Below are 258,492 nucleotides of genomic sequence, written 5' to 3'. Positions count from 1 at the left end.
ACCAGTTGCCAGTAAAGTTCCTGTAATCTGTACACAGGAATGTACAGATCCCAGTGTTGGTAGTGAAACATTTGTACACCATGTGCAAGGAGGGAAGTGAGAATGAAAATGGGCAAGATCGCTAACACCATCTCTCCTCTTTCAATCAATAACCCTGTGATTCTAATAGACATTGATTGTATCTGAATCCCAGATCCCAAGTCACAAATGTGATTATAAAATGGCCAGTCTTGACACTTTATTGAAAACAATGAGGCTGGAAAGAGAATCGGGAGGAGGGAGGGAGTGGGAGTGAGTGGCTGGGAAAGATGGATTAATCTTCTGCTTGTCAGTTTGCCGAAGTCTTCTCCTTCATCCACTTCTTCTTTTGTGTGTTTGTGTACATACGTGTGTTTACGTGCAAGCAAATGTGCACAGTCCTTGCAAGGTGTCAGGACTAGTGTGTGTGTATTGTGAAGTGTTGACCAATTGCAAGAGCAACAATATTGAAGAGTTACGAATACAGTATTCCAACTGCAGCAGTACCTACCTTATCTCAGCTGTGAGGGCTGTGATGGATGGTTAGATGGACCCATCAGTCTCTATGTATCCATCCTAAAGAAACAAACTCAAATCAACCATGATTTATATGGTGCTTGTTAAAGATCAATGTTATTGCTTTTGTTGCCCTATAACATAAAAGAACAACAAAACTGACTGATTTGGATTTGTGTTGTTTAGATTTATGAAAGGTTTATATATAAGATGAAAAATCAGCATTTTGTATGTTTTCTTAACTGATGACAGACTGAAACTGATTTTACAGCTGTGTTTATAATCCTTACTAATCAACCATCAGCATCAACTGTCAGAAAACATTAATAATTCACATAAAGCTTCCTCGAATTAAAAGATCTGTCAGTCATTTTGGGAGTTATACTGTAGGAACTTCGAATCTTGTAGACAAGGCTTCCTTTTTGTTTGCATGTGGTTGTCCGTTTATGTAGGTTAAGGCTGGTAATATTTTTTATTGTCTTCAAACACTGGACAATCATGAAAATTCCAAAATCTTTAATCTGTCTCTCAGTACTTTACTGTACCACCTCTGTCTGTGGCTCTCTTCTTCAAACACATTTATTCCCACTGAAAATCTAAAAATTAATCACATATAGACTTTCTTCTGTTCATAAAGGCTCAACAGGCTCAGACTCAAACAGGAGTAAGAAATAATTGTTGTGGACAGCAACAGATTTGGTGCTCGAGTATTTACGGCAGCAGGACAATGATGGACTTAATCAATCTATATTCATCATAAGGAAGGAATATGTCACCCAGTGCAAAAGTGTTACGAAGCTACATTTGCTACACATTCAGCTATCTGTCCGATGAAAAAGTTGAACCTCGATCATCCAATAAGGAGCTGCATTGACCAATCACACACATACTCGCCATATCATCTCTCCACTATAAATGTATCTATAACTAAAGACCCTGTGTCCTAGTCTTTTACTTTCCTTTAAAAAACTCATCTATTGCACCATCTTGACTGGCTTGTATTTCATCACCTTAACGCCTCCATCAATGTAGCCCCTTCCATTGTTTTAACACAGAGCTGTTCTGAATGCAGCCTTATTGGGATCAATCTAGTATTGGTTTTGTCTTTTCACTGAATTTGTTGATGATAAGAAAATATAAAATAACACCAGATAGTGGAATGTGGCCATATGCGGCCCAGATCACCTCTAAATGTGGTGATAAAGCTATCAGATCACAATGCATCCTCAATGCGTCTTAGGTACGTTCACACCTGTACTTAGAGCTTTCCACTTGTGATCAGATCACTGATGATGCATCTTAATGCCAGGTGTGAACAGGGTCTCAGGGCACATGGAGATACAATGAGCCAGAATAGAACAATATGAGCAATCCTAGAATTTGTGAAAGAAGCTGTGGGCAGGAACCCAGTCTGAGTGCACTAACAGGTGTAAAGTATATTTAAACGCTCAGGATGTGTTCTGTAAACACTATTTCAAAATGTGAGAGTCAGTTAAACAGTCCTTAAATGCATTTTCCCTCTACCGCAGCTCTGCATTGCAGTGGATATCATTTATGTGTGACTGATCACCATTTGTGCATTGATGACATTTCCATCGGGCATTCGTGTGCATGTGGATGTGTTTGTATGCATGCCTGTTGTCGGTGTAGGTGTATCAAATATGTTTCTGTGTTTTTGTTGAATGCAGTGCCAGTATCAACGACACTGCTGTGTGGTTTGGAAGGCTCTGGCAGGTATTTCATACTAGTTTACATAATTCCTACTGCAATGAAAGCTGCGATAAAGCTATTTTCTAAACCTTCACTTGTGACACAAGTGTACACTAAAACATCAGTTTCACCTTTTACTGCTGCACCTCTTCTCTACCTGCCAGTAGAATTGTTTAAAAAATCTAGCCATGTTTTCTTTTTGGTTTTTGAGCTATTGGTATTTTAAAGGAATGGACTAGTAATGCTGGAGAGACTTACCTTTTATGTTACAATATATTCATTAGCTTTTGCTCAATTCACTAAAGGCTTATGCTGCTGTTTGAGCAATTTGTTCTCATTGCAATGTCATTGTGGAATGATCATAATTTTCCCCTGGCCTACAGTAGACATGAAAGTGTGTACTTATGCTGTTTTAGTTTGTTTGCTTGGTGCTTTTTCTTGCATTCACATTGCTTTTTTTTATCATAGAAACATCACAAGCAATGCAGAGTGGGATTATAAAGTATTACTACAACTACAGTACAAAAGATTCAATGAAGGATTATCAAAAGCAGGCTCGATCCAGGACAACGCATTAAAAAGGATTTCTACAGCGAATGTGACTGCACATGCAAACAACAAATGCTGCATCTTGGGTATCCATTGAAATGTTTTAATAAAGATGCCCGACTGTGTATTGTTTGACTAGCAGGCCTGGAATTGTCGCTTTTACAGTGTTTTCTCACTCAGCTTTTTAAATCAAAGCACTATGATGTGTTTTGTCTGCATAGCATGTGTGTGTTCTTGCAATTTCATACTGACAGATGATAGTAATAGGATGTTTTGTTTTATCTTCATTCATACATTTGTAGCTTTGGTGCAAAATATAGTAACACTGAAGTATTTGTCTACATGCCAGAACATTCATTCTTGTTATTGTTTGTTCACGAAGTGCAGTGGCCCCTCTGTCATAACCCCCATGCTAAATGAAAATGATGTAGTCTGTCACTCATTGCTTATGTTAACACATAGAGCACTTTCTGGCAGAGTGCAATGACACTGCGTGTTTATGACATGTTTTCAACCATGCATAATTACACCATTTACAGCTCTTCTGTCAGACTTGGAAGACAATGTTCAATTTAAAATGTAAATGTGCTCCCTCTATGTTCGATCAATTAGCAGCCAAAATAGCGTTATGGTTGATTTAATGTTTTCCCTTCCTATTTCTCCCTCCTCATCATATTACTGTTGCTCATCATGTATCATCATGCACAAGCTGAATCAAGATTAAATGCCAAGGACATAGTAAAATGAATGTATTCTTAACTATATCCAGTGAAGGTTTACTTGACATGCATGTCATTTTTCACTATGATCAGTGGAGAAGGTGAGATGAAGGCCCAGAGATGGATGAATTGTGGGAAACTCATTTAATTTCACCACCCAAGTGTTTAAAGCAGGAAACTTGCATGCATCTAGGTCTGTGATTTGTTTATGTTGTCATATCCCTTGAAACTCTCCCTTCAGTTTTTAAAGTCTAAGTATCTGCTTTATAAAGATAGTTTAACTGCAGGTCAGTGGATCCAAAATAAATTCATTACATGCACAAAAACATCCTTAGACATACATATTCAGTTAAGCCATCAGGACAGATAAACATCACTAGACAAGAGCATCTGGAGACATAGACCTTGAAAACAAAGCTATTACAGAGAGAGGATATGAATACGCACATAGATTTGGCCAATGGAAGCATTCCAAAGGGGAAGTGGAAGGAGGCATAAAGATAGTGTGTAATGTGGAACGGTGCCAGTCGATATTGTGCTGAAAGCTGCTGGTCAAGTTGGTGAAAGATACTGTCAATAGATTACATATCCAGAGACCACAGAAATGGTTTCCCAGAACCGTGTGTGTGTGTGTGTGTCTGCTTGTGTGTGAGAAAGAGGAAGGCCATATGAGTGAAATACACTTGTTCACTCACACTGGACAGTCTGGCTTATTCCTTATCAGTCTACCTTGCCTTGTGAAAGAGATGAATACACTGTTATCATTTTGTTGGCTGCAAAGAAGACTTGGGGCCATGACACACCAAGCCAACAGTAGGCTGTTTGGAGCTGATCAGCTGTCGTAGCTCATCTGTGACCATTGCCTGTAGCTTTTGTCGTTTGACCACCACTGTTGGCTCTACTTGGGTCTTATCTGCTGCTGTTTGGCCATTTGAGCATGTTGCAGTGGAGGCAATTGCTGAGAGGGAGTTCTTTGACTGGCTGTTCAGCCTATTAAATTAATAATTTCTCCCATTTATCACTGTCATTTTTCCTTATCTTCTGCCTCTTAACTTTCTTTTTTTAACATGCAAAAGGCCGCCAGTTAACAATGCCAGTACAAAGTAAAATGTTAAAGGGCTAGTTCAAACATTTTCCTTGACATGTTCTAAATGAGTATATCAAGCAACTGAAAATACTGTTTATTCAATTTATTACAGACGACCAACTTGTTGTTTTATTAGTATGTCACAGCAACATGTAGAACATACCTGAAAATTTGTGATCTGCTGACCATTATTTGTAGTCTTTTGAGTGAGAGGGGAAAGTTGTGCAAATATTTTGAAATGTTGCATTCTGTAGTACTTGTTGGTTATGGTTATGGAACATTACCATATCATAACCATAAGTTATGGAAAAATAGCAGTGATGTCAAATAGACTATGGTCAAGATATAGTTATGGTTAGATAGATAAAACACTTGAAGTAAAGATGGTTAACAAAAGGCTGTACATTAATTGGATTTCTGTGACAACAAACTTAAAACTCCTGCATGAAAGTCAGGCTTGCTACACACCCATCCACCAACCCCAACCTCAAAATCCTTACTTTCCGCTTCACTACATAAATGACACACTACTGCCTGTATTGGCGGTTAGCATACAGGGATATTAGGCTGCTAGTGGAGAGGAATGTTTACTGTGTGGTCCCTGTGAGCCTGACTCTATTTCATCAATTTATTTTAGCTTGCCTTGGCTCTTTGCATTCATTATACGTGGCCCCAGTCGGTCTCCCACCCCCTGACCATCTGCAGTGCCCATCCCAAAGGAAGAGTTCAATTCTGGGGGGACAGAGAGCAGCACAGTGGGGGTCGCTTGGCTTGGATCTCCATGGACATGAGCTTGGATCTCATGAGAAATGGCTGGCAAAGTATTAACTCACCTGGCCCTAGAGTGCATGGACACACACACGCATGTGCACAACTACATGGACAGACAAACAGGCAGCTGCAAGCCTGATAGGGAGGCTGATGGAGATGATACATGGATGAATAAGCGCACACACACAACATGATAGAATAAAAACTGAAAGACACAAGCACACAAAAAGCAGTAAGTCATCAATATGCAAACTAACTAATTATATGACTGAATGACATAATCAACATACGTGTCCATCCTCCCCCATACATACACACACACACATGCACACACAAGATATACAGAAATGTCAGCTTCAATATAATTTACTATCCAGTAGCTCCGGTACAGACAGAAAATTGAAAACCTATTTACAATCCAAATCAATGGGATATCAGAGTGTCATTCATTGCGTCCATACAGCACATAAAACTTCATTAGCTCAGCGACACGCTAATAGATTTTCTACAAAAATGAGATATCATGGATGAGGCTGACATATCCAGTGTTTCAATGTGATTTAAACCTGGAAGAAATAAGCCTTTGGGCAGACACTTTTATTAAGATGGACACACTAAATCCAGCATCACCATTGGCAGGTCATAAATATTATCATCCTAGGGATAGAAATGACTTGTAAATTGACCATCAAGCAGATGTATACATACTTATGAGTGATTTAGCAAGCTGCTGCATTGAGGGATATACTGTAACAGATGTGTGATGAATGTCTATTATGTGGGTGATACAGTGTGTGTGCAGGGTGCAGGGTATGTGTGTATTTGGACTTGCAAAGGGGAAAGGGGAAGACCCCAGGGAACAGTGTACCACTGTGGGGTGATCTCTGTATCCCCACAGGCTTAAGATAAACCACGTACAGCTGTGTTTAAGGGGGTTCACTGAGTTAATTCAAAAGGACACAGGGATGCATTGCAGGCTTATGTGTAGACACACATATGAACACACACACACACACACACACACACACACACACACACACACAGTTTTCGGCAAGATGAGGAGCTGCTGAAATAGCGCCGTGCCAGCTGGCAACAGGATCCACACAGACTCACAGATACACACGCACACCTCCCTCCAACCCACTTGACTGCATTAAAAAGGAGGCTTCATCAAAGCTATTCATGTTGCCTCCATAAGTCATCATCTCATTTGCAAGACAAATGGGGAAGTCAGATTGGTCAGTGCATTTTAATAAAGAGCCAAGCACCAAGCTAGCATCCTTCTCTCTTCCTCTGCCCTCTCACATGCAGACATTTGCACAGCAGGACCAGATTTTCTGAACTCTTGATAAACCAACATTCAAATGTATACTTGTAAAACAATAACCTGGCAAGTTCTCCTGCCATATGTCACACTGTACTTCAAAATCAGTAAATTGAACATATATTTTTTGAACCAATGTCATATATTGAAAATGTTGTTTAGTGGTGATGTAGAAGATTGTGATCCTGGCAAAATCCTTGGCATTTGATGTTTGTTTGAGCAGATCAAAACATGATCTCATGTACATGGTAAGTCAAAAACTAGGCTATCATTTTTATGGAAAAAACATGCTCTAAATATCAGAAATAACTAAAAATGAACTTTGAATCTCAACTTTTAAGCCAACATGGGCAAGAAGCTATTAAAATGCTAAAAAAATGGAAATGTGAAGTTCCAGAATCAATGACAACTTAATAAGAAATCTTAATATGTCAGCTTACATTTCTTTGACTGTTATTAGATTATATAAATAATGTAAGAAAATATTCTTTAAAACGTTTATTTAGAGATGTATCTCCAAGTAACAAATAAATATGAATCTTGATATTTCTTTTTGCTTCTAAGCTGGAGACAGTTACATGAAAATATCATCAAGGTCAACTGGCACCATTTTTATTGTAAATTATTTTTTTACTATCAGGGAGAGAACAATGGACATTAAAACATTTATTTTTAATGAAATTCCTGCCATGCATGTAAATGTTCTACTTATCTGGTCTATGTTTTTCACCAAGTGTACCGTAAAGGAGACATTTAAAAAATCCTAGTGTGTTTAAGCTTTCAAGACAAACCTGTGTGTCCTTGGATTAAATTAATATATGCTCATGCATCATACAGATAGGATGCAACTCCTATGATAAAACATAATTATACAGACCCATTATCATTTGGTACAAGCAAGTTTGATCAACACATGGACCAGTGACCTTAACAGTCATTTCATAAGGTCATGTGATCCTGACCCTTCATGGAATGACTATTGTCACTGTAGATTGCAGCACTATTGATTTGCTGTGCTTTAAAGCTATCTGATATTGAGATCCACAGACTGTTGATTTAGCGCTGTGTTTGTATTGAATAATTAAACTAAGCCAATAGGTTTGTTGATATCTATGCATTTTCATCCCACAAATGACTCCAGGAGATACCTTCAGAATCTGTCACAGTGACCAAAGCATAATAAATGAACACAGATCTGACACATACAAAAATCAATGGCCTGTCAAAGAGATTTGGGCAAATGGTGACTACCCCCAAGCAGACACCTATTTTTGATTTATTGTCTAAATTGATTTACAAAGGGGTCAGCCTTTCTCAGAGGTGACATTGGACTCTTCAACCTCTTTGTTTGTTTGGACTCAAAATCCTTTTTGTTTATTTTCATGGGTTTATTTATTTACAAATAGACACTGTTGTTCATTCTTTGTATTGATTTTAGGATTTCTACAAAGTTGTACCCTCTCAAGAGTGCCTTTACCTCTTAAATTGTGCAGGACTAACCCACCACTAACCCAAACATTGTTTAAACTTGCAGACCTTGAATTTTAGTAGTGGTCCAAAACTTTCCAAAGGTGTTTAATATGTGAGGCCAACATTTAGGTAATTGTGTGTAAAAAGATTTTAAAAAACGCAAACAGTCAACAGTTATATTCATGCAAGAATGCATTTAAAAGTGTTTCTGAAGCATATATGAGGCTTCAGCAGTCTGAGTTAGTCATATCAAGTGGATATCTGCCACAATTACAGCCTTTTTTAGCATCAAATTCACTCTCTGTGTTTCCCTATTGAGCTGTGGTGGAAGTATAGTAACAAAAAGAGGGATCCTAGCACTAAAAAGTCTATAACGATGAAAAATATCTACTTGATTTGACTCATTTGGGAAGCTGAAGCTTCATATTAGCTTCAGATTAACTTTTAACTACATTTTTGCACAGAAGGAGGGCTGTGGAATTTGGCCCCAATCACTTATGTTTAAGTGCCTTAAGATCTTCCAATGGCCAGTATGAACAGGAGAAATTATTATTTTTCTTTGTTCATTTGGGCACCAGACTACTGTTTTAAGAAACAAATGTGAAGTTTATGTAACACTGAAGCCATGAATAGCCATCACAGTTTCAATAACACTTTGGAACAAGAAACAGAATAAATGACAGGCTGATAAATACAGTGTGAAAGGCAAAGAAAAATTACAAAAATGATGATAGCAGGCTAATTTATACATTTTTTTTAGGCTTATATCAAATATTCTTCCACAGAGCCATCTGTAGCTAAATATACATAGTTTAAAAAATGTATGTGGTCAAATGGACTGTTGTGATATGCTAATACACTGAATTTATTTTGCAGTAGTTTATACAGGTGGGCGAGATTACAGTCATGTGACTCCAAGATGGCTTTAATTGATGCTGTCTGCGACACTGCCTCTGTTTACAATCATTATGTTGCTTAAACCATCATTCAACTCACTGAGTTTAAAATAGTGCCAACAATGCATTTAAAGGGTGGAGTTCTCTTCTTTTACACACAACTGTGGACACAATTTGAGGTAAGTTTATGTAACTCCTACTTCAGACTCCTTCTCCACCCAACAGACCAAGTAGGCTAGACTATGCCCATGAATAATGCTCCAATTGATGGCCTATTCTGGTTAACACCGACTTTCTATCATCCTCTACACCTTAAGAGGCCTAATACTGCTGCTTGAATGAGGCAGCATATCACTTGAATATAGCTGACTTTTCTAAGATATTTATATCCTGTAGTACTTGTAAAGAGCTATAAAAAGGTATGATATAGGCTGCTGTAGGTACAGTGTGTGCAGTGCTTAGGTTATCTTTGAAACCTTATTACCACTCCAGTGGGCACAGAGCACTGCTGGGCAGGTGAGGCGCGTGTCTCGGTTTGTATTTGTCAGTGTGTGGTTGTGAAGTTTCTTTGGCCTGTAGGTGGGGCTCTGATGCAGTGTTTCAAAGCGAGATGGATCCCTCTGGAAGTGAGAGCAGGGAGGCAGAGAGATAGAGAGAGAAGGAGGGGAAAGGGGGAGAAAGGGAGGGAGAGGAGGCTGCAGCAGATGCCTCCCAAAAAGACCCCACAAGCGCATACTACCTCCGAGTTTCAGTGATACGGGCTCAACGGTCAGAGGGCGCATGCTCCTGCTCTTTACCAGTACATTTGGATTTAAGAAAAAAAAGTTGTTTTCATTGAGCCTTAAGCCAAATCCTCAAAATCCTCCATTCTGTCATTGACTGTTTGAAACAGCCTACAGCTCAACAGGGCTCATTTTTATATCATCATTTAGAAGTTAAGGAAACTTTCAACACTGACTGCATATTCTGCCTAAGATTTCATCTATGTTAATGAGTTGGTCTTGAATTGTCTTTCTGTGAAGATAATGACTGATCTTAATAGTCCTTTTAATGGAAAGGGCATTATTCCTGTACCACCATAACATGACATGCCATACCATACCACCCATAACACACAGCTTATTTCGTTAAAGACATGATTACATAATTAGGCTTTTACAATATTAATTGCATGAAATGTATGGGGGGAGGATACACTCCTGAAGCATGTTAAAAAGATCATCAAAGAACAAAAATGCAGATTCTAATCACCTACATCTATGCAAGTGTCGTAATTATGTTGCTGTGTTGCCTAATCTCTATCTTTAAATGATCCTCCGATTAGATATTCAAATCCGATGATCTGATCATTTCACCCCGGTATTATTGTCGCGCATTTGTGTAAATTCCCCTTCGGCATTGCCAAATCCCATTCTCAACGGGATGAATGCATTAGGCTATATAAACCTTCGCCTGGCTGCGGGAGCCATACCTCACTGAATAAACCTCTATTTTAACAAATCATGAGCTCTATTTAATCTCACATCCTCTGGCATATTCTTGTTTTCTTAGGTGAAAAATATCAGAGTGGAAGTGTTTAACATGAAAATCAGCTTCTTAATTACTTAAAAGTGGTCTACGCTGTTATTAGTCTATTGTTTTAAAGATGCTGACACTAAAAATGCACGTGAAACTGCATAGATGCTATACCTGTCTCCCTTAAACTAGCACGCAGTCAATAAAATAAATGAGATCATAACCATGATTATGGTAATAAATGGCTTGTTGTGATGGTCAATGTAGTGCCCATTATTACGCACTAAGCTGCTTTAGGGTAGTTGCCAGGGACTTAAAAATGTAACCCCCTCCCCCTCTTTCCCAGGACCGGAGATATTGGTCAGTAGTCAGGGTCTTTGGTCAAAAAACACCAACGTCTCCTTTTGCAGCGGGTGAAGCATCTCCTCAGCGCCTACCGAGCCTACAGATCCGCTAAGAAGCTGCAAACTCCGGCACTCTCTCTCCTTCTCTCTCTGTCCCTCCCGCACTCCCCCCACCTCTCTCTCTCTCTCTCTCTCTCTCTCTCTCTCTCTTTCCCATTCGCACTCCGCTGCAGCACCCCCAGCACCTCAGTTAAGCAGGAGCACCGCACTGAGTCACATCTCTACACACACGCTCACTTCACGCACACACACATACACGCGCACACACGCACACGAGCACAGCCTCCTGCGGTATCCCATACGGCGCAGCGGCTTTTCCAACGGCATACCAAGTGCTTCCTCGCCGGGGGATGGGAGTTGCATCTCCCGCGTCTCAGAGCGCTCAGACCGGCGTAGTGGGGTCCTGCTGATCGGGGATGCTGCTGGAAGTCTGCTGCTATTTCTTTTTCCCGTGCAGGAACCGCCTTCTTACTACACCTCTACCGGGGATTTAAAGTGGACAAGGCGTGTGACCAGGATATAAGATTTATTCTAAGCATTTCTCATTTTTTGGGGGGAGTAAAAGGAGTTGGGAATTGCTTTGGACGTGCCTCTTATCCGCAGTGTCGATGCGACTGCGGCTGTGAAGTGATATCTGCATAGATTACAGGTAAGGAAAGAGGCATGTTACAACGTTAGTTTCTACAGTCAGGACTGTATTTTTGGGATGCGTTGGTGTCATTATAGCCAGGTTTTTGGGTGTGAGGTTGCCACTGCACCAGCCAGGTGACAGGAGGCGTGTTGCACCTGTTCTAGCTGCGCCATGCCCGCTCTGCGCACTCCGGCGGTCGGGCGGGTTTCATTCGGATCATTTGGATCGTATAAGTAGCCCCGGGGAGAATTGCAGAAATTTGAAATGACCTGCCATTTCTCTCAACTTGGGACCCTTCTATATTGACTGGATTCCCCGCGTTTGGCGCTTAATAGCACCCATGCCCTTCATCTACTGCGAGCCAAGAGAGATGCGTGCCCAAATTGTGCTTGTCCCTCTTGCAGCGTTTAACTCTGAAGGTTAAAAACTGAAAGATTTGTCGGGGATTCCGCGTCGGATTTACGCAGTGCCTTCGGGGATAAACCCGGTGAGTAGGACGAGCATTTAGTGGCTTGTACACTCCTGGACTACAATTGGGATTTCAGTCATGGCTCGGCTTTAAATTGTGAAAATGGACAAAACGATCTGATATCCTATAAATCTTTAAGCGAACTGTTCAGGATGATTAACGACAGTGACTCCAGTGACTTGTTAAAAAAAGGGCTGATGGAAAACATAGCGAATCAGAATGATAGACACAGCGTGGTTCTTACAAAAAGTTATTTAATCCACGCGGTTTTGCGCATCTTTAGAGATCCACGTTGGAATTATTAATGTAGCCTGAAACTATTCAAGCGTGGCGGTATGAAGAACCTTTCTAAACAACGTCTATAGTATCAGGGTTTCTTATCTGTACAACCCCAAATCCTCATATTTCTGTCCTCTAACAGTATTTGCTTAGATTTTTCAGATTGAGCAATGTAGCTGCACTGTTATCATTCGGTCTACACTGTCTCTTGAGAGTGGTGGAAAACACACGCTGCTTGGTGCAACATTTTTACCTAAATTGGCACAGTCGTTTCTGTGTGGCTTCCAGGATCGCTGGGATACGCCAGTCATCTCTCAAAGCTTTTCAACTTGACCGATGTCGCTCAGACTGAGCGCCTCAGCAAGGGTTTGACTTCAGGGACAGTCAAGTTAACAGAAAACATTGCAATATCTCCTTAGGGACTTACTATCTGTGATGTGCAGCAGAGTTTATTGTGACTTGGAATGGAATCTTATCATTATTACAGGATGAGTATTTAAGGGTCACATGCTGGGTGTATTTAAGGTTAAATAAGTTTTTGACAGTACTGAAAAAGATTTTTTGAAAGATGACTGTTTTGATACTGTTGTAAAAAGGATATGAGAGATTTTTTTTGCCATTGTGTCCAACCATTTCCCACTTTATAAATGTCAAGTGCCTTTCAGAAATGTATGTGTATGTTAGGCGACAAAGCGAAGTGAGAGTTCCTGTAAATGTTGGTGAAAGTTGGTGACTTTCATTTACTGAGTTACATAGATGGATAGACACATAGATCACCTTCCTCTTGATTGCTCCTCCGCAGTCCGTGTGTTCGGAGTCTTACAAAGTACATCAAGATACTTGCCCACTTATTCTGAATGAGTCATATCTTCCCCACATTGTATGTTTATGATACAGTCTTATGGTAAACAATGTCTTAAAATGACATGAGTTCATTCTGTATATGGTATCTTACTTTGTTGTCAACACATAGGATTTTTTGCGCAGGGTTAATCATCCCCTCTGCCGTAACATAGCTGTGGGTCATTTCCTGGCATCAGTGTCATCTATATTTATATGGGAGCTTGAGCTGATTTCTATACATTGAAGCAAAGAGCGTAATAGTGCAGGCTCTACTGCAGCTGGATAATGTGATGTAGCTTTACACTTTGTTCCATACGTCTCACTCCTGCTCCCTCGCTCCCTCCTTCCTCACCTCCCTCCCTCCCATCCTCTCTCGCACCCATACACAGAAAGCAGCTGCTCCAGTCTATGCAAACTGCAGAGCCCTCGTACAGCAGTCACACTAAGTACTCTGAGCCCTTCTCCCTCTATCCACCTGCACTCCAGCCTTAATACATCAATCCATTGTCAATGCCTCTAAATCCTATTTGATGTAACACTGTACTTAATGTATACCATTGCGTTATTGTTGCTTCACAGATACTTTGGAAGCACATTAATTACACTTAGTGGAGTTGTGTTTTCTGTAATGATCCCAACAAAAGGCATGGATATTTGTGCCAAGTGCACACTCAACAGAGCGTGGCGGAAGGGACGGGGCTATATATTAGAGAAACCATGAGGGGCAGTGTGGCTTCACAGGCTGCTGCAGTGGATGGATTGTTCCCATAGGCTTTCATTCATCAATTTGACAGTAACATTAACATAAACATTACTATTGATTGGATAATTATCCAAACATACAGACATTAAAATATTGCTTTGAAATCATTTAAACAAAAGATTTGTGAATAGCATTTGCATATGCACAGATGTGCTCTGGGTAGTGGGGGGGGGGGGGGGAAACAGTGTCATTATTTGAAACTGTTTTGCATTTTGAGAATCTGATTTGTCACCAAAGTCATTGTGATGGGTCTTTAATGGGCAGCTGAAAACAAACTGATTTAAACATCCAATACTACTGTTTGATAGGTAGCCTCTTACTGTAGTTGCTGGTTAACTGTGTGTATCCTGTCATGGAGTGGAGCTTACCTACTGGGAGAACTATCTGTCCACTTGCTGAAAGTTCCTCAGGTTGCTTCTGGCTGGCAGGCTACAGTAGCTTGACTGTGTGTATTTGTGCATGAGTCTGTCTGGTTTTCAGTGTTTATGTACATTTCAACTCATTCCAATTTGTATGCTTGTCCTAAGAGGATTTGTATGTCCTGTCCTCTGCTTGTGTGTGTGTGTGTGTGTGTGTGTGTGTGTGTGTGTGTGTGTGTGTGTGTGTGTGTGTGTGCGTGCGTGCGTGCATGCATGCTTATGTGTACTTCTGCTCTCAAGGTCTCAAGGCGAAAAACATTAAGTCCCTGGGCTGTTTGATAATCCTATCTAATCTGTGTCTTGCCTCCTCGTCCTTTCACCAAATTCCAGCTCAGTCCTAAACTCTTAAAAGCTGTAAGAGCACTTGGCACTATTCGTTCTCCTTCCCTCCTCCCACACGATTCTCCCGTTTTCTTTCCCTCCCTCTCTCCTCCCAGCGTGCTGTCCATCAAGACCTGCCTATAGGAATTGGACAAGCAGCCTTTATCGGCGTGTAAGCACCTCACATTGACATACTACCCCCTGTCTGTCGGCCAATGTTACGGCTACAAGGCTGGAGTTTGGACCCAGAGAGCACGGCCTTGTCAATATTATGGCTTGCTAATGGATAAACTCTCACTCCAACCTTGGCAGTAAAGACATTCATTACATTTTGGGGGAGGTTCACTTACAAGAATAAGCTCCATAGAAAATCTTTGCAATGTGTTCTTGTCAAGGGGGAAACTGTGAATGAATATGAATGGGCAATCTGAGAAAGATTCTCCATAGTGATATAAATGCCTGGTAGCAGTGTAGGCAAGACTCAGCGGAAGTGTGTTTGTGTGTCTGTGTTTGGGTGTGAATGATGCATCTGTGACTGGCCCGGCGAGGCCTTATATGAATACTCTGGTCACAGAGACGTATCGTCATGTCAGACTGAATGATGAGTCTGTGAATTGGACCTGAATGGAGCTCTCTGTTTGTTCTCATTCTCTCTCTGTTGCTCTGTTTCTTACTTGATGTCTCTCTCTTTCTCTCTCACTCTCTAACTCACACCCCTCTGGGCTGTGACAGGACTACCAGACACAGGCTAGTGTCCAATTAAACCCCCTCCTCTCCCTGCCACCAAACACCACGGAGAAGATGGCAAATCGTATTTCCGTGTCACCAACTCTTCTTTCCACTTTAATCTGTCTCCCATATATATATATATATATATATATATATATGAGAAAGTCAGGCACATGATTCTATAGCTGTAGGGCTAATATAAAAAGTGATATATTCTTTTGGGGGTGCTACCCTTTTTTTCCAATTTTTAATATATATATTTTTATGCTGCCGCAATTAAATACAGAGCAGCTGGTCTGACTGGCACTGGTTTTTGGTTTAGAATGAAAGCTTTACCAGTAGTGCAACTGGGGTTAAATCTTGAATTACAGTTATTTAATTGCAGTTGTCCTGGCCCCTTTTACTTGCTATATAAATGTTATCTTGTCTGAATGGACTTGACCTTAGTGTGCGACATAAGATTCAAAGTCTATTATGTTTTAGTTGACACTTCATTAAAAAGATAGTATCACTGACTGACGGTTTTGATCTAAATTCCAATTTGGGGGGGAGGATTCTATGCTACATTAAGAGAGTAATTGCTTACAAGTATGTAATTAACCCGTTGGTAATGCACCACGGAGCTGCATATTGATATTTGCCACAGCAATGACAGCAGAGATATGAAGTGGGGATCTCCAAACAATAGGCGTTGTAAATTCTATGGGGAGAAATCAATATGCGTCACATTGTCCAATTTAATGAGAACCTTTGTTCTCCTCGGAATAGTTTACTCAGCATGTGTGTGACAGACAGACAGACAGACACCTAAAGAGAAGCTGTATATAAATAAATAAGTATATACAGTACCAATCAAATGTATGTGGGTGTATGTGTATACCTGCTGAAAAGAACTTCTTTTTTCATCTTGGCAGCCAGCGTCTTATTAAGCCGTCACGTGCCATCATAATGGAGCCCAATACATGTACATGCTACTATATCACAGTCACACCACTTTTATTTCCTCCCTCCAGCATTCTCTCATGGTTCCTTTCATCTTTTTCTCAATCCTTCTCTCTCTCTTGGACTGTTTCTGCCTCCAGCTCTCTCCTCCCATATCTTTCTGCCTCACTCTAAGCTGCCAAGCACATAACTTTATCTGTGCATGTGTGTGTTTGTGTGTTGGGTTGACCAAAAAAAAAATCCCTACTGTTGTGACATTGGAATGACCTATGAGGCAGGATATAAAGTGAGGAAGAGACATGGGATGTTGCTGTTTAGATGGGAATCAGGGAGATGTGGAAAGGCACCAACGTATCAGTGGGTTTGCCAGACTGCTCCTTTTGATAAGACCATATTAAGCGTTTCTCCCAGGTCTCTATGATTCATATGGAGCCGTGAGTCTGATATATAAACAGCTCTCTTTGATGCAGCAGCAGATGACACGCTGTGGCATATTGGCTCTTATGTTTGTGTGTGCCAAGTCGAGCATGACAAGCAGTAAATTAGTTTTGTTTCAGATGCATGAAATGATGAGAAAATTGCAGACTGTCTCAGGGCATTTTTTCCCCTCTTGCTCTCTCATTTGCTCCTGCACCAACGCCTCAAGTCCACGCAAGGATTAGGCCCCTAATTCTGTTTTCATCCTGACTGTCGCAAAGAAGCATGGGCACGCATGCTTAAGTATGCATGCATGTGTGCACATGTTTTATTAATCCATATCAGACAATACCTCAAAGCTTTCAATACGGATCATGTAACATACAACAAGCCAATTTATTTTATTCCCCATTTTTCTGTCCTTTATCCTTTGGGATTTTTTCTCATCAGTCCACACTCAATGGAGTTTTAGTGAGGCTGGAAAAACACACCGTTTTTTTTTTTTTTTTTTTTTACAGTTGTTGCTGACAAATGAAATTCCAATGTTATTATAACATATTGTGCTCCATAGATCCACAAATCCACACATCAACATTTTGAGTATTAGGAGTGTCAGCTCTTGCAACAGCAGTAAAGGTTAATGATAATGCATGTTGTTGACAGAAACATGTACGCTCTTGATACTCTCTCTGGTCCCGGCACTTCATTGGTTGTTGGAGCACTGGAGTGACACTGCTGAGCGCTGTACTTTTGAAAAGTTGAACTTGTTTCAACTTGAAAAGAGTATCAGTGCTTAAAGTGCTTGGTGTTAAAAGAGGTCAGTGACTTATCTTTTGGGTTGTGAGCACTCAAAGCACCACCACTGTATAGGTGTAGTAAGAAAACAACTTCTGCATTACTTAAGAAGTTTTGGTGGATGCATGCATAAAAAGGTTCATGTTTTTCCGTGGAAGATTAATGCTGGACATTGTTAATGTTGGTGTTATCTTATATTCTAAATATACAGTCAATGATTCCTCTTTAGCCACAGCATGATGTTGCTAACACTAAAATTGCCATGTCAAATAACTGTATTTATCTTACTGAGAGTAGTTTGTTCTCACTGGAGTGTAGTTCTTCTATGATTGACAAGTGTTTTCCAGCCTCTGTAGGAGCAGACTTATTGAGCAGCACTGACTGTAAAACATACTGAGAATGAGATGACTATGTTTGATTACTATATTTTTTATAGTAGCTACAATATTGTTTGATAGCAGGAGGGATTTTCTGTTGGATGACCAGCGGATTTAAAGTTAATGATATGTCTGACTGCTCTTTTCCACCCACACATACCCTCCAGTCCTCTCTCCTTTGTCCTCTCTCTCACTTCCTGTCTGCTATGAGTGTCTGTGGTGTCAGGGGGCATCAGTATGCAGTGTTACCACAGTAATTGTGAAACAGCGGGCTCAGGGAAGACCCCTGCTGTGTTTTAGTCAGAAGGCAGTGGGGTTGGGGGGGGGGCGGGGGTCTGCTTTACAGTAATGCCCTCCTCACACCACCCCACCTTCTCCTCCTGTTTCCCCCCTCCCCTCAGGATATATCATAGTCTAGCAGCATAATGCTGGGGATGTTACAGAGAGGTTTAACAAGGCTTACACTGGGTTTTCATGTTATTCTTTTCTCTGCGTGCTTCTCCCTTTTGAGTTTGGGATTTTGTCTTCCTTGAGTATTTTTTTTTTTTCTTCTGTTGATGGGATTTGGAATTGCTTGTGGGTGTGCGAATGCAGTGATTGACTCTTAGCCAGGGCCCAACTCTAGCCAAGTGCTGGGGAGAAATTTGTTGCTCTCCTGGAATAAAAAGTGTTTCATTTGTTATTCTGGTTAAGCCTCAGACTACCATCACTGACAGGTATTGATTTTCGATTGCTGTGATTAAGCTTGCCAGTGAAGGGTTGACTGCGCCAGAACATTGAAGTTTTTACTATCTATCTCAGCAACCCTTTTTCCTTTCCCCAAACTGGTGAATCATCAACCTGGTTAAACTGAAGGGTTTGCTTACTCACACATTATATCATACTTTGAGTCTGACACACATGTTTGATTTATGTGATCCTTTTTTACTCTCTCCCATGTTGTGAAGATTGTTAGAACTGAGGATTATTTGAGCACTAAGCTGACAGCGTACACATATCCTGCGTTCTGACACTTGCGTTCCTGTATGGTTCAGCCCAGGGAGGACCTATTAAATCTTTCCACTATAGTGACACGTACAATCCTTACCTGCCACCCACGCATCTAACTGTGTTCCTATGGCAACATGATTTGTCAACTGAGAATCCCTCCACTAAAAGTGTCCTTTACTGCTTTGCCTGAAAATAGCAGGAGGCACTTAAGAGGCGTGATGGGTTGATACTGTGATGGACTTCTGACCTTTCATATGACAGTAAGTGGACTCAGAAGATTCACTATTTACATTTTTATCTGTAATGGGAGAAAGGCAGCAATACTTGTTGACATTCTCAGCACTGATTACCATGAAAGTTGGTATGGGTTGAAGTGCCTGTATTTCAAGAAGCTCTACTACACTGCGAGTCGTCTTTTCTTTGAATACAGTGACAGTTGGAGCGTTTGTAGTTTGATATTTATTTGGTGTTCATACTACCTTGAACAACAGCCTTTTCATCCAGTATATTTTCCATTTTGTTGTAAGTTTCAGGCACAAAGCACCATTGGACCATTGGACTGCACTTTGATTATTTTCATCCTTGATTAAACTGTCAGTTGTTTTTTTGAATATTTATGTAGTCCATAAATGTTGGAAAACAGTGAAAAATATCAGTCACAAGGGAAGTATTTAGATTTTTTACTGATCAGTCCAGAACACAAAGATGATCAAATTTACAATAATGTGTAACACAGGAAAGGAGCAAATACTCTCATTTAAACAACTGAAACCAGTAAACTGTTTGCTGTTTTATCTTGATAAGTAACACAAGGGATAGTTCCCTTGTTAAATTGTTAATTGTCAATTATTCATTTCAGCATTTATGTGCCCTATAATTAGGAAAGACAACAGAGGAAGAAGGTGACACATAAATTCTTTCAAATAAATAATAATGCTACAGCAGGATTTCCACCATTTATAAGGACACATTTTTTGGCTGTTATAAAAAATATCAGTTCAGTACTGAGTACTCATCTCACTCTACCAGCTCTGCACATATAGCAGTGGGAGTTGCTGTAGACACCAGCACTACTCCAATCCCCAGATGATAGACTGGAAGGGGAAAGGTGAGCCACTTTGTTGTATTGCATCAAGCATCCTCCCTCAGACTTTTTTTTCTCTCTCTCTGTTGGCTCACAAAAAGGCTATCCTCTCCCTCTCTCTGAGTCTACAAATGTAACTGTGGAAAAAGCACAAGTTCTGAGAGAGGTTTTCATCCCTCCCTGCTTCCTCCCCTTTTCTTTGTGTCCATCAATTCTGCATTGTCATGGTAGTTCTTCCAGCTGAGCTTTGTTGTTCTGGTCCCACGGCAAATAGTTATGCGGAATGTGTGCGTGTATGTCTGTCCATGTAAAGTGGACCTGTGTATGTGTTTTGTAAGAGGTTTTTCTCCATGTCTCTGGGAAAAGCAATGCGATGAGGTAAAGCCTGCAGAAAATCAAAGTATAAAAATGTCCATGACCAGCTGTGGAGAGTCGAAAGCAAGGGAGGAGGAGGGGAGGGAGGAAGAGAGAGGAGCGGTAAGACGCTGGATAACAATTTGCATCCTCTCACTTGCTACTGTGAATGGCGGCTGGTTAGAAAGCTTGTCTGATGTGTTTATGCCATAGGCTTTGAGGGATGGAGTTATAGGCAGGGAGAAAGTTTGAGGGGAGACAAACATTGTGGTGGGAAGGAGGGGAAGTGGAAAGCCATGTAATGGAATGTAAACCTGCCTGAACTCAGTTTACCCAAGTCTGTTTGTGAAATGGGTTACCCAAATATTTTCAGCTAATGTTAAGGATGTTTTTCTTTAAATTCATAGCGCCAAGGGTAACTCCAGTTTTGACATTGTGAAAAGAAATGGCCTCAGGTCTGTAGACTAACTCGGCCTCGGTCATGAAGACTGTTCTCAACCAGTCTTGACACCCCAGCGGCGCAGTTCACTGTGAATCCAGCTTTTCTGCTCTGTCGAGGACTGGCTCAGTCCTTGCTTAGAAGTTCATTCACACAACATAAACAAAAAATGTTGCAAAGGGAGAGTTGGAAATCTCAATCCACTGTAGCAAAACACAACGTCTCAACTTGTTGACAGCTCTCTCTTTCTGTAACCGCCAACGGCAACAGCCGCAAAACAAATCCATGTCTACTCTTGGACCCCTTGCAGCAAGAAAGACTCTCGTACAACTAATTTATGAATACAACTTAGTGGACAGAATGATGTTACTATGAAAGGCCAAAGGGACCCTGTTGGAGTGGGGATTTGGTGTCTGTGAAGCTGTACGCTGCCAGTGGCTTGTAATCTCTATGTGAATGTGTGTAAGCGATAGAAAGTGTGAATGAGTCTGTGGTTTCTTCCAGAATGATGACTGGAGTGGATTTAGAGTCTGTGAATCATTTAATCATGGCCCTCATCCCACTAGACCTCGCTTTCCTCCTCCTCCTCTCAGATGCCTCTTTGTGCCTCAGGACATCACAGACCAAGTATGACGCTGACATTATAGCTTGTGGTAGCAGTTTATGGCCAAATAGACACTAATTCATTAAAAAACATATTGTAAAAATGTTTTTTGTGTTTAGGGTGCACTTAAATATGCAACACAAGCACTTTAAAAAACACATAATATGAATGTTAAGTATGGTAATCAAAAACATGATTATTAGGGATTCATTGTTAATGCTGTATTTATCATTTCCTCCCATGCCTTTGCTTCAAATACCTTTTTTTTTTTTTTAGATTACATATGAACCAATCCACTTTCTAGTTATTATCTCATCAGCTGGTCGACATGTAGTAACCATTTATGAGCAATACATGCTTTTCAGACTGTATTTTGTATTTTTATACTGTTGAGATGCTTTCATCTTATATGCTACCATTCAGCAGCACCACCTCCACTTGACCTGCCACTTTACACAGAATTTAATAGCATTTCAACACTAACCCTTCCCTTTGCAGCCAAGCACAGCAAGGTTTGCAGAAGAAATATGTAGGTGCAGGTATAGGCTGTGTTAGTGTGTGCACCTCAGCAGCATCCCCTTTATCCCCAGTGTGTGGGCTGCAGAATGAATATGAAAGTATTTGTGTATTTAGATTAAATTCACCTTAATGTCCATCAGTTTGCCATGCGCCTGCTGCATAAATGACTCCCATGGTGCATCATTATATTCATCAGTTAAATATTAACATTGTAAACATTTTCATAATAAGCCCAAAGGAGGTTCTGCACTGTAATTATTGACAATTATTGGCAATTACTGGCAATTACTACCGATTATGACATCATGCTAGTATTAGTTTTTGTAGTTTAGATGCAGAGTTTTCTCATTAGACAGTGAAAGAGTGATATACAAGGGGAGAAATGTTTTAGCATGTCTGCACCTTTAGTTATGTGTTTAAAGATAATTGGAATGGAGTGTTAAAGTGTTTAGTTTGTGGAGCAGTCAAAATATCACATTATTTAATCACCATCATTTGTTACGGTAATTCTATTAGTGTTATTTCACTTGCTCAGCACGACATTGAAAGCTTGACTTTCTCTTTATTTAACCTTTTTAGGGAAATTACACATACACTTTTACTCATTTAGCTGTGCCAGCTGTGTCCTCTTTCTCTATGTCTTTGGTCTTTCACAGGCAGTAGTTATAATATAGCGCAATTTGCTGAATGTGTTTAAAAATGGGATATCTCAGCAGCTGGAAGGGCACTTTTGACACATCTTGTCATAGTGCTCATTTTTCAGTTTCCCCAGACCATTACCACAAGGCTGCAAGTCTCTGCAGGTGTAGGCAGTCTGTCTTCACTAGTATGTCCTACATTCTCCATCTATCCCACATGGCCTACACTTAGGTATTTTAAACTGGATGGGCATGTGAGCAGAATGACAAAGTATGACATACCTTTCTTTCTAAAAGGGAAAGTTAAAAGTAAAGTAATATTTTTCTTTCTAATTGAGGCAACCACAAAGTTAAGAGAAAGTCAAGATGAGACATGACACATGAGCGTCAATATCCTTGCTAGACCTTTATCACTGTGACTGAGCTGTAAGTTCATTTAGTGAGTGTAAATACAACATCATGGACCACCAGCATCGGTTAGTCAACATGTCTTTACTTTAGAAGAATGATTTCTCATGCCTTTCTGTAGAATTCAAGTTTATCATTTATTTTAAAGTGTTTTTTGTCTTGGTTCCATGGATTAGAATAATATTTACTGAATGTAATTGGCATTTAAACATGAATTACAGAAACAAAGGGAATAACAATTTAAAAGTGAAACACAGGCTAGTCAACTGACCTCATTCCAGCTGTGCATAGTGAACCAGGAGCTGAGATCTTTAAGACTCTTCCTCATCACCACTATGGATTATAAGGGAAAGCTATAATCCATGAGCTTCAAGCAAACCAAATAAACCACTGCCCTGATGAGGCTCACAGATGTGCACGGTACTGTGGTGGGTGTGTGTGACTGAATAGGATAAGATAGGATGGATTAATATGACTATGTTTTTGTCCAATAGTTTATTCCTTGTCCTTTGTACTAGGCTTAGCTCAGCACAGCACACACACACACACACATGCGCACACACACACTCACACACACATACACCTCCACATACTGAGTGCATCCTCACACCTTGGTATGTATCTCACAGACACATTTTCTTTATATAAAAAAAGAAAAACTGTAGAAACAGAATGGGCTGTCGTAGAAAAAATTAAAGCGGCAGTTCAATGTTTTATTATAATCACCGCAAATCCTTCTAAATGATCAAGCTTTCATGTCTAAGAAGTTAATCTCAGAGGTCAAGTCTGTGTTAACTTAGCAATAGTAAGAAAGGAAGATGAGGAGACAATAAGAAATAGGGATAGATTTCAAAAATGAATAAAAAGAAGCTAAACATGTCTTTGTGGTCAACAGTCAGTGATCACTAGCTTCATTTGTGATAAACATTTGAACTGGGGCAGGTCTGATCCTGTTTACAGCAACTGAGCCAGAAAACCTGATTTAGCCGATGGGTGAGTTCAGAAGCTGTTATTTTGGCATGTAGAGATTTTTCTTTCTTTGCTGGCGCCACACAAGCTGTAACCAGTTGGAAGTAGAGCAACATTCAGACAGTGTTATCAATTTCTTGATGATTAAGAGCTTATGATAAAGGATCACAGGATGTTCATGACATTGAAGGCTATATGGCAATCCTGGGCATGACTTATATGACTTAATAAATAGTTTGATTCACATTTGAAAGGATGGAATTGTTATGTTCCTTTTCTTTAAAAAAGGGATTACTTTAAGGATATGCCAAGAAAATACTAAGTTATCCTGCTGTCTACAGCTGTCCTGCAGTAATGTGACGGTAATTATGACTTAGGCGCTGCTGTGGACTATATGACTGTTCTGTGGGCTCCTTTGTTCTGTCTGTGCGGCTAATGCTTATGGTTTAGATCTGAGGGTATTCAAATGTTATGGTGACAATTTAAATGCCCTTTCTCTTAAGGTGCCACTGGTCTCTGGGCTTGTCTCAACCTGGATCACTGTAGTCCCAAAGTTCTGCACCCTTCCCTTAGGCTCTGAGCCTCTGAGTGTGTGTGTGTGGGGGGGGTGGAGGGGGTGATTAAGTGTCTGTCAGTTTGTTTTGATGTCCTGCTTTAGGACTTTTTCACAGCAGACATTTTGACATGTTGTAGCAGGTGTAATTAATGACATTAATAAAGACTGCATTTCATTGAGGTGTAACTATCACTTTTTGTTGTAGCAGATTTCTTCTCTTCACCTTCAACCCTCTCTACCCTCTGATTGAGGATAAATGATAGACATAATTTATCATTTCTGAGTATGACTACATGTCTGATTCAATAGTGAATTCATTTTATTATGACTTTATGTGTGTGATGTATCATGTCAAATAAAGGAGGATCTAAAGTTAGGTGAAGGTCTAAGAGTGAATTTGAACGAAGCTTTACATTGAGTTGATTATACAATCTTTTTTCTCCCCACCTTGCCACTTTTCTCCACCCTTGACCAACAGGCTTTACCAGCTCACACCTCAATTCACATAACCTCCACTGTATAGTCTTACAAAGGCTGTTTATTATGATTGGTAGCCCAAGGTGTGCTGTGTCCAAATGAAGTGTTGTAATTCCTGATTTATTACCTGCTTCAGTGGCACTGACATGCTCGGGTACGAGGGAGAGGGAGGGAGGGAGAGGGAGGGAGAGGGAGGGAGCGAGGGGGAGAGGGAGGGAGAGAGGGAGAGAGAGAGAGAGAGAGAGAGAGAGAGAATTTTGAGTCTCTTGGTGGGTGTGAGAATGTGTGACTATGAACAGTTGTTAGTGTTGAGTACTGGTACTTAAAACTACTGCCCGACAGACATGCAATTTCAACATGAATATTGATAAGTGAGAGTCTTTTTTGACACACATTTGCCATTTGAACCAAATTTAATTTCCTAAATGTGGTTCTTAAGGAATCTCAGTTTTTTCTGTAAGAAGCTACAGTGGGCATGTTGTCATACCAGTCGATGTTTAGTGTTCTGATTGACACTAGCACTTCCATAATGACTGTTGAGCAGCGCCACCGAAAATTCTTGCCCTGAAGGTAACAGACAGCAAAGCCATTTGTGTCTCTTAAACACAAACACACGTGCACACAAACACACCCAGCACACTAAACGTGTCTTGTTTCAGTGTTTCTCATACTGCAGCAAAACATTCAGTCATTCCGGCTTCAAGCAAACTACGACTCATAATTAATTACTGTGTCGAGAGGAAAAAAGAGATACTGGAAACCAGAGATGAGGAAGAAAGGGTGAGGGAGGAGAAGAGGGATAAAGAGGGAGAGAGAGAGGAGAGTCAGAAATTTAAGTCATGAAACAACAGAGGAGCTAAGGGGATATGGAAGGAGAAAAGGTACAGGAAAGGAAGAATAGATGGATGTAGAAAGAGAAGGACGACGTGTTGGGACTTAAGATGGTGCCAGTCGGCAGCTGATAGAAGCGAAAGCTGATTTGTCTACACGGTCCTGCATTCCTGTCTGCCCGTTAGTGCAGGGAATAAGGGAATTGGAAGAGAGAGAAATGGAAAAGGAGAGAGCGCTAGAGGCTTTGAATTTGTTCTATGAAAGCAACTGTCAGACAATGCCTAGCAACACCATTTAAGAAGGATTCTTGGCTGCATTTATTGGAATTACTGCAAAATATCTGTCTTTTTGATTCAAAATGAGCTTCGATGGCACAGCATGACTATAACTAGGGGGCAGTTTGACAGATGATAGAGAGGATATCTTTTTTGTTAACACAAAATGTCAAGTGCTGCTTGTTAAATATAGATTAGAGGGAAATATTAAAGCTCTCTTCAACTCTTTTCATCACCGCATCTGAATTTTTAAAGTTTTTTGAAGACACTCTTATCTTAGAAAGTGGTTGCTTTATAACATCACTTGTCAAAAGGAGTTTAACATTTAACTCTGGTGTGTTGTACTGGTCATTGGCTTCACCTGTTTGTACCAGCTTTCCTTTAAAACTATGCGCAGATTGGTTTGTTATTCTGTATTTTATGCAGGTAATTGATAAAGTAGATGAAACTCTTCAGTCATAATCATTTTATTACCATCATGTGATTAAGATCCTTAATGTTTAGTGCTGAGTTGCCTGTGTATCTTTGTTGAGACTCGGACATCTTCATTTAATTGAGAGCTTCATTAAGTTCACCCTGTAAATGGCCCTCTCTGGTCACTGCTGTGTGGTCTCTGTCAAACGCAGAGGATCCTCCCATTCAGGAAGTGAACCGCAGTCTAACCCAATCAGAGTAAGGTGCTGACGGCAGGCCATCAGGCTCTTCAACAGTCCTCCTAATGACATTAGAGCCTCTTGATCTGCACTGATGATAACACACTCCACTAATCTCAGCCTGCATCAGCACCCGCCACACAAAGGCCTGACCTGAGCCAGGAGTGTGTGTGTGCGTGTAGAGTTTGTCAGTATGTGTGTTTGAGTGACCTTACTTTGGAACCAAGGACTGTTTGAGTGCTGTACTACCTGAAGGGCTCGGTCATTCCCCACTTTTATTGCAGTGTAGTGATATTGTAACCAAAGAAGAAATGTAGAGATTATTATTTCTGTATTGAAAACATTCTGAGGAGGCCTAACCCTGAGTGTGTGTTTTAGAAAAATGTGTGTGTTTGAACCCCATCCTACTAAGGAGGATTAGTAAGTCTCTGAAGATGTGAAGAAGTGGCAAAAAATGAAAGAGATTGAGCGAGGAGAGGGGATGGGCAGATGTCAGCTATTTCTCTGAAATCCAGAGGGGTTGTCCAGTTGGATCTTTGCCTAGACCCCTTCTTTGAAATGCTCTGACTCACTCTAGGAGAGTGAAACGGAGAGACAGCAAGCTAGCAAGACAGCAAGAAAATATGTGTGACACAGAAATTGTGTTTACGCTTGACACACTTTTACTGGACCAGTGATTCACCATGTCTGGCTTTGCTTCTTTCACACAGTATCTGTATGAAAATATCAGGATTTCAGGATATACATATACTTTTTCTCAATTTCTGTCCCTTTTTTGCTTCTGATTCCATCTCTTGCTTCCCATTTGCAAATTTTGTGGCCAAACCAAAATCAGTGCTGTAGTGATGGGTTGATGTAGTGATGGTGCTGTATCCCCCCCTTGCATCACCTAGGTGCCCCAACAGTCACATTTCAACTGTGGTTTGATTGAGTCCAGCTAATTTGCTAAGCAAACAAAGGTTTGGTTAACTATACCTTAACCATACTGCAGTTGCTAAGCCTGGCTGTAATGTGGGGCAGAGTCCACTACCATTATTCTTTTTGGTTAGTGATTTGCCCTTGCTTGGAAAGACTTTGTTTGCATGTGCATGTGAACCAGTGTATGTTAATATAAACCAAACTCTGTAGTTATATCAAAGAAAACAGAGTCTAGTTGCCATGATATGCAGTCCACTCGTACAGCTGGGAATTGTCTCTTCTCAAGATAGCCGAGTCAGTTCACCACTGCTGCTCTGGAACTGCTACAAACTACAATATCTTCCTGCTATAAATGAAAATGTTTGTCTTTAATAGACTGAACAAAGGCAGATTATTTCCTTTGCACTCAATACTATCTAAATAATGAAAGGTAATGTATTATTTGTATTATGTGTTGATGCTTATCAACATGAGGTTGATAGCTACATCTGTAGTACATAATGTCATAGTCTCTCAGTCAGTTTTCTGTCATTCATATGATATGTACCCAGTTGACAGTACTACTAAGGCTTTCTTTGTAATATCAACAGCTCTGTGGTGGATTAGACCTCCTAACCCCGATCTAGACAGGGTATCTGGTGACAGTAATCCATGCTGCTAATCCACGTCTTGATGTAAACACCAACGACACCCCGCCTTCTTTCTCTATCCTCTCTGTCCTTCATTTTTCTTTTCCACTGCTGCCTCCTTGAGAGAAATGAGTGTGCCATCTGTTTTGTGTATCAGCAGGGGTTAGCTTAGCCTGACAGGCAAGTTATACCTGATCACTTTATCATTACTTTGGTTATTGCTTGTTCACAGGATTGATTGTATGTGTGTGGCAGAGTCATTTCTATTTATTCATCTTAATTTCCTTTTTCTGTGTAATAATCACAGAATTGAGCCAGACTGTGCGTGTGAAGATTTCATTGCCCAGAAAAAGGGTGAATCTACTGAAAGTAATAGTTCTGATTAGTGTCTGTTAGCTGTCTGCTGTTACTTTACAAATATCCAAGTTGAAATATATTATTTTTATATATAGATATATATTAGTATATTATAAGGGACTGAAACTGAGAGAACTGACTGTCCTGTTGGCACATACAATTATAACATTTATGTTTCTGCATTTAAATGAAGATTTAGGGTCATTTTACACATTGTGTGTATTTGCTCTCAAGTAATATATAATTTGATTTGTGCTGGTGTGTGTATGTGTGTACTGTTCAGGTTGTCAGAATGGTAATAATGAGTTGCAAGCCTGTGCTCTGTCCCTTGCTAATTCTCTTATTCCTGCAGGCAGGATCATAGCAGGGTGTATGTGTAGTTGTTTGGGTTCTCTCCTTAGTTACAGCTTCTCCTGAGCCGTGCGTGGATAGCAGAGCCTCTTTTTCACCCCAGTGGCCACTAGCAAACTGAAAAAGCCTCAGTTTACTTTGCTCTAGTTTAATTTGTTTTTTGCCAGTGTTGTAGGGGGGGCATAAGGTGTCCTTGTTTATGCCAAGGTATTATGCCAGTTTGTGTGTGTTGCAGGGGACATTCCTGCTTTGTATGCTCACAGTGTTTTTGTGTATTTTGTTCCTTAGTGTCAAGGAGTGTGGGTCTAGCTGTTATGTGGACTGCATTTGTGTGTGTGTGTGTGTGTGTGTGTGTTTGTGAGTGTGTGCATTTGTGATTGTGATTATGCTAGGCGAGTGCAGGGACACTGTGTTTTCTCCCAGTCCCAGTGTGTGGCTGCGATGCAGAGTGACGCTTACTCCTCTGATCAGTGCCAGAGCCCAGCAGGGGAGGGGAGGCAGGCGGGTGGGTGGTTGGAGGTTTGAGGGGGGGGGGGGGACTTCACCACTCCAGTCAGTATACTGATCTGGGACACACATCTCTGTCTGCTTGTTTTCTCTTTCTTCATCTGCCTCAGTGTCACTGTCTCTCTCTGTCTTTTCTGGTATTCTCATGCTTCCTCACACACTTGCGTTTGCTCTTTTTGCTAACTCCCAGTCCCATGTGGAATCTCATACTAACACTCTTACTTGTCTACTTCTACTACTACTATTATTTACTAAACAACAGTATGACCCTACCATTCCACATTACTCAAGGCTACTCACCTTGTCCCTGACCAGTGACCACCACATAGTGTGCAAAGGAAGTGTGCATTACACCTCAATCATCCAAAACAATAATTAAAAAAACAGTTGGGTGACAAGCAGTGGGTCACGAGAGATGTAACCAAGCTACCATGCAGAACTAAATAGTGGCAGTCTAGCTGTCTCATAAGAGCAGGTGCATCGCCTAAAGCATTACTCATGAGAGAAAGTACCACAAAAGCAATCCACCACACTGACCCTTCACAGCTGATATCTCATCAACTACAAACACGCAATCCCATAATACTCAGAAATGAATGGACCCGACAGAATTTTAGAGAAGTGCTTGAAAACACATTTCCAGTGTGTGCGTGTGTCCTTTGTCCCCCAAAGCCACAAGAAGACCACAAACCAAAATACCCTTGAAACAGAAAAAAACACGATAAAAATACGTAGAAATATAACATATATATATTTAATATATAAAATATGTCCAATGCATAGACAAAGTATTTACGAGCAGAATAAAACCAGATTGTAACAGGAAGTCTTCACATGGATGTCGTATATGACAACAACAAAGCCTGAAATTAGCATTTGTCTTCCACAAGACTGCAGTTAGTATAGTTGAGGGTTAAAAGTTCAAGCAACTGCCATCTATTTATTTACAACCATTAGAAGGGAACCAAGTAAATCATATAACTGGATGCATGTGTAGACTTTATGACTGGAGAGAATGGAGCTCTCCATTTGGCTCCAGCTGCAACATTATCTACGCACATCTTTTTATGACTATGCCTATTCATCTATCCTTCCCTCCATATTCTCATTCTAAGCAAATGGACACAACACTCAGTGACATTGTTGTGGCTGGAGGAAGACATGCTCTTAAGATCTCCATTATGTCTCAGAACCATCACTGACCTTTCATCCTTTTTTGCTTGGCATGATTTGGGCATTTAGAATTTCACTTTTCTCCACATTCTGTTGTGTCTCTTATCAGTCTTGATCATTTTGCTTCCGTGCTGAAGTCAAGTCTGTTTACTTGTCATGTAGCTTTCTTAATCTTTGTCTCTGTTTGCGTGCATTTGTGATTGTCATTCATTCACCGCCATTCACCCCATGACAGATTACACTAGATAAGTGTGCAAAAATCTGCTTTTTTATGAATATAAAGGATTATGTGTAATTATCCTCCTCCTTACTCACTCATAATCTCCAAATCCCATTTGACTCATAGTGTTTTTTTATGAATGTGATAGTTATTTTTGAACATTAACACTGTGAGAAGTTAAGCTGTTTACCAAAGACTTTGACACTTTCTTCATTTCCAAGTCATCTCTTCAACATTAATACCTCCCCTTCTTCACACTATGAACAGTAGGAGGTTATTATTATTTTTTTGAGGCTTGCTTTTCTGTTGTGTCGCCTCCAATTGTTATATCTGGCTTTGGCTCTCCATTACACAATCATCATCAAAGCAAAACGGCTCCTGACATATCCATAATAGCGCTGCCTAATACTGTTGTCCCCAAAATGAGCTTTTCTGCTGCAAAATACATTGTCTGAAACTGGGTAATTTGGAGCAGTTGACCTTTGAACTTAACTGGTTGTTTGTGTGTTGTCTGAAGTTTTAAGCAATATTTCTGATAGCCAGAATAAATGTGTGTGTGTGAGAGAGAGAGAGAGAGAGAGAGAGAGAGAATTTTGAGTCTCTTGAGAGAGAACAGAAGAGGTGTCATCTGGTTTTGGGTGGGGGAACACATTTTATATTTTATCCATCTGCCATGATGATGCTTCTTCACCTGATGAATCTTCTCTTCTCTTCTCTTCTCTTCTCTTCTCTTCTCTTCTCTTCTCTTCTCTTCTCTTCTCTTCTCTTCTCTTCTCTTCTCTTCTCTTCTCTTCTCTTCTCTCCTCTTATTTTCTCTTCTCTTCTCTGAAAACAGGACAATGCCCTTAATTGGTGAATTCACACATTTATAAATATAAATGCAATTTATGTCTTCCTTTTAGGCAGTAGCTTTACAGTTGTCATGTGTTTCCTCCTGGCTGGCTACTGACCGTCTTTAAGGGCGCAGAAAATAATCGGAATAATAATCAGAAACGAAAAAACATGCCAATTATTTTCTAAAAACTGAGCTCATACTCAGTTTTGAGACTCGCAGATGAATATAATGCACATAATGCACACAGTGTTGTTTATGCTCACAGTTCCAGTGATTTTGGAAGTGTGTGCCACAGAAAGAGTGTAGCGCTAATCATGTATTCATTAGAACCCTTTGATGTCTAAGAATGCATGATTGTGCGTGTGTGTTTGATATTTGAGTAAATCTGGCAGCTAGCCCAGAGCAGCCAGAGATACACTGAGGTCACTGAACTCAGAGTCCCCTCTACCTTTTGAATAATGTCTGCCACATTCATTGGCCGGGTGTGGAGATGGGACAAAATGTTTTAACTCAGAAGTTAATCTATTTATCATCGATCAATCATCTTTTAGTCAGCGTATTTAGTTATTTATAAGTTATTTTCTTGTCATGCAGTAATATGCAGTTGTTACAACCTTTTAATGTGTGTGTGTGTGTGTGTGTGTATATAGAAGCAGGCGAGGGAAATGGCACACAACTGGATAGAGATAAACTATGTGTCTGCTGTATAAATCCTCAGCACCAAAGCAAGCTTTAATTAATGGCGCTTGATGATCAGCAGGCAAAGGCAAACAGCAACTAAGCGAGGTTGCCTCCCGATCAGAGAGGATAATTGCATTTCACAGACAGATTCATGACACAGCAGACACACTCCCATTGCAGGGTACCACTGATGAGGATGTAATTTTTGTCTTTGCAAAAACTCCCATTCATTTCTGAAAGGAGACTGCTCAGAGCATTTCTTTTCTAGTTTTTCTGTTTTGTTTTGGATGTCATCTGTGTTTGAGTGCAGTAATGTTCATACTTGTGAGAATAGGAGGATGTGAAGGTGGTATAACAGCCTCTCTCTCTGTCTCTCATTATGTCACACACTCTCTTTTCCCCTCTCCCTTTGTCTTCCCTCTTTCCTCCCTGTCGTCTTTTCTATTAATGATAACTGCTGAATAAAGTTATCTGGGAATTTAAGAGGACCACTTTGTTATGGCTGTCCCCACCCGCTAGGTAAATGAGAGGTGGGAGCACCAGTGGTGTTCCCAGTGTGAGATTAATCTGCAGCTTCCCTTTTTATTTTTAGAGGAACATTACGGGCTCACTTCTCTGTCATTGCTTCTCAAGCAGCAGTAGCAGCAGCAGCAGCAGCTTCCACTCGCTACTTAAACCAATCTCTCTGTATTTCTCTCTAACGCTCACTCTCACTATAGGGGGTGGACAAAATAAAGCAAACACCTTTTAGTACAATTTCCTAGCAATAGCTAATGATTTGGTGACTGTGATTGTGTTGTTTTTCTGTTCAGACTTTTGAATGTGTTGATTCAACTTAATACTTACTCTTGAGACTGTGTTTTTTAGGGTTTGGTTACTTCCTCGAACATGTCATTGCAGGGATATTTCATGATATTGTAACAGTTTAATTTTGTCCAAAACCAGTATTTATCTATGTCTGTCTATCCCTTCACCCTCCACGTTTATCATCATAGCTATGGTAATGATTGCTCTTTGACTCACACCCACTCGTGCACAAACACACACCTGAACACCCATCACCTCTTCTATCTCTGTATCAGTTTTTATCCCTCATCATCCTCTACAGTCCTCTTATCGTGTGTTGAGAGGCTGTCTGCTCTGTTCTTTCTCTCTCTCTGCCTGTCAGGAGATGCAGGGGAGATTAGTAAGATTGCAGCGAGGTTGTATTTGGCACCACCACAACTGATGATTGCTTGACTATGAATCTGTTAGATCTGTGGCTGAATAAGGTCAGGTAGCACCACCATTCATGGGTCCAAGTGTTCATAATGATCATACTAAAAAACCCACTGAAGAAATATCATTTTTTGAGAGTGATAAGAAATTCGTTTTTTGGCTTCTTTTGTTGTTATTTTTTTTCAATGTCAGTCTAGCTAAAAAACAACCGTGACACCGCTCAATAAAACTGTCTCCTTTATTGATGCACATTTGCATTAAGTGTGACAGACAAGCTCTCATATTGCTTTACAATGAATGACACCTGATAGTTTTCCCTGTATCTCTCACACAACAACATGCAGATTGTTGTTTTATAAATTGAATTTGAAGAGAAACGATTTTGATATTGTGCGTACTATTTTTACATATTGCTAGATCCAACTGTTAACAGTCTGTGCGCTTGTTTAGGATCAAGTTAATACTTTGATCACAGCTCCAAAGCTTTTCTTTTTTTTTACTGTTCTGTTGATACAAAGTGTATTTTCAGTTGGTATTTTGTAAAGGACAAATTGGTAAGCATTAGAAAGATAAAAAATATCTCCGCTAATTTTGACATCACACTTTCCCTTTCCATATCATGTATGTTGTTTACACCAGAATAATATAGTAGAGCTCTAATTCAAGATTAGATTTGGATTAATGTTACAGAACTTTTATTCTTGTGTCTGATATAAAAACCCTAAATAAATAATAATAACTAGTAACTGCATACAACCCAGGTGAACACCACTTCTCATAAAACCCATCTTGCCACTGGAGAGGCCTAATGAGCAGGCGACTCACACAGGGGACCAACATGTTTACAGGAAATGCTGTCACTTCCTCTTATAATCTGTGCTGTTGTGTGTCTGTGTGCTGAGGGCTTTGACAGTATAAAGATACAAATGTACACATAGTATAGTTCTATCCACTACATGCAGAATTATCCTTAAAATGCTGTGGTTGTACCTGTGCTGTGTGTGGCTGCATACTGCATGTAATGCTGAGGTTCTGCAAATGACCTACGGACTATAGGGAAGCTTATTTCTGCAACCACTTGCATTTCCTCCCTAATTGTTCCTCTTCTTCCCATAAACCCGTGTGTGTGTGTGTGTGTGTGTGTGCGTGTGTGCGTGCAGGTATGTTAAAGAGAGAAAGGAGGTCCTTTTCTCTCTGCTAGCAGTGTCAGCAGGTGAGCTGCCCTATTGGGAGAAAAGAGAGAAATCGGCAAAGCATGCAAATTGCTACTCCAAGGGGAGAATCAATTAGGTGCATAGCGGCTGGAGCAAAAAGGCAAGGAGGGGCAGGGGTCCATACAGAGAGATGGTGCAGAGCCATGCTAATCGTCTCCTCTGAGACAATGCATTACTCCTCTTCTGTCCTCTTCCTCAATCCATGTACTGATCCTGCTGGCTAAAGCTCTGTCAACACACTGCCTTTTAAACCTCTATACTGTACTTCGGAGTCTTCGCTTTTTTGTCTAGCTCATTATATCTCTAATTATAGATTGTTCAGGTGTCCCAAGTGTAAAGTCTCTTCACCTGTTTTCCTCATTGCTCTTTGGAAAGGTGCTCTGCTCTAATCTGTGCCTGATAAAATGAGAAAATAGACCACTTAATTGAGTCTTGTTACTAGATTGTATATCTATCCATACCATGTGACAGTGATGTTAAATATACACTGAATTGTTGGTAATTTTGTGTCCATGGTACTGGTTTTCACTGGGTTTTGTTTTCTTCCTTTTCAGGTACATAATGTCCTCCATCTCAAGAGAGGCTTGATCCTGATTGGCCAACAGTACTGGACTGTGTCTCCTTCCCGCTCCTCACCACTCCTAGACTCTGCACAGCCATGACGTCCATCACCAGGACATGGACCTGCTTTTTTGTATGCTGCTTCCTGTCCACTTTGGCACTTCCGGTGACATCACAAACAGTGGTGCAAGCCCCACAGGCTCACAGTTCTGGCTCCCAAGTGATCACAGCATCCCTTCAGGAGGAGGAGTATGCATCATTTCATGCTGAGAACCCTGAATGGACATTTAACCATCTGGCGGTGGACAATCGCAATGGCAATGTTTATTTAGGAGCCGTCAATCGTATCTACAAACTATCCCCGGGTTTGGAGGTCCAGGTGTCCCATGAGACTGGTCCAGATGAAGACAACCGCAAGTGCTACCCACCACGGATCGTCCAGCCCTGCAGTGAGCCACTGACACTCACCAACAATGTCAACAAGATGCTTCTGATGGACTATCGGGAGAATCGGCTACTGGCATGTGGCAGCCTCTACCAGGGTATCTGTAAACTGCTTCGCCTAGATGACCTCTTCAAACTTGGAGAGCCCTTTCACAAGAAAGAGCACTACCTCTCAGGTGTCAATGAGAGTGGCTCTGTGTTTGGTGTCATTGTTTCACATGAAAAACTCTCTCAGGACATGCTGTTTGTAGCCACAGCTGTGGATGGCAAGCCAGAGTACTTCCCTACCATCTCCAGTCGCAAATTGGCCAGAAACTCAGAGGAGGATGGCATGTTTGCCTATGTCTTCCATGATGAGTTTGTGGCCTCACTGCTTAAGATCCCCTCAGACACCTACACTGTCATCCCAGACTTTGACATATATTACATTTATGGCTTTGCCAGTGGAAACTTTGTCTACTTCCTGACTTTGCAGCCTGAAATGGGGGGTGGGCCAACCACCAGATCCTCCTCTACAGGTCGAGAACAGGTCTACACCTCCAAGATAGTCCGCCTCTGTAAGTCAGACAGAGCCTTCAACTCCTATGTAGAGGTGCCCATTGGATGCATTAGTGGCAATGTTGAATACCGTTTACTCGAAGCTGCCTACCTTTCCAAAGCTGGTGCTATCCTTGCACGTTCACTAGATGTGGCGCCGGATGACGACGTCCTGTTCGCTGTATTCTCGAAAGGCCAGAAGAGACGTCCACGCCAGGCATCCCAGGACTCTGCACTATGCGTCTTTTCTCTGCGGAAGATCAACGACAAAATCAAGGAGAGGCTGCAGTCCTGCTACAAGGGAGAGGGCACACTGGACCTGGCTTGGCTCACAGTCAAAGATGTTCGCTGCAGCAGTGCGGTGAGTAAAACTAGAACACCTTCACTCACATGTACCCAACCACTATTTAATGAAGGCAATCGGAAAGTATGTACTGGTAATTCGTTTTTAATACACACATACTATGTGCACAAAAATACACACATACTGTCTCCTACTGTACTCTCAATCTACCAGCAGCATGTGTTGAATAGTTTTGTTTCAAATTGAATTTATTAAATCAACTAATTTGAGAAAGGGTATTTGATAGGACAAAATTAAGAGAAACTAATTACTGATGATTTCTCATTTTTAAATAATTTCTAATTGAGGGACACTACATGTGAGTATCTCTGAAGACGAATGAGTGGTGAAGGCTCGTTTTACTATAATGAGCTTGGGTGCACTACGGGAGGTCTTCATGAACACTGTGTTCTTGGGTGGGTTCATGCTCCATCCCATTACGATGAGATGTTAAGCATCCACTGCCTCTTTTAATCCGCTCACCCTTTAAACAATGCAGCTGAATGCTCAGCCAAATTACCATAATTCCATTCTCCATAACAGCATTACAAATTCAGTGATTCAGTTCATTTGATTTCTCACTTTGTGCACATAAAAAAACAAGGTTAAATTGGGTGTTACATGTTTAGACCACTTTGAAAATCAGCCAACGCTGTCTCATGCAATTTTTTTTTCCTGATCTCATATTATGTCGTTAATAAAAGCTGCCAACCTCAAGAAATACAAAATTACCTTGATCAGATTGCATTTGTTAGTTGTCCTGTGTGTTCCTTTACAAAGCAAGTATGGCCAAATGGACCTTGTGGGCACTCTTTTTGAGTTCCATGAGGAGATAATTGGTTAAAATGTTCAAACTTCATCAGTGTGTTATTGAACTTGATGGTTGGAAGGTTTTGCATTTTTACAACTAACTGTTGTAATTAGTAATGTAAAATTGGCTATTTTGCTATCTTTAGTAAACCATTACATTAATTTGGCAGATGTTCCTTCTGAAGTGAATTATAATATGTGCTTTTAACCATCATAGCATATGCAAAGAGGACTGAATTAAAGCTCCACTGAACAAAAATACAGACATTTTACCTAGTAATATATTCATTGTAAGGACCATTTCTCAGTCAGGCCAACCATTCTTATCTGTAAGAGCTGCACATGACAAGTTATACAGCTACAAATGCTCGAAAACTGGATTGCTTGGTCATATTTCAGAAACATGCATTTGATCCTTTCACTGCCCATGCAGTCCATATTAGTCTGACCTTAGCCATGCAGTATCTCAAGGCATTATGAAGTTGACTATCTCTTGTGTTTGGTTCTGGAATCACAGTGTTTATCTATTAATCCGTCTATGGCACAGCACACGTGCAGGGGCGCCTTTGTCTGCTGCTTGAGGGCCTGATAAATCATGCCTTGGGTGGAACTGTCAGCAGGGAGAGGAAGTGTGAGAGAGCACACAGGGGTTAGCGCTGAGGAATGATGCCATTTCAGCATGCGCCATAGTATCGCCACTGCCACCGCATAAATTAGACTCTGCTGAACAAGTGACGGGGAACTCTGCAGGAGATAGATGAGTTCTGACACACACACACGTGCCACCATACTTGTAAGTATAGCGCCTGCTGAGATGGAGATGGTGGCTTTTAAAGGCAGGGAGAAGTTTTGACTGATTAGAACATGAGCGATAAATAAATAGTTTTACAAAAGGTTTAGTAAAAATGCTGATCAGAATACCGTACTGCTTTGGGGACCTATTACTGTGGGGAATAAGCTCTGCAACAACAAGCACAATCAGCACTCTGACAGTTTCCTGACCTTGAAATCTGCTTTGACCATATCTGTCGCCATGCATGATGCACAGGTGGGAGCAGATGCACAAACAGGGTGAGGCTCATTCAAATAAGGCAGCGAAAAATGAGTTTAATATTTTGTGAAAAATTGGTCTTAGAATTGATGTCTCAGAACTGTTTCTGGCACATTGTCTCTCCACTGTCTGGTGACTTCAAGTGATAACAACAAAACTAAAGACTTGGTGCAAATCCATGTCAGTACTGTAATAGTGCTTCAAATGAAAATTAACTATGTTAATTAAACGCCGTCTAACCAACAGATGTGTTTAAATCAGCAGAATAAAAAAAGTTCAATGTGATTTAAGCAGTGTCACATTGATCTTTAAAGTAAAGAGTGATTCTTCTTGTATCTGTTAAGCACAGCTGCTTTATACTGTATGAAAAGCTTCTCCTTCAGTTCATTAAATCCTTGCAGCCATTTGAAGGCAGCAGGACAGACATTTTGATCAATCTACAGCCTTCAATTTGAGCTGTACCTCACTAGAGTTTAGTGCCACTACCCATCCACTGTGTTTACCTTGATTAAACCTGCGCATGCACAATTTAAAACAGGGCCCTTAGAGTCGATTTGATGCTTCAGTCGTAAATATGGAGTCATATTTAAATACATGAACACAACACATATAAATCAGAAGTTGAAGGCCTATTGCAGGAGCATTACTAAATTAATAGATGTAAATATAGACCATATTTCCTGTGAGTCTTTTCACAGTGAGAATGTGTTTTATGTTAAGATAAAGAGTTGTGGGGAAACATAACTCTCATATCATGTGTATCAGTGATGAATGGTTGTCTTTCTAATATCCCATGGTTGATTTTTATAGGTAGTTGATTTTTAATCTGATTAATTCCTTTGCTGATTTAAATCTTGCATGACTGGGAGTGCTGTGTCTCTGATATCATTAGAAATGTAGTTTACACTCATCATTCCCATCTTATCCACTCTGTGTTTTCCTTGGGTGTAAAGCACCAACACATAGACACACACAGTATATTCATACACACACTCATATAATCACTCATCCCAAACAAGGTTACTTTTGGGGTTTCTGCACACATGCAACATATTAATTGAAGATTCATACATCCGTATAAATAACATATCAAAGTCTTGCACACTCTTATACAGCTATTACACATTTATTATACAGTTTTTCTCTTTTTTTGCATCTAAGATAAGATTCAGACTTCTTCACATACAGTACGGTATTTTTCCCTCAATTGTTTGCCCTTTTGCTCTAACTGAAGCACTTTCTCACCATGCAGCATTGAAAGACCGTGTCGGCTGTAAATTGTGGTGGTCAGTGTCAACTCGGAGTTGAAAACACAGCAACCTTTTGATGTGTCTGAACATAAAATCTGGTTAAGATGATCTGTTCCTTTTTAATGAAACAGTTTTTTGTTAGAAATCTCTATAGTTCACAGAGCATTCCAAAAGCCAGTGTGATCAAACATCCTCCTTAAACTGTGGAGTAAAAACTGACATGGACAAAATATCAGGCCATTAAAATTTTTTAAATGGTGGGCTGCATGTCAGTCTGTTGGCTGTTAGGGCTAGAAGGAACTTAGATGAGAAGGAGCCTTGTATTAAGGGTATGCCCCTTCATCTATGCACTCTTTCTCGCTCAATTTCGTCCTGTCTCTTACACTATGTTCCCTGTTTCTCACTTTCTCTTACAGTTTTTTTTCTTCTGTCTTTCAAACTCTGTTGTATTTCGAACAAGATGTGTTTTTCCTCCAATTAGGGAGAGGATGAACAGCCTCCAGGCTCATTAAAGTAGCCGGGCTGAACACACAGGCTGGTTTTTGATATGGATGAAACACATTTAGACTCAGTGTGCATAGACCTTAACCACATGGTGTATACTTTCTCTGCTATAACAAATGCCACATTACCTTCTCACTACTATAGGAGCCATGTGTTGGTATAGCACCTTTGCATAACATTGTATGCAATCATAAATATTCAAAACATAAAACATTAACATATATGATTGCATGCTTTTTTCACTGCTCGTAAATCTAAATATTAATGTGTGGTTCAGTTGTACAGTGTATTTTGTATGCAGTGACTTTAGATACTGTACAAGACCTGTGTAAATGGACTTCTACTAAACACTGCTGCCACTTTCAAATTTGGTATCTTAAATGATAAAGCAAATCTTCATTGTTTTCATTTCCTTAGATCTTCATGGGGATTCCTTACCAACATTTAATTTGAATATTTTTTTCCACATATAAGTAACACCTTAATTGTCTGTGTGCATCGCTGAACATCAATGTCCATCATTACCATGATTGAAAATAAATGCACATTTCACAACATGCCACATATATAAAACCCAGTTGAAATGAGTATGAAGTGTGGAATTGGGACATAGCTCTTGTCTTGACTAATCTCTATCTCGACTAATCTCCAGGTGTTCAGTCTCACCTCTAAGAGTTATTGAGGATTTCAATGATTGGATAATGTTTTATACAAAGTAATCCTCTATTAGATTAACAGTTAAGTCATTCATCCTCTGTGATGATTCATTTCCTAGCTATCAGTGGGGTTTATCTGAGAATGGGGAAATAATGTATTTTGAGTTGGCAATGTTTTGGATTGAGGAATAGTAGAATTATAGTAGTAGTCATCACAGTAGGTATATGGAAGGACACAACATATTTACAGGAGGCAGGCCAGTGTAGGACAGTATAAACACTTACCCCCATCCGACCTTTTGTTGCTTTACACCGTCTTTAAGAGGCTTTCAGCCAGAGTGGAAGAGATGGAGAGAGGGAAGAGTTGAGAAGGAAAAGAAATGTACAGTGAGTGGTATGATGGGTAAGGGAGGGAAGAAGGAGATTGAGGGGAGGATGCTCCCTTTCTCCCCCAAATGGCCACGCTTGGCTGAGCCACATAATGCGTGCTCAACAGTATAAGTCTGCAAAGGGCCCGCATCCATAGATCATTGTGAAGTGGCATGTGACCTATAAAAAAAAAAGGAAGAAAAAAAAAATGCCGCCTGCTCCCTGCATGTTCACTGTGTCAGCAGAAAAAAAACAGAACAACAAAACAGCAGGATCGCAATAAATTCACCAGCTCTTCTCTTCTCTCTCATCCTTGATCCATAGCTCACTGCCTGCCGCTATTTCCTCCTTTTGCCTGTCCTTCTCTTCATGTTCTTATGAAAATAGTTGCCACCATCCCCTCTTCCCATTCTATCTCATACTGCCACTTATTGTGTCTGCCCCCCCCCCCCCCCCGACTACCAAACCTGGACAAAATTACAAGGTCGCGTGTAAGTCCCTGACAGGCCACGGACATCCCCTCATCCCTTCTGCTAATGATCATTAATTACATGTCATTAACTAACATGCCACGGGCTATTCTTCCACATTTGTCATGTGCTATCGACTTCACATTCTGAATTCACTCCAATTAATTAGATTATTCTACCCGGCCGCTGCTGTTTCTTTGAGTCTTTTTCTTGATCTCTCTTGCGGTCCCCCCCCCCACACACACATACATGCTCATCCCTTCCTTGTTTCAGCTTCTCTTGAAAGGAAATCTTCCAATATGACATTCTACCCTCCCCACCTTCCCACGTTTATTTTGCATGTTATTGACTCTCTCTTCTATTTTGTTCTGTGTTTGACCAACCTTTGAACGACGCTGTCTCTTGTGCCGGCCATCTCCATCCCTCCTCCTCCTGATTGTGGAGCTTAATCAGTGGCTGGCTGCTGCTGCTGATGAGTCAGTCTAGGCCACATCCTCAGGAAGGGAAAGGCTAGTGGATTCATTAAGAACATCCAAACTGTCCCCCCTCTCCCTCCCCACTTCACCCCACTCCATCCGCATATCCGCTATGCTGCTTGCTGGCTGGCTCACTAATTAAATCTCCATACATGATACCACTTGGTAAAGGTCAGAATCCATCACAATATCATTATTCTGTGATTAAACAAGTGTCTCCTGTTTCCTTCGCCATACTCTACTGGCTCCTCTGCCTGAAAACATGGAAACACTGAATTGGGAGCCATAATTTCTTTCCCCTGCTATTTCTGTCTTTTGTCTAGTTAATATAGTGGGTACACCTAGATATGTCAAGTGCATTTCCAATTAATCATGTATGAAGTGTGTCATAGTTTAGTTAGTTTTTCTTGAAAAACAATTCAGTGTTTCAAGAACACTCAAATATTTTACTTTTGTTAAAGTAGCAGTAGCACAATGTTATACAAGGTACAAGTAAAAATGTATTCAAAATTTTATTGTATTAAAAGTGCATATATATTATCAGTGAAATATACTAATGGTATCAAAAGTAAAAGTATTGCAGAAAATGGCCCATTTGGTGTCATTTCAATGTTGTAGCTGCTGGAACTCATTTTAACCACCTACTGTATTGTTGCGTAGTTTAAGCTGCAATTCAATGTAATGAGACGTTTATATGTTTTGTGTGTAAAATCTTAAAATCTATAAACTAACTAATAACTCACTGTCAAATAAATGTGGTTGAGTAAATAGTACTACTTCTACTCGTATTCTGCTATAAAATAATAACTGTAAAATAGAAGTACTCCAAAGTATAGTACTTGAGAAAACACACGTAGCTGTATTCCATCCCATGTGTATAACATATTACTGAAAACTAATATTTTCACCACATTTCCACCAACATAAATAAAACACTTCAATATAATGAAATCCTGTAGACCTCCACCAGTCAACAAAAACAAAGTATCATATTTCTTGTATTAGATTGCAATGGATGTAGCTACTGTAGTTGCACGTAAACAGTCAACTATATTTAGTCTGTAATACATTCAGACTCCCCCACCCCCCCCCAATTAATGTCTTATCACTTTGATATAGGCAATTTTGGGTGAAGATGGAAAGTAAATGGAGGTAATCATTCCAGAAAGAAATAGATTTTCTTCTTGTTCCTGTATGCACTGTATTGGAAATCGGGGGGGGGGGGGAATATGTTATCTAAAACTCCTTTCTCTTTGTGGTATTGAATTATTTTTTCATTTCCAAGTTTTTCCAATCTTTGCATCTCTTAAACTTGCGTCTTGGCTTTGCCTATCTTCTACCTCCTTTCTCTTTCTGGCTCTACTTTAGTGATGTGTCATTCCAGAAAAGTCAGGCTGTTTTGATTGTTTTCCCTAACCAATATTTATCATCTGTTGTAGATGCTCAGCTAAGGGTTGGCAGGTGCGAGCGTCGGCAAATACGATCTTACAAAATATCACAGGCTTATCAAAGTCTGCTTCTTCATATTGAAACCTGCCAACAGAACATGCAAATAAATCAACCACGTTTCAGGCACACCCTGAAGTGTGTATATAGCTTCATATGCACTCTAATACATGCAAATTTGCTCCATTTCCCAGCTTTGTTTAATATGAATATGCACACATTATAACTCATGATCATTCCACATTTTGCATTCTATAACTGCACCGATCTGCTAAGATTGATGGCACATCTTCCCTGAGATGACATCACTGTCAGCCATTGAACCAGCTCTGTGTGTGCCCATGCATGTGTGTATATATGTATGTATATATATTTATATATATATATATATATATGTATATGTATGTGTGTGTATATATATATATTCGTTCACGGCTTTCTTCATTCCCCAGGGCGCCATACAGAGGGGAAGTTAAATCTACTCGGTGACAGCTCTTGTACTCCACGGCGACACTTGTGCATTCAAACTGAATTTTGAGCACAATTCAGTCAGTGCTGCAAAAAAAATGCTCTCTTGGAATGTCCTGTAGATACTTTAACAAAGCAGCAAATAGCACTGAACCCCAGCAATGAGAAATAGATTCACAATGGCTACTGCTCTTACCAAGACAGTGAACTGCACCTTTGGTTTTTTTCAGTTTAACCGGTTTTCTTTCACAAAAGTAACATTCTTGTTTATCATGGAATAAACATTGTATTCTTTTTTTTTTTTGCTTGTCTTTGATTCCTAGATGCATTTTAATGTCCACATATTGAGTTCTCCTACCAACCACTCATCTCAATGCCACACTGACCTACCGGGCATTCATTTCTCTTGAATTAATTTGAATAATATTATATAATATTAATTAATACTATTACTATTCTAAATTTCAGAGCCCTCAGATGGCTTGATTGTTGTAAGGTTGGAGAGTTAAAGGAGGACACAACAGTTAGACACTTGTGATGTGAAAAGGAAATAAAAGGTGAAACATACAGGAGAATTCAAACAGAGGTCAGCATAGTATTTTTAGTGAAGTGGGAGAGTGAATTGTGCATTGCACATCTCACCAAGTGTGTGTGTGTATCTAATCCATGGTGTGTGTGATGGTGTGTTCTGTCATGCGTTGCTATGTGTGATGGAGGGCACTGTGGATCAGTAGTCAGACAGACTACGTCTTGGCACGGCAGTCGTCCAGCTGATACACACACACACACACACACACACACACACACACACACACAAACACTGTCACTGTCATAGTGAAGTCATGAACAGTTTACATAACTGTTGGCACAACAGTAGTGCCAACATATGAGGTTACTAGAAAACTTGAGTGTATTGAGGAGATCATAACAGCAAAGTTTCTTTTCTACAGTTTTTCCAAAAGTTTGACCCAGCCAAGCAAACATTGAACTCTTTATACACCAGATGATCTCTGGTTTGACAGACATCTAATCTATTGGAGCATAGACATGCAGTTGATATCACAATCCTGAACTGTGTTGTTGGCTGACAGTCGATTGATTGAGAGTGATTAAAAGAGAGAATTCTTTCAAATTGTTTAATTTTCTCCTGCCATGTTAGTACTATAGGAGCTAATAATTTGTGTGTTTGTGTGTGTGTATATATGTATGTATATATATATATATATATATAACTTAATATATATAACTAAATATACTACACATAGGAATCAACAAATCAGTGTGGAGCAGATTTCCCTTTAAAGGATTAGTGCTGACATATGCATTTTGAACTAAACATGCTCTTGCATATCTTGATGTATAACTAAAGTAATGAAAGCTGTTTTAGCGGGTGCTTTACTTCAAAGTGAGTCACTGTTGCTGCAGGAGTCATATAGCTAATGTTTTATTATAGTGAAATTGAATGTTGACATTATATCTCACAATGAACACTACAAACCCACTTAGTCATGACATAATTCTCTAGTGCCGCCAATCATCCTGGCAGGTCAGTCATTTAGCACAGTAGGGCTGGAGGAAAATACTGGATACCTAAGCGACTAATTATACAAAGAGCAGGCATCAGGATACTTTTTCATTTTACTCCTCCAGTTTCCTTTTGAAGGGGAAGTTTTCCTCATGTAAGCATGAACAATGCTGCAGTAAAACAGGCTAATCACATACATCAAATGCTGCTTGAAGGCTTTTGATTAAACAAAACAAAGTGCAGAGTCAGTGTATTAAGAAGAGATGAAGAACGGCATTGAAACTGCCACATGCTTAATAATAACTACAATAAAAATAGCTGGAAGTGCAAGAAAATTGACTCTTTGGGGCCTCTAACGGTTGAGCAGCAACATGAAGCGAAATGTCCGTGGTTTAATGTGTGTCATTAACTTTGTGAACTCGCAGCCAATGGAACGGGCCCTCACAACAGTGCAAGCCCAGATTAGGCCATACATCAGAGAGCGTTGGAGAGCGGATCTCTTTCAGTCCCCGCTAATCGCATTGAGCAACTCTCTCTCTTTCGCGTGCGCCCACTGCCCCCTCTCTTTCTCTCCACTCTGTATCTGCTGATCCCTCTGCACAGTCCAGAAGAGAGCTCTCTTTGTGCTGGTGCTGGCAGGCAGACAGAAGCAAAGAGATGGATACGGCTGAGAGTGACCTGATTCTGCCTCAGTGCCTGGCCTATGTCCAAATACAGAGACTCTGCTCTCCTGTCCCTCCGTCTTTAGGGAGGAACCCTCCGTCTTTTTCTTTTGTTGTTACGCTGCAGGACACTGGCTGAAATACTTGCCAGACCTGCGCTGGAACCGAGTTTGAGTTTGCAGTTTCAACTCCTTTGAGTGGTTTAAGTCATTATTTTATTTATCAAGCAGTTCTTCTGACTTTTGCTCACATATTCACAAGTTTACAACTTAATAGTATCAGTACAGCTAACAGTTTGTCTAGTTCAAGTATTTGCAGTGCCCAGGAAGCATTATGCCTCATTCTCTGTTTTTATTGATGGTCTTATTTTTTTCCCTTTTTATGTGCTCATAAAAAATGAACAAGGAAAGAAATGACATAATCCTACAAAATATGTGTGGCCAGTGATTTGTTTTTACCTACATTAAAATCTTGACTCAGAATTGACTTTGATTTGTATGCACATTTAGCAGTCTATCATCATCATTATTAAACTGCCATATTGGGTAGCGGTTCTTGCTGTTGTGCTGTGTAAAACAAAACTACCAATGCAGTGATGAGGACTACTTCCTTCTGCATATTTTGGAAATTGTGCAGCACTTCATAATTTGTGCATATACAAAAGTCAAGATCATACTATAAGGTCTAAATGAATCCAGTGTTTTCCTGTTTTTGAACAACTTGAAAATGATTGGCTATTGGAAGTTATGATAGAAGTAGTTGAGAACAAAAGCACTGGAGAGAAATGGCAACCATACGGTATGTGTTAGAAAATGCGGTAATGAGATAGGTTGAAAGAAAGAAAAGGGGGCATAAAAAGTGACACAGGTAGTCACATCAGTGTCTTATTGGCAGGCAATGTCAAGGGCTACATTGATATTATTCCGTATTCTGACTCGAGGCGTCTGTGGCATCACAGCTACAAATGTCATGTTTTGGTGGTGGCATAATGAAAATGTGTCTGCTTCCTGAAAGGGCTGACAGACAGAAAATATATTTCATTAGATTGCAGAATGCGGGACAGAGATGGCGGGTGTGATTGGCAACCAGCAGAAATAATACAGCGTGTGTCAGTGACGGTTGATGAAAACACACAATTTCACACATATAAAAATATCCTTCCTTCATCACCCCTTACTTATGCAGACACGTTGACAGAAACACACACAGATCATCTGAAGTGATTATTTAATTATGACAATGCCCTTGAGATAGTCTCTGTCAACCTTTGAACCCTTGGACAATAAGGCTTTATAAGTGGCACCAACATAGAGAAGGTGCTTCTTACTCTCACAACAAGAAACAATATTAACAAAGGCATAAGAAAGCAGCTTTACTGACAGCAGAAAGCATGCAGTAAGTGGATACTAGTGAAGATTAGTGTTGTCATTACACCTTAAAGGAAGAGGAATTTTCTTGATTTTTAATTATTTTCTCCGAGGATATAGGGCATGTTACCAGAAAGAGTAACACTTCAAACCAGAGTGATATTTCACAGTTAGCTTACAGGGTGACCCTGGTTCTCATCAGTGCACCATTAGTGCAGCAGCTAGCAGCCACACGACTTGTAGGACAGAGAGAGTGTATTCTTGACAGCATCTCACTCTGAAAAGGTCAGTGGGGAAAAGGCAAGGAGAGAGATGAGAATTGGAGGAAAAATAGTCCACTTAAATATGTTTCTGTTGTCTGCCAATATTCATCTTTGTTTACTCTCCTTGGCACCTCAGTCCTGCTTTGTTATCTATCATCTCCTTCCTCCGTTTGTCTTTGTTCTTGCTTCTTGTCCTCATCTCAACCCTCTAAACATATGACATGATCTTGACCCAAATTCAGGTCATCTCTATCGATCATTCATAGCACTTCATATAACCCCATGTCATAGCCTAAAGCTCATTGTGGCCTAGACAAGTCATGTTCCATTTGTCTAATGAAAGCAGAGCCCATATTTCCTCTGTGGCTCAGTCTGAGGCTTCTGATGATGATGGCCTTTAGTAAAAGGTTGTGAAGAGACACTTGGTGCTTGCAGGATTGATCGAGAGCCCAGGGGGTGCACTTCTAGGAAGAAAAACAGAATAAAAGACATAAACTAAAAGACCCCCCCCCCCCCCCCAGAGTATCCCACATCTGACAGCTCACAACACTAGGCAACTGTAGATTTGAAATTTGATAGATTTTAAGACAAATAAAAGACTAGATTTTGTCAGTGCATGTTTAGTACCTCCCTCTGAAACTAAAAGTTTCATTTTGCTATGTCTCAAACAAATCAAGTTTTGCTTTACCCAACACCCTCCATTTAGTATTAAACAATAATATTAATTTCAACCAACCTTGTATTTGGTTTGTCATTAAATATTATCAACCTGTTTGTGTCATGTCATTATATTAGGCCAGCTCTGATCATAATGTATTACAAGGACTTTATTTGAACATCAAATTCAGGCTTTTTATCAGGTCGTTACAGTAATGTATGGATATCATAACTCATACCCACTATCTCATCTAACTACTGACAGCTTTTGTCATTTTTGAAAGAATGTGAAGGCAGTGTCAACTTGCCAAGACTTTTCTCCCAACAGCAAACTGCCACATCGCTAAGCTATTAATCAAGCAATGCCTGCTTCAGTCCTAAGCCAAGTGTTTCAAATCCATCCATACACATAGAATAATGACCAATCCCCAGCACCATTATTCTCTTATCAAAACCCATAACTCATCCTGCCCACCATGACTGCTGTGAATATCCCCCATTGGCAGGACAAAACACATGCGTGCAAACACAAAATGTAGAGACATACAAAAAATGAAACACACCCATCTATATACTCACAAAATCACAGCAGCATGTCCACACAGAAAGCAAAACAGATTACCCTTCATCAGTGGCTAGATCTCTCCCCATTTTATATATAGTGATGCATTGTAGTGATTGCTGTAGAGCTGTGAAACATTGCAGTACTTTTTTTCTGCACTGAGTTCACTTTGAATCATTTCACATTGAATATCTTGCCGCACTGGCATTTCTGCAGTAGCTGTTGCGTTGGGTGGACGGTGGGGAATTGTGCCTGACAGAGCAGCCTCTGGCGCTATTACAGTGCTAGAGCCTGACTGCAGTCTTCTTCGATCTTCATCTCTCTCTTACTTGTTTTTACGTTTGCTTTTTTTACATGCGGACCAGCAGATGCTCACATGCATACAGATGCTCAGACATTCCCTCCATCACATACAAACGTTTCTCATTTCTTGACCTACCCCCTATCCATATCTGTCCCTTACAGAAATATACTTACACTCAGAGACAGCTATTGATTCTTGGTCTTATTAATTTAGATCTGGGAAAAACATGCTTAATATTTCTACCACACTTTTTGCGTAATGTACGCCAAAGCTTCCTCTCTGAGGACCTCTGTGGCCTACAGCTCTATTCAAAAATGGACACTAATGCTCATAAAGTGTTGGCCAGAGCTGTTCCCTTTACCTTACAGTAAATCTTGAGTTGATAAAAATGTGTGGCCTTAGTATTTGTCTGTCTTTTATCTGTGTTTTACTAATCCCTCTTCTTCTCCACAGCAGCTCTTGACCATTGACGACGACTTTTGTGGCCTCGACATGAATGCGCCATTGGGTGTGTCTGAGATGGTGCGTGGCAAGCCTCTTTTCTCCGACGCCGTTGACAAAATGACCTCCGTCATTGCCTACGTCTACAAAAACCACTCACTGGTCTTCGTGGGCACAAAGAGTGGACGAGTGAAGAAGGTAAGGAGAAATGCAGGGCGGGCATCAAGGATGAAGGGCAGGAGTGGCTTCAACTGACAGACGCAGAGATTTGGTTTCTCTCTGTTAGAATGTGTAGTAAGGACTGGGAATTGGGGACTGCTAAATTGGAGGAAGGAGAGTTGTAGTAAGGCAGATTGACTTTCAGGCAAACTAGCTGAGTCAGCTGTATTTGCAGGAGGAAGATGTGTGTGTGTGCGCGCGTGTGAGCATGAAAGAGAGGGAGAGAGAAAGGACGTGTGTGTACTTTACTGTGTAGAGATTTTGTGCATGTGTTTTGAGGAAGGGGGATCAGGAGAGCCCCTGAGGGGGGTTTATTCCTAGAGCCAAGCCTATCTGGTATCTCTCAACATCCTCCTCATCCTCTGCACCATATATCACACATACACTCGTACATACCTAGTATCAGGAGTATCCGCTGTATTTTTCCTTCTCTTTGGACTTGTATAAAATCCAGAGCCCTGGGGGCAGATTGTAGCACACATCAGCATGTTGCAGAACTTGCTAGACAGCACAGATCAGCATGTTGCAGAATCGATTAGACAAAGTTTCTTATCTGTTTCTTGAGGCAAATTAAGGTATCAGAATAGGATGAAATACAGCATTTATTAGGTCATTTGTGCAGCTGCATTAGCACATGAGACAATTTGAGTCACATCTGTTTGTTTTTTTATAATTTTGCATTTTTGCAAATTTTCTCCACCAGTTTAATAATGTAGTAGGAGGATAATTATCACTTTGTTAGTCTCTGCTGTCTTTGAAGTTTCTAAAAACCTGTGGAGTTCTTTTTGCAGCTATTATTATAGCAATAGTATTTGAACATCTTTGACCAGAACTGTCTCTTCTTTGAAAAACATGTCACACTCTGTGTGACAGTCAAGCCCTTGGCCAAACAAGATTTGTCCCCTCAGAGTTAAACAGCAGCGGATAAGCTGGGTTTTGGCATGTTTTGGCTTCCACCTTAGACACCCCTTATGCCTCCTGTACCCTCACCCGTGTGGCAACCTTTTTCTGGGCTAATGGGATGATGCACTGCTGCTAGGTGTGATAGAATGGTGGTATTTTCTGTGCTTTTACCCCCTCGCTCTTACCCACAGACACAGACACACACCGTAGGGCCATGACTGAGACTAATTTGGGGGAGGCTAGAGCAGTGAGCCTCACAGGCCTGAGGAAAACAGCTTTACACAGTGAGGAGGAAAGAGTGGAAGATGGATTGACGAGGGGAAGCAGAGGAAGGTTGAGCTGGAGGAGAGAGATTTGACAGAGATGGAATATTTAATCAAAATAAATTAAATGTAAAACAGATGGAGAGAATTTTAAGGAGTTTAATTTAGACAGATGATGGGTAGAATGAAAAACAGAATGAGGAAGTTAAACAAAAATATTACTGTGGCCAGAACAAGCAGCTAATATCGACAGGTCTGTACCAATACACAGGCAAACAGGAGTTCTGTTCTGTTTGTTGTTGTTTTTGTTGTGCACAGGAACAAAGTGGTTTAGGCAGCAGTTTTCGATGTAAGACAATAATCATTGCATAGTCAGATGTTTCAAACAGAGGAAATGTAATGATATTTAGGACCTACTGCTCATCTGTGATGATGAGTGAGAGTTAGGAAGGGAACATTTCATGGATGTGCGCATTACAAGCTGTTCTCAGGGTTTCATGAATATTGTTTTTGCTTCATGTTAGAAAAAAATTTGGTTGCTGGTTATCTTCATGCTTTTCTCCTTCTTTTCCCTGGCCACTCACCAGACACCCCTTTCATTTTTGATTTTTGGCATTGTTCTCATGCAAACTCGACATGAATGGAGATCAGATTGTGCACATATGGTGTTGTATATTCAGGCAAAGAAACCCCACATACACACACCGACTTTGACAAAGGGTGATCAATATCCTGTCATCACAGGGGTACACACATGCACACACAGCCCCATTACAGCCCCATCCTCCCCTCCCATGTACATACTACTCCTCCCCCATTGTTAACTGTATACCATTAGATGACATCACGGGCAATAAAAGGCAACAACAAGACAATAAAAGGTCTGAGCTTCAGTCCACCTCCTTCATCAGTGACTTTATAACCCCTCAGCTAATGGATGTTGATTTATATACACTCCTCCACCTTACTTGTTCCATCCCTCAACCTCCTCCCCCTCCGTTCTCTCAGATCTTCACTCACACTCTCTCTCTTTCTCTCTTCCTTTTTTTGAGTGTTATTTATGGTCCTGTGACTAACACGTCACCCTGAATAAATATAAGCATTACGGTAAAAGAAAGTGGATGGACTTTAATGCACTGGTGTTTGGGTGAGCTAAATGTTAGTGTTTACAGGTTCACATTTATGACATCATGAATTTGAGCTGGGCAGGAAGCTTGGTGAATTAAATTAAATTTGCTTGTGAAATTGTTTTATGTAATGGGGGCCAGTACAACATTTTGCTAGTATAACCTGAAGCTTGTGGACATGAATACAGACTCAGATGATGTTGTACTTCAGTACTGGTGAGGGCTGTCATTACCATTATTCACTCTCTTGCCTCTAAACCTATCCTTGTACACACTTGACCTCAAACCTTACCTTGACTTCAACCTCAACAACAAGAAAAGCTCAGTTGGAAATATCTAACAGTATTTACAGTTAACGCGACAGAGAAAGCCTTGGATGAGACTCCATTAATGTGGAGCATCTTCATTAAGTGAAATAATATGTGAGATGGGTCAGGTTCCCCTTGAGTTCCAACTCTGGCGTTGTTGGAGTGACTCTTGTGGAAATATCTGGAGATCATAGCGGTGACGGGGGATGTAGTGGATTGTGTAGTCAGCCTGAAAGATGAGCAGGATGATGACTATGTGGGTGTGGGAAAGCAGAAGTGACAGAAAATCTGGAAAGTAAGGTTGTCACAGGAAGAGGCAGCAGCGAGACATCAATAGGATAAAGACAAAACATAAGGGAGAGAGAGACCAAGCTCTTACCGCTTTTAACTTTGCCGCAACCTAATTTATAACCTTAACTCAAACACATATGTTGAACGCCAACCCCTGCCTCAGATGTTGCTGAGTGTCTGTGTCGTGTAATGTTTGTAATGACACAGTTTAAGCTGAATTTCATAACAGCCTCCTGTCAGTGCTATCAAATCAGTATGATGCTCTACATGCCCACAGGTGCAGCCATTCCTGCTGGAGCTCTGTCTCTCACAGGACTTGAAACCTTCACATCACACAGGGCTTACATGATCTGTAAACCTCAATGCCTCTTTTTCACTCTTTTTATTTCCATTACACTCTAGCTCTTTTGAATTGCTGGGATGTATCTTCTCTTCTCTGCCCTTCACCACACTTCCCACTTCTTTCTCCTCTTATTTCTTTTCTCTCCCTCCCTTTCTCCACCTCTGTTTGCCCTCTCCTTATAATTTCCCTCTTCCTTTCCCTTCATCTCTCTCCCTGCCTTCGTCTGTCTGTCCATGGCTGAGTGGAGTTGCTGTGAGAGCTCTTTGATGGCTACCTCCTGCCATTGGAAGTGAATGGACCATATGGCTTCTGTCAGCCTGTCTGTTGGCCAGTTTGTGTGTGCGTTGGTCTGTGGCTTAAGAAGGAGATGGAGATGTGATGGAGATAAAAGGCTGTGGCTGGGTAAGGTTTAAACCCATTTACTACAGGTCAGTGCACTGCAGCAGGTCAAGGGGAAAGCCTTAACCCCCTGCAGGCTTTGGTTTAGTTTATGGTCATCTGGTCATGCTACACATTAACATGAAGTACACATCTGCACGGACACATACACATGATACTCACGTACTGCACACGATTGCATGTAAGGAGATGCGCACACATGCATGCATCAATGAACATTTACACCCACACCCCAGGCCACATACACACTATTGGACAAAGGCTGGTTTGGTACCTCCATGGGGCCATGGATGGAAAGGTGGACTAGGGGACGAGAGGGAGGTGAGGAGGGAAGATGTGGAGAGAGAAAAAAGAGAGAAGGGATGAGATTGAGGGCCACCTGCAGAGGTGCTAATGCATCTCGCCTCTGTCCGTCCCAATGGGGGAGCATTGGCGCTCAATACAATGAGCAGCTAACCTTGAACTTGACACAGACAGAGGCACAAAAACGAGAAAGGCATGGCATGCAAAGGAAATGAGGTTGAAGAAGCTCAGGATAAGTGTTTATGTGTCCTAGATATTACTAGTTTATACAAAGCACTGCCAAAAGTCTGAAAAAGCTAGAGACGCGCATGTTCCTTGGTGCCGAGGGGAAAAAGAGAAAGGAAAACATCTTTTCTACAGAGCATTTGTCAGTTTTTGGCCAAAGGCAAAGAGCAGAGTGTCGGGTTGTGACAGTTTAGTCACCTCTTACCACTGCTGCCACCAAGGGAAGAAGAGGCAGCAAACACACATATAGGAGAGAAGAGATCGAATGAAAAGACAGGAAGAGACAGAAAATGTGAATGAAGAGAAGGCAAGACTGAAATGAGACTGTAGTAGAAAAGGTAGAAAGGTAAATGAGAGGTAGTGATAGTAGTTTGCAAAGCTAGAATATAGCCTTTGGTGGAAAGCTTGCAGGACTAGTGTAGAGAGAGAGAGAGGGAGAGGGAGATCTGTCATTTAAGGTTATCTGGGGAGATGCCATGAGCTAGAAACAAGTCAGTTCCAACACTGAATGGTTAATGTTTGTTGTTTGGAAGGGAAAGGTCAAACGTTTGACTCAACCTCTGACATTTTATCTGTTTCATGCTCTGTATGGCTAGCTCTCTCTTGACTGTCTCATTACCCCTCTCTCCAGCTAGATTCATTTCGCTTTTTTACCCTTAAATTTCTGTCTGTTGCCTTCCTTGCCACAAACATGCTATTCTATCTTCCATTAAATTTTTCCAGGTGCTTGCTTCGCTCTGTAATGTTGTTCTTGGTCTTAACCCCTCCATGCCTTCAATACTGCACATGCCATTAAAGATTTCATTAAATGGGTTTCTGGGAAAGAGTAACCTTTTAAGAGCCTTTACTGAATGTGGATAATTTGACCAACTGTATCAATACAGTCTCTCTCACTCAAATGCTTTGTCAGCATAATGTAAAATGAGTTTGCTGGGCAGAATTTTAAGGCTTGCAATCATATCAGGTAACAATATTTTCAAAATCCCCTACAGTAGAGCCACATTGATTGAAATATATTGTCTTTTTAAAATGATTACAGTCACAATTAACATTGTATTTCTGTGGCATTTCCTGTCTAATAAATAAACAGGGCCAATTCTGCAAACTGGCATGTTGGCACAATAGATTATGGATGGATAGATGTACGCATGTGTGGGTGTGAGAGCTTTTACTTGAGATATTTATTGCTCTGGACCAGTCCCGTATGTTTTGTGGGTTGATTGTGTCCTTGTTTCGTGTGTATGTGTATGTGCTTGTCTGCGTGTGTGTGTATGATGGGTTGGTTAGCCCCAGATGCAGATTATTGAAATGGGCTGAGCTGAGCCGTGGTCAGCGGAGCAGAGGATTAACTGCTTAGAGCTAATGATGAAATATGCTTTAGGACGCGTAGGCATCATGTGTGTGTGCCTCTGTGTGTGTGGACAGTGGTTTATGATTTAAACCCCATCCCCATTCTTGCTTTGCTATAAACACAATGCTCCTCAACACAGGTGCACACATTCGTTCACACTGCTAGTATCACGCTGGCCGGTAGCCATTACAACCCCACCCAGTAGCCCATTCATTCTAGCCAGTGGTCTAAACTGCTGCTGTATTCAGTTGGTATTCCCAGAATGTCAATGTTCCCATACTGTTAAGTATTCCTCAGCAGTCTTCCCTAGTTGCCTTGGCACTCTGTGTGTGTGTGTGTGTGTTGCAGCTCCCATACCAGCTAGCTCAGCAGCACACACTAAAGTATGCTCAGTAGTGAGTTGCCATGGTAGCACAGGGTGCTCCACACGCGTAGATTGGAATGTATAGAAAGCATCAACGTAGTCCACACACACACATATCTGAGAGTATATATAGTGTAGATACACTCTATTTAAATCCCAGGGAGTGTCAAAGTACACCGCGTAGACATTATGCTCATAAAACGGACTGAGCGCATATTAGGATGACTCGATGACAGGTGCTGTCCACCTCACAGCTGTAAGGCTGATTGAACACACAATATTAGTGTGTTGGCGTTTTCGTCTCGCCGTATTAACTGCTGTCTGTTAACCGGCTTTGTGCTCTCATGCTCTGCTATTTGCTGTAGAGATAGAAAGGCGTGTCAAGGGGATTCAGTCAATAGGAACACCCTGGCAGCACCTGCTACCCCCCCCTCACCTTATGCTTCTTGTCTCAGACTTTTTTTCGCACCATCGTTCCTGGCCAATTGTTTCACCATACATTTTTTTTTTGTTAATTGCTTAGTGCACTAGGTTTGCTTAGGCCTGCTTCCAAATTACCATTTTTTCCTCAAGATTTAGTGGGTTGGTCAATAGTTTGTGTGTGTGTATGTGTCATGCTTGTATACAAGTCTCTGTGTGTATATATTAGTCAATTCTGTGCAGAAAATCAGCAGAGCTAATGAGAAGTGAAGTCCAGTAATGGCCTGGGAAGAGGATCAGAAGGTAGTGGTTGCCTTGTGTGCTCACAATCCCCACAATACTTGCCGTGCCTGCTGCCAACACAAAAAAAACTAATCCAGTAGCCAGGCAGTCTGACTGGGCAGCAGGCAGAGCGCATGTTGAATTCAGTCAGGAAGCCTCAGTGATGTCTTGTAGATTGGTGTGGGGTGTTGGAAGGCGGAAATGAGGGTGAGAGGAAATGAACAATGGAAGATGGAGCAGAGAGAAAAAAAAATGCAGGGAAAGTGGGCATGGGTTATGGGCTGGGAAAGTGAAACAGACTGGAAAGAGTTGTGGAGACAGACGGGAAGATGGATGGATTCTTGATGGAGTAACAGAAAAGACAGATGGAGAGATGCAGAAAGAGATATTGCTGGGGAATTGAACGTGCAACACATGGTGAGGGTAAGAGAGAGAAAGTAAAGAAGGGTTGATACATAGATAAACTGAGGACTAAATGATCCAAGAGAAAAATGAAAAGGTAGACACAGGAGTGAGGTAGAAGTAGAACGCAAAGGGCCAGACCATTATGGAATTTACCCGTGCACACACACATACACACACCTCAATTGCCATTCAGTGAGACACAGTGTTTAGATGATGAAAGACATGAGGGGAGAGGAGGAAAGCAATCTCTCCTCTGATTTAGAAAGAGTATCACATGGTGCTCAGGTTAGCAAAGAGCAGCAGTTGTTCACTGTGCATACCTGACTCAACAGATACACAAAGTGCCCTGATATGGTGGATGACATTGCCTGTGCATACACCATGTTTGGCTGTCAACCTTCACATGTGTGTGTGTGTGTGGGTGTGTGTGTGGCAAAAATAGCTGTTCACCCCACGCGTGTCATTCAGGTGTGTATTTATAGATGCCATTGCTGTAGCTTGGCCTTATCCCTCCTTTCCAGTGCTCCTTTATAATTGATGAGCTGCCAGAGGCTGAGCAGGGCAGTAGCATACACACACACACACACACTCTACCAACATTGGTAACCAGCTGCTTCCCTGCAGGTTGACATCATGTTTGCACACACACACACACACACACACACACGCTCAGAGCCACTCGATTACTTTAAGCTCCTGTATTGCTGCAACACTGTCGCAAAGGTGATCCTTCAGCTATGAATCATGGTACATGTAGTGCTACAGTGTAGATACTGTTTATATTCTCCTGACTTGCTGATTAGCTGCAACACATCTTAGTCAGAGTAAAATTAAACTACCATGCAATGTCAACTCTAATATACTATTGGATATTTTTAAACGTTTTTCCAACTTTCCTTTGAAATTGAATTAGTATTCAGACAAAGGGCTTGCAGTACTCTTTTTTTTTTATTTACACAGATCTTTTTTTGAAATGGGAAGCAGGAAAGAGGTGAGGAGTGGGTGAATGGCTACAGAAAGGAATGCGCAGCAGAGAGAGAGAGAGACGTAGAGTGTAGAGGGCAAAATTGGCAAGAATGATGGGTGAAAGCTACAGAGATGGAGAGCATGTCGAGAAAGGGTAAAGGGAGACAGTCTGATGGGAGGAGAGGGTGAGAGTGTTGAAATAGAGTTTGATGTTCATTTCACTCTTGTGAGTCGGCACCTATTGAGAAGAGTACCAGTATGTGGCAGCCTATTGAGCTGTGAGTGATTTGAGTGGCTATTCTCCGCAGTGTGTATGTGGAGTTGAAAGGCTTGAGCCAGCAGAGAAGTTGGAGATAGAAAATGACTAACTTTAGTCTGATCTTTCCGTTTCCTGGCAGTTTGAACTGTAGTTGACTCTGATGTGTTGCTGGCTCAGGGTTAAGACAAGGTTGGCAGCTGGGAAGGATGAGTCAAGGTCTGGGGACATAAACAAGGGCTGACATGAAATCTGCACTTTGATCATAAGTGTAATTTGTACCTGCCTTTTAAAAAAATCTTTCAGTGATTTTCATACATCTTTCCCAGTCTGGAGTGAAAAACTGCAGCAATCTTGTCATATTTTGACTGTTAAGACAGTGTTGAAATCTACTGAGTGTAGATATGAGATGTACATAAGATGAATACCTGTAAAGTATAATGCAGTCCACTACAATCACACGACTGCCTTTTGTGAAGCTTATAATGTTGAATTTTTGATGAGGCTGATCCAGTCGCTTACAAAGTCATTTTGGTCCATGCACATTGACAATGCCTCTAATCGCGAGTTAATGCCTACTGAACATTTTTGCCAGACCACAGTGAGCAAAGCGAAAATTGTGGGTTGGCTTTGTGAAGCTGGGAAATGCTTAATTTGCGGCTCATTTAATTAAATATCAATGCAGATTGTTCATTAGTGTCTCAGATAGTAGGGAATGCTGTCTCAGCTGTCTGAGATACCAACAGTTAAGAAACAGGGATGGGAAATTTTACAGTCTAGCAGCAAGTGAATTATAAACTTTAACAACACAGCCATACCAAATTCTCCTCTTCTTTTTTACTCTTTCCTGTCCTTTCTTTTTCATTTTTACCATTCATTTCTCCTTGCCTCTTCCTAGTTTCACAATATTGCTTTTTCCACTTATCTTTTCTCTGCTTTTTTGTCATATCATTCTCTCCTTCCTTCATTCCTATTTGCCTTCCTTCCCCCTTTCCCTATTCTAATTAACATGTTGTTGTATGGCTGTCCAGTGAGAAAAGCTGGCAGACTGTGTGTGTTTACAAGCTGCTCACTGAGGATGGCTTTGCCAGGCAGACACAAGGCTTACATCACAACTTAGTCAAGCTCTCTTTAGGTTATATATATATATATATATACTGCATTGAGGATACAAAGCCAGGTCATCAACTGACTGTTAAGCCTGGATTAACCAATCAACCTACAAGCACATTTACATGAAAGAGATGCAATTCATACTTACTAGTCTTATCACTCAACAGCAACACTCAAAGGTTTTGTACTTACAGAGTGACTTTTTAAGTTACGCCAAATTAAGTAATGTTGGCATTGACTTAAATAGTGTCTATCAAATCTGGTGTTGTAGTTGTTGTAATTCAACTTACAAAAATCACTGTTTTGTTGCTGTATTTGTTTGATCATTGTGAAAAAGTGTAATTCACTACTCCAAGAAATCACAGCTCCCAACACAAAATTGAGTAACGTAGTCTTATGGGGCCTTGGAGCAGGTCACCCAGAAGCATCAAAAACAATTCAACACTTTAAATCCCTGCAACAATTACATGTACCCTTACATAGCTCAGGGTTGACATAGTTATTTTACACACAGCTGATGTAAAACAGTCAGATGACATGAGACTGCTTACCTACACACAGTTTTTCTCCCTGCCTCGCCTATCAAACTCGCTCTTAAAGTCTAGAACTACTTAGCCAGTTAATTAGCAACATTATTAATATTCTTCAGCCATATCAAGTCTGTGTCAAGCCAGCAAATAGGAATGTAATTATGTCCAAGCTTTTTCTCTCCGTTTCTCTCGTCTACTGATGGATCATAGAGTAGGTAACCACAGATTAGCACTCCAAACATAGCTGTCTCCTACACACACACTTACACATTTACACAGACTTCTACTCATGTCAGAGGTGCATGAACAGTGAACAGAATCAAGCTGCTGAAGGAAGATGCTACTGCTTTTTTTCTTTAAGCATTGGAAGAACGATTGAATTGGCATTAATTACTCTTGTGTAGCAGACTGTGAAGGCATGCACTCTCCAACACTTAATTAACAATTCCTAAAGGTGATTTATCGTTAATTAAATGGCATGTAGAAAAAAGTTTATTGTTCCTACACCCCAACAAAATTATAGTGTATTAATTATTATTTATTTATTTTTGTCACACGTTGGCATTTTGGTGCGTAGGAGTCACAAATCATTACATGGCAATTGTTAATTTGTGCTCCAGCAGTAGAAAATCAATACAGGGTCTAGCAGCTAATCACACAGTGTGTTCTTGTGTAGCTCCGTGGATGGATGGCTACCAGTAACCCTGCCAGGGCTAGAGTGTAATTTCCCGTCAGCACCTCCCATACCACTAATTTATAATGTTGCACCCAAGAAGAGCATTTACCCAAGTACCCAAGGAGTGCAGTCATAATCAGCCATAGCAAAAAGTTCATGATTGTCATGAAGAATGAGGTCATTTCAGGGCTGGTTTACCAGAAACAATGTCATGTTCTCCTTATCTTTCTTTTTCATCCCACTCTACTAAAAACAGACATCACTTAATAGCCTATTTTCTGTCAGTGGCACTACATGTACCCATACTTCATACTTCAGTAACTCTCATTTCTAATTCCTAGAGTTTACTTTCCCTCTTTCTTTTATTTGTCCCTCTTTTTCTCTGCATCTGCCTCCTTTCCTATTCGACTTCCATCCCCTCTCCAACTCTGTGATTTATGACTGAGTCTGTGCAGCTATAGAGGACACACCACTGCAGGTGAGCCCTCTCCCTCCCTTCCTCTCACTACATCCTTCCCTGTACATCGGTAGCCAATCATTGCACACAGTATTTCTCTTGGGGCGACTAGTGCCCTCACGCATCTTTTTCTTTCCTCCACCTCTCTTTTTCTCTCGTTCTCTCTCTCTTTTTTTCTCTCTCTCTCTCTCTCTGCAGAGAACAGTTTGCCTCACAACTGGGTCATTCTCTCTCCTCCCTGCAGTAAATGCTAGCAGCCAGTCAAGGAGGCTAAGCAAGGCTGCACTCTGTAGCTAGGCTCAACATCAACAGAGACTTGTGAGACTGCAGGCGGAAGAGTGTGTTGTCAAGGGGGTTGCTTGCATGTACGTGGGTGTATTCAAACCTGTAGAGATTGCAGGTAGATTGAGGTGAGGAAAGTGAATGTGAATGTGAGCCGTATATGAATGAGACATTTCTTTTTCCATATTTGTGCATACTGATATATTCTGCGCGGTGTATTTGGAAGCCTCTGTTAGCCATCTCATGTATTGAGTCTTTTGCAAACATCAGCTGCATCTCCCAACACCTGTTAGTTTATTTGTTTGTTTGTTTTGGTTTATTTGCACATTCTTATATTGCTCAGCTTTTCCTCCTACTAATCTCACACACACACACACACACACACACACACCCTCTCTAATGTACCTGCAGTGGCGTCGGTGAGTTCCGATTTAGATTACACTGACTCGCCCATTAAGCAGATGCCAGCGTAAACATCTTTAAAAGGGTCCCTGGGTCTGTCTGACTTCAAGACTTTGAAGAGCGCCTCAGGTACCGAAGCCGCTTCACAAACACAATGACAGGAGAGATGGAAAGTAAGGGAGATTGAGAGAGTAAATAAATGAGACGAAAGGAGGGAGAGTGACTGAGAGGAATGCTGAGCGAGATATGAAAGACGGCAGAAGCGAGGGAAAGGAGGAAGAGAAATTAACATCTGTAATCTTGCACACCTATCCTTGCAGTCTTCTCTTTCCCTATTACCACCTCCCCTCACCCTTTCTTTTCCCATCCTCAACACAGACCTTAATAAGTGGATTTTTATCTCAGCTACACCAGCGCTCCCAAAGGATTAGAGGAACCCCCCTCACCCCCCACCCCTCTCTCCCATGTTGCACACAGAGAATGGTAATTGCCAATCTGCAGTTAGAGACACTCACACTGTGTTTTTAAGTTTTAAGTGAAAAATGTTGATTGTGGATTGGTTTGTGTGTTCATACATTAGCTGTGCTTCCATCATGCCTTTATGTGCATGGCTTAGGGTTCACACAGGCTCTCATCACTGTCATCACTAAAATACATTATCAGTGGCCCATTTCAATTAAAGGTGCAGCTTCCTCCCTTCTTTCTTTTTTTTTCTCTCTAAATGTCATCCTCACAAAAGATGTAACGAAAGGTGTGGCACCCACGTTCATCCATGCATGATGTTTGGAAAAAGTTGATTCTTTGCACACACCTGTAGTTACACACTGATGCAGCTTCTGCCATCATACTACACACTATGTAATGTACGTACTTATGTCTAGCATTGCTCAACTATTGAAATTGCTTAGAGGCCAATATACAATGACTGAAGTTACTCATGTAAAATGGAGCAAATACTTCCATGGGCAGTTCAGTTTATTTTAGAAATGGCTTAGGGTTGGGAGAATTCCTAAGACTAATACTAAATAAATGAGGAAAGAACATTTATATAGTATTACACTACCTATTATTTATAATCTATGTATAATAGGATGTTAGTGTCTTTCATGTTATTGGTCATTCACACCTCACATCAACTGTACTCATTTATCTAAGCGCCAAGTAGTGGCCAGAGGCCAAGCATTCGGCCTGTTCTGGACAGGCATATATTGAATTGGCACTGCACTACTGACTATTAATTCCTCAGTTGTTTCTGCAAGTATGGTACTGTCTTCTGGAGCCCCCCCGCATACACAGACACATACTCAGCTCCACCTCTCTGTCCACACCCCTCCCTTTGCCCGTCCTCTCCTGCCAACTAAAAGCAAGCGAGAGAGCCAATGCAACAACTTCATTAACTGTTTTTGTCAGAGAGAGCAATACCCTATGAGCCCAGAATCACCAGCACACACACACACACACACACACACACAAACACACACACACACACACACACACACACACACTCTGAGCTGTAACACAAGAGAGTCAGTCACTGGTCACTGCTCCTGTACAAGCTGCTCTTCTCTCCTTCACTCTGTCTCTCAGCAAGTGCCAGCTCCCTCCTGCTTTATATTCATCTCTGCTGTGAGACTGGACCTGTGGTTTGTTTAACATTGATAAAAAAACAGACCTTCGGTGTGTCTCTGGATGTGTATGTGTGTATCTATTCGGAGGATATGAAGCCCTTATAAACATTCATCACTATAATAGAAAATACAATAAGAGCAAGGGTGCCCAGCATGATATGAGAGAAGTTGTCAGATGAGTTTAGGTAGGGATGCTATTAGTGTCTGCTTTCCATTTCTTCCCTCCAATATAGTTCAAAACAAATCAGAAATGATCCACTGGGAGAAGTTGTAAGAGAAAAATGATCCTTTTTGCACAGTGCAGTACAATGCTCTTTTGTGAGCAAAAGCATAAAAAAGCATTGGGAATACCATGTGTTCCTCCCCTCTCATTTGAAATATTGTCTGCCAGCATGATATCAGCGAGCACATCCTCAGTCCAGTCACTGCTCACTGCTTTAATAGTCAAAGATGGATTTAGGTTAACCATCACAGTAGCACTGCAGCTCCACAAACTGGGGCTGTGTATGCCCAGAGAGGTGTGCGTGTCCTTGTGTCAGACGTACCTGCTGGAATCCTCTAAAAAGCCAGCACCATGGCTATTTTTTATCTCTTCTCCACGTCCTTGATTCCTGACACTTGAGCACCCTGGGAAATTTGACTTCCAAGGACACTCTGATGTGCACACCCCTAGCCTCAATTCCTTTTTTCTCTGTCTGCTTTCATTGTTGACTAAAACTCAACGCGGCATCTCGTCTACTACACTCCTCCCTGGAGAAAGAAGCCTAGTTTTTGCTCCCCATATGTAATCAACTTCTCCCCTTTCATTAAAGTTAAGCCCTTAGCAGAGAGAGGAAGGGAGGGGAAAGCTTAGTCACCGAATGTGCTGAATATCAATCAGGAGAAGAGTTTGGGTATTGGAAGTGGATACAGAGAGAAGGTGAGAAGGGCATACAGAGATGGAAAAACAAGTGGAGACAGTGCAGAAATTATATTTTAAAGATGTAATATAACAAAAATAGGGAGAAAAGAAAACATTGTCTTGTTTCATCATTCCTCCTTTCTGTTTGTCTTTATCTTTTAGTAAATCTCTGTCTGTATGTGTGTTTGGCTAACAAAGACATGAGCGAGCCAGGCAGGCACGTGGCTGTCGCCGTTCCATCTGGTTTGGCTCTCCAAATCTCTCCTCGTTAGGCCATTACTGTGTTTAGTCTCAGCTGCCCGCTCCTACAACTGGCAAACCAACCAAACCACTGTCCTCCTCTCCTTCTGCCGCCACCATCAATGCTTGGCCCTTGTCCGTAGTAGCAGGCTAAATGTCAGTCCTCCAAGTCCTGTCCAAGCTTTGCAAGCCACATGAAATTGGCTTTGAGTGTCAGAAAAGCAATTGTGTGCATATGAAGTGTTGTGATTTGTGGAGTTCATATGTTACCAAACCAAATCAATTAATAAATGAATTAGTTCACGCAACAACTAAATGCATGAAAAAACATAACAAAAATTCCAGCATGGATGTGTCTTGCGTCACATTGCATAATCAGCTCATTTTACATGTGCTTTAAAGGTGGATGCTGGTTTTGCTCTATTTATTCTCACAAGTACCTTGTGTTGTGATACAATGCCCTACAGTTTAGGCTCTGATTCCTTGGCGGCTTAGCACACTACAGATGTAACTGTGTGTGTTTGAACGTGTTGGCAGGTGCCCGGTTTCACACAGCGTGGGCTACAGACTTGGCTGCCGAAGACACGCTAAGGGAGACACGTTCGGAAATAGAAACATCAGTCCTGCTCACTTCTATCCAGATGGAGGGAGAAATAGGAAAGCTTGGAGGTAGCGATGGATGCCAGAGAGTGCCCTTGTTTTGCCCCCTCAGATTTTACTCACATGGCTGATTTGTCACTTTCTTTGATTGGCAAATATTCTCCTGGAGGGCTGATATGGCATCATGTTTGGCCTCCTGTGTCCATCCTTGTGTTAACACCATTCCTCTGTGATGATTTTTGAAACCGTGTTTGAGATCATCAGGCCAACTAGCAGCTGCATCTGTACGCAGGGCCTGCATGTATACCAGTAGTTGAATAATGAGCTTGTGGTGCCAATTTGAGAACAGTGTAGGTTTGTGGGTGGAGGGATGGTGGTTGGGGGTGGTGCATGTTGGATGATATGCAAAATGAGCAAAACGAGCAAATGAGGAGGAATCGAGGGTGCCGTCTCATCTCTTAACATTATTTAAGATTCATTTGTCTCAGAAGAATGCCAGCAAAAATGCTGGAGCCCCACAGAGCTCTGACTAATAAAAAATGTTTTACTCTTTTCTTATGAATATATAATATATTCTGTACACCCTTTTCCTTTATTTCTTTCCCCTCACTGATCGTCGCCTCTAATGGTTTCTTTCACATCTCGCCCTTCAGGAGAAAAATACATAAACGCCTAGTTTGTCCAGTTGTTACAGTTTTGTAGGCAATTATTTTTCTTCTCTCAATATGCTAAGTCTGTAACTAAAAAGGCGTTTTATAAAAATTCACAGCTAAGGTGTGAAGCTACATTTAGATGTTCCTAATAATATATTTGTCACCTCTGTAAGGGAGAATGATTTAGTGAAAACCATGAGAAGATTTCTTAACAGATGAAGGCCAGACTGTACTGAACTGTTAATGCTGCCACATCACCGTTATAAAATCGTGTATATTATATCCATGGTCTCCGCTGCTCTGTGGATACCCTAAGCTCATTCTCTCTAGTGCAGAGACTTTATCCATAGTCAGAAATAAGGTATGTTTACATCAACAAAACTGTATTTAAGCAAATCATCACTCATACTGGTTCCTCATAAACATACATGGATTTGCTCATATGTGCACATACTCAGCATACTCAAACACTTAGCTTCCTCATGTTAAATGGCCACTAATTCTCTGTATCAGGGGATTATACATAATTGATTTTGGATGAGGAGTGAAATTACTCATCAGTTGAGAAAAAAAGGCATTTTGTCTTCAGGCTTGAGGGTGCCAAACTGTATTCTAGAGTTAATAGAAGAGATGTACTTCTGCTCAAGGCCATCTATACAGCCATTGTTAATGTAATGAGTTGCAGAAATATTTCTACACAAAATTTTAATTTTGCGTAGAAGAAGTGTTCCATAGGAGCTCAAATCCAAATTTTGGTCAAAGTAAGTTTTAGTTTCAAAATGCCATTTTCCCAGGCCTTTCTAAAACCTTTTTCTCACGTCAACTGACGTAGTTTTCTGAATGATGACATTTCTACACATAAACTGACATTAACCCCCAAGCCTACCTGGCCAGTAGCTACAGATATGGCCAGAGCACTCACTGTTGCTGCTGTTCAAAGTTTAAACTCCGAGAAGCAAAAGGCTCCAGACAAGAGCAGAATCTGGTGTGATCCATGGGTGTTCGTCCTGAAGCTCTGGGTCTCAGGCACTCAGCAGCAGGTCTGTCTGCAGCAGTGAGTCTGTCCCACTGCTCCATTTGATTCATTTATTAACATCTCACACACCCAGACTAAGTGGTGCAACATCGCTATAGTATAGTTGGACAAATGTTCATACTCTCACATCCAGCGAGGAAGTATGTTAAGAAGATGATGCCAGCTAACTGACTGACTGTGTATAGGGCATGAGCACTCTAACCCACATAACTGCTTTCCCATAATTGCTGAGTGGGCATTTCCATTTGAACAACCCAGAAAAAAACGGATATGGAGTTGCCTTAAAAAACTCTTCTCACTGATTCTCCAGTGTTTATAGCTCAACTGAGTGTAGTTTAGAAAAAAGTATTGATCACTCAGGCTATGAAATTGTACATCCCTGTCCCATATACTCACACACCACAATCATCTTTTTTCATCTCAGTTGGATATTTGCCCTTGTAGCTTTGTGTGTTTGTGTGTGTGTGTGTGTGTGTGTGTGTGTGTGTGTGTGTGTGTGTGTGTGTGTGTGTGTGTTTGTGTTTGTGTGTCAACAGAAACCTGAGCCAGAACTCAACACCAGCTCATCAAAGGCGTTTGAGTGTGTTAGCATACAGTAGAAAAAGGATCTGTGTCTACATTACAATTGATATGGCGGATCCATTTCAACAGAGTTTGATGATTTCCCTGGGCCCTCTGTTAATAAATGCCTGCTTTGCTGAAAGTGGAGGCATTCCTCCCCTCGAGTTTCCTGTACAGTGATAGCATATCTAGACTACCGCTGTTGCTAGGCTGTGTTGCTAGGCAACTGTTATCTACTATTATGGGATTTGGTGGGGCTCAATGGGAAAGTTAGCACGGACAATTTGGCCTTCTGTTTTGTACACTATGTGGTGTCATATTATGCATATTCAAGTTGGAAGTGTGAGTGTTCTGCTGCAGTGGATGTAAACAACAGCTGCAAGTCAGCTGCCGCCCACAACATGTTCATGCATAACTATACAGTACAAGACAACAACACATACAAGGCAAGAACATCAATCATTCAGATACACACAGTATACTCTCTTTCTGTTTGATACTCAGAAACAGTGTTACAGGTTTTATTTGTTGTTGCCAGTTAGCAGTTGCAGGTGCTGGTAAGGGTCAAGGGGAAGGCCAAGTGCTAATTGAGAGCTCAGCTATATATACAACTGTGACTTCTACTGTATCTCTTGACATGTCCTGTCTTCACACACACAGATATACACACAAACACAGATATATATATACACACACACACACACACACACACACACACACACACACACACACACACACACACACACACACACAAACTCCCTCTCTTTACCTGTCAGCCTGCAATCGATCGATTCCCTCGTTCGCAGTCCACTCAAAGGTGAGTCTCTGACCTTCCCAGCCCATCCATTAAATGTATTACTGTTCAATCTAATCTAACACTCTACAGGACTGTCTCCACATACATTCCATAAACACACACGCCACCATTATATCAAAATGGGCATGCTCAAAGTCAACTCTAGCAATGTGGGCTCTCTGTTGGACAGGGAAAGGAGATGATTGATGCCAATCAGAGGCAAATTTGCATGCCAATAGGACCGTGAATAGGCAGTGATGCAGTGAATAGTTAATTTCCTTGCAGGCCTTACAAAATCTCTTCGCCTCTGATGGGATAAGAGACACTGCCTGTATAAGATTTTCCTGGTGGCCTCTTCATTTTCATATTATGAATCGGATTAATTGCGTGACTTGGAGGATTTAATGGGCATCTGTTGATAGTAAAGACAACTGTGGTGATGGTTGGATACGTTTGATACTTAGATACTGTAAGGCTTGATAAGTTTTTACTGTATTTCTAAATTAAAATTAATCATTTTTATGTAAATTTCTAATACAAAATTTGCCATCATCATCTGCTTTACTAACATAGTGCACTGATATGTAGAGCATACAGAATTTTGTCTTTTGTGTAACTGTATGAATATATTTTGTTTGGGCAAGCAAATATCCTTAACATGAAAATGTCAGCTAAGGTTATTTTTCAGGACACAAGTATAAACTAGTTACTGTGAGAGTGGTAAACCATCAATCTTGTGAAATTGCTATATTGCATATGACATGGATATGTTTGTGGGTGTGTTTACACAAGCTTATGCTTGCTTCTGTATGCGGTGACTCAAGTCCAGTAAGAGAAGTGCCTTTACAGAAAATGAGCACCCATAAAGACAATGGAAGAGAGTAAGTGTGTATGTGAGTGTGTGTGCATACATTAGTGTTTGTGTGTTTGTGTTGTTAGAGCCTCTGCCCAGGTGATGAATGGTCTTAGGGGCTGAGTGGAGCAGAGTGTCTATAAAACACCACCAGCAGCATCCTTCCCCCTTCTGCTATCCTCCACACTTTCATCTTTACTCTTTTTCTTCAGCTAAGCTTTGCCTTCCCTCCTCTTTCTCCCCCTTCTCTGTTTTGTCTGTATTTCTCCATGCCATCTATCTCTTTTTTTAGAAACCTCTTCTCTGTCTGTGGTGCTTCAGGCAAAAGCTCTGGCGGCAAACAAATGAGTGCAATATTATTTTACGGGACAGCGACTTCAAAGTTTCCCTCTGTTTGGAGCAATTAACAAGGCAAAGACCTGAGGGGACAATGCAGGGAGAGACGAGTTGGGGTGCAAGAAATAGAGAAGGAGTGGAGGCATCTTTGGTGAAAGACATACGTGAGGGATATGTTAAAAACAAGGCTGAGCAAGTGAGGCTTTGTAAAGGAGAGTGAGAAAGAGATAAAGGGACATAAGGAGGAAATCAGGATGGAATGGATGAATAAATTAATGGGTGAATGGGGATCTGGACAGACAATAGAGAAAATGTGATATTTTGATAAAGAGTTGCAAAGTAGGAGGAGTTATTTCAGTCATCCAAGGTTTTGTATGTAGAGGTTGTGTTAATTTTCAGCAGACAATGTCAGTTGGAATGTGCCCCCATTGCATGTACTGAAATGAAACTCTCATGATTAATTCAGCAGTAAAAAAAATAAATGAATAACTGCACGAGAAAATATCTGGTTGATTAGAAAAGCCAAAAAGGAGAGAGGTCCACTGTACTTTTAAGGGGCATTTTGGGCAAGAACAAAAAAAACAAACAATGTCCATGCACCAGGCTTAAAATTCTGTTTCGCATACCACTAATGTTACTAAGTATTACACATTGTAGAAATCTGATTATGCGTGTAGAATTTTTTAATCAGTTTACCTTTGGATTTAAGGTCAATGTTGGATTATTCCAGCAATTAAGGCGCAAGGCTTCATCCACACTTGCAACGATGAAATGTTTTCAATTTGCCACAGTTCTGATTCACACCTTTAACTGGCTTCTTCACCATAGCAACTGTGGCTAAAGCTCATGGGCACGCTAGAGCCATCCACCAAATGATTTCTCAGAAATGAAAATGAACTAATTAAAACTAATTGCCCATCAGAAACCTATAGTATCATTATCAAGGAGACCATGTTTCTATGTTGAGGTACATTGAGGATATCATTAAAAGAAAACCTGGAGAAAAATACTTCCAGAACCATTGGCAGCTACGTGAGATATTATTGTGTTCTGCAGCACCTCTTGCTTTGTCTATTGCCGTTTTTCTTTAATCCTCAGATCTCAGCCAGCAGCCAGCACCCCATATATACACTACACATACACTACACTGACACTACATAAACACCCTCAACACCAACCAGCTCCCTGCCTTTATAGCATGGTGTCTTGCCCTTGTTTGTGCCAACTACCCCATACTGTGCCCACTAACAACCTCCCTGCTACCCTCCATACACACACAGGCTAGCACACACACATGGGCAACCGCTCCCTCCCACGCCAAACCAGCTGAGATGAAAAGGCAGTGGATCACACAACTGCTAAACTTTGATCAATCTGGCAACAAGTGTAAATAGGATCATTAATAGGGATTTAGCAGGGGGCTGCCGTCTGCGATTAGACATACGCAAACACACACATGCTTTTTTCGGCTGCTAGTATTTTAAATAGCTCTTTCTGCTATGCACGCACACACACATGCACACGCACAGACACAGACACAGACACAGTTCATTTTCTTGTTTCCAGAGACGAGCTGCAGCATGCAAACAGAGTACCAACGGGGCCTTTAATTGGGGTGTAATCTGAAAAGTGTAATTTGCCTGGAGTGGATAGAGAGATCTGACAGCAAGAGTAGAAGATGGAGGGAAGGGAGGAGAGGATTACTGTGAAGAAAAAGGGGGCTGGAAGATGAAATCGGCTGGATGAGCATATGAAAATAAGATGAGTGCACAGTAGCAGGGCAGAGAAAGAGAAGAAAAAGGCAAATGTAAAGAAAGTGGAAGATTGTGACAGAAATAAATGGATACAGACAGAGAAGGAAGAAGAGACATGCAGATACGTTGCAAAACAATGAGCTTCACACACACTATTTTCCCAGTATTATATAATTTGTCGCTAAAGACTCTCCACTTATTCTCTCATACACAGCCCCTCCTCAGATTACAGCCATTTGCCACATTAGATATGGTTCTAAACAGGCCTCAATCCAATTCAAATCCACAAATCAGTACGTCTTCCTCCCTAAACTCCTTAGAATTATATTGCCAAAACCAGATTACATCGCTTTTATAACCCACAAAACCCACTGCTGCTGTGGCTTTTCAGCTGCAAGCCTCTTATCTATCTAAACGAACTAATGAGTTTGACACTGACCACCACCAAGGTAGAGAGGGAGAAATCTGAATGTATTGTACTGTGTTTGCTGTGGCTACTGCCTCTACAGAAACATAACAATGTGATCATGGAGATAATAAGACAACTGTGATCTCCCAGTTGGGGTGAACAAGGGTCATCACCCCCCCTTTGGGAAAAAAAAAAGAAAAAGGCTTTCCATCTCTCCTCTGCTGCCTTTTACACTAATCTAATGCCCCCCCCATCCTCGTCTTTTTTAGTGTAATTTGGTTTCTGAATCTTTTGTTTGCCTTTATACTCGTGTGGAATCATTCAGTCATTAATTTACTCAGCAGTTTACTCATGACTGGGGACTTAAAAAGGCACTGGACCAATGGCTATTACTATTCTATAATAACATTAGTTTTATTCATAGGCCTTGGCTTCCCCTCTGTGTTAAAATCAATTATGAAGAGCATGTGTTTATCTAGCCAAGGTCATAAACTATTTGTCTATTGTTCAGCTTTTCAAAATGGGTATGACCTCAACCCTCACCTTGACCTCCAGAACACTGACCCCTGACTTGTGACCCTGTGGTTTCTATAACTTCGTTCTTTGTCCAATGAGCAAGGCAAGCTAGAGCAGGAAAGTGCAGCTGTTGCTACTTTTTTGTAATGGGCCTCTTTGGCTTTACAAGTCTGAGCTTGGGTCTTAGGTATCTTCTTTTATTCTCCATTTCCCTCCCTCATTCATCCCTATACACCACCTTTGGCTCCCCCTTCTTCTAAAATAAAATGAGCCTGGCAGTTGGCATTTTGCTTTTGGACGGCAGACTTCTCCCCCCATGTTCAATTATTCATGCTGAACTCCTCACTCCCTGCCGCTATGGAGGCTACACACACACACACACACACACACACACACACACACACACACACATACTGTTCTGTAAATATATGTGCCATATGTTGGTGATGTTTTTGGGGCTTTGTTTTGGGAAGGCAGTGTCTGAAATTAACTTTTTGACTCACCTGCCAGGGGGACTGTAGATAAAAATACATCGGCCAAGCATATTTTTACTGCCCAAAATAATAAATCACACATGCATTCGTTTCAGTATATTTCATTGACATAATAAGGTATTGAGTACAAACCACAGCCTCAGCATTATACTGTAGCATGCTTCTTGAAACTTTCTTTTTTAATGTGCTGTGTCCTCCTTTTTGTCGCTGGGTTTTTGTTTTAAAGGTTGGCTTACTCCTTGTAAATATTGCCACATACTAGCCATTTAATTAACGACAGCTAGCAGTAGACTTGCGGCAAATTACAGTTTAGCAGAGAGTAGCTGATGTCCCGTACAGTAAACAGTGCCACAAAACTACGAGCGCTCGAGATGGTCTGCGGCTGGTGCTCCTTTGCCTCAGACTGTCTTTGGGCCCTCCCATAAATTTGTGGCACTGTTAGACGCATGTGAAAGACACACATGATTCACATGTCTACATTGTTATGGGAATAACATGAGAATTTTTTTTCTGAGCTATCATGCCAGATATTTTATTACATGACTATTTTGGTACAAACATTTACCCACCAGTGTGGCGGATAGCCTTCCGGACATTTACTCACCAAACGAAACCGCATTTGGCATTGGGCGAGTGTTAATTTTGGACCCTGTGGGAAAGGGAACTGGCAGCTTTAGTATAGAGAGTGCAATACACACACATGAAAGACTATTATTGGGCATCAAGGCAAAGGGACTTCTATATCTCACTCCCCTCCCTTCCCTAGTTTTGACGTAATTTTCTATGAGACTTTAGACCTGCTCTCACATAATCACAATTCCCAGTTCCCCTTTTTCTATTTAGGGTTCTTTTTAACACTCCTATTGTCCTCTTTTATATCTCCCTCACTTGTATTTATTTGCCAGTTTTCCATAATGCCCATCAAACAGTAGATGTCCTTTTGTTTATCGCGCTTTTCAGGTTCCCTCATTCCTCATTAATCTATTTTTTTCTCTTCAGTCCATTTCATTTCCATGCTCTCCTTATTTTTCATTCATCTCTTTTTTTCTGCAATCCATTCATCTCCATACTCTCTCCATCTCCCTCGGTGTGCAGCTTGATGTCCCGTCCTTTCCAATCCACCCTCACACATGTTATTCTCTCTGTGCTGTGACAGTGCCTCTGACAGGGTTAGGTAACAGTGTGCTGTGTGCCCTACTGAGCCACAGTGAATAATTTAGTCAACAAGACATGAGGCTACACTCTTATGTCAACTGGACTTACGCATTACAAAATACCCTATCTAAAAAGGAGAAAGTGAGGCATCAGCTTAATAGTTTGTGTTGATAAATGAGAAGCTAGAGTACGTCTGCAGATTTTTCTTTCTCAAAAAAGAAAATCAACATAAAGCAAAAAATATAGTACATGCAGTAAATGTGCTATCTGTGCAAACTTAGCAGCTGCTGTGCTAAATTTTCTTCCCTCAGTACTATGATCATGGTGTGCTGTTATGTGACATGTGAGCAACCAATAATTTGGTGTCTTGTGTCAGTGCAGTGCTTTATTAAAAAGGCTGCCAAACGGTGCGTTAGCTTATGTGCCGTTTTAAGCAGCAGGGTACAAAATACTCAGTCAGGGATGTTTGTCATCAGGAACGGAGGTGGGAAATGGTGGGAAGAAAAAGCATGTGTGGGGAGAGGAGATGAGTCTGTGGGACAGAGAAAGGACAGCAGGAGAAGACCGGAGGCAGAATAAAACTAAAAAGGAAATCAAGGTAAATTACAGGGACTATATTTATGAAACTGTCAGAAAAACCGGGATGAACTGAGAGAGGGGATAATGAAAGCCGGAAATAAGGGATGTGTGAGTGAGTGAGATAGGCATGGACAGAGGACTCCTGATGTGAGTCATCCAGCCAGTGAGAGATGGGTCACCATGGACACGGCCACTGACCCTGCACTGATGCCCAATCTATTGATCCCATTAAAGCTACACCTTTGTGTTTGTGTTCCTCTCTTTCTCTGCGGTTGCTTTCCTGCCTGACTGTATTAATCTTAATGAGATCAACTACTCTGCATCTCGCTTTGCCTCTCTCTCTCATCTGTGGCATCTGTTTGTGTGCATCAATTTCTATCAAGCTGCCTGGTACTCTCTTCACATGTGCCTTTTTATTTTAGCATCTATTTTGTCCTTTAAACGGTTGACTGCCTGTGGTTTATAGTTTAAGTGCCACAAATAGCAAGCATTATGCAAATAATGATAACGACATGATAATATATGTGGAAATAATACCATGAGATAACCAAAATGAATACAATTGTATTAGGCTTAAAATAACTGTTCAAACCCATCACATTAATGCTCTCATTTATTCTTCACATTTTGTTTGATTCTTGCCTTTTTTAACTTTTTATTTCTCTCATTTTATTTGTCTCTACTACATCTCAGACAGTAGATTTCACATATTTGTTTTTGTTAATTGGGCTCCCTGCAGGGAACGTCTTTAGATTAAATAGAAAGCCATCAACAAGCAGCACAGAGTGTGCATCTAGATGTATGCATGTGTGTCTGTAGGAGAGAGAAGTGCTGTCCGATTACTCAATAGTAAGATCATTTGCAATTAGCCCCTTTGTGCTAATATAAAAGGTTATCAGCCACGTGGCAATTTGTGCGCATACACACGCAAAAGCATCCTCATTACAGCTATTAAAGTTATTTCTGTGGGAAATGTCCTCAGCGGCGAAGCTTTACCATTCTACACTGAGACTTGATTAGAGGTTGATTTAATGCTCTCCGAACAATGAGCTCCTGTTTATTTCCAATTAGCATGATGGATGCAGACCATAACAAACATATTTCCCTCCTCCTCATTTTCCTCTTCTCACACCTTATACACATCTCTTTCTCTCTTCTTTTCTTTTCATTTAAACACAGTTTTTCTTGGATGGCACTGCATGGCAACAGCACGGTTTGACATGAGTGTTGCCATGGAGGAGCATTTTAACAAGTGTGTAGTTTGAGCAACACAATATTACTTATTAATTGGATCTTCGATGCCCTTAACCTCTTTGAGCTTTGAGCTTGGATCTGCTTTGTGTTATTTTGTGACATCTATTCTGAATTTCCAGTTTTTTTGTAGCCATTTGCAAGGATCTGATTGTATTTGTTATGTTATTATATTACATGTTTCCCGTGCATTTTCTGAAAATTTGACATATCATTTTGATTTTGATTCTCCATGTAGCAGACCCTTTCCCCTAAATTATCTATGTATGGCTAGAGGTCCGAATAGATATGTATATGGGTGACTGACACACACACACACACACCATACTTGCATACACGCATTAAAACTCTCTTAAACTGTTTCAGCCCAGTTCAGCCTAGGCAATAGTTTCCTTCCAATAATTTATGGAGTTGAATTATCTCAACTCTGTAATCTGTATCAAATATAGAGTCTGGCATTGCACCCAGGGAGCCCCAAGCTATCAGTCTCCACACATTCACCTTGACACATCCCATCATTTAAAATCAGAAGCACTCAAAGCTCTATTTGCAGGCAAAGAGGGGTAGCAATTTTATGCATTTTTGATCTGAAACTTGAACAAGCTCCTTTCCTCTCCATGCTGGCTTTCAATAAATTCAGATGATTTTCCGTGTCATTAAATGCTGAATTTGACTTGCAAATGACCTCCTTGTGCTTTCTATGAAGATGAGATGAATGCACAGTAGACACACACACACTCATAAATCTAGACATACAGAGGAAGATAGACAGCACTCGCGTAGCTCATGTTTAATTAAGCGGTTTGTCTGTGAGAGAGTGTCATGGGCCTGGTGCACTGTTACCTTGATGTGTTTTCTTCAATAAACTTTTTCTTTCACTACTCAATATCCTGTGGCCCTATAGGGGGCAGTACATATTAGTGGTCTCTCTTGTCCTCTGCCAGCATGACCAAGGTAAACATCCTCTTGGATTATCTCTTTCATTCTTTATCTTACTCTCTTCCTGCTTTCACCCTCCTTTCTTCACCCTCTCCTCCGCCTTCTCATCCTCTTTCACACTCACTCCATCTTGATTCTGTCTCTTTTTTCCGTCTCTGAGATGAAAGCCTCCCCACTGCTCCTTTCACTGCTCCTGAAGCGGCCAAAATGAGGTAGCTTATCTGATGAATTCTCTCCCTCTCTTTTTAGACAGACACACACTTGTACATACACACACACACACATGCATATACATATGTCTTGCTAGCTTACGCTTTCACAACATTGGCTCAAGTTGCTGTAAAAAAATCAAAAAACATTCTGCACATGTACACAGTCGCTTAGAGGACCGTAACTCACTTATGCACCATATAAACATATGCATAGGCGCATTATAAGTAAAACACCCACACAGACACACATACGGTGTGCCTGGAGGCATGGTAGGCCTGGTGGGAGATCTGGGGCCCTGGCATCGTGGTATGAGGTGGCTGGCGTCGGGTCCCCAGGGGTGGTGGGCTGACTGTGATGTTTGGTTATTGGGATCCGCACAGCAATGCCTTTTGGTCTGCACTGTAGGGGGGCATGAGGGAGTGCATGCGTATGACGGCTTTTATTAAACAGTAATCCCAACAGCTGTTCTTCAACCAAGCGTCTCCCCTTCCCCCAACTCTCTTCTTGGGTCCTTTCTTTTATATCCTTCTTTTCAGGCGTCTGTCTGTTTTCACTGTCACAGCACAGCACGAGCCAACCGGATACACAAGAGACTGCTTATTACCAACTCGTATATCCACCCTGTCTCCTAAACATGAGGTTCATATGCAACTCATTTGCATTTGCAAATTTGTTTAGTAGGAAATGTAATGCTGCCTGGATTATCTTTTAATCAAGATAACAAGGAAATGGACTGTTAATGCAAAATGTTAATACTGAACATATCTCCAAAAATGTAAACGTATTTGATTTTGTCATCCATCTAGCAACTAAAGCATGATGCATATTTTTATGGTTATGTTTAGGCAACTCAAAGTACTTTGGTTAAGGTAAAGAAAAGATTACTTTTTCCAGTATTTAACCAGAACCATCATATTTCCTAAACCTTCAAAATCACATGTGATATTTTATGAGGGTAATGTGCTTCCCTAAATGCACCCCCTTCAAACATTCACACAGTAGAGTTGAATTCAAATGTGTCCATGCTGGCTGTGATTTTCAGACATCAAGTGACACCATTAGGGCAGTCAGTGTTTAATGGCAATGTGTATGTGTTAGCAAACCCATTTGATGTAGTATCAGAATTGATGAGTCAGAGTGCAAAGGGTAAAAGTGCAGCTGTACACTGGCATCTGCACTTCTTAGACACACACACACACACACATTCAAGTCTAAGGCTCAAACAGCCCTTTGAAGGTGTGTCTGAAAATGAGGACCAGCCAGCATATCCTCACTTGCCTAAAATGTTCTCACTTTACAGGTATAAAGCTCAAATTGGTTCTCACAATGATACAAGTACACACACACACACACACACACACACACACACACACACACACACACACACACACACACTCACACTCACACAACCCCTCTACCTGCAGCTGGCCACTGATTGAGCTGTTCCCCACCAAGGGACCCTCTCAATGTGGGACACGTGTGTCTCTCTTGCTAATTACCCCCCTTACACCAGCTTGCCAAGTGTGCACCCCTTCCTCTTTTTTTATGGTTCTTAATAAGAAGAAAGATACTGTAGTTTCATCTCTGTCTTCTCACATCAACCCATCCCCCCCCCCCCGCCCCCCCCCCCCCCCCCCCCCCCCCCCACACACACACACCCCTACCCCTTCTTTCCCCTCACTGCTGCTTGTCTGTCACCTAGGACATGCTGTCCCACCCCAGCTCTCTCCCCCAGGCCTCTGCCCTCTCCCTTGGGTACCATGTGGAGGAAAGACCCGGGCTTTGTCTCCCTGTCTAGACCCTGACACCAACCACAAGGGGAGAGAACTTAATGATGGGTTCAGCAAATGTGCTTACTGGCTCTAGCCCACATGGGTGTGGGTGCGCACACACACATAGACACATGCACACACATTCTTTCTCCTCTCTTGTCTCTCTCTCTTTTTCTCTGACAGTGACAGAAATGACAATGGGGCCGTCTGTTCACCATATCATTACCATGTCCCTCACTGTACATATCCTGTTGGGTATTAAATAAAGATTATTTTAAGCTAATTGTCATACAGTTTAAGCCCAATACTAAAACTAATAAACTGTAGTAGTATCTTATCTTTAGTTGAGTGAACACTAATACAGCTAGATGGTCTCACTGGGAGCGTGTTTACTAAACTTCGTTGCTGAGATTTTTGGATGAATTGCTTGTTTCTGCATCTAAGTGTGTGATCGGGTGATGACTCAATCGTAGCAGAAGTGAGTTAAAAATGGTCCTGAGGCATCACTGTTTTAAATAAGTAATATTCACACATAACTTGAAAAAGCATTAAAATGAGTGGAATCACATTTAGTAAGTGGTTATTGGTGAATGTAGAATTTTAAGTATTTGAAGGCGTCTTACATGATGGTTCCAACAATCCCCTATGGCGATAGGAATTGCATTATTAAAACCATTGTCCTTTTTCATTGTGGAGTGAACTGAAAATACTTGAAAAAAATGTTTGAGGAAGATTTAGACACTATTATTGAGGCTTCATTGCAATATGGTATTGCAATTCTTCCCACATAGTTTTGTTTTCTCTTTAAGGCGATTGAACATAGAAAAAAATAATGAACATGCACATTCTAATTAAAACTATATTTACTCAACTGTTTGTTATGCATGCATTATTTAATCCTTGAAATTGTAATGTCCTCAATTGGAAGTTTATGTGAGATTTAATCCCAGACTTTGAGCATAACAACACTGTTGGCTTTACCTCAGGGAAGAACAATTTGGTGACTCAGTTGTTACACAACTTTCCTCCTTGATTTACATGTTGCAACACTCCAAGCTTTTGTTTGTCCTGTCCTGTAGACTTTGTCAGGCTCTGTTGGACACAAAACACATATACCCACATACCCATATTCTAATGTCTGAGTAGATGAGTGGCAGGAGGTGACATAAAAGAGCACTATCTGTTTCTTTATGCTCAAATGAGAAACTAAACTTGGCTGCTGAGTGGTTTTGTCATGATAGTGAGAACAAGAGATGGGTGTTGCCTTTTTCTTCCCCATATTTGTTTGGCTGTATGTTTGTGTGAGCAGTGAGCCAAAGGACAGGGTCACTGGTTCTGAATGATGAAGTAAATATGGCCATCTGTGTGAGTGTTTGATTTGTTTCAACTGTTTAAATGACTAACACGAAGGCTGTGCTGTAAATATCTGGGAAGATGTGTGGTTGATAGAGAGTTGAGGCTGGCTGACCTACCAGATGTTGTGTTTTGCATGCCTGGGAGCGTGTTCACATTCAAGTTTGTTGATTTAAAAAAAAAAAAAAAAATTTAAATGTAAGATATTTAACTGTCCAGTAGCCTGCTTTCCTCCCTCTAATTTGTATTCTTGATCCCATTGTTGAGTATAGTTTAACTATGTCACTTTTCTTGTTTTGGTTTAATTGAAACCTGAATGTAGTCAGCTTACTTGTTTGTGTGTGTGTGAGAGTGTGTGTTCGTTTGACCACTGGCTCTTTTTTCATTCTCTACAGGCAGTCTAATGAGCACACAGACCCCTGTGGAACACACAAGTACAACTGCTAGTGCACACACAACCACATGCACACACGGCTTGATTGGACCCTGCCAGTGTATCTCTTTTCAGCCTAATGAGCAATGCTGGACAACCAGTATAACAATCATATCTCTGTTTCTATTTGTCTGTTTACACTGGAAGCTGTGAGCCAATGCTAATTCTACAGTTAACTCTCCACGGCTTGATGAGCACTGTTTTACTTCAGCACTCCTCAGCAACACATCCACCCTGAAGAGTAATATACATCTTTGTGCTTTGTTGTGATTATTTTGAAGGCATAATAAGCAGTGTGAATCTCAGAAAGAAATAGCATGTTGAAGGCTGGGACAGGATCAGGTGGAGTAGTTTGGCAACAGCTGTGGGTTCTTACAGTATTTCTACACAGGGGGGTGTTTCAGCTATTCAGATTTCTGTGGAAATTAGGCAAGGAGAGACAGCCGGCATGTGCTGTGCGGTTTCTGCTTAACTGGCCTAAGTTTACATCCTGATTCCAGATTTGTGAGTGTATTCAGACGGCCATTCAGATTGACAAACACTTTCCAGACATCTGGCCTCTAGTTGTAATAGAACAATCTATCCTTTATTTTCTACCTTTGCCAGGACCCCCCCCCCCCATTAAACAGTTTGGTGGAGACAATACAGACATACAGAACAGATTAAGTGGAAATATAGTTGTGTTTATGTGTGTGAATTGAATTAGTTTCAACAAACTGGCCATTTTCTTGTAACAGACAGAACATCTGGATTATGTAACAACATATTACCAATGGATAGACAATTCTTGTGTTTCTGTTGGTAATATTTCTGTCTAATCATATTTAATAACATTGTATACTGGGTGATCTTTTGTCTGGCTGAGGCAACAGTGCAGCAGCAGTGAAGGCTGAAACCATTTAAGCAAAGTTTATACAGAAAAATAGAAAATAAAAAGAGGAATGTGTCTGAAAACAAAATTAATCCAACTTTATGGGCGACCGTGTAGTTTACTCCAGTTTACATGCTTGCATAACTTACTATAGCACTATTTTATAATATACTGTATATCACAGTAAGGAATACCAACAAAGATTTTTTTCTGAATAATGTATTCTTATTGGTGGCTGCTTAATGATGACCATCAACTTTGAGTCATAAGTTAATTTCCCGTACATCACTGTATTTATCTTGAAATTGGCTGCATGTAATGACTATGTTTATAGTTTTTAGGGTGGGCCACACAATTGTGCAATGTTGGTCCGTTTCTTATTGGGTATTTCTTTTTGAAGCTGCCAAGCCTCCAAACAGGAAGTTTAGACTTGTATGATTTGTCTCTCTCTCATTTCTTCTTACCCTTCTGGTGGACATCTGTGCTCTTTTGTATAATACAACACACACACACACACACACACACACACACACACACACACACACACACACACACACACACACACACACACACACAACACACAAACACTTTTTCTCACTTACTCTCAGTTCACATAACACTTTGAATTCCCATCCAATTTAGATTCTTTGATAAGTGTTTGTGTGAATGTACATGTATCAATAACCATATGTGTGTTTCTGTATTTTCTAATATAAACACACCATAGTATCTATAATGACCATTTTAATCTTTTGGCACACAGACACATTTATATACACACTCTCCAATCTATGCCTCAGGGAGCATGTCACTTAGTTTGACCTGTGGAGTTTTGGCACCAGATGTCTCCAGTTGGCACTACTGGAGGCATATGCTATATCTCCATCCATCCGTGTGAGTGTGTGTGTGTGTGTGTGTGTGTGTGACACAGTAAATCAATTCTAAAAAGACATTACTCTACCATTAAAAACTGTACTATACAGATTTTATTAGCACTGGCAAACTTTTTTCATCATCAAAGTTTGACGAGGTAATTACTACAAGGTAATAACTATTTAAAATGGCTTTAGCTTTTTAGCTACTGTAACTTGTGTGGCAAACATTTTTAAATGCAATCAATTTTCCATTATTCCATTATCTTTTTCCTGATATTTAAGGTTTGCTGTGGTGTCATTTCAATATCTGTATCACATATCAGTATCAAGCTATTTAGGTGGGTATTATATTAAAGTCATAATTTTGGTATCATGGGAACATTATTGTGTGTGTACCTTCACACTCCTAATAAACCCCAGTGTTTGCTTTTGCCTTATTGCCTTTGTCTGTTCAATTCCAATCTTCCCTTGGTTGCTTTCCCTCCCTTTTTTTTCCCATTTCACTGTTGTCTTCTTTCTGTGATTCTGTCATAACTCTCTCGCTCCTCTATCTGTGAGTATTTTCTAAATAAGCAATGCCTCTCTACGTATCAAGACCATGGCTATTATTCTGTTAAAGAAAATTGTTTGGCCCAACTCCCAGCTGCTTTGTGCTGTAACTCATTCCTAGGGCGGAACGAAAAGCTCGGTGTGATATCCACTTATGTATATGTTTGTGTGCACCTTATTATTTGCTGTTTTTCTGCACACATGTATGATAGACCCATATGTGTACATGCAGGCACATAGACATTGACATAAGAAAACTAATGAGAATAGCTTACACTATAGTAGCCCTTTTGGTTTTGTCATCCTCTCATTCATCATTTATAAGGCCATTTATTCTTCAGCATGCACAAGGATGTTCCTTTATTTTGTAGCGTTGAATTATTCAGCTGCTTGTTGTGATGGATGTCCATGATGATAAGGGATAGTAACACATGTGCATGAGGTCACACATGCACACGCATACACACACAAGCAAGATTCCCCTTTGTGATCTATGGGGACTCTTCTTCCGTTGTTTATCGCTGTGGTGTGTGTGCATGTCTCCCATGGTAGATGATGATGAATCATAGACTTGCCTGATCATGTACTGTTTAGGAGCAGCACCTTTTTTTAGTAAAGACAACATCGACTATTCCATGATGATACCTGAGGAGTGTGTATGAACTTTAATGCTCTTTATGTGATGCGTTCATGACTCAGGTACAGTGGGATGGATGTTCCGAAGTGTGTTTGAGTTGCGGACTGCCTTTGTTAATAATACACTGAGCTTTCCTGCCAACCCTCTACAGAGTGCCGTGGGTGACTCATCATGGGAATGGGAGTTTGTATCTGCTCTTTCCTTCCCTCTGTCTCAGCCCTTTCTCTCTAGTAAGTGCTTATTTTCTTCTTTCCCTCCAGCACAAAAGGAAACACCCCTCCTTGACACCTCCCCTCCAGTATGCTGCGCTCAATCAACATTTTTACCTGCTGTCACGCTGTTTTTAGAGTTTTGTTCATGGCAAAATGGATAAAAGAAAGATCTGGCACAGTAGTAGTAGGGTAATGTAGAATTGAATGTTTTCTACAGTCAGCACTGTCAAGACAATTTGCAAATGATCGGAGTCATTCCATTAAAACTAAAGGAAATTTGTTGTACAGTATACACAGGTGTGACCAAGTCTTTTCTTTTCTTTTTCTATCTCTCTCCCTCTCTGCGTCACACACTCACACCCTTTCCCCTCTGTTTGATGGAAAAGTCGCACCCTCTCCTGTGGTCTCCAACCTCTGTCTACTTTCCATTGTGTAGAGACAAACAGTGATTTGTTCCAATGTGCTTGTTTACAGTTTGTTACATCATGGCACCCTTCACCTCTCTACCCTGTCATTAGAACTGATTTGTCTGTTTATGCTGCCGTGCTGGAAATGGAGCCCCAAAAAGAGAGCGAGACGCAGAATTAGTGTTTGTTTATATTTGCATGTTCATATGTTTCTGAGTGTGTCTGTCTTGAGTGTGTCTGTTTGCCTGTGATTTGCGGTGTATGACTTTTCTGGTGCTTGTGACAGGCGAGTGTTGGTGTCTGGCTGATTTGTGGACTTGCAGGGCTCACCATCGTCACACATCAGGAGCATCTCCTAGCAAACTGAATTGGTTTACCTCCCACCTCTGCTTCTTATGCTGCCAGTGAGGCTTTACACACATACACACACACGCACGCACACACGCACACACACACACACACACACACACACACACACTTGAGGTTCTTGAGCCCACATAAAGACAGCCAGTAGTATAAACTCCCAATATCAACCCACACATACACATAAACAAATTAACAGTGCTACATAACTCCACCTTTAATACTTGTGTTCCCTCTTTTCTGTTAAAATACAGCTTCACTTAAGCTCATGGAACATGGTTGCATTTAAAACATGGTATACTGTAACACCATTAATAATGTAACACACACACACACATTCATAGACATACTGAGACCAGTACTGCACTGATGATTACCTCCCAGTCCTTATTTATCATTCATAAGGAGAGATATCTGAATATGAAATGACTTGAATCCTCTGCCAAATTACTCACAGTTGTAGCGGCAGTTGGTTTATTGTTAATATTGAACTTATTCAGTCAGAACAGAAATGTTTTAAATTATCAAAGCCTTTCTGGACATCATATAACCAGAAAAAGATGTATTTTCTAAACTTTCCTTAAAACATGTTTTTCTCTCAATTACAGTGTGTATCTTCAACCACTCTGAAGTTTAAAGACATCACAGAAAACTTCACATCCTTTGACAACTTTTAAATTAGATCCACAAATCTGATAACGACTGAATTAAGTTTAGGTTTCCAGACCCTGTCCACAAAAACAGCTCTTTTACCCATGGGGGTGATACCCACTCGCTGTTAAAGGTTGTGGTACAGTCTTCTCTGTATTTCTGAACAGTTTAAACAGCAGGGCTCCCTGGAGATCAATTAATAGTTTATAGAAGAGAGGAGAGTGCAGTGAAATTGCCTGTCTTAGTGGTTCATGCTCTGATGCGACCATCGCCAACGTTTGCTTAATTAGGCCAAAAATATCTTTGAAATTTCAATGCTAGAAACATTTTTGTTTGTTTTAGTGTGTTTTAGTGGCTCAGATTTGGATTCTTTAATGTTCATGTGGCTTTATAAGAGAGCAAATGAGAGTGTGTCTGAACTTATGGTGTACCACATCAGTTCATTAGTGAAGAGGCAATGCTTTTTCCACAGCTAATATGAGGAAAGCAAGGCATGTTTAAAAGCCCCATTAGTACCCCTAGAGGATGTGCTGTATCTTACAATCAACTGAGCCTGGTAATAATTGATATTTGAGCTGAAATGATTGATTGAGGAAGCAACCAAGTGACCAGTGTTGCTGGCCTTAGTGCTTTGATCTTGCAAGCTATAAAAATAAAGAGAAAGTCACAATGGCAGAATTGCATTTAGCTCAGCCAGCATGGCTTTGCAATTTTGTGGCCATTGTTAAGCATTGAATTGAAGTGTATGTATATTATCTATAGGAGAAATATGTATTATTGATGATGAGAGCTATATTTTTACAGTTGTTCTACTGCCACATCCCTTGTGAGGCAGAAGTGCCACATATTTCCCTCCAGAGTCAAACCAGCACCATGGACAGTGAACAGGGAAGCCCTTTGATTGTCATCAGCAGGATTTATATTGGATGCAGTAGATGGGTCACATTGTTAGCACACTGGACCTTTTTAGTGACTTCATGGGACAAGCAATGATTAAACAGCACTGTATGTCAGCTTTCTGAAACCTTTACAAATCAATGATAAAAAAGAATTATTCTGTTTTATGGTGTGACAACCCTGTGGTTATGGTGTAGTTAGATTTAGGCACAAATCATTGTTTGGGTTAAAATGATTTAAGTCATAATGGCAACAGTAAACACCACAATGTTAGGGCTTCTTAAAACTTTGTCCTGACGTGTTTGGAAACATGATCATTCATCATGATCATCATCATTTGCGGTTGGGAACAGGAAGTGAACAGTGGTCCCTTGCAGTGAAGTCCACTTTTTGCCAACAATGTAGTCATCCACCCAACCCGCCTCCTCCTAATGAGGAAAAATCATCTTATCTAGGTACCTTTATTTTGATGTGATCTGAATTGCATCACTGGGTCATTGGTCAAGTACTATAGCTGTAAACGTAAACGTAATTATAGGTTGTTTTTTCGGGTTTTCCTTCCTGTTTTTCTAGTCCTAGTGGAAAAATCAAACTGTAAGACCAGTTTAGTGTTTGTCAAAATATATGAAATGCTCAAGGTCCTACCAGCTCTGAAAAATTAATTGAATTTGCCAATGATTTTGCCTGAAGGTCTAAATATATTACAGCAGTGACTGTTTATTCTTGTTTTATTCCTTTTGGGTTAACATAATCTATTTGAATGTCTTGAATTCATTGGAGGAAGAGTTCTTCTAGCTCTGCAGTGGCTCTGTCAAGGGTCAGTGAACATTGTAGCACTGCAGTGGTAGTGGCTGCTGTAGCACACTGTAGAGAAGACTGGAGACTGCATAGCGCACACGCTCAGACACACAACACATACACAGACCTCATGTGCACTCTGCATGGAAAAGACAAGGGGAGAGCGAGAGGTTGATGAAAACAATAACCTATGTAGTCAGGAAAAGAAGGAGCACACAGAAGAAGATTGATAGCATGTCACTGAGGAGAAAGTCAGAAGTGAGTATGAAAATTGGGCTGTAACAACTGAGAAAGCAAAGAAAAGCCAATTTCAGCCCTCCCTGTTTTAATGTCTGCCTTCCCATATCCTCTACGTGTGAAGCAACAAATCCGTCTTGATATTATAGCTTGTTTAACATAATATTCTTACGCTTTTTTCATTTTTCTCTAGCATATACTGTAGCTCATTGTCGATTAATTATTTAAGGTGAATGGAATATATTACAGCTTGCCAAGCCAGCTTTCCATATTTCTTTTGTACCTTTTTTAGATTATCATATTAAACTGCCTGCTTAAAGATGATGCATGTGCTATATGGAGCACATATGTGTGAGGTGTCAGCAAGTGGAGTGTTAATGCGGGAACATGTGAAAATCTTGTGTCATTCTTGTGCAAAGAGATTCATATATATGTATCTCTATGTAAAACACCTGGCTAGCATGACACTCTGTCAGAATGTGTCTGCACTTGGTGCTAACAAATAGGAAGAGAGCAGACTGTGTGATGTGATGGTTGAGAATCACAAGTTTTCCGTTTTTCACTACGAGGAAAAACAAACTCTGCCTGTGTATAGTATGTGCTTTCATTTGCATACACTCAACTATGAGCTATGAACTGTGGGGTCATTTGTTAATTATGGCATTGTTTGAGCTTGCATATATATTACATGTATACACGATTAATTGTCTCAGAGGCACATGCATTCAGAGCTCTCCAGAGGGGCAGCATACACCTGCTTTTCTCTCATTAACTCCATGCAGAATGCTATTTGTCAGCTCAACTGTCATCAGCTTCAGTAGGCCACATATGTGTCCAGAGATGGATCAGGTGGAAAGCTCAAATCCCAGCAGGCTTCCTTGACCGCACCCCCACCGACATCAGTACAGTGCCAGTCGCTCACCTGCTGCTTCACCTTTGACACAAACACCTGGGTAAAAGATGGGGACCACTTGGACCATAGCAAGCTGATGAACTGCTTTGATGTATTCCGTCTCTACATCTCCCTCTGCTAACTTTAACGATGCAATCCTTTGTTTGTTTCCGGTTTAACAAGCACCTTGTTCTCTCACTCTGTTCTGATCTCTGTCTATTCCAAGCAGGAAACACACCAGTGGTTTTGACCAATCTTGTCACATTTAAATAGGCCAAGCCAGAAATAGTGTGCCCATGTAATAGTCTGAAATCAGGCCTCATCAACTCGAGTCTTGGTTAATGAAACCAAGATATACAGTGTGCAGTTCATTTCCTTGTCTTAACCTTGGTGGTAGGTTCTTCATGTTCATTGGACAAATACACTGGCTGAAAAGATCTGATATGTATTTTCATCATACTTACAAGGGATGTAATATTCCTTTCATAAGGGAGTGGTATTATTAAAACATGAATGGATTGAGTAACCTTGAGACTCTGACTCCAACATTTAATGCTCTCCTCACCGTTGCCATGGTAATGCAGCAGCAGTGCCTTGCAGCATACGAGTGTTTTCTCAAAAGCTCACTGCAGTTTTCATTCCAGTGAATTTGTCTCCTTTCAAAGTTTCCACCTGCATAGAGATGACCCAGCAGCATGTGCAGCCACTGCAGAGAGAGAGAGAGAGAGAGAGAGAGAGCTTGATAATATAAGATTGTGTTTGTGTGTGGATGCAACTTGTATGGATGCATGTGTCTTGTGTGACAGGCAACATGGGGTGTCTGTTACTGTCTGTGTATATGTGTGTGTGTGTGTGTAGCCAGTGAGATAAGCATGATTGGGTTTGCGACTGCCAATGGGGCTTCATGTGAAGCAGCCTCTGTCACTTGCTTATGTGCCTGTTGTGATAACACCAACACAATCAGACACACAGTGCGCACGCGCACAGGCACTCTCTCACACACACACTAACACACATGCACACACAATTTCAAGTTTGATCATGATGTTTATCTTTGCTTGGTGGAAGCTCCAGCACAACACAGCACAACTTTTATTATCAAATCAAATTAATGAATGTCACTATTTAATAAAAACTAAACTTTTATAACTTAACCAAAATAATATTTGTATATACCAATGTCACTGCCAAGTGTCATTGTTAAAAAGTTGAATTTAATGTATACCTCCTGCCATATCGACGTCTCCACACCTTGCCATGCTCGTCTAAAAAGACTATTTCTGGCTTTCAGTGTCTCATGGCATATCTACGTGTGTTCAGTGGCTGTCATTCTGCCTTTCCATCTGATTTAGCCCACGTTAACAAAATTCAGGGGGGATGACAACACCTGTCGATGAGCAATGAAGAACAGGTGTCGTCGCACCATGGGAGAGCTGCTGAGTCACTCTCACACACTAGTGCGCGCACACACACACAATAGATGCCATTTGGAAGGAATTTCAATGAACCGTGGCCTATTTTATTTTGTGGCACTGTCATGGCATTGACATATTTGGACATTAATTTCCTATGTGTCTCAATGAAATGAAACTGAAAATACAGATCTGCTGTTATAATTTTTGGCATGGCTCCAGTATCTTAATATGAAATGCCACATAACACATTGTAGGTCCTACTAATTCTTATTTTTTTGGAGGTATTAGATTAGGTATAGATATGCCTGTTGAAATATTTTTACAGGATCACTAATGGAGAGAATGATTTATATTATGTATTATGCTCACTATCCTTAGGTTGAGACAGACCATACTCCACTGCACTCTCTTCTTGCCATTTCTGTATATGAAAGCCCCAGGTGTTTATATGCTCTGAGGCTCAGCAACTTAGGCCTATGTCTAACCTCTCTGTTACTACATGAAGCCAGCAGCTCATGCTGTGTCTGTCTCTGCTGCAGTTATAGCTAAGCCTCAACCCTGGGGAGCCTCTCTCCAAGCTGCCTGAAAAACAACAACAGCAAAAGAAACATTTGGACACGACAGGAACAGCATCCTCTATGGGTTTAGATTTCTCCCACTATGCTTTGTGTTGAAAATTCCCAGTTCTGCTCTTTTCTTCCACTATCCATGCCAGATCCGTACCTTTCCCCCTCAAATTCCATGCCTGGCATGTTCATTTTTCTCCTTTTTCTTAAACCCCCTTCTTCCTTCCTTCCTGCATTTTTCCTCCTCCTGCCATACATTTTCTCCCTCCCTCCCCTCCTGTCTCCTGCTGTACGCCAGCCAAGCTCCCGCTCCCCACTACGTATCTTTACTCGGGCAGCGCTGCCAACAATTAGAACACATTACTGCCAATTGTGCCACCTGCGGCCCCCTGAAAGGCAGAAACAGAGGAGAGGAGGGGACGGCACTGTGCCAAAGGAATGGCGAGGGGGTAGAGTAGTGTATGTGGAGGGGAGATGGAGTGCTTTACAGCATTCTGGATACAGCCACAAAGCACAGTGTTTAATTACCAATAAGCACTGGTTTAATCAGGGGCCTGAATACTGTCGGATAGACAGACAGCAACTGTCGTCTTCTTTGGGGTGGAGGGGGGGTGGAGGAATGGTAACTGTTTATTTGAGTGCATGGGACCAGGGGTTTATGGTTAAGCTGTTATTCGCTTGTGGAAGAATGAGTTGCAGGCTAGGATAGATGGGGGGTAGAGGAGGAGTTATTGCGTATGGGGCCCATTATTGTTTTGAAAATAATTCGGTGGTTGTGGCAATGAGATAGTGAGCAGAGAAATGCATAGAGAGCCACATTGTGTGTGCTTTTCTGTGTGCACACATTCACACCTGCATTTTGGCCAAGGACTGGCTCGAATCACAGTGAATTGGATGCGTTGTGTGGGGCTTGAGTGAAAGCAGTCTCTTTTCTGGTCTTGTGGAGAAAACGAAGAGGTGTCTGTGAGGAGATTTAGCCTGGAGCCAAAACCAATTCACAACCACTCCACATTGGAGAGGGGTCTTATCCCCCCAACCTGCCCTCGCGATGACAGGCATGAGCCTCCTGTATACACACAGACACACATATAAGCACACAGAGTTGCGTTCTGTAACTTGTATTACTTGCATAAAATATGAAAACACACACTCCCTTAGACACAGACATACTATGTGCCAAGGTAGTATTAAAGCCTCAGTGTTTTTTCTGTGCAGGCTGAAGCCAGTGGCTAGATGAGAATGTAATCCTCCATTGTGTTTTAAATGGATCAACCTGAGAGCTTAGTAAAGGCTGGGGACACCGAAAGGAGACGTGCACACACACAGGCACACAGATATGTTGTCCTAGGTCACTTTTGAGGACATATAGACTAACATTTATTTCCTGGAGAGTCTAACCATAACCACTACTTAACCCTTACCCTATCCTTAACCTAACCAAATCTTAACCACTCATCCCAAAATCAGCTTTTTCCCAATCAATGACACAGCTTCTGTCCCCAATTGGACAGGCCATCCCCTGTTAACTGGTCTTTAGTCTAAAATGTGTCCAAAATAAGTAGTCTCACACACACATTTACTTGTATTTACCTCTCCCTAGTATGTTATGGATATTTTGTTTCTGTTGTGTCTTTTTGAGGACTGATTTGTTCTCCCTTTGGGACAGACCCTGAAAGTTTGCATGAAGGTTAAGACTTGGCACTTCTGGATAAGGGTTGGTGTTAGACATTTAATTGTTATGGTTAGGGTTAGGGGCCAGATGTCAGATGCATTGTGTCAATGAGGTTAGGGTTAGGGTTAGTACAAACGTGTGTGTGTGTGTGTGTGTGTGTGTGTGTGTGTGTGTGTGTGTGTGTGTGTGTGTGTGTGTGTGTGTGTGTGTGTGTGTGTGTGTGTGTGTGTGTGTGTGTGTGTGTTATGTTGCAATACAAGAGCTACAGCTGGTCAACAGGACTCAGTCTGTTTTCCAGAAGTGCCTTGTGTGTGTTTGTTGTTGTGCATCCCAGCTGCAACACACACATTACTCTCCCCAATGAATAACTGATGTCGTGTCATACTGCTGTGACCCACCCCTCTCACAGACACACGCTCCCCTTAACCTCACGCTGCACACACCACCACACACAGATGAGACACACAGACTCTCGCTTGACACCTTGACCCTGGTCATTAAAGAGCAGATGTTTTTGAGGTGCTTTTGTTTAAAAGCTACAGACTCTTGCAGTCAGTGACAAGCAATTTTCATTCACCTTCGTTGGCATCTATCTCTCTTTTCATCCCTCCCTCTGTCCTTCTCTCTCCCCATTCTTTCCTCTGCCTTGCTCTTCTCTGGAGTCTTGATGAGTAATTGCTCAGGGCTTCAGAGAGAAGGAAGGATGGAAAGGAAGGGAAAAGCGAAAGGGGGGAGGGAGGGGGTGTGAGAGCACGTATGAGTATGTATGGAACAGGAGTGAGGGGAGGATGAAATGAGGAGGGCTGAATGTATGTGTGTTGGTGTGTGTGCCTGGAGCATGAGTTTGTGCACTGTGGAGGGTTACTATATGTGTGGCTTTGAGGGAAGCAAGATTGTGTGCGTGTGCGTGTGTGTGTGTGTGTGTGTGTGTGTGTGTGTGTGTGTGTGTGAGGCACAGGGGAATCATTGATCTGCAGAGAGTGCATTGTGTGTGCTGAATTAGAGGAGCAGGCACAGGGCTTTGAGCTTGTAAAACACTCCCACAGTTATAGCTCTTACTGCTCTCTGTCTGTCTCTCACTCTCACTTACTCACACACACATAAACATGCACGCTCATACACACAGATCTATATCTGGGTGTTACTTACACTAACCAGACTGAGTGCGTGAGTGCTTTTATTTTATGCCTTCTCTGTGAATAGGTAACTGACTGGGGATATCGGCAGCTTCATTTGGGCTGTACAAACCTAGCTGCAGGGAAAATGGATGAACCATTTTATGCAACCACATTCTGTCTCAGACAAATGAGTCAGCAAATGACTGAATACTTTTCCTATTCAACCAGCAGCACATTTGCAGACCATTGAAAGTAAATTGGTAAAAAAAAAAAAAAGATTTAATGAGTTTGAAGGCAAATAAATGGGCAACTTATTACAGTACAAACTATCAGGAACATTCATCATAGAAACAATTCAACAATTAACACCAACAATGACAGTTAAAATACAAAAAGACATTGTCAAATTAAAAATAAAACATGTCCCCTAATTAATTTGATTAGAAACCACTCCATAATAAACACTCCAAATGAACACTGACTTAAATAATTGACTTATTGAATAAATGAACTTTTGGTCTTCCCTACTTCTCTGCTTAGTCCTCCAGTTTGACTGATCAGAGCTATGTAACTCCTAATTGACACAATCTGTCTGACATGCATGTGCAATCAATATTAATTCTCTTATCTGAGACCCAAGCTCCATCCCATTGTTCAGCCATTCAGTCACATGTCACCTGCTTCAGCCTGATTGTGAGTCTGACATGCCAGATTAGCTTGGCGGCCAGTAGGAAGATAGCAAAGCAATCTGAGCTTATCTTTGGTGTAACATAGTGCAAGTGCTCGGCAGCAAAGACATGCATTATGATGATGAAGGCTTGATTTCAAATTTGTGATTCCAAAAAGGATTGTGTATGATTTCAAGTTGAAGAAAGTTTATGTTAATATGTTGAAGAATCATGGCGATGATGATGATACCAAGGATTATTGAAAATTGTAGGTGAACTATTCTTTCAAAATAGTATTCTAGGCTAATTATGCATTTAAGCATTTAATTTTTTATTTTTTTATGTGTTGTCTTTTATATTCTTGAGATGTTTATTGTGTTGTTTTCTCTTAGTGTTACATCCCCTGTCTGCAAAACAAAATTACCCTTGAGAATTAACACAAAAAAAACTTGAACCTCAAGTGAACCTCACAAAGCTGTGAGCAAAATGTATTCCTCACTGTTTTATTGCACTTGTTAATTATAATTGAAGAACAACAATTCTTAATCACTCTGTGTGTGTTGTTTTCTCAGAGTGGGTAATATAATATAATTGATGACAATTGTGACAAATATGATTGCAAGGGCATTTATGACAGTAGTGACAAGGTTTAGCATGCTGACCACTGTAATCCAAGTAAGGAAATACATCTCAAAATACCGGAAGCCACCATAAGGCGTCCTGATCCCACCCAAGCTCACCTGCTGTTGACCATTAACATAATGAACTAGCAACCATATCCATACAAATTACTACTTAAAGCTTTAAGAGCATCTGGGAGCCCTAATGTACGTAGTGTCTCCAAACATTCCTAAGATGATGTATTGATTGTGCCAATCAATGGGCCTAAAAAGCCATGAGTGGATCTGGTAACCATAATAGCCGCACTTAAAAGAAGGATGGGTAAGTGTAATACTCACTGAGCATCATTATCTGTTGTAGAGCGAGAAGGAGAGGTAGATCAAAGGATGCAGAACAGAAGACAGAAACAAATAGAAATACATTAGGGTAAGGGGAAACAATGTGTGAAACAGACATATGGTGGTTGACTGGAAGTGGAAACAATGGCTATGATGGGATTTAGTGAGATACAGTTGCAAAGAAAAGTTTAAATCATATCAATTTCTAACTTAAGACTCCTTGTTTTTCTGTGGTGCTGGTCATGTTTCTGATCGGGAACTGCATTTCAAGTGTTCTTGTGGTTGCTTCAGCATCCTGTCTGCATTTGTTCCTGCTTTTGCTGTATGTTAATGATTAATGTGCTGGTAAGCAGGGGGTCTTCTCCTCCATCAGCTGTGGCTGTCCTCCCTCTCTCCATCCACATAACCATCCCTCTGTCTTCCCATTCTTTTTTTCATATTTACTGTCGAACAGTGATTTGTGTCAGCTATGCTCTGATACCGAGACCCAGTTTAGAATATGAAGGATTGCAGACAGTGCACATTAGGTATGACAAGGCATTGATCCTCAACTTCTTTTGTGAGTGGAAGGGAAATGAGTATATTATAGGACATGGATAGATTGATAAAATACTCTTAAAGTGGATTTAAATAACGGAATACATTTACTTCAACTTGATTAAAATATTTGGTATCCTGTTTGCAAACTTTTTATCAACATTTATTTTTCTGACGTGTGTCTTGTAGCTCCTTGTTGATCCAATCCTGTTAAGCTGCACTTTCCCCCTCCACTAAAAGCCCACATGGCCTTCAGCAGCTGGGTCACACAACAAGCCATTTGGGCTCATCAAACATTAATCGACCCAAATCTCACTGCCTCCCCTCCCACCTACCCACCCCCTTATTTCCCTCATCTTCTTTTCTAAATAGCCTTCACAGATTATCGAATATTTTAAATTAAAATCTTTTAAAAAGTCTTAAGGCCCTGTAAACGTGAGATCAAGAGAGATGAGACTGGGGCTTCTTGCTGGAAATACATTTTCTTTTACATTACATGGTGGGGTTTTACAGTTCCTGGGAGTGACTAAAATTTAAGCTTTGTACAATGGGCATGAGAATTTCTCTCATTACACTAAACAGCCTGGATGTGGGGATATACCTGCCCCAAGGGTTGAAGCTTTAGGACTGATTTATATGTGTAGAGGCATACTCTATGTCTGTCTGAGAGGGAAAAGAGGTGAGGCAAGGAGGAGATGAGAGCCGGAACAGTAAAAGAGTATCAGAGGGCAGGTGGAAAGCCTTTAGACGTAATCCTGGAAAGATGGTCTCACTTAGCTTTTAGATATTCCACCACCTCAGAAGCCCTAAAGGCCTCCAGTGGCACATTCCCAGCTCATAAACTCATGCATGTTTTAGAGGGGCTCTACTCTGGGGAAGGAGGTGGGGGTATTGACCGGTCTAGGATACACAACATCCCACAATGGAGCAAAGGATGGAATAAGAGCCATAGAGAGCGTCCCCAAGGCAAACTGTCTAACTAGTACCCACCATATTTCATACTCCCTTACTCCCACCTCCTCCCCCTACAAGCCCCAATGCTGGAGAGAGAGGGGTTTCATGAGGCAGTGCCTTTCCCTTGACAGCAGCTGTTGTTTGTTTGAGTCTTAGACCTTCTCACACTCCTTTGATCCATAAGTACCCTTTATCTTCTGTAACAGGAAGAATATAAAATACCAGAGGATCACCTCTATTTTCTGTTGTACACAATACACACACACTCATACATGCATGCATGTTCCCACCGGGGTATGGCAATGGATTTGTGAGATGGCAACCCAATTTTGTGGTTTGCAAAGACTCATAGAGTCAAGTGTGCTTTGATTGATGATCCCAGCCAATAACTAGCCCAGCATATGTCTAAGCACGTGACACTATTGATTCCCCAAACTCCCAACCCTCTCTCTAAACACCACATGCACTTAAGATTGTGTTGACACAATACAGATGACCTAAACACAAGAGGGTGATTATCAGGGATTGAGTATCACATTTAAGAAGCCTCTATGTCAGTTTTCATTGCATCATGTAGACAGCTGCCTTACAGCACATAACTCATTCTAAAAATGAAGCAAATACACACTATGTATTGCAGCACACCTTATTCAACTATCAAAGTTTGATTATTTTCTGTTTCACTCTTTGTGGTTGCCAGAGTAAATATTTTTGGACTTAGTCCACCTCTTTTCTAGCCAGTAGTTTAAGCCAATACTGATTAGCTTTTTCCCTTAACTCAATATTTGATAAGTTGCTCATCATTTACCGATTACATTTTCTCATTTTCTACTGAGAGAGAAGAGATGCTTCTTTAAATGCTGTGGAATTGATTTGGCTTCAAGTTGATAGGCACATTCGATGTGTGATTTGATGTTTTCTGACTCTGAATTAATAGCATTATTAAGTCATAGAAATAACATTTCTTCCAATTAGTGCTATGCAATTAAAAAAACATTCACACATGAACACAAACTCTCACAGGTACACAGGTGTTTACCAGAATTGAAAACATGGTTCTTGAAATGAGTCCCTACCCCCAATAACCAAATTATTATTCTCCCCTTATCTCCTCTTTCGTTCATAAATCTCAGTCAATGATGTCCTGAGGCCGACTCCTTTCTTCTGACCCCAGAGATCTGTGAGTGGTCTAGACATATTCAGCTCTCTGACACTGTTTCGCTCCTAAAGGTCAGGGGTTAAACACAATGCAGAGGAGAGAATGATTGCCCAGAGTGTCACCGTGAGACCCCCCCCCTCCTCCCCACACACACACACACACACACACACACATGCTGGACATATTTGCCTTTATGCATGCATGACTTGACTCTACCATTGTCAAAACAATGGAGTGTGTCAACTGAGTAATTGAGTGGTTTCAGTAGTCCTATGTATATCATGTGCAATCATAACTCAATGAATAGCAGCTGTTAGATTATGAATGTCTTTATTAGGCCTCGTTTTGGACATGCTTCTGTTAAACAAGCTGCGTTACAGGGGTCAGGGTTACATGCGTTTTAAAGGACAGGAAACAATGGAGGAAGAGACATGAGAAGGAATGGATAAAGAATAGCTACATATGTTTGTCTAACCAAATTATTGTGTGAGATTATGGTGGATAGACGGAGTGTCTGTTGTTATGGACAGCAGTTAAGTGTGTGAGACACTTGATGACAGCAGTGCCAGGAAATATTTAACAGGGTCAAGTAGCACTGTCCTCCCCTTAGGCATGATGAGCTGAGGATGTTTGTATGTGCCTGATTCTTTTCATGTGGCTTTGTATGTGTAGGATGTGGTGACCCAAGCCTACATTTTTGACAGCTATCCTCATATGCGTGTAAGCATGAGCACACACACACACACACACACACACACACACACACACACACACTGGTGACATCTGACTTCAATTACGTGCCAGAGGTAGCCTGAGGGAAGGTGATGAGTTGGATGGAGACAAGACAGACTCATATGGTTAGAAACCGGACATTGGCTGCTATTGATGACACACAAAGAGCTCTGTCTCTGTCTGCTCCATCTTTCATCGTCCTCATCGTCATCATCAACAAAGGCATCCGCTTTATACTTTCATCAGTCTCTCTTTTTCTTAAGTAGTTCCAAAAGTGATTAATGTTCTGTCCTTTTTCTTGTTTTTCTTCTTCTTCTTCTTTTTCTTCTTCTTCTTCTTGTTTTTCTTCTTCTTCTTCTTCTCTATGGCTTTTCCTCTCACACTCTGTTATAGATGGTAACAATGACAGTAAGAGCTCCACTTTAGTTGAAAGTCAAGGTCATACTCATTGTGGGCCATATTTTTTTATGATTCCCTATTAAAAGTATTCAATCAGGTAGAGTTTATACTAATTACACAGTGATATAGCAATTCAGGGGATATATTGGAAAGGGATTTTTGGCAAGACTTTTTATAAAGAAGTAAAAGTTTGCACACAACACAGTAAGGCATGCACACATAGAGAGACACACAACCACCCACTCACCCAGTATAGCAGACACACAAGAAGCTAGACAGATCCAGGAGCAGATGCACAGGTATTTAATTAGGACTGACTGCAGCTGTTACTGTTTATTACCTAGACATTGTGAAGATAAATGTCTGAAATGCATACACACACACACACACACACACACACACTCACACACTCACACACTCACACTCACACACAGGTCAACCATTTGTTTGAGGTGGCCTCCCAAGGGAACATCAGCAGTGTGTATTTGTTTGAACACTGTATGTGTGTGCGCGCTACAGTCAGTGATCCATAGATTTAATAAGTGTGTGCGTGCGTGCGTGCGTGTGTGTGTCCTCACACACACGAACACCCTCCTCCTCTGTGCAGGGTTGCAGAAGTGGCCATGTCCACCGCCTGCTGTATGGTAATAGTGTTCTCTGTATCCCAGCAGAAGCTGTGTGAGTGGGAGACCATAAACACTTATACGACTGACAAACTAAGAGCCCAGTCCCTCAACATGCACATACACACTCTCAAACACACACATGCATACACCAGATGGCTTGCTGTTGTCTTTATTCTTTCCTCCCTCAAGTGTTCCTCCATATTTATATTTTTTTCTCTTGACTTTGACTTGCCTGTAGCTCATGTGTTGCCATCTCCCACTTACACTTTTCCATTCTTTTTATTCATCTCCCCTTTGCCTTATCTTTATTTCTGTGTTTTTCCTGGATGTATTCTTCATCTCTCCTCCCCTCCATCCCTTGTCTTCAGGTGACAGGCCCCCTGCTTGCAGTTAACACTGTCGTGTTCTCTGTCTGCTCTCTGTCAGCATCAGCACTCTACAACACACACAGTTTCACGATTGGGATGCCGCTGTGCTTTTCGCAAATTCCGACAGCCTGATATTTAGAGTAGTGGAAGCTTCTGGCTTTTCAACTATTTTGCGTCAAGGTAGCACAATTATAAACTTAAAAGCAATACACCAACACCAAAAAATGTTGCAAAAAATTCTATCAGGTAATTTTATGTACACGCAAATGTGGCACAAATTCAAAGTTTGTTCTGTTTTGCCGAAGGGCTCTCCTTTAACTTTTTTCAATACAAAAAATCCTATTATGTCAAAGTTCCATGTCAGGAAAAGCATATTAAAACATCCATTTAAACATGAGCATAGTGTGTGCTCTTTTGAAAGCACTCTGTGTTGAAACATGTTGAGGGCTACATGTGCTGTCTGTTAATTTGCTACTTGTGGTCAACCTAGGTATCAGGTTTGTCTTGGAGTCACTGATGTGTAAGAATTTTATAATTTGACACTTACACTATAATTAGCACAACTATAATCTGTCTATGTATAACCTCTTCCTTCTCCTATACTCATACACACACACATATACAGTAGATATGAACACACCCAGCTTCAACTCATATTTGCACTTTGCATTTGGAACTAGGCTAGTATGATTAATGTTCATTCGATGATCCATTGCTGTTCTCCATTCCAGTGAGTCCCATGGGGAACCCTCCGCTCTGTCTCACATAGCTTGGCTAGCCAGCTAACACCCTCCTACATACTGAATGGTTACTGTGATAAATGATTAACGTGCAGCCATGCTAAATGATGGCCAATAGATCATTTATACTGTGACTAGAGTGGAAAACCTTGCAGGAAACCAGTGGGGAAACTGAGTGAGCGTATTGCTACCACAGCTGCAACTATCTCTACCTGTGTCATTGGCTACAATAGGCTCTACTTGTGTTTCTCTCCAAGTCCAGTGATTCCCCAACTGCCCAGTTTCCTAGCTATTATACCTGTAATGTTATTCCTACTAGCAATTCTATGCTCCAGCTCATCACCTCATTTAACCTGTGTGTACTGTATTTAGTCCCTACTCACTGTTAGATTGTTGTGTGCTTCTGGCTGACTGAAGCCTCTGCTTATTTACTGTTCCTGTGCATTAGTCAACTTTACTTGCCCTTTGTTCATGATCCAGAACCTCTGTATTCCCCCTTACATTGTGTCTGTCTGCCTCCTGGCACCTGTGTCACGTTGCAGTGGCTAACATTGGTCGTTGAGGTATTGTTTGGCCTTGGCAAGACACACCAACTTGTGTGCACCCTGCATCAAGGATCACTCACACATTGGGTCTATTCCATTGGTCAACATCAGTCTCTTGTTCATCTGTTCCTCCATTCCTCTGCCTGTCTTTCCCTCTGTCCTTTTCCTGCATGTAGTGCTGTAAAGACAGCCGTGAAACACCGCCTCATTTCCCCAGTTATTTCCTGAGAAACCCAAATGAAAAGATACTACCGACCTTTTCTCTCTCCTGCCACACCACTCACCATAAATGCTGACAAGAAACTGCAGTACCATCTCTGACCTTTTACAGGACTCTTAGAACTCTCTCTCACACACACACACACCACTCCTAGGACTGACAGTGGCTTTGAATCAGCAGACTCTTGGGTAGTGTGGAGGAATTTAATGACACACAATGTCGCTTCAATTTTAGCGCTCCCTGGCCAGGCTACCAGGTGCACCATTTGTCCCTTATTGAAAGGAGAAAGGGGGGCTCGAGTGGCCCTTAAACCAGCCTTGGCTTACCGTCTGACTTCATGTGAGTGAGGGGATGAGGGAGGTAGTGCATTCCAGTACTTGGATGGGCTATAAGATCTATATGTCTTTCTTCCTGTTAAATTTACAACAAACCAAACCAAAACTTACTCTTAAAATACTCCGTAAAGCTCTTTATAAGCCCCTAGCACCTCCCTGGCCCCTTATTGCTACTCTTATATGCTGTCCATATTTCATGAGGACTGGGTTGTCCTTTCATCATGTCCTTTGACCCTACAATATGTCTTCCAGGGATGGAGAATGAGGAACTGAGATGCTACGGTCTTAAATATACTTTATGGAAATACAGCTCAGCCTCCACTCAGACCCCATGCATAGCCCCTCTTATGGCCCCCCATTCCCCAATCAATAAATAATGGAGTGAGACAGTGAGAGTCTACTGTTAACAGATTATGAGAGAGGGAAGAGAAAGCAAGGAGCGAGGGAAGGAGGGTGCTTGCTGCATTGCAAAGAGAAGCAACGGGAGCTGTCAATGGCTAAAAAGACATTCCTTAGGACTGGGGCACTTAAAAATCCCCATCTAGAACCTTAATGTTAAAGTTTTGACAAAGAGAACAATAGATTAATCAAAGAGAAAAAACTAAAATAAAACAACCCTTTCAATAAAATCACATTGTTAAATACTAGCAATAATTAAAATGTTTACGAGAAGAAAACTCTTGATATTGTGGCCACTAATTTCCCTTCACCCGTTCTTTTCTGCTCAGGCCTGCTGCTGTTACTGCCTATTATATCCTATTGACAGGTAATTACAGACATATTAAGAGCAGTCATTAGTTGCTGTGAAATAATATTGTGAATTCTACAGGTAATTAGTTTGAGCCATAGTCAAGTGTCCGACGGCAGTGTGAAGACAAAAACAAGAAGTGCTTAAGAACCGTCTTTTTCTCTCTCAAGTATTTGAAGAACAGGCGCACATACACACACACAGTCATGCACTTATTCTCATTCACACATGCACTAACACACATACTACTATCCTCCTACTCTCTGAGTGTTTACTTAGTGCAGCCTTATTTTAGCAGAACCAGTCTCAGTAACCATTTCCCCTGGAACAGAAATGTCAGCTGTGTCTCATCTAAATGACGCCCATCTGTTGAACCTTAATCAAAATTTCCATATTTTTCTTCACGCACTATTATGTTCCTTCACTCCTCTTCTCCCTTCATCTTTCCCCCATCCACTGCCTATCTCGTTTGCAGAGTATAAATGCTAATTCATAAAATGGAGAGTATTCTCACGATGGACACATACTAGATGTTGTGGAAACGTGAATTTGAAATATGATAATGAAATAAGTGTCTCCCAGCAGAAAAGACCTGCTCCCACTATTTAATGGGTCTTGACCTACTATGGTACTATAATGATCGATGGAGGACAGGCGTGGGGTGATGTTCCTCAGTGTGTTCTGTCTTCCGTGCACTGTGCTGTGCTATAGAGACTGGCAATGGCTGTGAATCCTTTGGGGCTTCAATATGGATTTTCCTTTTCTTTAAAGCAGGTCTAATCTGAAGTAAGTGGCGGGTCTCACTAATCAGTTGACATCTAGGAACACCCTTTGGTGGCTGACAGGACAGGCAATTGATGTGTTGTTTCAGGAGAATTAGTCTGCTCCTTTTTATTTGGTCATGGCCAGCTGGACAGTCGATAATACCCCTATTTTTGTGAACACCGCTGCTCCACTTCAATAGCTGATGCAGTGAGGCAAAACGAGATAGCTAATAGTTGGTTATTGTTTGTGCCTTTTAGATCATGGTAGATAAATGTGAATATTGATTTAAACTTTTGGCTGTTCAGTTCAGTAATTTAAAGAAAAACAAAAAACTAATATATTTACAAAAGATTACAAACCAAATTCTTATCTCATCTCTCATCTTATCAGGATTATGACCATGACTAGCACTATGGTGCAATATTGTGTGTGGCTCTCCATTGTGTCTGCATATATGTGCACAATATCACACATGGACATGCACGCACATATGGGTTACACTATTCACATTCCTGCTCACAATTTCATAGTAGTCCACTGACCTACAGGTGGCAGAAATAGATTAAACAAAGACTCTGAAGGAGAAGTCTTCTGGCCCATAAACATGGATGTAAACAATGCACGTTTGAAATACAGAAATGTATTTGATACATTTGTTAAACCTCAAGAAAACAGCCAAACCATTTTTGTGAGTAACTGTGGATGTAAACTCTTTACAAGAAGACTTTACACTGTACCTTTTAAATTTTACACCTTTTATACTGCAGAAATAATGTGGTATTACAGTAGTAATACTTGTATTAGATGTCTTCCACCTGCACATGTTTTGGAAAAATGGATAACATCAAAGTCAATGGTGCCTAAGCAACAACACCCATCTATCTCCAGTCTGATGGCACCTAAATGTGAAACAACATCCCCACAAATTACATTCAGCACACGGGCCTGGCTCTAAACAGGCAAGAGTTACTACTTCCTGTCAGCCAAAGACAAAAGGCTGTTTGGACTGGTGCTGACCAGTGTTTACATTTCACCTCTGGTTAGCTTTATGTCCTCTAAACACCATGCCAAACACAGTTGCAGTCAGCTCTTGTGTGCTACAGTCTTCATACCCTCTCAAACAGTGTGTGAGCTTCTCTTATGTTCTGTTTTCCTCTTTCTAAAAAAACTCAGAAAACAGAAATTGTGTATCCTCAGTGACTGATCTCTGGCTCGCAGAGGGAACCATTGCTGCTTTTCAGCCTCTTTCCCTTACTAAAGCTTATCCATTAAAATGTTTGCTATAGGTCGATGTGAGAGACACACTGCATCACACTGTGTTTTGGCTGCACAGTTATGGCCTTTTATCTCTAATCCCAGCAAAGCTGTCCTCTTAAAATGTTTGTCTGAGGTCTCCATGGGGCAGACTGCACGGTTACTCATAATGCTAAACCGCCACTTAACAAGCGCCTAGGAACCTTAGGGCATTTAATGGCATGTGCAAGTTTTTTTTTAGAGCCAGGCCCTGGCTAAGTTAGCCAAAGTTAAAGGTTTAAATAAATAGTTTGTATTTACTTTTATACATTTATTTCTGTTTATTTTTGCAGAGACAGTGCACAATTAAAAGTAATTGCACCTGGTGCTGAATGACAATTTACAAAAGGATACGGCTATCTGTAGGTCTTCTAGTCTTATCAAGGGATAAACATTACAGACAAAGGCATATATGCCCTAAAGGTCCTTCTACCTTTACAGAACAACACAGGAGACATGTATAATGTCACACATAACACTGCAAACAGCAATTACGGACCACTTCAGGCCATATTAAGCCTGACAGTGATTAATAAAACCATAGTTGCTACATAAACGAAAATGGGAAGTGAATGGAAATGGTTGACCGAAGAGGCCAGGATGGCAAGAAAAATCTGGAGCTTTCAGATAAAAAAAAAATTCCCACTCTGCTTTCAACTAATTATCCTCCTAACCTCCTCAGTCCCCAAACTAAACCCATTCTATCACAGATAAGCCTCAGGGGACAAAGCTCAGGCAGAACCAGTTTGAATATTTATGTTGGGTGTGAGTGTGTGTGTGTGTGTGTGTGTGTGTGTGTGTGTGTGTGTGTGTGTTTAATTATGAGTGGGATGCATACCAGTGTGTTTGTACACACATACCCTTATGTATACAGCATAGTCTTGTGCTGTTTGTCCAGTGGATAGTCAGAGGGGAGTAGAGGAGAATGGAAAGAAAGGCTGCGCCAGCAGGCAGCATTATTCCCTGCGGGGAGCGTTGATTAATGAATCACATCTTTCTAACCTGAGGCTGCTACTGCGCCGCTGCACTTTCACAGTACTGCAGAGCGCCAGTGAGACCCGTGCCAGGCTTCCTTACTGGCACAACATGGCACAGGGTGTGGGTGCTGTCACTGCTAACAGGGGCTGAGAGTTAGTGCAAGGAGAAGAAAATTAGATTCCGGGTATGAGCGGAAACTGCCTGACAAATTTGATCATTTCAGCCTGTGGGTGTTTTTCGCTTCACACAAACAACCCCCTGTGGAATGTTGTTGAATTAGTTTGACATATGTGGTTATTATGTGGTCTAAATTGAGCATTTCATTTTTTGAGTTGTTTTGTTGTGCTAGCCTTAATAATTTTTGCTCAAAATGAATTATTGTATATGTTTGTTTTGTGCCCATGCAGACAATACCTAAATGTGTTTTCCCCTCTTTTCCCTTTCGTCCCTGTCTTCCATGTTCCCATGATGCCTTCCCTTCGAAATGGCTCTCTCTCAATATCAGGTATGTAAAAATATTTAAGACACTCCACACTATACCACTGTCTGGACAGGCAGTTACATGCCGCTCATTATTTTATATGATAGCAGTGAATTAGTTACATAATTAAAGTATATGATTGTATCACTCACAAAGTGCCATCTAGCCTACTTTTACAGAATGATTGATACCACAAATAAAACAAGTTATGGCAATTTTAAAATCATTGTTTATAGCAGACATCATCATGCCAGAGCACCTATAGTGTACATTTAATGATGTCTTGCCATTTTAATTGTTCTGTGTTTTATGGCATTGTAATTATGTTTACGATTAAATTTCATCATTAGCACATGACAAGCATATAACAAGTTTTCATATTCAGGTAGCTTTTATTTTTAATTTAGGTTCATTACCCACATCAAGAACAGAAACTTTTAGTATCATTACATTCAATTTTGTTGACTCATTCTCGTGTTGCGTTCGGTGAACCGGCCGACCGGGGGGGGGGGGGGTTGGTTTCAGTAAACCGGCCGACGGGGGGGGGGGGGCTGTGTGTGTGTAGGCTATGTGAGAGAGACGCGTGAGTGACAGAGAGACGCAGGGAGAGCAGAGAAAGGAATAAGGAAATGCAGCTTAACGAATACGATGCGTATTTTTTAATTAGCGTTAAAAAAATTTTTTATAACGTAACGCAATATGTGGCGGCCGGTGTTGAATCTGTGGCGCACCGCCACGAATTAGTCTATGTGTGGGAAACACTGGTGTTGGACCATTGACTGTCTCTGCCCAGATGATTCCAGCCTATCTGGAGGATCAAATTGGTGACCTTGGTCAGCCAGGTCAAGATGTTCCTGATCTTACTGAGCATTGCAGACACAAACTAATGTGAGGCCATGTGATATTGCACAGGTGTGTGTAAGTGTTCTGAGCTACTTGTGCTGTCCTGTATCTGTTTGGGTGTTGCCCCTGGCTAGAGGCTCTCTTAATAAGTGTGCAGCTGGCACTGCAGGCAAAACACCACTAACTTGGGATTCGGTATGTGTTTGGAACTTATGTTCTCCCTCTGCTCTGTGTGTTATTCCTCTGGTTTCTCTCTTTTTTTGTTTATTATTCTTATTAAACCACCGTGTTTGAAGCAGAGACACTTGAGCTATTTGCATAGACAGCTGAGGCCTCACTTCTTGACTTATTTCTTTTCCATTAGACACATATAAGCTCTGTGCATACCCTGTTGTAGGCTGGGATTTTTTGCTTTGTATCATAATGACACATTGTTAAACAGTCCTCTCAGCTTTCAATTTGTAGACAAAGTATTATCAAGTGTGTGTGTGTGTGTGTGTTTGATCAGGGATGATGTTAGATTGCATTGATCAAGTGGGACTGGTCCCCGATGATAGTACTATGTCACCCTATACTTCCCTCAGTCACTAATGTCTTTACAGTAGTATGGCTTGAGGCAAGTATTGCAGTGCATTGTCAGCAGATATAAGGTCACACAATAGGCCCACCGAGTTCCCTGTAATAATAGTTGGACTCTGAGTGGTAATGCTGCTGTGTTTGTGTGTGCACATGCAAATCTTTATGTTTAAGAAATTACAACTTGTACATTATGTTTGCCTTTGTTGAACAGCAAATTACTGGCGGTGTGCTGGTGTAACTTAGTCAGTGCTTGTGTGGGAAGACTGGCATTTAGCGCACCAAGAGCTCTAAAGAGAAAAAAATCCATATAAGGTCTACTGCACATCTCCACTCCCTCCTTTGCTCTCTTATCCACAGACACACACAGACACGTTGCCTTAAACAAGCCAGTAAAGTTAAAAAGTCTGCCACTGCTTTAAATGCAGCACGTCTTATAATGAGTACCTCTCCTCCTCAGCACTAATGGCTGTTGCATTAGTTATCCATGGTAGTGTCGCTCACTGCCTGACTTTTGATGATGCTTCCCAGCTAGTTGCCTTGTCACACAATCTCATATGCGAAGCAATGATGAAAATTTCATTGTCTGCTCACTCTAAACTCAAACAAGAAAAGAAAAACAAACGCATTAAACGCCGACTCAGTTATGTAAGCAACTATTCATGTGGTCTCACACCGACCTAGATGGAGACATGCAGATAAAAACACACTTCAAGGGATCCTTTCACTCATTTCACATATTGCTCTTGGCAACGGTGTCCCTATCAATCCTCCCTGCCCCAAAGAGGTTGGTTGTCATGCTGTTGCCCATGGTGACCTTTCTTGACAGTCAGTGGGCATGATTAATAACTATATATATAATCCTCCAATTCCCTATCTTCTCAACTTCTTGTTGTTTTTTCTGTTTATCCAAAAAATAAAAAAAGCTCTAGTTGTCTTACTGTTGTCCTTGTGGGCTCGTGTCTCATAATGATTTTCACTTGCTTCATTGCTCTCATACTCAGCAACAAAGGTAGAAGAATAACAGATGTATTTCTATTGAAGTTGGTTTGGATAACCTGAAGGCCATTAGATACCACAGTTAGAGTTACAATACAGCAGTTTTTTTTTGTTAAGAGTGTATGATATTGTCCATTATTTTGTTCCTGCTGAGGAAAGTTTTACCTCTCTAAACTGAAATTTATATCAAAGTTTTATTGCCCTGATAGACAGACAGTATTTATATCTGGAAAGTTTGAAACACATTCCTGACTTGTCTGATATTGATCACATCTGGGTCAAACAGTAGTCACAAAGAATTCCTAGTGTTATTTATAACCTGCTTACTTTACCAGGTGTGTCAGTCTTGCTGGATGCCAATTCAGAAAGTGTAAGAGAAGTTGTCAATCACTGAAAAACCCCTCCAAATTCTTTGCTGTGATTCTGGAAACATTCAGCACACATTGCATTGCCCTACAAGGCAGAAAGCAGGAAAACAAGTCTTATAGACTGCATCACACACAAGATTTTGCACAGTTTTCCCAGTTTTCCCCCAAATTCATTTTGACATTCACTTACAGATATGTCTAAACTGAGATACTGTTGGTATTCCTATGATTTTACTAATAGTGCTGTGCTGATAATCTCACTAGCAGAATTTATTTGTGTATGTGAGTGTAATATATGAGAAAAGTCTATTCTGGTACATACAGTTATAGTTTCTGTTGTTCTTACTGGACATGTTGCACACTGCACCTACCCATCCTGTGAGAGTCTGCAAATGTGATCTTGACTTCAGCAGTGTAGCGTTTGAGGAAAATATATTCAGAAAGAAATATGCATCACCAAAGGAATTATCATGCCACCACGTGCTGTCATTCTTGCTGTTATCATCAAGATCTTAAGTGGAAGCCTATTGACCTTTTTAGCCACCGCTTTTCTTCCCCCATCACAAAAGAGGCTGTTAAGCTCTTAACAGGACTTTTTAGCTAGATTTTCAATTGCTGTCTTTGGGTGAAAAACCCTGCCACAAGATGAAAAGCACTTAATCCGTCAGGTGATGTCAAAGGGCTATGATGGTGTCAAGACAGAGAAAGCGAGTGTGCAGGACAGCCTGTGATTTCTTTTCTTTTTTTTGCTAACTTTGCCAGGATATACTACTTTCCTGTATTTTCTTTTTCCTCTTACTCAGTCATATAGTTTTCTAAAATCTTCCACACATCGCTCTTTTCTGCTCTTTCTGCCTGACTAACCTACTGCAACTGCTCTCACCCCTGCTGCGCCCTACTCAAAAGCCCTTCCAATCCAACCTAGCAACACCTGCCTTCCCCCACATGGAGCTGCTCCATCTCTCTCTGCATGTTTCCGATCTGTCTCCCACCTAGTGTACACTGTCAGCGTCTCACACAATTTAACTGCTCATGTGATAGTGTAATGCATGCTAATTTAGGCAGATGAGATGTGTAGCGGCAGCAGTGCCACATGTCCCAGCATGGTGTCATGGGCTGGTGCGATCACTCCTTACCTAGAGGAAATGCACTGAAACAGCAGGCTGGACAGCTGGAAGAGGGGGTGAAAAAGGAAGATGGGTGATAAGAGGTAAGATGAAAATAGGAGCAGAAACATCTCAGAATTTATAGTTGCAGTTGGCTTCTCTAAGTCAAGAGCAGAGGGTACAAAGAACATATCTCAAAGGGCTATAACTCTGTGCCTTGGTTTCTATTTGATTTCAGTATAAAAACACCATAAGAAATAAGATATATCTCTGTAAAATTAAATATATCCTTCATGTATACTGTATTGTGGATTTAAAATATTGATTGGGGGTAAAATGGGAATTAGAATCTGTGATAAAACATGCTGTGCTATCAAATATCTCAACTGATGAAATGTTTCTATGACTAGTGGCAGAAGAGGTTGTCACATCAGAACCTGTGTACTGGCAGCTGAATTAACTAAATAACTTAGTTTAATTTATAACTTGTTTGTCCGTACAACATGAGTTGTGTTGTCATGTTGTCTAGACATTTGTACTGATGTGGTCGCCCAGTTTTTCTCTGTTGTCTGCAGTACTGTAGCTGTGTAGCTGTCACATGGTGAATGCACGTCTGGAGATTTCTCATGACGCAGCCCATCTAGCCTGATTGGAATTCATTGAGGGTGTTTGCTGACTCACTGTTTATCTCTCTCTCTCTCTCTCTACTGCTGTCATATTATACTGACTGACAAGATATGACATGTTGAGGTCATATACACAGGCACACACTGTCATACGTACACAAACATACAGTACAACTCACACACACACACATAGAACTTCAGGTAGCTCTACATGCATAGTCAGCTGTCATACATTTATTGATTCATAGGTTATTGACACCTGCTGTATAACGTGAATGACTTTTTACTGCAAAGAATAAATGGTGGCTAAAGTTACTGAAGTGTTTGAAATGCTCTTAACTTAAATATGACTGACCTCATTTCAGAGGTAAGTGAACACCTTATATAATTCAAGCTTCAACTTCAAATCACCTGCTATTGTGTCATTTCTGCTTACCTATATATTTTCTTATAGGTGTAGACTTAGTTAACAGTGACAACTAAATGAACTGAAAGGTAGCCTACAGACATCTGGATTTGAGGCGACACGAAAACACGATGTGATAAAAGGTTAAACAAATCTCCTCAGCTACTGTAATGGTTTATTTACAGTACTTCCCCTGGCAACAGTTTGAGATAAAAAGAGAGTGATAATTAATTGGAAGTAAAGACATAAATAAATAGCTTTTGTAGATTTCACTACATTACTCTGCCCTTGCCATGTGGGCCCTACCAGGGAAGCTATCATTATTACCATTATTATTGAAACAATTGTGAGCTGCTGGTCTCACAGCTATCTCTGTATCACATTAAAATGCCAGTCAGGCTAAGTAGTCAGCACTCAGTTTCCCTCTCATTTCTCAGATTTTCTCTCAATCTTTATGCTCCTTTGTACCTACCTCTATCTCTCTTCTTGCTCCCTCTCCACTCGCTGGATTAAGTGTACAATCCTAACCGATTGGGGGGAAAAACAGAGGAGTACATAAATAATGTATCTTTTTCTCTCTGGGTGAAATATTTTGATTTTATTTTTCTGTGTTTCTCCTCAAAGTTAGCTTTCTCTCTTAACCATTCTTTTTCTTTTGTGAGTTCGATACTAATTTTCTCCCCTGTTCTTCGTCTCAATCCTTGGATCTTATTCAGGATTATCACAAGTTTCTTGCCCATCATACATTTTCTTGCAACATCTCCAATGGAGCACTTCTCAGTCCATTTCCCCCACCTCCCTTTAAATATGTATGGCTGCCATTGCTCCCACTAGATCATTGAGTGGACAAAGCTCATCTTAATGGGGCTTAAATTATGTAGGGTGAATACCAGCGTAGTTCTGGCATGCAAACCAGCTGTTAAACAGTGTTTCCATGGTAATGTACTACTATCAGAGAAAATGTGCCTTTCCTCTTTTTACTATGGCCTAGCAGCATTTTAGTGTGATAGGGTGCATGTCTGTGTGTACATATACAAGTGTGTATGCCCTTTGGCAATCTGTCCCGCACATTTTCAGAGGCCAGGTTTTGATAAAGCCTCCTATTCAGTAGAAGAAGGCTTTGAAGCAGGTGTGTGTGTGTGTCTGTATGTGTGTGTGTGTGTGTGTGTGTGTGTGTGTGTGTGTGTGTGTATATATGTATGTATGTGTGTGTTTTGTATGTACATTTGTTTCCATTTATGGTTGGTGTCCCATTTTATTACAGCATGAGTCTTATTTTTTCAGTTTTTGACATCATTCCTATCAGTACTTACCTACTGTAATAGCTGAGATCTGGTAACATGGCAGCATTGCTAAAACATTACATATAACCCAAACTCTTGTAAATATCAGTTTACACACGGACAGAAACGATGGCCATAGCTACAAATATAAGGTGCAATAAATCAGTATTATCCTTTTTGTGACCAGTGGCTGAACCTTCATTCTGCTGTCTCCAAATCTGGTCCTTTTTACCAACACACTCAATTTTTCATATTCTCTAAAAAGCCTAGTAAAATATGGGTCATGTTTATGTCAATTTTCTAGCCTGCTGGACTTTCCTGGTTACCCTGATTCAAGTGATGATGATTAAAATGCATAGCAGCTGTTTCCAAGATCTATAATTTGCTTCAAAAGACCTATTTTTCAACAATATGTTTTAAAGAAATAATTATTTTGCAATATTGCTCTTTATCTTACCTCATACTTGATCGAATAGGAATTAGTGGAACAATACCCACATCCTGTTCCTTCCTGCTGAATTTTTGTGAGTCACCCTATGCCTTATGAATATTCAGCACTGCACTTGGTCTACTTTTTGTTTTTACCCTCTGTCTTTCTTTAGTGTTCACTCACTGAGCAGTGGCCATTTTTCCACCTACACAGGGACTCAGAATATACAGACGCATGCTCGACACACATGGAAGCACACACAAACACACACACACACCATTCCCTCACACAATAGTGGTTGGAAAGGCAACCTGATACTCGCTCCATTCATGAATATTCATCCACACCTGCTTCCGGCAGAAAGTTTTTAGCAGGTTTCATTGCTGCTGAGACAGAAGTTTGGACCTGAGCTCTTTTGTGTATTGTGTGTCTGTGTGTATCTGTGTGTGTTGTGATTAGCACACGCCTATTGTCTCACTTCATTGGCAAACCATCTTTATTTTTTTATGCTTTGAAGTGATATCTTTTTCTACATGAAAATGTGTTAACTATAATGGGTTGATATTTTGACCTTGTGGTAAAATTATGCTTTTATTCTCCTGGTGGGAGCCTACATATCATATTTCTATTGCCTGTGAAATAGCAAGGGTTACTAAATGGTGACAGGCTGATTTGTTTTACCTGCTAATAGCACAGCTATTATGCAAATCAGCCTTTTCTCACAAGCTTTGGGCTGTAAGGAGCTTTGGTAGTATATGCAGTGTCTGGTGTACAATTTTCACTGATCTATACCTCAAGGAAAGTCTGTGATGTCATCAAACACACAACAGCAGTGATGCAACATCAGTGGAGCGTTTGGAAATCACTGTAGGCTAGAGAGGGGAAAGTTGAGGGGATTACAATTTGGTGAGAAAGGTTTTGTGGATTGAAGGAGTTGCCCCAGGCTGTTGGAGTGTGTGTGTGTCTGTGTGTGTGCATGCATACTGGCATTTATATGTTGAGTCTGTGTCTGTGTCTGTGATTGTTTGTGCCAAACCTTTCACAGCTTTAGTTTACAGTGTATTTGGAGGTGTTTGGTTTAGTTCTGCTTGTCTGTCCTGTTTTTTTTCTTTCTTTCATTCTGACCGGTATGCTTTTCTAGTCTCATTTTTCTCCTTTCCTTCCTTCAACCCTAGTGTCAATTTTATCACATTCTGTCTTCACTTACTTCCATATGTCTTTTCTACTCCTTGTAATCCTTTTTCTCTCTATCCCTCCATCCCTCAGAAAACATTTGAGAGGCTGTTTTGAGTAGCGTTGAGAGAGCAGGGAACATGACACTTACTCATTATAGAAAAGAGTTATTGGCTCAGTCCACTCACACAATATCTCCTTTTCTACTGCCTTTTCCTTGCCCTCACATACACACACACACACACACACACACACACACACACACACACACACACGTACGCACGCACAGGCACATGCACTATCCCCTTCCCAGAAAAGCTGCCAGTGTTGGAGAGGGTGTGTTTAGGGAATAAGTAGAGCAGGGGAAAACGGCATGCTCATTAAAGAGTGAAGTTATTGGTCCAGTCACACAGAGAAAATAGCAGGAACAACTTATCACTGCTGAGTGCCAGCAAAGTAAGGAGGGAGTGATGGAGGTGCATCAGAGGGACGACAGGAAAAAGACAGAAGTTTATTTTGCTCAGCTTTTCAGATGACAGTGCAGTTCTCTCACTTTCTTTCTTTCTTTTTTTCTGTGTGTATGTGGATCAGCAGATGGATGTTGGCGTGTGTGTATGCATTAAACCAGTTCCAGGATGGGAAGATGAAACAAACAGGGGATTATTTGATGTCTTCCTCAAAGACCATATCAGTTAAACACCAAACCAAATGGCACTCAAGTTTTCCACAATGTTATTTACATATCAGAACAGCATAACAGCATACACTGACTTCAAACATGGGCGCCCACTTGGACAAGTAGATGATTGAATGTCCTCAGTCATTGATCTCTATATGAAGAGTCTTATTTAAAATAATGATCAAATGGGAGAACTACTCAGAGAAAATGATTGTTGCCATTACAGTGAAATATATGTAAATATATATAATCAAAATAGAATCAAATCTTTCAGTTACTTTAAAGATGCCATTAAGGCCTCTGAATTTTACCCTAGATGTATTAAACCTACAATGAATTAGGCATTCAGGTAATATGGCCCATTCACTTTAGTTAAAGCTACTCACACAGTAGTTTTTCTTTGGTTCCGTCTGGCTAACTGCTAACTCACATGATCTCGATTGCAAATGGGTTCAAGTTGAGCAAATTCAAAGAGACATTTTTAAATGTGTGCAGCAGATGGTCAAAAATTCATTTGTAGTTTTACAGTTATTGGAAAAACAACTTTGTGGGCTTCAGCAATATGACCTTGGATGTTAGGTGTGGTTAGGTTGATAATACTGAGACAAAGCTCTCAACATTTGTGTCTATGCTAAAAATGTTGTCTCAAGGGGCTGGATCCCGTCCCATGGTGCATCTTAAATCACTGACAGGTAGTATGACCTAATTTTGACTTGGCAGCAGTGATCTCATCTTCGATCACCTGCACTGTATATCAATAAACGTTTAAATTGAGACACGCTCATGACTACCGAACACTGATGGAATTTTGATTAGGTGTTAGTCACCAGGTTGCTCAGAACTACATCATCATCAGCACCTGACGTTTGCTCAATTGCCAACCTTTAGTTCAAATTAGAAAGGAGCAAAGTACTTTGAGTCTGGAACTCATAACTGAGCTAAATTTAATTTTTCTCTGGCGCTTCACGATGCCAGCCCTGTGTGTAAAGTACAACTAGCATTAGGATGTGGCTGTTGATCAGCCAATGAAAAACTACACAAACTATGACATACACAGTTATACATTCATACTGTATGTGTGTGTATGGGTTAGAGCTATTCCGAGTGTATGTAAATGTTTTGATCATTTGTTTCTCCTAGCTTGATGCTGTCAGAGAAAAGAGCATGCAGAAGGATTTTCTGCCAGACTAAGCCTTTGTTAGTGTGGCCTCTGTCTTTCACTGTGCTTCTCTCATCCCTCTTTCCCCCCCCTTTTGCCTTTGCACCCATTACCTTCCACTTCTCACAGTAGATTGCTGCTATTTGAGCATAGTCCACACAAGTCCTGAGATATCTGCACTTCCCTCATGCTCTCATTCCCACTCTACGAACCAACATGGCGGCCAATTACACTGCTAGACAATGCTCGCCATAAATCATCCATTGGACTGTCAGACACACGGGGACTCAGCACTAGAGGGAACATGCTCTCCTCTATTCTTTTCTCCTCTATCTACTTGCTCTCTTCTTCCTTTGTTCCTTCCTTTTTTCTATTTATGAACAGGGTCATAAAATAGTGTGTTGCATTGCAGTCATGCTCTGCCACGTGCAATCTGCATATCTGCTGCAGTTTCTCTTTTGTTGAATTTTATTTATTTATTTTTGTATTGATTTTCCTTTCAACCTGTTCCTTCCCCATTTAAATTACATTTCTTCTCTTACCTTTGTTGCTTTAACTTTTCATCAAGGTTGACATTTGTTTTTATCTTTCCAGCTCCCTGTCTGGCTTCCCTTATCCAACTTGGCATACTTTACTGACATGCCTGTTATATGAACACATGTTTTTTTCCAGTAGGTTAATTATTTGCCTCATTAATGTTAAGTACAGTAGGTTTTTGTTGTTGGTTAGTTGTGTCACGGGTACTGTTTGTGCATTAGTAGACTGTGCAACAAAGCAGTATCTTTTCATTAACACCAGCCTGTGTTCTCTTCTCTCCCTTTCCCTTCTCTTCACCTTTCTCTTGTTTTTTTTTCTCTATAGTTTGCCTGAGCTAGAAGTGAAAGAGCCCCTCATCTTTTTTTCTTATTATTTTTCTCACTCTCTTCATGTTCTGCTGCTTTTCTCTTCTTCTGCTTGAATGTTCTGGGAGAACAACAGAGAGTGGTCATCAGGGAGAAAAGGGTTTGATGGGGGGAGCAGGAGAAAGAAGAGGGGCAGTATTGGGTCAGAGGCTAACATGAAGGGAGATTAATTCAGGATTTGTTTCTGTTTGACGGCTGTGTGTAAAGCATCGGTTTTTGACTGCTTTGGATTTCCATTTACAGATGTTTAAATTCTGCAGTGTGTTCTCTATGCTGTACCTATTTGTGCCCCTGTGTGTGCACCAATGGTTGTTTATTCCTGTGGGATCAAAGAGATTTCAAAAGGTTGATTGAGTGAGAGCAGGAGTAGACAAAAAACAAACAAAACGGCAGGATTATGGATGTGGATGTCTACGTAAAAATACATGCCTATCTGCTTGCATATGTTTATTTTTGTGTGTGTAGCCTTTGGAGATTACAGTTGTTTGTGCCTGTTTATTTCATGTTTCATTCAGAGGTGTTTACTTGTGTCAGATTACAAAGACTGTGTTTGGTTGTGCACTGGTGTGTGTTTGTGATAGGAACATAGCAGGTCACTCTTTTTTGATCAGAGTTGTGTTGCTGCCCTGTCTGGTTCTGCTTAATTGTACTTTGGAGCAAGCATGGTGACAACTCAAAGGACCATATCAAGATGGTTGTGCATGTGTTTGTGTGTGAGTGTGTTGTGTTGCGTCTATACATAAATGTGTGTGAAATTAATTCCGTAGGTGCGTGTGTACAGACATGTCTTATCTTAGGTTGCTTATTCACTGGGTTGCTCAAGGACATGCTCCAGACTTCAGTGGAAATACCTGCAAAAAGCACATTTTCAAAAGTGGCAATTATGGCTGTAACAGAATTGAAATCTTAAAATTATTTAGCATTTTGACATTTAAAATAGCTTGAGGTTTCATACACACATTGTGCCCATGTGTGTGTGTGTGTGTGTGTGTCACAATAACAATGTAACCTTGAAAATATGACGTTTTTAAACCAATCCGTAGCACATTGTGTATATCTTCTATCCATAAAATGTCCATTTGTGTTTAACTTGATAAATTCTTCATATCTCCACTTGAAATGCAAGAGTGCCTGGAATATTCTTTCGTTTGATTAATCGCTAACAACATAAACACTACTGGCCTGTAGCAATATTGTTGGAACATTGATAGAGAATTTATGTGTTTTGCTGTTCTATCTGTGGAGCCTCCTCTAGCAGTGGCTGTTCATTAAAGTAGCACATGGCAACCTTGAGTGGACCCTGATAACACTCAGCAATGTCGCATTTGTGACTTTTCCATGCATCTGAAACACTCATGGCAGTGAATTTACATATATATTAATCTACACATCTGCATTAACACATTTGACACATAATGACACACAAACCCACATGTACTGTATCAAGTTGGTACATTATAATTAGTCTTTGCGGTTTGTTTTATTTTCAGTTCATTTATACACTAATGGATTCTGTTAATGAATGGGTCTTGCACAGCTCTCCATCCCTTCATTCCTGCCTCTATCTTTCCATCCAAGCTCTCTTTATTATGTTTACACAGAGGCAACATCTGTCATAGAAAGCTTCTCCAGTGCCCTGCATTTATGCTAATCAGCCTGCTTATTACTGCATTTTATTATATAACTCAACAGTGAAGACGACAGCATGGTAGTTTAGGACCTCAGTGGTTTTCTTTCAGCACGATGGCCCCATGTTTGTCTTTGTACTTCCTCTTTCCCCTCTGATTTTATTAAATTTCCTTGTAATTTGTTACATTTAGTCAATTTTTTAAAGTTGAATGTTCAGTTTTCATCATGCTCTTTTCATCATCAATTCTTAAATCATGACCAAAATGTGATTTATGAAGATCAGCAACGTGATTTATTATTCAACACTGTCAACAACCAGTATACAGAATTAAACCAATCTGAAACATGATGATATTCAGCACACAGAAAACGTGACATACACAGACACTAAAAACACACATGCGCACACTGTCACAGACACACGTATTGTTCCTGTCAAAAACAGGATGCTGGTAATTGGGTTATGTTGTCTTTCAAAGGGAATGTGAGCTGCAGTAATGACGGGATAAGCAGGGTGCCTGTGTTATGTGTCAAAACGTGATCCAGTGGTGTTTCGACACAAGACATTAGAGGACGTCCCTGAATCTGATCATATCTGGGTTCTATGTGATTTCCTCTTGTAATCCAATACCTCAAATCAGAACCAGAATCAGTTGGTGAGATCACTCAGATCGTAGCAGGTTTGGTAACATAAATATTGAAGATAAATGGAACAGGAGCTTGTGCACATGTGTGTGCTTGTGTGTCTCTCCATCTGTTTCTGTGTGTGTGTTTGTGTACTTGTGCACGGATGTTGCATCTATATGTGCCCGATAGGAATCTATATACTCTGTGACAGCCAATATAAATCCTTTTATGAACATCTTTATCAGTCTGATGAGAGTTTAGGCACCCTGGCCCTGTTCAGGTCAGATTGTTACATCAGTGTGACAGCTCCACGCTTACTTATGACTCTAACAGACGGAGATACAGATAGACTTTATTACTCCCCTCTGCCTCTAAAGCCACACCAGCAATCAAAACAATATAGCAAAACTATGTTAAAGCTGCATATAGCACTAAACTAGCACTATACCTAGTGTAAAAAATATTGTTTTTGGTATATTGTAAGGTGAAAGTGTAAGTGTAACTGTACCTTAGCTTTTTGATAATAATGTGTTATATTATTAATAAGTTATTGGCTTTTTGTCAGGTCAAACCAGCCAGCCAGCTGCATAACAGCAGTCTTGGAGCCGTTACAGCGGATATTCATTCTCAAAGTCTCCCTAACACAGTGGAAGCTTGCCAACACAGGGGCTTGAGCCTTGTGATTCCAGTTGAAAAGCGGTGCTCTTACGCACTGTGCCTTCTTGTTACACCAGTCTTTGTCAATCCTTCATACAATAAGAGTAATGTCAGTTAAACCCACTGTCATTGTGAACTATAAAAAAATTAAATATATCAATTTCAAGTGAACGTACTATTCTAAATGCCACATGCTGTATCTGTATTGTACTGGAAAACTGTGGGAGCCAAAAACGTGAAAAAAAGAGAAGAAAAAGAATATCCCAATACATAACTCAGGTGTTGGATGAGAATAAACTGAGGCAAGAGAGGTCGAACAGTTTTATGACAGTTACATGATATGACATATGGTGACATTTCAAGCCCAAATACTTTTCCAAAAAATGATGTAACAGCCATACAGCCATAAAATGAAAACCACTATGACCACATAGAATAGAAGCTTTGTCTTTCTTTTTTTCTTCTTTTTTTTAGTATCTACTCACATACAAGACTAATATGACTCAGTAAATAATAGGAAGCAGAATTAGTTCTTTCTTCCATCTCTTCACCAAAGTGCAGATGTCACAGACATTAATGGCCCTTCTCTCATTCTCTTGGTATAACCAGGAGTGACATTTTTATAATTACAATTCTCCTTCACCACTGTGGACTAAACCACTGTCATTACTAATTCATTCCAGGGGGTGAAGGAGGCGAAGAGGCAAGGACAGACAAAATTTAAAAAAAAAAAAGAAAAAGGATGGGCACAGAAAGGAGAGGAGAGGAAAAGGAGATTGGTAGTGGAAAATATTGAAGAAAGAGAATTGTGGAAAGAGAAGGAAGAGATAAAAGAACGGAGCGTGGAGATAAGAGAGGAAGAGACAGAAGGGCAAGTCAGTGTTGATGCTGAAGGACAAATACGTTCGCTTGAGAAAGGAAGTCAGGGATAAACTCATCTCTCTTCGTCTCTCCCAGTAGATGTCCTCAGGGTTTCTGCTGCTGGTAGAGGACTGCAGGTGGACTCTTCTTTCCCTCTCTTTTTTTTTCATCTTTCTCTCTCCATAGTCCTCACCATGCTGCACCAGTCCTTGTTGCCATGGTAACAGGGGGCGAGCCGAGCCATGCAACAGAGAGATGTAGGAAGACAGAGGGAAAGAGAGTAGGAGAGACAGAGAGATAGGTCCAGAGGGATCTACTCTTCCATTTCTGTAATCTACAGGGAAGTGGGTGTCCCCCCTCAGGTCCACCTCAGTGGAAAAATTGATTCAGGAGATATGTTTGCTTTTGGAAAGCACATGCTTCAAATGCTGTCATCTATCTTGGCTTGGTTTTTGCATTTTTATCAGGTATTTTATTTACATGGTTGTTAAGGCTTCAATGTTTAGTTGGTATTCATACTACACAGGAATTAGGAAGAAGTATACTGTGAAAATGACTTACATTAGGAGGGGGTGGGATGGGGTGGTATTACAGCCTCCATTGAAGGATCCTAAATTTGTTTTCACATCTTCTTCTTTCAACTGCCAATGTCAATATCATCTAACCTCATCACCTCAGTGTTTGTGTTCATTTTACCTAGTTGGTCATGATGTTCACTGCATATCGACCACAATGAGGTAACACTAGTGTACAAATGTAACACCGTTATCACATAATGTGTGCTGGTTCTATCAAAGTATAGTTTGTTACCTATCATGGTATAAATATAATATAAATATATATATATGTGTGTATACACAGACTTCTTGCAAATAGAATCTCACTTTAAAAGCCTCAAATGCCTTTATGGTTAGTCTCACAGTGTCAGTAATGTGTCTGTTTGTTTGAATAAAAGCTGCTGAAGGATAAGCTTATTAATGCCACCAAGCAAAAAATGGGCCTGGTAATCAGATGGCATTTTAGGCACAGTTGGAAGTGATGTGCGCGCAGGTGGCTGTGGGAATATGTACTTACGAACAAGCAGAAATACACTTGTGCATGCACACACACGCACCTGCGCGCACACATGCACAAACACACACGGCACATATAAACAGAACAATCCAAACAACCAACCAACTCATTACCAACTCTCCCTGCTTAGTAAAAGGCAAAGATAATAGGACAACAGGCAGCCTGAAAGCACAGCTGTGCTTATTCAGAAGCATAACTTGACTTATGAGATGAACATAAGTTACGTTTTGTTTTTTTGTCTTTATTAGAATTTATTTGTCAGGGACAATGCGAAAAACAAAAAACAACAACAACATTGTAAAAGATTACAATAACACAATACAGATGGGTAGTCTCATTAGAGGCTAATTTGCGACCCTTCTCCTTGCGTAGGTTTTTCTGCCTAAAAATGGTGATAACATATCATTACCAAAAGTACATGGTTAAATGGAGTAAATGGAGTACATAATAGTGACATTCTCACTGTCATAAAATGTAATCATACAAAAATGACAATATTTACATCACATACATCATCAATGAACAATGTTTCCTAATTCATGGCAATATGTGTTTATGTGCATCATGTTTATAGGTGTGTATGTCCATGTGCATGCATGCATACACATTCCTCTATCTGTGTCTACATGTGCATAATCAGTGATCGCAGGTTTGGTTTTGTTTGAGCCAGTGTTTTATCTTTTCATTAAACATGTTTAGTTTGTGTTTTTATTTCTGTTGGTAGAGCATTCCAAAAGTGTATCCCTTTTACTGAACAAGATGGCTGACCAAATTTTTTGCTGTGCCACCCTGCAGTTGCTATTTGCTGATCTCCTAGTGGCGATTCCATTGGTGTTTGTTTTTGTGACAGATGGACAAAGTACAGTTTGGGTGAGATTATCCAAACATTAAAAAAAAAAAAAAAAACTTGATAAAGCTACCGTAACTGAGCAACTTGTACTTTTCAAAATACTCTTATTGTACGGTGGTGCCATTTCAGTTGTTTCTGATTCACTTTCAGTGACCTTTTGTATAGTGATGTAACAGGTTTGGCAGCCTGGCTCCATACAGTAACACAGCAGGATAAATGTGAAAATAGCATGGTCTGCATGACCAGTAGAGCTGCCTTAAGGGGGTATGTAAAATCTTGTCATTATAAAGATATGCAAGACACTTACCGTCTTGCACATCTTTTTAATGTGTCAAAAAAATTGAGCTGGGAGTCCAAAATGACACCTAAGAATTTAAAATCAATGACTTCCTTTGTATCCTCCTGATATATTTTAATTATAAGCTTATCTTTTGCTTTCCTTCTCATGGAAAAACAAATTGACAAAGTGAGATTGAGGGTTAGATAATTGTTTTGAGCCACTGGGATACACCCTCCATTTTGTTTGTAAATGTCTCTTCTACTTCACAATGGGTTTTAGCTGATCCATAAATGATTGTGTCACCAGCATATATTATTTACAGTTACTGCATTGATCATATAAAGTTGAGAGTTTTTGCTAGAGTCTATCAGTCAGTATCAAGCATACAAGCAAACATTTAGTACTTGTGTCACACTGTATTTCACCAACAAACAAGCTAGCTGCTCTCTTGTTAAGCAAATATTTCATTACCTTCCAGCCCACGTTTATGCTTCTCTGTGATCAGGCTAATGGTCAATAACATACTGATTGCTGCACCAAAGAATGTGTCCATTTCCATGTGTAGAAGGAAGCCAGACACATATTTATGTGTGTTTGCATGCATATGAGTGCACGCACAAACACACACATATACACAGAATAAGAATTAACCCTGAGAAGTGAGGGGGATAATTCCATGGTAATTAGTGTTCTGTGTAATCAGTTTTTATTTTGCTGTACTGTTGTTAGGCGCAACAGACAAAACAAAAGGAGGCTTGCATGCATTTCTCCCTCTCTCGCCCCCTAATTACAAACATATCCAATTAATTACACACAAGTCCCGCTTTCATCTGTGTGCACGACGTTAGAGGGAGACTGCAAAGCAGTCAGGCAGCAGCAGACACACACTAATACACAAAGAAGAAATTAATAATTAGTCACACACTGGCATCATATGTATGCACATGCACATCTGAGCCGAAGAGTGGTTGCTTAAGACAAACATATTGGGCATTAGTGAGTTGACTGATGTTTATTCGAGGATTGACAAGGATGTTGTAGATGTAGAGTATGTTGTCCATACTGTGAGAGACAGGTGAATCTTCTTTCCATTATTTTGAATGTTTGGGAGTGTGTAGAGTAACGAGAGGGCCCCATAGCTCGTCCTAACAGTAGGGAAATTAATATACACCTGCTGTTGGAAATCAAACAACTTAGCAGGATGGAGGATCCTCGAAGCAGCCTCCTGCACATCTTCTCTTTTGTTCTTTACACACAGACACATGATTTCTCTTAGCTTTTTGGATCAAGTTGGATAAATCATTCTCTTGCATCTGCTTTTTGAGTAATTTTGTAAATAACTTACTCAGTTCCCAGTAATACTCAAACATTCTGGATCAGATTCACTGAGAAAATGATGAGTAAAGTTTGCAGCTGCAATACAATATGCGTTTTTTCAGGCTTGATTTAGTAAGACAGCAACTGGTTACACAGTGAGCTCCTGGACTGCACCTGGGAAGGAGAGCTCACTAGGTGCAGTGCAGCAGTGGGAGATCATCAAGCTTAGGGAAGAAATAATAACATAGTGATCTTGATTACAAAACATTTACTTCCATGCTTCAATTGTTAATTACAACTACTAATTAGGCTATTATTAAAAATATTACTTTTTCTGTGATATTATCTTCAGCAATCTGTATATGTAATAATTAATATGTTAGGAGGTAATAATCTCTTTCATGGTAAATGAAAGCTGTTGAAAACACAAGGCACCAAGTGTTTTTTGTTTCTCAAGAGCATTAGAATGATATAAAGCCTATATTTAATGCATCTTTCTTTTACCCACGACCGCCTTCTTTGTGGCTCTCATCAGCACCATGGAGAATTTTCCCTGCAAAACTGACCATTGCAAATTGTGATGACGTTAGTATCCAGAATGTATTGTCAACGCCTGTTAATGTATCTTCTCCTATTATTTACACAAACCTTTTAAGGGACTTAATGCATATGTACTGTAATGATGAGAAAGGCGCACATTGCAGACATTCACATCTGCGATTGAAAAAACAGGTGCAAAAGCCTCATTAAATCTGGCCCTGTGTTTTATTAAAAATCTACTGTTTGGGGTCAGAGCTATAAATTAATGCATACAGATGGACTACCAAGCAAATTTTCACCTCGCTTTGCAGCCTGTTTTTTTGTCTACTGTCTACTAGACTATACAGATGTTAGCTCTGGCTTGCTAGAAATGTTCACACTTTCTGTGTATGTTTGAAAGCTCAGACTCTGACTGATCTCAAGACTTACCAAGAGTACTAGTGCACTACTATTATTTTCTCCACATTCTCCTGTTTACACTTGGCTCTGTACATTCATGAAGTAGAGTCATACAGCATCAGGGTAAGTGCAATCAGTGAGGTTGAAACATTCGCTTTTCATCTGAACACATTTTCAATTTCATATCCTCAGTATGATGTGCAATTTCTTCATGTCTTTAAAGCTATAATATGTAACTCTTCCACATTAACATGTCTAAAAACAACTAGACCTCTGTTATATATGTTGTGTTGTGTACAAATGTTTATCACCACTTTCACACCCAGAGAAACCTATAATTTTCATCACATAACAGTCCCTTTCATTTGGTCGCCTGTCAATGGCATCATACCCCCCTCCTCCGAAGAGTATACGCACACAAGATGATAATCATCTGAGATGATAGGCTAGCAGCCTCTCCCAGTGTCTGCCAAACAGCATCACAGAAACACTGATTTTTTTCTTCTTACTGGTTTTAATCTCTGTGTTTGTCCCTTGGAGAGGAGGAGGTCCTTGGATAATTTGGCTCCTGTTAAAAACTTGCTGAATGTCTGGATGTTAAGTCATCAGAGAAAAAAACCTGAGCAAACATTAGCAGCAGCTCGGCTCGCAGCCCATTCGGACATCCTGTGTTTTCGCAACAGTGTCAAATAAACACTGATTTTTAACATAAAGCTTTATTCATTGTTTTTTAAAACAATTTTTAGTTTTAATCAATGGGTCTTTTACTTCTGGAGAGGAGGAGACCAATGTGGATAATTCAGTTCCCAGTAAAAACCTCCTGAATGGTGAACACTGAAGGAGTCCTAAACAGGAGAAGCTGGTTGTTTAATAGTGAAGACAACAGCTTCTATGACCACATGTTACTTCACATTATCATCAAACTCAGTCATTTGTTATTGTTTTGACTGAGAAACCTGTACTGGCAGAAACTACATATTGTGTGTTTAAGGTTATATATTCATATGTGTCCTTTCCCTTTCTATTTATTTTCCAACCTACTGCCCTCTTAAATGTTCCCCACATATATGCTGGTATACAAATGCCAGTGCTCAGGTGCATGCCAGCCTAAATTACTGCCTTATTGTTCAATTAAATCACACTCCCACTCCTCCACATTGCAGTTTTTCATTGTCTCCTTCACATCCTCTCTTTCTCTTCCTCTCTCCATGAGGCATTCCCTGTATTTCTTTGGTGGGGAAAGTAAAGGCCTTTGGGCCTTGTGTTTTCAATTACACATGGTGCAGAGAGTGAGGGCATCTAGGGAGGGGGTACACAGAGATAAATGGAGAGAATGCTCGCCATCCTCTAGTCTCTGAGTGTCCCCTCAGGGAGGCTGTCCAGGTAAAGCAGAGGCGTTTGTTCTTATTTAGCGCCCATGGCTAGCTGTGATTTCAGCCTGCCCTGGGACTATAGGGCCTGAACACAGAGGAAACAGCCTTGTTGAGAAGAAAAGAGGAGAATAAAGGTGTGCTGGATAGAGGTGAAGAGGTCTGGCAGAGGATAGTTTAAAGTAAGAAGTAGAGGAAGTGGTGTGAGTAGGGAGGCTGGGGAAGTGTAAGGAAATGGAGGAGTGGATGAAAGAATAGGTTGGGGTTTAGGACATTTTTATGACCATAAGGTTTGGTTCATTAGCATCGATTCTTGACACTTGTGTCTGAGGTCATTCAGTGTGTGCGTGAGAAAGATTGAGACAGACAGACAAAAGCCTGAGTCATTGTCAAGCTCTAGTGACAGTAACGATTGTGCTCTGTGCTCCTCGACACCCTTGGGTCATAGTATTGAGCCTAGGCCTACTCCATAGGCATTTCTGCCCCAAGGCCAAGTGTCTTTGGCTGTGAAATGGTTCTTAGTCTCTCTCTCAATGCCAAAACCACCGTGAAGTGGACCTCAGCTTGTATCAATGACTCTTCTTCATGGACTTCTCCATTATAACCAATTCAATAGCTGTGGCTGCCTGCATTCACATCAGTAGCATTCTTTGGCTGGTCGAGTTCCTTCTCTTCATGAAACCCTTTATTACTGACACACACACAACATCAGTTAAAGGTTATTTTGTGTTTTTTTTTTTCCTAAGGTTGATTAGCCATGCATTCTTTCAGAGTGTGTGTGTGTGTGTGTGTGTGTGTGTGTATGTGTGTGTGCATGTGACTGTGGAATCCGAGAGAGCCATTGTATCCTTATTTGAGTTTTGACCACCCTCCTGACCCCCTGTGATGATTGACAGACCTTTTGTCCAATAGAGAAGACTCATCAGACCCCCTGCTGTGGCCAGAGTTCTGTTTAGCTGTGGGGTTTCTGTAGATTCTGAGAAAATTGTTTTAGTTTACATTCCTTTGAGGTGTCATTGGGTGTTTGCTCCCAGGAAAGCACAGACAAGCACATGCACATCCATGTCCCTCATGACCCTCACACACACCTTTGATCTTTACAAACAGCACTAGAGGCTTCAGACCACTTGCATTTCCTACTGTCCATTGCTGTCAAGCCCTATGGCAGCCGTATGGATTTTTGTCCATTCTCTCACTACAGTGACAGTGGCTTTGTCCTCATTTAAAGGAATATAGTAGACGTCTGCCTTGCATAACCCCAGGTGGCTTTGGAAATGTATGCCGGAGCCAATTTATTAAACTTGCAATGCCTTGAATCAACTAGTCTTTTCTATCAACATAGCTTTGATTTCACAGTAGGTTGAATGTATAGACATTAACTGTAATTTAAGGACAACATTTGTGTATTTGCTTAATTCCAGGACAATGCAGTCCCAGACAGTTGCCCCTTCAGTGGTTTAGCCTCATACAGTATGCGTTGTCTTTTGTGAAAGTGATGGTTGCAAATATAAACTGAAGCATTAACATCCAATTCATTTTTCCTTCCTAGTTAACCCTTACCATTCAATTGGTTGGTTTTGTGGATTTTTGAAAGAAAAACTGTCAGTTTTTTGCCCAGTAGTAATAATAATATTCATATCTGCAGGTAATTACAGTTCTTTCAATAGAGAGTTAATCCACATGTGCCCTCCCTGTGTTATCGGGGTGCATACCAGGGGAGTTTTGGAGGTAGGCCCATAGAAAGGCCTAAATTACTCTTTTATTCTGGGAGAACACTTGCAGAGTTTTGTGCATATTCGACACCCACATATTTCCGTTTCTGTCTGTTTCTCACTCATACACACACACACACACACACCTTTCTTCATTCACCTCTCATCAGCGCCATATCTCACTCCATTCCCCTGTACAATGGCTGTGCTGTATTAGAATCATCCCTGAACCCCTGCAGCTGTGCCCTGTCCCTAGGCCCAGACTATGACACAGTTGGCTGGGGCAGAAGAAAGACCCTCTGGCCCTGCCTCATTAAAATGGTAAAGAGGTGGAGGAGGATAGAAAAGCTAATCCTTCTACGAGTCCCATCCTAGAGCCCTCATCTCCTGGCCAGAGACCCCTAGACACACACATCCACACACATGCTTACCGATCATGAGAAGCCAAGGGGCTATGCCTGGGCAGAATCCATAGCCCCTGGGAGATGGAAATCATATGACTCAAATGGGACAGTTTAGGGGCTGAGAGTGAGGGAAATGGGTTTGAGGGGGTGCAGCAAAGCTGACTTGGTAGCTTTATTGATTTTGATTGTTCAGTGCATAAAATAGGTGCAGCAGAGTCTCATCCTAGATTTGAAAACACCAAGTTGCTGTTGAACATAAGTAAGGCATTTCCAGTATGCATAGACAGTCCAACAATATTAATACTCCCCCAATCATTTTCCTTACTTGTTTGATTTTTGAAAACATGAAAAACATGGACCTCGCTAAATGACTCTTAAAATACAATATTTTACCTTTTCTGGGATAACAATTTGGTACTTTTATATGATCATAAATTGAGTTGGTACTCATGTCAATTTAGCTAAAACCATAATGAAAAAAAGTATTTCAATACAATATTCAAGTGGTTTTTCAGCATATGTACAAATAATTGTTGATCTTTGAAACCCTCCTGCCCCATTTAAATAAAAGAACCCTCATAAAGAAATGTGATGATTTTGCCAAAGTCAAACTTGACTTAAAGGCCAGTACAGCAAAGTCCAGACTGCATCAGTCATTCAGACGGTCCATTTATAAGTTGCAGGGTTTGCAAAGAAGCAGGAAATCGGGGAAATGTTGTTAATTTCCCCAAAGACTTACATTACACAGGCTGGCTGAGCAGTGATGACAATAATCCCTTTTACTATTACCACACAGTGACAGCTAGCAAAAAATGCTGCAGTATGTTTTGTGGTATTAATTGCATTTATTGATTGTGCTTTTAACACTACATTCCCAGCAACTTAATAATGCAGGAATTGATTGAATACACAATTAGTCTTACATGTACGGGATTTTCCGTTTGGACGGTATTAGTTCCAGTAAGTCACACCCACAACAATGGGAAAATGCACAGAGAAAATGGAAAAGGTTGGTCAATGTGCTTCCTCAGCATGTCCACTTGAAGACTTCCAGACAGATAATGATGCTCAGCTTCTATCCCAGTGAGAGACTGATAGAGAGAGAGAGAGTGAGAGAGAGAGAAAGGAAAAGGGTGAGCGCACCCATCTGTCTGTGTCTAAAGTTAAAGCACTGAGGCAGCACACGCCTCCAGACTGTGCAATTAACCCACTCTGGAGGTTGGACGGAGGGAGGAACATTCACCCTTCTGCTGCTACTCTGAAAGGGAGAACCTGACGGTGCTCTGTTTGGACTATGTTAATTTGTTTGGCATTGGACAGCGGGAGTTATACTTTATGCATATGTTAGTTTTAGATTTGTGCCGTTATTCAAGGATTCCAATCAAACATTGACACTTAAAAAAATCACCATGTAGATTCTCCAAAACAGCATAAATTGTAATGTTGTACTATAGCCTGAAGACATACACCGCATTTAGAGAGAATGACCCTTAAATAGCATGTTAGTTCAAAACATTATACAAACCAGACAAACTGTGTTCCAACTGCAATGTGTTAACTCTTCACAAAAAAAAATTACAGTGTTACTTTCCAACTTTGCACATTATAGTTGATGTTTCATGTGTTAAAATTACTTACTTGGCTGATCACAGCAATTTCACATCACCTCTCCAATAACAATGAGCTTGGCAAATGAGCTATTTGTGGAAGGCTTTAGTGATAAATGCTGATCATAAGAGAGTCAGGCTCTGTTCTTGTCTTTGTGTGGAAGTGTGTGTTGTGCTTGTGCATCTAGGCTTTTGCCTTTTTTTCCCCCTCCAAATGCTGTAAGGGGCCATTTGCCAGAATTTTGATCACTTCATTCATTTATTCACGCATTCATTGAGCTCGCTCATCTGCCTCAAGTGATTTCTGAATCTGCAAACAGAGGATGTGGACAACAACCCAAAAGCCTCTGAGGAACTATTGAGAGAGAAAACTGAAGATAATTTAGGGAAATAAACACAACACATTGCTAGCTTTAATTATAAGAATAATCATGACATACATGTTATTGTAGTCCTTATGTGTAATTTAATGTTTTCTTTGTGGGGGTGGTAGGTTCTGCCAAAGACTTATTTTCAGAAATTCAATTCAGTTTAAAAAGCACTGCTTTGGGGGCAGTTTTGTTCTCCTCTCCATCTGTCCTTTTTTCTCTCAAGTGTCATTCTCTTTTCTTGCTATTGTCTTGCCAAAATTGTGTGCTTTTCTTTACATACTGGGTTTGGAGGATGGGTGAAGGCTGTGATTTTAGCATTTATTTATGATCTATACACAAACATAACATTGGGATGTCAGTTTTGTTATCACTCAGCACTCCTCCTCTTTTTTGCCTGTCACTTCTGACTCACATTTGACTGACATACTGATCTTTACTGTACAATACAATGGTGCTGTATTTCAATAGTCTCACACACACAAACACACACACGGTGTCTGTGTGTCGGCTGGCAGTTAGCCAAGGCCATAGTCATAAGGCAGTGACAGTCGATGACAGCAGTAAGATTAAAGGGTGTGGGAGTTGTGAGTAGGGTCGAAAGACTGGCAGGTCCATAAATATCACATGGGGGATGCCCTTAATACTTCAGAGCACCATATTATCACACAGGCCATAGAAGACAGACTTTGCACACTGACATGATGGTAAGACTGTGTGTCTGAAGGAGAATATAAAGTTTGTTTTAACATATAGTAAAAATGCTCACATATGCTGTGTAATACAAAAGTCCATTTACGAACTTCACCAAGATGAGCCAGATTGATAAATGGATCATTTGTTTCTATTTCTGTGCCAAAAGAAAGAACCATTTTTCTTGATTAGTTTAGAGACAATAAAATTGGCATTTTTATGTGAAAAATGAATACTGAAAAAACATTTACCAATTTCAACTTTTCAAATGTGACAATGTGGTGGTTTTCTTTTGGTTTTGGTAACATTGTAAATTGCATATAATTGGCTTTCGTACTGTCCGTTGGACAGAAGAAGCACTTTGAGGATGTCCAAACAACTCATCTTTTGAAATTGTCGTCTGAAATTGTATCAACTTAACAAATGAATCATTTACTTGCAAAAATAATCAACAGATCACTATTTGTAGCCTCATTTCCATTGATGTTTTAAAATATTTATTCATGTCATGCCTGAGTAGAGTGCCTGGTCTTGTTTTACCTCAAGATACTGAGCTTATTAGTGGTAAATAAGACCTGTTAGTGGAATCACTAAATGCAGGAGTAGACATTTCAGCTATTTTGGATTAAAGAACATGGTTAATGAAAGCACTTTTTGTTTTAAATCTTTTCAAGTACTGCTATAACAGGGTTAGGGTTAGGGAACCATAATACACAGCAGTTTAAATGTTTCTCAGTAACAACACCTTGCAGTTGTCTCAGGTAGGATATAAATGTACTCTGATGAACTTACAGCTGGATATACACCCACTGACACCATCCCCCATTTCCACAGGAACACACACACATACACACACACAGAAACACACATGCAATAAACACAACCACAGGCACTTACGCTGGAGGACCTTCTGTAATCAAACCTGTACTGCTACCTGTAGTTAAAGTGTCAATACATGTATATGGGCAAAAATCACACTTATGCATATTTTCTGATGTGTTTACATCTCATGCGCTCTTTCTCACAACCACTCACACTCGTGCCAGAGTGCTTCTGGGTATAACTGTCTGAACATGCATGTCTGTGGAAAACACAGGCTCAGTTTACTTGGTAGACTGTGGATTTCTTAATCTTCTTGTTATATGAGTGGGGGAAAAGGAGGTTTTCTGTGTTGGAAAATGTGTGTTATATGAGTGGGAAAAAGGAGGTTTTCTGTGTTGTGTTTTTAGTTTTACTCTTGTGATGTAAAGTCTTGTGATGTTTCTTTACACGTGTAATGTGTGTTCAGACTATGCTGGTTTGTGTGTGTGTTTGTTTCCTTTTGCATCTTGCTTCAACCATCTGTGTGTGCGTATGTGTACGCATATTTGTCTGTCCCCAGTGAGGTGTGCTCTCGGCTCTGAGTGGGCGTTTCACAGACAGCCAAGAGACCAGCGGGGAAATTTCCCATCAGCCCACGGTGCAGTGTGCAGTGCAGGTTAACCACTGACGGCTCTGAAATACATAGTCGCACAGCACAGGCCTCTCTCTCTCTCCCCAACTCTCCCTCGCTCTTTCTGTCTCCCCAGATGAATCGGAGCAGAGATGAAAAGCTTTCAGGAATGCTGGCAGACAGGCAGTGCTTTACAGTAATCTAACCTGGGGAAGATGAAAGCCAGCTGGGAAACTGGGAATAGAGCAAGGGGTAGAAAAGGTGAGAGGAAGAGAAGGACAGGATTGGATTTTGGGAAAGAAAGGAGCAGAAGGGCTAGAGAGAGAAAAGGGTCAGAGTGAGTGAGTGATGGTTTGTGGAGAGAATGGACTCAGAGGTAACAAGAGATGGATAGTTTGATAGAAACACTGAGGGGTTAAAGAGAAAGATGTTAGAATTTTGGGAAGAGGAATGGATTAAGGATAAGCGGAGGAAAAAGCTTGGAATCAGGAAGGAATATAGAGAGGGAAAGTTAAAAAGGGGAATCATATAAATGTAACTAAGTAGATTTTTTTTGTACTGACAGACAGCAAAGGTATGCCAAGTATGAGATCTGAGAACATGATAACACTAAGAAGTCAAATGTATTTATCGATGTGTGATAGTAAAGAGCGAGAGTGACGCACAAGGTCAAATTAAAATCAAAACACTAAGGTGGAAATTGAATGCAAACAGACCATGAAGACGGGCTGCTACATTTGGCATTGTAATTACTGTAAGTCAGCGTCTCTTGAAGAGGTTGACACATAGTGTAATTGTAGCTGTCACACAAATGACAGCAGCCTGACACAAACCTGTGGAGTTTAAATTTCAGATTCTCTTCAGTGGAACAAACTCAATTGCAACACTGCTCACTGAACACTGAAGTAGCATCAAGTGTACCACTGTTGTCGAAATGGCTTTGGCAGTTAGAAGCAGGAGCGCTCTTTGTGTGTGTGTGTTTGTGTGTGTGTTATTTGAATCATAATGTAGGTGGAGCAGGCCTGTCGCTGCTGTGACAAATCCCACCTCATGCACCTTGTACTTCCTGCGCAGAATAAGAGACGCATACCACACCGAAACGCTTCCCCACCTAATTGAAATTTTGAGGTATAAGAGGATTTCTGCACAACGCAAGCTGACAGTCCCCATTCAGCAAATATCCTCTTAGACTTCTCCCTCTCTCTCTCAGAGAAAGAATTAACTTTTATCTGTCTTCAAGTTTTATTGCGGCTTACACCCATCTCTATCTAACGTTCTGCAGGTGATCTGTCTGAGTTCCTCTCAATCTCTCCTCTTTGTCTCTTTTTCTCTCCGTCTTTCAGGCTTGCTCTGCTCCGACAAGGGCACTTGGTTTGCCTGTTTGCTTGTCATACTGTGATATGTCACAGTGTAAAAGGACAGTATAGGTAAGCAGAGAGGAACTGGATGTGAAAAACTAAGAGGGAGATGTTAAAGAAAGAGACAGACAAAGAGTGCAGCTGAGGATGTAGAAGGCAGACAGTGAATGGCTGTGGTCATGAGATTTCCCTAGACAGTCATACCAGCCAAGTCAAATTCTCCATACTCTTTAAATCAACTGTTTGAAGATGAATATTGAGAAAGATATTCAATATATAGGTCTGTGCTTTGAGAGGTTAGCTTTAATGTTGACCCAGAATTGAATTTTCTACCATCTTTAATTGCATGACAATCAATCAACTGTGTTTATATTCATTATGTTTTACACTACAGTGGCTAATGTGTTGAGTATTTGTAATTACACACAGACTCACACATATCCATGCTCACACATACAATTGTTCCTGTATAGGTATCACTTTTAGTTGCACATGCCTACATGCTCCTTTTTATTTGTTCCCTCATCTTTGTGATTAGCTAACCAATCATCCTGAAACAACAAGCTCATTTATTTATGGGGTGAAGTTATTTGACACCCACTGTGAAGCCTCCATTATCATTATCACAATACATTGCTTTTGTGCTACGGCATAATGCATGGGCGTGAAACTCTAATGTGTTCCCATGATAAAGAAGTGCTAATTTTAGAAGAACCTCCTGCGTAGTCAGTGAAGGCTTGTGATGTCTTCACTGGTATAAAAGGACTGTGTTTAAAAATAATACAGAGAGCGAGGTCTTGAATGAGTTCATGACCAGGTCAGGAGTCATTTTCTTGACTTCTTTACAGAAGAAACAATATAAAAAAGTGCAATATTTAGTTCATATCACAAAACTGAAAGCAATTTCCATGCCAACAAATATTAAGTGTCACTCAGACTATTGCAACAAAGTTATTTTTCTTTTGGCAAGCCCCAAAACCTCTGTTTCTGTAGTTTAAGAAGGGCTATAGCCCAATGATACAATTCCAGTGTGTCAGACATAATTCAGGGTGAAGTATTGCACCACATGCAGGCAGATATAGAAATTAACTTGTGTTGTGATTAATGTGTTTGCCTCTGGTGGATGTTTGAAGTGAATAGACAACAAGGAGAGGAAAAAAGAAAATAGAAGTGACTTTAGGGAACTAGACTCAATCTTACAGGTACACATTTCTATTCAGCTTTCTCACCCTGCTGTTTTTTGTGTGATGACAAATATCCTCTTATTCATCATATATATTCAGAAAAGCAGGGCCAATTTTTTAGGGAAGGGTGTCCCATTTAGGTTTTTTTGCTCACAATACTGTAAGAGTCAGAGATATGGATAAACATTTTAGGCCACTTATGTTCCTTACAACCTTTAGTTGTCTTTCTTAGTCTCACCGTCTTTCCTCCAATGATTTCCATTATTATAGCAGTTGGTGAATGAACACATGCCTTGAGGGGTTAGTGCAGTGTTATTCCTCACTCTCCCTATCTTCCTCACTGTCCTTGTTTTTCTGTTTTTTCACTCTCTGCCTCTCTTTTTATCCCTCCTGCTGTCCCCTGCTATGCTGGCAATGCAATTTTTCACTTCAGTGGGAAAACAGGTATAAAAGAGGGAGTGTGCCAGTCTGTTTAATAAAGGAATAAAGGCAAAGAGGAGAGATGAGAAAGAAAAAGGAGTCACCCTTGGGGCTGAAAACAAGGGAATACACACAGACACATTCACATGTTAAATGCACATACACACACAAACACATATATTATGTGCACACATACACACAAGCACACTTGCACAGACAATAAGGACGGAGCAGAAATTCACACCTGCTTATCTCTGAGGAATTGCTTGTGAGGTGCTTCCCTATTTAATTAGAAACTTTGGTAGGAACCTCATAAATCACTACAACATAAAACTGAAGGCTAGGCAATGAATACCTCTGCATACCAGTCAGCATACACATGTGTATACACACACACACACACACACACACACAAAAACACACACACAAATAAATCTGCACAAGTCCGAAAGGTAAGGCTATTGGTAATTCATGAGTGTGTGATCTTCAGCTTTAGTCAGTGATCCATAGATTTAATAGGGGTGGGTGTGTGTGTGTGTGTGTGTGTGTGTGTGTGTATATTGGTATGGGTATGTTTGTACCACTCTATACTGAGTCTAGTATGTCACTAAGGGTGGCCCTATACCATACCAATACTTTCAGTAGAATTGCTGGTAAAATGTGTACTTCATCAAATCCATCTTTTTGAAGAAGAGTTACATTTTCCACTGAATGATCATATTACTCAACTCTGTGATTACACCTGAGCAAACACACAGGATAGAGATAGTGTTATTTTGAGAATCTGAGCAGAGGTACAGAAAGGTCACTAGTTTTGTTATTGTTTGTGTGCTTGTATATATAGCCTTGTGCTTGTGTCTGAATGCTTGAACTCTAGGTGTATGTATATTTTGCTTGAGTCTCCAGAGCTATTCTGATGGCAGTGTGTGGTAACAGGATCCAGGGTGATGTCTGCTCTCAGACAGCGTCTGGCTCTCAGCTCCCCATCTATTATTCACACACCTGGATACACACACGCGGACACACACACACACAAACACACACATTACCGTTTTTCCTCATGTCTTACTTTTTACAACACTTTTCAACGTTCGTTTTTGAGCAGTTCAAAGTTCAGGGTTTGTCATTCTTGGTATTTTATTTTTTAATACATGAACACAAGTGCAAGTTTGTGCATCTCTTTGTCTATTTATGTATTTTTGCTTATCTGCTAGGAAACCAATCGCACCCTTGAAGGCAAATAACTGCTTTGTTTGCTTTTGTAAACAAGCCAAAAATGAGTATTGACCAGATAGAAGAGGGCAGATTGAAAAGCAGTGAAATAAAGAGACAGATAACAACTAAAAAAAAGCACAGTCTGGTAGAAAGGGACAAAAGAGTTCTGAAAGTCATGCCTTCACCTTGCCTAAAGTTGATCTGAGCCTGTCAGTAGGTCATTATCAGACCTAGATATCTCTTTGGGTCCCTTCTCCACCACTCTGGTTAGATAGGTAGCTGATTGACATTTATAGAAGCATAGTATGGTCCATTCAAGAAAAAACTATTGAATTTACCCTGTTAAAATATAAGAATGCACCCCTGTTCTTGTTCATCCTACATAGAGGTGGATATAGGTCACAATAGAGGTGCCTGTGACATGATCCTGTGAATGTTGATCAAAGTACATCATCAGACCATTATCTAAAGATCTCAGACTCATCTGGGTTTCCTAAAAGGGCTAGAGATATCTGTTCTGTGTGAAGCTGATCTAAGGTTTTTCCAACATGCTATTTTTATCTGTCCAATTAATCGTGACCTTAGGTTATCATGGGTCAGTGATTCATAGTCTCTTTTGCGCTAAAGACAAAGTAATGATAGGTTCTTTATTCATTGTCTTCAACGGTTGGATAAATTGGTGATTGACAGTTAAGGAAGCAGGATGCAGTCCACTGATCAAAGTTCAAATAAATTTACTTACATATGTGATGTGAACTCCAAACTCAACTAAACTTCCCAAAGAAGCCTCCATGCACATATGCTCTCTATGCTTAGGGCAGAGATTTTGTCTTGAAAGTTCCTCTATCCAAAGGCTGCTTGCCAGTTGTCGTGGGATAAAAAGAGGCAGGGAAATGAGGGAGCAGTATGATAGAAAGTAGACCCTGTTTACATCTAAGTTAAAGTCAGTGGTACACCTATTACTTAAATATACTATCCATATAATGCAATAATCACAATGAATAGAGCTTTAAATGTGCTCAAGTTCCTGGGAGAAACACAATAATGAAGATAGATGGTCCATTTTGCCTTACCTTCCTCAGCTTTCCCTTTTCCCTCTCCTTTTCCTCTGCTTCTCTAACATCAAAGCTTGCTACTTATTACTCTACCATAACTCCATGTACAGCTTCCCGGGTGCTACAGTTCTCACAGGTGTGGGAAACACACACAACCTTTCCCTCTCTGTAACACACACACGCATTATAATCTAAATGTGATTATACTCAGTGGGCTGTATTTATAGGATTCAACATGCTAAAGCAGTTTGCCAGCCACACTCCTCCAAATGAATGGCATCCATAATCTCTGACTTTGTGCACTGCTGTGTTGCCTGAAAGGCCAAGTCTTGATTCGACACAATAGGCTGATTTGGTGCCCTCACTACTCCGGGGAGCATGTTGACTTCATTAATGGCTCCCAAAGGTTTCACACAGTGGCCTCTGGTCACAAAATATAATGGGGTGTGCACCACTCTGTAGCACTGCCACTGGGTTGCACCACTAATAGAGACACAGGTGGTGATGTGCTCTCAAATTATGCCGTTGCCTCAGTGGGGTCCTTGAGGCCCAGCCAGTGGCTACTGCAGCAGTGGTGGGAACTGCAGCTCCTACTACTGCAGAATAACTGGGTAAAAAATGAAAAGCAGTACATAAAATAATTGGTTTGAAAGAGAAATGTACGTATAGGTTTTTCTCAGCCAGGCCGGTTATTTGTCTGCACTAAATGAGGTCTGTCAGGAGATCTCTACCTGTCGCCTGTAACATCCTGCTGCAGCTCTAATGAGACAGTGGAAGAAGAATTGGATAGGAGAAGAAGGAGGAAAGGAAAGACGAGGAATAAAAGTGATGGAATGATGAATATTGCAAGGAAAAAAATCTCAAAAATTGAAAAATCGATGGACAAAGAAATAAAGCAAGACTATGAAAACAGAAAGAGAAAAGACTTAAAAGGAAAAAGGATAAGAGATGGAGCAGTGAACATGGCACAGGAAAGGGACAATTATCCAGAGGAAGCAAAGCATTTTTTGAACAGACTTTTTTTGCTCTTCAGTGGGCAGATTTAATGTATTTATATGTTTTGCCTTATTGACTTGATAGAGGAGACCTTCCTGTAAACATACACATAGATTACAGAATGAAATGCTAAAGCATTTTTCTCTATTCTCTGGTTTAAACGGGTACTACACATTGGAAAGGATTCTTGTTTCCAATTATATCTGACAGAAAAAATGGTAAAAATGTGTAAGCTCAAAACAACATATAACATGGCTGCTAATGAATGGAACAAACATGTTTTAAAAGAAAAAAAGATGGAAGAAAGTAAGTAAGTAAGTTGTTGTAAGTCAAGAGGTCACGAATGTTCTCAAGATTGAACCGGCCATAAGCCTACAGGTGTTAAAGTCAACCTCATGACTTAAAGATTGAAAGAGAGAGAGCAATCGAGATAGAAAAGAGCAAAAGCAATAGCAAGAAGGAAAATGGTAACAAAAGCTGAGCCATGAGCCCCCTGCCTGGTCACAGTGCTCTAAGGCAGCTCAGCAGTAAAGGCAATGATAGCAGGGAGACCTGTCACTCACCCCTTGAAGCCATGGGGGAGATTGAGGGAGGAGGGGAGAGAGGAGGGAGAAATGAGTTAGGAAGCCTCCAGACACTTGTCCCCTTTCACATCCAACACCATCATCCCTCACAATAACATTCTTGTCCTTCTCTTTGCCTCTCTCCTTGCTTTTTTCTGTCTATCTCTCAGCAGGGGGATAAGGTTAGATTAGTAGGCCACATGAACCTGCAGGCTAACAGGTACCACACCTTTAATGCCACAACGGTCAGTCACTGAGCCAGGGGTTCCCCTGCGGCTTTGTCTGCTGTAGTGTCAAATCCCAGATGTGAGGTGGTGGATACTGGAGTGGCACCGATAGAAACAGACATAAGTGCACATATGCTCACTTACAAAACTTTGAATGATTTTTTTTTCTTCCTATGTGACATGGACACACTTTGGTGCCACCAATAACCCCAGTGTCTTAGTTTCACCACTTTTATCTCACAGCACCAAGCTGTGAGGAGTTTCATTTAACCTCCCATTCCTAAACAATCTAGCCAAAATAAAACATCTGCAGAGGATTAACCATAATAAAACTAAACTCAACAGGAGGGCCATTGTAGAGGTCATATTTCTTCACAGTTTTGACACCAAACGCAAGTCTCTGTAGTTACTTCCCAGCTAACAATGACATTTCCCTGATTTGCGCCCACAAAGCACCTTCTCTCACAGTGCAGGCAATGGGGGAAAGCCATTAATTAAAATCCTGCTGTGTAGCAGATATGCCTAATCGCAAACATAAAACAGAGAATAGTGAATTAAAGCACAGAATGCGTTCAGTTCCACTCTGTGGGGTTTTTTTGCCCACTCATCCTCCTATAGAGAGAGAAGTTGAGCCGGAAGGAAAGAGGGAAGGAAGGAAAGAAGGGGGGACTTTTAAAGTGTCTTTAATGAACTGAATGAATATTTTACTGCCGTAAAGGAAAGCAGTAAAGCATTAAGTCGATGTTGTACCTTTGGATGACAGCAAGATGTCTCCATTATAGCTCGTCATAAAACATAAAATACTATGCCAAAATACACTGCAGATGTAGAAGTACCATGGCATTAATCATTCATGTGTCACAGTACTGTACTACACTGCTTTAGTGCCGTCCTTTCTGGACAGGCTCCCTCTCAGATAAACTTAAAAACATGTCTGTCTTTGATTGTCCCGATTAACTCCTTTTGGTGATGAATAACAGCTAATTTGTGATTCCTTGCTCAAGCAGTGGTATACTACCAGCCTGCCTTCACACTTTAGTGTGCCACATCCTCATTAATACCCTCAGATTAATGTCAAATCATCCACACTCCCCCACTAGTCTCGCACCAGTCCATCTTGCCTAGAGCTAAATATTGAAGCATTGAATGTGGAAGTGGAGAGTTTGTTCCGGCATTGATTGACACTGAGAAATGGATCCAGTCCGCCTTCTAGCCCCATTTCCTTCAGTTATTCTCTCCACCCTTCTTACACCTCTTTTCTCTCTGTCCGCCATATGTTTCAGTGAGCTGGACAGATTTGGGCAATCAGACAGCCACCATTGTATTGCTGTCGCTATGAATAGAATGCGTGTAGAGACACATTGCCATTATGTAGTGACGATACGTTGTTCCTTTTCTTCCTCCCTCTTTCAGAGTGAATGTTCCTCTCAGTTGTCTCTGTCTGTCTGTCTGTCTGGCTTGCCTCACTTTCTAGGCTCTTATTGCATGTCTTGCCTTGCCCTATTGAATACCTAACACTCTGCTGTGGTTTGACAAAGAGGGTCGAAACCTGAGCGACGTGTGGCAGGTTGGGTAACAGTGGCATTTGGCATGGGGCTATGCTCTTATCACTCCAAAATGTTTTTGATTGGTATCTTGAACAAGGTAAGGATCTTAGGGCTTAAAGAATAAACCTCAAGAGACCCCAACAGCAAGTTTTGCTCCTGCTCTGACTGACATGCTTTTAAAAATGTCACTCAAATATTTTACTAGTTCTCAAATAGGTGAAATGTTGAATAGGTTACATTCACATTATTATGATAATATTAGGTAGTCTGTGAATGTCCTGGATGAGCTACAGGAATGTAGCAAAGTCACATCCCCCCTGTATCACCAGGAATTATTTAGAACATGTTTTTTTACAATTAGGGTCTTGTTTGTTAGCTTTTGTTATCATTCTTAGTGCTTATACTGTAGGAATATTTGACTTACTCAAATGTTACTGCTATTATCAGTGGTTGTGGTTTCATCAGGAATCCAATAGGCCTCATTTGTAGTTTAACCCAATCATTTAAACCACTTATTAGACATGCATACAAAATTGAATGCACGTAAAATATCTATTATAATCCTTTGGTTTGTAAGACTGATTTAATGCAACAGCTACACTAATAAGGTAGTTTAATGTTAAAGAAGGTAGTTGTAACAGATGGAGGAAGTGGCAGGACCCAATTGCAGCACAGAACCAGTTAGCAGTTTTAAGCTGCAAGCTGAGAGTCCAGGTGATTACTGATGAAGCCCAGGTGAACAGAGTTAACTGATGAGGTGGGTGTGGCTGATTAGCAGGAGTAGAGCAGGGGTGTGGTGAGTGGAAAGTTACCAGCAGCAGGAGAAGAGCAGAACAGACTGTGACAGTAGTAAGTAGTTCTGCTGGATCTAATATACATTTACAGCAAGAGTTTGGGTAATACCTTTGAGTAATAGTCTTCAGTTCCACAATACTTCTCAATCTTAATCACATCCCCAGAGTTAGCACAACCTGAAGCAGTGACAGCCAACGCTACAAATAAACTGCAAGACCCTAGTTGTTAAAATGCAACAAAATGCATCACTCTCATGAAACCCCTGTTTTCTATTCAAAGTTATTTTGTGATGAGGCTCACATACCTTTTATCAAGGTGGCAGAAGAAAGTTCATGACCTTTTATTGGCTGTAGAAATCCTGGCAATGACTTTGGGTTTACCCATACCCATGTTTCAGATGATTGGTGGAATTCCTCACACAGTATGGTTTAGGTAATTTCCGTATGACTTTGGATGACATTCTGCTCCAGCCCACTCACCTTACTGTAGGTGCATGGCCCATGTCAGACCATAGTGATGCTTGAGTCAGCAGCTTACTCTGGCTTCCACTAGCAGCATGTTGGTCATGGTGTGTGTTCCAGCCATGGCGTGTTAGTGTGTCTGCCATGCTTAACAGACTGCAACTCTGTGTGACTAGCCTTCCTTTTGTCACCCCAAATCCATGGCATAACAGCCAAGGACACAGTTATGCAGTCTCCCTCACTGTCCTCACTCACAAATGCAAATGAAGTTATTCTCATTCAGTGATTGTATGTACTTTGAGCTTTTTCCCAAATGTGGTGTTGCCCAAAGGGTTGCTTTTGCTGTGTATTGCACTTAGCCACAACCATCATTTGCACTTCTGCAACAGTAGTATTTTATACCTCTCCTGAGGATTGACAAGACTCTAAAATGTGGGCAGTCTATTTCACCATTTGATTTAAAGTGGTTTCTACATAATGGCAGGCCAGTTCACAGAGATGATCTAAAATCAAAGGAAGTCGTCATGTGTATAACAGTTTTCGCTAAAATAATGGTCCAGAGGGGCCAACAACATTATTGACCCTAGTAAGGTGTATTTTGAACTCAGCCATTGACAAAATGTCAATGTTGATAGTGTATGCTTTTTCTTGATATTTTGCATTTCTTTCCAGCATATTTTCTATTCATTTTGCTGTACAGGATAACACAAACAGTTTAAGCTCAGGTCCTCTCTATTTTATTTCTGTTAAGCATTGTATGCATAATAAGACTGTGTTGCATTTTATCCTGCTTCCATGCAGAGTCAGAGGAAGTGCAGTAGTTTCCATGTGCTTTTATGATGTACTGTGCCAATATTTGGAAACTGAGAGAGGGTACTCCTGTGGTTTTCACACCGGATTGGCTTCCCTGTCTGTATCACACCTTCTGCTAGCTGTTAGCCCCATGGAGAGAGGGAGATAGTCACTTTGGGCATTTTCATTGACAGATTCAAGGCAGATACCATCTGCACAAGGGTTTGGATTTGTTTTTCTTTGCACTTTAACACTGAAACTGTTTTATTAATTTATCTACAGTTTTTAGTATTTCTGATGTATCAACACTACCCTCACATTCTGCTCGCAAACAATTGATAGTCTCTAATCTGAGGCAGCCTTAAAAGCTCTGTAAAATGTACATATCTTTTTTGTTCTGAAAGTTTGTGTCTTCTTGAGATACTACAGGTGCATCTAGATTGTATTTTTTTTATTTTTGCAAAATGCTACTGACTTGTTCTTCAGTGATAGCCTTGGTGTACTTATTTGCTACGTCCACTAGGGGGATACAGTTTATGGCCAGAGTGGAGGTCTAGGATTTTCTCGGTAAGATCTGTGATATAGCCCATATATCACACATATTCACATGGATCGATACACTCAGAGCCATCGAAGAAATGTTTACTGCACACAGGTTTACTGCAGGACTGAGGAAGTGTGCTCTGTGAGCCAAAAGTGCCTGTAACTCTCCCCACTCTCCCCAGAGTATTCCTCATTACCATATGAGTAGCTCCAGCCAGACAGCCTGTGTGTGTGTGTATGTGTGTGCATGTGCATGTGAAAGAGAGAGAGAGAGCAAAATGATGTGAGTGTTTGCGTGAGTACACTTCTTTGTACAATATGTGTGCATTTATGTGTGGGCTCAATGCATTTCTCACCTTCCTACTTGGAGGCAAAATGAAGTCTGTCTGGCAGTGAATTTCTATTGTGTAGTGCTAATGTGATAGCAGAGATTAGCATTGTAATCCATTTAGCATAGAGCAGCTAATCCACTTTATTACTGTTGAAAAGGAATCAGATAATATTGGCTACCACCACTGTAGCTGCCTAATGATTTTAGGCTGATGAAAAAATTACTTAAAGATATATTAATAATTACTGTTGCTGACAATGAAAGTAGGATTAGTCGTTTCATAACAAATCATAATCATTAGCTTTGGCTTTGCATCAAGGGAATTAAAGTATTGATTGTGTTCAGTCTACTCTGAGTAGGCTGTTTGTCTGTATAGAGAGAGAGTGTGTGTGTGTGTGTGTGTGTGTGTATTCGTATACAGTAGATAAAAAATATAAACTAGCTGTTAATTGTCATTTAATTTTAGAGCACTATAGACTCAATTTGGGTATTTTGGATTATTTATCCTTTGTAGCACAGAGTTTTATAGCATAAGGAATTCATTGTTAATTACTGTGAAATTGATATAAAATACTCCAGGGTGACCCTGCTGTGTTGATATAAAGATACAGGGTCAAATTGCTTATAAGTGTCTTCATATGTTCTAATCAATGACAAATAAGTACACTGGTATCTGATTTAAGTCAGTCTTTTCCCCTGCGTGTTCCCCCTTCAGTCCCAGTGTGACTAAACCAGCCAGCGACGCATGCTTGCGGACATGCTGTGCTCTCCCTGGTGGCTCATTTGTTTTGTTGGTGGTCAGATTGAGGGATAATATACAGGAGCTTCCTCTTGAAACCCCTGTGCTCCCTGGTGACTATGGATCTGTCCCAACACAATAAAACTCTATATTCAGCAACTGCCATAGACTGTCTGCCCTTTAACTCTGCTCAGCAATTGTCTCTACACTTCTCTAATATGCAGTGGGGGTAAGCTGATACACACACATCTTTGCATACATGAACACACAAACACAAGCTGTGTGCTGCGCGCAAATGCACAGCGCCTCAAATTAACTCACCCTATCAGGCAGATTAGATAACCCCACCTGCTGAATCTGGCCCTGGCTCACATAGAAGTTTATTTCTACCTACCTTCCCTCTATTCTTTCTCTCTCTCCTATTCACCTTCTGTTCTTTTCTTTGCAATTGACCCAAGCGTATAGAGTGGTTCCCAGTGAAAGTGTGTGAAGCTTTGATACACAGAACCCATGGTCCTTAGAGACCAAGATCACTACACAAGCAAAGCAGGAGGCAGAACGAGAGAGGAAGAATGAATGAGAAAAAAAAAGAGAGAGAGAGAGAGCGCAGGGTGAAATCAGGGTGAAAGATGGTGCCTGAAATGTCATGTTGTGAAACTGGATATCAGTAGAAGCAGCAGGAGTAGAGCAGGACTTTAATTGTGTCCTGTGTACTTATGTTTCTCTCTTCGCTGTACAGTAGTTTGCTTAAACAAAGCTAACAAAAAGTTTCATGGGACTGTAGCACAGGATTGGGTTTCATTCTGTAATAATGCAGAATAAAGCCAAAGTGGGTTAGACTGTCACTCAGTAATTCAGTCACTAGCTTAAATGTGCATAATCTTGTTTCTCAAAAACTCAGATATGACCCTTCGTTTTCAGTCAGTATAGCACAAGTACACCGAGTGGTATAATTTACCTACCCAGAACAATTAAGGCTTCTTGACCTACAGAGACTGTAGCTTTAGGCAAGCTGGTAGAAAGGTATTTTTAATGATATGCTGACAGAGAGAACACAGAGTATGTTGTCATCAGCGTATTATAATTAATCATGAAGTGACTCACCTGCCTACTCGACCATCTGCTTCCTGTCCAATTATCTTCTGACTGTGCCTGTTACCTGTGAACCCTTAAGTGCTGAAGAGTGCAAAGAACTACCAAGAGTCATCACAACTTTGACAAGACTTGCTTCACACCTGTCCACAAGCCCACACAGGCCTGTGTGTGTGTGCGAGCATTTATTCTACTGAGTACCGAAAGTTGCTTGGTTAGGTATGTGTCAGAGTGTGTTACTGGGAAATTACAGCCAGAGGACCAGATTTAGAAAGGATAATTTGGAACACACCCCTCTGTGTGTGTGTGTGTGAGTGTGAGTGTGAGTGAGAGTGTGTGTGAGCGAATGACTCTGTAAGCAGATGTTCAGGCACAACCCAGAACACTTCCATCACACCAGCAAGTGTGTGTGGGGCCAATTCCATGCACTTTATGCTGAGTAAACACACCTGGGGGCCCACAGACCACACCTCTTGCCCAGATGCCTAATTACCGTAATCACTTTTGAATGGCTGAGACCGTGATAGAGAAAGATGAGCTTCACAAATACAACACAGAAAGTCATGATGCATGGGAAAATCCTAAGGCAGTATGCAGTAAATGAGCAATTCTTCCAAAAATAATGTTCAAAAGTACATTTTTAATGATACCTTTGCTCCTAATTGTACACTTTGATGTCCCTAGACACCACCTTTGTTCCATTGCCAAGTCCTTCATTGTGGAGGGCACAATTACCAAACCTCTTTGTCACTCTGCTGCTGTTTTTCCTTTGCTATTCTTCATATCTGAATTCTATTTTTAACCCTGTCATTTACTCACTCCATTTTACACTGTAAATTGAATAAATACATTATGTCAAGTCAGACTGTCCGCTACTTTGTACTCCTGATGACTTTTGCAATAGTATTGGTAACCTAGTGTGCTTTTGAAGACGGTCACTGTCATTTAGACTGAAGCACTGTTGTCTGCTCTATTATGACTGGAAGTGTTATGCATATTAAATATGTTAAATCTTTATGTGCTTCTATGTTTTTCCAGATCCGGGTAGATGGCTCCTCACGTGCTTTGCAGTATGAGACGGTGCAGGCAGTGGAAAATGGACCCATCCTCAGAGACATGGCCTTCTCATCTGATCACCACTACCTCTATGTCATGTCTGAGACCCAGGTCAGACACACAGATGCACACACACACTATCACAAGCCCCCCTGCCAGCTTAATATCATAACCACTGGCATTTATCATTTTCTTATGTCACCGGGTAAAATAACCTTTGGTGTGGCATAGAGGATTTCATTACACCTTGGCTGGAGGAGAGAAAAGGACTAGATGGACTGTTGGATGCTATGCCCATGTCTTTTTATAGAAACTGACTGTGAGGGTAGAGCTGGAGTGAATAAACGTGTTGAATTATAGGGAGAGTGGAGAGTAGTCTTAGTCCACTTGTGTGTGTGTTGGTCTGTATGTCTGTGCACAGACAGATTCACACACACACGCACACACACACACACACTATCTCTCTTAGTGCCTTTGATGACATGGAATGTGGAGCGAAATAGCAGCACTCTGTGTAATGGACACAGACACAGAGAGACTGAACACCTCTATCACAGGCAAAACCTTGCTAAGATAGCATTCACCCAAATGTGAAAGCACACACACCTATGACTCAATGTGTGTGTTAGGTATTCACCTTCCCTTTACACACAAAAAGACACACAACCACAAACATGTAGTTGCATTATATCTCATACTTGAATAGTGTCTGGCAGTTGATATGTGGGGAATGATCAGTTATGTATATGTTGAGCCAAACATCATTAGGATAAATATTGCATTAGTAGTCTGATGACTGAACATAATTTCAACATGAGCATCATGGATGGATGCCATGTCTTTTTTGGTGAACATTTCAAAACAGTCCTCCCTATCCTGAAAGTTAATTCATCATCACAGAAGCAGTAAATGCGCAGAGACCACTGAGGCCAGATCAGGCAACTGGTTGAAGAACCCATGGTGGATCTCCCATATTTTACTGTAGTCTAGCTCTAGTCATTGTCCATTATTAATGTGACTGTTAGAAATAATATTGCAAAAGCTCTGAAGTACAGATGATATGCATATCATTCCCTCCCTCGCTCCTATTTATCTCCTGTCACCCTTAATCACAGAAGGCCACTGCCATTTTGTTGGCAGCGATAGCCTGGTTACCCTTGCATATTGTCTGCAGCTTCCAGAGGATTATAGACCTCACTGGCACCATGACACTGCCAGTATTTACTAATGTGTAGTGCAATGTGTTTGTGTGTGTAAATGTGCGTGTGTGTGTGTAAACGCATGCTCATTTTAAGTGCCCAGATTATTGTGATAACACGTTTAAATATCAGACAGACTGAGCTGAAGGTGCCCTTTCAAATGCAGCTCTCATCTCCTCTCCTGAGATCTCAGTCAGTCCATCTGCAGAGAGAGAGAGAAAGAATGCGAGGGAGAGACACAAGTGAGCAGAATAAGGACATTTAGGATCCTATTTTGTCATGGCATCCAATTACCACTCTTGCAAATCTGTTAACCAGCAGTGTGAGAATTTTGTTTTGTCCCTTTTGGATTGCAGTGCATGTAATTGGGCTTACAGAAGATATCACAGAATAACAAATGAATTATTAGGAATACTTAACTTTCATTTCTTCCCATTATGTTAGATTCCTTTATGTCTTGCTATTATCGCCCAACATCATGTTACTAATTTAGCATTTTTAATTTGCATGCCAATTAGCTTACATTGAGCAAAAAAGAACACAACCAAGTGAGTTTTTTCTGTTGAATAGTGGTCCCGTGTGTGTGTGTGGCCTTCCTAGTAATTAGTCTATTAGCCTAGTTAGAGAGCTGACCTCCACTAACTGTTTAGGAAGAACGTCTGGGAATTACCATGCACACAAATATAGAAAGAACTTAATGAACACAACATATTTACACACATAACACACACAAATATACACATTGACTCAGTGCACACACAAACACACTGCTACAGTGCTGAAGAGTTTATAATAAAAGTAAGAATGAATGAAAAACTCAAAGAATGAGGTTTTTGCTGAGCCATGCTTTGTTGACTAATCAATCCATAGTAATTGTGACTGACACTGATATTTTTCTTATTTCACTGCGATACCTTCATGCACCTTAGAGTCAGTAGAGTTTGTAGTCTATCAGTTACACTGTAATTGTGATTTTTCATGCAGATTCAGACAGCCATTATAAAAAAACAACCCCAAAAACGTATTCTTTACTGCCAGTCCCTGTGCAGAGTGTTACAAAATTGTTTTCAAATGTCTGCAGTGACTAAAAGAGATGAGTTCAAATTGCTTCATCTCAAAGGGAAATAACATATTGCGACAATATTTTGGTGCATCAGGTTTTTTCTCACAGGTTGTTTTCCATAAAAAGTTGACTCTTGAAGGTTTCTGTGTAAATTGTTAGCAGAATGTTCATCACGCTGTTGCCTCAAGTTGAAACAAGTTTTGTTCAATGTCAATGCAAAAAAAAAAAGATTCTAACATGATCCATTTTTAAATGTTGGCACCCACATATCGAATTTGACTAATATATCTGGCATTTATTTGCTACTGGTCCTTACACAAATATCATATACTAAAACAATCATCCCCTTTACCCATAAGGTGATCAGTATTCATAGATAAATGTCGTCTTGAACTTTTTGTTTGCCTTCTGTTGCCCTAGCATGGACAGCCAAGTTCAAAGGTCATATTGTGGTCACCGTTACACACTGGAGTTCTGAAATGTAATACTGCTGCTTGTTGGATCAGTGGTTTAGTGTAACTCAAATACACACACACACACAAACACACACACACATTCCCGATTCCCAGTGGTAGCAAACGCTATTAAAGCAGCCCGAGTTGGTCGATAGCAGAAGGCCACCTGCTGTGTCTGGGCCCTGGGACCCATACACTCAGAGTGTGATAGATAGAATGAGGGAGAAATACAGAAAGAGGAAACATGATAGAAAGACAGAAGAGAAGAGGGCCCACAACAGGAGGCTGAGAACAGAGCTGGTCGATACAGCTCGTCTCCTGCTGTTCTAAGACAGCCTCGAAACCCTCCCCTGCAGACAGGTGATGCCAGGCCTGGAGACATCCAGTACAAGACAACAAGGGGTCAGAAGGAGAACACTTTGAGGAACTTTGAGGAACTCAGTTCTTCTATCTTTTAGTAACGCTAAAAATGTAATACTGTGTCTTCACTGCGATCATCACTCTCAATCACAAAGTGAATTGAAGAAAGTAAAAATAATTACTTAAGCCACAAAACAGACACCTGGCTCAGTGATTCTTTATCCCTCTCAGTAGTTAGAAAAAATTGTAATCTTGCTAGCAAAGCTAGCTTTTTTAGGGCAAAGCTTTCCTCCATCACTATTTCATAAGTGATTGAAAGAATGTAAACATAATTACTTGGAATGACTGATAAGGCGCGACACATTACTATAAATTATTGTAGATAAATTAATCTGAAGTTGGACCACTGCAACACCTTGATACAGACATATAAATTCAGCTTTAGGGAGTCACTGTACCTTGCTTGTCTCTGTCACATTATACACTCATTAGGGAAGGAAGCTAGCCAAATACTAGCACAAACACATTCTCATGCAGCTTTGTATACTGTAAAAATGATTCAGATCCAAGTCATTATATTCTCCCACTGTTTTTTATTTTTTTCTGATCCTTTATTTTACTTTTCTTTCATCCCTGCAACATCTCTTTTTTCTTTCTGCCTTTCCTCAAATCCTGTGAATATGTCATCTTTTGTTTAGTTGCTTTTCTTTCAGGATTATAGGTTTTTGGTCCTCTATTCATTTCTAAAGGGATTTGTAAAGTGATTGAGGGATTCATCCCTTTGTATTCCTTACTCCTCTGTCTTCATCTCCTTTCCCTCCATCTTTGTTCCATTTCTAACCCTCTCCCACTACTCATTGTCATTTTTACCCAACTCAAGTCCTCATTCCACATTTTTTTTAATATTCCTCACTAGTGGAGTAATCTGTCATCCCTTCCCTTGCATTAATTCAGTGATTGTCGGTCCCCTAATTGGATATTTTACTCCTTCTCTCGCTGAATATCTCACCCTTATACACACACACACACACACTCATACACATTTTGTACACACGTCGTCTTATTACTGTGTTAAATAGATGTTCTGGTATGAAGAGGACAGTCATGTTATAGAATGTGGTGTGATTATGGATGTTAGAGTTGCAGTTTGAGTGACAGGGGCAGGTCAATCCCATTGTTAATATGAGCTGTTACTGTAGTCCACTGTGTTACCATCCTGTTAACACTGCTTCATCTGTCAACTACAATGAGGACATCTAGAATAAATAAGGTGGTGGTGGAGGAGGTAAGGAGGTCATTGCACTTTCAGTTCAGTGTTTAAATTAACAGTACAAATTACACACCAACTGAGCATTCACTTTGAATAGTTGCTGTAAACCTATTGTAGAAAGAATAACACAGCTTGAAGTGTGAACAGCTATTGAAGTCAATAGTGGAATGGGAAGTTAACCCAAATGTTCTTGCATGAGGTGGTGTTTTAAAGGTTCTTCCTTGCCTAAGCTTCCACAAATAAAGACTGTCATACAATAGAACACATTAATATTTAATATAATACAAAAATTAATTACATTTTCACTATTGTGTAAGATAAAGCAACAATCCATACTTGTTCCATAGTTTTTTTTTCAAAATGATAACCAAAAAATAAATAAATAAAAAATCTTTAAATCCTTTGAGTTCACCAAACATAGTCTTTTTCTAAACAGCTAAACATACATCTTAAAATACACAATGTCAGATGTTTTCTACAAATATAAATATATATAGGCAAAATGTTGTATGACTCAAGTGAAATTAAATGAAACTTTTTTTTTTTTGATCTGATCATAAGAAAGTAATTAAAATAAACCAGGATTTGCTGTGTCCTCTGCAGACTTGGTATGATGTGAGTATGTCGGTAAGATAGCAGAGCACATTACTCAGTGGCTGGCTGTGCTGACACTTGACATGGGTTCTGAGGCATTTGGGAGCAAATCCAATGTTCCCATAGCATTGACCTCCAGCAACCCAGCAAACACATTAACTTATCCTGCTAGCAACTAATTAGTCAGTCAGTAACTAGATGTTCCTACATGGCTTTAACGCTTAAGTTTTCCTTGTTTTTCTACATATGCTGAGGCTTTTACGTTCAGCATATAAACTGTTGCTGGAAAGTGCTTTGACTGCCACAGTGATGGTGCTAAATTATTTATATTCAGTGTAGCAAATGCAGATCTGTAAGTGTGAATTATTGAAAATGTGTACTATAGAAGGGCGACATCGTTCAAAGTCAGATGCTTTTTTTCTGTTTTGAAACCCCAGAGGGAAATCCGACAAGCCAATTTGTGGAAGTATCGCGTCTTCACATCTCATCAAAGATGTTTAATACCAGCATCCTTTAATTTCTATCAGCAGGGAACTTTTTTACCACATCCCTTACAGTGTGGCTTCCTCACCCCTCTAGTGTGTGGCTGTGAGTTATGAAGGTGTTTAGATGTGCATATTATGGTGTGTCCCAGTTTAGCTGCAGGCTGCTGTGGTCTAAAATATGCTAAGCAGACCTAGTTGATTCTGATTTTGTATCAACATGGCACGAGGAAAATATTTAAGTGACTAAGAGGGTTCATTGTTGGGGCACGGATGATAACTCAACTGACCAGTGTTTCAAGGAACAGTGACTAAAGTGACTTCTGAATTTAGATTTATACTTTGGCAGTCACCACAGATCTCAACCCAGTTGAACACCTATGGGAGACTTTGGAACGACATGATAATCCTCTTTCACACATAATTCTCAGTAAATTACTTGGATAACCTTTCAAGCACCACTAGTTATTTTCACTATTCACACATGCAGCTAAAAGCAGGCACATTTTCATCTTGCGCCTTTTCACACATGCCATGGCAATACTGGAATAGATGGGGCAAAGGACAGTCCAGCAGATGGTGGTCATACATGCCAACCATCATAAACTCAACAGCAGAAGAAGATGAGGCAAGGCTGGATGTACAAACGTCTCTTATTATTTTCAGGAACATGTAGGTGAAGAGCTGTTTTTTTCTGGTGCCAGTGTTCTTGTAATGTATTTAATATTCAACAAGTTTGCAACAAATAACCTGTGAAAGCATTGGCAAGGCAACTGTAAACAAGTTGCAGATTTATTTACTTGCTCCACGTGAAAGCATCTTTCATCAGACAGACATGTGTTTGTCCCTGCAATGTTACTGCTTTCATTCACGCTGGCCTGTTCCATGAAATATTACTAGGTATTGAGGTGGGAAATTGGTGGTGCAGATTTCGCTGCGCATGGATCCCTGCTCCCATTCACACATGACCCCATGCAGGAAATATTCCTGTGAGTCATCCTCACCATCCTCTGTCACTATTTTGGCTATTGGAAACTGTCCAAACTGTGCACTGCATAATGCAGGCCTTATTTTACCCAGACTAGGCCCTGAGGGCAAGCTGATGCAGGTTGTGCACAATAGTTTGTGTGTTTGTGTACACTTTTTGCACCTGCTAATGGGAGACAAGGACTAAATGCAAATCCTGTTTTTACACCTAAGGGTATAACCTCACTTCACACCTTAAGTGCACTTTTGCTTGACATCCATCATATCATCAGCATGGTTCCAGCACTGACGACTGGCAATGTAATGGGACAACATTAGCATGAATTTTGTTGTTGCTGAGCTCAGTATACTTCAGCTTTTGGTTGCTTATTTGGTAAGCATATCAAGGATGACAGATGGTAAAAACAAATACAGCAGAGGATGCCTCATACTCATGCTGCACATTTTAATCAGTAAACCATAATTAGTAAACTGCCTTAAGCTTGTGTAAGTGCACTCTTTTTTTGTATACGGGGCCTTAACCGTCTTTTGAATGGAAAGATAAGTGAAAATGATTGATTGTATCCAAAGTCATTTGTAATGCGCTGACAGTCCTGACAGCGCAATGGATGGCTTTCTCAATTGACCTCTGAGAACGTCAAATGAAAACAATATTGCACCCACAGCCAACCAGGCTGCTCTGTTAACTGAGTTTATGATATAATACTGTTGGTTGGTGGTTGACGGATTGAGTGGTACGTCAGCTGTGACGAGGCACTGGGTCCTTGATGTGTCCCTCGCTTCATTTGACTCTCACGTCAATCTCTCCTCCATCCAGCTGGAAAGGAGAGATAGAGAGAGAAAGAGTGAGAGAGGCACCAGTAAATGATTGAAGGAATGTATAACATAATTAATAAATATTCAGTAATAGAAGAGAAAAGAATAAAAGAAGAATTAGAGCGGTAAAGTTAATAAGAAAGAGATTGTTGTTGTTTCACTTTTATTGATTATACAGCGACATTACCCTGTATAAAAGAGAGTTTCAGGCAGTTTGAAAACACTATGTATGCCAGCATTAATAGACTAGGCTGATTATAATATGGTTGGTGATTGGTTGAGGGTATCAGGCCTGTCTTCATTTCTAAGACATGCTGTTGCGATAACAGCAGGTCAGGAATTATTATTCATACCCATTGTCATGTATATAAATAATGATTTCACTTTTATCATCCTTAATGATTGTAGCTGATTTGCTTGCAGTCATCAGCATAACTTGAGGATATTTAATTGGACACAAATACTGCAGGCAGCAATATGTGTCGCCTACATGCGAACAACATTGCTTATGTACAACAATATGTTTTAAATGGCCAAACAGCACTACAACTACTTCCATTTAACCAAATTATATTCATTTTTGTTTCCTAACCAATAGTAATGATGCACTGCCAACATTGTGCCAAAGTAATGAACAAACCGACACCAGGAAAGGAGAAAAAGACAAAGCTAACCTGGGGGTAGAAGAGAAAAGATAAGAGAAGTTCAGTCTGCCCTACAGGCTGTAAAGCAGGATTGGACTATCACTTTCATTTCTCTCTCACTCACTCTCACTCTCTCTCTCTCTCTCTCTCTCTCTCTCTCTCTCTCTCTCTCTCTCTCTCTCTCTCTCTCTCTCTCTCTCTGTTCATTTGGAGTGGTGCAGTTTGGCTTTAGGTGGAATCTCTGTTTAATTACAAGTGGAGGGGGCAGGAAAGGAGTAGGATAACGAGAGGAATGGAGATGAGGAAGAATTAGTTGATAATAAAAGTCTCTGCAGATTTAATAAATGATCATTTTCCCACTTCAGGTTGAATTGAGAGCCCCTAGCATTATGTGACGAGGAAGGCAGAGGGAAAAAGAGAGAGAAAGAAAAACAAAGTCAAACTTCATAAACTCTACCTCAGTGTGTAGTGATGAAGATTTGAAGTGGAAATTCTGAGTATGATTAAAGACTCTTCCTCCCTCTCTCCCTTTGACACCCATTTCTACAGTTGAAATAGACAGACACTTACTGTATATGTACTGTACATATAATGTGATGCCATTGTGCCGCCACTGTAAATGATCAAGGACGTCTTCATCTCTCTCCCCACACATTAAGGCATCAAGTACTTCTGTGATCTGTCTTTTTTAAAAGCATGATTATATTCAGCAGCTTCCACCTCTCCCTATTGTGAAAGGAGGGAGAGTGCAGGGTGTAATGGCTGTCATTTGCTCACCTGAAACAGCAGGGAATTATAAATGCCATGCACCCCCATCCTTTGTATTTATCCCTGCTGATATGATAGCGCAGCCATAGTGAAGAGACAGTGAGGCGTAATGGTTGCCTCTCTGGCAAAGCCCGCGAAGAAGATAGCATGAAATGAATGTGATATCGAGATGAGAAAGACAAGGGATGCATTGGGTCGTTTAGCCACCAAATCCCTCAATTTTTTTTGATAAAAGAGGGGACAAAACTGTTGCCGGCTTGAGCACATGTGTGTATGTGTGTCAGATAGAGAACGGAGGTTCTGGAGAGATGATGAATGTATGATCTTACACACCTCAGAGCGTCTGAGTGACAGAGAAAGACAGACAGACAGAGACAGAGGGAGAATGAATGATATCAGGAAGCAAGCTCTGGAACAGAGGACCCACATTGGCACCCACCGCGTCTGCTGGGGTCTGAATGTGGTGTGTGTTTGTCTTTGTGTGTATGTGTGTGTTTTATCTGTTGAGAAAACCATTTCCCAAGATGCAGGCATCTAAGGCCTCGATAGGCATCAGGAGGTCCTTTCCATTCTACAAAGTTTAAATCCGTGTGTGCTTTTAAATATGTGTGTACATGTGGGTGCTGTGTGTATCGTCATATCTGTCACCGATGAAGTGTTAAATTATAAAGCGCTCAGATATGGTGACATTGTTTGTTACAGTTCTGTCTGGGTGCTTAGCTTTTATGGTAGATCACGAGGTGACAAACCACTCGATGCAGTGACATGGCTACGTAGATTACAAAAACGCACACACACGCACAAAGGGAGATTGCAGTTTTATACACTCTTATGATAAGGCTTTGGCAGCTGAAATCCCCCCACAGGCTAACACAATGGCCTTTTTCTTCAATAACTAACAGGTTATGTTGCTGGCAGTGAGCTGAGGCAGTGGTGGATCTTAGGAGTAGCAGGCTTGGTGGAGAGTGACAGGAAGGAAGGAAATTTATCATGTGAGATGGAATGAGGATCAGTGTTGAGTTTGATCATGTGCACACGCATTTGCACAACTATCTCTCTGATTCCATCTCAAACTCATTCCCTTTATCTACCTAATGTAAATGCACAGCAGGGAGGGCAAAACATACCAGCTGATTCCCCAACCCCAAAACACACGCGTGCTGAACACATAAAAATGCACTTCCATTGTTTTTAATCTGTAATAGCATGTAGGATTTCTCTTGACTTTGACAAGGAGATACGCCCCCTCTGAATTCATTCAGCTGTGTGGGAATCTGTGTCAGTATATGTGTGTGTGTGTTCGCACATGTCTGTCTGAGCATGGTATTTATAGTGCTTGAAGAGATACACAGAAGTGACATAAATGTAGAGAGCAAGAGAGAGAAGGTTGTAGCAGGGTGCTTTTTAGAGTATTTCCATCGTGCCAGTACGTGCATCTCCTTGGTTCACATGAATCTCGGTAAACACGTGTTGAAATATGACTTCTATAGTGAGTATGTGCAAATGTGTAGCATTGATTTGGTGTGCTTTTATTTGTAATAGAGAGAGAGAGAGAGAGAGAGAAAGAGAGAGAGAGACTGTCAGGGAGAGATATGCTGTGAGATAGTCGGTGCTTCCAACAGAGAGAACTGCCTTCAGTGCCAGGCTGCGCTTTAGAGATACCACTACACATAGGCATTTCTGATCTCTTGTTACATTCAGTCATGCCCTACATTGGATGGTTTAATTACGGTCCTTTTCGCACCCTAAAATATAGAATTTAGTCAGTGAAATGTGCTGCAAAGACATGTATAATTGCATCACTTATGTCTGGAAAAAATGGATCCTCAGCACCTATTGGAGGTGGTGCACTGAAGCTGTGAGGTGATTTTCTGAATTAAAATGTACTTGGTTACATTAGTACCCACCATTACTACTATAGTGTCTTTTTGCTCTAAAACCAAAACCAAATCATATCCCTTCAACCAGTGCTGATCACATATTCTATGTGTGAACTTTATTTACACTACAAAATAATTAGCCTACACAAAGACAATCAGCTTGTTTTGTTTTGGCATCATCTGATTTGTTAGTATGTAGAGCTATGGCCAGAGACACGTGTATTATTTGTACATATTAATAGTATAACCTCCTAATGCCTGGGCTGTTCCTGTTTAAGCTGGATTCCAAAATACCTTTTAGTTCAGCATACCAGGAATCTTTGGTATTTGACAGAGAGAAAAAAAACTCTGCTCCAAAACTCAGATTTCAAGACTCAAATTTCACTTAGTGTGCAGGCACACACACAAACATAACCACACACACAAAGAGCTTTCCCCTCATCATAACCCAATATCAGTCCCACACTGATGATGTCGTCTCTCTTTCCCAGCTGTCATCGGTGAGCAAAGTGAGTGACAGCGGTCATCCACCAATGACGGCTCATTAATCAAAAGTGCCAGCAACACGTATTATTGCACCCTGGTGTTACCATGGAGTCAAGACGAGGGGGATGGCTGAGATCTACCTCAGCTTTGCCCCTTTCGCCCGGTCACTCAAGGCTCATGCCAATCAGTGCCAGTCAATGCCAGCTTGAATTGGCAGCGCTATATATCATAATAGATGGCCTGCTGTCCCAAGTGGCAGTTTCCCATATGGAGCCACTGGAGAAAGATGGAAGCTGTCACGCAGTAACATTTTCATGAAAATCAGTTCTGTTACTAATATATAATATCAAAATACTTTGCATTGTGTAACATCATGCTATTAATAAAAGAGGTCTTTTGTCATGTGTTTGAGAGAGAGAAAGAGAGAGAGGCCAGGGGAGTGGGACGCGGAACTTCAAAAGTAGAAAATCAATATGTGGCAGGGAATATTTATATTGTGACATGAATGTATGGTAAACCTGTAATTCATACTTCCTGTGCTCTCTTATTTTCTCTCTACTAACATGTATAACCTTAAAGGCAAAAGGGTGTACATGAAGTATAAATTCATAATGCTTGTCTAACCTGAGGAAAGTTCTGTAAGTCTGAATATTTGTGAAAGCACAATGTATTGTAATGCCTTAATCTGTTTATTTATTATCATAGATTCATCCTATATTTTTCTCTCACTCTTTCTCAAATGCATAGAAATGTTAAGCAGTTGTGAACACTGTAATACCTTAAAAACAATACATCTCAATTGCTTTTCTGATTCTCTCTCTCTCTTGTGATGTTTTGCCTTTTAATAATTTAGTTAATCTTCACTCTGTTTATAAATAGACAAATCAAACTTTGAATGTGTGTATGACTGGGTTTAACCTTTGTTTTATCTTTTTATTTTGTTATAGCTATCACGGGTGCCAGTGGAGGCCTGTGGTCAGTACTCAACCTGCAGTGAATGTCTTGGATCAGGAGATCCCCACTGTGGCTGGTGTGTCCTGCACAACATGTAAGTACTGCTACTACGTTCATAGACCTTTTGCACACACAAATAAACAAACACACATATGCTTATCCATATTTCTCTTTCTCTGTCGATGCAGACAAATAGTCATATTTTTCACTCCCTTCCAACTCATTCAGTGAATCTCCAATATGTTGACATGGCAGTCTGGGGGGTGCTATGTTTGGGTTGTTAGTCTTCCCTACCTCCATGACGCTTGGGCCCATGCCCAGCACTCTATCCCTTGCAGCCCTTGAGCATTCAGGGAGTTCTCTCGCCATCCCAGGCCAAGTCTCAGATTGCTTTCCTGGGGCTCGGCCTTGTGCCAGCGGCCCCCTTAGATCCATTACCAAACCTAACCACTGGCATTGTTTACCAGCCCTGAAACCAGAGCCTGGTGAGAGCACAGACATTAACGGGCACTGCCAGGGCTCTGATGGGCACCGCACCAACCTTCAGGAGTTGACACGAGGAGTGAGATAGCTGCTGTTATTGTGGGAAACTGTTGAATGAGATTACATCATTAACTACAATTCACTCATTCTCTGCCTTGTTAACCTACTCTCTATTCTACATTTTCTTGATTCACCTATAGACTTGTGTGCCTGTCTGTGTCAGTTTCTCTTTCAGACACACACACACACACACACACACACACACACACACACACACACACACACACCCCAGCTGTCAACCCTTGTCTTTTAAGATTGGAGTGGGAGATAGTTCTTGCTGGGGGCAGGGAGATTTCCCACTCCACTGTAAATTGAAAATTGGTTTCTTGTGTTTGTTCCAGCCCTTGGGTAGAACGTGTGTGTGCTTGCGTGAATGTGTGTGAGTGAGTGAGTGAGACTGAGTACATTTAGCACCTTCATCCCTGCTGGAACTGAGAAGACATGATGAGGGCAGAGGAGGAGTGTGATTGAGAGGAATAAACACACTGAAATCTAGAGAGGAAGAAAGACAGGGAGGGAGATGGTGAGACAGTTGGGTGGGGAGAATAAGAGATGGATGGAGAGATATCAAAGGGAGCGAGGTCATGAAGCAGACTTGTAAATTATGGAGACAAGTAAATTCTAAGAAAGACAGAAAAGAAAGAAAACTTCTAGATCATCATCCTATATACAGTACAGAGGTTGTGAAACAGGAATGACATGTTTTAAATCAGCAGAGATCTGCAAAAGTGACAAAAAGTGTGATTTTGTGTGCAGCAGAGTGAAGGAAGGAGAAATGGAGGGTACTGTATGTGTATGTTTGAGGTCTCCAGGGTAGAAAGTGCATTAGCAGACAGAGGACACACTGATGGGTTATGGGTCACAAACCAGGGGATAGAGGCAAAGTCACACTCATACACGCTCATGCACAAATGTGAAATGCGTCAGTCAAGAGGTTTCATGTTTATCACGATTCTTTGCTTTGAACTGTCTCTGAACTCCTCTTGTAACACTCTGTACTAAATCGAATATTAAGTAGAAGAATCAATGTAGAGAACAAATTTAGGATAACCAGAGAGCTGCAATTGTGCAGGTATTTTTGCCACTTGGATGCAGTTGCACTTGCAGTTTAATCTAAATCTTAGGTGTGGTATACATGTGAGTGCATTCATGATTCTGTGTGTCTGTGTGTGTGCGTATGTGTACAAACCCATTAACACCGTGGACATCATCCCAGTCAGAGCAAATGGGTGGCCACAGATTGGCCTGTCACACTTAGCCTGATAGAGTCGGTTCACCTCAGTTCACCTCTCTCTTCACACACATACAGACAAGGGCACATGCACACACATACCCTTCTTGCTGTAGAATTAGTGTTAAGTCAAAAGCCAAAACAAGAATAGAGCCCAGACAGAAAGAGAAAAATAATCAAAATGCCACTATTCTTGATCTCAGGTGTCTAGGTGTTTGACCATCACAAGGGCAGAAAGAGAGGTGGTGTGTGTGTAAAGTTGTGCATGTGCAACAATGTGCACACCTCCTGTCAGTTGGACACACAGTTTTGCCTCTCCCTCATCCTTCTAGCACACACAGACACATACACATAAAATGCACAACCCAGTGTGATTGATTGACCATAGATTTACTTTTCTCAAGGATCCTCCTGCCCAACACTCTCCACCACCAGCTTGTGAATTCTTAATAGGGGCTTAGTGTCACTAAAACCCCCTGAGTGCCACCTCCACCGTGGGTGATGCCCCAGCTCTAGCCACTCTTGCCTGTCATTATCTGTTCTGTTCAAAGATCCGAATCACAACCTGTGATTTTTAATGTATTAGTTTATGAAGTTAATCAGCCAGTAGTTGCCAGTAGTAATGCTAATATATAAACACATTTATAAGATTTTTTTTTCTTTTAATGAATAACTTTAGGGGGGGAAATAACTGACAACAGTGAAAAATCTAAAGAGTTCTTAAGTTTAGAGATATCACACAAAAATCTTTGCTAAACAGTAGGAGGGCTTTCTACTTATCCCACTCATGCTAATGTATATGCATGCACAGTATATAAATATATATGTACAGTCATATATTTGCTGTGTCGATATGTCAGTTTTTTCGTACAGGTCAGTTTTGTTTGGTCTCTTGAGGATAACTGTAAAATAATTTGCTGTTTGGACACATGAAAGCACACACTGAAACACCAGGCTTCAAAAACTATTTTGTTGACCCATAAAACTCCCCAGAGTAATAAAAGCTCATAATATGTGTGTATTTCTTTTTTCCTTCCTTGTCCCAAACCTTTTAAGAAAAATAGCTTACAGATGTTGCTGTATACAATTTCAGTGTGCTGGCGGATAAGGAAAGGTGGAGAAAAAAAAGACGTGGTGTCTTCTAAAGAGGATGGTGTGACTGTATATTGATGCATTAAGGATGTCCTTGGAAACACGCACACAAACATACAAACGTATACCAAACTGGCCCAAAACTCTTCTCTTCAAGTATCTCAGCCATAACAAATACAATGTATCCAGTGCAAGCTGAACTATGTGATATTCAGATAGAAATATTCATCCTTTGGCCTTCAGTCTCCTCTCACTTCCATTTGAGTGTCTTGGCAGAATAGTCTATATATTTGTTATTCTAAGAAGTGATTCAAATGAAAATGACTGAATGACACCTGAACAGAATATTATAGATAGATGTACTGTATAGTGAGATACATGGGTGGATATTTGAGTGGAACAACACTGCTTCACATTGATTCCTTGCTACACATTGGAAGGGATACTGGACTAATAAAAATGGGAGCTGTTAAATAACAGCAATTGAATGGACTCAGCTATCCACTTATATGCTTGGTGCATTCTCAATTGTAAGGTTAGGGTTAACAATAATGTTAAACAAACAAAAGGGACAATATATTCCCATGCTTCCCTCCAGATCTGTGATTGACCAAGAGTCCTGCTCAGCAAGAGCAGAGAATTAATTAAACTGACAGTAGAGAATGTACCCAAAGGGTAACCAATGAGTGAGTAGCTGCAACATGAAGCTGGCATCCCACACAGTCAATCTACAGTACGGTAGATAAAAGTAACAACAGATTGTGTTGCGAACTATAATGCAGATTTATTTTATTTTATATTATTTGATGCATATTCAATTCAGTGCTATGTTGTGAAATATTTTCCTGGGCTTGTCAAGATTGAAAATATTCCTACAAAATATAAATACGTGAAAACAGGCACCCTTGCTACTGTGCCGACCAAAGGCTTTAACACAGCATCTTTAATAATATATAGCAGAAAGGCCAAGACACAAGGAACACACATACACTCTCCCACGCACACTTGACTTATGCTTGAAGGAGGGTTGAGGGGAAGGATAGCATGCAGTTCCTCTTCAAAGTGTTCTTCCAGATAGTTTGTTGTTCCCAATCAACCTTGAAATCACCTCACTGGTCTGAGAGCAAACAGAGAATGCTCTCTCTCTCTCTCTTATACACACGCACACACACCAATGCACACACATGCATTCTCTTTCTCTCTCTCTCTCTCTCTCTCTCTCTCTCTCTCTCTCTCTCTCTCTCTCTCTCTCTCTCTCTCTCTCTCTCTCTCTCTCTCTCTCTCTCTCTCTCTCTCTCTCTGACCCTCTCTCTTCCTCTTCTCGATCAGCATTGCCTTTATTTACTCTATAGATCGGTGAGACGAGCTGTTAGAACACCGGGGGAAGAGGAGAATGGCAATCAATAGTACAGGGAAGAGGAAATCAACAGGAGTAGATGGTGCACCTGTGTGTCTGTGTGTGTGTGTCTGTGCATGTATGTGTGAGAGAGTCTATGATAGCAGTCATTGTCCTTGACAAACACTGACCATTTATTTCAATATTCACTCACAGGTTTGATTTTGAATGTATTTGTATATTTGAGGAGTATGTTTCAATAATGTATCATATATATCCTGTTTACCCCTTTTTTGAGCAAACGAGTAATCAAATCCCCTCCCAATGTCATCCTTCCCACTGATCAAGTAAACCTCAAGCCTCACCTGTCAAGCAAACTGTCTCAAACTCATGTTTATGCTCTATTCTGTTAAGATCTTATGCTAATGCATGTCTGGCTCTGCAGGTTAAAGGCACGTTTTCACTCATATCAGCCCCCTCTTTTTATTGTTTTTATATCCACTCTTTGTCACTGACATTGCATGTCCTACTCTGTCAATCAGAAGAGAGTCTTGTGGAGGACTGTTGCAGAACATGGCCTGTATGTAAGATGCATAGTAAAGACATCATTTATGTACAGTACTTAACATAAATGCAAACATACTCATATAACACATTCATCTTGTACATATTTACATAAAATGTAGAGATGAAAACAATTCACTTATCTGGTATATTCCATATTCTATCAAGGCATCTCACTAGTGTGATATAACTTGACAGTTTAATGGTAGTTTTCTTTTGAATTTGAGTGTCCCAGCCTGATTTACTATATAATACTATTTTGTTTAGTATGACACCCTTTGATTTGTGGCTTACCAATTTAGTTTGAAGAATGTATAAAACTAACCTAACATGGCATATTGTTTTTTCTTAGTGGTTTCCATCCACACTAAAACCCATCTGACCAACACAAGGACACTTCTGCAATAAGCCAATATGGCAGAAATGTTACAGTTACGTTATGGATATGTTACCTCTTCTAATGCCAGTCTGTCAGCTGTCAGTTTTATAAGTGGTTAACTAGACTGTCAATGTGCCTGTCATGCGTGACAGCCAGACAGATTGGAAACCATATTTGGAGAAGTAGCATTGTCAAAATGAATGTCATCATATTTGGCATGGATGTTGAGAATATCTCACATTACTCTGTGATATCGATGTCAATTTGGAACAAGTAGTGCTAATGTTGCAATATCTTCACATTAATAATTGGTTTGACATATCTCAATCTCTGCTTTTGGCTGCGATATGGGGTAATATTCTCACAGCGCCAAAATCATTTTCTCTCACTCTTTTTCATTTTCTTTTTCTCCTCCTACTCTCTTCCACTCTTCGCTATCATTCAAATCACACTCCATCCTCAGCAGGCCTATCTTACATCGTATTTCTTGGATGTGTCTCTGCATGCGTGAATGTGTATTTGTGGGAATCCACTCATAATCTTTTACATGTGTATATTATATATATATACATGTAGTAGGATATATATATATCAGTGCATTTTCACTTGTGTATGTGTGTGCACATGTTGTGTGGCTTGTTTGCCTATAAACAGCAGTGCTCTTGTGCTCCTTCTAACTCCTTTCCTCTCTTCCTCCAAACACTCATAAACATTGATCCCTTTGTCCCTGAAGTGGAATAGGGACAGTAAAGTCATCTGTGCCATTGGCCACAGGCAAATGCCTTCTTCTGGTTTATTAGAGAAGGTCTGTCCATACAATCAATAGGAAACCTGTGATGTACAGGGGAGTCCTTATGAATCATTGGACTGTAGAAAACCCACTATAAAAATGTTATGGCTTTCTTCTTACATTTTCCTTTGCTTTATCGAACTGAACAGATGAGATAAAGCTTTTATGATGGAGTCAAACAATCACGTCTTGATAAACAGTTGTGAAACAAATGTACAAGCTCATTATGTTGATACAGAAAAAGTTCAAAAAGTCATAAGTAAACACACAAAATGGCTGTTAAAACTTGCAAGTCATGCTGTCAAGCTTCTTGTCTTCTAAATCCTTTGTATTCCCAAGACATTTTTGGTGCTGTCAAACGAATAACCTTTTCGGAGGGAAAAGCTAATTGGCAGATCCATTGAATGTTTTTTCTTCCTCTCTTCCCTCTCTCTCTCTCATTAATTCTGCACTGTCGGTACCTGTCGCTGTGTTCACAGTCATCCGTTACCTCAGTGTGCTCATTACTGTGGTATGCCACCATAATGCTAATTAAACTGCAGTGCCACAATTAGCATGCTACCAAGGTCTCGTTGTGTTTGGTTAGGGTGACCACTAGGGTGCCCTAAGAGATAGCTATATGTGCTTTGAAACATATTATTAGCAAAGGCCATGTTTACAATAAAAGAAAGTTTATTAGGGAGAGTGAGATCAGTACCACAACAACGTTAAGTCAACAACAAAATTTACCAAAAAAACAAAACACTGATATCTTGATAAAACTGTTTTTTTAATGGTTTGTTTTTTTGGAGTGGAACCACCCTGACTTTCCAAGTTATTTTCACATCTGTAAGACTTCATACTCATTGCATCACGACTTGAGCTACTTAAAATGAGTTACAACTATGACAATGCAGAGCTCAGTCTAATATTTCTGACTGGAGGACCTGGATTTGGTATTAAATAGTGCTAAAATGACTTGGTCAACTCTCAAAGTTAAATTTATTCAAAACTGTTTCTTTGATCTTGAGATCCTTGCATCCATGGCACTTGCTCTGATGTCTGTGCCCAGGGGAGTATGGCCATCCCCTGAGTATGAGGGACTGGTTTCACCCCCTCACACAAAAGCTCACCCCCACCCTCCACCTCTTGCTGGGTGCTCAGGGAAGTTGAAGGAAGGGAACAAGGCCAAGAAGTGACAGGGGCATCAGGATGGAACGGAGTGCTGCACCTCCAAGTTCCCTCTCAACTGTCACTGTTATAGTGTGGAGACACGCACACTCTCACACACAAACCAGTCTACCTAGCCCCAACACACATGCGCAAGCACATACACAATAACTCCATGCCCACTTTTAAGTCAGGACCATTGCTCACTGTCACCTTTTTGTCACCCTGCCACACACAGGGATGCAGACAATGAAAAATGGACACACATACACACACACACACACACAGTAGAGAAGGTGTCTTTTGTCTGGCAGAGCATGAACCAGACACAGGGACTGACATGAGACAGGGAGATCTGGAGAGAGGATGACTGAGTGAGGTGTTGACAGTCAAAGGAGGTGAAATATATGGTGATATTCAACACAATGAGAGGGGTGAGTGGGACAAGAAGGAAAGAGGATTACATAAATTAACAGAAAGTGAGAGTGGAGATGAGAAATGAGAAAATAGAGAACATAAATAAAGCTCTAGGAGCAGGTACTCCAGTTATGGATGTGAGTGTAAACACACATTATTCAGATATACACATATAGACACATCATCTTGACTATAATAGAGAGCACCTCTGGGAGAGAGTACTCACAAAAGTCACCCTGCATGGCCTGTCACATAACTGTTACTATGGAAACAGCAACATAAAGTAGTAAGAATATAATAACCATGTTATATAATCCTACAGTAATCCCCAGTGAAAGTTCAGTATTGATGTCAGATAGTTTTACCACTGAGATTACTCACATATGCCACTAGTATCATTTTTTTATTTAAACATTCACTCAAAGGCTTATTACTATATGGGGCCATATTGAGAGTTGAGATAGGCAAATAGGAAATCACCAGTACCAGTCCTTAGACACTGTATAGCAGTTACCTCTAAGTGCCTTATTCTCCACTATAGAAATCATGAGAACAATTGCAATGTGTCTTCTCATTCAGAGTTGCAGTTGTGAATAAAGACATCTTAACTCCATAGGGTGGATATTGACTGCCTGGATCAATAGTAGCATATGCTGCCGTCTACAGCTGCATGCATGCAGGATCATAACACAACATATTGAAGATAAAAGCCAAGTGCACTATTGAGACCCCATTGAAAAACAACCCTCCGGTGTCCTGCACTATCACCCCCAGGGGCAGTTAAGAAAACATCATCAAACAGAGGACTTCAATTCACAAATATCCAGGGAAATACTGTAGATGCAGAGGAATGATGTGCTTTTGTTTTCCCTTGCCAGTTGCTGGTTCTTTATTATCTAATATAAGGTCAGATGGTGTTTTACTGCAGTAATAAATGGGACAATCCAATATTAGCTTTTACGTTATTTGTGTGTCTTATCTCAGATGAACTATCACTTTAATTGCATTTTGTCATTATTAGATAAAAAATAGCAATCTTAGAACTTCTATGATCATTTTAAAGCATGGCAGTGTACATACAGTATGTCATTAATGTGTATTGTTAGCAATAATGTAGGTAACTGGATGAATAACTTCTGCAACAAAAGTGGCCCTATCCACTTTTTTGTGTCATTATGCCTTTTAATTGTCTAATTTCAGAAATTGAGTATCATGAGTAGTTGTAAATGATTCAATAATACACATAAAAAAATCATAAAACCTAATTCTGTGAATGAGAACTAATCTTCACCTTCATATACACCAACGTACTTCTGTGTCAGACAGATAAAGCTGTTTAATATAGAGAAGCTGGCCTAATGGCATCTTCAGGGCCAGCAGTGGGACCACATACGCTAGATAAACAGCCTAATAGGCCTGCCATACCAACCCACCATTAGATGGCTCTGCCAGGAGATTGTTTGTCTGTTTGTTTGTCGTGTGCGTGCGTGCATGCGTGCATGCATGTGAGAAAGAGAGCAGATAAAAAATTGTGTGGTAGAGTGTGAGGCAACGAAAGTCACGGTAGAGAGAAACAGCTGCTGCTTGTTTGCCTGCAGGGCCAGATTGATGCTGCCGATCACCATCTATCCTAGAGTGTTTGTGTGTGTGTGGAAGGGAATTGTAGGATTTATGGGGTTTGCTGGTACCAATAAATGCTAATATAATAATAATAATACTAATGCTAACAAACGTTTAACAAACATTGCTGACAGAATCCAATCTCCTTGCCTCAGTCTGTGTCTTGTATGTCCTTATTTTAAAAGATAATTTTATCTTGTGTGACTTTTATACCTATGTAAACTCTCAGCAGCAGTGTTACTGTGTAATTTTCCGCTCAGCCGGTGTTCTTGCATTGGTAGTACGTAAAGTTGATGGCTCAGAGATTTCTTGACCAGGGGGCAACACTCTACAATTTCTATGTCTTTGGGGTATGGGCTCTATGAGACACAGATGTTGTGTGTGTGTGTGTGTGTGTGTGTGTGTGTTTGTCCACAAATGGGAGTAACAGGGTCATGGCCAGTGGGCCAGGTAATGACTCCCCCACCGGCTCCTCCATGCGGATTTCTGCTCTGTGGACTACCACTCTTAATGATAGAACAGGGAGGCATCCTGACTGTTTTTGTGTGTGTTTTGCACCGGTGTTCATGTGTGTGCAGTCACATGTTCAAGTAAGAGATGTAGCAAGGCTGAATGTAGATCTGTGTCATTTAGACTGAATCTGTGTGACACAGCTCCTGCTCCAAAGCAATTTATACAGCCTCAGGCTATTAGTATGTATAGGATTCCATATAGTGTCTGATGATGCATGGGTAGTATGGTAATTGGGTTTCAGTTGGACTACAGAGTGCCTTTTTGCTGTGCATTGATTTACCAACCTGTGCTGTAAAGGCAGGAATCCAGTTGTTCATTATACCAGATACCTTAAAAAGTATTTTGTTTGTTCAGGATATGCTCATGTGTGAGATGTTGCACTGTGTCTTAGTGTATGGTTGACTTGTTGAATATTAATATGTCTGATGCATGTAAATGTGTTCACTGGCGTTCACTGAAGTGTTTGATATACCTGAGGATGGCTGGACCTCGGCTTTGTGAGAATTTAATAGCTTTCATTTCGCAGCCTGCTTGACCTTCTCCATGCATTGCATTAGATATGCATTACTCTTGAAGTCTCACATGGCCAGATACATCTGTACTTTCTCTTTAGAATATCCTATCTCTATGCTCCCATGTGCCCAGTAACCTGCCCTCATCAATACTCAACTAGTTTCAACTACAGGGGCTCAAACCTGGATTTATACACCTGTCACCATTTCTTTAAAATACCATAGAATACTGTTTGTTTGAGTCTGACTTTGGATATCATATTTGCTTTTTGTTGCATTGAATGGAGGCCTTCATAAACTGTTTTAAAGTTTCTCTCTTTGATTTATGGTATTCTATTTTTTCAATTCATGAAATAGAATGAATATCATTTTAAATCTAGTTTTCATTTACAGGCTGTGTTACCTTATGCTGGTGCACATTGTATACTCAACCTATAAATCAAAAGAATGAGTGGTTGTCAGTGTTGTTTCTTTTTTTAATGAGAGGTTACATTTCAAAGATATGTCATCCTTGATTCATATAACAGGACCTCCAGAGCATTCAACCTTTTTAGAATTCATAATTTATGTTGATTAGGGATGTCTTCGGCCTGTGTGTCCAATCTGCACAGAATAATATGATCATCTTGTATTCTAAACATTGTAGTCAATTAAATTATCAAAGGGGCTAAATGATACATGTTATGTGATTGAATGTATTATCCACAAGACCATCTAGTTCTGAACGACCGTGACAGTCTCATCAGCAACAATTGCACAGGCTAAAAATCCATCTCTGCCCTATTCTCAGTCTCACTCTAATTGTGTCACCTTATCAAAGGCTGCTGAAAAACAAGAGTGCAGATTAGTTTCAATACAGGGCCAATCTAATCCTTTCAGCTCACTCTCTCATAATGTGTCATTGCCAGTCAGTCAAACAGCTCCACACAACAGCAGTGTTTACTACCCAAATGAATAGATCTTGGACATTTAATTCTCCATAAAATATAGCCTCAGTCAGGATTTTTATGACTGTGATTTGAAATACAAATGGCTTTGATTTCTGGGGTTCTATAAATGTTCAATTGATTGATTTACAAAGGGTGGAATTGTTTCATATTGTGACAAAGGATGCAATCTTTGTGCTTTCAAGGTCTGTCTTGATAATAATTCAAACAATTATCCAGTGCTTTGCTCTGATAACGCCCAACACATACATCAGCTAAACTATGTGCTGCATTATGTCTTGTATCATTCTATCAAGGCCCCAAATCAGCCAGAGCAGCTGTATGAATTCCTCTTCACAGTGGTATGGACATGTGGGTTGATTTCGATCAATATCTGTGCACATCCTACACATTAGTGAAAGATTCAGTCAGGATGCAAGACGCCAAACAAGACTGGCTGGAATCCCAATTGGGCATTTTTAAAACAAAATAAACACAACTTTTGTGGCAACGCAGGTCAGAGCAAGTATTAGTATAAAAGATTGAAGGGTGTGACTGACACAAAAGTGAGATCTCATTAAATTGAAAAGGAAAATGCCTACGTTTTTTCCAACAATATGAAAAAGCGCTTAGGGGTATTGTTAGATACAGGGAAAAAGCCTCCATCTTCCCCTGAGTCACAGTCCCTGCATGGTCCATGTCTCGGATGTGAAAGCTAATCATTTGACCTGTTGGATGTTTCATCCTGCCCAGCTAGTCTATGACCTTCTGATTCTGCAAGCGAGATAAAACTTTCAGTCCCTGCAGGACTGTCTGACATCTCCATAGACAAACAGGCCATCCAGGTACTTGCAGTACAATTTACTGGCTAACACTACCATCTCTATTTATGACTAATAGTAAAGTGTATTCAGTAAAAGCTGGCATTGCAAACATCATGACAGGCTAGAGGTCTCTGCTTTGAGAATCATGGTACATAACCATTGTTGATATGCAAAATTATCACGCTGAGGGTTGGTGGGTTGTAAAGGGAATTCACAGGAAGTCACAGGAAGATATATTTACATTCATTTGTTTTATTCAGAAAATAATGCACTGGTTGCATAAAGTAGGAAATGGTAAGCCTGCTCTCACTAATGGAAAGTAGCAAACAACAATTACAGAATGTAAATATGCCCTCATGTATTTTTTTTTTTATACAATCATCTTAAGGACTTAAATTAATTACAATGTGGGAAGCAGTTTTGGCACGTGAATTCTTGTTTTTGTCAGTAGAATTGTGTGACAGAAGGTACATTTATACGTAGACACTGAGATGCTTTGTTTGAAGTTGAATGAGGGTGTTTGTTTTTCAAAAAACGTCCATGTTCATTGCACATTTGCATAACAGACACAACAAATTGGCCCCTGTCCACTTTTTAGAGCATATTATGTTATCAGCCCCCAGTCTAGTATTGTCCTGTCCAGTTGTAGCACTCAACTCGCACTGCCTCATTATGTCTTGTTGGATGTAACAGTATTAAGATACATTATAAAGGACTGCAGATGATAAGACATTTGATAAGTAATTATCAATCATAAACATAGTATATTGTGGCTCACACACATAACACCATCTAAAAGCTGGGCTTGTTCACGTTCATTTTTTCTCTGACACAGTTTCCTTTTATCCTAATCTTTCCATTTCTCACTGCCTCTCACTCACTGGTATTTACAGCAGTTAGTGTTTCACAGAGATGATATCATGAACCTCAGGGCAGTGGAGCATAACAAGAATTTAACATCCTAATGTGGAAGTAAACTGTATTGTACAATGAATGGAAACATCAAATAGTCAACAGGTGAAGCAGTGAGGCCGAAATTTAAGGCCAAACAGCAGGTTGGACTCTTAAGATGACAATGTACAACACAAAACTAAGCCTGTAATATGTGAAAGGCTGGGGGCTTTTTCTGTTACAGATCATAACCATTTGACACTATTTTATTGAAGCTAATCTGAGGGCAGTTAGGTGCCTTATTCTTTCCTCAAGTGCTTCATATAAATTTATTATCAATGCCCATTATTGTGTCCCATGTATTTTTTTTTTATATATAACATGTCTTATTATGCTACTCTCAACAGCCTCAATATCCCTCAGGAATCAATAAAATGTAATGTAGCTGTTTAAAGATATTGACAAGAACAGCATATAGATGGATATTTACTCAGTGTGTGTGTGCACATGTGTGAATGTGAGGGAGAAATTGAGCAGTAGAAACTTCTATCCACCCATGTATTGTTCACTTGTAATGAGTCAGTCACTCATAGTGATGATTCACTTAGAGAGATTGTGCCAGTAAATGCTAATAATTCATTACCTTTCTTTTTTGGCATGGAATTTGATGTTTTCTACCTAACTACAACATAAACTGACACTATCAAGAAACAAGAACATTATACAAACACTCACACACAAAAAAACATGCACACGGTAAGTGCATACACAACATGTCCTGCTGAGCATCTTCCTCTAATATTACTTTTCTATGGAAGTAAACAACAAAGCTGTGTGTTAACAGGGAAGCAGACTGAGTGTATATGTATATTTGTACTGTAGGTGAAAGTGAGAATTTGCGGGTTTCTGTGTGGGTTGTTTGCCTGGGGGTACTTATATGATGTGGTCTTATTAAATCAGCGCAAGAAAAGGAGGAACAGACAGAAGTGATAGAGAAGCACAAAGAAACCTGAAGCGATTAAACCCCTACTCAAACCGGCTTAGCAGTGAAAGCTTCACAGAAAGCCAACAATGGTTTCCTTCCTTTAAATCTCGCTTCTCTTTTGCTTTCTTTTCCACTCTCTCCCTCCTGCACTCTTTACCCCTCCTCCTGTTCTTTCCCTCTCTCAAACAGATTATTCCTTTTCTTTTTCTTTATGTCTGTCTTCTCTTCGGCACGTTAGGCCGCTTAACTCCACAATACTCATGTCAGGTCAAAACCCACCCTCCCCCAATCTCTCCAATTCAGGATAAAAAGCTTCTTGCTGTATAAGGTATTACTGTATCTCAGCCGTCAACCACCTCGAAAGTCTTTCTTTCATTTGTTCATTACAACTTCTTCCTTTCTTTTCATTCTTTTCTTTCTCTAAAGGAGTTTTAGGGCAAACTAGGGTTTGCAAGGTTGTTAATTGCACAGCAATTTTTAGGGGATAGGGGATTAAAGTTGAATAAATGTATGAGGGATTAGAGTGTGTGTGTGTGTGTGTGTGTGTGTGTGTGTGTGTGTGTGTGTGTGTGTGTGTGTGTGTGTGTGTGTGTGTGTGTGTGTGTGTGTAAGAATTTGGTCAGGTTGATTTCTCACACAAATTCTCACTGAAAATGCTTTTACAACAAACACAACACTTCTGCTGTAATATTTGACTTATAAACTTTACAGTTTTAGGGTTCCCATATACACTTACAAACCCATTTAGATGTTCCGAAATTGGGGAATTACCCAGCAGTACATCAAGGGATAGTGTTTGGAACAGGAGCCAGTGAATTCATCTCACAGCACAAAGGGTCTAGTCCTTCAACTCCCAAAACCAGTGTAATGGACTGGATTAGACCACCTGGTTTGGTATTAAGAGGGGGAGGAATCCAACCCTTCCCCCCACCAGCATCCACATCACCTGCACTTGGCATTGCCCATGAATGCCAGTCATTAATACGGCATTACAAAGACGAGGCCCACATCTTTCCCAACGGACCGGCTCCACTTCCACATATAGAGAAACTATTGTTTTAAATGCAACTGCTCCCACCCCCTGGAGACCGGGTTTCCATTCAGTGGCCACTGTAGCTAGTATACTACCAGAGAGGAAATATGATAAATGTGTCTAGCTCCATCTGTCAGAGAGCAGCGGTACATTCTCTTTTTCCCAGGTGCCAACAGGTGTAAAGGGGTAAGCCCAGGTCGGGTTACTGATTGTTTGTGTGTAAGTACGTTCATTTGTCATCCATGAATAACACCCCCTCTCTTGTTTTTTTTTTTTTTTTCCAGGTGCACCAGAAAGGAGAAATGTGAGCGTTCATCAGAGCCTCGGCGCTTTGCATCGGACATCAAGCAGTGTGTGCGTCTCAGTGTCCATCCAAATAATATTTCAGTGTCCCAGTTTAGTGTCACGGTGAGTGGATACACTTAAAAGAAACAATGCCCTGTTTTCTAATGTTTGCGTACAGTATATGCACAGTGTTTGTCATATCATCAATTCCTCTCATGCAGCTTTTCTTTATCAGATCTTCTGACCTCATTGACATTACCTTATTGTTTTATTACTATGGTTCTTTCTCTTTCCCTCTGCAGGATAAAATAATGTCAAATTTTAGTGATTAAATTTATTTTCATTTCAATAAGGAAGAAACATGTAAGCAAGCATTTGTTTTAGTGGAGCCATATTGCAGTAAACAGTGAGGGTAGCTAAATGTGTTGCTTGTGAGAAAATCTTGTCTGGGTGATTGACAGCATTACATTACATTACATACTCAAGCATAATTTGCAATGTGATGTAATTATGCTCTAGATACTGATTAGTAGCTAGTGTTAACTCTATAATCCTGCTTTACATCATTTTTCCTGCCTGCCAAAATGCATCCTTCAAATCCTGACCTCACAACTTACAGTCCTGTCCGGCATCTACAAACAGATGTCAACAATCATTAACAGCACACAGTTTAGCTCAGCTGTGTTTACTGTGATTGTTGGCAGCTAAATGCACTACTTTTCCCCCTGGACATATCATTCTATAACAGCTGCCAGATTTAAAGGGTTTGTATTGTTTTGATTGTTAATGTGTATTGATCAGTGCGTAAGGAGCTGTGATGCAATGTAACAAAAAAATATGTGCTAGAATTACAGAAATACAAAAACTTGTGGGGTTTTATAACAGATTTGTAACTTCACCTTTTGTGTTTTCACTCACATCTTTTAGAAGAGAATGTGATAGTGTGCAGTCATTGGTACTTTGATAATGTCTGACAACCAACTCATCAGAGAGAGACTCACAGTATTTCCCTCACGTTATGCCCTTACACCACCCTGAACATAGCATGCTGCTCTATGCCCTCAAGTACATACATTTTTGTCTTTTTCAAAACAAAGGAGATTTTGAAAGGCTGTAACACTGAATGTCATGAAAATCCCATCGACTTTAACCACCTTAAGTGATGTCACATTTCAATTCCCATTTCTTATTTAATGGTGGTTTAGTAATGGCTTTGAATCCCAGACACCAAGTGCATAAGTATCCAATATGATTTTCTAAGGTCAAGCCTGAATGACTACTTTCCTTCATTGCTTTGAGGGTCACACGAGAGGTGTTGATTTTCTGAGGTACACCTCTGCATCACTCTAATGATATTCATGGAGTGTGTGTGCGGTGTTGCTTGAGCCTGAGCCTTCAGAGAGTGTTTAACCTTTTCCCAGTGAGCAGGTTTTACCCAAAGGCTATGCCACACTTTTCCCATCCAACTGATTGCAGGGCATAGGCTTCTCTCAGACAGACAGGGGCTCCTCCTTGACCTTTGTGTTATTAAATATTTGTTTTGAAAGATAAGCCAAAGCTTTCTTGAGAAAATCAGGGACACACTTCTGAAATCAGACCGATTTTAAGCCATTATTCTCTTTTACATTAAATTCTCTCTTTGTTTATATAGATTTTGTTCTGTCTTTCTCTAAGCTTCTGAGGAATAGTCTACATCTATGCATATTTTGTCTTTGTGTACACTTTGTGTATGATTTAACTCATATTAACTAAACTAATTAACTAACCTAAATCTAAAAAGCAATTAAATGTGTCTCTTAATACTACTTTAAATTGTTGCAAATGTGTTGTATAATGTTATTAATTATAATATGGTGCATTAAAGGTGCAGTATGTAGGATTTAGTGGCATCTGGCGTTGAGGTTGCAGATTTCAACAAACTCATTACCCAGCTTGTTTCTACCATGGCAACATGAATAGTCCATCATCACATATCCTCTGCATTCAGGAGGGCATTTGTGAACGCGTGGGTGTGCGTATGTGTGAAGGATGTTTCTGTTAACGTGAGTAGGTTATTTTCATGTTTATGCAGCCGTGCTGTGGTTAGGCCTGGCTGTGACTACTCTGAATGTAATTGAGGAAACTCGTGGTCTGCTTTATTCTCATCTTAAAAGGAAAAATAAATTGAAGTGAGAGAAGAAGAAGGTGAGCGGTAGAGTGAGCAAGGTATAAGAGAGAGGATGTGTAAGAGATAGAAGCCCCGGCCATGCTCTGTCCATCTTACGTGGGAAGCTGTGTATCTGTTCACACCCGCGCTGCCGTCTTTTCATTAAACAGCAATATAAAAACAGCGCAGGTCAGCCCTTCTCTCCCGCTGAGGCAGCTTTCAGCATCATATCACAAGTGTACTATGGGCTGCGCCTCAAATCAATGCCTAGACCAAGGCCTACTGCAGACACGCTTTTCCATCAATATGTATATTTTGGTCTTGACCCCAGTTCACCTGCCTCACTGGCCCTCTTTTTTTCTTCTTATTCAAGGACAGTGTTTTTGTTTTCTATTTTTCCTTTTTTTTCTTCTACTCTGCCTGAAGCCTGTTTTTGCTGAGATGCAGGAAGGCTTACACAGAATTTTTAAATGAAGAGAGAAAATTTGCATTCCTTATTTCCCAGAGTCCCTTTTCCCCTCTCTGTCCAACAGCTTGTATGCTTGCCCTTTTCTTTTCCTCTCACTTCCATTCTTCTCTCTCATTCTTCACTTTAGCCTTCCTGTTATTTCTTTCCTCCTCTTGTCCACAGTGTCTTCTCATCCTGTTTCAAACATCCATATTCAATTGCCTTGTTCCATCTCTCCTACCTGTTCATCTCTCTCCTTACCTTGATGCTTCGTTTTTATCATGTCTTTGATGTTCTCTCATAAAACACTTTTTTCTTGCTGAACCATACTCAAGACATTAAGATGGAATGTGAAATCCATACAGCTCATCAATACCACAAGGCATTGTGGGAGATTGCTTGAAAGGTAGAAGGGCTTGTGGTCATCAGATATTGGCCTACATGATGACATTCATGCCAGTGTTAACTCAAATGAAGTCTGGGCAGTATTCATTTGAAGGCTGTTTATATGTTAACCCCTTATTCAAGAGTCCCCCTGTGGCTCCTCTGGCCATTGACCACCCTGAACCTTTTGCATGATCATCATTAATATTTTGAACTGATTTTTGCTGGGTTTGCTGTTATGAATATGAAGCCACTGAAACTTAAATGAATCCTCACTACCTTTGGTATTTATAGCTGGTCCTAGTTTGGACTTATTGCAGAGTATGTTAACAGCGTTTAACATAGTTTTCTATCTTTCTCTTTTATAGTTGGTATTAGAGGCCCATAATGTCCCAGAACTTTCTGCTGGTGTCAACTGCACCTTTGAAGACCTTGCTGAGATGAATGGCTTGGTGGAGGGAAACCGGATTAAGTGCTCCTCCCCTGCTGAGAAAGAGATGCCACGTATTATTGTTGACAAAGGTAAGGATGGGCCTATTGTAACATTTTTGTCGTCCAAAAAGCAAGAAGAATTTTACCATTTCACACCAGGAAATGTCCTTAAGGGGCTGCCAGCCAGTGCTGGGTGTCACATGTCACCATTTGATTTGATATTTGCAATGTGAGCAAATGATTATTTCCTTAAAAATATGTAAAAATATATAAAAGCCCAATGCCAGAGTCAACTTGTTGACATTAGTATTACATCACTTGTTGAACACATGAATACATGTCTGTTAGAGATGCCCTTATTCATCTGGATGTTTTCTTCTCAGTCAGAGTCATGGTAATCCCAGGTCTAAGAATATTTTATGAATTTTTGTTTTCTGGTTGCCATCAGTAACTATGCAAGCCTTAAAGCACTACCTTAGGACATGTTTAGTAATTGAATGAACTTTAGTTGTTAGGCTGCTGTGGGAATTACTTACCACCCTCGCTCAAAGTGGATATGCTCCAGAGGGAGTGATGGGACCCCAGTTAACCCCAGTACAAAAAGAGTATATCATGCTGCACAGCTAAGTGGCACTACCGTATTTCAGTTAATTTAGAGCCAAGAGATTACACAGTACCCCCCAGACACTGTGACTGTTCCATTGCTTTGAAGAGACAAACATTTAAACAATATTCATTGCACAAGTATTTTTTTTTCTAATTCCCTTTTCTGTTTGTAATTCCCTTGCTTTTTACCTTCTTTCTTCATGGTAGGCTAAAACTACTTTAATTGAACAAAGCTCCCATAGGGGAAGGCCTATCCCCAGGCAGGCGATTTTTCATCACCAACCAATCAATGTGTCCTCATACTGAGAAAATAAAGATGCCATTCTTCCATACTTCTATACATTAAGACTGAATAATGATTGAAAAGAGAGAAAGGATAGTACATAAAATAAATGTGGTCCATCAGCAATGCTCAAAATTTACATACAAACGAATTCCCAGTGAAGCTTTTTAGATCCTACCAGTGCAAATATGTTATCTAAATTTATAAAGCATTTAGACATTAGAGCAAAAAAATAAAAAAACACACACATGAGGTACCAGAAATACAGACAAAACTGCAGTGAAGGGGAGTGTTTAGACTACCATGAAATCCCAGTGGTGGTGAGACCTTTAAGGCTCACATCTGCTTCATTTATTTAGTACACAAACACACACACACACACACACACACACACAAGCATTACAAACACATCCACTGCCATGAACAAACACACAACACCACTGCAATAAAATAATCTACAGATGAACAGCACTCATACAGCTATAAGGTAAACAGTCAGCCTGAGGGTGCTTTAGGGAATTAGCTATATTTATTTAATGTTTGTCATGTCAGCCACATGTAAAGCAGGTGATGTTGTAGTCATGCAAACATTGATGTGTACGTACAGTACCAGTCAAAAGTTTGGACACTCTTTCTCATTCAAGTCAATGAGAAGGTGTGTCCAAACTTTTGACTGGTACTGTATGTATTCTTAGGCACACAATTGAAGGATGCAGCATTTTCCCCATCTTGCGCTTCGTGTTTCTTCAACATCTCAAACATACACTGTTATACCCTTTCCCATTTCAGGAGGAGGAAAATAGTTCACATTTTTGCCTATATTTGAACCTTCTATCTCCCACTTTTACTAGCACTCATTAGTCTAAGCTTGGTTGAAAGATAGAAAAGGAGGGAGGGAGACGGATGGAGAGAAAATAGAGGGAGGGATAGATAGTGTTAGCAGGCTTCAAGGTAACATTTAGGTGGCCTAATTAGGACAGATCCGTTGTCAGTGGTGCTTTACTGTGATTGATGAATGATTCCTTCTTTGTTAGGGAGATGGAGAGAGACACGGGGGAGAAGAAAGAGTCGCAGTGTGGAAGGAAGCGAATAGACCTGTGTGTAGAGATAGAGTGGGGTTGAGAGGGAGAGGTACAGAGGTAGTGTTGAGAGAGAGCAGTAAGATGTGTGGATGTGCTGTTGAATTAAACATGAACTCCTTCATTAGGGCCTGACAAAAGGACACACCAAATACAGATGAGGCGCAAGCTCGCATACACACAATCTTAACATACACACACACGGTTTATGTTTCATCATATTCCCCCCTTACCTTGTCAAAGACACTCTCAAAGACTTTTCTGGGGGAATACTTCTCATCCCAAGGGAAATGTGTGTGCACCAACTTTTATTTTCTCTTGTAAGGCAGGAGGGATAGGGAGACTTAACCCAACAAAACTGTTCCACTCTCCCTCTCTCTTTAGATACTGCCTTTACCACTGCAACAGGCTGAGCACCTGTGGCTCAAAGCGTTGCAGACGTCTTTTTTTCATGGCGAAATCTAATGTGACTAGACCAAAAAAAGCATATGTGAACAAGTGAAAAAAATGATTATCATACAGGCAGGAGCTCTTTAAAAGTGCCTATCCATTGCTTGTACTGGAAAAATAGCTGTAACATGCTGCTATTTGTAATACTGTTCACTTCCCATTTTACTCAATAGCTCAATAAACTGTCAATTATGTTTTCAATGAATGAGACAAAAAAGCAATTATTGCTTATATTATTTCTTATTCCTTTTCTCTTCACCATGTATTTTGTACCTCTACATATTAAACTATTATTTTGACTATAATCTGTTCTCTCTAGGTGACCACCAGATTGTGCAGCTCTATCTCAAGTCCAAAGAAACAGGCTTGGCATTCGCGAATACCAGTTTTGTTTTCTACAACTGTAGCGTGCACAAGTCGTAAGTATCAATGTCTATTTTTATTTTTTACACTTAAGTATAACACATGGTGTAATTTACGTCTTTATTGTACCAGTTTCTGAGTTCTTCTAAGACAAAATAAGCATTTCACCAGATGGATCAAAGCATACTCTATTTGCAGTGTGTGTTGCTTCCTTGACATTTCAAGGTGGATCTCTCCTGAAGATACCTTGTCAAGTCATAATCTCTGCATATTGATTTTAAAAAACTGACATTGATTGTTAAACTGTTGGAAATTGCATTGTATGTGTAGTGTAGTGTGTTAAACCTTTGTTCTCTAGTGTATTTTCTGCAGTTCAGTACTAATTCACAGCACTATCTTGCCTCTCCTCTGCTTTCCATTTAGGTGTCTGTCATGTGTTAGTAGTCCCTACCAGTGCCACTGGTGTAAATACAGACATGACTGTACCCACGACCCTCGTACATGTTCCTTCCAGGAGGGACGTGTCAAGACGCCTGAGGTAAGTCTCAAGACAGGGTCAGGGTTAAAAGAGTTTAACTTGACTTACTTTTGTTTTCACCTGTTCAGGCATCAAATCCATCTGGAGGCAGGTGTAGCACTAGGAAGGGAACTGAAAGATGAATTGGACCCAGAGCTACACAAAGCCGAAGAACATGGCAGGGATTATAGAAATGTGTTGTTTCTGAGTTGTTGTTGGGCTGTTTTCAGGGGCCCAGAATTCCTAGCAGCACCTCTGCTTGTAGATCCAAAGAAAGTAAACTTGTAGCCTATTAAGACAATGTCCAAGAATAGTTTTCAAATCCTGGCCAGCTCCAGCTGGCCTTTGGCTTGGACAAGCTATGTGATAAAACACAGTGAAATAAATTGAGGGGAAATGTTTGGCTACATGAGACTAATAGCTATCATTCTAGGTTTCACATGCAAAAAGAGTTATGTTAAAAGGATTGAGACACCTTTCAGCTGTAGTGCTTCCATCTGGCATGAGTCTCTTGGCATGTCCCGCTCTTGACTGCACATCAAAGGGCAGTAGAAGCTAATAAAACGGAGCCATTTCCTCTTGCCCATCCCTATTCCCTGCGACAGCTTAGTCTGTGTAAATTATCAATAGTATTGGCAGCCAGTTCTATTCCCGTCGAAGCAGAGCCCACTGTAATTAGGCTGCTCTGCTGCAGAGGACAAGCCACTCAATGGACGGGGTACATTCGCCGAATGCCCCTAACCCCCATACTCCCCATCCTATGCGAGAGGTCTCGCTCTGATTTAGAGCCACTACTAACACAGTGGCGGCCTTTAAGGGAGTGCAAGGAGTTAAAGCAAGGTTTGGGTATGTGCCCATTTACAGTATGTGTGTAACCAATAGTGTGAGCCTGTGGACACTGTGTCTCTGTGTGCTCCTATGTATTTTATGTCTGCGTGTATGTGTGGATTTATCCATCTACAGTTTTTGCATAACTGTACTCTGCCAATTCACAGTAGTTTTCAGGGGGAGGGCTTACAGGGAGTTAGTGGCCTGTTAATCCTAGCCTGAGGTGAGCTATGATGAAGATCACTAGTGCTCATGTCTGGGTTGGCAGACGCTACACGACGAGCAGGGACAAGCTTAGCCAGATTGCCTCCTTTGATGAGCAGTCTGCTCTCAATTGTGTTATTCCACCCATGTTTCCCCCGAGCCATTCAACCTGCGCAGACGATATTATTTTCTTTTTCCTCTGTTTCCATTATCCTTTTGAACCTTCTGCTTAGTCAGGCCCAAGCTTGAGTCTTTGCAGGTTTACTTTTCCAATTAACTCAGGCACTGGTGGTCAATATTGACTGAGGATAATAATGTGTGAATCCTTTCACATTATGTTGCTGACTAAAAGAAAACCATAAATAAAGTGAAAGGGATTAAGTATTAGCACATTAATGACATCCTTTTTTGATGTGCTGTTTGAGAAAAAGCAGGTGTTTTCCAGGCTTAATGACTTTTAATTTGCTTTTAATTAACCCCTCAAATCCAAGGTCATGTATTAGCTGCCAGACTTTTGGTTGCTGTTTTGAATGGCTAATTTAGAGAAGCACACATACAATTAAGAATGTGCAGAGACACACACAACCATCCATAGAATCATTCCTAAATTTCACAACAGGCAACAAGTCAACTTTATTGTTTGTAATAGCATGGCCTCTTTCTGCTGCAGATGATTTTTGTGTACTATCACAATTAAGGGATTTCAAGCAGTGATCAGAATAATCCCTTAACACTATGCTAATGATCGAGGCCAGGCACATCTCCCTACTGGTTGAGCTTGTTGTTAGTATGCATGACAGGATAGAGTTAAAGCCAGGCCCGGGCATTTAGTCAGTGCCTTTTTATTCATGCCAGCCGTGGTATGGGCACATGGATGAGACGTTTGCCTGTTGGCACGTTAACCAAGGCCACGTCCCTGTTTGCCCTCCACACATTTCAAGGACTTAGTCGTTTTGATTAGCCTCCCTGACAAAAATCATGCAAGCAGCATTATTTGGTTACACTGATTAAAAAATCTTAAGTTATTCCTAACCACTACTGTCTTATTTATCACAATATGAATAGGCTGTGCTTCTTTACCCTATGCAAGTAAACTGTGTAAACTGTGTTTACTTGCATATTTAGCACTTTTTCTGACTGCATCTTCCATCCCTACAGTGCATACATACTCAGACCGAAAAAAAACTGATGGAGGACAATTCATTTGTCCTTTACTACTTCTCCTGTCTACAACATAGCATGCTCATATCATGAGCTTGTGCCTATTCTTTTCCTAATATATTCATTTATTGTGGAGATACCAAACACCCCAAAACCTACATCCTAGTAGTATTGCTTGTCTGTGCTGCGGTGATTAATGGTACAGACTTTATTTGCCAGATTAATATTGATCAGGATAATTTTATTAAACAAGGCAAATACTAGCGGCGATAGCTGTTAGTTGCCAATATTAGAAACTGATACAAATAGAAACTGAGATTTGATTAATAGACAAATCAGTGTCATACATAGACACTGACTGCTGGACAGTCACTTGAGTGTACAATGAAGAGAGGGGATATTTGGAAATGAAAGCAAATGAAAGAGAGTGAGGGAGAATGAGGATATTGAAAGAGAAAGATTGAAGAGCTTTATAATGTGATAAAACTGCTCTGGCTGAAGGACTTTGCAGTTTTGTACAACCGTGGTCTTTTTTTCCATCTTTTTTTTCTTGTTGTTTTAGCTATCATTCTTATTTATATTAATAACATTACAAAAGCCCATTGGAGAAAGTAACACGAGCAGTCAAATGATCATACAGGTGTTAAACAAAGGCTAACGGTTAGATTATTACCATAACTCTCCTATAAACATCACAGTTTACAGAAACTGTAAAACACAGATTGATTGTTATCAACTTCTCATGTGTAATAACTTGTGGTTTTACCTTATGATTTTTAAAGACTTAATTGTTAACTGTTTTTTGGTGACCACCAATAGAAATGATCACCAAAAGTAAGTTAGGTAAAACCCAAGTTGTAAAAGGGTTGAGTTTTTTTAAGAGAAAGGACACAAGAAAAGAGGCCAAAAATGGCAGGAGGAAACAGTGAGACAGTGAGGAGGTGTTTGGGAAAAAACGCTAAGGCGAGGACTGAACGGTAGGATAGAAATAAGGAGTGGAGCAGCAGGGAGGGCGAACAGAGAACAGGAGAGTGTCTTTGCCCGAGGCTCTGTAGGAGATGACAAGGTGTGTGTACGTGTATGAAAACTTAAAATCCTCTTCATCTTCACACCTTACACTACTATAATTACGGGTCTCTCTCTCTCTCTCTCTCTCTCTCTCTCTCTCTCTCTCTCTCTCTCTCTCTCTCTCTCTCTCTCTCTCTCTCTCTCTTCACTCCCACCCTCCCTCGCTTCAAACTATGCTAAGGGCTTTTACATTCACAGTTCCCACTCTGCTTCCTACTCTCTGTCACTCTCCCTATCTCCACCCTTCACACCTCCCGCCAGCCTCTAATTATCAGATCTAAGTAGGTCCCCGAGAAGAAAAGAAGGCAAGAAAGAGAGGGGGGAGAGAGAATCAGTAAGAGGGAGTTGATAAGAGAAATGAGAAGGGTCAGTGAGCTAGATAGGATGAACAACACAGGCTGAGTTTAGAGCAAGATAAATGAAGGAGGGATAAAGCACAAGCATGACAGACAATCTGAGGAGGTCAGAGAAAACAATGAGTCAGTGATGATGAGCGGGAGAATAAAGGCTAGTTACACAGAAAAAGAAGAGAGGCGCCAAATTGGTTTTCAGAAGTCAACACTTATTACACATTTATGATGACTCATGCTATTGACAGGTACTTTTCTTCATCTAGTGCTTTAGTGCAAGTCTTTGATTTCTTGACTGTAGGACTGTCACTGAAGTTCACATCTTCTCTCACACACACATAAATGCATGTGTAAATCAGTGTGCTTCACATCTAAACTGTCTTGTAGTCTCTCTTACCTCCTCCTGTCAAATCACTTATCTTCTCATCCAAAGAAAAAATAAATGAATGGTGGTTTTACACAACTTCTAAAAAAAAATTTCTCATGTACTTTTAGTTGTATATAGTTATACTAATACCTTTGGTATAATCTGTTTAGGTTTTAAGCATTTCACCCCAGAGGTTTCTGCTTTCAAACCAGTACAATGTTCTGTATGGTGCTCACATAACAAAACCTCACATTAAAAAAAATCTACAGCAATGTCTTATTCCACAAGCAGCATCCATGTCACTCTAAATGATCCACTTAACTTGCTGTCAGTAGTTTTGATAGGGAACTAGAAAGAAGTTCCAATGAAAACTACATTGAGGTCTAGAGTGCCATCATTTTGTTTCTGGAAATGCCTACTGACAGAGACCAATAATCACAAAACCTGGACAAAAGGGCCTGTCTAGTTACCACTCAAGGTACAAGAGCAAACAAAATGTCTACTAAAAGTTTGTAATTTTTGTGAATTAACTCCTCGAAGTTAAGGATAAAGATAAACTTTATTGTCCCTTATGGGAAAATGTGTTGTAGACAGCAGTACTAAAGGGGCTGCAAACACAGACACATATTACACCAACAAAGAACGTGAACAGAAGATACAACAACAACAAAGAAAACTATTGCACTTGTCCCATGTATTGCACATGACTGCTGAAGGGCAGTTCATCATCATTTTCACCAAGAAGAAGGAGAGTTCAACAGAAAAGTGCTAAAATAAATAATAAAAAGTTCTCAAAGTTTTACCATGTCTCACTTCTGCACACAACACTCTAAACAGTATGGAGGCTGATGATGTTTATATTTGTGAGAATCTATGTAATATGTAGTATTTGCATTGAGTATGTATATCTGCATTTGCATTTGCTCCTCAGTTATTTATTGCACAATAGTCTTAGGGGGTTGGGAGGGTGGGGAGCAGGCAATAAACACACTGACATTAGATCAACTTAATGTTGACATAAATCTTAACAGGCGACAGTGAGCATCACTGCCAACACCTCCAGCATCAGTAGCCAGCCAGGATGTACAAGTGTTTGTCCAAACCACTGAAGCTCACTTGGCCTCAGGAACTGCTGGCAACAATCTGACTGTGTATGCAAGTGTGTCTGAGTGTGTCTGAGTGTGTATGTATACATACAAACAGAAACATCAGGAGAAAAAACACAGGCTACAAACAGCATACACACAAGCTTGCTTGTGGATTCCCTTCCACATCATGAATCTTTCATTGTTGAAGAAAATAAGGCATCTGCTTTGTGCTTTCATGTTTTGCTATTTCTTCTGTGACAAATGGAGAGAATTAAGATTTTGCTCATTGTAAACTTGAGGAACGACAGGTTGTGTAGTGTAGCGTGAATATGTGAGCATGAACAATCTGCAAGAGTGGGGGAAGCCTTCAAAATCACAGAGCTGATGACTCGGCTTTATGGGTTTAAGTCAACCTGTGTGTGTAGGCCAGTGTGACTATGTAAGATTATTTTCCTGCTATTACATGAATGGATATTTTCAGTGCAGCTGTAACAAGAAAAAGAAAAAAATTACTCTGTCAGTCTTTTAAAGAGAATTGTGGAAGGTGTTAATGAAATGGTGTGTGTGTGTATGTTTGTGTGTGTGTGTGTAGTCAGCAGCAAATGAAATTTGCATTTTGAAGTTTTCCATCTCCATGACATGTTGTCATAAAGGCAAGATGCAAGAGATGCTGCCTGGCTCTGACTTTTGGTGTTTATCTTACAATGTAATGGGATTCTAAGGCTGTGGTTTATACTTTGTATGTATCTGAGTGTCTGAGTGCACATTTGCATGTGTTTGTGCATGTATACGCGTACACCTACATGTCAGAGTGAGTTTACCTTGAATCTGCCTGTCTGCATGTGCAACAAAGTGTAGTGTCACTTGACTTGGTTTAGGGTTTCAAACACTTTTAACATTTTTAGCTGTGTACACAAGCACTTCCACGATAGAGTGGTGTGAGTGTTTATGCACAATCCAATCATCTCACCATATGCCACTATCGGCGTAGATCTGTGTCTTCAAGATTCAGCTTAAGTCACTGTGTTAAGTCATACTCCAGTGCTTCCTGTGCCTTCATATTTATAAACCAGATCAAATGTATTGTCCCTATTGTTCAAGTGTATTAACTGGAAGAAATGTGATTAAAAATGGATTGCATCTCTCTTTGCTCTCCCACTCATATTCATTCACCAAATACGACCCTCCGTTCTTAGGAAAATGAGATTTGGAAGAGCAAACACACATGCACCACCTTTTTCTTCCTCTCCTCCACCACTGAACTCACTCACCCTGTGTGTCATTTATCTATAATGACTTTGTGAATAGTGTCACAGAGCGTTCCCCTCTCTCTCACCACGCAGCCATCCAGTCAGTCACTCAGCCTAACCCAATCAAGTGGCTTTTAATGAACTTCAAACAAGTGTTATCACCCAGTTCAACGTGCGCTATGCTTCACTCCCCCCTAGCTCCATCCATGCGGGGGCCCACCTTATCTGCTCTCCTTCTTTTCACCCTCTTTCCTTCTCCCTCTTTGACATGCTGAAGCTCCTCCTGTCGCATACGCTTAGTGGTATTTTTGCCTCTTTCACTTGCTCTGTACTTTTGTTGTTCCTTTCTCTCTATTTTGCGCTCTCACTCTCTTTCTCTCTATCCACCGCTCTTCAGTTTGAAAAGTACTTATCATAGTGCTGTTCTCTATGAACTGTCCTTACCGTCCTTTACCTCCCTCCTTATCCTCTTTTACTTCTTCTTGTCAGCCACTCTCCTCTTCTTGCCTCTGCTTTATTTTCTCTTCCCCTCACCTGTCTTCTTCCTCTTTCTTCTCATCTTCATCTTTCAGGCAAGTCATAGGTGTTCTATATTTAGCCTGCTACTCATACCTGAATTGATTGGCTGTTAATTTTAGATCTCCAATTGCTAAGTGACTCATCTTGCTGTCTTTCTCTCTCGCTGTCATTCATTCTTCTCTAATACTGTACAGGCACAAATCAACTGTTTTGGGTCCATCAGTGGCATCTTTTCCTCAGGAAGAGAAACTGACAAATCAACCAAACATACAAATAGAAACTGAGAGCTCATATCATCGATTTAAAAGTGTCTGCTTCTTTGTATCATTAATGTTCTCTCCTCATGTATATAATGACAGTGGAGTACCTATTGAGTTGCCCTTCCACTGTCCAACCAAGAGACTCAGCTGATCTCATCCGGAATTTTTATAAATAAAAGCCTTACAACACTAAAAACAGTACACACTGAAGTGGCTACGTCATTCAATTAAACTAATGTCAGTGGAGTAGTGTTAGATAGTCTGCTACTGTACCTGACGAGATAGCTAGATGTGTTGATGTTTCTGTGGGTTTGTAGAATGCTGAGTGTTAGTCAGACTGTAGGAATATTCCTTTACTGGGTATGGTTGCGTATCGTACCTTTATGGTCTGAATGGCCCTCTGCATATAAAGTACACACATACAGTAGTGCAACAAATTATGTTCAACCTCCTCTTGTCATTTGTACAATCTTCCAATCAAATGTATAAAGGGAAAGTTGTACACTACATGCCCATGCCTCTAGGGGCAGAATGCATCCAAATAATTTTTCAAAAGGCTTAGTAAATTTGCGACTCAAAATGATGTTGCAGGATGATCCTGGGTGAAATTAATGCAGTTGCAATAATGCATTAGACCCACCAAAAAGACTCAGCCCTCACTATTCTTCCATGTCTCTATTTGTCTTTCAGGAGTGTCCCCAGTTGCTGCCTGCAGAGAGGATCCTGGTGCCAGTCAATGTGGTAAAACCCATTACCCTGCGGGCTAAGAACCTCCCTCAGCCTCAGTCTGGACAGAGGGGGTATGAGTGTCTTCTGACCATCCAGGGAAATGAGCACAGAGTTCCTGCCCTGCGCTTCAACAGCTCCTCAGTGCAGTGTCAAAACACATCGGTGAGGGTGTGTGTGTGTGTGTGTGTGTGTGTGTGTGTGTGTGTGTGTGTGTTTTAACTTGGCAGCTTCTGTAAAATTGACCACCACCCTCCCACACACCAACACAAACTCTATAAATACGCCCCATTTCTATAAAGTTTTCTTATAAAACTGACCATAATATAAAATTAATGTCCTACATAATACAACCACACACACACACACACACACACACACACACAGATGCCAGCTGAATGATTTTTCCCTCTCCCATGAAATGGAGTAGATGAGACGAGAACCTGACTTTGTCTCTCATACACAGCCATTCCTGCGATCATGCTCCATTCACTGACTGAATAATACATTGACAGCAATGAAAGACTAGCATGAAAAAGGCTTTATGCTGGTCTTGATGCTAATCGTCTGTTGATACAATAACATCTCATCTTCCTGTCTATCTTCATCACTCTGAGTGTGTGTGTCAGTGTGTGTGTGTGTGTGTAGAGATGTCTGTGGGATATGTGTGTATAATCATAGTACAATCCAAATATTGTACTTTGATTGAGCCGTGAAGGAGGGAAACTGTAATTTAGCGGAAAATTATGATTCTAGCACCAGCCCTCCATGCTGCTAGTGTTACAGAACCAAATGAAAAATAATCTTGTCTTTGAAAGCACACTGGTGTGTATTGTGTGTGTTTGTGAATTTAGTGTATGTGTGTCAGTTCATGTGTGTATTCACTGTGTGTACAGCCACCTGTTGATGATGCGTTTTGCATTCAAAGGAGTGTCGTGATAGCAGAAGCTTGTGGACTTGGAGATAATAGACAGTTTAAAGTAGCTGAACAGCTTCTCTCTCTCTATTTCTCACACACTCTATTCCCCATATCCCCCTCTTTCCCTCTCTGGTTGCCATGGTGATAGTATTTCTATGATGGGATGGAGATGAGCAGTCTTCCTGTGGAGCTGACCGTCATCTGGAACGGAGATTTCAGCATCGACAACCCCGCCCACAACAAAGGTGAGCATTCGTAGCGGCAAGAGCATGTATGCATTTCACACACACATACACAAATATACACATACACACACATATGTACATATACTTATAAATCCCCATACTTTCTATAGTTATCTTATAAACACACATAGTCAACATAGTCTCTTATAAACTCTCACTTATACATGCACACACACACAGTAAAGCCGCTGCCTCCCCATTGTTGCCCTCGGAGCTGGTGTCCATGGCAACAGGCAGGCAGTGTGCTGAGGTGCAGCATCCATCCCCTGATGTTGCCGTGTAGAGTGGTTAACTTTAACACATCCTCTCTTACTCTTTCTTTCTGTAGGTCTCTTTTTCCTCTCTCTGTCCATCTTTTTTCTGCACTGCACTGTTGTCTCTGTCTTCTCCCAACTCTCTAAATTCCATTTTCTTGCCTCTTCTAAAATATTTATTTTCAGATGTTTCTCTTATTTGTTCTGTCAACATCTCTCTGGGACTTGTGAAATGTATCCATCTCTGCCACCATTTATTCCCTCCACCCTAATTTTATTTCTTTCTTATCAGCAGTCCAATGTTCTTTACTGTCATAAATTTCAGAAAACCAGTATTTGCAAAGCATATAGATACATCTAAGTAAAATAATGTTAATAAATAACCAATATAGTCATCAAAGTTAAATTATTGTCAGTCAGTTGTCATCAGGCTGAATGTAAGCAGAACAAATAAGTATACATAAGATGTATGTCTCTGCCCTTCACTCTTTTTTCGTACATCTACTGACAGTGTACTGTATTCAGAATGACAGCTCAGTGTGGAAATTTTAAGCATTCAGCTGCTGAGCTTGATTCAGTTTGGCCACTGGCGATCCACCAGTGTGAGTGATCCATGCAGGGGCAGGAAAACAGTAGCATGCTGGGGGTTGTAGTTTTCTGACAGGGAAATAACTCATTTTAACCAGAGGCAGTAGATTCTGGCATCAGAAAACTATTGTTAAAATGTGGATGATGTGCCTACATGACACTGTGCTGTGAGGCAAAGTTTGCACAGTGTTTGTGTGTGTTTGCAGTTGTGTGCATGTGTGTGTGTGAATCAAATACAGAGTACAAAACATATCCTTGAGCATAGGTGTAAAATCAAAGAAGCAAGAAAGTTACAGAGAGATGCTTGAACCAGAAAATCCTCTCAAGCTTTCCTCTACATTTGTTTGCCTGTGGAGGAAGGGGCTTCCACTGTAGGGCATCGTCTGATGGACAGATCACACTTGCATCTAATGGCAATTAAAAAGAAAATGGCTGGCCCGTTGCCATGGAGATGATATGTTAAACGTGTGGTGGGTGAGCTGAAACGAGCCATGTAGAAAACTCAAAGAGAGAGGGTAGAGGTGGATGTGCGTGTATAGTTATGATGATAGAAGGAGAGATAATGAGACAAAGATATCAATGAATGTCACTATCAAAATGTTTGTTGTTTGCAAACAGCAGCTGACAGACATTGAAAGAGATAGGCAAAGAATCCAAATCTTAGTTTGTTCAATATTTTGAAGTGTTTGTCAGTCATTTAGGTTTCTGCCTAAAATATATTTGCATGCATTTGCAGTTCTGTAATCATTTGTACAAAGGTTGTTTGCTTCAAATTCTTCACTCTTTCTCCCTCTCATTACTGTCTTCCCTCCCTCCCTTCTTGTCTTCTTTCCTCTTGCACAGTCCATCTGTACAAGTGTGACGCCCAACGTGGAAGCTGCGGTTTGTGTCTAAAGGCAGACCCGCTGTTTGGGTGCGTTTGGTGTAAAGGAGAGAATCGCTGCACCCTCAAACAACACTGTCCCCACCCTGAGAACCAGTGGCTGGAACACAACGGCATCAACAGCAAGTGCACCCACCCACGGATCACACAGGTGAGACACACACACATTGAGATACATCCATTGAGGTTCACATACAGTAAGTCTGCATATACAATACAATACTATAAACCCTAACCCTAACCTTACATGTGCCAAGAAATGCAAACACTGATGGAAATGCCTTTTTACTCAAAAGCCCTAAATACACGCCTTAATTACAGTGCACTGACGGGAACATACTTATCAAATACTAGTTACCTCTGGCAGTGTGGCAATTGATCATTTCGTAATGGCAGTGCCTGTGAGTCAATACCAGCTATTCAGTGTGACAGAATTTGAAACTATATATTTTACACCTTTTTCAGTGTAGTTACCAATCTCACCCATCAAAAAGTAAGTGTAATAATGATATACTAGAATCAAAATTGCAGTTATCATGAATTGGCACTTTTTTAGACATATTTTCTATAAACAGTTAGTGGAACAATCATTGCTTTTGACAGAATGTGGTCCTGTTATTTGACCACACTGACACACTCCATGACAGACAGTCCATGTTAGACCTACTGTAGAGAGAAGACTAATCATCCTCACTCTTGCTAGTTATCAATCACCTCTACACAGATGCAGACATAACCCACACTTAACCCAGCATGGTCCTGTAAACCACAGGCACAGTGTGGAGCAAATAGATTTGACCCCTAGCATAGACCGATAAAAGGGCAATAGCAGAAAGGATAAGGGTCAGTGAGATGGAGGATAAGAGGATACAAAGGAAAGATGGATGGAAAGCTTCCCAGATGAAGGGAGAGGAGGATGGATTGTGTTTACATGAAAGAGAGGTGATGACAGATGGGTAGACTGAGCCAGAATAGTGTCACATGAGGTTGAAGGGGTTGAAGAAGACCCCCCGCACCCTCCACTTTTCCCCATGATGGATATAAAGACACTCTCTGCATCATTTTCCCGAGGAGGAGAGTTGGGAGCAGATGGTGAGTGACTGGAGAGGGGGGATGAAGCCAAACGTGGAAAAAAAGACAGAAAGGGGAATCCCTTTTGTTGTCCTGGGGAGTGATGGGTTTGGACAGAGACAGGGAAGAGGGATACACAAATGGAAGTGTAATCCCTCCTCCGCTTCCCACTCCCTATATCATTCCAGATCCACCAGCATACAGATAAGTGGCTGACCTCTGTGGGGATTTGGTGAAAGCCATAAACCATAAGCCCTATTGTTTCTTGTAACCTTTAAAATTACAGTATAATTGTTCAACTTCTCAATTCTCCTCTAGATAGAAAAGTCTGACACTGATGATATTGTCTCCAAAACAGCAGACTTAATTGCTTGACCTTATCTTCTTCTCATTGATAAACTAAACCGTTGTGGTTATTTTTATCCAGACGGAATCAAATCAACTCTAAGGTAGTTGATGAGAAGATGGTGATATTTTGTTCCTCGCTCAGCTTATTAAAGAGTCTGGATCAGTCTGAGGCACTCTTTCATTCCTCCACTCTAGTGTTTGTCTTCACCCTGAGCAGTGGATTTATTCTTGGAGATGGGCCCTGTATTTCTCCTTACATCCCTGGGGCTGCAGCGGGGACATATTGCAGCCTTCTCACGTCCCCCATAAAAACTGTCAGTGGGTGAGGAGTGAGGACTTTTCCAAGACGACCGGGGCCCTAATGCATTCTAATACGCTTCATTATAATGACAACTCCCATCAACAATATGAGAGGGAGAGAATCACATTGAAAGATGGGAAGAGAAAGGGAGAGAGACTGAGAAGTGATTAAGTGTTTGCCTCTATCCAACCGTCAATTATCTTGTCAAAGTCACAAATCTAATCAACGCCTCATTGCGTCTCCCTCCCTCCCTCTCTCTCTCTCTCTCTTTCATTTTTTTGTTCCTTCCTTCTCCTTCACTTTTCCTCTTAAAGTCTTTTTCCCTCTCCATCTTCTGTATTTGCTAATAAATGGAGAGCAACGATGTATTGTGTGCAATCTTTTTAATTGCATGTATTGTAGCCCTGTTCCCAGAAGGCTCTTTTTTTCATTAAGATATCAGCAGGGAGTCTTATTAATCAGACATTGAACCATACGATAGCAATATCTCTCACATGACAGCGACAGGACTTGTGTTGTACATGACCTAGCTTGAGCTTGCCACTGTCATTTGATTGGCTAGTTTCTTTCAAGCCCAGCTTGTTCAGATTGTTTTTGTCCACTTCTTTTAAAAAATATTCCAATCGTCATATGAAACTCTGAGGATTATCCCAATGCACCATACCAGATATAAGATAAAGCCAAACACATTCTCACTGAGCGCTATACCTGTGAACACTACAGGGGGTCACACTGCCAGCTATGAACTGAGCAGAGAAACAATGAGCGTAAGCCTCAGTAAAAATCCTTGGGATGGCTATTTTTCAGGAGGATGGTGACATTGCACCATTAAAGCTGGGCCCCTGCCTGCAGCATGCAGCATGGAGGACTTCTATTTGGCAGAGACAGATATGAGCAGACTATTCTGTGTCTGTCTCTAACATCCATCCATCTGGGCTGGCCTGATGATTTCTACCCACGCACATATACACACACACACTTGCAGCCCGAAAAGTAATTGTGTGAGTAAAGTGTTGATGGATGTTGGAACCGCCTCATCAACAATGAGAGATGGTACGGATAAATCAGATACTGTGATTACTGCTAAGATGTCACCCAATGCCAAGTTGTAAGATTATCTTATTCAATATATTGTTGCGATTTTCCATAAATACAGGATTGAGAAATTTACAATTCAAAATCTTGAATTAAATCTGTCACTGGAGCTGCTATTTTGTCATTTATTGTCTCTTTTGTGCAGCCTTTTTTCCCATCTCTTTGACCTACTTCTGAGAATTACATAATATAGCAAAAGAAACATTTAACCTTTTTCTTTTACATCAGAGCTCTGCTCTATATTACTTTGGCAGAGGGCTTTGTTAATACTTCACAATATTCTAATTTGACTAGCGAGAAAGAGCAATAGTGGTCGAGTGAGGTAGAGAGTGAGTGGTGGCAAGAACAATGCCGTGAATTAGATAAATAAAACTTAAAAAATTATTTTCTGATATGTTCTACAAATGTTTTTTTTTTTTTTTTTTAAAGCTCAAATAAACACACCAACACCTCTACAAAACCCTATGGGAAGGTGCCACATTGCCGGATGTTGTGTAAATGCAGCCAAAGCAAAGGCTTATCCTGTATGCTGTGACCTCTCTGTGTGTAGCTCATCCCCGCCCTCGGCAACAGCAGAGGAGCAGCACACAGCGGAGGAGAGAGACAGAGAAGCAGGGTGAACACTGAAGTACATAACTTATAGCTATGCTATGAGTCCGGACCTCACACCCTACATGCTGTTATTGGCCGGGGGCTACTGTACACATCCACTGCCCAAAGCTTGATGCCAAGAAACATCCCAAACACAGCAAAATTCACTGAGAAAAAACAGGCAAAGGGCAGGGTCTCTGTAAATAAATACACCACACACTTCTGTTGGGTCATAAGTGATGATTGTGAGGGATAACATTTGTATGAGTCTATACATTGTTTTTTTTTAGAAAAACCCTAACCCTAACCCTTTTAACATTGACCACTGTGAAGCCACTGCTCTGTTATGATAACACTTGTGTAAAACATCAATACACTGCACTGCAGCATCCAAATCTCTATTACACTCCAAACTGTTTTGTGGTATAACACATTTCAGATAAAATACAAAATAAAGTCATATGAAAGTAAAATCTGAGATCTGGAAATAGTGTGGAAAAGGGTTTGAGTTGCTAATAGGAACTGTGTATCAACAACAGATTATGAGAACATATTGTAATTTTTTTTTTTGTCTTTGGAAAAAAAATGTGATTCTTGAAAATATATATGGCATAACACTGTATTTAAATCCGAAACTGTCATACACTTTTCTACTCTACTGTATGACAGTATTAAGCACCCTTTTTGTATACTATTGCCTTTAATCCATAGGTTAAAAAAGCAACTTCATCCATTTTGTTTTAGAAAAAAATATGAATAAAAACATAAAAGTGTTGTTGACATTACATACTTTAAGGACATGTCAGTTTTTGAATGCACTTTTGTCTTGCTTATCTACATGTGCAATAAGACAACTGTTCATCGGAATTTCTTGTGGACAGAACACTTCTAGTGTAGCTTTCTTGCTGGCAGCAGAATACTGATGCTTCAGTTTTAAATTAGGTCCTTTTTATTATCTTCTGCTCAGTCACACCCTAGATTGTCAGCAAAATATTTTTTATGATGTCCTAATGTCTGTTATTCAGAAAAACATCAGATCTTCAAAAACATCAGCCTTTTTTTCAATCTCAACAGATTACTCCTCTGCGGGGTCCCAGAGAGGGTGGCACACTTGTGACCATTCGTGGTGAGAACCTGGGACTGGAGTTCAGAGAGATTCAGGGTAATGTGAAGGTGGCTGAAGTGGAATGCACACCCATACGTGAGGGCTACATCCCTGCTGAACAGTAAGTCACATTTTGTTGCCATGGTAGAACCAAGTTATAAGTAGCCCATACTCAAATTGTCATTCTCAATTTACATTCCTGCAATTTTATTTATTCCATTTGCATAAACCCGTTGATAAGGATAAGTCAAAGAGTATATCTGATCCACAGGAAAACAAAATCATAAATTCAGTATTTTCTTAAATTATTTTATTTTTTTGCTGTACCTTTACTTACCATAATCCCACTGAAAGCACTTTGACCACAGCTCAACACTTGAGTCAGACACAGTGCTATGTTACCTGTGGTTACTGACACAGTAGCGCCATAACAACTCAGCCTGACTGTTGAATCCTGAGTCAGAGTCCTCGCTTCAGGGTCTGTGTTAGAGTGTGAGATAGCAAGAGAGAAAGTTAGTGAGTAAAAGATTGAGCAAGAAAGAGAGGCAAACTAATACCAGATTGGCCTGGAGTGAAGTTTAATTTAACTTCAAGTCACAGCAGCACACACAGAGTGTTAGAAACTTGTATGTGTACTGCTTTGGGCACATACAGTAGAACCACTCAGGTCTCCATATTTTCTGCAGCAGTGGCACAAATACAAACACACACATACACACCCACACACACACACACAAGCATACACAAGCCCATAATCATTTTTGAAAGTTCAGGAGGTTACATTTAGTTGACATTTCTGTTTAATCCAGTGCTATGGGTCCTTACAGGTGCCATCTACCAAATGATTTTAAACTATTTTAAAGTTGGCTTATCAACACATCCAGTGCTTCTCCTGCTAAGAAAGTAAGTTGTGTGCCAGCACTTTCTAAGCAAATGCTGACCTAGCAGAAGAAGTAGCTGTATTTCAGGTCATATGCAAAAAGGATAGATACTTTTTGCTTTTTCTTCCACAAGTTGGCAGTGGAGATGGAGTTGCTGCCAAATAACACATTATTTGTATTAAGGTTTTAACATAGGTTTAAGTAAATTCTCATTATGCTAGCTGGTCTGTGCTGGCAAAAAACAAGTTTTTCAATAGGTTGTCACATAAGTGTTTTTGTGTGTGGGATATACATGTGGGTGGGTGTTCATATTCATATGTTTCTTTTTGTTATATATTTTACACTGTTATCTGTATGTGTGTTCTCACAGGATTGTGTGTGAGATGGGTAAAGCAGAGAAGAGTCAGTATACTGGGAACGTGCAGGTCTGTGTTGGGGTTGGAGAATGCAGACCAGAATTCATGGCAAAATCCTCCAAGTACTACTACTTTGTGGTGAGTCTCTATTTTCATCTCTTTGTCTGTATTAATTTAACATATGTATTTTTTTAATTAAAAATGGTGATATTCAAGCCAACATCAAATGTATTATTATTAGATTCTTCTTTTAGTAATACATAACACAATGAAGTCAGTGTTTTCTTTGGTCACTACATAATTGTGACTTAGGTTCCCTCTGGCTATTTGATGGTTGAAATTACTCTAGATGATGGATTCATTACATACGGTGTTGTGCCTGTATGAGCAGGAAGACATCCATGCTGCATATGTCACCCTCTGCATGTTAGCACCTCGCTGGTTGTTGGTCTGTATTCTCAACTACTGTGTTAATACTCTATGTATATTTGACTGGGATCCAACATGGTGTGGTTCTCACCAACAGTCTCTCAGCATTTATCTTGTGCATGTATCAGCAGTGTAACATGACTGGCAGTCACTGAGTGCCAAATTAGAAAGAAACATGTCCACTTATGAAATCTTTTTTTTCTGACACTCTAACACACACTTGCTGTGTTTTTTCAACAGTCTGAATACAGCACATGATTAATCAGCATCACTCAAATACTAGCACTTAGAAAGAAATCTGCACTAGTTTCCATTATGTACTCGTTTTATGCAGTGATATCATTTTTACTGCCATCCATTAATGGGTGCTGGCCTAGGTTTATTTGTCAATGGGGTCCCTGGACAGGATATTATGATGTTAGGTCTAGATGTCACACCATACAGCAGACTAGAGATGAGATTATAAGAAGGCCAAAAGGACTGTAGTATTTACCATACTTTATGTGCAGCTTTCAATGCAATACCTTAGCTCCTGCTGTGTCACTTTAAATTGATATATTTTCCCACAGTATATGTAGGACAAGTTAGTGCAGATTAAGTTATATAGTAACATTCAAAAGTGGTTTTAGCTGAGCACACTCATTCGGTTGATGAATTTTTCTTCTAGAGCTCACTGCTTATTAAAATAAACCAGGAGTCTAATCATATTGAAAACATTTGGGTATCAGCCTCTAATGTTAGCTTTGCTACATTGCTACTGAAGTAGAAAGAGTTTGCAGTATGTTTAACAAAGACTTATGACTGGACCTAGAATTTGTATGACAATGTTTTGTATAATTTCATTAGAATATACAGTATGTGTTATATCAATACACAACAAGACTATTTTGTCTGTATTCTCACAGCATGCCTATCTGTTTTTATTTACATTTAAAACATTAACAATGCAAATAACTTTACTACACTTAAAAAAGTAGTTCACATATCCCTCCTTTCGTGGTGATTACTATAATTTTACCCCATAATTTAAATACAGTATGAGCTGTATTTGATTTACTTAGCCTGTACAGTTAAGGCAGCTCATGGTCTTTCAGTCAGTTTTATTTTCACTGTGTAATATATTTTTCTACTTGATTTGATTTCATCCTTTTTATTGACTTGTGTAATTTCACTCTGCCCTTTCTCCAGATCCCAAGGATTCACAACCTCAAGCCCAGCCGAGGGCCAGTCTCCGGGGGAACCATTGTCAACATCACCGGCAGCCACCTTGATGCTGGGAGCAATGTGTCAATTATGTTTAAGGACCAGCCATGCACTTATCTGAGGTTAGTGAGGAACAAGCCAGAGCTGACCCTGCCAGTCATACAGCTCAGTCAAAGCCAATATTAGGCTTATTACCAAAAAATAGTTTAACTACAGAGATAAATGTCTCTGACTGTTCCCATCTTTGCTACATAATTTTCAGTAGATCATTGTCTGGGTTAATGTGTAACAGTCATTGTTCTGTCATCGACTGAGACCATTATTTAAAATCTTTAAAATTTGGGGGTGATCAGGAAATGGTGTCATGAATTACAAATCCTGATTTCTTATATATAAATGATCGGGAGAAGACAAGTAATTATTGTGTAATCCAACACTCAACCACTTAACTCTAATCAATGCTGAATTTTCAGTCAATGAATTATACATCCATGTCCACTTAACCAGCCAGTCAATGGTTTTAAACCATTTAGTAAGCAGCATTACAGCGATAAGCTGATGAATTGTGCGTGTCTACACAATATAATATCTTGTCTAAAAAGATCTATATTACATAACTGTACCATCTGCCCCTGTATACCATATTTTTATCTAATATGCAGTTTAAGTATATTCATTACACATAACTAAACTTTTATCCTATCATCATTTTAGGAGGGGTGGCCTATGGCTCACATGCCGAACTCATGCTTCCCTAAATGGATATGGAAACGTGTCTGTGTCTGTGAGCATAGACAAGGCTCACCTTCAGAAGGACCTGCGGTTTGAGTATGTGGAAGATCCCACCATAACCAAAATAGAGCCAGAGTGGAGCATCTATAGGTAAGGACAGTGCTTGGAGCAGGGAAATTGTTTTTTTAGTGAGATAGTGAATTATGACAGAATAGTACAAAGTTTGTAATGTTACAATTTTGCATCAGTGACCTAAGTCATAGCCTGTGCATATCACCTTCTGTTAAAAATAATTAGGAGCATCTTGAACTTTGTTGTTAATCTTTTTTTTTTCTTTTACAGTGGACACACTCCAGTGACAGTGACAGGAACTAACCTGGACATAATTCAAACCCCACTCATCAGAGCCAAATACAACGGCCACGAGACACTCAATGTAAGTAATTATTAACACGAATAATGTGTGACATGAAACAAGCTGCATTGTGTTTAAAGCGTTTTAGATTATATCCCATACATTCAAGATATCTTACTTGAGTAAAATAAGATGGATAGTTGTTAATAGTCCAAATGACTGAATGAATTGCACTACACGCAGTCACTATAACATCTGTGAACAAATAAACATAATAATTTCTCTCCACACTTCAAAAATATAAACCAGAAACCACTGATTGGCCCTTATCCATTTTTTTTACCCTTTATTCACCCTTTTTACCCAGGAGAGGGTAGATAAAGCCATAGATGGGCCTCTGTGATCTTATTGAAAGAAGAGGGAGTAACAAAAGGTGGTAATACTATCTTCATGCTCCATTTGAGCATAAGCTTACGCCACATTAAACATCTGCTCACATTTGCCTGTACGAGGCATTGTGTCTCAATCTACTGTATACGCAGGTTGTACTTTGAACCTAAATAAATGAAAAGTGCCAATGGACTATTTGGACCACATCTCACTTTCTCAGTCTTAGACACCTGCAAACAATTTTGCACTGTGTGACAGTCCATTTTCCAGTATTGAGCAAGGTCTGTACACTGACACTTTTTTGCAGTTGCCTTCTTGCATCTGTACAAGATACATGTCAGTGATGTCCTGAAGACATTAGCAACATGTAGCCTGTATCCACGGGCATCGACAAGTAGCCAATTAAAGTGACAGGCAATAGTTTGGCTGCATCACAGAAGTTATTGTTGGAATGTGAAATGTCTGAATGATCTTTGCTGGTGGTTGATTTGTCAATGCCCAGACAGACTGAGAGGAATGGAGATGTAGAGTGAAGGGTGTATAGTATGACAATGACGGATTGGACAATCTCTCCTTGTTTATAAAACTGGCTCAGAGATGTGAATAAAGAAGGAGTAAAGATGAAGAATTTAAAAAGCATCACATGTCAAATGAAAAGACTAGGGCAAAGACAAAGATCAACAAACCAAGAGTGAGACATGACAGTGAAAAAAAGATGTGAGAGACACTGTAATTGAGTGGTAAAGTGGTATAGAGAAAGATAAAGAATAAGTGTCAAAGAGAGAAGAAAAGATCATAGGGGAGTATAACGGGACAGGGGATAAAGAAGTGATGAGAGAGTGGGGGTGTCTCTCTGCAGGGTAATGAAGGAATGGTAGGACCTAGTTATCACTCTTGAATCTTCACTCATCAAAGCCTGATTGTGGTGAGACCCCACACTATCTCATTTGGTGCTTCCTTTGAATGAAAATATTCCAACAGGTTTTTCTTTGCACTTTTTGAAATATAGGAGCTTCCAGTTCTCCAGGGGGTCGAATGAAATTTAAACCTGTGACATAAAAGATTCACGCTATTAACTGGCTTGGCATATAGTGAATTTGGGGCATATTCAAATGCCACTTCGGTAGTGCTTGACTTGCAAGAAGGCGCGAGTGAGGTAATAGGGAACTTCATTATAGTTTGAGTATTTAGTATAATGAGATCCAGTCATGAAAAGTGATTATAATAATGCATAGTTACATGCAGTATCTTAACTAAGATGGTAAGAACAGGAACACCTCCCCTCAGTTTCATTTCACGAAATGAAACTGAAAATGAATGAAATTTTATCTATGTAATGTTTATTTTTGTGTCAGTTTACACAATAACTTATTTGATAGTCATCATTTCTCTGCTTCAACCATTTAATTTAATTTACAGAAAATATGTTCATTCATCAATATAAACACTCCTTTCTCTCTCTGTGTGTTTCTTCTGCCAGTTGTGCCAGGTGCTTGGCCCTACATCCATGCTGTGCCAGGCCCCAGAGCTGCCCATCAGCCTGGCCAGGCAGCAAGAGGTGCCTGAAAGACCTGATGAGTTTGGCTTTAAACTGGACGATGTGCAGGCTCTGATGGCACTCAACAACACCAACTTTATCTACTACCCCAATCCAGAGTTTGAACAGCTCAGCGTGTCTGGGGTGCTAGAGCTTAAACCTGGATCACCCATCATACTGAAGGTAAGGGGGATAGATCACACACCCTCTTTTAATTTACAATTAAATCTGATCATTCATCGACTATTAGTGGAGTGTTTGCACTATCAGCATGTCTGTTAATATTAAATAAAAGTACAGACAGTTCTGGTTATGCAAATCTATTTTATATCCATTACTTGATTTAATAATTTCAGACTGTTGCCCATAATATTGTAAATGTAATTTTGTAGTATAATTTATTCTACTATATCATTATCAAATGCATGATTAATTTGACCCAAACTCCCTTATCCCTCCTTTTAATGATACATGATTACTCTCCTGCAGGGGCGGAACTTCCTTCCACCAACCAGTAGTGGAAATGGAAAGCTGAACTACACAGTTCTGATAGGCGAGAAGACCTGCATGTTAACAGTGTCAGAGACCCAGTTGCTCTGTGAGTCACCCAACCTGACGGGTCGGCACAAGGTCCTGGTGAGTGACAGACAGACAGACACACACACATACACATGCACAGAAACACACACACACACATATCAGATAGGAAGGCTATGGTAGAGAAGACAGGAAGACAGACCTACCAATCGATTGACAGTTTGACAGACAGACAGACATTTCTCGTGTTGCTTTCTATCCATCTCCTTGTCCACTTCCAGACAGACTACAGCACTAATCCAATCAGCCATGTGGTTCCTGTTACTGCCCACAAGCAGACAAAAGACAAACAAATAAGCCTTCAATAAGAAGGATTAGGGCCACAGCAAACTCAATAAAGATTCCATTTGTGGTTTTAAGAGGGACCACTTTGAACAAAGCGCTTCCTAATGTTACCACCTGAACCCAGCATCATAGAAAGAGATGGACACATTACTGTAAAACAATTAGAAGTAGTACAAATAAACAGATGTTTGTACACATTGTCATTGCAATCAATATGTCTGTCTAAGGTTTGATCTTGATCTTACAGACAAATATGTATGACAGTCCAAAGATCCTTCAGATTTACATTATCATTTTATGGTTTATAAAATATTTATCGTAAGTCTTTGCCTTGAGCACCACTGTAGTACATTTTAAGAGTTTGATTGCCACTTTTTTCACAAATTAAACCTCTTACAAGTGCTATTGCTGAAGCGATATTTAAATGAAGCTCTTCTCTGATTATAGTTCTGGTATACTTCACGTCTTATGTTTTATTAGTACCATATTCTCTGAAAAAAAAACAACTTTCACACAAGTAAATGTCTGTATTCATACATAACAGTAATTATAATCTGCCTCTTTTTCTATTACTATCCCAAGGCTCGTGTGGGTGGAATCGAGTTTTCTCCAGGTGTGGTCCACATCACGTCTGACAGCCCGCTTAGCAGCACAGCAATCATTGGCATTGCTGCAGCAGGTGCCCTGCTCATCCTCTTCATTGTGGTGGTGCTCATTGCCTACAAGCGCAAGTCTCGTGAGAGTGACCTGACCCTGAAGAGGCTGCAGATGCAGATGGACAACCTTGAGTCACGTGTTGCACTGGAGTGCAAAGAGGGTAAGAGGGGAGATGCTGATACAGTGGATTACATTGATTTTTAGTGTTTCTTGCTGTACACACTCAGCTAATTGTGCTACATTGCAAATGTTCAAAGTTTTTGAATTTATCTTTAACTATTTCAAACAAGGAAACCTGTTAAACAAAAAAATCTCTAAACTCACTGTTTTTGTCTTGTGACGACTACATTAGAATACTCCACATTGACTATGGAATCCCATAACTTGTTGATGGATGGGTTAAAAATACAGTATAATGTTTAAAGACAGACTATGTAGGAATTGTTGGTTGTTGTTTGTAAACACACAACATACAACAATACATCGAACTTTGCCCCTCCTTTCTGGCCCAACATGTGAGCAGGAGAGAGAGAGAGAGGTGGTTGAGCGTGTGTATGAAGAGAGTGAGCAGTGCTAGCGAAAAAGAAGCTGTGAGAGAAGAGTAATGAGATGTTATTTTTCTGATTGTTTCACAGCACTTATGTTCTAAAGCACAAATAAACTCACCCACTCTGTGCTCTGCATGTGTGTGTTGGTCAAACACAGCTACAGCAGAGGAGCTGCACATGGCAGCACAGAGGAGAGAGACAGAGAAGCAGGGGAAGCAAATAAAAACACAGCAATGCAGTATGGTCCCTCCATTTCAAATCCTGACCTCATACCCTGGACACTGTTATTGGCTGGGGGCTGAACACCCACTGCCCAGAAGTATCCAGAAGACAGCAAAATGAATTACAGGCAGTGGGCAGATAAATACACCACCACACACTTCTACTGGGTCACAAGTGATGAATGAGAGGCGTTACTTTAATATGAGTCTATACATTGTTTTCAGTAAAATGCTGCATAATATGCCTTTAAAGCTGGAGTATGGGACTTTTGTCTCCCCCTTGTGGCAGTAAGAGTAATTTATAAGAACACTGACACATGCTTTTGTCATAGGCTCCACCCTCGCTTTCTCGCTACTGTTGTCGCTGTGAAATGACAGATACATTTTTTGGAGCGTCACACAGCCCCCATGAAATGACTAATTTCACTATCAGAAGTTGCACAATTAAATTAAAGTTAGCCGAGACTTAACCAGAAGTTAGCTGGCTCACCTAGCGAAAGTCTGCATTCATGCATGAGTCCAGCCACTTGACACTAGATTAAAAACTCCAGTATACAGTGAAATACAAAGAGATTTATCTAGTGGTGATGGGCTTAATCAGCACTGTGTGAACTCGTTTGACAAGGAGCGTGAATGTAACAGACACTCATTTGTAGGTAAAAGGTCCACATTGCAGGTTGAAGTTTATTTGCTATTAAGAATTTCCAGGCTTATGTTTGTGTATTTGGTTGACACTGACAATTTAGTATGTCTCAGCCCTTTCAATGCTGCTTCTTATATCTAAGAAACTGAACTAATGGCTGTAGAAATACTCTAATATGCTAATTATTTTGTAAAACTAACCGGCTTGTCTATCTGATGTATCTGTCAGCTTTTGCAGAGCTCCAGACAGACATCCATGAGTTGACCAGTGATTTGGATGGAGCAGGGATCCCCTTCTTGGACTACAGGACCTACACCATGAGGGTCCTTTTCCCCGGCATTGAGGAACATCCTGTACTCAAAGACCTGGAGGTATGGTTGGGTGTGTGAGTTTCAAGGACGAATCACATTTGAAGTGTACTCCCTTAAGTCATTTTCTTTCTTAAATGAAGGTACATCATTTAACCGGAAAAAACAGTGCTTGTTAAGTTGACTTCATAATATTTATATTATGCCGGTGTGGAGAGTTTCACTAATAAGTAAGTACAGTAAAAACACTTTGTATGTAGGGAATAAAAGTCAGGTTCTCTACAAGAATGCTGCAGGGCCAAGTGCATTGATCAGCAAAGTGTACTATAAGTATACAACAGCTATAAAAATCATTATTTGCCAGTAAACATAATTTTGTATTACCATTTGTCTGATTTCAGTGGCGCAAACAGTTCAAGTTTGTGTACCTGTTCCTCAGTCACTATCAAATAACAACTGCAATGCAATTACCCTCATTTGAAAAGAGAGCAAAATGAACAAGCAAATTAACAATGTGGTGGGTCACAGTAGGTGAGATAGACACCGATGTTGTTTGTGTTGCTGTCTGGTAAACAAAAGCCTTCTGATGGCCGACAACAACCCTTTTTCAAAAACAAACAAGGCAGCCCTCAAATCAGGAGAGCAGTCTCATTAATAACTCTAACAACATGAGACACCTCACCATTTTCTCTCTCCACCTTAAAAACAAATTAAAAGTCAATCAAAGGCAGAAAAGCACAAAAAAAAAAAAAAATCAAGCCATTTATCCCCAGTGGTGACATTGATAGACAGCCATAATTGAGCAGGTCGTCTTGTTCCATTAAGAGAATGATGGACCCCCATTTCACTGCCCTCAGGGTTGGCCACTCTATCCCTGATGAGAATTTCCCAGTAATAAGCAATATTAATTATGTTTTAATTGGTATAAATTTCAAACTGTATGAGGAGTATAATGTGGGATAGGGGCCTAATGAAAAAAGCAGCGGGCTTGTCTTACGCAGTTGATGGCTTCTTAATTGTTATTGATGTGTCGGAGGATTTAAAGTCAAGTTTTTTACTGGGCTGTAGACAGTTAGAAATAACACAGGTATTAGAAAGCCTGTCAAGGTTTACAGAACAAAATGGAAAATTCACACAAAATATATATAGGTATTCCCAGCACACTGTTAAAGTGAGAACTACACATAGGAAGATATTAAAATACAGTCTGGTATGTGTCCTTTCAGTAGAGCCTGCTTCTTGACATTTTATTTGTTTCTTGTAACTGTTAAGGTTTATTCTTAGCAGTCAAAATCACTTCCTTTTCATCTACTTTCTCAACCATTTTACTTTACTCCTGAATCCCATTTTTCCCTCTGTTTTTGCATGATATTTTTCCACAGCCATTACATTTCCCCCTTCCCTGTTAATCTTCACAACGGAAACAATTCAGTTTCAGCTGCAAGACTCACTTATTGTAATTATACCGTTCCACATATCTACTCAAATATTACAGGGTTCCCATGGAGATTGGGAGTAGGTTAAGACATTTTGTTGTTTTGATGCACCTTCTCTCCATGAAAAACATGTTGTAAACTTGTATAAATACACACATTATAGATGTTTCTCAAATTGCACACACTCAAACATATTGTACATGGCAACTACTCACACACACAAAACATGGTACACATCTTGTCAAGCGGTGTGAAATTAGACTTGCAACGTAGCAATAGCTCCCGGCAGATTACAAGGGATTCCTCCAGGAAAGGTAAAAAGAGAGAACATATGCTGGTTGACAGCTGCATTGGTTGTAAAGAGATGCTGTCTTATGCTCTTGACAGATAAAAAAAAACAAAACATAATCTCCATAGGTGCTATTTATTAAAAAAAATGAAGAAGAGATGCATGTGGAGCAAGTGACTGGTATAAATGGTGCGGGAACAGTCTGGGCTCAGATGAGGGGAATTCACATCACTGCACTACCTTTCAACTTGCATTAGTGTGGAACACAGCGCCATCAAAGTAATAAACATTCCCTCTAGGAGCTTAGTGTTTTCTGCCTTTATTCTCAACCTTCAGACTAGATACAACAAAAGCTGAGATATGTTTAACTCCTCATCTCCCTAGATTCTGCCTCCTTTCCTCTCTCATTGTGTTTCACCCCACTGCCAATCTTCATTTATTAAGATGGATTTATTAAATGATCATTTATCTTTTAAGCTGAGAAGCCATACATGCTTTTATTCATTACTAACGAGATTTCTATATAGGCTTTTAACATGAACCTGATCTAAAAGTGATAATAATGAACATTTTATCTAAAAAATAGTTCACTATACAATAAAACATAATAAAGCATTTGATCAATGGGGAGGCAGAGAGTTTTTATTACATTCAAATAAACTGATGCCTTATTAGGTCTATATGTCATCACCTTGAATGTGCAAGAAGGAATCTGTCCTTTTTTCCCTTCTTGTTATTTTTAATGTGTTTCAATCAAGTGAACATTTTTCTTACATTGTTTCCTTACAGGTGCCAGGCTACCGCCAAGAGCAAGTAGAGAAGGGGCTGAAGCTCTTCGGTCAGCTCATTAACAACAAGGTCTTCCTGCTGTGTTTTATTCGCACTCTGGAGGCTCAGCGTGGTTTCTCCATGAGGGACCGTGGAAACGTGGCCTCCCTTATCATGACAGTGCTGCAGAGCAAATTGGAGTATGCTACTGATGTCCTGAAGCACCTGCTGTCTGACCTCATAGACCGCAACCTTGAGAGCAAGAATCACCCAAAACTGCTGCTCCGCAGGTGAGAAGCTAGCACAAAAGAACTGCCATTTCTAACTTTGCTCCTATGACTGTCTGAGAAGTGTTCAAAGTTACACAGTTGGTAGTGACCATTTTTTATGTAGTTGCCTTGCTTTATAAACAAGAAGGAGCTGTCCAACCTGACTTCTCTACTTCTTTTTTCCCTCTGATGGAAAGTCCAAGGCCCCATGCTAAATATTGAACAACTGCCACACACATTCATCTTCTCGAAACGGACGGTTGTATCGCCCTTGGTGAGGGATAAGAATAAAGATTTGTACTAGTTATGTCAACCCTTCTTCAAGGACTGAATATGCTACTTGGTCTTCCCTATCTGTGACACGTTTGGATTAACTCCCATGACCTTGAATTGCCTGCTCTGTTTCAGAGACACTAGAGTTCTTTGCCATGCACATCATTAGCACAATAATTATGATTAATTAGCAGTGAATCCAATTTCAAATAGCTCAAGAGGGAAAAAAATACTCATTTATGAAAAAATGGAGAAAGTGACAAAAGCTCCCACTCTGGTACAATCCCAATCCTCCTTTGGATTTGTACTCATTGCCTTGGTGGCGTGCACTTGAACACAGCACTGTATGTGACTATGCTTCCTGTCTGTGCTGTTTGGTGAATGTGATGGTTACTTGAGTAAACCAGCTTTGTCACAGCTGTTTTGTGTGATGTGTGCATGAATGTTTATACATATATGCACACGGTATTGTATGTTGTTATGCTTGAGGGTCGTCAGTCAAGACTTGACACCCCCAGAGGATATGACAAGCATATCACAAATTAATTTGTCCATACTATTTCAATTAAAATTCTGAATCTCCCTACGGCTAAAAGCACTCTCTGCAAGCAAAGACATACACATAATACAGGAAGCATATATCATGCAGAGAGGACTGAAATGAATGCTGTTCATCATACAGTCCAGGAGACAGTGGGCATATTCACCTCATGAAAGACTGTTTAGACTGTAGTTGGTGATGCAGAGGGAGATTAATGTTGTCTGGGCAGGAGGCATGATTAATTGCAGCCAGAACTCACCGAGCTTGGTGCAGCCACTAAACAATGGAGTAACCGCTGATCCTGGCAGTAGATACAACATAAGAGATGGTGCATACAGCACAGACAGGGAGAGGTAGTCAAGGACAATGGAGACACTTTAAGCTGTGTCACCTAAGAAGAATGCTGACTACTGGGGCATTGAGGAAGAGAGTGAAATCAGCTCTTTGATCACATAGCTTACATGATTCTAGAGCTTCGTATGTGTGATACAAAGATTTTGTTGATTTATCTTGTCAGTTTCAGTTCAGGATGAAGTAGTTGTTTTAAAAAGTGCTGTAAAACTATGCTTAAAGCACAGTCCAAAGCTGTTTGTTTAGAAAATCCCTCCTTTTTGTCTCCATCCTAACCCTTCCTGGTCATCAAGGGAGAGGGAGAACGCCATCGCATTCAGCCAGCACTAGAGGGAGAGCACATGTTTACAACAAACGCACGCCCAGTTTGATTGCCCATTTGTCATACACAGATTGTGATGGGCACTGATCAGATTGTATTCATCTCATTCTTCTTCCACGGATGCGCTTATTAGTCCTTCAACATCCCAGCATGCATTTCAGATGTGATGAGGCAGTGTGAGCAAGCTACGCCACCCCATGGTGTGGGCTGACTGGCGTGTCCTTGGATAGCAGCTGAAAATAGCCCAGATACACAGGCACAAGGCTGTGAAGATGAAGCTTAATCTGGTCTAGGAAGGATAGCACCCCTCCCTCCCTCCCTCCTTCTTCTCTCTCTGTAATTTGTTCTGTGTCTTCTCTCTTTCTTTCTTTCTTTCTTTCACCCTGTTTTCTCACAGTGTTACTCTCTCTCTCACTACCTGCTTCTCTTTGGTCACTCTTCATTGCTTTCTCCTCTATTTGTCTTTAGTTCTGATGCTTGTGCTGCCTGTGTCACACCGTCACTATCTTTATCTCTCTCTTCCTCTCTTCTCGCTCTCTCAATCTATATTCCCAGCTTTTCCTCCCTCCCTCCCTCCCCGTCCCCCTCCCCTGTTTTCTTGATTGCTAAATCAATGCTTAAAGTGCGTGAGCAGGGTGTCTCTGGCACAGCATCTGAGCACGGCTACCCACTGACTCCTCTTCCAAGAAATGTCTGTACGTGTGTGTGTGTGTGTAGTGTGTCTCCTCTCTTGCCACACACAAACACACATCCTTCCATCTGTCCCATCTCAACCTGTGCTGAAGCACAACCACCAGGCAAGCTAACTAACGAGAACCTTCCACAACCATCTGTCGCTTTCCTTGCTGCATTCTCCTCTTTTAACTCCACTTTTTCCTCCATCCCTCAATCTCTCACTCAGCTCCACACACCACCATCCCTCTTCCCATCATGCAGAGTAAATAGCCTTTTCATAACCTTAAATTTAGTTTGGTTGCAGTTGATCCGTCAAATCACAGTTTTGATTTTGGTCAAAAGATGAAAGCCCAATATGTTCTTGTGTTGATCACAACCTCACTTTGACTTGCACAAGGATACACAGTTATCACACAGGGCTAAAGCTTCTGTTGTAACTGTAAGTATAATCTTTGTTGAAAGAAGATTTGTGTTTGTTTGTGTGAGTGAAGCAAGAGCCAGAATGATATTCTATATGTGCATATGTGCAGCAACAAGTCTGTGTCAACAGCTAGCCATTGCCGTGAGACTGTTTGACACATATGATGACCAATCTTCCTCACCCAGAGCCTGAGTGGGAAATGGGAATGATTTCTGACTTCAAGCTGAGCTGTTTTAAAATGTGACTGAAACCAGGCAAGAGCCTCAGATGCAGTTATATGTTTGTTTAACGTAGCCGCCATTGCTCTCTCATGCATGAAAGGAATCTTGAGATTAAATTATTCGCTCTGTTTATGTTTGTGAACATTGTCTAATGTAAAGGATCAGTCTTGAAGCACAGGGTTACTTAAAATGTTCTTATAGCTATATTTGTTGGATTTTATGTTTGTATCTTCTAGTGTGTGAGGTTACCATTAAAGAGGCCACCGCTTCCTATGAAGTAATAGTTTTCATAGTGAAGTGTCCGTTTCCTATAGAAATACATGTTAGGACAGCTACGGCCAGCTAATATTTTAAATGTGTGTGATGAAGCACAGATTCCCATCCACCTTACCACAGTAATCACCGGGAACTGAGCACTGCCAGGTCCCCTCTGCTCTAGATCATTCTCAATGCCCACTGCCCCTCTGACCAGCTGCCAAGTAGGCAAGCTTGACCATGCCAACACGCCACGGCACATTTCATTGCATTAACCCAAACATAGGTTGTGCTGTGTTTTGAATAGCAGCCAAGGAGAGGTTTGGAGAAGATTGTTTGGAAGTTGTAATACCAAGCACTAACGTTAGATCTTAAAGCAGCTCCGTCACAGTGCCATTTTTATCCTTGTTCCCCGTAGACTGTGCTATGATTGAGAATGAGCACAAGCAAACTGGTGGGGCTGTGCCAAGACTTCTTATTACTGCAGGGCTGGCTCTCACTGCCAGAAGCATGCACAGAGACACACACAATAAACACCAGTCAGTACACATGGTAATTTCTGAATACATACGCAGTGGGATTAATTTGTGCTTTTTGCACGCTAGCCTTAAAACAGCCGCACACTTGTCCACTCACACAGACTCACACAAAAACACAATATCTATTGGAAGTGTATAAGGAAAAGGAAGTTGAGGGAGAAGAAAAGGGAAGGGCAGGTTTAGCCAAATCATTTCTTCTCAATCTTTTGTTCATTTTCCTTTTCCACTGCTCCCTCCCTACTTCCTTTGCTGCGCACCTCCTCCTTTCTCCATGCTCCTTTCATCCCTTTGATAGATGGGCTACATTTGTGGAAATGGAGAGGATTTGGAAGTGTGTATGATTACAGGATCCAGAATTGGACAGCCAGAGGGAGGGAGAAAGACAGCAAGGGCACATGAAAGAAAAGATCAAAGGTGACCTTGTTGACCTTTGGATCTGTGGATGGAGCAAAGGCGGGAGAGGCGGCAAAATAAAAGTGCGGGCACAGTGAGAGGCAGGAAGTTAATCCCCCCCAGGTGTTGTGCCAGTCTTGGCGGGGGGTGCCAGGCCAGCCCACTGGCACAGCGGACATCATGCCCCCCCCTCAAGCCTTGGTGTGGAGTCCCTCCAAGAGGATGTCAGATTGGCAAGGGGTGGGAGGGCTGCAGGTGGCAGCCGAAACACTCGGACAAAACCTACACACACAAATGGCCACAATGGACACTAATCCTGAAATATTGATGCCTATACTCGTTTCTCATTGAAAGCACAAGGAGGGCTATGCGGGTGTATGTGTATGTGTTTGAGTTGTTCTTGACAGATTACCCACACACCCCTGCTGCTGGCCAAGAAGGTTGGTGTCAAAGGATATCCGATCCTTGCCTCTGCTCTTTCTCCCCTCGCCACCACCGCTGGTATTATGTATGCATATTAGTCATTCACACGGGATCACTCACACACTGTTGGCCCAGGTCAACACATACACACAGACGCACACACAAACACAGACACACACCATTTTGCCACACCAGTGGAGCATGGATGCCAAGCGGAGAAAGAGGGGGAGATGTATTCATTCACTTTCTATTGTGCACGGATCGAGTGTTAGTCCAATGAATAGGCAAGGGAGTGCTTGATAATGAGGCCAGTGTTATTACAGAGCCGTTCCAGCCCCTAACGACATCAATCCACTGGGATCAAATAAAGGCTTTTAATTGCTTTGCCTCATATTAAAATCCCCGCCGTTGTAGACGAGCTGCCCTTGGCGTGCCTGAGCATAAAAGCCAGCCGAAAGATCGTCTGAAAGGCCATCATATAGCATGTGCAAAGGCTCTCTCAATTCATGTCACTGCAATTATGTTTGTGTAACGAAAGCCTATTCATTAGCAGTGGTCATCATTTTTACCAGAATATTTGATGATCATGTTGAATATTTATGATGGTAATAAGAGTGTGGGGGATCATATGTTCATTATGTGCTTCATGTCTGTCTGTTTGCAGGACTGAGTCTGTTGCAGAGAAAATGCTGACCAACTGGTTTACGTTTCTCCTCTACAAGTTTCTTAAGGTAACTCCTTCATATTTTTTAAACTATCCTCAACATGTTAAGTCAGTAAGGCTTTATATTTATAGCACTTTTTCAAACACACAGTTCCAAAGTGCTTTACAAACACATTCACATGTAAAATTAAAGCAGATAGATTAACCAAAATGTGTAATTTAACTGGTTGTATTGATAAAAAACAGTCATCTTTATGTAATTAGCTCTAACAATCAACTGTTAGAGGATTAGTTGTCCTCCTCTTGCTAAGATGTATGCTCCCATGTTGATGTGCCATTGAACAAAAATCCTTTTTACTTAAGAGGACACCAGTGTTCACTAAAAGGTAAACTCCTCTCCACCATTGAAAAAGAAAAATGTCACTATCATCATGTTTTTCTCCTCCATCTCTCTGCTCATCCCTTTACTGCAGCTAGGAGGAGAATAAAAACGATAACAAATGACCAATCTCTTCTGTTGGGAGGGAAGACGGGGAGGCTTCAAGAGTCTGTCTTTTATGGCATTTTTTGCTGTTTATCCATCAGACCTTTCTAAAACTCCAGCTTTACCTCAGCAAAGCTTATATTTTAATATAGTTGGTACAGTTTTGTTTAATATAGGGGAACAATGGAGTTCATAAGTTTTGCTCAGCAACTTTGGGAGGCAAAGCAGTCTGGAAAAACATTTGAAAGACAATTAAAAACATCTTGGATAGACATTTTTCTCAGATATTGTTCTATCAGTCAGATAAGTGGCTTCAGTGTTTTCTTTTTTTCTCCCTCCAAACATATGTCTCTCTCTGTCCAAATCTCTTTGCAGGAGTGTGCAGGGGAACCTCTCTTCTCCCTTTTCTGTGCCATCAAGCAGCAGATGGAGAAAGGCCCCATTGACTCCATCACAGGAGAGGCACGCTACTCGCTCAGTGAAGACAAGCTCATCAGACAACAGATTGACTACAAGACGCTGGTATGAGGCTCATCTGCCCAGAGGTGCAAGGGCTAAAAGGGGACACTTAATATGCTTTCAGGGACAAGAGGAGAGAAAAAGGGTGGTTATGGGTTGTCGGTCATGAGATGAGCACGGGGAGATAAAGTTGTCATTGTCACGCTTGACATGTAAGGGGCACAGGAGTGGTGACCTCACTTCCTGTTCAGACTGGAGCTGTCAAATAAAGGAGCAGGACTATGAGATGAGTAGGAAAGAAAGAGGTTATGTATGCGTCTGTACAAACACACACCCTTTCCTTCTGGAACCTCAAGTTCAGACCCCACTAAGTCTGAATGTTGTTATCCACTCCACTGTGACATGTTTGTTTCAGAATGGAATACACTTTAGTCTCAACCACTTTCTTCTGTAATGTCTAATCTGTTCGTGTTTTACTTTCTGGGTGTATAATGTTGCATATGAACCACCTAAACTTAGCTCATCTCCACATTTTTTTTACACTATAGATTTAAGGAACAAACTACATTAAAAAATAAAAAACTAATATTTAACGTAGAGCTTTAATTTTATGTGTGGAGTTAAAGTACATATTTGCAAGGGTAAGTGCATAGATAATACCCATTTACTCTCACATTTCTAATATATATTTGTATCTTTGGATATTTCCACCAACACCTGAAGGCAAGGACTGAAAGTACTGATGAATATTATAATAATATTATAATTAGCTGGTTTACTGCTCATCAATTCAGGTAGCACATTACTGTCTCCCTTCAAGCTCTGAGGGAAAGAGCAGTTTCCCTGGTGAATGATCTTTTTTTCTGCTGCAATTCTCTCACAGACCCTTTGGCGAACATAAAATTATTACTGTTCCATTGAGTACCAATCCACAGTGCAATCAGCATTATTAACAAAATACACGCAAAGCTGAAACCTGTTAGATATAGCACATTTCTCATCATTTGCACTAAATTAACTAAATTATGTAACTCTTATTTGTTGCAGTTGAAAATATTGCAAGAAATCTTAGCGATGGATAACCAGAAATAATCTGTTGTTAATAACAAAAGTCAATAGCACGTCCCCCCTCACAGTGGCAGTTCTGTTTGTGTTTTTGCTTACAGGTGGTGAACTGCATCCACCCAGAAAATGAGAAGAGCCCAGAGATTCAGGTGAAGGTCCTGAACTGTGACACCATCAGTCAAGTGAAGGAGAAGATCCTGGATGCTATCTACAAGAATGTCCCACACTCACACCGCTTAAAAGCCTCTGACATGGACCTGGGTACGAATCTTTTTCTTGCTCATCTGTAGGATAAACATTTCTGAAATATGAAAACCGATGACAATCCTGTTAATTACAGCAGTCACTTTATGTCTTTGCTGTCACAGAGTTTTGTCCTTCATGGATTTGTTTGTTGATAATGGGATATTTATAATTGGTACATTTCAGGGTTATAGTTAATCCTACTCACTCACATCCCTGTAGTTACATTTATATCCATGCAGTGTTTCCCATCTATGTGCCTGAAAAGCAGACTGAACTTAAGACACCCATTGATTTTTCACAAAGGCTTCCCCACCCCAGCCAGCCCTCTTAAAAAGTACAAGTCCTCTTAGATATAGAGAGGTAGCTCTCTGTTCATCCTCAGGAGACTTGATTTCCTGGCTCTATTGGCTCAGATGTCTAAGATTGGTCTCTTCTTTCCCCAAACGTCTCATTGATTGACTCTCTTGTCGACTGGCGTCTGAGTCAGATGATTGATCAACTAATCAATCGAGATGCTCAGTGATCTCTTCCCTACAAAATCATTTTCCTAGAGTTCTTTCTGTCTGTCTTTGTGACTTTTTGTCAGAGTAGGATAGGATTTGAAGGAGTGATTCTCTATATGAGTACATGCCCCTGATGCCATTATCAACCCTGCTACAGTATGTACTTATTTTAGTTCCATATTATTTCAAGTCAATTCAAATATATTTGCAAATTAATAAAAAAAAATCAGGGGTATTGGTACACCTTGTGAATGTGTACAATATCTGTACACATTCATCCATGTGAGCATAAAAATGTTATCCCTGATTGTTTATCTGCCAATACCTGCAGGCTGTCTCTACAGTGTACACTATGCTTTTTATGGTTTAATTTTGCCAGATGGATTTTCTAAGCCCCTATTGTGTATTCGTAATAGCATATTTATAACCAACCCAAGATCTAAGATGAGCTGAGTGCATACCATAGGGAATCTGCCTGTGTGAGCTAAATAAAGAGATGGGTTTAGCCTTTTGACGACACTCCTGGATCCAATTGTTTTATGGCCTCCCTTGGGCAGGATGTGTCTTTCTATTATTGATTTATTATGAAATGGAATTGGACATTGTTGAGTTAGCTGGCCAGTCACACTGTATGTGTATGATTGTATGAGTAAGAGAGAGAAAGAATGAGTAAATGCAAGCTGTGTGTGGAACAAAATATTTTGTAAATATGTATATGTCTTATTGCAGTAATTAGCATTTCTTGGTCTTGTGCTATTCTTGTTGTTTAAAAAAGCTCTTCCATTTGATTTAGCTATTTTACTACACTTTCAGGTGTTTACTGAATACAGGTATTGTTAGTGACTCTTATGATCTCTGACACACACACACACACACACACACACATACACACAGACTGATTGCAGTGCATGATAAGGATAATAGTATTGTGGCAGGCCTGTCCTGAGACAGATTGGAGTGTTGTTATCCAAGGTATTGTTTTTAATTCCCCTTGGCTGCAGTCCACAGTCCCCTGCAGGGTCTCACAGAAGATAGTGCCTGAGAACAAAGAAGCTAGGCTTAGTGTGTATTTTTTAGATCATTGTGTGTGTTGCCGGCAGCAAATGTGTGTCATGCATCTCTGTGGAGTACAACAGTCACCTTCAGCCTTTCTCTTCACCAACAACTTCCATACATTCCCCAAAGCCCTTATCTCCTTGGTTGTGAGTGAGTCCATAATGCAGGTTTAGACACACACACACACACACACACACACACACACACACACACAGTTCTCCTCCTCCTGGGCAGGGACCACTGGATTTGGGAATCGGAGTGATTTCAGTTTCCTCTGGTTTCACACCAAGTTTATTCTTTTATTTATTCCTCTCTGCCTTTTTTTTCTCCCCCTCATTGCTTCATTTGTTTACTGAGCCTTGACTGGAGACAGGCGCTCATTTGCATCTTTATGGGAAGATGTACTATATAGACAAAAACAACAGGAGAATCTTTATTTCCTGCAGATTTTTCAGATGCTAACACAATTCTGGTCGATCCTCCAAAGACAGGCCTCATCATACACCACAGTGATTGCCGCTTTGTTTTCCTGTTTGTGATCAGAATAGGAGATGACAGTGGCCGACACAAGTGGGGAGCTCAGCAAGGAGCACAGACACAATAATGTATTCATAAAGCCCATGATGTCTGCAAAAAAGAATAGAGGAATCATCTGCTTGTTTGTTTTCAAGATGGCTTTCCTTTGTCACATATGATAATGCTGCTGGGGTATTGTGAAATGTTTCTATCAAAGCTTTTGTTTGATTTTGTGCTGAGGTTGTGCAGATGTGGCAAACCTGATGTATATGTGGTGTAGATGTAATCTGGTTGTTAAGTCATGTAAATGCAGTCCTGTTGTTTAAATGAAAAACAATGTCACGGTCGCTGGACGTTATTTGATGAAAAGAATGGAAATGCAGTGATCCACAATCTTTGCTATGGCCTTATATTTACAGCTCTTTTCATTTTTTTATTTAGTTTTAGAGTTGATCGGAATCTAGTCTGCTTCTACCAAAGCTTGCAGCAATAACAATAAGACCAGCTTGGCAGGGGGCTTAAAGCAGTGGATGGGGTTTGACAAAAAGGGGAGCAGGGACCAATAGTGCCTTGAGAGCAGAACATAAGGGCCAGTGTGCAGATGGAGAAGGAAGTGCACAAGCCCTGGGCGTACAGCTGTAATCACACCCATTGATCGCACTAGCAAAAAAGATGGAAAGAAGCAAAGAGGGAAAGCTTCATTCTAAAAAGAGTAGAGTGGGTGATTCATTTAACTTTCTTCTTGTTATTCACTTTTACGTGTGCCATTTCTCTTTTGGTTCTACATCTCTTTGAGTTTCTTCTCTAGTCCTACTCTAAGGTATTTGATTTTGAGTTGTTTTTCTCCTCTTTTTGATTCTATTCAGTCTTTTCACGACAATGTAAAATGATTGTTCTGTAGCAATCAAAGAAAAACCTTCAATGGATGAAGATGGAGATAGTGACAACTATTTTTCTGGCAGATTGATTAGAAAAAGTGGCACTTTCTTGTGTGTGTGTGTGTGTGTGTGTGTTTTGGGTTTTTTTTCTTCTTTTTTCTTTTTTTGTGCTTTTTCTGGTGGGGATGTGATTCATGTTTTCATCTAAGAAATACAAACCAAGGTTACAAACTTATCTTTTTTAATCCTTGGGGAGAAATTGGATTGTTAGACATACAGCCAATATACATGTAATACATAAAAGCGGTGTAAAATTAATGCCATCAGAAATTTGTAATTTAACTGTAACAGTTGGTTTGAAACCTTAGGGGTATGTCTGCAGTGCCAATACATATCTTTCTTAAATGTTGTTATGCCTGAAAAACACAAGTCTCCTAAAAGTGGAAATCCAACATTGGGATAACCACCTAAATCCAGTGTTTTTTCCTCCCAAAGGCATGTTAGTACACTAAATATTATGGAAAGCCATGCACAGGATGTTAGGATGATATCTTGACAGATGGACAGAGGAGTGACCTGTATGAACATGAAGGTAAATATTCGGATCATTTAGATTTTTGTTGTCGTTTCAACAGAATGGCGGCAGGGGCGAGGACAGCGCATGATCCTGCAGGATGAGGACGTCACAACTAAGATCGAAGCTGACTGGAAAAGACTCAACATGCTGGCCCATTATCAGGTATACCCATTACTGCATTAAACTCATTATATTGCCCAATTTAAAACCAGTAACAAATAGCAGCCTCAATATAGTAAAACTCAAAATCAAAGCATGTTTTCTTGGGCTCCGTGTTTGTTTCTGTGTACAAAGTAGTTTGTTTTTTTTAATCTTTTGAATTAAATTGGCAATGCTCTTTTAAACTTGGAGATTTTAGTAAAATTTAGAAAAATATTGCATTTTAAAGAATTTCAAAAGCTTGATAAAGTTTTGAATCAAAGGAAAGAGTAAAGAAAGGTTGCCATCAGCAGATCCTTAGTATCATCTGTTTGGAACTTGTAATAGATAGCCTGCATCTTTTATTTGAAGAGATTTACGTCTTTCTGAAGTGAAAGATAATGTTCTTTTCATCATGTTTCATCATTTTGACACGGCAAAGGTACACAACACAATGTTGAAACGCTTCCCCACAACATTGAGGAAACCAACAAAAAGGAATGACATTTTCTTCTGTATTTTACTTATTGATATATTTTTCTTTATTCTTAATCACCTCTGTCTTTGCTGACCTCTCAACTCACCCTCTCCACTTTTCCCTCTAATGCTGAATGACCTCATGATCTGCACTAAGCTTTAAAACTGTCTAATGGGCAATTCAATTCAACTACCATTTAGTGGTGGAAGTCCTCTACTTACAGGGAGCCACACACACACACACACACACACACACACACACACACACATACACACATACCATCTCCTCTGTTAGGTGGAGGGGAATGAGGCAGGGCAAGGAAGAGAAGTGACCATCAACAGAGTGAGACTTGGAAGTAATCCATCATGTGTGGAGAGGGGATAGGGCTTGGGATAAGATCTGATGTGCTAGCCAAGTGTCATCTTCTTTTTGATATGGATTAGAGGTGGCATAGATTTCATGTATCTGCACAGAATAAGACACTTCAGTGTTAAGATACATATATTATATAGACAATTCTAATCATACAGGCTTATTAATAGGCAGTCACATGAAAATAAATAACAGTCAAGGACATCTCACCCATTAATCACACAAATGCTCATTATGCACAATAACAGACAAACACATATTGACATGTTTTTTGTATATCATAAGTTGTGACTCTCCTTTAAACTGCCCAGAATGAGTCTGGTTGGGAAAAAAGGGCCGACTTTGTCAACATGGTGGTAATAATTCGAGCAGCTATGCAAGCAGCCACTGTCCCCTCCAAGTGTAGTTTGTATGCTGCCTAAATTAAATGTCAGTGGCAGCAAGTGTCAACAGGCTTGGAGCACGAAGCGCTGGTGGAATGGATTAGAGAGGTGATTCCAATCGAAGATAAGATAATGAAGACAGAAGTTAATTCATTTTTTCAGGCCGGGGAATAAGGGCGCCTTATCCTTGACAGACTGAAAAGAGAGAAAAAAACACTCTACTACTATCTACTCACTATCTTCTTAAAGAAAAGGGATGGCACAGACAGATTCAGGTTTCAGTCAAGGGGACCTACAATTCTGTTGTTGTTTTATCCTACTTTATTTCACTGAAATGTTGTGGCTTCAGTTTAAAAGAATTAAATCTATGCTTCACTAACAACCAACTACTGATTGATGGCAACCCTGTCAAACCAGATGTGCCACTACTCTATATTTGATCTTGGGATGTCCTCCAGATATGTTCTATGTGCGTTGGTTATCTCACTAGAGGCTAATATGACCCACCAGACACACTGAATAGAATTGTGTGCTTTCCTTTTTTAAACTAATTTGGTTTGATCAGCCACTAGCCTAACTCACCCACTCACTCTGCCTTCAGTCACAATGTGACAGTTTGCATCACAAAATGAGTGAAAAGTTTGTTTCTTGTTCATAAAATATCACAGTGGCTACAAGCAGAATTATGGCATTTCCCATATCAGATCTTTCTGTCCCATAATGACAGAGAATTCTCTCCTCCTCCGTACTTTCAGGAAACTGTGCTCCGCTGTCTATCTTTATCCTCTCCTCCAAATGTTATTTCCCCAAATGCCACTCCTCCTTTCTCATTTCATTATGCTCCATTGTGCTTTGCTCGTTTTATGTCCATTCAACATATAAGAGCAGTGATCAGGGAGCATGCTTAAGGGTGTTGGAGAATTGGGGACTCGCCACAAAGGAATAACAAGTCCTGCCCTGCGGGTCTCCTGTTTACAATGATATAAACAAATTATGCATAAGAAGCAGATTGAGTGACTGGTTGAAATAATGATACAATCTTAATAAAGCCCAGGCTCTTACAGACACACACATACACACACACACGTATACACGTATATGCACAAAAGGCCCTTAGTCCTTATTCCCTGTCCTATCCACCCACACTATGATAGAGATCACTTCAATTAACCCTGCCTTACCCTGCAGCATGGGTAGTCAGATTATGTAGAACAGTGTGTGTGTGTGTGTGTGTGTGTGTGTGTGTGTGTGTGTGTGTGTGTGGTTGTAGTGGGGAGGGGGGCGGTGGCTGGAACAGACTTCATCCCAGTTGTGTTAATTGAATCCCATTTGGCTGACTGGGGAAAGTGGGCAGGATTGACTTATTCATTCATTTACACTTATTTACACATAGACCAACATAGTCTCACACACTGCTTGATTCTTCACACCTTCATACACACACACCACCGAGGCCCTAGAGGAAAGGTATTATTGAAAAGAGACTGTGGGACATCCCACCTCTCACAGGCCTGTGTGATGCTCTGCTAAACTCCCCCTCCCCCTGTCAGTCATCATATGTATGTGTGGGCTGAGTGGAGCACATATGGGTAATAAGATATTCTCTATGTTTTTCCACATGAAACCAGGGTAGTTGGAGGGAAATATAGAAAGTGACACTAACACAATGATTTATGGGTTTTCTGATTGGTCGTGCTTTAGTTCTGGGCAAATGAAAATTAAAAACTGTGCCAAAAGCTTTTGGTTGAATTGTCGTGAATAGTTATTAACATGATATATATGTGTGTCTTTGTGTTATGCAGGTGCCTGATAATGCAGTAATGGCCTTGGTTCCCAAGCAAGTTACAGCCTACAATTCAGTAAACAACTCCACAGTGTCTCGAACTTCTGCAAGTAAATATGGTAAGTGTACTTATTTCTGGAAATCAAATTTCAGCTGTATCTGTGTCAGAGGCTACATAGATTGAAGTCTGTGCACACTGGTAGAACCTATATGTATATCTTACAGTCAAAAACACTTGATGCTTTATATTTTCAGGGAATGAAAACAAAGACATACATTACTTTTGTCAGATACCAAATTATCAAGCAAATTAATTTCAATAAATACTCTTGATCATACCATTGGTGTGCTTTTAGTCAGCCACTTATATTGATGCATGTAAGCTGACTCATAATTATCCTCACAAGCAAAAGTACACTAGTCTAACAATTATTGGAGAAAATGCAAAAAAAAATTGAGCATGCAGTGGTGGATGTTCCTACCTGATCTCCAGGACCCTGCTGGACAACGGTGACAGACCTAGGAAGACAATACGCAATTTAGAGTTGAAAGGATTTCTAAAACATAACAAGGAACCAAATAGACTCTTTTCTCTGTTGTTCTGGCCTCTTGAGACTCCAAAGTGTGTCCTCTCATCCTTACATGTGTCAGTGTTTTTTCCGCCTGTCCGTCTGCTCTGCGTCTCCTTGAACCTGAGAAACCATCAAGTTAGTTTCTGATCAAAGAGCCAGGCTCACTGGCCACAAACACTTCAGACACATCAAATGTGGTGCCACATTATTAGCATCACCTCATCTACATACGCTCTCACCTCGCCTCCCTGGCTCCAAATTAGACCAGATAGGACAAGGTGAGTGGCGCAACAGAGAAAGAAGGGAGGATGCCAGAAATATCTCCCCCTACAATTTTTTTTAAGGGATTGGCTTCAAACACAAGTCTGATCCACTTTACAACTGGTGTGGTACTTGAGAGTGACTTTGAACTCTCCCTGGGTACAATGGCCAAATAGTGAAGACAGAGACAAGTCTGAATTTAATATAGCTGCTGAAGAGGGGGGATGGTGCAGGAGAGAAAGTTGCGGAAAAAAGTACAGAGATTATAACAAACACCATGTAATATGTTGAGTCAGAGAATGAAAAGAGAAACCTTTGTGTTTGATCTTTTGATGTAATGTTTCCATCAAAAAATTCCACAAAAAACATGACTGTGTGAAGCTGGATCAGAATAGAATCTGATATATGTCTCTCCTGTGTATCCCTGATTCTATTTCACCCTCAGTTTTCTGACTTCTCGAATAAATAATTAACACAAAATGAATTCATTACCCTTTCTCCCTTTATGTAAGTATCAAGTTACATACACAACCTCAAAACAGCACAATCAGTGCTACACTTGTTCAGTGCTCCTAAAAAAAGTTGTAATAAGTAAGTAATACACCCCCAGTTACCGTTAAATATTGCTCACTGAAGTGCCCTATAGGAATGACAGACAAACATCTTCAGTTGATCGTAATCAAATTTGAGTGGTATACACACACAAACACCCTCACACACACATCCTCTGTATCTTATGTCTCCAGCTGTCTCTTTTTTCCCCCCAGTCTCTCTCTGCTATACACTCTTTCCGCTTTTCTCTCTGGAGAGATTGATTTCTGTCACTGTGAAAAACACTCTTTTTTCACTTCAAACCGCACCCACTGATCAATTTTTTTCACACTGTGTAAACATTCATTGAGCCATGTGTTTGGAAATGTCATCGCCACTCCAGCCATTGGGTGGGCCATACATATTTCATCCGGTCCGACACCTATTCGATTTTATGTCAGCCAGCAATGCCATGTCTTGTCCCTGGGAGAAGTAGCCATGAAAAATTAACCATGCACACTTTCTAAAAGTTTCATATCTAATCTCCAAGACCTGTAAATTGGTAGCCACAAGCCAAAAAAACTGTGTTCTGCAGCTGTGACATGCAGGTTAAAGCTTTCCTTGCCTCAGACTTCAATTTAAGTGCTTTATGTTATTTGTTTTGGTATTTGTAATGCCTCAGTGTGATTTTTGCTTTGTTAGCTTTCTTTGAGTTGTTTTCAGTGTACAGTTTTACAGGCTTTCTCTCAGATTATACATCCTAGTAAGACATTATAAACTAAAGGAAGTACAAATGACACTATAAGAAAAGAAAGACTGGTTTTCTGTATGAGTGCTACATGAACTAATGCATGTTGTTCCTCACAGAGAACATGATTAAATACACCGGAAGCCCCGACAGCCTGCGATCCCGTACTCCTATGATCACTCCTGACTTGGAGAGCGGCGTCAAGGTTTGGCACCTGGTTAAGAACCATGAGCACGGAGACCAGAAGGAGGGCGACCGCGGCAGCAAGATGGTCTCAGAGATCTACCTGACACGACTTCTGGCTACCAAAGTGAGTCATCTGTGTTTTGGAAGATCTTGCATTTAATACTAATTTACTTACTGGTACTGGTTCATCTTAAATGTTTTCCTTAGGCTAAATTTACTATTTATTTACACGTGAAACATTTGCAGGGTATATGATTTAACAGGTCAAGACTAAAGCAAAAGTTTAGCTCACTGTCCCAACAGTGCATTTTTAACAGTGTGAGTAATTGTAATTTTCTTGAGGCGGTTGTTCAGGTTAAAGGTTAAAAGGTTACTATAGCCTCCAAACTGTGTTACCATGACTCAGTAACTTTATGTGAATATTCATGATAACTTTGGATAAGTCATCTCAGTTGAAAAGATTATTCAAATGTATTCCATTCCCTTAGGTCAAAAAGAGAAAAAAGATATTTTTGTTTGTTTTCACTTTTCATTACTGTTGTGTTGACACAGCAGCATATCAAAAAGGGTAAAGAAGAAAGACCAATGAAACAAGTTAAGGTGTTTCTGTAATAATAATAAAAAAAGATCAGACAAAAATAGAAACAGCTATAAAATGAGTTTCTTTGAATGTGCCTGCGATAATGACCTCCAGGAAGAAGAAAAAAAGAGTTAATTTGGTTTGGAGGGAAATGTGACTTTGATCCAACAGCTAAATGCAAATGACCAATCCACTACACTAAATCACCTTTTTGCTTCTTTTTTTTTTCATCAAGACATTCATTTTATCAGACACAGACTGAGGCATCAGAGAGGATCTAAGAACGTTCAGGCTGTAATTTATTGATTTGCAAACATTTGTTTGTTTTTTGATCCACTGTCCGCCTTTGTTTAGCAGTTCACATAGAGAAGATCAGCTCAATTCTGTGTATATAAATGTAAATACATAATACCAATAGTCTAAAAGTGCTTTCACACCAATTCTATTTGGTTCAGTTCAAACGAGAGTAATTGAAAATGTCTTGTCTTCATAGATTTGACTAATTTTTTACTATTAAATCCATCTTCTGGTTGTGAACTGTTCAGGAAGAAATTTTAGAATAATCAATCTATATAAGCAATATACAGTATTATACAGTTCATTTGGTAACCACGGTAACATGCATGCATGTCAACACGTTAGTCCAGGAGAATCCGTCACAGTCAAAATCAGTGGTTTGTTGTGCTTGTAGTTTTTTCAGTACGCAATAGCAAAGTCTATTAAAGAGTGTGTGACATAGTGACCCTAAATTAATCCCTCCAGTTATATTAATATTGAAGATGCCTCTTTGTCATCATTCATGACATGCAGTTAATCTGCACATCTAATATACTGTAACTAGTAATCCTAAAAAAACTAATGATCAGTTATTTCTTCATGTGACCTTTGTCAAAGGTTAAAGCACAGAAATCACTGGCTTGACAAACCACCTTAAGATTTATCTCTGTGTATACCTGAGAGAGCACAGGACAGATGTGCAGGCAGATGAGCAAAATCAGGTGATCAGACTCACAATGACAACAAAAACACAAGACACATATAACTTTGTTTAAACAAACAGCAACATATGAAAGAAACTAATAAATAAACAGACTGGAACTGTTGAATAAGAGGCTGGGGGTAAGATGGAGCAGCTGTCACATACACACGACACAAACTGTAAAGCTCTTCACACATCTACACACATGAGCACATGTCACCTCTCGGCCCCTGTGAGCCGCTCTATTTCCCTGCCATTATCCCATTCCAGAGTGCAGGAAAGGGGGCTTCTGACTGCAGACAGCACATCATCTTTGCAGATGGATTGTTTTTGTGAAATAACCAGTTTATCTTGGCTGGCCATCTCTCTTGGTGAGCAATGACTGGGCAGACAGGCAGTGTAATTGACTGCGTTTGGCTTTCACCTTGCCAATAAATACCTCTCCCTGGCAACGCCACTGACGTCTCTCATATTAGCTCCATCAGTGTCACTCTGACTGAGTGTGGGTACAGGGTGTGTTCATGTGTGTGGAGGGGCACAGGGAAGGATTGCGTTTTCTCCCCTCACTTGTACACTCAAGAGTGTGTGTTCATCTGCACCTTGCCGTGTCCCCCTCTTCAACTCTCTATTTCTATTTCGCCGCCATCCCAGCATTCTGATTGTTTGCTTTCCTCTCATTTCATTGAGGAGGCAGATGGCACCAAAACATCCAGATGACACATTGTGTTTAGAGTGCGGTCTAATGACAGGGTAGATGGTCGTGGGGGGATGTGTTGATAGCTTCAGCTCCACAAGGGAACAAGAGAGTCCTGTTATGATGACAGTGTTGATGCAGAAGTCCCCTTTGAGACAGAGGATGACGTAAAATGTCACAGCCTCAGCACTTATAGGTACACAGGGGTTTTGGTATCCACGCACACATATACATGCACATGCAAAACATAAGGTATTCCCTTGCCAGATAATGCAGACTGTCACTTGGAAGGCACGTGGGCTTGATATAGAGATATGTGATTCTATCTTCATAGAAAACGATAAGCTGCTGGGAATGAGGGTCACATAAGAATTATAGTCGTGATTGTCAGACTAACAGGATTCTCTCCTCCCACACTCTCCTACCTCTCTCGACTCTGTGATTCGGTCACCCACTCCAACCCAAATTGGATTTTTATTTGCCAGTGCCTGTACACACCTCATCTGCCACACTCAATGGCCTCTTTTCCTGATAGGAAACCTCTGTCGTTTCATTTCCATCCTTTGCCTCTCGCCTTTTCCCGTGCATCCCATCAGCTCATTCTTTACAAGAGGATTAGATTCTCTCACTCTCTGTCTCTCCCCTCTCTTCTCCTCCTCCTTAAAGTCGCCAACATTAAATCAAATTAGGGTCAATGGTGCAGTGTGGGAGCTAATCCTGCTGCACAAAGAGGCTTAGGAGATGCGCCTCCTGTTCCCAGATATTATTAAAAGTCAGCTATGAAATAACAATTTCCCCCATCAAAGCTGCAAGCAGATTTACGGGCCAGGTCTGTCAGATAGAAGTCACACATATAAACATCGTAGCTGGGGGACAAAGTGACAGGCACTGCACAACAAATATACTCACACAAGTTTATACCAATCTTTCTGTCAGTGTTAGGTATCAGTATGTTGCAAAATCCATTAGACGGTGACAATCTCATTCGTTGGTTCAGTGTTCGCTGTTCAATATGGATACTGGCTCAACATACTGAAACTGTAGACTATCAAAGATTTTTGTAATCCCATACAAGTCATTATTATTATTTCGCTGTTTCCTTTAAGTCCTTTGTATCAGTGTTACAGGCTGTATCAACCAGTTTCTAAGATACAAGTTATGAGTGAATGAAAAATTGCTTTGAGTAATCTTTTTTCTGTCTCTCCTCATCCTCCTCTGCAGGGTACGTTACAGAAGTTTGTGGATGACCTGTTTGAGACCATCTTCAGCACGGCCCATCGAGGCAGCGCCCTGCCACTGGCCATCAAATATATGTTCGACTTCCTGGATGAGCAGGCCGACAAACACAACATCCATGACCCACATGTTCGACACACATGGAAGAGCAACTGGTGAGTAGAGTAGTTTTTGAACTTGAATCTCCACATAACTGCTAATACAAAAACTATAAACTGAAATCAATATTTGCTGCATTATTTTTACATCAGTGTTGTGCCATTTGCACAATTTGTGGCCCTTTTCTTGTTTATATTATCACATTTCACATGGCATTGCCCTGATATTGCCCTGTGTCAGTGCCAAGCTTCACCACACGCCTCTTCCCTTCCTAATATCCATTAACCACAGGGGCATGTAATCTTCATTAAAGCCAACCACAAGGGGCTAATCCAATTGGCTGCCAAGACTCTCCATCTATTATCATGGATAACTGGGCCAAAAAATGCCTGTCACCGGAAATCTCCATAGTGACAAATGTACACTCTCAGGTGACGGAAGAACACCTTTAAATTAATATCCGCTGATTAATTTAGACCACACTGACCTCTATGAGCCCAACTTAAGAGGTTGGTAGGGGTTAAATAACCAACAGTGCACCAGAATGCGGTGAGGAGAGGAATAAAAAGGTGAAGAAAAGGAAGTGAACTCAGTGGGAGTTAAACGCACACTAATATCTCATTAGCCTCCTGGCCTTTGCCAAGATCCCAGCATGCATCACTCAGCCCTAGGCCCAGTAGGCACCACGGAGATGGGTGGATAAAATTGATGTGCATCAAGGGACAAATAGAGAAATGTTGGGAGGAACGGAACGGATAAGAGGGAGGCTTAGGAAAAGGGAGAAATATTTACATTACCGTCCAAGTTTTGGTCCTTTTCAGCATCTGTATTATTTGGCCATTTGCAGAGTGTGTTAAGTGTTTTCTGAGAGCGCAACGGGTCGCTCTTACATTAGATTTTTAATGGAATGGGCTCTCACTAGAGGGATGTGAATGAATAGCAATTTATCATAACGCATCCTCACAAAAAGCCACTTAGATTGCAGACAACAGTTTTTGCTGATGCCACCACAGATATCTTCTCTGTGTGGGATGTGCATATGCCTGTGTCTTTACTCCTCTGGCTGTGTATGCTTACCATAACCTTTAATCGTGTCAAAAGACTGCAATCGTGGCTGCAACAAAAGCCTTTATTATGTCTGATGGTAGAAAATAATAATACCAATGCCCCTCCCATGCAGGGCCCCTGTCCCATTAAACCTACCAAGCCCATCGTCATCATACACACCATTAACTTCAACCCAGGGCCCCTACACATCAGTGCTCCCCTCACCTATCATTCAGGGCTTCCCCACCATCATCAAAGCTCTACTGTACATTCCCAGATGTAGCCCGGGAATACTGATAAAGTATCCCATATACATTTAAACATGTTAGTATATTGTACAGATAGCAACCAGGATTTAATCTAGCCCAGAAAATGTTCTTTGAACCATGCAAATCAAGGTCAAAACACTGCAGAGCACTTTAGTGACTGCATTATTACTAACTATACACCTGCCTATGTCCCTACTTCATCAAGTTATCTGTGTGTATAAGAAAGAATTTTTGAAGTTAACTATGCCTGTGAATTTTCATGCAAGTTTAATTTGGATTAGCAGCAGTGTGTCAATGTCTCCTCTCATCCTCGCTCTTCTGTATTTGTTGTGTGTGTATTGCATGTTTGTTGTGTTGGCCTGCAAATGGGGAGAATTTTAATTATTAAGCAAAACTGGCAGACAAACCCCTCTTGTCTGCAAGCAGAGAAGCACCTATCTGCAGTAGTGCCATAATCCCATCCCACTCAGGTTGCAAATGGCATCACTTTTTTTTCACAATTTTCTGAAATCATTGAAGTCATACATCATGTCATTTACAGAAAGTTTTGCATAGTTTTAAGCCCTTTGCCCTGACATAAAGCTTCTGCAGTAAGGCAGTGCAACTTGCCATTCACATGAAAGGTCATGCCTATTTCCCCACTGAGGTACAGTTGGAACAGTGCCCAACCAGGTCACCTTTATAAAGCTTCTACTTCAAAACTCAGTTTGCTGCATGAAAGGGGTCAGGCTTGGTCAGTTCCCTGTCTGAGTTGTAAAGCCTTGAATTGGATGACCTGGATCATAACATCTGTGACCTTCTGCCTGGCAATGCCCAGCAACTTCATCAGGCCCATCTGCAGGAGTGAGACAACATCCCACAACTGCAGATTAAGAGGTTCACAGGCTCTCTGTGCCAGAGGTGTCAATCAGTGCAAACTGCAAGAGGTGGTTAGACATGCCAGTGAAGGACATGTTTTATTATTTTCATCGGAGAGTTAATCTTTTTTCAAAATATTTAAAACCACGCCTACCAGATAGTAAGCAGAGCTTTCAGTAGTATGTGTGGTTTGCTGTTTGACAGATACATTTGTGAATTCTGGTCATTAATCTGGTTCTACTTGAAGAAAGATTAGCAGAGGTGATTTTATATACTGTAGAACCTCATCAGTAGTCCTGGAGCACAAGTGTATTCTGAGCCATGCAATGCACTAAACCCTGGTGAGTAAAATTAATAAAGCAATTGTAGTAACAATGTCTAATATTAACTTATTATAGAGAGTAAATCTGCTTTTTTACTATACCACATACTTTTATTCAATCAGTTTGAATTGACTGCACTTTGTAGTACTAAATCGATGGACTGAGGAATAGTCTTTTAATAAAAGGGCTTTTTCTGAGTCTGCCAGCGTAATTCCTCCAGGATAAGAGATGTCCTTGATCTTGGCAGCTGATATTTAACCTAATCCCTGACCAAAAGGACCGATCATGGTCATCCTTCAGATTCCTGAAACTACTCAGCGTGAGTTAGCTGCAGAAAATTCGGTGCTTTTCTATTGTGCCCAGTTTCAACACAATAGATATGTAGATGTTATTATGGTGGTCATTTTTAACACACGAAATCATGTGGAGAACCTCATCGTTTTAGCATCTACCTCAAAGCACAGGGCAGCTGGGGCAGACTGTCAACAATAAAGGCAGCCCAGCAGTGGTGTTAATATCCCTTTGATCCATGCACCTAATCCCTCTAGATTCTTTGCTTAGATTAATTTTGAAGTCATAATGCAGAGTTTTTCCTTCGTCTGAGTCCAAATCCTCTTTTGTTAGATTGTACATGTGAATGGCTTTATGGTTGTGGGTGGTTGTGCTAGGATAAATGCTTAGTGGGATGGTAGGGGAGCACTGGTGGTATTTAAATGATTGCATTTCATTTTTTATTGTTTTTCCCCCCTCATTCTTTGATATTGTGCCACACAAAAATGCCAATGCAGGCTAGACCGCAGTGTCTTTTCTGTTTGATTTTTGCTGCATCAGCTACAAGCACATAGCCCAGAGAACAGTAAAGATATAGAGATCCAAGTAGCACTCAGCTCTTTCTTAATACCACCTGAGCCCTTTCACTGCAGCACACCGATAAAGCTGGCCCTATATCTATTCATTTTGGCAGAAACAAGCCTAGCAAGTAAACATACTTGTATATTTTTATTATTCTGGAAAGGCACAAAATAGGACCCTCTTGCACAAACAAGACAATATGAACTGTGTCACTGTGCGGCCCCCAGTGAGGACCCCTGGACACTGCTGGAAAAAATGAGAGCCAGCCACCACCTGGTTTTAAAGATAAAGGCTTTATTGAATTGAGCACAAACATCAAACAGAGCACATCAGCAACAGCAGGGCCCGTGTACTAGCAGTGCAAAGTGAATGAATCCTCGTCCCCCTTCTGGTGCATAATATGTTCATGTCTATTGCCTGGCTGGCTGTTGCAAATATAAAAATGGCTTTAGGGACTTAATCTCAGAGCTGTTCAACCGGATACATACTGTTGTTTTACTTAACACCCTCTGTTCAGTTCTGTGACAGTAAGCTCAAATAGCCATGCAAACACAAGAACAATTTGTGCAAAAGTCATTTTAATGACAGGAAGCCTAACACAGCACAATGTTTGTATTAACTTTGTCTTTTTTGTCTACTTTCCTGCAGCCTACCTCTGCGTTTTTGGGTGAATGTGATCAAGAATCCCCAGTTTGTGTTTGACATCCATAAGAGCAGCATCACAGATGCCTGTCTGTCTGTGGTGGCCCAGACCTTCATGGACTCCTGCTCAACCTCAGAACACCGCCTTGGGAAGGACTCACCCTCTAACAAGCTGCTTTATGCCAAGGACATCCCCAGCTATAAGAGCTGGGTGGAGAGGTGAGCTGTCAATAAAAAGTACACATGCACAGACCAAACACTGGATGGAGCTCTTATGTGAGTGAAAACTTTAAGAAAACCAGGTTCAGTCATATTTCATCTCAACACACACAATGCAATTGTGGCACAGTAATCTATGGGCCATGAAACACAATCCAAATTATAACACAGTGGGAATGGATGGGAGTGCCCAAGGCAAGAGATCTACAGTCCAGAAAAGTCAGTGTGTTGGGAGGGAGTAGAGTGTGTGGAAAAAAGAGAGAGATTTTTTGAAAGTAGCAGGCAGTAATTTGTTAAAATGAGAGTTTTATTAAATTTATTTGTCAGCAAGGGAGGCGAAAAGGTTCTGAATAAAAGATGGGTTACTGTGAAGCGGTTCAGAGTATTTATGTGTTGGTAGCTTTAGCACTAGGGGAGCCTGAGGACAAAAATGTATGTGTGCTGCTTGAATGGGTGGAACCAAATGAGAGGCTTCAGGCTCTGGACCATATTCATTAGTCCTGCGTGTGTCTCAAGTCTCCCATACACATGTATAAGGAAATTGTGATGGTACTTTTCTGATTCAGAGATATGTTTAGGTACTCGAAGCATAAAAATTATTCATGTGGGCAGAGCGTGCAGCGACTGCTGTAGGTGGCAGCATAAGCAGAATGTTTAGTCGCTCTTTAAAATATTTTCAGGGTTTAAGCAGATAATACACACTGTTCCTAAAGACCAGTTATGAAATCTCTGTGCATGTGCAATGATGCCTGCTGTTCAAAGAACTTCTCTCCTGAAAATGATAAAACTGTTACTAGACAAACTACCTTAACATGCCACCCAGGGTGAAGGAACATGCCACCCAGTGCAATGTTTTGGCTCCCTAATATGTTTTAATAGTTTAACAACAATGAAGGTCTAATTTGGATAGTGGTAAATACTTATAAGTAGGATGAGTTCATTGTTGGTTTGTCAATTTGGAGATTTGTTGACAATAAGAAAACAAAAGACAAAATGTCCAACCTTATTTTTTTACTGCTTTAGCAATGTATCATTGCAGTGTCATGAGTGAACACCCTCCATTGGAACTGTGTTATTCAGTTAGGAAAGCCTCAGTAATATAGTAATGACTGAGTAAGAGTGGATCTAGTGCTGCTTCACTCTGTTGTCCAAGCATGCCAATGTCAGGGTCATGCCAGGGAGAGGATTTAAAAAGCAGAATGCAGCAGCTATGAACCAAGACCGGAAAGGGAAAGAATACAAAGTGAACTCTGTAGAGGCACAGAAGAGGTGTCCTTCTCTCTCTCCTTCATGCTGCAGCTTAATTATAAAGATAGGACATCCTTACCTGGTGAGCAGGCTAATGGAAATATTTGTTACTTTTTCTTTGTTACTCTGTAGAGACGAAGCACATGTAGTCCATGATTTTTTACAATGCAGTCTACAAAGATAACCACATGAAATGCTGACATCTGCAGGTGTGCATATTCAGCAGTTTGTTATATTTTTATTTAGGGTTGGTGCAGTTGGACAGAGCCATGATATCCCAGAGCTTTTAACTTCTAATGTTGATGTTATATTTATTTGGGGTAATTTGTGAAGTGAAGCGAGTTTGTGCGATGTTGACAGACAATGACAAATGCATCACGGCTGTCATGACAGTATTTGTTTACATTATGTGTTTGCATATGGATCAGTACATTTGCTTGTCTAATGTTTTGTGGCTTTTTGATTAAATTAAAAGCAAAATATATTACATAGCTAATAATTTATCACAATATACTATATCAATATACTATATCAGTACTAGGTCTTAAAAGAGTATTTTAAAATACCCTAACAAACTTGTCTATCTACTTGTCTTGTCTACACTTGATGCATTGTGACAGCACGTCACATAAACCAGTTTCTTTTTTTCAGAGACAAAAGTTGGACACCACTTTATCAAAACACTGGATTTTAGATTTGTGGGTTTTTTTGTTTGTTTGTTTTTAATATATTAAAAAAAAAACTTTTTTCTGTAAACAAGCACACCTGGTCTCTACACTAACAATTCCCTACTAGCAGCTCCCTGCAACTGCCCTCCAGCACTGAACAGGTGTTGATGTGTGTGTGACCTCTGTGCAAAGGCTATGAGCAACACCCACCTGCCTTTCCTTTGCTCAGTTTGCTCTGAAGAGTTGCTTCCTGACAAATACTGTCTCTCACATACACATGCACAGTAAGAATTATCCAGCCAAACACGGGCCTGTCCTCGAGCGGCTGGAGCTACAGGATTTTAATATGTAAATAACCTGCTTTAATTAACATAGTTGATGGGGGCAACACAGCTGCTACTGACAGTGACTGATTGCCTTTACCTCATTGCAGTGTATGTGTTGCAGTGTTCAAGGTTGAAATCCAAGGCTTGTCAGTGTCTACTATGACTCCATTTCAGTCATGTTACTATGCAACCCACTTGTTGTCTCTTTGCTACATGCATTAAATATCTTCAAAGAACTGCAAGGAGTAAATAAGCTCTGAGGAAAAGGCGGCACTGCCTACATTAAAACACAGCACTGGGTGTATTCCCAAATCATTTACAGTTTTTCTAACAATGTTCTCAGCAGTAAACATGTTTCTAACAAGTGTTTGCTTTGTTTTACCTCCCCCTCTTTTTCAATAGGTACTACTCAGACATTAATAAAATGCCAGCGATCAGTGACCAGGACATGAACGCCTACTTGGCAGAACAGTCACGGATGCACATGAATGAGTTCAATACCATGAGCTCTCTCAGTGAGATTTACTCCTATGTGGGCAAATACACTGAGGAGGTATGTAATACTTTAGCTGAGATACAGTGCACATCTAGACAATATCTGTTCACACAACCATTGTTTTAGGAAAGACTTGAAAAACTGTGAACCTGTCCTTTGAATTATATGATTAATTATGCCCTAAAGAAACCCATGCAGTCGAGGTTGATTTAATTTTTCCTGCATGCATAGTGTCTCGAATACTCTTCTTTGGCTGTGTAAGGCTCAACATGATTTCCCTTTTATTGGGTCAGCCCCTTTGTTGAACTGCAGTGACTTGCAAAAGGACTATTTTCATTGTTCATCCCATCCCCAGTGAAAAATACAATCTTTAAATATCCAACCTCTGTCAGCATGAAAGGTGTCTCTCAAATGTTTGTAACTTACTCCTTGGCGAAGGACGGCAGCTGTAGTCTGCTTGGATTCCGGCAATCACAGAGTGACAGAAAAAAGAATCAAAATATATGTTTCAACAATCATTGGCTTGGCAAGAAATGTCAACATGCTTTTTCCCTGATGCTTCAGAGCGACATGGAAGTAGCATATTTAACCATATAGTGAAGAATTTGAGTGTCCTTGGTAACACCTATGAATCCAAGCTGTCAGCAGCTGCTGGAGGAAGCTACACCCACCTCAGAGCCACCTTTTAAGACTACATGGAGTGCCTATTTGACGCTAAAAGGGTGTGTTTCAGTACCACTAAAGCTTTTTTTAGGGTTGGCATCTGTGTGTTGGCAGTTGTCAGTACACCCAGCAGTGATACAACATGTCATTAGAATGCTGAATTTATTATAGTAGATATTGCCTACAGGAAATATTGAAATAGGCAAACAAATGAAAATTTTTAAAAACACTGCACGATTCTGTTATCACCCTCCATTAGTAACAATCATATCCAAACTGAAATTGATAGCACTTCTGTTATGCTTAGTACATCCAGTAATGTCTTTGTGTGTCTGTGTTTACTTTACTGTCCTGCTGGCAGATTGTGTGTGCACTGGAGCAGGACGATGCAGCCAGGAAACAGAGGCTGGCCTTCAAGCTGGAGCAGGTGGTGGCCTTCATGAGTCTGGAGAGCTGAGGACCGCACTTCCCAGGGCGCACTGGGAAGAGACCCCGTCAGAAACCGAGCCGTGCCTGAGCGAAGACCTGTCCCCATCTTTTTCATCATGTGACTTCCTCCCTCCGCCTTTCAAAGATGATAACTTCTTCCTTGACCTTTTTTCTGCTTCCTCTTCCCCCAAGAAATATTTTTGTTTTCCTCATCCACTCTGCTGCATAGACTAGTTTACCTGAATATCTGAGGGGTGGTTCAGAGCTGAGGTTGACGTCTCCCACAGTGCAATGCAGGGGATCCCTCAGCTTCACCACAGGGAGAGCTTCAAGGGGTGATTGCTGGAAAGCTGGCCATATTGGCATACTTCAGTCCCCCTGATGGAAGAAAAGATGGGAAAAAAACATTTTTATGTTGCCTTCAAGAATTTACACTAAAAACCATTATGTTGGGAGTCCATTTTGTTGAGAACTTTTTTCAAAATAGGATAGATAAAATAAAACCATCTCTAGAGTCCAGTTTATTGTAGTTCTATATTCAATATACGGAATCAAGAGGAAATATCAAAAATGATGACTGCAAGCCAAATGAACACCTCTGAAGAAAATTAATGCAAGGTTGGTTTGCCAAGTTTACACTGTACCTATGAGCAAAGCATACATATCTGCGAAATTTGGGGTGAGTCCAGGCAAACCTAGAATGTTCTTTCAATGTAGCTGGAGTTGTATTTAAGATAAAGACTGATGGGGGGGTAGGAAAGGATTAGTGCTTCTCTGAACTTTTCCTTTATTGAAACTTGACTCTTGACACTTAAACTTTACAAACCAGAGCATCCCCAACCTATAGCCCTTTGCAACATTCGCACATTTTTCCTGCCCAGCGTACATTTACTTAAAAGAAAATGCTCATGATTTCTGCTTCCATCTGGCTTATGTGGCTACTGCAAATTAAACTATTAGACAAAACCCTGGAGGCCCCGACCTAAGTTGGATCCTCTGTAAGAAGCACACAACGAACTCTGGACGACAGTGTTTTGACTGCTAATCCAACACCAGGAGCAGTCTTTGTCTGGCTCTTGCCACTTCCAATCTTGTGTCGCCATGGCGATGGTCTATCAAAAGCACACACACATGCACAGATACATACACAATCAGCAGCTGCCCAAGATCCTGACTGCCCAGATATCTACGCCAACCCTGGAGGAGGTAAAGGGAAGAGCTGACTGAAATGAACTGGGTAAGAAACTGCTTGCTCATTAAAAATAAGAGGAACGATTCAGTACAGTGTAGCCAGAGACGGCTGACTGCTACCTAAAGGGGCTCAGTTGAGAGAGAGTAGCACTTCTTTCCCAGGATGTTCTTATTTAAAGACTTTTGTGTGGAGAAATCAAACAAGATGGACTTAGTTGGTCAGCCAAAAACCAAAGGAGCTTGAAATTTTCAAAACGGTCAAAAATGTATTTGTAAAGTGCCACTGAGGAAATGAGAAAAATGGACTATATGTAAAAGACAACCACTTCTTGGACAAAAAAAAAACTATTGTGTCTGGAACTTTAAGAAACCTGTGTGATTTTTCTGACCTCAGTGTGTCGAGGTGAGAGGCTGTGTGGGCGAGGTGATATGATCCTCCTTTCTCTTTCCATCGCCCCGGGTTTCTCCAGTTCTCGGCACACCGTTCACCCTTGTGTCCGGCTCCTGACTAGCCAGTTTTCTTTTCTGTTTTGCACAAGCGTTGGAGATGGTAGCTAGTTGCATACGGCAAAACCCCAACTCTTGAGTGTGTAACTGTTGAGGCGCGCTTGTCTGTATTAGTGTAGTTGTCCTCAGTGGCGGCAGGGGGCGGCCTTCTCCATGCCTCAAAAAAAAAAAAAAAAAAAAATCTGAAAAACGGAGCAGGAACAGAACAAGAAGTGAGCATCACGGCAGGATAAACAGAAAATGATAGACATTAAAAGTAGATAAGACTTGTTGGATGTGAACCCCCACTACGGGAGAGAGCGATTGAAAGAGAGATGATGGAGGCACCCTCCGTACCTTTTGACCTCTGCCCTTTCTTTTGCCTTGACAACGTGCCCCATGTGGTGATGTGAATGTGTGAAGACCGCCCTAGGTCCACCTTGGGTCTTTTATTGGCTTTTTAAGCGCATGTAAAACGTAAACAATTTAAGAAACTTATTTAAAAAAAAAAAAAAGAAAAATAAGAAAATTAAGCCTTGCAATGATGATGTGGATGTGTTCTTTTATCTTTCTTTTGCTTGGAAGAATCGAGATGGAAAAAGTGGATTGTTCATGTAATAAAAACTATAACTTTCGTTTAAGGTGGAACCTTTATCCAGTTCAAACCCTACTGCAGAACCTCATGCCCATGGTTTTTGTGAAGTGTTAGATGCTAAATAAACACAGATATTATATACCCTTGCATGTTGACCTATTTGGATGGTATGAAATGGAACTGTCTTGCTCAAAGATATTTATGTACTTCTACTACTACTACTAGGGACTTTAAGTCATTTACAAACCAACTGTTCATTTTAAGATTATTGATCCCACAAAGAACAACACAATTACCATCTTTCTTGTCCTGTTTCCAGTGTCCTCCATTATAGTCCATCAGTGTTTTGTGACAGCTGTGTCTTCTCTGTGGTTTAAGTTTTGCTACACAGAAGATGCAAGTAGAGTCTTGCTCTGTCTTTGCTGCTATTACATCTTGTTTTAGCGTTGTCTTCTTAATTAAAAATCATAAGCTTTTTTTTCTCCATCAGTTGAGCCCAGAACACAAAAGAAACATTTTGCGTGATGAAGCCCTCTTTTCGAATAAAATAAAAAAGAGGGGCATTCATGAAAACAAACAGATCAAGTTCAACAGAGGTTCATTTCAAAAAAGTGACAAAATACTGCACCAGTTTGCCCCCATGTATGTCACAAAATCCAGATGTTACTATCCCTTTCAATGTCTCTTCCAAAACACCTGAAAGAAACAATGTATGAATAAGGTTTATCCTATAGATGAACAACATTCTTACAGGAGAGACACAAAAGGCTGATAGTAAACTCAGTTTGGCAGGTGACTGGTTCTTAGCCCTTATGTCAAATGTTTGAGATATTCAAGTCATTGTCCATTAATTGCTATCTGCAGCTTTACAGTATGATGAATGTATGTTTCAACTTGGAGGGGTACATTCACAAGGTGTTTGCTGGACACGTTATGTAGTAAACATATCAAACACATTAATATCTGGTATTTGAAGATGAGGGGGAATGAGGAATAATTTCGCAAAATTAATGGTTAATTTTTTAGGATTAATACTTTAAGAAATACAAATGAAACTTTTGAAAACTAAACTTATTTCATTCATGTAGCTAGTATACTGTGTCTACATACCACAAGTTACCCCTCAGAGTCCTGGATTGTCATTTGTGAATCTGCCCCCCAGTGCAACATCCTGTCTTTCATTTCTCCCTGACCCATCCCTTCTCCTGCAACAAAAGGTTGTCTGCTAGTAGCCACCTCGTGTTGCCAAGAGCACAGATAAAGTTTCCACCTTCAAACGTTTTGTAGGAACTAAAAATGTCCTCCTAGCTCAGTGTTATAGCAGGTGTTACAGAAACATGCTAGAAAAGACTTTTACTAGACCATATTTGAAAGATAAAGAGTATCTTATCAAGAGATGAAAACGAAACCTGGGGGATATAAGGCGAGCTTCTCTAACTTTGTTATAATTAATTGTATACCTGTGTATGTAAATATAATGCATTCCTATTTTGCAGTCAAGAACAAAATACTATTTGTAATATAGAATAAACTTTATTATGAAACCAAGCATTTCATGATTGTTTTTGTTCTTTTGTGTTGGTTTGCTAATTGACAGCAGCTACATTTGGAAAACACCATGGTCTGAATATAAAAGTACTATGAGCCAAATTTAGCTGCTCTGGGAAACACAAGGCCTCCTGATAAATATTTAAAGTTCCCGTCAACCTCTACGTGAGCTTCTAACTGGGGATGGAGCGATGCCAACAGTTTGCTGAAGTCACCAAAATCTCAACAAAAAAACAAAAACCTCTAAAAGGGTAAGTTGTTGTGTGCACTAGCAGATGAAAGAAAACTAACACAGACACTTGGGGAGATGTCAGTCCTTTGTGTTTCACCACACAGTCCTGAGATCACGTACAAGCTGACGACATCTCGGTGGGTGTACTATGGCAGTATAGTGGCTTTAAATTAAATATTGTGGCCACCGTTTCTAACACCAGTCCAAGCCATAAGCTACTGTATACATACTGTCCAACACCATACCCAGTGTTATATTAAACTTGATGCAATAACCAGTGACAAATAAAACATGATAAAAGCTTTCAATTACAGACCAGACTGTGTGTCAGCTAATGGCTCTAATTTTCCTTTCCATCCCAGTGACAAGTGGTACATCAAACAGGCTGGGTGTTCAGGGATGTTGTGGCCATCTCAGGTCTCCTGCTGTCTGGTGCCAGACAGAGCAATAAAGAATATCTACACACAGATGTGCAGAGATGCATAACAAAGAGCCATGTCCATTTTACTCTGGGATTTCTTATTTTTCTTTGTGTTGTCTGAATGCATGTCAGACACCAGAGCAAACTGAACTATATAGTAGTAGGACGAGACCTCTACCATGAAAAGATAAATGATGTACATCAACATATTTAAGAAAAGTCACCATGACATGCCACTATGTATCAGAATCCGTCAATGGCAGTAATGATCAATGAAACTGTCAATGTAGTCATGTGACCAATCCTGGTAAATCTGTCATCATATTTACAATCTGCCAAGGTGACAGCGTGCCTGGATATTAAAGAGAGTGGGAGATGACACTCTGATTGGTTTACCGTGTGTTACGGCCAAAACACGCCCGGGACTTAAGCAGTGGTGGCTGGTTTATGCGGGGCGCTGGAAATATCTAGAGAAAGTTTGCTTAAACATAGTAAATATAAATTAATTAGATAATGCTAAATAATTATGAAATAAAAAGTATTTGTTTGTAAAATGTGCCTGTTTGTCTCTCAGCACCTGTCAGCATTCATTATAAATTGATTATTAATTTCTATATGTACTTCCTGTGTGCACCGCTGGCCTAATGGGAGTCAATGTAAGCATAGACATATTTATTATGTCTATGAATGTAAGTCCTCAAATTTATGATAAGCACATGACATGAAGCTGCTCTCTGATTGGCCTCCCTCTGTTTCCCCACGGACACGCCCACTTTTATTGGCAGCGAATTGTTGATGTTTTAAGTCTTTTAAATTCTGGCTGTCTTTCACGCCTTCCTGTCAGCTGTAGTTTCAGGAGATTACTTTAAAGTGGAGCCGCGGAAATTGAAGATTATTTGTATTATTAATTTCTATACAAAAACATAATTTCACAAGACTTTAACTAGAAGACAATAAGAGGATAAAGCAGTTTAGACTGGACCGGCTTCAGCAGCAGCAGGTGATGGACGACGGGCTGAGACCCGGAGCTTCTCCCGCTCCTGTTATGATAAACGGAGCTAGCTAGCTGGATGTGACTTATTCCTTGCTATTGCTTTATCTGTTTGCTCATTTAAAGTGTCAGCACTGAAACGTTGTGGACAACGACAGGCGAACAAGACCTAAAACATGTCTCTGAAAAAATGCAAACACTAAAGTAGCTGCAGCCACCAAGACAATAGCATTCAAGCTAAGTTGTTTTTAGCAGGCTTAGCATTGCTGAGCCCTTTCTGCAGCTGGCCACATGTGGACCTCCGCTATGCCAAGCTCCACAAGAAGAACAGATTCAGTCAGTGGCTGCATCCAGCAGCTCCAACAGGACATATAAAAGATCTGGTAGTAGCTGCATTCCTCTTATTAATACTGTAAACGGTTAAAAAGACCTCTATAAAAAGACATAACTATGAAGTGCAGAAAATTTAAATACGTAAATGCAGGATAAGAAATGATGGAAGTAATTTTGACTATTACAGTTGATTTGGGGTTCATTATTAAAATAAGAAGTTAAATAAGTTATGCTTCATCACAGCAGTGTATAGGTATAGTGCTTAATGCGCCATCTATTGTCATGTTTAGATATTGCAACAACTAACATATTACAGCAAAATCAGGACTGAAGGCACAATAACTAATATATATATGGTGGTGTCTCTTTTTAAGCATTTTACCTTATTGATAACTCTGCTTTAACTGCTGGTAACTTTAGGTGATGTGAGTGAAATGGGTATTTTATCATGTCTAATTATATTTTTTTATTCCTCTCTCTGTGGGTGTGAGATACCATACTGGGACAAACCAGGGAACATTATAGTGTGTTGTGTTGTTTTTAGATTAGTTTTCCTTTATTTTTATTTTTTTTTCTATGGTATGAAGTGGTGCTATGGTTTGTTTGACACTAACTCTAGGACCACCAACCATCAAACTGCGCCCCCCCAAACAGTTTTGTCACCAGCCGTCACTGGACTTAAGTCTGACCCTTTTCCGCCGTTAAAATAGCAAAAGTGGATTTGGATACGCCCAAAAGGCACTTGCACCACGCGCTTCACGCCTTGCGCTATAGATCGTTATAATAGGGCCCTAAGTATTGAAATTGATATATTTTTTCACTGCACTGGAATAAAGAAGCTAAGGTTTGGAATAAATCTTCGCACACTCATGCTCCGAGTGTACAAATAGTAAATCAGCAATCATACTGTGAAAGACTATCTTTCTAAGAGCAGGGATGTAGTCTAGCACACACTGATGACATCCAAACATTGTCATTACAGTAAACCGTGGTTGATTTTGGCTTACAAAGCAACCTCCCCACCCAATGACAAACCATTTTATATTGGGCAGAACAAAAAATAAACATATCTGCCAGTAAGAACAGAATGAACAAAGTTGGGCCAACAAATCAGCTACAATCCACTTGACTGGTTCAGTCTGTGTGAACCAGTAGATAGTAGCAGTAGATATTAAATGTACTGTACAGAGACAGGTGTTCAAGTGTTTGTATCCATTGTCCATTATACTCCTAACACTACCATTTCTGACAGGGCTAAATATACATCATCAATAAATATCATCCAGATGTGAATTTACAGACAACTTCCTAACTTTTAGAATTTTTCCATCCCAAGTTAGATTTGATAGTTAAAAATTGGCCAATAATGAATAATGAATTTGCTCATTAATGAGTAAGACTGGCTCACTGGGTCTGGACCTCTCATTGTGTTTGACTCTAAGTCAGCCTGTGATGCAAATGCTGCTTAGCTCCTAATCTGAGTTCAAATCCGAGGATCTTATTTATTGTCAAGAAGCAGGTTACAATAGCTTCTCTGGTCTAATGAGAGGTGTTTCCTGACATGATGTAACCCTTGTCATTATAATGCAGGGAAAGCACATTTCCACTGCCAAAAATAATTAGGAAAAGATTAGTTGAACCTGTAAGCTTCTTCCACTTGAAGCCAATCTAGAAGACCTGAAGCCATTCAGGAAATCAAAGCGGGAAAGCCTGCCTCTAAGCACATGTCAGTCTACAAAGCTTAGCTGTAGTTCTGCTAATACTGCAGTAAATTCATAGCTGCTTTATTTTACCATACAATCTGCATTATTCAACATCATACATCAAAGGCAGTCAAAATACACACTTGTCATTTTCTGTTTTCTTGTTGAATGGCTCATCAGCTTGGTTATCTCACTAACACAGCTTCCACAGAATTTTTTTTTTTTTTTACATATATCAGAACCCCAATATAACAAGGCCATCTTGAAACACCTCCACATGACAAATATGACTTTCAAAGTAGGGGTAAGCTAAGAAAAAAAAAAAAAGAGAAGTAAATGGAAAACAGGAGTGACAGATTGGGAAATAGAACATTCTGTGTAGCAAAGAAGGGCTGGGGAAGTGTGAAGTGTAGAAAACAAAGTGACGACCCGCTGGAGGGGTATGCCCATAGATGGGAGGCTGCGGCACTCCAACAGACAGAGCAGTTGATGGGGAGGCAAGATTGAATTGGCCCAGTGTCACCCTCCATATACCAACCAGTGAACTGGGAGTAATGGGTGAGAAATAGAAAGAGTGAAGGTGGAGGGAGAGAGAGAGAGAGGTAGAAAGGAGAGGGAGGGCCGCCAAGTGTCACCCTAATTTTCTGACGAGAGAGCTGGGAATAATGGAAGGGAGGAGAGAGGCAACTCTGAGGGGTGATGGGTTGAGAGAGGTTGGATGGAGGTAGCGAAGGGGGCAGGATGATAGAGAGTCAGCTATGATTGCTTTGCACCGGGGGTGGTTTTCCACACTCCCATGATCACCACAGCCCTTTCACCCTAAACCCCCACCCTGCCGTCACATCCACATACACACAGATGTGATGTGGCCATGGAGAAAAAAAATAAAAGATTATGGTCTGTACACATGGAGATAGAGTGATGGACGCACAAGGAGAAAAAGAGAGAAGTTTGAGGCAATCAGTGTTAGAGGGCATACAGGGTTACGGGACTGGATAATCAATATGGCTGAGCCTGCTGCTTTGGGGACTTGAACCCATATTCATTCCCTGGCCACCTCAGCCTAAAAGACTTATCTTCAAGAGAAGAGACTATTAGATTTACTGTCAACAGAGCAATTCAAAAGATTAATATCACTCCATCAGCTGTTGTGTCAGTTCTCTCACAAAAAAGACACGCATGGGTAACAGGTCCAAAAGGGAAACTAGTGTGACGTTGGAGAAAAACACAAGGAAACAAATGTTAAAGAATTGGAAGTGGCATGCTGTGCACATAATGGCATACTGACATATGGAGACTGCAGAGAACATTACATGTCCATCATTTACAATGATGGCACATACAGCTCAGTTATCTTGAGGTATAAAAACACTTCAAGCTTAGTAATGGTTTGGCCTGGCTAATGGTGCCAGCCTGTCTCCTGTCTGTGATGTATCTCTAACACTCAATGGCTTTGGAGCATAAAGACGGCAAAGGAAAAGAAGTGGATTTTATCTGAGACTTAGAAGTGTCAAACTGTACAAGATGCTATAAGCTTAAACCTTTTTCATCATCTTTTCTCCTTTACACTTTTTTTCCCCCTAAAAGGTTGCATCTTAAAGTTCACTCATCTTTCATACCACAGAATGTCTGGAAGCTATTAGCGTTTTTTAATGACTCTGTAACACTAAAACAGTTAGTTGAGCAACTGCAATAACTATGAAAAATTGAGTTAAAATATTTTGGCTTTTGCTATAACATCCTGTCAAAAAAAATTTAAATAATCCATTCAATCTCTTTCCTTGCCAAACATAGTTATTAGAGCATCTGGGTATTGCCTGTGATTTGGAGTTTTGGAGGGAGGTTTCTGGTGTGGCTCCCTGTCATGTGGATAACTGGATATTTTGTCTACTGCCTGAATAGCAGGATGGATGAATTGATGATAGGACTGCAGCCTGGACATTGGTTGACGGGTCTAATTTCGGCAGTGGACTCGGAGATATTGACAACTGCACATGAGCAGATGGGAGCAATTACCGATATTAGTCTATTCTCCTCCGTCTGCTCTGTCTTGGTAAACATTTGTGTTGCTGGCAGCAGCAGGGAAAGAGTGGGAAAGAAATCAGACGGACTCAATGTTAAAGCCAGGAACACCCCTAAACAGTACAGATGGAGACTGAAGAAGTCCGAGTTCAACAAAAGGTTTGAGAACAAAGACGCTGAAGTAACCTTCAAGCTGGGACAGGGTGTGTTAAGTATGCGTTAGTTAAATCAATGAATACAACCAAGTGTGTGATCATTCAGCTTACTGCATAAGAATCTAATATTAGGAGTCCAGTTTATGTTCAAATTATGTTTTCGATACATAATTCTTCTCTTTCACCAACTACGACCCTCTGACCACCACCACTGATAAATCAGCTGCACCGTACAGAGTCTAGACACATCCTGTTATGCTAAGAATTGCCACTGATCTTACAGAACCCTGCTTCTGCCCACACTCAAACACACACATACTCTCACACACACACACAAATACACTACATGCTCTGAAGTCCTCCTTTATGGGCTCCACAAATCTTCTCCCCCATTTCAGCTCCTAATCAATAACAACCATGCAATTCGTTCTAAATTGCACATTTGCTCCCCGGGCTCCAGCACCATATGCTCTCACCGAAACACGAATTACCAAAGCTGTGTGAGCCTATACAACATAGTAAATTGATTATCTGGTGGAGAGGTACATTGAATTTATTATTACTTTATTGTCCGCTTACATGTCCAGCACGTTCGTCCTGTTGATAATGGATTATAACTGTGCAACAGACAGGTACGAATCCAACAATCCCACTGCTGCATAAACACGGCAACATTCTTAAGCTACAGGAAGAGGAAATGCTTTTCAGAAAGTAATTGATTTTGCTCAATGCTGCAACAGATGTACGCTTTACTGTTCTTCCTCATGTTACAAACTATCACAAAACCCTCTTTAGCCATGAATTATACCATTGCATTCAAAACATGTAACAAAAGCAAACTTTCTAATTGTAAATGTATAACAGCCTACTGGTTGTTTCACATCTGAAACTACTGTTTGATGGAGCATCTTTTAGACCAGTTCTATACACTCACAACAAAAAACACTTCATATCATGTAATAATCATCCTCTCAGCTCACGTGGTTGCTACAAGGAATAGTTCGACATTTTGCTTCTTTGCCAATTTTCTTGGCTGATCACAGCAACTTCCTAGAGTCTATTGGTTGCCTGGCAACCTCACAACACCAACAAGACTGCAAGTCATCCCAATATTCCGGCACGTAACCCTCTGTGTTATTTTTACACTTTGTGAAGATTAAAAGTGAGCTTTAGTTTAACTAGCTTTAAATGAAACCGTAGTTACAGATAGCAAAAGTTACTTTTTAGAAATAAGATTTTTATCCAGTCATAGGATGACAAATATTAGACATCATGCTATTTGGTATTCACAGTGGTTTGATTTTTTTTCGTATTCATTGCTTCATTCAACAGATGCAATAGTGGCATGAAACAGAAGGGGTTATCAAATGCATCACTGCTCCCATGCAGCATAAAAATATATATTAAAAATATGACAACATTTCTCCTGTTTAGTACATAATAAAACACTGTTTATGATATTACATATTTGAAAATTGAAAAATCATTAATCAATCATTGTCAGAAGAATCAGTGTTTCTGAGAGCTGCTCCAGTGGGCTAGCAGACAAAGGGCAGCCCTCTATCATAGCCAGCCACCTGTGGGCTTTTGTCCCTGGCTCAGGCACGCCACTCATACTCCCATGTTAGACTGTCTACAATGGACGGGAGCCCATCAGATGGGGTCTGTGCTGGCCCATCTCTGTGGGCTGACAACTGCATGATCCACAAAGAAGAATCCCACCAGACGCAGTCAAAAAGAGATGAACACAAATATCCCCCACAAGCCCTTTAAACAAAACACACCATTCACGAACAAAGCTGTGCACGTTTTCACAGCTTCTCCCGCACCAACATTATGAATATGAATGACCCTCTGGCTCAGACTTTAGCAGGCTGTGCCATTCTGCACGGCGTTCAAACCCTCAAGATGTCAACACAAAGACAGAAGGGCAAACTGAGAAACAAATCTGACAACACAGTGTGGGCTATAGGCACTAGCCAGCTAAAAAAGAGCTTGTCCTAGTATTGTCCAAATGTGTTTTATTTAGCAGAGCAAATCTAAACAGGGTGCACTGACTTCCACAATGCAGTAAATGCCCATGTGGTGTTCTAAAAGTAGGTATTTCAAGGGGATGACTATTCAAGACACTTGTGACGACAGCTTGCTGAGAGGGTACAGATTGCAGAGGGGTAGGAACGATGGCAGAAAGATCGTCCTCTAATCCAATTCAGCGGCAGCCATTTGAATAATTGATGTGGGGACATAAATTGGTCCATTCCAGATGTCCCCTGCTCCCTTAATCAATACTGATTCCCTTAATCAATGGTTGGCTGGCCAGCCCAAGGCTTTGGCTGTTCTCCCCCTGCACAGCCATGCTGCAGCCAAAGCTTCCCACAGTCTGAGTCACAGGTGGTTGGCTGCAAAGTGGCTGTTTGCGGTGATAGGCTCTGGGTAATTGAGGCTCTTACCCTTCGGGGCTGCGGTGGTGAGAGTGGTGATGGGGACTGCAGATTGGTTTGGTGTCTGGAGGAGGCACATGGCTTCCACTGGGAAATGACTGTAGAGAGATTCCAAGACTGTCTTGAAAAGAAAACTTTTCTCATGTACAGACTGAATTGATTAATTAAAATGAGGACAAACATGGGAGGATACTATGTTGGTAGCTAGCTAGACTGATCAGTCAGTCAGTCTTATAGATGGAGCCAAGGGCATGGAGAAACTCTCACGCTGCATAAATAACCTGAACCTGTTCATTTTCATGCTAATAATCTGCTAGCGTAGACTGACAAATAGAGTCCGTGCACAGGCAGATAATGGTGGGCAGAGGGAGCTGTGTGCCAGGATGCCAGGAAAGAGTGCAGCACAGGACTGCGTGACAGCTGGGTGGCACAGCTGGGGGAGACAGATAACCCACAGACTGTAGGAGCTTACAAAACAGCCACATCCCTCCTCAGAAGACTGAACATAACTTCACCTGGCTCTGCTCTCTCTTCCTCCCTCTGTACCCGTCGCTCTTGTTGTCCTACTAAATGCCTCTCTCTTTGAAGATGCCTCCCCTTTTCTATCTTCACAATCCCTGCACCCGTTACATCCCTCCTATTTTCAATGTCCTCTTCATATCTGTCTCTTTTGCAAATGTGGCCCGAGGCATGACATGACACTCTTGGTGTACACCTGGCCAGAGTGGTCCTGAGGCTGTCAGCAAGACACTGCAGTGATACATCAATGTTCCCTCTTTTTTAGACAGAACAGTACATCAGGGTCTGCAAACTGCAGCCATCAACAGGTGGGAAGTATAAGAAGTGAACTGGTTGGAGAAGAGAACAAAGAGTGCAATGGACTGACACATACTAAAACTAAAGCTGTATTGATTGGCATAAAAATCATCAAAACAAGTTGCACTTAACAACTATTGTCATAATTGATTATTTTCCCAATTAACTGACTGTTTGGTCTATATGTATGTATCACTATACGTCAGAAAATGGTGAAATTAAATGTCTTGTTTTGTGCTGACCAGCCCAAAGATATTCACACTCATATTCATATTCAATCACACAGGACTACATGGAGTCAATACTTCACTCTTTCTGCACTAGTATGATTTGCATTGATTTCTGAGAAAAATCTCTGTGTCTTCTTGCTAGATATTTATTGTTCTGCACTGGCTAGTTTGCAAACATTGTGCTACTGTATTTGGTGATGGGCAACACAGTAGGTTATTGTGCTTATTTGCTGAGAAAGGCTCTAAATATGCTATAAATCAATGAGCTAACATGGAGGTGCTAATTCACCATGATTTTGGCACAATTGGTAACCGTTTCATGCTGATTCAACATAGATATTAAAAATACTACAATCTACTACTAGTGAAATTTTACGTCAGAAACGTGAATCTTGACTAGATATTGTAGTAAGCCTACTACATTCTTCCAGCTTAACATACAGTAAGGTGATGAGGGTATAAGCACATTTAAATGCATCCATATTGGTGTAAGACAGTATACTCATGAAAATACAGAACGTAAGCATGTTTTGCATAAATGAATGTAAACTGTATGTCAGATGTGTGTTTGCCTCTGATAAATGTTGAGTTCAATATCTCCTTTCTTAAATGTGGCCCTCGACTCTGAAGTGCTGCTTTGGAGCTGCCTGGCTCTCTGACAGCATCCTTGGAGGAAGGTGTTGCCATAATCAATTTACACAGCAATCACAGATCTGCACGCAGCGACCTTCAACAAGTCCTTGAACACAATCTCTCTCCGCTGATCAAAAGCTATCAGCAGAAAGTGATTAATGAATTGGTTGTTTATGCGTGCATTTCAACTCACAATAATAGCAATTTGTCAATACCTTTGCTGCAGCACTGATTGTTGACAAGATGAAAAGAGGATGCTTTATGTCTAGATGTCTTTACCAGCAAATGACAAGCAAATCATCCTGAATCTTAGGAAGCCATGGGAGTATTACAATGTGACAAAGAGTTGAAACATAAAACAGAAACAGAACAGAGTGAAGGGAGGTTGTTTCTTGTGAAGTTATTAAACATTTAAGATTGAGAACAAGTCCCTTTTTATAAAAAAGCAGCTGCAGCAGTAAAAACCTGAGCTGTCTGAACCCCCAACTGCAACAAACTCATAACAGAGCACCATTATTTGTGACTGCGGTAGAAAAGCTGTCAACTTCATACTGGTATTTCCTCCCATTTCTGTGCTACATAAATCCCCATAATGTCTGGCGTTTATTTTACTGGCTACCCGCAGGAAAAAGACTAAAAAAAACAACTGTGTGAAGGCTTGCTGTATTCTGTCAAAGAGGAGATATGGCAGAGCGAGACACTTGTTGTGAGATGCTCGCTCACTGTCAGTATCCATCTGTTTACCTCACTGCCAAAATGGAGTTTGTGATGGAAAACAAGCGCTCTTCAAAGGGCATTAAAAATGAATGAGGGGAATGAACAGATCACACAGGGCTTTCCAAAGCACTCAGGCCATTTTATGCCCCAGGTTGGGAGATCACCACTTTCACTGTAAAACATTGCACCATAACAAGATAATATCAAATCCCCTGCTGCTTCAAGACAGAAACACACACACACCACTAATGAGCCAAGCAATTAACTTCTAAACGTGCAACAAAACTTTGTCGCCGGGGATATAAACAGACCTGCTGTCTGTATAAGAGGAAATATAAAGGATTGCAGCCCCATTTTAATCAGTCTAAAGGGGTGAGAGCTTGGGGAGGACAAGGTTTTGGTACTCAATCTGCTAATCGATCATTTTGACACAGGTGATGACAACCTGTCATTGCGGGAGGGGACAGTGTTACAGTTTGTCCAACAGCTCGTCACAGGGGTGTATCTGACATATCTGGTGTTGGTTTTGACTCTTAATGAGCCCTCAGGTCATGCCGCAGCCAGCCAGAGTGTCATTTAGGGGTCCAGAGGTCATAGCCTGGTCTACCAAACACACACAGGCCCGGTGGTAAACAGGGAAATCATTGTCAGTGGGCTGGGAGAAGGAGTGTGTGCGTTGGGTTTGTGTGTGTGTGTATGCCGTGGCAGTGTGCAGATGGAGGGGGGCTGTCTGTGAGGAAAAAGAACAGATTGACGGAGCGGAGAGGGAAATGCACTTTTCAAATGTCACCTTACCTTGCCACCCTTTACGCTAAGAGAAAGAACGGTGTGAAATACAGCAGCCAGAGAAAATAGCTTGAGGAGAGAATGAAGACCACGATTTCATGGCACGTACAAAGTGGAAGAGAACACTCAAATACTTGGTATGTATGTTGGGTTTTAAGAACTTATCATTTACAGTACCTGAAGCTACAGACGCTCTCTTGAACCTCAAAGCATCCTGTTTTTCTTTCATTAACTATTAATGATTATACAATACAATCGTGCACATTATTCAAGACATGTTTTGCTAAGATGAAGCCACTCAACACTGATTTTGTGATTTAATTTATCTTAACAGCTTAACAGCTAATTTGGTTGAAAATGAACATTTTTAGAAGGCTATTTCACTTACACAAGGGCTGTTCGACACCATTAACACTGTGAAGTACTACATAATTAAACATATGATACCAACAAAAAATGACCCTCTGTAGAGCTAGTGTTTGGTTTGTCCATTCTGCACTGTAGAAATATGGCGGAGCAGTATGGCGGGCTCAATGGAAGATGTAGTGAGACTGAGATGGTACTAATTAAAGCAAACTTATGTTATATTCCACTTCTGTTAAGTTAGTTTCACTAGATGTCACTAAATTCTACTCACTGCCCTTTTAAAGGCTTTAGGTATAGTTATGCACAAGTTTAACATTTATTCATTTTAAATATATCACATAGTCAGAAGAATTGTGTAGGTTTAACTGACTCAAGATTATTGACTGTAAAAGTGTAGTGAAATAATTTGCATTAGTTATTCCAGCAGCTCTGTTCTTCTACTCCCAACCTAATTCATGCACTTAAAAGTCCCACAATTGCTCCCTTTTTTCTTTAATTCTTTAATTTTAAAGACTAAAAAAGTATAAAAGGATAAAAAATGATTCAAAAAATGTGAAATTACAGTTGACATCCAAGGGAAGGAATGGCTAAATAGCTTTCCAACTCAGACTAAAGTAAGGATTTAAAAGTCACTTCTGTGACACAATAGAGTCTCTGTGCTACAGTAGAGTGGAACACATTGCTGAGAGAAAACCTTACTTTATGGTTCAATTGTGAAAGCTCACACCATTCACAACAAAAGGTTCCTTTAAAACCTTGTTGCAACAGCACTCTGAAAGCAGATGCTGCCCATTAATAATATTAATAATAATATTAATAATATTAATAATAATAATAAATAATTTGAAGGGGCCAGATCTGCTAACATATTTCAAATAGCTCCTGCAGTATATGACAGTAATGGCTGAAGCACATATCAGATGTCAAAGATGTGCAATTAATGACGACCATAATAAAAATGAGTCATTACATATAGGTGTAGCCCCCTTGCAAAAGTCAACATTTTCAGTTGTTGTGCCAATTGCACTCTAAATGTTCAGTAAAACCATTCACAATTCAGTCAGAGTTTGCCCTTTCTTAAACTGGGTAATACTTGGGTGCTGAAGTAAATCCACATTCTCTTAAAAAGTATATCGCTGATCCCAGCTGAGCGATGTGGTGTGACGTGTGATCTATCCACTCTGTGCCAGAAAGAAAGTTTGACACAGTCTCCCCCCGCACTTCAAAAACACATCAATCAAGTCAGTCAAAAATGTCAGAGACCTTCTACTTGTCATTGCGAGCTACTTTGTGGTGATTGATGATCTGATGGTCTTCTCCCTTCGTCCCTACCCCCCCAAATCCCCTCAATAAGCCATGCATCAATTTGCACACCATGTGAAAAATAACAAATGATAACGTTTTGAAAAATGATTCACAATATCCTCTAGCAATTTAGATAAACAATTCCCTTTTACTAAAAAGAGGGAGCAAAACAGAGACAGACGGCGACAAAGAGGGAGAGAGGGAACTGTGCCAGCATTGCTTTCTATATTGTCATTTATGGCTTAGAGGCTGTGAGAAAACTGTGTACAAGGGTGTCTACGTCTCCGTGTGTGCGTGCGTGTGTGTGTGTGTGTGTGCGTGTATCCGTCTTGAGAAGAGAGGATGCTTTGAATATTTGATGCATGTTGAAGGCTACAGTGGCCCCTATAGGCAGTGTATGTATACAAAGACCCATTAAGACCCATTAAGCTGCATTCTCAAGGGGAAGGTGTGATAGGGAGAGATTCAGGCTGCCAACTCTGTCCTAACACATATCTGTGAGTACTGATTCAAACTGGCTTCAATATAAATACCCTCGAGGATTTTTCCCTCTTTCCCTTCCTTGTCCTCTCTTATTTGTCTTGCACAGACTCTCTTCTTCTATCCACCACTTCCTAAAATGTTTTCATGCATTTCTATCATCCTATTGCCCTCTTCTTCTTATCTACTGCTAACATGATTTGTCTGTTTCACTCAGTATCCACATGTATCCTCTCTAGCATTCTGTTTTACATGCTGCTATCCCTCCATCCCTCCCTTGCTCAGAACTGTCAAATAGCTTCATGAAATGAGCTGGGGAGATGATGAGAGAGACTGCCATCCTAATAGTGTGACATGAAGCATTGTCCCAGGCCACTTTGATAAATGAATTTAACTGAACGCTTGCTCTGTGGTGAACCATGCTAATTAGGCACAGCAACCCAAACAAAGATGTCTCCTGCTAATTGAGGTGAGGTCAGAGGGGTTCAGGAGAGTGTGGACATGCCTGTGACTGTGTGTACGTGCAGATGACTCAACTCATCTGTCTGTGGGCTGCTAATATATATGCGTGTTTGCATGTTTGCCCACTGGGAGGTGACTTGATACCCCCTTCAGGGAGCTGATAATGGTGATCTTTCCCTTTGAGTATTTGCTTTGTGGCTTGAGACAGAAGGTTAGTGGATGACCTTGTTTCCCAAGTGCAATGAGACTTGTCCCCTCTACTTTAGCACAGTTACCATCCCACTTTTGCCATTATAATTCTAGTGGGGATCTGTCTGAGGCCAGTGCGAAAATTGAAAAAGCAAGGGCAAACCACTCACTACATACTCAAATTACATAAGCCACTTGCACATTGATTCCATCTATGCATTTAAATGGATCTGTAGAGGGATACTGGGCTCTATACTGCCCAGTTCAGTCTCTTAAATAAACATTATTGACATGTTTAGAGCAACTGGAAATGACCTCTGCTGTTTAGCCTCCCATCATTGATATTATTGGCGTGTTTACAATAACTGAGTGGCTGTGCATCTGTCATTCCTCGGATATCCATATGTTCTTGATTGATCGAAATAATCAGAAAAATGCCTTTGTACAACATATGCTCACAGGTCATTAGAGGCATGAGAGAAAGAGGTGGACTCCTTCCACTATTCCAATAAGAAAGAGAGGAGTCAAGGGACTCAAGACCAGACCATAGACCATACATCCAATTAAAAGTTCATGTGCTCACACATGTTCAAAATAATAACTTCCTGCCGTCAGTCAGAAAACAAACTGGGATTTCACTTTTAAAGCCTAAAAAGATGTCTGATTTGTCATTATCTTTACTTTGAAAACCTGAATCACTGATGACTCACATTAGCACCTGGCCACTGTACTGTATGTTGGTATGTTGCCATACTATTGGCTCATATTGGCTTCGGACAGATGGTGCATATTGTGCTGGGCTTTTATGTATTTGAACCCTTATTTTCAATTATCTGTCCTCAGCATGCATGTAGTTGTCCAGCTATGCAGCAGGCTAGACATACTTAAGGCAAAGAATAAGGTGCAGGCATTTCTAGTCTCCATGGGTAGCATGAAACTGTAAAAATTGTACTTAATAAATATAGTCATTGTGTTTACAAATCCAGAATCACTTCCTATTTACTATAAATTGCACTACATTCACCCTCCACTGTTTAATTTGAGTGTCTAAATTATCTTTTGTGCACCTTAAAGATTTTCCTACAATAGAAAAAAAATGTAAGTGGGATATGTATTACTTTCTGTTAACAATGCAATTATAGATGTGAAAATTACCATTGGGTGACTCCACTGCTGTCAGTGATGATGCAAAATGATGATGGATTAGTTAATGTCCAAAATCTCAATTTACTGTTCACAATTGAGTGTCTATTACATAAGGAGTAGTGAGGTAGTGGATGTAGGAGTGACTTCAGATGCAACCAAGGTACAGTATAATTTACAACAATTCCATTTTTACTGTTCAAAATGTATTGTTGTGTTTACTGTTACTATACATTTTAAATGGAGCATATGCCAGTCTTGCATGCCCTTTGGGGGATTTAACCTACTGTTATCATTGTTGATAGTTCAGTTTCTGTTGAGCTCTCAAACAATCCTGATTCTTGATTACACAAATTAGTCATTATTAGTTTTTTGTGTTTTAAAGGGCGGTAAGGGCATTGGTATGAAAAATATAAATACCAATATGGCTGTCTAGAAGATCCCATATCAGTCAGAGTCAAATGCACATATCATGTTTATTGGTAATTCAAGATCTATTTATGAGTGTGGAGGGCATCTATCTAGACTGCCAGTGTGCAACACAGGGAGTCCAAATTACACCCGTCAGGTAACACAAAGTAAGACAAAGTTTCTCATTATAGTGCCTATCAATTTCAATAGCAGCTGTGTATGTGGTATTTAAATACTGACATCACAGCATCCCAACATTACCATCATTATGAATATGAGGTCAGAAAAGGCATGTTGGGTAGCAGCTCAGACACATTTTTGACAAGTATCTCCATAAATGGTCTATTTCACAGAACCTTGAGCAAAGTGTTGTCGTGGTAACTCAAGGTGCACTTTCTCATTTGTCAAATTGAAGTGGGGGTGTAGGTTTAGATGGGGGGGGGGGGGGTTGGTCCATTAAAGCCCCACTGGGAGGACTCATGCATATTTAAGTGGGTTAGATTAAAGGTTGGTCAGCTGGGAGTAGCATTTGCCAACCAAGACTGAACCTTCTTCTGTGACATGTCATTAACCCTTTAATTGACTAATGGGTGGTGAGGTTGCAGATATGAGCTAATGTAGCCATTTCTCAATGCAAATGTTGGCAGTGTGTGCACACTATCCTTCAGCAATGGTCTGTGGAATTGATTGGCACTGAAATATGAAGTGTAGGTGAAAAGTTCAAGTCTTTTTGTTTTGTCTGCCATTACTGATGAACATAGATCATCTGGACACTTACAGGGTACAACTGATGAATGAATTATAGCTCATTTTCTCTAAGAATTGTTATTCTTGCTGTTTTACAAGTCTATTAATATAATTATCAATGTGCTTACATCATGACAGGTCTCTAAAAACACATAATAGTAACCATCATTTGATTGATCAGTAATTTAATAATCTGTGGTGCAGAGAGGTGCTAATATTGACCTTGCTTAGCAAATTCTGTATCAGCTACACGTGACTATTCTACATTAAAAATATAGTTTCAGCATCAAAATCATTATAGTGTTTTTTTTTCTACCATTTATTCAGTTACACACACAAGGTTACAGATCTGCACTCTGGGATCGATGCATTCCTATAATACTTGTCAGACTGGTAGATTTGAGACCTTTTTGACTTGAGTCAGACTTCACAAAAATGGAACTTGACTTTACTGAAGTGAGACTTCACTGACTTGAGTCATGGTCTTCTAAAGACATAACCTGAACTGACACTCACAAGCAAAAGAAACAACATTTAAGTCTCACATTTTTCACCCTAAAGATTTCACAACAATGAAAAACTTTTGCCACTACCTTGAAAATTGAAGACTTGTGATGGTGTCTTAGACAATGCTGGAGGCTAGATGTGACTTGCTTTGACAAGACTTCAGACCTGATTTGATCTTGTTCTGACTGACTTGGACTTGCTAAGACTAAATAACAGTGCTCTATCCTGTTGGTCTTATTTATCTTGCTTGCTGCACCTTTCTTTGCACTCCCACTGCTGTGATTAGTTTGTGCCTTTGCCATAAAAGTTATTCTAATCTCAGCCAATTTCCCCCAATTTTTCCCAAGGCAACGATCCTAAGAACAGCCCAGTGTGAGCCCAGGGTAGAGGCAGAGGAAAATATCAAACAGGCTAAAATATACATATTCTTGTTGTGAGCGGGACATAGACACAGACTACGAATGCAAACATTTCTTCACCTGTCACGACTGTGGGAACTGTCTGCATTTGTGACTGGCTGGCTTGCTTCTGTATCTCTGTACATCTGTAAAGACAACCAGTCAGCTCTGTCTTTCTATATGCCAAAGTAAATTAGATGGCTTTGTGTTTGCGTGTGGGAGAGTGAGTGGGAGAGGGTGAGATTGGTCTGCCTATGTGCATGAGCATCCAAGTGCAATATCTCTCAGATCTCAAATCTCCTCCTAATCTTGTTATAATTGCCTGGTGAGCCTCTCCACTATCATCCACCTTAATGATTCATCTTCCACCTGACCTCGCTATTTCACATTCACCTCCACAACAACAGAAATATTTCACAGTTCATAAAGTGGACACAAAAGTTAGTCAGAAACCAGATAAAAACCTTCTACTTCCTCCCTTAGGAGTAATTGTGTTTGTGTAAAGGAAAAAAAATAAGCACTAACAACAATTTTAAGAGTATAAACTTGTAACAACCACAGGAGCAGAGTATCTAGAGTTATTAATAAATGGGCTACAAACTTGAATACAGCTTAGACTATCAGACACTTAATTATCTTAGCAACAAATGGTTTGGTACTTTTTTTGTCTTATATTTAAAATGGCTGCACTAGAAATCTCAGAGGTTTATGCTTTACTGTTCTTTTGTAGCATATGAATCTCTGAAGCTGTTGTGGGACTGTGATCTGGGATAGCATTTCATTCTTTAGATTTGATTGAATCAAGACTTGCAATGGGATCTTTCCAGAATTTACTTCCAAGAAGTTACAGGTAAATAGTTCATATTGTCTTCATTTCCTATGTTAAATCATATTTCAGGAAATATTTTATACAGACATCTCTGTTAACAAATATTTTATTTCTAGCTAAAAAATGTATATTACTGCAGTGGTCTGCCTCACATTACCCCATGGTCAACATGTGGATATCACAGATATCAGCTCTTCTCCAACTCCAGATACTGACCCATGACTCAATCATAAATCTGACACCTTCTGGATACTCTGGAGACTCTGCATTATTTCCTACAGACACTGATTTCCTTGCTCATCCCTGGAAGGCAATGGCTGATTGCTTCATCTGTATGTGCTGTTTATTTATTTATTTCCTGTCATACTCCCCTTCAATTTATTTATATGTATATTAATTTCATTCAGTCACAGAGGGCTGTGAATTCAGGTTTTGAGCACCACAACATTACCTGGTCCTATTCCAATTGCAGTGTGGTATTTGGTGGGAAAAGGGCAATACTGTATCTGTATCGGGGGGGGGGGGAAGTTGGACCTTTGGGTTTGTTCAGACAAAACAAGAAATTTGATGATGTTTGAAAAGTATGTGTTTTTTAATCTTCCTCTCCATTGAAACACACCCACTGAGAGTGATTAATTTTTCTGGTTATTACTTTTCCAGATGCCTTCATAATCATGTAATATTACTGGAAGCAAGTTATTGAGAACATTTTTAAATATTATATAAAAATCTTAGAAAAAGCGTCACTTGGTCATCCTCCAGTCTACTGCCTAAGGAGAAGAGAAAATCTCCCCTGCCATGCGTGCAAAATCATCACCTTCACATCAGCAATCACTTACAACAACAACAACAGCCTTCACACCAAAGAAACTTCTCCAGTCCAGCGAGAGCAGCAACCAGACTCATCCTGCTACAAAGCAGTGACTTCAACCAAAGAATATCTCAGACAATGACAGAATGCCCGTCCCATTTAACAATATGGGCAAACGTTCCCATATGAAAAGAATATCATGCAAAAGGTTTTATGCATTTTGGTTAGAAAAGTTCAGAGTTGTTTTTCATCTTCAACCATTATTTTTGATTTTTCTTTATAACCAACAGATTCAATTTCTATAACCTGCCATTGCCGTAATCTAAATTGCTGATTCATCCATGAATATGGTAATCTTCTCCTCACAGTTTTATTTGATTCATTTTACGCAGTCAAGACATCCATTTTATTTTTGCTTACAACCCTCTGTGCTCATTATATTGTGTTATACTAGTGTGCAGTATTCCTCACTTATAATGATGTTGTTGTTTAACCTCAGACTTTCTCAATTCAGATTCACTGTCTTTACTTACATAGTCATCCTGCCAATAACTCATGTTTTCTTACAACTTACTACAACACAATATTGGAAAACATTTCATGGATGAAAAAAAAAGTAAAGTGAGGCAGACATGGTGTGATTTTTTTGCAACTGTAAAATGAGAATGTTTAGTGACAGCAGGAAGTGCAAAGAGTCTGAGATGACTGAGGAAGGGAGATAATTTGGTGAGCAGATGCTTAGAAACTGCTTTTGTTGCCATGGTGACAGATATAAAAAACACTGACCAATCTTCTTATAGGGAAAGGCTTCTTATAGGAAAAGGCAGAGAGATAGACAGAAGTCAATCATACAAGCAGCCAGAGAGAATTAGACCAATTCAGGCAGATAGCCAGACAAATAAATGCAAATACATAAGAAAAAC

At 40.5% G+C, this 258,492-nt stretch overlaps 1 protein-coding gene across 3 annotated transcripts; it reads left to right on the top strand.

Annotated features, from left to right (window-relative positions):
- Window positions 1-34,601: 34,601 nt before the first annotated feature.
- plxna4 (plexin A4) lies at window positions 34,602-235,424 on the top strand. 3 transcript variants are annotated; one of them, XM_053313947.1, is made up of 32 exons: window positions 34,602-34,649; window positions 35,667-36,767; window positions 50,046-50,228; window positions 145,781-145,909; window positions 157,750-157,850; window positions 172,846-172,969; window positions 176,193-176,363; window positions 179,014-179,093; window positions 179,461-179,575; window positions 187,340-187,540; window positions 188,443-188,539; window positions 190,225-190,415; window positions 194,745-194,896; window positions 196,027-196,150; window positions 197,630-197,766; window positions 198,359-198,526; window positions 198,719-198,812; window positions 200,602-200,841; window positions 201,148-201,294; window positions 202,123-202,357; window positions 203,838-203,980; window positions 206,432-206,700; window positions 211,758-211,824; window positions 212,617-212,763; window positions 213,867-214,026; window positions 217,600-217,703; window positions 220,715-220,814; window positions 222,927-223,117; window positions 226,468-226,637; window positions 230,579-230,791; window positions 233,436-233,586; window positions 234,554-235,424. In XM_053313947.1, exons 1-32 carry the CDS (start codon window positions 34,626-34,628, stop codon window positions 234,647-234,649), a joined length of 5,625 nt encoding a protein of 1,874 aa, XP_053169922.1. In that variant the 5' UTR covers window positions 34,602-34,625; the 3' UTR covers window positions 234,650-235,424. The 3 variants fall into 3 exon arrangements, with proteins under 3 accessions (XP_053169922.1, XP_053169920.1, XP_053169921.1); XM_053313945.1 differs by lacking the exon at window positions 34,602-34,649 and having other exon boundaries at window positions 35,523-36,767; window positions 176,193-176,346; window positions 178,994-179,093; XM_053313946.1 differs by lacking the exon at window positions 34,602-34,649 and having other exon boundaries at window positions 35,895-36,767; window positions 176,193-176,346; window positions 178,994-179,093; window positions 179,461-179,586; window positions 187,330-187,540.
- The last annotated feature ends 23,068 nt before the right edge of the window (window positions 235,425-258,492 follow it).

Source organism: Scomber japonicus, chromosome 23 (assembly GCF_027409825.1).
Source record: "Scomber japonicus isolate fScoJap1 chromosome 23, fScoJap1.pri, whole genome shotgun sequence".
Lineage (NCBI taxonomy): Eukaryota > Metazoa > Chordata > Actinopteri > Scombriformes > Scombridae > Scomber > Scomber japonicus.
This window is presented reverse-complemented; position numbering and strand designations above follow the sequence as displayed.

Coding starts and splice junctions, on each gene's coding strand:
- plxna4 (XM_053313945.1), top strand. CDS start 35,523: ATGACGTCCATCACCAGGACATGGACCTGCTTTTTTGTATGCTGCTTC. Junction 36,768..50,045: donor ATGTTCGCTGCAGCAGTGCG/GTGAGTAAAACT, acceptor TCTCCACAGCAG/CTCTTGACCATTGACGACGA. Junction 217,704..220,714: donor ACATGCTGGCCCATTATCAG/GTATACCCATTA, acceptor TGTGTTATGCAG/GTGCCTGATAATGCAGTAAT.